Source organism: Gouania willdenowi, chromosome 3, assembly GCF_900634775.1.
Source record: "Gouania willdenowi chromosome 3, fGouWil2.1, whole genome shotgun sequence".
Classification (NCBI taxonomy): Eukaryota; Metazoa; Chordata; class Actinopteri; order Blenniiformes; family Gobiesocidae; genus Gouania; species Gouania willdenowi.
Genome location: NC_041046.1, coordinates 27,595,176 through 27,883,533, shown reverse-complemented (window position 1 = coordinate 27,883,533; position 288,358 = coordinate 27,595,176). Strand labels below are relative to the sequence as shown.

The window sequence follows — 288,358 nt, the reverse complement described above, 5'->3', positions numbered from 1 at the left end:
TAAACTGGGCTAAGAAAGCAGTAAGGCACAAAAAATGACAAAATACAAAAATCACCCAAAATCAAAAGTAAGGCTATAGCAAGGCATTTTTTTTTCAAAAATTTTGGAAAAAAAAATTGAGTTAGGACCATCATTAGACCCTAAAAACCACTGCAAACATAATGCACATACTTAAACTGGGCTAAGAAAGCAGTAAGGCACAAAAAATGACAAAAAACAAAAATCACCCAAAATCAAAAGTAAGGCTATAGCAAGGCATTTTTTTTCAAAAATTTTGAAAAAAAAAAAATTGAGTTAGGACCATCATTAGACCCTAAAAACCACTGCAAACATAATGCACATACTTAAACTGGGCTAAGAAAGCAGTAAGGCACAAAAAATGACAAAATACAAAAATCACCCAAAATCAAAAGTAAGGCTATAGCAAGGCATTTTTTTTTCAAAGATTTTGAAAAAAAAAAATTGAGTTAGGACCATCATTAGACCCTAAAAACCACTGCAAACATAATGCACATACTTAAACTGGGCTAAGAAAGCAGTAAGGCACAAAAAATGACAAAATACAAAAATCACCCAAAATCAAAAGTAAGGCTATAGCAAGGCATTTTTTTTTCAAAAATTTTGAAAAAAAAAAATTGAGTTAGGACCATCATTAGACCCTAAAAACCACTGCAAACATAATGCACATACTTAAACTGGGCTAAGAAAGCAGTAAGGCACAAAAAATGACAAAAAAACAAAAATCACCCAAAATCAAAAGTAAGGCTATAGCAAGGCATTTTTTTTCAAAAATTTAGAAAAAAAAAATTGAGTTAGGACCATCATTAGACCCTAAAAAACCACTGCAAACATAATGCACATACTTAAACTGGGCTAAGAAAGCAGTAAGGCACAAAAAATGACAAAATACAAAAATCACCCAAAATCAAAAGTAAGGCTATAGCAAGGCATTTTTTTTCAAAAATTTCAAAAAAAAAAAAATTGAGTTAGGACCATCATTAGACCCTAAAAACCACTGCAAACATAATGCACATACTTAAACTGGGCTAAGAAAGCAGTAAGGCACAAAAAATGACAAAATACAAAAATCACCCAAAATCAAAAGTAAGGCTATAGCAAGGCATTTTTTTTTCAAAAATTTTGAAAAAAAAAAATTGAGTTAGGACCATCATTAGACCCTAAAAACCACTGCAAACATAATGCACATACTTAAACTGGGCTAAGAAAGCAGTAAGGCACAAAAAATGACAAAATACAAAAATCACCCAAAATCAAAAGTAAGGCTATAGCAAGGCATTTTTTTTTCAAAAATTTCGAAAAAAAAAAATTGAGTTAGGACCATCATTAGACCCTAAAAACCACTGCAAACATAATGCACATACTTAAACTGGGCTAAGAAAGCAGTAAGGCACAAAAAATGACAAAAAACAAAAATCACCCAAAATCAAAAGTAAGGCTATAGCAAGGCATTTTTTTTCAAAAATTTAGAAAAAAAAAAAATTGAGTTAGGACCATCATTAGACCCTAAAAACCACTGCAAACATAATGCACATACTTAAACTGGGCTAAGAAAGCAGTAAGGCACAAAAAATGACAAAAAACAAAAATCACCCAAAATCAAAAGTAAGGCTATAGCAAGGCATTTTTTTTCAAAAATTTGAAAAAAAAAAATTGAGTTAGGACCATCATTAGACCCTAAAAACTACTGCAAACATAATGCACATACTTAAACTGGGCTAAGAAAGCAGTAAGGCACAAAAAATGACAAAAAACAAAAATCACCCAAAATCAAAAGTAAGGATAAAACAAGGCATTTTTTTTCAAAAATTTTGAAAAAAAAAAAATTGAGTTAGGACCATCATTAGACCCTAAAAACCACTGCAAATATAATGCACATACTTAAACTGGGCTAAGACAGTAGTAAGGCACAAAAAATGATCCAAAATCAAAAGTAAGGCTATAGCAAGGCATTTTTTTTCAAAAATTTCGAAAAAAAAAAAATTGAGTTAGGACCATCATTAGACCCTAAAAACTACTGCAAACATAATGCACATACTTAAACTGGGCTAAGAAAGCAGTAAGGCACAAAAAATGACAAAAAGAAAAAAAACACCCAAAATCAAAAGTAAGGCTATAGCAAGGCATTTTTTTTCAAAAATTTTGGAAAAATAAATTGAGTTAGGACCATCATTAGACCCTAAAAACTACTGCAAACATAATGCACATACTTAAACTGGGCTAAGAAAGCAGTAAGGCACAAAAAATGACAAAATACAAAAATCACCCAAAATCAAAAGTAAGGCTATAGCAAGGCATTTTTTTTTCAAAAATTAAAAAAAAAAAAAAATTGAGTTAGGACCATCATTAGACCCTAAAAACTACTGCAAACATAATGCACATACTTAAACTGGGCTAAGAAAGCAGTAAGGCACAAAAAATGACAAAAAACAAAAATCACCCAAAATCAAAAGTAAGGCTATAGCAAGGCATTTTTTTTCAAAAATTTCAAAAAAAAAAAATTGAGTTAGGACCATCATTAGACCCTAAAAACTACTGCAAACATAATGCACATACTTAAACTGGGCTAAGAAAGCAGTAAGGCACAAAAAATGACAACGAAAAAAAAAAATCACCCAAAATTAAAAGTAAGGCTATAGCAAGGCATTTTTTTTCAAAAATTTCAAAAAAAAAAAAATTGAGTTAGGACCATCATTAAAGCCTAAAAACTACTGCAAACATAATGCACATACTTAAACTGGGCTAAGAAAGCAGTAAGGCACAAAAAATGACAAAAAACAAAAATCACCCAAAATTAAAAGTAAGGCTATAGCAAGGCATTTTTTTTCAAAAATTTCAAAAAAAAAAAATTGAGTTAGGACCATCATTAGACCCTAAAAACTACTGCAAACATAATGCACATACTTAAACTGGGCTAAGAAAGCAGTAAGGCACAAAAAATGACAAAATACAAAAATCACCCAAAATCAAAAGTAAGGCTATATCAAGGCATTTTTTTTTCAAAAATTTCAAAAAAAAAAAATTGAGTTAGGACCATCATTAGACCCTAAAAACCACTGCAAACATAATGCACATACTTAAACTGGGCTAAGAAAGCAGTAAGGCACAAAAAATGACAAAATACAAAAATCACCCAAAATCAAAAGTAAGGCTATAGCAAGGCATTTTTTTTTCAAAAATGTTGAAAAAAAAAAAATTGAGTTAGGACCATCATTAGACCCTAAAAACCACTGCAAACATAATGCACATACTTAAACTGGGCTAAGAAAGCAGTAGGGCACAAAAAATGACAAAATACAAAAATCACCCAAAATCAAAAGTAAGGCTATAGCAAGGCATTTTTTTTTCAAAAATTTTGGAAAAAAAAATTGAGTTAGGACCATCATTAGACCCTAAAAACCACTGCAAACATAATGCACATACTTAAACTGGGCTAAGAAAGCAGTAAGGCACAAAAAATGACAAAAAAAAAAAATCACCCAAAATCAAAAGTAAGGCTTTTTTTTTTTCAAAAATTTTGAAAAAAAAAATTGAGTTAGGACCATCATTAGACCCTAAAAATTACTGCAAATATAATGCACATACTTTAAAAGGGCTAAAAAGAAGTATGGCACAAAAAATGACAAAAAACAAAAATCACCCAAAATCAAAAGTAAGGTTATAGCAAGGCATATTATTTCAAAAAAAACCCAAAAAAAACATTGAGTTAGGACCATCATTAGACCCTAAAAAATACTGCAAATATAATGCACATACCTAATCGGGGCTATGAAAGCAGTAAGGCACAAAAAATGACAACAAACAAAAATCACCCAAAATCAAAAGTAAAGCAATAGCAAGGCATATTTTTTCAACTTTTCAAAAAAAGAAATTGAGTTAGGACCATCATTAGACCCTAAAAACTACTGCAAATATAATGCACATACTTAAACAGGGCTTAGAAAGCAGTAAGGCACAAAAAATGACAAAAAACAAAAATCACCCAAAAATTAAAAGGCATATTTTTTCAAAAAAAAAAAAAAATTGAGTTTGGACCATATTTAGACCCTAAAAACGACTGCAAATATAATGCACATACCTAATTGGGGCTATGAAAGGCACAAAAAATGACAAAAAACAAAAATCACGAAAAATCAAAAGTAAGGCTTTAGCAAGACATATTTTTTCAAAAATTAAAAAAAAAATAAAAAATTTGAATTAGGACCATCATTAGACTTTAAAAATTACTGCAAATATAATGCACATACTTACACAGGGCTAAGAAAGCAGCAAGGCACAAAAAATGACAAAAAACAAAAATCACCCAAAATCAAAAGTAAGGGCATGAACATGGAAAAAAAAAAAGATAAACACCCTAATTCAGAGATAAGGCTATAGTAAGGCATAAAAATATTTTGTATTTTGTTTTGTGGGATTACCCGTTACTTAGAGTACATCCAGCTGTTACGGGGCAGGTAAAAGCTCAGGTGCAGATGACAAACACACGGAGACCGGACTGAGTTTAACTGTTTTATTTTAGTAATTGGAGGAATCTAGGGAGAGAGGGATTAACTGAAGGGGTTTAACAAATATAAATTGGTAGTGAGGGATTAAGAAAGAACAGAAACAAACCTGGGGTCCGCTAGAAAGAGCGAGGCTTAACTATGAGCCTAGGGAGGCAGGTCCGAGGATGGTAGGCAATGGAGCGGAAGCAGAGTCTGAAGCTGACAGGAACCGGAGGGTTGGGGATTCCGGGAAGGCAAATGATTCAGGCAGGTAACAGGGTGGAGTTTCCATGACCCAAGCAGGCAGACAGACGAGCAGACAGACGCAAGGTGGAAAAAAGCAGGATCAGGAGCCAGAGCACTCTGCCGCACGCGGAAGGTCGGATGGATTCGCATTGAGGCTGGGAGCTTCAGCCGAACTGTGCTGGTTGATGACCTTGTTCACTGGAAAAGGCTCAGTGAAATGTGGGGCCAGCTTCTTGCCTCTCCATCCTTGCCAACGACCGAAGAAGGGCAGAACGAGCCTGCTTCCAGATTCTTTCTACCCTCTGGATGAACCCTTGGATAGAGGGCACCGCCAAGTCACGCTCCTGGGACGGGAATAAGGGTGGCTAGGGAGCATTGAAAGGGGGGACATCCCAGAAGAAGAATTGGTGAGGGTGTTGTGGGCATACTCCACCCAAGGCAGGAAGGTGCTCCAGGCCGCAGGGTTGTTCCCAGTGATGAATTTCAGGAGGGACTTCATTTTTTGATTGATGCGCTCTTTTGTTCATTGGACTGGAGGTGGAACCCTAAAGTCAGGCTAACCCTTGCCCCAAGCGCCGCACAAAAAGCCCTCCAGACCTTGGAGGTGAACTGGGAACCACAATCATACACAATGTCGGAAGGTATGCCCTGATGTCGAAAAACTTCTGTCGCCAGGATATCTGCAGTCTCTCGAGATGTGGGAAGTTTAGGGAGAGCAACAAAATGGGCAGCCTTGGAGAATCGGTCAACCACAGTCAGGATGGCAGTTTTTCCGTTCGAGGGGGGCAGACCAGTGATGAAATCCACAGCAATGTGGGACCATGGACAACTTGGAAAAGGCAGGGGCTGCATGAGACCTGAACTGGGCTGAGAAGAGGCCTGTAACGACGAGGTGACGTTACACTTGTGAACTGTCGTAATTTAAAAAAAGTAAATTGTAATACTGTGACAAACTTCAGTGCTTAATGAAATTAAGAAAAACACATTTTGTTGTATTGGTTTAATTAATTTATTGGTCAAATGGTGAAGCACATGGTTCAGGCCACAGGATTCATCTAGTGATGAACACAGAAAATACATTTCAGTTTAATTGATAAATAACTTAGCAGTGACATGAAAGATAAAACAATTAAATATGTTCTGGTTGAAATGTGATCAACAAAGCTTACCTGTGTATGTTCTCTTCCTCTTTCCTGAGGTGTTCGGGTAAAAGAATTCCCCGTGGCTTTGGACACCTTTTTATAGTTCCAGGTGGGAGAGACCAAGCAGAGACTAGGAACAGGGGAGCTTGATGTGTGTAGCTCAATGTAAATATGTAGTTTAATAATTTAGGGGATGTAAATAAGATTAATGATATTAATACAGGGTTAGTGTTTGTGATAATGTCTGTTCGGAATTGTTGGTGTAAATATTTATGTTGTACTTTTAATATGCAAATTAAATGTCACCCCATGCTTGGTACAGGCTAATTAGTGGTGCACCTGTATATAAGGACATTCATTCTGTTCAGTAGAGAGTTGAGATTGAAGTACACTGTGCTTGTGGTGCAAATTAAAAAATAAACAGATAAAACTGATGCATCAAAACCTGGAGCCTGGTTTCCTTATTGACTGCCTCCACTGCTACGGTTGCTCGTTGACATGGGCACAGACGGAACATGCAGCAACAAACTCACGGGTATCATGGTCCATGGTAGGCCACCAAAATGTCTGACGGAGGACGCGGGCAGTTCCAGGATGACAGGTAATACGTTAGGAGTGAGCCCACTGGAGAACCTGAGAGCGCATAGAATCAGGGACAAAAAAGGTTTTGGGAGGTCCATTACCTGGGTCGGCTTGCTGACTCTGGGCTTGACAAACTTGGGCCTCTATTTCTCAGGTGAGGGAGGCCAGGAGACAGGACTTAGGGAGGATGTTCTCAGGCTCTGGAGGTTGCCCTTCTGTGGAAAACTGACGGGAGAGAGCGTCAGGCTTAATGTTACGAGTCCCAGGATGATAAGGGTGAAGCGGAATCTTCCGAAAAAGAAAGTCCAATGAGCTTGACGGGAATTTAATCTCTTTGCTGATCTGATGTACTCCAGGTTCTTGTGGTCTGTCCAAACAATGAAAGGGTGTTCTGTACCCTCTAGCCCGTGCCTCCACTCCTCCAGAGCCAGCTTCACCGCTAGCAATTCCCAATGTCATAGTTCTGCACAGCTGGGGAGAGGAGTCTGGAGAAGAAGGCACAACGGTGCAACTTGTTATCACTGGGGAACCGCTGGGAGAGAACAGCCCCGACCCCAACATCTGAGGCATCAACTTCCACCACAAACTGAAGACTGGGATCTGGTTGGTCCGGGGCAGAAGTGAACCTGTGCTTGAGTTCACTGAAGGCCTGAGTAGCCTCTGGGGTCCAGGTAACTGGCCGAGAGGTGGAGGTGAGTGCTGTGAGAGGAATGGCTATCCTACTGTAGTTCCTGATTAATCTCCGATAGAAATTAGCACAACCAAGGAACCGTTGATCTGCTTGCGGTCCTTGGGAACTGGACTGCGGAGACCTTTACCGGATCCATGTTTAGCCCTCCTTGCGAGATTATGTAGCCCAGGAAGGTAACAGAGGGAGATTGGAACTCACCTTTTTCAGCCTTAACAAAAAGCCGGTTTCTGTAAAGCCTCTCAAGGACCAGACGCACGTGCTTCACATGCTTCTCCAGAAAACGGGAAAAGATGAGGATGTCATCAATATAAACAAAAATGAACCGGATGATCATGTCACGTAGGATGTCATCCATGAAGTGTTGGAAAACAGCGGGGGCATTGGTAAGTCCGAAGAGGTACTCGAAGTGTCCTAAGGGTGTATTGAAAGCCGTCTTCCACTCGTCTCCCTCGCGGATGCGAACGAGGTGACAGGCGTTTGAGGTCTAACTTAGTGAAGATTGTGACACCATGAAGTGGGGTGAATGTGGAGCTGATAAGGGGTAATGGGTACTTGTTCTTAACTGTGATGTCGTTCAGTCCTTGGTAGTCTATGCAGGGCCTCACAGAACCATCTTTCTTGTCAACAAAGAACCCAGCACCCACCGGGGACGAATAATGCTGGTTATGCGATCTTAACCAGGGAAAACCAAGGACTAAGGGCGGATTTGAGTGGCTATTGAGGTGGAATCTGAGGGACACTTGGTGATTGCCAGCGAGGGTCAGGGAAACAGGAGTTGTCTTGTGACTAACCTGGGCCAAACGTAGCCCATTGAGGTCTCGGGCTTCCAGAGGGGATGACAGATGGACTGTAGGAATCCCAAGTTGTTTGACGAGGTTGCTGTCAATAAAGTTCTCCTCCACTCCGGAGTCCACTAAAGCGGAGATGGACAGCATCTGAGTGCCCAGACTGATGGATGCAGGTAGCTGGAGGCGGTGAGCCTGGTCTTTTCCCGGTCGAGTTGGACAGGTGGCGACATAGTGGCCCGTTGTCCCACAGTAGAGGCAGGCATTGGCAGCTCGGCGTCTGTCCCTCTCCTGGGACGAGAGTTGGGCCTGCCTCAATCTGCATGGGCTCGGGAACGGAAGAAGGTGGTTGAAGGTCCATCTGTACTGACTGGCGGCCGGAGATGGGAGACGAGCTCCTGGCTGAACGCTCTGTGTCTCTCCCTGAGCAGGTTGTCTAGGCGGAAGGCCAGGGAGATGAGCTGATCCAGGCTGCGAGTCACCTCCCGAGTGGCCAGTTCATCCCTGAGGGAGTCATGAAGAGCTCGGTAGAAGGCATCTTGAAGGGCATCATCATTCCACACTGTGAGGCACCTGCCGGATACCCCCCAGCCGGCGTCCTGTGTCTCTGCCCTTGACGGGGGGGGGGGTCAAAGACTTTCCTCATCTCCTGGAGAAAGGAGGCATACAAGTTAGTGACAGGACTTTGACTCTTCCACACAGCTGCCCCCCACTCTCTAGCAGACCCAGTAAGAAGACTAAGGAGCAAGGCGGACAGGTACCGAAGTTTCCTGCGTACTTTTCTGAGACTGGAACCCTAGGCTCATAAGCTGAAGTGACACAGGGAGGATTAATGGGAGCAGATGGAGGAAAAGAAGCGGTTTCAGGCGGGACCTGGCTCTCTGACAATAGACTAGCAACCTGGTTTGTTAACTGGGAGACAACGCCTGGTTACTCTAAGAGATTCTAGAGAAGTGTTTCATGCTGCCCTAACAATACTCCCTGACTGGCTAAAGCGTGCTGAATATGAATTACCGGAGGAGCCGAACTCGCTCTGGGTTTGTCATCCGCTGAGCTCATGTTATGGCCAGATCGTACTGTTACGGGGCAGGTAAAAGCTCAGATGCAGATGACAAACACACGGAGACAGGACTGAGTTTAACTGTTTTATTTTAGTAATTGGAGGAAGCTGGCGAGACCTGGGAAGAGAGGAGAGAGGGATTAACTGAAGGGGTTCAACAAATATAAATTAATAGTGAGGGATTAAGCAAGAACAAAAAAAACTAGAAAGAGCGAGGCTTAACTGTGAGTCCAGGGAGGCGGGGCCGAGGATGGCAGGCAACAGCGCGGAGGCAGAGTCTGAAGCTGACGGGGACCAGAGGGCTGGGGATTCCGGGAAGGCAAATGATCCAGGCAGGTAACGGGGGGAGTCTCCACGACCCAAGCAGGCTGAGGCAGGCAGACAGATGAGCAGGAGCAGGCAGAGGCAAAGCGGAACAAAGCAGGAACAGGAGCCAAACGAATGCGAAATCTCTCTTGTGTAGAGCTCTGAGTAGATCAACAATCTGGCAAAACTGAAGACCAAGGGTGCTGCCTTTATGGGCTGCTGATTGCCTCCTCCAGGTGGAACTCATCAGCAATCAGCAGCCACTCACAGCACCACTAAACAGAAAAAAAAAGAAAAGCAGGGAAAACAGCGCCCCTATGTGGCGCTGGAGGTAAAGGGCGTGACACCACCTAAACACATCCATATTAAATAGGCAAACAAAACACCAGAAAAAGAAAACAAGTACAGTATACACAAATATAAAAAAAAAAAAAACCTCAAAACCGATTTGTGTTGATCATTGTGATCATAGTACCAACTTTCTAAACCTCAAGCATCAGAAGTATTATACAGGCATTGAGATATTATCCACATTTTAAAGATACTTTTATATATTACCAATTTATATTACCCCTGTTATATACTCTATTTCTTTGCAGATGTATTTTTGCAGAGGCTTTGCATTTCATTGTTTTTTCAGTTCTTTCATCCTGTGTGAAGTCTTTGATCCATGCAATCCTTTGATTACATCTATTCATGATGCCGTGCAGCAAATGTTAAAGCCTAAGTTAAATATAGTTTTTGGTGACAGGTCAGCACTAACTGCCAACTCCTTACTTCTTTTGTTATCTGCAGCTGTTCAGATATGAGGTACGAACAACACATTTCATTAGAGAGTCCAGTAGAATAAGAATCTAATAAATGGGAAAATGTCAGAATGGTGTCGAAACATGATGTTGGTTTTCTCTGCCTCCTACACATTATTAGTTGACAGTGTGTATTCAAAAAAAGAACCAGAATAAGTATACAGTGAATTGTTTGCTTCGCACTTCTTTCTCACAGCAAGAAGGCCTCAGTTTGTGCAGGAATCATTTCTGAATAGATATGAATAATAATTGGTGTTTTCCTCTAAATGTTGGCCCTGTTACAGACTGATGTCCAGGTCCAGTCCTACCCTGATACTGTGACTCTGTGCAAGAATAAGTGGTTATAGCAGATTAACAAACAGATAACAATTAAAGAAAACAGCTTTATTGTTGTCCCCTACACCAGAGTTTCTCAAATGGGGGTATGTACCCCAAGGGGTACGCGATGGCACAACAGGGAGTATTTGAGAGAGAGAGAGAGAGAGAGAGAGAGAGAGAGAGAGAGAGAGAGAGAGAGAGAGAGAGAGAGAGAGAGAGAGAGTGGAAAATTAACAAATGAAAGCATTAAAAATCTAGGGTTTTCTAATGTTTCTTTTAATTAAAAATGATGGTAACACTTCACTTGAACTTTTATACATTAAGCTGTCATTAAGTGTTGTTCGCTAAATTATGACACCTTTGGAGCTATGTTGGAATTTTTTGGGTTAGGTGGAAGAATCTAGTGGGGTTAGGGTTAAGATTAGGGTTAGAGGTTAGTGTAACAAATGACACTTAATGACAACCTTCATGACACCTTAATTGACTGATGTCATGTCATAATAATGACAGCTTAATGTCAACCTCTGATTTTAAGTGTTTGTCACTTTTTCCCCCCACATTTTTCACTTTATTTCTTCATTTTTCATGCCAGTTTAACCATGCTCATCATATTTACACTAGTTTTCAGGGTCTCGGGCCAGCCTAATCTCAGGATAAAAAACTCCAAAGTTTTAAAATTTGTATGCCTTACTACAGCCTTCATAACACCTCATGTCATAATAATCACAGCGTAATGTCAGCCTTTATGTTAAAACTTCATGTGTTACCAAAATAATAATCATAATAATAATAGAAATTATCTTGATTAGAACATGAACTGAAAATACAAGGGGTGTGGCGGGAGATGACAGGAAATGGTAAAAACTATCAAAATAAATCTGTTCAGGATACGCTATATACTGTTTCATTCTACTCATTGACAAAATTAGTTACTTTAAAATGTGTGTTAATTCATTCCATTATTATGCTCTACAGTTGTTTTTTTAATAGTATTTTGAGCAAAATATTGTAGTCAGACAAAGGGGATACTTGGATTCATAAATAAGAGAAAAGGTGTACTTGAGCCAAAAAAGTGTGAGAACCACTGTCCAACACTGATGCCTTCCATCATTGTTGTCCATAGATAGGAGGCAGTTAAACCCTTGTCAAGCAGCCATGGATTTATTAAGTGCTCCTCAGCAAGGCACGGTTGGTGCCATCTTACCTCCATCACATGCTAGTGACACACGTTTGATGATGTTTTAGATCTGGCCTCTCACACATCTCAGAATTTTTCTCCTCGGAATCACAAGAATCTCTCCTCCATCAGGATGTGCGGTCTCTCTCAACGCAGAGCATTCAGCATTAAAAAAATGCAGCCTAAAACAGGCTGTGGGCTGGTGACATAACTCCAAAAACAACTGAACAGTGCAGGCACATCATAAGAACCTCCAACACACATTCTTGGGTTAACTGTAGTAATGAATTAAAATGATATTAAAGAAAATGTGGTAAAAAGCACTTCATGAAGAAAAATCAAGATTGAGCTAATGGAAAAAATAAAATAAAAAATGGTTGACCCCCATCAGTCGTATTGCAAGAACAAAAATTGTTCCAAAAAACACCTCAAAAGTGTTTCTTTTTTCAAATCAATGTGCACTTTTGTTTATTTGAAATATATGAAACACCATTGTTGTTGTAAACATCATTTGTACGCAACACTTTTTCTTTTTATTTCCACCACAAACGATATTCACAATGTTACGCTCCAAGTGTTCAAAAGACACCTGGATAGCAACAAATGAAGCCAAGAAGACAAGTCAGTTCAGTTTTAAATGATTTATTCATCATACAACAAAGACAAACACTTCCCGAGTGGGGAAGGTGAGGGCTGGGAAGTTGTGCCAAATAAATCAAACAATCAAAACAAACCAGGCCCTATCAAACTCTACCCCTAAGCCCATATGAAAAAGAACAAACAAAAGTCCTGACTGACTAACTAAAATAGAGGCCAAAACTAATATGGGGTGGCACCAACCACTAACCTATTGTTTTTAGACATTCAGCTTACTAGGTGTGCAAAAGGTAGGAGGGACCTGGTCTTACCTGGCCCTACATCTTACCATTAAAATAAATGTGTTTCCACTCTCACAAACAAAGGTCACCAAGTTGTTGTTGTTGCAGCAGCACATGATGAACAGCTCCCTCCAAACTTTTCCTCAACACTTCTCATCAAGTGTGCTGATCACGCCCTTTTATACTGCAGGCCACCTAACGCAGCCAGGTGGGAGCTGCAGTTGATTAGGCTGCAAGGAACAAATAAGGAGGGTCATCAACTGTCACAATAGTGCAATGTTTACATGCACGTAACAACAATAATAGTCCCTCCGAAATATAGAAAATGATGGATATCGTTACATTGAAGTGATTCTGTCCATACTGCCCTTCTTTGTTTTGTTGTTTTAAAGATATTGATAACAATGAGAAACAGAACATAACTGGGGAGCACACCCACTCATACCAACAAATTCTCGCACACAAAAACAGGGACGGCTTCATACGGTACACTTTAAATTAAATCTTTGCTATGTTCTGATCTTTGCTTGCTCTCTTGTATTTTTTTGTAAGTTATTTTGAAAAACTTAGAAAGTAATGTCAGATGAGGCAACTGTGGATGCACTCTGTTTGATCTTAGCTCTGCTGTGTCAGAGTGGGAGCAGCAGATGTGTCCTGGAGCAGCTTCAGAACTGGGCAGATGGGTTTGTGGTTGTGTGCAGCATCAGTGACCAACCGTCCTTTCCAACACGCCCAAGTGTCCTATGTCAGATCAAAGAGGCTCGAGGGGAAAGATGTAAAGGGTGAGTGATCAGAGCCAGGCGGTAATGAGGTTGAGCAAAGGAATTTCCTTTTATCAACTAATGAACGTCATTCCTCTCATGAAGGCCTATCAGGTAGAGATCAATGTGATACGCTGTACAAGGTATGAACCACATTCCAATATGCTGTATGGGAGAATCCTGCTGAAAAACAGTTACTATAGAGTGAATTAAACAATGAATCAACTGAAATGAACAGAGAAGAGGATTTGAACAATATAATTCATTGATTGTTTAAGTTTCTGGTTTTCTTGAAGTAATACTGGATGCATTCTGTGGAAAATATTAATAAAAATGTAATTAAACAAACCAAGACAATCAATCTAATGATCAATGATAAAAAAAAAAAGCCAAGATTACTGCACTAAAGAGATATTTCAGCAACTTCCAGCTTTGGCAGCCTGGAAAGCTATATTTTCTATGACATAAGGTCTATCTTTGGTAATTTTTTGTCAAAACTAGTTTATACACTTGATGCAATCATGCTAAAAGACAAATAAATAAACAAACAAACAAAATAAACACTGGTGAAAATATTACTGTCTTGGCACAGGTAATCATTCTAAAAACACACAAAAAGAGAACAAAAACACACGTAATAGCAACAAAACCACAAAATATGATTCCAAAAACACATGAAACAACAAAAATACACAAATCAACAAAAATGTACTAAACTGATGGGAAAATATAAATATCCACAACAAAACTATTGTTCTTTCCCGTATTATTGCTCAAATTGGTCATTATTCTAAATACTGACATGGCTTCTAGAAATGTTCTCGGATTAAATAATTTGTGGGCCCTACCATGAGTAAAACAAAGTTGCCAATCCCTGTTTTAGAACAACAATAATTTATTTGTATTTCATTTATCTAAGTTTTTAGCATAGTAGAAATCTTAGAGACTGAAGGCCAGTCCATCACAATAAATGAATGAATAAATATATAAATGGTATGAGTTTTGCAACAAAACATCATCAGTTTGGTAAACTAATCTCTTATCATGACGGTGTGAACCTAGCTCATGTTCCCATGTTCCGTGTGTGTGATGATCAACGTGGGTAGGGAAAACAAAGCAGGGGTTTAAAACACAATTTCCATTCATCCATTTTCAGACCTGCCTGTTCCTGTTTTCAGGGTCACGGTGTAAAACACAATTTCCTGAGCCAAAATTGAATTTGATCAGAACGTTTTATATAATCCATAGTCACAGCAATTTTAGTTTGTATATGTATATATTATGTTTATATTTTCTGTGTATATGTCCTGTTTTTTTATTGTCCTTTTTTTGCACCACCGGCTTCCCTCTTTCTCTCTTTACTGTGTATAGGCCCATGTGTGGATATATATATTTAATTATTGGGACTTATAAATGCTATCTTATCTAAAAAAAAAAAAAAAAAAAAATATATATATATATATATAAACCTGTATCTGGTAGGACTATATTAGAGTCAGACCAGTTAAAAAAACAAAGCCATATTTAGTTTTCCGTTGATTTATTTAGCTTTTACTATTGGGTGTTTCAATACTACTACTGGGTTTTAAAGGAATGAACGAGGCCTTCCACGAGAGGGAGACGTAGCACCGTGAAAGCCTGTATCCTTGTGTACTGGTGTCTGTGTGCTGGTCCCCATTGAAGAAGACAAACAGTTCTAGTTTAGGACTGGGAGTCGTTCAACGTCCTGCTGAAAATCCATTTTATTTGAAGTAGTGCAGAGAGAACAGGTGGGTACAGCTGTTAGTCACTAACCACGTTCACAGAAAGATTGTCCTTCGTTGCTTTCCATAGCGACTCTACGCGGATGGTGATTGGTGAGAAGTAAAGTCGTTGAATGAAGATGATTCACTGTGAGAGGTGAGAAACCTTTTAGTGCTTCTTCATCTCAGCATCTGACAAAGTGCTTTCACACGGAGTGGTTTTGTCTGTTTGTTGCTGTTTTTCCTCTAAAGGAGACACGTTTTTTTCCTTCTTTTTTTGGCTTATGTTTGGTTGCCATGGCAACGCGTGTCAAGGCTATGTCTAAACCAAAAACTACACTTCACACTTTGTATTATTTGGTGTCAACTTCCAGAGAGATCTAATTCATCTGTTGCTGAGACACTTTCCAACACCAAACAGGATTTATGAATGGTGCAGTTCCACCTTTAACACTTACAACCGGTAACTTTCTCTCTTGGTATTGGATTTAGTTAAATATTGCTGTTTATTTAAAGTAATGGTGGAATTTTTACTTTTTTTTTTTTTTTTTTTTTTTTTTTTTTAACATAAAATGATTTATTATTTACCATCCTGTGCCTAAAAATCTAGTTCAAATCTGTATATATATATATATATATATATATATATATATATATATATATATATATATATATATATATATTAGCACTCACAACAGAAAACTCATTTAGTTCATAGTCTACATACGTTTCCGTATCAATAGACACTTTGATTTAAAAAAGTCTACGTGTTAAATGATTGCAACCCAAAGTAAACATGCCACATGTAATATTTTGCGGTGTCCCAATACAACTTTTTCTACTATGATGCTAGACCAAAAATTGCAGCCTTGCGTATTGGACGATATCGGTATCGTTCTGATGCAACATCCGCACCAATCATATAGAGCTGGGCGATATGGACCAAAACTCTTATCTCAATGTTTTTTTCTCAAAACTGCGATGTACGATATAAATCTTGATTATTTTAATTCAAGTAGAAGTCTTACCAGAAAGACAATTCAGGGTTGGCCGATATGTGCCACTTTTGGCTTTTTCTCCTCTAAGGGACAGCACGTGAGAGTTAGGAGACACTTAGAAATCTATCTAAATGTGATTTTCATGCTGTTTTGAGAAGTAGTAAAGATAGTAACTCCTAAAATGAGCATTTCGATACAAAACAAGCTATATATGTATCTTGAATCTCAATCACCCAGCCCTACAATCATACATAATTTAGGGCTATACTGTATAAGGCTACATCAAGTGATATTATTCAAACAGAGAACAATAGTCAGCAACAATAGATACAAGAAAAACTGACATGTATTATTAACCAATGGGTTATATACATTTTATATTGAGTCTTTAATGTAACATGGTGCTTGGTGTAACGTAAAGTATTGTGACGGAAGTTGTGTCTGTACCCTATTGTTAAATATTGGACAAAGAGTGGTTCTCTGGACCGTCTGGAGTCCAGAATGACCACACTTGCTTTGGTCAAATTTAAATTTGTTATTATTTAGAAAAGAATGTGCATTTCCTGCATTATTTATGGTAGTGAGTTGAGCCTGACCCATATTTTGGGATTTTAAGAAGCCGATATCTGATGTATCTGCAGATAACCGATATATTGGTCGAAATATCGTCCGATATATTAAAAAGGAACATTCATATACACAATTTACAGTATATACGGTACATAAATACAAATACTTATAATACTCAAAATGTGACTCAAGACAAAGAAGCAAAGCTAATTAATTAAAATAAGGAACTTCAAATAGTAATATTGTCAACATAAGGATGCAAAACCACTGATTAATAGGAAAAGGCAAACTTGAATACAAATTTTATAAAATAAAGTTGCTCAAATCGCAAACAGTCAACATGGATAAATCAAAAAAGGCCAATTATAACTAAACTAATGCGTTTCTCCCAGTGTTGTACTAGTGATCGATACTGCTGATTTAAAAATGGCAGCTAATAATGGAGAAAGCACACAGCCACAGAATGCACACACAGCAAAAAAAAAAAAAAAAGTAACACACCAGCTACATATTAGAGCCAGACCGATTAATTGGCCGGGCTATTGATCGATGTTGATTAATCGTTGATAGCTATAATCGGCCTGATTAGTCGGTCAGGCTCTTGTATGGAGTCTCATGCTGAACAAGGCTGAACTAAGAGGCCTTTTTTTAATCCTTCCTCAGTAGTTCGTATAATTAAGAAAAATATTATTAATTTTCAATGTTTTAAAAGTAATACTAAGGGCATTTCATACATAGAGTATGTATCTATAGTACATGCACTGTGTCTCTCTGAGTTGCCAATGGAATAAATGTGAGTTGTTCTTGTCTCTGCAGTGGCTTTACACTTTTGCTAGATTTCTGCCATCGTCGCTTCCCAGGGCTGAGCCCGGCAAGGGCAGAGATTAGCCTTAACCAGGATTAAACCAATAAGAAAATTTGAATTTGTTGGCCCTTATCTCTCAGCAACATGTGGAGTGCCCTTAGCAAATGGCAGAATTTGATCTTTTTGCTTGCTTTCGGAAAAGCATGTTTTCTTTCCAGTAGACACTTATCAAACATGAGCATTAAAGACAGCAGGACTTCTGGGAGGGAATTGTAAATGAATTGTTTATATGTAAACTACATGCATTGGTTTGTTTTGTAACATAGAAATTGCATTTTAAACTTTCCCCAGCATTTTGTTAGTCCTGCAGTCAATGTGCTGCAAGGTGCTATGTGTTTACAACCCTTTAGTTATATGCTATACGCCTTAATGGATTCACGTTAATGGTTTCCTGGAATATTACATTTTGACCAAAAGCTTTGATAATCTCTCTGCATAATATTATGACTCACTCCAAAGCCCAGTGAAGTAGACAGGATATTTGCAGTCTAAACATGTAATTTCTTGCCTCATCAGGTAATGTAATTCCACACTTCATTAGGACTTTGAAGTTTATCATTTGTCATCAAAGCCAAGTTGTCAATAAATGATTAAGTTTCTCATGGGTAAAATGTAATATTGGGCTCAAGCAAAACAGATAGGAATGTCCTTTTAGATTAGTTTGTGAGATGTTCTTTGTTTTAAGTTTCAGGCATTATACAAGCAACTGTTGGCTGTTGCTAGAAGTAGTGTTACAAAGCATCTATTAAGACAGTTATGTTGTTAAGGGCCTGAGAAATACAAATAAAATGTCTTGTATATATGGTATAAGATTGAGAAGGACTACAGGGAGCTTGTTTCTCCTTTAAATGTATCAGTATTATGTATAATATATTTACCTTCTTTGTCAGTATGGTGTAGGGTCCCTATTCTAGGGTTAGGAATGATTTACTCATTATTAAAGTTAATGAGAGACATGCTGGTTAAAGGATAGGAATGTGACAAAGTGTTATTGTTGTCCCTTGTGTGTTCTCAGTCTGCGGCTTCCAAACGGCCATTAGCTAATGTGTGTATTTACTCTGTGGTGTAAACAAGCAGAAATTGGCATCTGGCAGAACGATGTTGAGGTGAGGCAAGTCTGGACTTGACCTGTTATGAACTGGCAGCTCTGATTACTTCCTCCTGAAACCAGAGATGAGTCCAACTCAATGTATAAGGAAGGCCATAGCAATGGTCGCCAAGATGCATGTTGATATTTGGTTATTTTTCATTGTATAATCTAAAGATCTGGGTTTTGATCATGTATATTTGCAGTTCTGTCCAATTTATTATCCCCTTGTTTGTCTGATTTTATGCTTATTTATTAACTCCTCAGGTTGGTCCTTAATGTCTATTCTGGTCAAAACGACTGCAGTCTTAATGGAATTTACTGTTGTTGGTAGTGATACACAATTAGAATTAGGGATGAGCATTGATAAGGATGTTGCAATACCATACGTATCAGGATACTTGGGTCACAATAAGATATTATCACAATTTCACGATATATTGTGATGTTCTACCAAGTTAATATCAAAATTAAACAGAGGACAAATTGAGTCAAAACTATTTGCTTCAAAACATCCTATTTATTATTATTATTATTATTATTATTATTATTATTATTATTATTATTATTATTATTATTATTATTATTATATCTACGGCACCATCTATTGGAGTGGAGGTGCGGAAGTGGCACAATTTTCAAGGTTTTTATGTAGAAACAGGAGCTGGTCAACATGCCCAGTAGTTAGGCTGCTCTGCTGAGAAGTGACAATGTCTCCAGCTATCAATAATAATAATAATAATAATAAAAAAATCAGTTTGAAATCGGCACCCAAAAATCGCGTTATATCGTGAAATCGATCATCGATCATACAAATGTGATAAATTCCTACTTCGCATTATTATTCATGCAATAAACATAAGAATGAAGCTATATAAAGCACAAAAACCTTTTAAAATGATCAGGTTTGTCACAAACATCATTATGTATCAGTGAGAAATGATAAAATACAAGAAATGTATTCAACCAGTGTTTGGTCCACTTTGATTAAATTAGTTTATGAATGTTTTAATGGAAATAATCATTTCACAAAACCTGCTTAACTCAAGCCACAGTTGAAGGATTTTCACCTAAAATTCACTCAAGATAATTCTTAGTTTGGTAAATGGCTCAAAACCCTCAAATGTGGGAAACAAAATAGTTTGTCTTTGAGGTTTTACTTAAATTCCTGTGAGAAAAGAGAAGAGAGCAAATTAGTTACAGCTAGTTACAATCCAATGAAATGACCATGGATAGAATGTCTCCTCTAGACCAGTGTTTCTCAAATGGGGGTATGTGTACCCCTAGGGGTAGGCGATGCCACTATAGGGGGTACTTGTGAGAGAGAAAGTGGAAAACTAACAAATGAAAGCAAATGATCTTGATTAGAACATGAACTGAAAATGCAAGGGTCGGTCTTGGTCCCACACCAGGCTTGATGGTCGGAAGTGATAAAAAAGTGTAGAAATAAATCCATTCAGGTGGCACTAAATAGTGTTTTATTCCACTTGTTTACAAAGGCATTCTTTAAAATGTTGTAGTTGGACAAAGGGGGTACTTGTATTCAGAAATAAGAGAAAGGGGGTTCGAGAACCACTGGATTAGAACATGAACTGAAAACTACAAATAAATCTATTCAGGAGTTTCATTCCATTTATTTACAATGTGAGATTCTTTAAAATGTTTGTTATCACTCATGCATTCCATCAATATGCTCTATAGTTGGTTTTAAATAGTATTCTGGGACAAGAGTGGGTACTTGGATTCCGAAATAAGAGGAAGGGGGAAATTAAGCCAGAACATTTTTAGAATCATTGCTCTAGAATAGACCCTTTGGATGTTACAGATATTTTAACAAAATTTGTCAATTGAGTGTGTCAATAGATAAACAGCTTGTGTAGAGTATATAACACACATTCTGTGTCAAACTGACCATTAAACACAGACACACAAATCTAGCCTTTGTGGCCTTTTAATGTTGTGCATATATCAAACAAATCATTAGAGAATAAATATTAGATTTAAAAATGGGAAAATATGTATTTATGTGGCTGTCTGTTGTAGGACTGGGCGATTTTGCCTAAAAAAAAAAATCTCCAATTTTTTCAAGAAAAATTCGAATTTCGATTCGATTTTTGATTTTTTTTTTAATGCACTTAAAAATGACTGCAGACTTCAGATATATTGTCTAAAGCGCAACTTTATTGCTGTGATATAACAATCCCAAAATAAAAAGTAAATGAGGCTGTCATTCAACAATTTCAAGCTTCAACCAAGGTTTAAGCAAAAGTGCAACGGCAGCTTCACAGTAGCTTCAATTTTCTGATTAAGAAATCAGAAACATATTTTATAACATATAACATTACAATTAAAAAAATAATAAACTCTTCCTTAGCATCTCAGCATAGTGTGAATAAAAAATTAAACATGCCTGTGTCACACATATAGCCTACGCAAAGGGAAAACACATGTAAACAAAGAGTCCGAAAAAACTGTGGTGGAAAAATAAATAAAAATTAACTCAAATTTGCAAAATAAAAATTGTTTTTATCTACAAATTCAATTAATCGATTAAATCTATTTTTTGCCTTGCCCTACTCTGTTGTATTTTGTTTTGTTGCTAAACAAAGGGTCTCTGAGGTTGCAGGTAATGACTTGGGACTGACAGCAGCTCACACCCTGTGTCTGTAAGTGATCCGGGTTAGTGTCTGACGTCTGACCCTTTGTTCATCCTAATATTCCATTTCCATTGTATTAGAGATCAAGTGCCAAGGAAAAGACACCTTTGTCTGGTCGACACCCGTGGTGCACGAGCCCTCTCCCATCCGCCCCGAGCCTCCAGTGATACACTCGTCACATGCTGCTGTCTTTCACAATTGAGCTGTGATTGAAGTGATTGGAATTTCCACTGGCTGTCACAATCGTTTTGATTGTAGAATAGAGAGGAGATAATGCGAGAGACAGGCCTGTTATGGGATCCCTGTCAGCGCTAAAATAATGCATCAGAGTGAAGAGGTTAAAGACACCGCTTCCTTATTAATAATTAATTGCTGTGCGTGTGGTGGATCCACTTCATTGCACCCAGCCATCACTTGATAATTGCTTTACATTTAATTTGGCTTTAGTGACTGTTTTTCAAGCTGGGTAAATTGTGCTTGAAGTTAATATGGGCTTAGATACAGCAAGCCGTTTTTTTTTTTTTTTTCTTTAAAGACACCAGCAGTTAAAAAAGTGACACGTTGGTCAAGGAAACATTAAGTTTCAGTGCATCTTCAGATGACTTAATAATAGACATCCTGAATGAACGTTGCACGGAAACCTAATTTACGACTAACAGAACATATCGCCATAAAAAAAAAACAAGTCATTGATGTAATAATTTGTTTTAATTAATAAATGTGTCCTTTTATGCAACAACTGATGAAGGATAAAGAAAACATACATAAAAGAATGCGTTGGCATTAATTAATGATTTTGTGTATTTGTATTGTCTCTGAAGAAATAAACTTCCAAGTGTAAAAAAATACCTTTATGTTATCATGTTCTGAAAAAAGCAGTTCATGAAGTTACATTTATTTGACATTCATTTAATTTGATTTATTTGTATATCCCTTTGCTTTACGGAAGTTTACCTTCTCCCCTAACAACACAACACACACGCACACCCCCCATAGTATAACACATATACAACAATCTTCATATCACACTAGTGCAACATAATCATTCAAAACCTCTGATTAATTATTAATCCTAAATCATCATTGTGTCGTAAAAGTGTCTGATATTATGTCTGTCCTCTCTTTCTGCAGATGACACATGTAGGTGTTAGTCAAGCTAACATGAACCCAGTGTCTGCTAGGAGCAGTAAGGACGCTGTGGAGATTGACGTTCCGGTAATTCGCCTAAAGAGTGATGCAGAGCTCAAGGTAGGAGCAGCTTACATACATATTTCTCTCGTGCATTCTTCGGCTAATAGAAAAAATATTTGTTTGTCCAGGGACAAGGAGGACAAATGAATACTTAAAATATTAACTTAACATTGAATTTTTTTTCTTCCTTTATTTTTGATTGTAGTTACAAGACAATAATTAAAGTAATATCATTTTCTACACATTTGCTCACAAGAAATCTAAGTCCTATTGAAGCCCATAGTTTCTAAGCTTTTCTTGGCTATGGATAATATATTTAACACAATTCTGAACAAAACTAACTCATCGCAAAAAAAGCACCAAGTCCATTAGAATTGTTATTAATCCTGCAAAAATGAATAACGAAACACAAGCCTCACATTTTTCAAACATTCAGCAATGCTTTAATTATTTAAAGTATTTTAGTGAATATCAATAGTTAATGTAACAATAGCGTTTGTGTAAAAAATTTCAAAGAGCACTTGCAAATTAATGTTATTAAATGTATTAATAATCTACACCAATTAGCAAATATATATCAGTTTATTGACGTCTATATTTATATTAAACAAGCCCCCCCACCACCACACTGCTGCTGCTGCATGCTTTATGCTCTGCTTTATTGGGGAATTTACTTCTCCCGATGCCAAATCTCAAGCAGCCAGTGTTCAGTCTTGCATGCACTCAGATAATAATCAAGTTAATTAGACCTGAGATTGAACGAACTGCAGCAGCAACTTAATCATTTGTAACTTGATTAAAAATACTGTATTTTGCAGCTCTAGAGACCCCGGACTAGTTTAGGTTTTTTTTCTCTGGAAACTTGAAATTAAAATGTACCTCAGAAATTAGGTCTTGAGACAAGAAACAGTAAAAATATGTTTTAATGCTAGTCAAGAAAAATGCTCGGTTTTACAAAATGTATATTTCTATTTTCTCTTAGGAAATTTATGAATTTGGAAAAGAATTGGGTCGAGGCAGTTTTGGAGTTGTTTATGAAGCGACAAACATAGAGACACAGACCACGTGGGCCATTAAAGAGGTTTGCAGACCAAAGGTGAGTGCATTGAGCATCCCTCATGCATTTTTAGGCAACTGTAGGTAAACACCCCCCATTAAGTTTATTTTCACTCCATTATGACAGATTGGAAGTTCGAAAGCTGAGATGCTTTGGCAAGAAATACATATTCTCAAACAATTAAATCATCCGCACGTAATTCATCTTCAAGGAGTCTATTGTACCAGCGCGGTAAGCAGATTCCTCTTTAAAACTACTCCCTTAAATAAACGCGTACTTGAGCAAGAATAATCGGGTTTGATTTTTTCAACATCTGTATAAAGACAAGTCAAGGCTAGAGAAATGTATTTGTGTAACGCATTTCATACATAAGGCAACTCAATGTGCTTTACATGATCAAAAAGTGCAACAGACAACATTCAACAGCTTAAAATCAATAAGAACATTTAAAATCATTAGTAAAATTATTTAAAATCACCAAAAAAAAAAACATTACATCAACAACATCATGACCAAAAATCTCCCTCTCAATCATACACAATAGATAAAAAGAGTGTCTTTAACTTTGATTTAAAAATGTTCACATTGGAAGCTGACTTCAGCTCTGCTGCAGTTTGAACGCAGCATCACCATGTTTGCTGTGAGCTCTGTGCTCCACTATCTGACCTGTGTCCATAGATCTGAGAGACCTGCTAGGTTTATACCTGACTAACATCTCACTGATGTATTGTGGACCAAACACCTTTACAGATTTATACACCAGCAGCAGAAACAATAAACAGTAATGAGCACATAGATATACTGAACAGAGTAAGATTGATTCATCTTGTTGTTTTCAGAATATCTATTTGGTGACTGAGTTGTGCAAAGGAGGCGATTTAAAGCAATTGTTAAAACAAAGGCAATTCTTGACAGAGGATGAGACGAGGAATGTTATCAGCAGTTTGTCGGATGCGGTCGTGTATCTCCACAGAAAAGGTAAGGCAATTGGACAGAAACTGATCCGACTTTACTTTGAAATATTGCTGTATTTTCTTCCATGTTTCTGATATACATTGATGAATACATTTCAGTTATTGAATGATACTAAACACTAATTACATTAAAGGTTTTCTGCTGTTCATTTTGAGGTCGTGTCCTTGTGCTTCTCACACTACCAACCTTCTTACTGTATTTCTGCACTGATTGTTTTTAAAGAAGTGGTGTGCTGTGTCCACTGGCCAGAAGTTGAAATGAAATAAAATAAATCTACACAAAACCATAAACCGTCCTAACTTGCATGTCCAACAACATCAACACACTTTCTTTCATTGTATAACTGGTTGCATCAAACAGTGTAGTGGCAAAAATTAGCCCTGGGCCATTTGTGTTTTTCCTCCTGCCTTTCTTCACTCCACCAAGTTTGGTTAACGATGTCGTTCAGTTTGGTCTGCTGAGGATAAACACATTGTTATGTGCAGAACATAGTTTATCCGGGTGACGTACTGTGGCAAATCATGTTTACTTTGATCAAAGACTTCTTTTCTCAGCAGATTGACTGCTTTTCTTGTTTAATAATTCAAAACAAGTAACCCAGACACACAAAAAACCCAACAAAAAGTTTGTTAAAGAACAAAGGATGTGATGCTTTTCAGAGATATGTGGTGATATTTGACAAAACAATTTCTACTTTCTGATAACTAAGTGAAATAATTCCATCTCGAACACCTAATCATGTAAATGTTCAACTTGTATTTAAAACAATGTTGCACAATCAAAAAATACACACATCCCTTTGAAAGCAGTTTGGTGGATCAAAAAAGCCAAAGATGCAATGGAAAAAAAGTCAGCACAACTGCGTAGTTAGCTCCCAATTTTAATTTAACTTACGAAACGTCACGTTTTTTGGTGTAAGTTATGTTATGTGTTTTGTTCCCTCTCTGAACTACAGGCATCGTCCACAGGGACCTGAAACTTGAGAACATTCTTGTGAAAAAAGGGGTGGATCAGGACGATTGCCAGATAAATATCAAGGTGAAATGTTATATGCCATTAATGGTGTTTGCCTTTAATCTCATCCATTCTTTTTTAGACTGACAAGCCTCCTATTTAGTTACAAGTTCTTTAAATACTTCATTATGGCGGACTCGCTTTAGTCTACAGCATACCACTACAAAGAGTGACTAAACTGTGTCTTTTATCTGTCTGTGTCAAATTACCAGCTAAGCGCTGCTTGTTAGATACAGTGAGGATGAGGCAGCCAAAGCTCATACCTGTTGTGTAGTTAGTTATTGCTTCCTTTTTTGTCCAAATGAATGCATAGAATCATACCAATTTATTATATTATTTCCACACTATTGAGATGCAAAGTCTAGCTATAGCTAAGTTATTCAAGCAAATTGTCAGCTGTGCTTGTTTTGGTTCCAGGCTTGTCCTGACTCAGATACATAAACAGGGAAGAGAAACACTCACAGTGCCCGTTCACCCTACTAGCTTAGCTTAGCATGTGGTTTGTTTGTCTCCAACAAGTTCTGATGAACTACGGCCGGGCCCGGGGAAAGTCTCTACGCCAAATAGCACGTACCAAGTTCCCGAGAATTCAGTGAAATGACTCGGTTCCACCGAGTAAAAAAAATGAAATTGTGGGACATAAAATCGTATTCTACGTTGAATTACCTTTGAAACAATATATCACACGACTATGTTCCGATAAATTTAGAAATTACTGTATCGTCACCTGTGGTAACAGATTTTTTTTGGTATAGATACAGAATCAACTGCGCTTTCTAAAAAAGACAAAGAAACAAAACAATATAATATGTTGCCATTGTTATTTTGATTATTTTGATTTTAAAACCAATCAGAAATACACCTTTTTTTTTGTATTTGTTTTTTTTACGTTTTCCTGTTTCTGGTTTTAAATTAATAAAACAAACAAACAAAAAACATCCATTTTTTTTCTATTTTTTTTATTTGGTTTTGAAACTTAATAACCAAAGAACGAAGGGTACACGGATTGCTCACTCCCCCTTAAAACAAAGGTTCTGTCTGCACAATCTAGATATGGTTAATTTTTACCACATGCATTGCTCTCTACCCAGGTGACAGACTTTGGACTGTCAGCACAGACAACTGGTCTAGGCATTGACAACAGATTGATGGACGCCTGTGGGACTCTGCTCTATATGGGTATGATGCAGTATAAAATATTAAAATTATCATTAAATTACATCAAATGGGATTGAGTGTTGGAGAAACTGGTGATCATTGATGAATGAGTTGATGTTTGTACTCAACTGATTGATTTTGAGACAATAGTCTCTAGTGTCACATTACATTGTTTTCTTTTCATATTTACATTTTACTTTGACACTTTGTCACGCCATTTTGCTTTCATCAGTCAAAACAAATAGAAAATGAGCAGTGTTATCTCTTGTGCCCTGATTGCAAAAGAAATATGACAAAGAAAAAGCAATAATTGTTCATTCTTTCTTCTTATCATTTTTAGCACCTGAAGTGATGAACGGGCATTGTTACAGTCAGTTATGTGACATGTGGAGCATAGGAGTAGTTATGTATACATTGTAAGTAGAAACACAGATGCATTGTATACATGCAAACACACTGTGTAAACCTGCCTAAGCTGTGTTTCTTTTCAGGCTGTGTGGAGAACCTCCATTTGTTTCCAAATCAAAGTCTCGCCTATATGAGATAATTATGAGGAAAGAAATCCTATTTGCTCCACCCATCTGGACCACAGTCAGTGATGCAGGTACCACCTGAGCTTTCTTTGCATACTTGGGGTAGATGTTGCACTGGGAATGCTGCATCCAATCATTTTCACTGGATATGATGTTTGTAACTAACACTGTTTAAATTTTTCTTTACAGCAAAAAATGTTCTGACTTGCCTTTTGAAAGTGGACCCAGCCTACCGCATGTCTGCAACACAGCTTCTCGAAAACCCCTGGATTACTGTTAGCATTGGTTTAGCTGCTTACGTGAACGTTTCCCATTGAGTCACATCAGAAACTCTAATGAAGTCTTTGTCCAGCAGGGCGACACTGACGTGTACGTTGTACCACCCAATGTGATGGAGATGATGCGTCAACAGCTGGAACAGGAAAAGGGTAGAGATACAAAAAATTGTTTTGAAAAATTTAGTTTACAATGTTACACAGGTAATAAAATTCATCAATTTGTTCTGTTATGTAAAAAACTAAAGAATAAAAGCAGAAAAGAAGCACCCACGTATTTTTATAATGATTAAATCTGACTACAATACAGCCATCTATGCATTACGTGACTAAATAATGTCAATTGTCTTCATTTGTTTATTAAAGGAACAAAGAGTCTTGAAGTGTCTCTTGACTCCGAGGAGGACATCATGCATCCATCGTCAGGTCCCCAAGAAGTTTTAACCAAAAGAACTTCAAACTGTAGCATCCCCCCAGAGAGAGACCGCAGCTCTCAAACTCCCCACCAAAGTATCACGACCAGCCGCACGTCACAGGCCACAGACTCCAGCGCACTCAGTACACAAAGGGACACGCCCACAAAACGTCCACACCAACACACACACCAGAGTCGGTGCACACTGTCACATACACACAAGCCTGCACAACCCCAAACTCATTAACTACACACACACACACACACACACACACACACACACACACACACACACACACACACACACACACACACACACACACACACACACACACACACACGCACACACACACACACATCTCTATGGAAAGCTGTGACTATTTATTCTGTATCCTTGATATCACATGTAAAAAGCACACACTAGTTCAGTAGTGAGCTGCAAAAACTCATGTTTACTATCATGAATCATGAATTAAGGTCTCAAGTGAGCTCGTGCCTACAATTGTATGTTGGTAGTTCACTAGTGAAGGCCAACTACATGCTCACTAGTTAATTAATTCAAAGCCATTTCTACTAAACTAGACAGACCCTACATGCTTACGAGTGCACTAGTAAAAGTAAGATATCTACTAGTTGACTAGTTGACTCCACTTGCAGCAGCACTACTGAACTAGTGGGACTAAATGTGTGGTTAACTAGTTACAGAAACAAACTAAGAGTAGTTCGCTTTTAAAGACAATGTGGTATGGCCATAAATTGTGAAAAAGTGACAATTTGGTCTGCTAAATTCAAAATTGCACACTTCCTGTTGGATTTATGTTATAGGTCCAATGTATATACAGTATGTACCCAATGCCATCAAGCTAGTTCAAACCAGAGCCGTTTAGAGAGAGAGTTGGGACATCTCCCTTCACGCCAATGGGACCGTTTTTTTACAGTAATGGGGGTTCATGGAGCCTCACAATAGTTCCCGGAAGTGAGCTAGAGTGGAGTAGACAGTTTGTGATGCACTTTTGAATGATTAGACATTTAAATAATCATATTGGATATTATCATTATTATCATCAGCATATCTAAACCCATGAACGTGTGCATTAAAAAGCATTAGTGGATTAGTTAGTGGATTATTATTATGATTAACATATGCAGTATTGTATATACACATACATATGACGTGTACTGTATAAATATTGTAAATCAATGCAGTTATTGCTGACAAATTACCGAAAATCCCAGTTATGTCTCAGACTCAATGGATTTGAATTGCCCGTCGATAACTTCCGGGAACTATTTGAGTCTACATGAACCACGTGACGACCAAGCATTTTGAACTTCCGTTGTCGCAGCTCTCCCTCTAAACGGCTCTGGTTCAAACCAGTGAAAAAACACTAGGTGGCACTAACAAGTCCTGAAATTGCATCAAAAAAACAACACGTTGATTGTTTTAAACCAAACTATACCGTCCTGCCTAATTTCAGGAAATTGCTCCCCTGGGAAGGGCCTTAAGGATCCAAGTAAAGTGTCAGAAAAACAATAATAATAGGAAGTAAAATCCTTACAGGAACAATAGGGTCTTCACATCACTTCTGGTGCTTGAGCCCTAAAAAAATGATTTGGTGGCAGGAGCATACACCGAGGCTTCTTATTGGCTCCCCAGTCTAAAATGATTTACGACAACCAATTAATACGCAGGATTTTTTTGTTTTTATTGTGTATTTTTTACACGAGACATCAAGGATACATGATAAGTACTCAATTGGCTTTCTATACATCTCAAAGAGTTATCCTTGAAAGAAAAACAAACAGACTAGAGCTAGAAGAATGAGACTAGAACAAGGACTGACTGGGGGTAATGGACAAGAACTGGAAAAGCCCCCCCCCGGCTGCTGGGGAACAGGCACAAACTTAAGCTCTGGGACTACCGAAGCTGGATCTGGCACCTCCTACTGCTGGGACACTGCTTCGGGTGTTGGTGTGGCATCGGGGACAGACGGCCACTGGCATCAACCGACATGGACAGTGTAAGTATATGAACACACAAGGTCACAACCCAACCCACTGATTCTTAACGGCGTCAGTCACAGACTCCTATTAACAACTGATAACAAATGACGCTCAAAATCACACCGCTCAGTCCAACGTCAAGGACCACAAACTCAAGTACACTTCGCACACAAAGGGACACACCCACACATGTCGATGCACACTGTCACATTCTGTACGCTCAAGCCTGCACAATCCCAAACTCAATAACTACAAACACCACAAGTGAGCACACAAACACACACACCCTTAACCGATCACAATCCTCCACACACACACACACACAACTGTGATCACACATCCACTTCCATTCTCCTCCACCGTAAATAATGTCACTAACACCCACAACCGATCACTCAATCAATCAGAGAGAGAGAGATGGTGAGAGAGAGCAGGTCCTGGCACTGTGACACAAAAATCTGTTTATTATTTTCCCTCAGTATGTCTGATTGTAACCTTTGTAAGATTTGTATCGAGTTAAGTTGCTCTTAAGGCATTTTCTAACCGATTGAACCACTGCAGTGAAATAATGGAAGCACTGCAGTGTTATCTCATCTCTCTCTTGCTTTCTTTCTTTTTTAAAAACATCACCTTTGTTTTGCTTGTCTTTCGAGACCAACTTTACAAGTTAGAATCATGTTACTGTTCTGTACTGTTTTGTATTCCTTTGAATATGAAGAACAAATTTCTCTTTTAGCTCATCCGCATACATACAATTCAGTTCTTATCTGTTGTATGTGATCATGGAGCACAAATACAAATCTCTCATGTGTCTTTGTTTTACTTTAGAACAAAAAAAATCAACTGTGGCCTGAAGCAGAACAAACACACCAACAGCACTGAAAGCCTGGAACTCCCACTCACCACACAGGCAATATGAACTTGACTCAGCTCTGCTTTTTCAACTTTTTGCCCAAAATTATATTTAATAGATGATTTATAAGAATAACCATGCATTTGTGCCACTATAATTCAAATATGGATGTTCTCTTTAGTATAGCCTCTATATATCCAGTTACCACTAGATGGTGCCAGATTTACCTCTTATAAAAGAAGGATAATAAAGGTGTTTACATGTGGCTGTTTTTTACATAAATTCCATATTTTATTTTATTATATATAACAATAATAGTATGTAATGTGTAAAGCTGTGCAGGCCTAAGGACAGGAAAGACCAGAACAAAGGACAGAGATGGCCCCGACCCGAACAAAGAAGACGATCCAAGACTTTCAACCTTTCAAACCAAAACGTGCCACAAAAACTAATCAAATTTATGAGATAAAAGGAAGAAATCTGACGTTTCACCAACTAAAGCTGAACGTATGGCAAACTACACTATTTTTCAAAAACATTTTTTGCTTGTTTTAAATGTTTGTGGTATTATTATTATTTTTAAATGTAATGTCAATGTGACTACTATAACAGGTGCAATCCTCTTGGTGATAGCCAGAGACAAGGAGGCGATAGCGATGTCAAAGTTTTATGTAAATGTGAAAATATGTGCAACTCTACTGCTGCTGTAGGTTAGGCCTTAGCAATGCTTGATGCCAAATGTGAAGGCCTCAGCCGGAGGTGTCGAATTAAAGCTGCTCAGCAAATATTTAGCAACACAGAGCCAACTTCTAGAGAGCAGTTTATCAATATATTATAGAATCAAAATGTACACATTAATGTTTTTTTTAAATGACACTCACGGTTTTTTGACGGTGACGTACTGAACCAATCTTAGCTAATTGCTTAGTGAAATATATTGAGCAAAGCATTCGATGATCTTTTTTATTCTATGTATCTATTTATTAAATGTGGGCTTTACATATTTTAGATATAATTTAAGGTTTTTAACCACTATGTATGCTTATATTATAAACTGTTTTGCCAAAAAGAAAGAAAAAAAAATTAAACCATTATGATTTATTGAGTTAAGGTGTTGTTTCTGTGTTTTTTGTTTTTATCTAAATATTTTCACAGTTTAACATCACAGGGAATTTTGCTGAATGCTGAAACTAAAGTGTGCAATAGATTTTTTTTTTTCCCTTTCTCTGACCTCTCAATTCCAAAATGTCCTATACGCAGGCAGTGCACCCACACTGTGTCAAAACAGAAAAACTGTCACACATGCTTGTTACGCTCCATTCAAATGCAGGGGATTGGGGCTGAGGGCAGCCACGGGTCTAATCTCGTTTGGAGGCCATTGAAAGCAGTGGAAGCTACTTTGAGGGCACTGCCATTCAAGCACAGGTTTTTTCCGCTGTAGAGAGAATAATCCCTGGCATAGATACAACATTAAAGTATCCAAGCATAACACACGACGGGTGAATTTCAAATCCTACCATTTGCATCTCAAAGTCAATGAGTGCCAACAATTCAAGCCCTGCATTCATGCCCCAGCTTTGTGTCTCAGAATGTTGGTGTAGATGTGCTTTGTTCTTCACTGGAACGGGGAACAGATGTAAAACAGTGTATGTGGAAGGAATTCTATCTTAGTTATAGGATATGCTGTATACTTTTTTATTTATCACCAACTCGCAGGTTGGTAGAGGAGTTATTAAATGACATGTAAGATAGCTTCAAATAAAAGTTCTTGCGAAGAAAACTGGAGCGTTATTGTCGATCTGTTTTATGACCATGTTTGCACACAGGATCCTGTAAACAGCAGATGGAGCTGTAGGAAAATGCTAAATCTATTTTGGATCTTAAGCTTACCATACACTTCTCATCCATCCATTTTCTCACCTGCTTGCTCCTTTTTCAGAGTTGCGGGAGTTAAGTGGGGGTACACCCTGGACAGGGCGCCAGTCTATAAACTTTTATCTAACTATTAAATATATGTAGATTTTGTAGAAACAATGTATTAATACTGTATTAAAACAGTGATGCTAATCTCAATATTATATTATTATAGCCTGCACTCATAGGAACTTTTAACTACTGGGATGTTGTTAGGAGATAATTATAGTACAAATCCCAAGCAACATTGTGTCCAATATTTGTCATTTGTTATCATGAACATAATTATTCTTATTTCTCATTTTTAACCTAATTTTACAATGAGATACCAAACGGATAAAATGACTGACAGCAGCCCTTTGAGTGCTTGTGCATAGCTCCTTCAAAAAGCCTAAACACACAGAAAAAGTTAAGTTCATCCCATAGAGAATTTCATGCTTGCTGACTGTAGTTCCAAATGTTGTTTGAGGTTTGTCAACTCATTTCAATACGAGCAAACAAAAGCCTCTACTTTTACTTTCCCTCCATTTACCAAAACAACAGTGCATCAAAGAAGATGAGAGGGTGAGTGGGGGGCCAAATGGGAGTCTGTGTGGTGGATATAGGTTAGGGGCGTGAATTTGGGACAAAGCATGAAGGAAAAGGAAATTAGAAAATTCAACGAGATGGAACGAGGGATGCGCCCCCTGTTTCAGCCCACCAACAAACCCTCCCTGTGTTTCCCTCCAGCATGCAGGGCTCCTGACAGATGGAGGTGAGGGTGGGTGGGATGATGGGCTGGAGGGATTAAAATTCTGCAGCCCCATTTCAGAGCCTGAAGTGAGTGTCACTTCTGCAAAGGTGGGGTGCAGAGAGGCACTTGTGGTGAGAGTCGCGGGGCATGTAAAGTGGGTGAACACTGGCTAATGTCAAAAGATGCAAGGAGGCCTTCCCATCCCTCGGCCCCCCTCTGCTATGCCCACCTTGATCCTCTGAGCAATGTGGAGGGAGGTGCTTGGAATGAGTGAGAGAGAGGCGGGGGTGCATCTCAATAACCTTAATAGAGCTCCTTTTAATTAATCAGCTCATCTGCAGAGGCCTGATACCTGCAGCTGACCCCCCACCCCCACCCCACCCCACCCCCCACTCCGTCCTCTTCCCGCTTCGCCACAACATCCTTTCACTGCTGCTCTGACATTGTGGTAATGAGGTAACACAGCTACAATGTCATGGAAATGTTGCAGAGATGTTATCTGTGGGAGCTCATCACACATGCTGATGTTCCTGATCCCCTTCAGTGTTTGGGTTGTGTGCAAAGATGCATGTATGTTGCACCTCGGTCTGACACTTGGGTCCAAATGTTTGGAGGAAACCATGATGCTGCTATTGCCTTAGAATAGGAGGGAGAAGGAGGGCCAACATCAGCTACAACACTTCAAACAGATGGCAATTTCAAAGCAAACCTCATCCATCTTTGTTGACATTTCTCCCTTTTGAAAACCACTCTTATTTGGGATGTTTGCAGTTTTAATGCGTTCTGTGAGCTCATTTGAATATCAAATTAATTACTGAACATGGAGTAAATACTTATTTTATAAGTCCTTGTTAAAAGTGTGAAGTTCTCCACTACGGTTGGGTGGTGTGTTAATTTACAGTGATATCTAATCCCAAGTTACTTCACATAAAAAGCATTACTATACATATTTTAATGGGGAGGTGGTTGTTTTCCAAGCAATTTTCTGCAAGAGTACATTTTTAATTTATTCATGTTTAATTTATTGGTCCCTGCATACCCGCTCAGTAAAACTAATCAACAGCATGTATGGCCCTCTTAAAGCCACATCTCTCTCTGGCAGGCCGACAGGCAGCGTCTGCAGTAGGATAAGCTCGACTCTCTTGTGCACAGAGCTGTGTGCAATGCTGTGCATTCAGTGAAGCACGAGGAGGATGCCACCTCCAAAGGAGAGTCCTCAGTTCTTGCAAACAACATTTTAATCAGTGTGGGTCGGGGTGGGTAGAGGAGGAAATGAAAAATGGTCAGCCTTGAATGATCCAAAACACCAGACTTTGTGTGGACACTGGTTGACACTGCTGTCAGAACACAGTTAGCTGTTCCCCAGCTCTTCCATTTACTCATTGCCCTCAAAACTCATCTGTCCTTGAACTGGTTTTATGAAGCTCTGGAAATCATTTAAGCACAGAATGGCTTCAGTTCTTATCACAACACAGACCAAATGTCTATCGACCCATTGACACACCTTAAGGAGGGATCTACACAACCTTACACATGGAAATGATTTCAATTAATTACTATTCCCTTCTACAAGAAAGAGAGGAGGGGGGAACAAAGGAGTCCAGAGACACAGTTGCATCTCTGGTGTAATGTGCACCATGTGTAATGAGCACAGAAAGGTCATTTGACACATTTCTGCAAGAATTAATTCATTTATTTTAAGCTCTTAATATTGTGGAGCTCCTCATTGGTGCACGGCTGGGTTGGAGGGTGTGCTATGCTACTACAAGTAGAGGCTGAGCTCCATCCAACAGCTTGTGGTGACCATGTGGGAAGAGAGACAGTGTGGGAGATCCAATCACGTCCCTTATCATAGGAAAATCGCCTCCATCACCTTCAGTGTAATTGGAACATTCATTATAGTTCAGTAAAAATGCAAGTTTCTATTAGACGGACAATTTAAAAGTAGGCTTCTGGAGAATGAGGTGGGGGGGGGGGGGGGGGGGGGTCATGTTACAGGGTCACAGTCAAGTAAATAATAGGAATTGGTCCCACGAGAGTAGGAAAACCACAAAGCTTATAGTCATGCACCAAAATACAAGTCAGGAAAGGAGGCAGGAATTCAATCAGCAGACAGAAAACAAGAGGCTCCCGGTGCATCACAATAATTACAATTAGGAGAGCAAATGACTTTAGGACCTCAGAAACCAAAGGGAATGTCATGAAGGCGCTATTTTGTCATCACATTAAAATATGTAAAGCGAAAGCAGTGGTTTTGAGACTGAGGGGCAGTCGGAGGCGCAACCTCTATAAATAAGAGCACTCAGAGTGCGTAAACCTCTGCCAAACACCAAATACCTTAGTCAGATAATGACAGTGATCCTGATCATGGTATTATGATCATTCACACTTTAAAGGCTTGGAATAATTGTCAATCCCCATTAATGATGATACAGTAGGTCCAAATGTATGTGCACACCCATTTAAACAAAGAAACAAAAGAAAAGTGCACAATTCAGATCTGATCCAGATGAAATAACCTGAATTAACAGTAGAATTTCCTAAAGATTGGTAATTATGAACCAAAATATGAATTTGTGCAAATGATAAGAGCATGGGATTTTTAAATTTTTTAAAATGATCTAGAACTGAATCAGTAAAGTGATCTAGTTCCTCTCCAAATTCCAATGTAATTTTTTTTTAATACCTAATATCTATCTTAGATTAAATCTTTTTAAAAATCCAATTAGTAGTTTTGGCGTAATCCTGCTAACAGACAAACAAATAAGTAAACACCGGTGAAAATACTACATCCTCTGCGGAGGTAAATAAATTAGCTACTCCACTGATCCAATAATGAATTCCTTTGCACCAGGTTGGAAGTGATCATTCTGGTGGCAGACATACACTAATTGTATTTCAAATAGGAAACACAGCATTATGAAGAGAGTGAGGAGGTTTCAAAGTCTTTCAGAAGTTGATAGTATTTAAAAAAATTAAAAATGAGAAGAAAAGGTCATGAAAAAAACACAGATTGGGCGAACAAGTCTGGCATCATAGTTTAGGAACCACTGAGATGGTTAGTTTCATTGTACACTGAAAAAGCATTGCGTTTGTGCACAATATGTTCATACTTTTAGTTTTACAACATGTCAGAGGATCAACAAGTATATACAGGCTCTCTCAACCAACATCTAATATATATGTCACATTTAAGTTTTGGATAACTTTATCAAAGTGGGACGTGGCTCACAGCTGCAGCAACAGGCTGTATTTTGACTGTAAGTTGTACTACTGTGTACATGCATTGTTTTGCTCTCGCTTTTGTTTTGAAATGTTTTTCCTGTTTGTCTACAGGGAAACATTTTACTGTAAGCAAAAAACAGAAATGTTTGGAAGATCAAGGGAAGCATATTTAATATGTTTAGTCTTAAAAACGGACTCGATAATTTCGTTCTGACGGGTTATTTTTTTAAAACTTTGTTCTAAACAAAGAAACCGTAACAAAAGCTTGTTGTGTTTTGTTCAGGGATGCTCCACTGACTGCCCGAAGTCAGAACTGATAACAACACGCTTTTAGATTCTCTTTGAGAATTGTACATCCTCACAACAAATCTGGGTATTTATTTCTTTGTGAAGCTCCCACTAATGACCATGTTAATGCTGGAGAAAGTGCCTCTGCATTAAAAATGAATAAACACATCATGATGAAACAATTAAGCAACGGTCCTCTGTGTAGCCGGCTTAAGTATCTGCATGTTTAAAAAAATAGTTGGAACAAAAACAAAACTGAAGAGGTTATTCACCAATTAGCATCACTTCTCTGTAGAAAACGAAGTCATTAGTGACTTCTCTATTGAGAAAACACACAGAGGAGCGTCTTTCAGGTCAAACCTGAACTTTTGTGATTGGTGAAATAAGACAATAGTCAGGTGTGTGATGGCTTGTTGAAAGGGCTGATAAATGTACCTGATAGAGCCTGGGAGTCAGGAGCCCTTACACAGCGTTTGGGCTGTGCTTTCCTCTCTGTCCTTTAACCACTCAGGAGGCAGATTGGACTTTTCACTCTCAGCTACTCCGCATTATTGTCCATTATCACACCGTGCTCTGCGTGTGAGGTGACAATGGTGCTCTGCTGGAGCACCTGGACCGCAATAACATATTATTAGCTTTTTTCACAGCTCCACTGCGCTGGATTTACACTGGATATCCACAGACGTCAGAGGGCAGCCTGCTGTCACAGCAGTGTCCACCAGCCCAGCAGTTGCCAAAGGTCCACAGGTGTGTGTGCACTGAGTACCCACAGGCCCACACACAGTCTGTAGTCAGTAGTAGGCTCTTCACAATTGGCCTCCACGTGCTTTTGCTATTATGTATTACTGCATGACGTGCAACACGTGTACATCCACAGCATGTGCCCATCTCTGTGATTACAAATAGATTGTACAATATTCTGCATTAAAACTTCTAGTAAAATGTGATATTTATTCACGTTCAGCTATTGTACACATACAGTGTTGGCTTAACAGGAGCGTTCAGGGTAACAGGACATGTTACAGATGCAATAGTTGGTGCCAGGGTATTTTTGGCAAAATCAATTCATTCTTAGCAACAAGCAAGATGAAAAAAGGGGCATTTTAATGTGAATCAGCCAAGGCTTGAACTCACAATTACTGGAAAGTCGACAAATTATTAAACCACACACAAAAATAAATCCACAACTACCATATTTAATGTCATGGAGCTGATTAGCACATGGAAACGTCACCTGCAGCTTCACTTATTGACTGAGCCAGTCACTTGTGTGCAAGACAGCAGCTGTTAGCGTTTAAAGGCAGATTTCAAATGGCTGTCAAAAAATTCAGTTATTGAGACAAAAAAAAATACACGTATTTTGACAGTATGGAGATGTTTTTTTTGTTATTGTTATTTATTGGCTCCGTCATAAATACAACTAAACAAAAAAGCAGATTAAACAAAAATTCAGTTTTTGAGATACAATTTTGATATTTTCCCAAAAGCATCAACATTGATGCCAAAATGTAGTCAATAAAAAAATAACAATACAAATGTGTTTAGCAATAATTTGCAAGCATATATCTAGAATACGGTTTACAGTCAAATATTTTAATGCACTGTCGGCAAAATTTTTGATGAATGGAATATCTGTGTGGATCGTTTGTGTAGCACAGTCTGAAGATGTGCCGTAGCAAGTTTGTTGCCAATTATCCAAAAGTTGTTGGATAAGATATAGGTTTAATAAATCTTACAGTTTCTGAATAAAGTTTATTCAGTATTGGTCCTACATTTTGATGAAAGTTGCAAATCAGTAGCACATATTGTTGATTTATTGAGAATTTTTAAAATTCTGAAATATAGAGGCTTCCTGTAGTGCCACCTTTAGGACGATTGGCCTGTTATTGCACTTAAGTTAGTCTGTTGATGGACTGGGTCTTTGTGCAAAATGTAATGATTGTTTTTGCACAGGAAGTATGATTTCCTCGAAAGAAAGAAGAAAAATAAAGAAATAACATGCAGGGTGCAATGATATTTCTTGGTTTTGCTGCCTGGCCCCTAATAAGAGGAGATCAGCTCTAAAAATGAGTGCTTGGACCCCTCTAACTGCCAGAAAGGTGATGTCTGTTACAACTTGTGACAAACGTGACAATTTCTGGTGCTGCTGTCTTTCAGTTTCCCATGGTGCACCATGACAGTCAAGTTGCAACGAGTCAAAATTTGAGGTGCAACTGTCAACGTTCAGTGTAAAAATGAAAGTTTTCCCATGAGAGATGAGCCTGATTTCAACTGACAGCAACGACAGAAGCTTGATCCTCTCTATTGACTCTCATTACCGCTACAATATGCACAACTATGACATTAATATTGACAATGTTCAGACAAATACTATTGTAAAAGTAAAGTTTAACACATGTGGACCGCCTACATTGTCTTTGTTGCCTGAGCCCCACCTACTCTAAGGTAATCACAGACAGAAAGCCACGTCAGATTGAGTGCTGCTGCTGGTGTTTAATGCAAGGCGCTCGTGTCCTTGGTAATGTTAACAGTCTCCCTTGTGACTGATGCCTCTTGTCCTAGGCCTGTTTATAAAACAGTCAGAACTTCGTTAAGGGACAATAACATCAGCCAGGCTCAATTATGGTGACATTTTGCTGACATGCAGATTGCCTCCCTTCAATCTTTTTTATGTAAAATACTAGTGTGCCAGTCACATATGGATGGATGAACTTTTGGAGAATCAATGGTATTGATGAATCATAGATCATACAAGACAACAAGACTGACACGAGGAGAATGAATTCATTGGCCACGGTAAGTCAATAATAAATTGAAATAATAATAGGACAAAGTGAGTTATGTGTAATCAATAGCACAATTATGATAGTCCATATGACTTGTATTTCTAAAACGGACAATAAGGGAATTCATACAGTGTGTGTTGTGTCCAACAAGCTTGTGATGATGATATTGCAACAACTCATGAGGTAATAACTTTATCTCAGGCAGCTTATATCATTATCATTATTATCTGACAATAAACCTGAAAATATGATCACATCAATCCTGTTAGATACACCAAGGGCCTTGATTTGTGTTTATACCACGTACATAAATTAATACAGGGTTTTTAAACCCTGGGGCCATGGCCCCATGTGGGGACACCTGCAGTTAAAATGGGGTCGCCTGAAATGTATAGTAGTTAATACAAAATGTACTGATGAAAAACATGTTTAATGTTTTTTTTAAATTATGATTATTATTATTAAAACACCACACAATCTAAATCAACTGTATTCTATACTTTATCTTTCTCAAATATAAATTTAGTTCAACATTAATGCAGTATAAAAATATCTGTGCTGGTGCATCTAGCCACTTTGTGCATTATTAATGGATCCTCTGTCATTGTAACATAGTATAACAAACATGATCAAAAACTAGAGAAAAAATGTCTTTGGGGTTGCCAGATATTTGTGATATCAAAATGGGTTCACAACCCGAAAAAGGTTTGGAAACCACTGAATTGATAAATTCTGGTGGTTATAGAAGTGAAATGTTTTCTTTGCGGCCCCTACAAGATACACTTGTTTAAAAAAACAAATGTACATTATGATAGATATGATTGCTGTAGATCCTTCAGTGTGTCCACAAAGCCATAGAACAACAATAAAGCTGTTCACAGCAGCAACATCACAGACAATGTGACATTCTCTGAGGTGTAAAAAAAAAATCTATCTGTACCATGTTTGCTGCTCTAACTATAATCATTTATTCCAGTCATTTCACTTCTTAGGCCACATACAACCTAGTTCTGGACTAACCAAATACAGGTTGTAAGGGGTAAAATAGCAATTCCACAGTTTTGTACTGAATTTTGGATTTTTGTGTGTACGGAAATGTCTATAATTCATTCAAGTAACAGATATTAGTAACACCAGAATCTCATACTTCTGAAGTGTTAGAATTTATGGATTTTTTAAAATTTATTTATTTATTTTGAAAGTATTTTAGTTTGAGGAAAAATAAAGTTCTGGCAAAGAAATTGCAATTAAAAATGAACAGCAAATGTGTAACTATGAGCAGAGTAAACTAAGTCTCTTTATATATTATTAAATCTGTTAATTTGAATTTATCATCTTCCCTAATTCACCAGTGATATGCTGGGATCATTTTTCTATTATTTTTGCCCACCATTGAATGTCTCAAACAGTGTTTTACCGTTTCCACTCCTTACTTCAATATATTGATTCTAGAATTTAATCCCAGAAATTCCAACAAGACATAAGATTTGGTGTTTGTATCATAATTTATGGATATTTCTTCTTTTTCTAGCCTCAATCTGTAGTACATGAAGGAAGAAAAAAAGACAAAATGGATTAAACGCTAAAAATGGCATTATTGTACTTGTAAAGCCTTGTTTCATGGATTAAAATGTAACCAGTTAAATAACTGTTTTTACATAAATATAATAAAGGAGAAAAAACACACACACACATGAGCACACGCACAGGCACGTTTTCATATCAATTAAAAGATGCATCTAATCTCCACCTAAAGCTCATTCTAAGGATGTGTTTGAAAGATGCTGTAATTGCTGACCAATGAAAACACTCCATGCTGTGAACAGACGGTCCTCTTAGGCCTCATTTCCCACCGTATTGACTGGATTTGCCTGTAAAGACCAATAATTCCAGAAACCTGACAGGTGCATACCATGAAATTCATCATTGATTCATGCATCAACCTTTCTCCTCATTATTTCCATTCAACTATACTGATAGAGGCCACACCATTCTTGTGCTTTTTTTCTTGACCGTGTGGCGTGCAACAGCGATTAGAGGGACACCACATACAATGATTACAGCATCTACTAGACAAAAGCGATGTGAGGTCAGGGATCTGAACCTTTACCACTTTCCATTAGGTATCCCTTTGCCCTTCAGTCTGTTGTCTTTCATTCAGAGCATTTTGTTGATTAACCATATTAGGGTGACTCACTATAGTACCTCGGTTTATCCTCTTCACTGCACCCCCTCCCTAACCCCCATCCACGTCTTGAGTGAGGTGGTACGGATAAAAAAAAAAAAAGGAAGCAACCAGGCAGCCGTCATAGTGGGTCAGCACAAATCAGATGGAAGGACCTTCCTGTGCCTGCAAGCCGACACTTTCAAATGTTAATGGATGGGGGCGAACAAAGTTGAAGTGGGTTTGAAAATGCTAATTGTCCCTAATTCATGTAAATAGGCTTCTTAATGGAAGAATTAAGCATTTTAAATATGCAATTGGAGGCAATCAGTCCTTTCATTTGGTGGGGTGGCACAGGTGTAGTGGATTGAAATTCATCTTTCACACAGGGAGGCTCATTTTTCATTTGGCTGTGTTCAGGCATGGATGACGGGGACTGGCAGAGAGGTCCTTGTCCTCTGTTATGTACAGATATTGGTGAGTTAAACATGCGGCAATTCCTATAATTGCTTTCTTGTTGTTGACCGTATCAAGATTGAGGGAAAAGCAATTAAAGCAGACTTCGATCAATACTAGTAAATACAGTCAGGGTAAAAGTACAGTTTATTTCAGCTACAACAATGCATTAGTAAAATGCATTTTTTATTACATTCATAATACTATTTATTTGTCTTTATCTGCACCTTATTTACAAATGTCCTGTTCTGTAAGGCTATCACACAAACTGCATTGTACATCGTGTCATGATTGGATACAAAAATGTGTAGCACACAACAAAGGAAGGAAGCTTGCCTACATATCAAAGACAGAGGAACAGCAAAAGGACAGCCATGACTTATTATTCTGATCATCTCAAACAAGGAGGTCATGCCGCAGCTTCTAATGACACGGTGTAGCAGCAGGACCAGGGACACGGAGACAGTCTCACACAACACGTATGGGCTATGAATCAAATAAGCAATGCATTGTCTGAGAAAATGACATATTAGTCAATATAAAAGGGGGATACTGTGTCTTTGAGGTGCAAATAGCCGTGACTCTGCAGAGAAGTGGAGGCAGCCCTGGTTAATGAACGAGACAAGAAAAACCTTGTTTAAAAGGACAAATCAGATCACAAGATTTCAAACCCATTAGCTGCTACTCTCACTGAATGATAATAATGATAAAGGATGGTTGGGCCTTTTGATTCCAGAGTAGCAAACGGTGTTGTCTTGGGAAAAAATCTTTTCCTGGAGGAGAATCAAAGAACAGTTCATTTTCACTCTGACCTTCAGGGCTCAAGGCGGCCAGACAAGGGCACAAACAGATTGAGAATTAATTGGTGCAATTAACATTTTGTGATTATAAGGACTTCAGATCAATACACTATGCAAATAGCAGTATTGATGTGCAGCAGAAACCTTGTTAATTGTGTTTGGTGAACAAACAGGCTCCTGTGCTACTATTCCATAATGGAACAGGAGGCACGGACAGGTTCAAACTGCTGACCACTTTAGATGCACGAGGACATCCTGAGCCTTTCTTTCTTGTCTGTGTCCTCCCCAGTCCCCCCCTTACACAAAACTCTTGGGTAAAAAGTTGTGTAGTTTGATGCAGGGCTGGGGTCAATTAAATGTTTCTGTTACAATTACTTCTTCAATTATCCATGTTTAATAACAACTCAATTATGATTACGGTGACTGGCATATTTCCACCATTCTAATTAAAATTGCAATAATTTCCCCCTAAAAGTCAATTGCAGTTACATTCCCAATTATTAAAGTTTAATTACAATGAATTACAATTATGGAGCCCTACATTTGTGTTAGCTTTCCGTTAGCATCTCTTATGACAACAGGTCAGTTTTGATGCATGTCTTAAATCAGCTGTAAAATACAATAAAAACAATGATCTATCATCCAATTTGTTTCTCATATCTTGCTTGGTGCTGATTGGTTTCCTAATCAATAAAAATATTGGTATTAATATTTTTGGTGTGGGCGTCTGAGTCTTTCTTGTGTCAGTAAATACCCCCCAATTTCAGTTTCTCTTAAAATGGTAAAATTACCCTCAAGATTCAATAACAGGTAAATTTCTTATGATTGTTAAGTATGTACAGTTAAAAAAAAAATCTAATAATGCATCAATGTTATATAGCGCTTTATCATAGACACTCAAAGTCACTTTACAGAATTAAGGCATTATTCTTTCACTCCACACTTAGTGGTGGTAAGCTACTGTTATAGCCACAGCTGCCCTGGGGCAGACTGACGGAGGCGAGGCTGCCATAGTGACTGTCACCCCACTGAGGCAGTGGGATTCTCAGTGGTCTCCCATCCACCTACTAACCAGGCCCAGACCTGCTTAGTTTCAGAGATCTAATGGGATCGGGCAATGACAGGCTGGTATCTAAGAAACTCTCTCTGTCTTTATTGGCATTTAGCAAAATAAAATAATTTTGGTAATCGTAACTGACCTGAAACAGGAGCAGTTTAGTCTGATTTAACTTCAGACAGTGAGAAGGAAAGTGTTATGTGTCTTTTTGCACAGTGTAAATGTCTGGTTTCAACTGTATGTCTAAGCCATAGAACTCTAACATAGTGGTTTGCAATTGATTCAATTATAATTGACATTTAATTTTTTTTCTTGGACCAGAGACAATGGCTCGGCAATCACTGAACTTTTTCTTATGTATTTAGTGGTCTGCTATATGTTTTGTGTCAATAAAAGTTTTGATCACTACATTTTTTTTTTAATTATACAGTTACAAAGTCAATTATCTGAACTGAATTACAATTCAATTACAATTACAACAGCAACATATTTTTTTCCAATTCCAATTATAATGAAATCATAATTGTAATTGGAATAGAAGCGAATAGAATGAAATGCCTTTATTGTCACTGTACACATGTACGATGAGATTAAAAAAGCCAGCTCCAGTAACAGTGCAATAAATAAAGAAATAAACAATATATACAACATAAATAGTACAGGAATGGAGGTAAAGTGAACAGTCATGGGAAGTATGTACATTTTGCATACAAAATAAATAACTACATTGCTATATACAGTGTCTAGTGTATAGCACATTGTATATATACAGTTCAATGGTGTTACACAACAGTGTTTAAAAAATAAAGAAATAAATAATGGCAAAAGAAAAAAAATAGAATTAAATATATAGACCGTCTCCAGATTTGCGCCAACCACAATGTGTGTAACGTATACAATAATGCAAAGATGACTGGTAAGATAATTGATGATGTTGACCACAAAAATGTGCATTGACGCCTCATTTAATGTTGTAAATTCATAATAAAATCAGGCCGGAGGCTGCTTCCTAATTCATTTTTCCTGCAGTAACATACATGAACTGCTGAGCGCAGTGTCGCTTCAACATTTACATTGTGAAGAAGAATTGCGCAAGAGAACAAGACGATGGTGACATGACTCGAGCGCCTAAAAGAACAACACATTCTGTACAAGTACTCTTTCATGGCACTTGAAATATGTGTATATTATGTACAATATATTAAGAATTGTATCTCATCTAATGACTTTGAGAAAACTGTAATGAAAACTGTTGACCATGATGGGGGGGGGGGGGGGGGGGGGCAATACTCCCCCTGCCCCGCAAACTCCGCCTATGATTAGCGCTGCTGATGGCTTTGCTTAAGAATTGTCCTGAAGAGGATTTTTCTTCTTTAAATCTTCTCCCGGACTCGTCCCCCCCCCCCCCCCCCCGTCCCCCCCCTCCTCCTAATGACTCGTGTCACGCAGAGCGATCTCGTGGGTAAACAGTGTAGCTGACTGACGGCTGTGGCTGCTCTGATGCACAACAAGAGCTCACAAAAACAACTCCAAAAGAAGTACTAATTAAAAAGATAATTAAAAAGGAGAGGAGAAAAATACTACAAAAATGTAAACAAAAAAAAGCAAAGTGAAGAAATCTGCTGGCAGCAGATGTAAACACTGTACCTAAATTAACAAATTGATGTCACATCCGGCCAAACATATCTGCTTCCCATGGATTGTATTTAAGGTACAAAATCATGGGGAAAAGAGTACTTCAAATGTGTTTTTTAAATAAATGTGCACATATTTGGTTAATTGGTAATACATTAAAGACGTAGTACAGGCACCCTTTAAGTTAGCGTCTTAATAATTAAAAAAAAAAAAACATGGGCGGCAATCCCAGTGTTTCTGTGATCACTATGCTTATGGCAGGTGGTCACAGATTACACAAATGGTTTTCTGCCTCCTTTCTTCTACACTTTTCAACAGCAGAAATGAGCAAAGTAGGAAGAATTTAAACACTCCGTGCCGACAGCCATCAAAATGAATTAGTTTCAGCTTTATTGCTTTGGACTGGATTTTCCACTCTCGTTATTAAACTGTGTTAAAAATGCACTTTCATTTCAGATAAGTACCAGTAATCCTGTTTGCAGACCACAGCAGATGAAGTTAAATGTAATTTAGGCAGAGGCGGAAATGGGCGGAACAATGTAATCACTGAAAGTGAGATTGAAGTGATGCTATACTTATCATTATTATTATTTTCATTACTGTCTGCGTGGAAAGACACTAGTAAAGGATGGCAACAACAGTAAGCAGAAGGTGACAAAAGGCAGGAAAAAAACCTCAACCACATCCAATAACTATCAACCACCCATCTCATTGTTTCCATCCCTGACAATTGGCTTGCAGATTGTTGCTCAGCTTACATCGTTTGGCCCTAAAAAAAAAAACACAGAGTTGGCGAGCAACAAAAAGCACAGAGCTACTGTTAATTAGCTGAGTTTACAGGCTAGGGGAACAGTTAGTGGGGTCTTTTATGTGCTGCGCAACCCGCTGAGGCTGGGGTGTTGGTGAAAGGAAGATTGGCCTACCTAGTGTTTGGTTTTGTGTCACATCTGTAACATAAAAGCTAAAAACACGAAGCAAAGCTATTCAAAAAGAATGCAGTTCTTAACCTTGAATTTATTTCATGTAAGGATTTTTTTTTTTACCAAAATGTAATCATTCATGTGAAATCAACTCTTCACTCGTCATTATGATTTCATCACCATTTCAATTTGGCTTCTCAAGAGAACAATTACAGCACATAATAAAAAAAAATATTACAATAGTCATCACATTAGCCATTTCTTGTTGTGCTAATTACAGTTAATTCTTTTCAATTTTGGGCTGTGCTCCTTTAGGCATTAGCTTTAATCTTCCTGGTGATGAAGTTGGTCTAAATTAAATAGAAAGCACTGGAGGGAGGGGACAGTGGACACGGAATTACGTATCCGTCACACACGCGCGCACACACACATCTAGTTATAGTGCTGTTCATCTTTTTCTAGCATGTAGCATTTTTAGCAAGACGAACAGCACAAAGTTGTATGAAAACCACCTTCTGCGTCACATCTGCTCCAAATATTTTGTATCCTCTGGAAGTACGTTAAAAAACAACAACAACAACAAAAAAACATCAATGTAGTCAACTCTGAGAAGTGTTTGTGAAAAACTCTTTATTGGAATAAGGAAACAACTTCCTTACCTGAGAATGCATTCTGCTAATAAAGCGGTCATTAAAGAGTAACTAAACCCTGAGGTCTTGGCTGGGGTGCATCTGGGCTGGAAATAATAAAAAAAAAGTCTTAATTATGGGCGTGGCTCCAGGAGCAGTTAAGACACGCCCAGTCTGTACTATAAAATCTCAAAAGAACAATCTATGCAAACTAACTAATGTTAACTAGACACTCAATTCTCACTATACCGCTCTATTCACAATTCTCTCAATCCAACCTACTCACCACAGATTACAGAGTCTATAAATGCTAGTTTTTAGAAAAAGGGGTGGGGCCAACTGTGTTGTTTGAGAATTTAAATTGTAATAGCCCAGTTTTAACCCATAGAGGGCAGTCACTGTTATATTTTTTTTACAACAAAATACATCAAATTGAAATACTTTGACCAAAACGTCAGACTTTGGTAAATCAGCAACAATATTTCATACCCAAATACATTTGTTTACAACAGGAAAGAAAAGTGGTTTTGGGACTTAGTTACTCTTTAATATTTAGATGTACATATAACAGATTTATAATTGATGTTATTGATATTTGTACAATTGTATATGATTATTATCTATCTTATTTCTTTTTTCTACTGTACGGTGTGCACTTTTTAATTTTAATTTTAATTTTTAATTCTTATCTAATTGACAGTCTTTTACTTAATTATCTACTTTTTTCTCTCTTTCTTTCTTTCTTTCTTTCTTTCTTTCTTTCTTTCTTTCTTTCTTTCTTTCTTTCTGTCGTGTTTATTCTTTTTCGTTGTAATATTTCTTGAGCCTCTGTAACACAAGTAAGTTCCCCCTGGAATAAATAAAGTATTTCTGATTCTGATATAACTAAAAAAAAAAAAAAATCAAAATATTTAAAAGATATGCATATATGTGACTGTTTGTTATGGGTCAGTGCTCAGATTAAGCATTAAAGATATGAGCTGCTGTTGTAAATGGACATAGACATGTCAAAACTTTTTTTTTTCTTTTCTGGTGACGCAATGTGATATAAGATAATACATTGCTAGTGTATTTTCTGCTGGGTACACTGTAGTCTAAAAAAATTCAAATAATGTCTTAATATTATTATAATAAATGTATTTAATTAATATGGATGTGTGTGTACTACGGGTCCACTCTTTGACCTTGTGGCAATGTGGTTTTATGAAATTCCATTATTTGCTGGATGCAGTTGATCCTGATGAACTTCAGTCGATCGATTAACGCTGACAGCTAAGAATGTAAAAAAAATAAAAAATAAAAATTCAATAGAACCGCAAACACATAAAGAGGAAGATCAATCCACAGGTAAACATCAATGAAAGAGGGCTGAGAGGCTGAAAGTGGAAGCCGACACCCACAGTAAGGTAAACATAGCTGGAGTGATGAAGATGATTGTGGTGATGATGGGACTGATTCTATCTACAATTCCACCCTGTTATAAAATTAATTGGCTTTCAGCTGCAAAGAAGAAGAGAGGAGTTATTCTGCCCGAGATATAAACCTATAAAAGATACATAATGATGACGTGTCAACTATTTCTCAGTGTTATGGAGATAAAAAAAAAAACAAAAATAATGCAGATCTTTAATCATAAAGCCAGCTGACTAAAAGCCCATACACGGTCAGACTGTAAGGAACAGGTGAAAAATATACCTGTTGCTATTTTAGACTTGACTCAAAAAGACCTTGTCAAGATTGATGCAACTCTTGTAGCTGTATCTAATAGTAAGTGAACCTCCCTGAAATGAGACTCCACTTCCTTCCAAATGTACCACCCGTGTATGGAGGACATCTGAGGGGTCCCTGTCGTTTCAATATAGGACTCATAGACACAGGCAGGAGAGAACAGCCAATCTGTGGCGTGTAATGGATATGTCAAGAATTGCTAAATCATAGATGTCCAAGACCGTAGAAAAAACAAGGCAAAAAAAAAAAATGATATATTTGGGGTAGATGAGAAGGAGCAAAGAGGAAAGAAGAAGGAACAGCATGGGTGGTTAAAGGATTGCATTTGAATTCGAGGAATTTGAAAATGAGAAATATTATTAACACCTTATTTTCCTCTGCACTGTCCTTTATTCTTACTTATTTGGCATCGCTGTCTGAGTGAATTATGGAAATGAAGTAATGCTACTTTGCTTAACAATAACACACTGACTTTGAATCCTCTTACTTACGGTTTGATTGCTTCTTGACGGTGGTTTTAAAAGAATTGTGCTGAGGAGTGATAAAGAGCTTATTGCCAGGAATAAAAGCCCAGAGCAGTGAAGAAAAGCTACACATGGAGTGGCTAGGCGATACAGGCTATTACGGTGAGGGAATGGTGTCCTTGACTGCCAGGACGGCTTAGAATTTTATTTCATCTTGTTTTGCTGGCTGCTGACAATGATGCGTGACTCTGCAACCGGAGGAAGAGGGCAAGCATGAGAGCCATTTCAGATTTCATTTACATATAGTGTGTCTAACAGTATGAGAAGAGCCCTGATGCTTTGTGGTTACTTGTGCACATGAACATACAGTGTGCATGTTGGGCTTTTCTACATACCTGCATGAAGAACAGCGTCTGTCTATCATGCGTTTAAAAAGTTTGCAAGTGAAAATACCAAAAAGTTGTCACTCACCTTGTGTTTCTCCTTAGAATGTCACCGCTTTAACTTCAAATCTCTCAGATGTGCAACAAGCTCCCAAACCTCATGTAAATTTGGACAGTGGAGAACTAGGGGACTCTGGGATTTGTTGTTTATCAGCATAGAGAGAAGAACGGTTGGACTGTAATGGCTCTCCTGTGGCTTTCACATCACTTGGTTGGATTCCTGATCTGACCATTTGTTTTGGAGGTTACACCAAACGTAATGGTCTTACATAGCTTCTTTTAAAGGTGATTAAAGGTAAACACATTTTCTTGAAAACTTTATTTAAAAAATAGTCATTATCTGTCATTAGCATGAATAAGGTGTCATGAAGGCTGTCATTAAGCTGTCATTAAGTGTTGTAAATAATGACACCTTTCGCTAAATTATGACACCTTTGGAGCTATGCTAGAATTTTTTTTGGGTTAGGTGTAGGAATGTAGTTGGGTTAGCTAGGGTTAGGGTTTGGGGTTACGGTAACGAACAATGACAGCCTTCATGACACCTTATTCATGCTAATGACAGGTGTCATGTCACAATAATGACAGCGTAATGTTAGCGTTTATGTATGAAACTTCAAATAAAGTGTTACCAAAATTCTTTCTTAACAAATATAGTTTTACAACAAATTTATAGTAATTTCAAAAATATACAAGGCAAAACTTTTATTGAGTCATAATTAGTTGTTTTTTCCAAGTCAAATGGTGCAGCAGAGGATAGCTATGCAGTCTCATTGGGATTTATGCCAAGTGGGGTTTTCCATACTTATGTGTGTATATTTTACCTTTAGGCAATCCAGCTTCCTTGCACTGGCCAAGATCATGCATGTTATCCTAATTGGAGACACTTAATCGGGAGTGAATGTGTGTGTGCAGGCAGAAAAAAACGTTAATTTGGCTTCCCGTTGTTAAACCTGGAAAGAAGTAGACCCATACTGTGGTTGACAGCACCTCTAGAAATAAAAAAAGTTATATTTTACCCCATTGTCGTAATAATTAGGCTGTTAGCAGAACAACGGGCTAACAGCTAGAAATGTTGCTACATAATTAGCTGAAATTTAGATAGCTAGATCAGAACAATAAGCTTAGACAGACTTAATTTGTTATTTACATTTATGAGAATAATGTTTTTTTTATTTTTCTGTTAAGAAAACTAATGTAGCAGCCAGCTGTATTAGATTCTCCAAGGATGTTACTTTTTCCACCGGCATATGTTTATTTGTTTGTTCCTTTTTCTGCTAGTGGGATTATGTCAAAAGTACTAATTTTGACAAAATGTTAACCATAGAAAGGCCTTACATCTCTCTCACCATTGACAAAAAATTATTAATTACTGACCTTTTTTTAGCCAGATTAAAGGTGGAGAAATACGACACCAACCTTCTGGCTATGTGGGTTACAACTGAAACTACTGAAGACCATCATAGATAAGCACATGATGAGCTTCATATTAGAGATGCTGAGCAACCGCAGCTTCTGGCTACTAACCAGCAACGGCCAAAGCAGCAAGGTAAGAAAGCTCAAGAACGGCGTCCCACAGGGCTAGGTACTGGCACCAATGATGTTTGAGGGTTGCCACTCAGAGGACATGAACATCCTGTCTTGGTACTTGAAGAGCTGGCACCTCAAGCTCAGCGTTGACAAGACTGTGTCGACAATGTTCCAGCTCAACAGCAGGGAAGCATCACGCCAGAATAACACCATGGTTGACAGCATCCGGCTACGGTCTCAAGCATTCCCTATGTACCTCGGCATAAAGCTTGACCAAACACTGTCATTCAAACAACACCTGGACAATGCCAAGGCAAAGACCACCGCCTGTACCGCACTTATACGCCGGCTAGGGGAGCCACAATGAAGACACTGCGCATTTCCACTGAGGCCGTGGTCTTTACTGCTGCTGAGTACTGTGCCCCAGTCTGGTGCCACAGCCCCCTTGTAAAAAACTTGACACTGCCCTCAACAATGCCCTTTGCATGGTCTCTGGATACGTATGAGCCACCCCAACCCACCAACTACCAGTACTAGGTGGAATCACCCCAACCAAGATCAGACGAGAATCCCACCTCCTCCACAAGACCATCACAGAAAGACAACACAAGCGCCTCAAATCCCAGCGACCATTTACCATACATGCCCTGGAATTACACAGAACTACACCAGCTGACACCAGCACAGCTTCCAGGGTCAAGGCAAGATGGAGGGAACAGTGGAGAGCAATAGAACCATCCAGGCTCCACCGCTACATTGAGGACCCCACAGATGTCCCTGGCGAGCACCGTCCCCGAAAGCAGTGGACAACCCTCAACCGCCTGAGGACAGGTGTGGGAAGTTTCAGAGAATCAATGCAGCAATGGGGTCTCGTGGACAGTGCCCACTGTGAATGTGGAGACCCCCTAAGACTGTTGACCACGTCTTGACCAGGTGCTCCAAACACCGGCCACCAAATGGTGACCTAGGATTAATGAACCTGGACAACGAGACCCTGAAATGGCTTGCTGCAATAGAGCTGAGGATCTTAAGACATACTCAAAAAAAGAAGCAGGATTAATGCTGAAATCCGGAGTTTCTGAGAAATCTGTGTTTATGTATCATTCTTTTGAAATGCAACTAGTCTTTTACTATAGTATTCTGCCGGTGGTCATTTATATACATTAATGTATATAAGTCCCGCATTTGTCCATAGACCCCTATACAAATGCAAGAAAGTGCAGACTTCACCCAGCCAATAGACTAAGGACTTCCTGGAGCCGGCCACTGTCAATCAAAGTGAATGTGCACGCACCGTCACAACAGTAACCAGGTATCACTAAGCAGCATAGCGTCATGGATGAGGACTCCGAAACTCCAGTTACGCATTCCACGATTGCCAACGTATAAAGCTTTTACTGAAAAAGAATATAAAGGTCTGGGTACAAAGTTGTGGATAGTCGTCTCTGTGACTGCAACAGAATGTATCTCAGTGCTGCTTTTCAAAGGGGGAGGGACTTGCTGCTATTAAAAGGATTCTGAATGGACTAAGATTTGGCGACATTTCTCATGGACAGGTAATAAACATGTTTTAATCAAAAGTTATGGCACTTACACAAACAATAAATGTGTAAATTTTGTAGTGTTATGTTTCGCAATGCGCATGCACATAGAGGCGTAGCTTCTAATAGATTGGCAGAGGCAGGGGAGGAAGTAGAGCTGTTGAGGGTGGGACATTGAGATGTTCTCTCAGAAACTCCGGATAGCAGCTTTAAATGCGCATTGCGCATTTCATTGCGATGATGCCTAAAAATAGGGGTGCCCATACATTTTGACCGACTGCATCTTCATTAATGGGGATATACATTTCTCACAAATGTGAATGATCGCGGTACAATGACCAAATCACTGATCCAGATAACTGCCAATCTCTGACAAAGAGGAGATTTGCGGAGTGCTTTTGTTTTAGAAGTCCATTAAGAATACTACAGTCAGTGGCGGTTTTTGATATGGGCAACATGGGCAGTCGCCCAGGGCAACCTCTAGGGGGCGGCACAAGAAAAAAAAATCCTTACTTTTATATAGCAATGCTCGGCTGAGGCTGGGTTGACTGAGCAAAATTCCTCGTAAATTATGAGGATGTCGAGGTATGTTTATGTGTTTGAAACACACAAATACAACTCAACATTCACTGCCACATCACCCAAAGGTGTCCAAACACCCGGAGAAGTCTTGTACAGTATAATTAACACCTGTGTTAATCCTTCCTGATTAATCATGGAGGAATTTGTTTCTCCACACCTGTGAAAGTGTGATGTGATATCTGCTGCAGATATTTACTTAAAATCTGCTTTAAACATTGCTTTAGCAAACAACAGCGAGTGAAATGTTGACAGAAAACAGTTAAACAGAGTCAATAACAATGGGAAGTGGAATGAGGGACATTCCTGGAACTAGAAAACGTTTCCTTATCTTTTAAGGCTTTTGTTTCTCAGTCTGTGCAGCGTCTGTTTCATATTTCTCCTGAACGCAGTTGTTTCTATGGCCTTTCTGGTGACAGATAGGGTTACGTGAATCTCCTTTCGACAAGCTTTGTTTACTTTGATAATATATTTGACTGTCTGCGGTTGCAGGACCCGTGTTATGTTGTGGGTGGGGACCACTTTAACTAATGACCAATGAGTCCCACATGGGGTTAATCAAATTGTCTATTCAAGCCCACAAATAAATACATACTTTTGTCATTTTCTCCTTTACAGCTTTTCAATAAATGTAATTCCTGGAATTCTTAAGCTGATGAACAAAAATTTATTTGTCAAAGGGTAAGGTACAACTACAAAAAACCTTGTAGTTTTGTGACTTTATCTTAAAATCATGAAGAAAAAAAATCTTGACACAAGTACAGCTAAAAAAAAAAAAATACAAAAAAAGTGTTAAACATACACAAACAGTCATACACACAGTGATGAAGAGCAAACAGCTCTTTCCGCCTTAGTGAGTCAGCCATGCCAAAAGCTGTTACTCCTTAAGTAAAGTATATATCCACTAATTATCTCACATGAGGCTGTGTGTTTTCAGGCATACCAAAAATAACGATTGCTGCCACAAAGTTCTTGAAAATTTTCAGGGATAAGACGTCTCCCTCTGATAGGTTTAGGCATTTCAAATGTCCTTTTCCAAAGAGATTTGGTCAGAGCTTTTCCTCCACTTAAACAGAAACACTGTGGATCAATTTGTGGGATTAGTGGACACTGCTGAGATAAAGTTGGTGCTGAAGGGGCCCACATGACTGCTGTCCCCTCAGTGTCCTGATAAAGTCCTCTTAGCTCCATTTCTGGCAACAAACTAAGCCTGTTCAAACCCCCAATGCGGTCACAGAGCCGGCTCAGCCCTGCACATCAGGACGCTCATCTCCTAATGCACAAGCCCAAACTGCAGCTCTGTCCTCCCCACCTCGTCACCTACCACATAATATGTTTTTATTGAGTGGAGTTTGTGGTGGGTTTTTTGGGGGTCTCACACCAGGCCGGCAACAACAGAGGAGGCGCCCTCATAAACCATAGGCGAACAAATGGGATTTAACCCACGAGAGGCTCTGATGGCCTATTAATTCGGCTTTGGCTTGTGTCCAGAATGAGCCCAGCCTCTCTCCTAATTCATGGCTAATTTCTATCAAAGGTATCAGGAGGCTTTCCTTTCCCCTTCAAGCAGGAAGCATCCACATAACTTTAATGGATTCATTCAAGGGCTACAGCACGCAGACATTGATTAGATTGCCTCTGAGGCCTGCTGCTGGTTACTTGACATAGGCAGCAAATGAAATGTGACCTCTGGTAAAAGGCCTGAACCAGTCAGCCCCAGTATAATCCATTAGTCCAAACCTTTCCCAATCAGGTTTAATTATTGTAGTGATTTGTGACCATACACCCAACACTGGAATTGGAAAATAGTGGACATGCAAATAAGCAACAGGAAAAAAAAAGAAAAAAGACAGTAATAGTTTGAGCATCAGTAGCTGGGTTTCCATTACAGATTTTTGCAAAATAAAAGCAATATTTCTAAATGTCTACAAAGTAAAATTACACTTTGAATGTGTTTCTATTGAAGGTTGTTTTGGGCAGAAGCCTCGTAACTCCTGTTACGCTGCAGGAAGACAAACACTCAAACATTCCTTTTAACACTCTGTATTCCTGTGTTGTCTCACGTCTAATGTGGTAATAATAATATCGCGGTATATTGCTAAGAAATGTCTCGGTTGCCTCTTCTGTTTACACGTTCCACGCCATGTTTTCTCGGAGAGAAGTGGTCATGTGACCGGTTACATCACGTGTATTAGCGGAAAAAGTGTTTCCATAGCGCTTTTGCGTCACGTTTCAATATCGCAACGTCCGAAATACCTCCTCATGAAAGCATAAAAAACTTTTAGAGATATTTGAGTGTTTTTTCGAAATTCAGGTGTTTCCATTACCAATTTAAATTTTGCGCAGTGTCTGTAAGGAGTCAAAATATTCAAGACAAGATGATTCCACCACAAATCACTTACAGATGTGAAGTAATGAGCTGGGTTCTTTGGCTGGTTCTCTTAAATATTTGTCAGCAAGAGAAAAAGTAAATTTATTGAAATTCATCAAAGCCAATGAGTGACAGCAGGGGAGGTGGGTGGCGCGAGGCTGAGGGGAGTTAATCAGTGAAATGTAAAGCTGAAAAGCTGTAAATATTTTCCTCTTTTGCAGCAGAAAGAATTTAGCAGCGTGTTAAGCCGTGATCCGCACTCGTCGGCGCCACCTCAAACGTGCTATCAGGATTTCACATGTTGTGTTTGTCACTCGTGTTTAACAAGGATCCCTTTCTCTGTGTATCTCCGTGTGTGTGTCGGTGTGTGTGTGTGTGTTCTTGATTAAAACAGTCTGAAAATGAGCCTTGTCACCATGTTTACTCAAAGCAAACTTCAATGTCAAAAGAAAGACAAAACAGGCGATCTTTCTGGCACATATGTTGCATTACTTATTTTTCTAATTGAATTCTTTTATTTATCTTCCATTAATATTTTACTATGCAGCACATTGTGGTATGCAAATGAACAGTTTAAATTTAATGAGTTTTTAATGACCAAACAAATAATTAGTAGAGCCTGGTGTGGTGTGCATGTAATTTAGGAAGGAATGATTTGGAGAGCTTTGTTCAATGTTCAAGAACAGAAAGGCTAATTTACTTATTAAGAAGCATTTACAGCAAATGAACTGGCTACTTAAAGCTGCTGTGGCAACTGCAAGTCATCACCTAAAGGTCTTTAGAAAGTCTGCAAAAAAAGCCAGTAGTGGACATGACATGTTCAAGAAATAATGTAAACCATTATTCTCCACATAATACGAGTAAAAAGCAAAACAGAGGCGCAAGCTTGGAGTGTAACTCATACTGACAAGGGAAATAAAATCCACGATGGTTATCCTAAATATTCCAACTATTCCCGGTGTTGTGGGAGGAAAAGTCAGAGAGCTACATGCCATGGGAGCCAAATGGCATTTGATAATGGTGTTTTTTTCAGCAAACCCAAAAGACCTTGTTAAAATTTACATTTTCAACTATATGCTGACCTTTTTTCCCTTCCCTTCTCTGTTCGCCTGCCATCAAATGTGTAATTGAATCAATATATTTCCTGATCAGCACAGAGATTGAATAAGGTCACGGGAAGCCATGTGTGGACATTAAAAATCATTATTCTACTCAAATTGAGCAGAGATGGCGTCGACCATTTGGGGTTCAAAATGAAATTATATTAGAGTCTATTACACTTTTTACAATTACAGAGACGTTCCAATATTACACCAGGAAATGAAACCATAATAAAAAGCCCTGGGGTGTATTACAAAGAAATGGCCCAACTCATTTGTTTCACTTTCTCTGTGTTAGTGACTTGATGAAGATAACGTTTCTGACATTACATTCACTGATAAGTGACCTTATTCGTAAAACACAGAGGAACCTGTTTGAGTTTTTCCATTTTCCCACTTGAGGCTGGTTTGCCTTCAAATGACCATAAGTCAGCACCTGGGTGTGCACATGCTCTCCAAACAGATCCTCTCATGCACAAGTGCTGCTGAAGTGCTTACTGCTTTAACTTCCTCCAAGCATGCATTTATTTTAATTATTCATTTATTTTCTGGGATACTGGATTTTGTTTAATGCAAATGTCTAAGCGGCACAAATGGCTCATTAAATAGCCCAATAGAGTTGTGCAATTTAAAGTTTTAATCCTTTTAATCCAATACTCTTGAAAAAAAAAAAAACTGTAAAATTAAATTAAAGCACATTGTTAAAGGAATTTTCAGTCTAAACTCTGGCAAATTACGTCTAACTATCAAATTAGATAAAACTCCATTTTAATTGGCTTACTCATTGTAATGAATAACACTTATCAGCCATCAACTTATCAGTGCGGCTGAAAAAAAAATAATAAAAAATGAGCAGGACCATAAAATGATTTCCACTGTTTCCCTCTGGCTTTGCAGTCTTTCATACTTTCAAAAGGTTTTCACATTTCAAGATCAGATTCACTGTGTCTCAAATTAGACAATTATACGACTTCACACATATAAAGTGGTGACCTGTGATTTGCCTGTGCTGTCACGTCCATCTGCGGTGGAAGGGATTCATTTCCTCAGTTGTTAAACCTCTGTTTCGCTTACAGCTCAGCCCCACTGGTCAATTAGGCGTGATGGCCACAATGTCTGCAGAAATCCAACAGCACGCTTCTTAAAGCCTGTCAAATGAGGGTGAGCCGGAAAACCTGATCACCTGGAAACGATGCCAGCTCCCACAGCCATGATCATCATCATCATCATCATCATCATCATCATCATCGCTGGGTGTAAATAGCTTTTCATCTCAGGTGGAACAGAGCCATTGAGCGATCACATGGATGTTGCTCTGGTAAAACTCTGCATACAGAGGGATGAATGGTAATGAAAGGCCCCATTTAGACCATCTATTCCACCTCCACCTCTCCAGATTGTTTGAATGTAAAACCCCTGAGTGGAACGTTTATGAAACACATAATGACAAACTAAATCAGTGGGCAGCTTCCCTCTACAAGGATTAGCAAGCTTGATGTAGTTCAAAATGTGAAGGCATACTTGTCGTCTTATTACTATAAGAGCTGCCGAAGTCCTCCCTGTAGAAGTGCGTGAATCAGAGAAGGGGGCACTCGAGTATGCTACAGATCTCTAGCAGCAAATGAGGGGCACTGTGATCCGTTCACTATAAAAAGAAGGGTCGAGAAGATACTTGGCCTTTCCAAACTTTCAGGAGTCTCAGCAGTGTGGAGGACATTGAAAGTGAAGAAACGTTCCAGTCATTCCTGAATAAAAATCTAACAAGCATATTTATAAAGAAGGTTTGAAAAAAAAAAACCTTACATCTTTCTAGTGGAGAAAAAAATACATGCATACAGAAAGAAAGGATGAAATTGTTGCTGAATTCACTGAAGTTTATTCATTCTTTATTCATGGTCAACAGCTTAAAGGGGTGGTATTATGAAAAAACCCTTTCTAATGGTGATATACATCATTTTAGCCTCATTCAGAGGACCAAAGTTGAAAAAGTTATGTTTCCTCTTTCCCTTGTTATTCCACATTTTGTAAAACAAAAATCAGCTCCAAACAGCCGTGTACCCGCTGGCGACGTCACCTAGCGGAAACTCTTCCTCTTGACAATCTTGGCTCCTCCTACCCTATACAAGCATGTGGGCTCCTCCCTCTCAAACTACTTCACAGGTAAAACAAACACTGCGGTTTAATATAGAATTTACATGATACATTGTCATATACTGTATGTAAAGCTACATACACAAAATGTGGTCTCTGCATTTAACTCTCTGAGGAGCAGGGATTGGGGTTCTTAGAACAAATGGAGATGGGTGATAAAATAGCATAATAGCGCACTTTTAAAGTGACAATGGGTGCGTTTACATGAGAGCTTTATCTCCCCTTTAATTCAGAATAAAAAAAATACTTTTTAAAAAAAAATGTAAAAAAAAAAAAGTCCTTGCAAACACTTATTTCTAGGGATGTAACGATTCACTCAACTCCCGATACAATTCGATTCATGATACTGGGTTCACGATACGATTCTCTCACGATTTATTTTACAAAATGGGACTGTAGACAAATGTTTTTTTGGGAAAAAAACTAGAAAATACTGTACTATTTTCCTTTTATTTTTCATTGTCAAAAGAATTCCTTGATAAACAATTCAAAACAATGCAATTTAACTAAAAATAAATCTTGAATGAAATAAATAAAGGAATAATACAAATGAAAATGAAGCCTATTAATTTAAATTCTGGTTCTATAATAAACAATGCAAAACTGCATAATAGTTCTTTTTTTTAAAAAAAAGTGCAACTGAAAATGTATTTTGTGCCTTAACAATTAGACTTTAAAAAAAAAAAACGTGATTACACTGATTTACGTCATATTTGTTTGGACCAGCAGAGGGCGCTGGTAACACAGTGGTCGGTTGGCATGCAGATATCTTGCAGTGAAGAAGAGAAGCTATGCTAGCAGACAGAGCTAATAGAAAATCGTGACTTTTACCGATATTCATGTAATATTACAGATATTCTTTCGGTGCTAAAGGGGTAATGAATCATTTATTAACATATTTAAGAGTAGAAGGCGGCCAGAAAGAAAGTATTAGCAGACTCCGCCCGCCGCCTACACTTGTAGATAGCTCCCTCTGCTGGTTAAAAAAAGTACTGCGATTCAATTTTCAGAAAATCGATATCAACCGTGATACCTATGAATCGATTTTTAACTGCCTTACGATTAATCGTTACATCCCTACTTATTTCCGAATAAAAATGAGCATTCCGAATTAAAATTGAATACGCAGTAAGTGGTTGGTTTATACTGATTTGTAATCCGAATTGAATCATTCCTCTATCATGTACAGTATATGTTAATTGCACTGTAATTAAATTGTAATTTCGGTCATTCTGCGCACTTATGTTCCCTTGTACTGTTACAATGACGCACATTTTCCGCACAGTGGAGAGCACATAATTCAGGATACATATATTGCATATATTATTATCCAGTGAAAGCAATCTATACCTGCTTTACCTGGTGGATTAAAAGAGAGCTGATATCCCTGCAGGAAATTAAAGAGACAAAGATAAGGTAATAAAAATTTAAGCAAACAAATCCATTGGTAAAATTTAATTCCCCCACCTGATGAGAATCGATAGGAGAATTGGTAAGGAATCGAAATGATAAGCAGTATCGATAATGAAATCGGAATCACTCAATTCTTATCAATCTCTCTTGTTATGTGGTATTCCAATATTCCATTATTATAGCCGAAAAGAAAAGAAGCGGGACCTGTGTTTTTTTTCTTCTTATGGTAATACATTACTCTGTCCAATCAAAACACTTCCCAGCACCCAGACCTATAGCAGAGTTGAATTAAGGTGATTAAAAATATTTTCAATGTAAATCTTAATTCAGAACTACTATTTCTGAATTAAAAAAATCTTGTAACTGTGGCCAGTTTTACTTGGGTCCTTTTTGTGTGGAGTTTACATGTTCTCTCTGTGATTGTGTGGGTTTACTCCGGATGCTCCTAAAACTTGACTGTTAGGTCCAATGGAGTCTCTAAACTACCGATAGGAGTAAATGGGAGAGTGAGTGATTTTTGGTTTGAATGAATGTTGCCCTGAGATGGACTGGCACCCTGTCCAGGGTGTACCCTCACCTAGTGTGAGCCAGAGATAGGCATGGGCAGACCCCTGCGACCCTGAAATAGGACAAAGCGGGTCTGATGTGGATGGATGGTAAAATGATAATTGTAAGTGACACTTTTGTACAAAAAATGGTTTGTTATTCTTATTGTGTCCTGTGAGCTTTCGACCATACATTAAGCCAGGTGTGACACACAGGTGTGGCTGATAGTCGAAGGCAGTTTTAGAGCACGTCGGCCTTTTGAGTCGTGGCAAAAGGGGTCACTACAACCATGTGATGAATGAAAGCTTCTATGTACTGTGTGTATAGAGGTGCACTTCCAAGGGTTTTGAATGACAGCTTAGATGTACTTTCTGTACTTGAAAGGAAAACACGAGACACAAGCATAATGAATGAAACATGACATGGAAGGCTCAGGCATGATGGAGTCTCAACACGGGAACAATTGATTGCACTCGGAGGAGTGAATGTACAGAGCAGCAGATGGCACATGAACACACATGCAGACCCCAGTTCACATGAGGTGCTGTGGGTTTCGTGCTCTGCAGTCTGATCATCTCCTTTTTCAGCCAAACTGGCTCGCTCCGTCACCCTGGTTTGTTGGAGGCCCGATGGTGATGAATGTCTTTTCCTTTTTGTGAAGTCCCCTTTACGGCTACAGCATGCCAGGCAGAATGAGAGAGAGAGAAAAAAAAAAAACAGATTAAAGAGGCAGAAAACTGACACAGAGAGGATGTTTGGCTGTTGGCTATTGAGTTATCAGCCCTTTTCACACCTAATGAAACAACTTTCAGCACTGCAGATTATTAAATATCCCCCAGTCACTGGGCAGAGCTGCAGAGTTGCCAGGCCTTGAGGAAGCGACATTAGATTTTAATTAAAAACAAACAAATTACCCAGAGCTCAATGAATCCAGGAAATTTAACTCCATCCAAACAAGACCAAACTTTTAATCGTGGAATGGCTCCCCTGAAAGGTCTACAGGTACAGGGAAAGTAATATTGATACTGAGAGGGGAGTTTGGACATCAAAGGGCTTTGATGGATCAAAAAAACATGCAAATTGGGATATGATAAGATGGCATGAGACCTGGTAGAAACATCAACAAATGTGTCCTATGAGCCCAGCAAAGAACAAACAGTCAGATCTCTTTCTTTCATAATCAATCTAATCTCTCTGACCTTCAGTGTGGATTCTCAGTGCCTCCACGAGTCTGGGACTTCAGACAAAAATAGGTTTATAATGCCTTTCTTTAGAAATTAAAAGCCTTTTTTTCTCTCGAGGTCTTTACGACAGAATAATAATAATCACCTTCCCTTAAAAAAGTCACTCAGTCACTTAGTTCAGCACTTTCCTGTATAAGTAAAACCATTTCATGGCTTTGATTTTTCAGTCTGCCTCAGGCCTCCAACAGCAGGCGTTAACAGTGTCATCTCTCCACACACCACAGTGTTTATTTTAGCCATAGATAAACGCTCATCCTCCACGAAACAGACTCAGCCTATTACTGTGATACACACCCAGGCCTTGTCTGAACAGTGGCATTAATTTCTTTCTTTGTTGCTGCTTTGTAACATGAGACAAATGAGGCTGAAGTGCGTCTGTCCCATGCAGCTAACTCTGGAACATTCCCTCATCTCAGAGCCTTTTTTCTCTCAGCGTCGCTCCTTCTCTCTCCTTTTTTCCCACCGGATTTCTGCTGTCCTCCAAATGCACACATAGCCCGCTTGTTCGTTTCATTTGGGTGTGACCCCTGCTTACCTTACTTCCGAGTGGGCTTCATTAAATGCCTTACTGGCTCTTTCAGACCTCCCCCCTCTCTCTGAGACACTCACTAAGTGGAAGAATTGTAACAAAAGGAAAGCCTCCAATGTGTAATTCTCAGTGGAGAGGGTGACCCCAACTTTAGGGAGAAAAAAGAACCTGAGGATAATAAGAAATGAAGCCAAGGGCTGCATTAATGGGCAGACACAGCACACTTAGTTCCTGCTGCTGCTTTAACTGACAGACATGTATATTAATACTCAGCACTTTTTCCTTTTTTTTTTTTTTTACTGAACTGAAGGAAATATGAATATTCATCCTCATTTATATTTCAAGGCATTTCCACTCCTGCTGGGGCTTTGGTAGCTTTTGACCAATTCCCGTCCCCATTATGAAAATGACAGCTCTCACTCCTGGGCCCTGACAGAGGTCTGCCCGATGCACAGGAGGTCCTACGAGGAGGGAGCCTGCGTCCATTCCCAGCTGTCCACAAACACTCATTAACAGAGGAAAATATCCAACGGAATCTCTGTGAGAATTTTTAATCACACAAAGGCCCTGCTAATTAGGCAGCTGATGGGGCATGGAGAGCACAAGGACGAATTCTTTAAACAAAGGACTGGAAACTTTAGGAGCCTTAATTACTCGGGCAGAGAGTTCATTCCAGAATGGCACAGCACATCATTCTGCTAATGAGACCAAGTGGCAGCACATATTAGTGAGAAATAATGTGGAAAGTTCAATTATATTGTGCTTTTGGAGCCTTTTCCCTCTTTCTCTCCCTGCTTCTTCTGCACACATATGAGAAGAAGCCTGGGCCGATGCAGGAAAAAAGCTTGGATGGAAGGCACATATTCATTGGCACCAGCACTGCACTGCTCACGTGTATCTTGGCAGGCTTGATCATCTTAATTGCCCATTAGGATGTTCTCCTGTTTGAAAATGAATATCATTATGGCACCCAGCTCTAGCCTCTGCAGGAGAAAAGACTAGCTGCTGTTTCACCACTCAGTAAATGCATGCGTCTTGAATTCCAAACAGACAGTTGACTTCCAGCTATAGTGGAAACCAAATGCTTTGAAACAGTGTGGATGTAAAATTAGATCTTTTTTTTTCTTATCCAAATGGACGAACAAGCTTGAAAACATGCAACGTGTGTGACCACGACATAAACCACATGGTGCAAACATATTCAACAACAAACAGTATCAGATAAAGAGGGTAGGGATACAAAGTATGACTATATTCTTTGTCCTTTCATATTCACTTTTTCAGGGAAAAGTCGGGTCTATAAAGGTACACAGGGATAGCTCAATTATAACTTCTGCCACTTGGGTGGGTCCGATGTTGGAGTCAGGATTCAGGACCAAGCCTAGCCCGACTAGGTGTAGTGTCTTTGTTTGGGGAGTGGGGACTCATAGTGAGGTGTAACTTTGGGCTTAAACGGACCCTCCAACAATTAAATGCAAACTTGTAGAACCATTTTTCAGTTAAAATATCTTAAAATATGTTTCATAACAAGTTTTCCCACCTCCTACCTGTCAGTTCTCTTGAGGATCATTTTACCATTTAAAAAATCAATTTAAATCTAGGAGAATGCTGACAGAAAAAAGGCTCAGACGCTCTCACCAAAAATATTAATATCAATATTTTCATAGAAAAGGAAGCCTAACAAGGTAACCAGGAGATGAAAAACAAATTAGATGATAGATCATATTGTTTTTGTTTTTACAGCTGATTTAAGGCATGGGTCAAAACTTTAGGTTACTGTCATAACCCCGGTTCTATGAGTAATATGAGTGAGATGTCTCACTATGGGATGTGACCGCTGTCTACATTCCTCAGAAACAATCAATTTCACTATGCCAATCCTGATTGGCCGGTGAAGCGCTACAGTCCGCTGGGAGACCCTCCCACCTCCTACAAAAGTAGGAGACGGACAGGTGCGCACCATTCAAAATTAGCAAACCTCTTCTACTCCTTCAAGTAAGAAGGGCAGTCTGGTGGGACATTTCACTCATATTACTCATGGAACCGGGATTACGACAGTAACCTAAAGTTCTATTTCATAATTTTTTGTGAGATGTCTCACCATGGGATATGGAAACTCCCGTAGTGTAGACATGCTTATCGAGCTGCACCAGCCTTCAGGGCAGAAGTCTGATTACATCAGGACAGTAAAACCGCCTGTGCCACGCACGAGGCGGATACGTCCAGCATGTTAAAACAGACAAACTTGAGGGGCAAGGACCAGCTTGCGGCCGCACAGATGTCCTGAACAAACACTCCCCTGAACAAAGCCCAGGATGTGGTAAGACCCCGAGTCGAGTGTGCACGTAGACCCGTAGGCGGCTGCAGACCCTTGAGTAAGCCACAGCAATAGACTCCACCACCCAGTGTGACAGGTGGGGATTGGCCCAGGAGACGAACAGCTGATTGCTCCTCCTGAGGCACATTGTCCTGCCCATATAAGTGCGGATTGTACGAGCAGGGCACAACAAATGAGGCCGCTGCTCACCCTGTGAGGCAAAAAAGGCCAGCAGGTCGATGGGAGAACATAGTTAGTTAGTTAGTTAATTCATTTATTGTCCACAGTGTGGAGATTTATCTTTGGTCTCATATAAAAACAACAAGCAGAACAGCATAACAACAACAACAACAACAACAACAACAACAACAACAACAGCAACAACAACAACACTTACACACAGACATCTTCAGGGCAAGAAGCAGGACAGCAGTGGCAGTATACAACACATCAACGGGACATGGTGTTCAGTACCCCAATTGCTTTAGGGATAAAGGAATTTTTAAAAATATTATGATTTGCCCTTGGCACTTTGTAACGTCTACCCGAGGGGAGAAGTTCAAACTCCGTATTGAGTGGATGGGACGGGTCGTTTGCTATTTTGACAGCTTTTTTCCTCAGCACTTCCTCGTACATACAACTTACTTGTTTCTGCTTTGTCCCTATGATTTTTGAGGCAAGGTTTACTATTCTCTGCAGCTTGCTTCTTCCTTTTATGTTTAGGTTTCCATACCACATTGCCATATTAAAAGTGAAAATTGCCTCTATCAGGTTCTTATAAACTGTTTCCATAATGTGCTTGCTCACTCTAAAGGAGTTGAGCTTGCGCAGTAGATGGAGACGTTGTTTACAAGTTTTAAAAGTATAGTCTGTGTTTTCACTGAAATTTAGATTACAATCAATATATGTACCTAAATATTTGAACTTGTCTACTACCTCTACAATTTGTCCCCTAATTATAAGGGGCTGCACAGGGTCCTTTTCATGAAAAACAAGTTCCTGTGTTTTTGTCACATTGATCTCTAAGGAACTTTCATCGCACCACTTCTGGAGAGATGACACATATTCTCTATAAGCTCCCTCTCCGACTATGTCCCCCTTCTTTCATAAGGCAACCAGGGCCATATCATCTGCATACTTAAACAAACGAAACTTTCCCAGATCTAATTGGAATTCGTTTGTATATATGGAAAAAAGTAATGGGGATAAAATAGTCCCTTGCGGGGTGCCAGTATTAAGTACAATGATGTCGGACCGAGTATTATTAACCAGAACCTGTTGAGGACGGTCAGAGAGGAAGTCCCTAACAAGGTGGATAATACCACTGTTTACTCCTATATCGATAAGCAGGATGTGAATCTGCATGCTGTTAAAGGCAGAAGTAAAATCGATAAACAAGGCCCTAGCAAAGTGGGAGGGGGCTTGAAGGTGCTTTGACAGAGTGTGGAACATACTGACAGTTGCGTCATCGGTTCCCCTCTGACTTTTGGAAGCAAACTGGAGATGATCTAAGCTGTATGAAACCGATGCTGTGATTTGTCTGCTTATAACTCTCCCAAAACATTTTCCTAAGATTGAAGTAAGTGCAATGGGCCTGTAATCTTTTAATTCAGTAGCTCCAGGTTTTTTAAGGATGGGCACAATATAAGACATTTTCCATAATTTGGGCATTGTTAAAGAATTAAGCAAGCACTGGAATAACGCCAATAATAAGCCCACCACCTGCAGCACAAAAGTCGGGTTGGGCCTGAGAATGATTCTCTCATCACCTGGGAAAAGCTGAGTGCATGACGGGTAAACCGAGAGCGCATGAATGTCACTGACCCTCTTGGCCAAAGCCAGAGCCAGCAATAAGGCAGCCTTAAAAGAGGTGAACTTCAGGTCCATCTCCTCCATTATCGCTGGGTCCTGGGACAGAGCGAAATCCTCACAGAGTTCTGCCTGGTAGGCGGTGAGGAGGGAGAGGACATTCATGGCCCTTAATGAGAGGGCAGTGGCCGCGTAGGTCCTACAGGACAGGTCCAACTGGAGCTAGTCCGATTTCAACAAAAGCATGGGTCTCCGTGGGGACACAGCAGGCTGATGCAGAAGCAGGTGCGCTGCTAAGAGCAGCTACACCGGTGGCATCCTGAGCAGACGGCTCTCCATGGCCTTGCAGTTGAGGATGGAGGCACCTGCCACTGGGGTCCTCCCGGAGAAAGGGCAGCTACCCCAGGGCTGTGCTACTTCCATGAGAAGCTTGGGGAAGACGGGGAGGATTTGCCGTGGAGCGCCCCTCGAAACGGGAAGCTTTTCCCCCTCATAGCGGGACTTGGTGAAGTCCTCCTCAAATTATTATGAGGACATCCTCAGCAAGTAGAGAGATGTCTGCCAGGTTCAGCTGGGAGCCCCAGCTGTAACCCTGAGCAGCAGCAGCGTCAAGAGGTGCGACCCTCTTCCGGTCCACCGCGGCAGGAGCGCCGTGTATGGAGGGAAAGGGGGCTGTTTTGGGCCTAGCCAAAAGACGCACCAGTCTCCTGTGGAGGCACCGGGTGTCGAACGCCGCACAGTGCCGACAAGAGCCGGGAGACTCAACCGCCATTCAAGCATGTTTGACGCCCAGGCAGCTCGAGCAGGCTTCGTGCCCGTCCTTCTTGGAGATTGTCCCACCACATGAACAAAGGCGAGCCACAGAGCATCCCGTCCCCTCGGTGAGAGGTGAGCCATGTGAGCCAGAATGTCGGAGACGTCGGGAACAGCGTTGGATTCCTAAACAGCAGCTGGGTCGCTGGAGTTCGGAGGCTCGAGTACCGTGGTACAGAACTGGGCCGGGCCGTTCACCATAGTGAGGGGCCAGGAGAGAGACAGACGTGTGCAGGAGCCCGGAGGCATCGAGAGCAGTGGTCTAGGACTGCAGCTAGGTGTGCTGAGGTCACTCCGGGGCTGTCATTGGAGTTAGAGGCCGCTGGGACCAACGCTTGCGCCGCAGCAGCAGCAGCGTCGAAGCTGAGGCTCGGAGGTTGTGCCTTGCAGCAGTAAAGAGAGCACTCACCGAGCAAAACAAGGTAAGAGCTGTTGGTCTTGAGGAGGCGATAGTCCTGTCAATGTCCGTCGACTGGAAAAGTAGAAAATCCTGTCTCTGGACAGTTAAACTGGACAGAACTAAACACGTGAGATAACTGAGAGGAGAATACGTTTTTGAATGGTGCGCACCTGTCTGTGTCCTCCTTTTATAGGAGGTGGGAGGGTCTACTAGCGAACTATCATGCTTCACCAGCCAATCATGATTGGCATAGTGAAATAGAGTGCTTCTGAAGAATGTAGACAGAGGTCACATCCCACAGTGAGACATATTATGAAATAGAACTGACCCATGCAAACAGAAAGCTAACACAAGAGGACGGTTAAGTTTTATAAGGGTTATTTATTTCATGCTCAGTAATTGTGATTAATGGAATTTTAGCTTTGAAAACTTAATTGTAATTTAATTTCGGGGGAAAAAATTATTGTAATTTCAATTGTAATTGGAAAAAAATGCATGTAAACATAATTGAGTTGTAATCAAACATTGATAATTGAAGAAGTAATGGTAATTGAAAAACGTAATTTACCCCAACCCTGCAATCAACTTTATTATGCATAAAATTATTTTTCCTTGAGAAGTCTCAAAGATACATTCACACATACCGGTACATTAATGCACATAAAGTACACCAGCTACAGAAAAAGAAGAACTTACCTTACCATAACTTCCTATAGGCTAAGATTCTTCTTCCCTTCCTCTTCAGATCCCTCTCATCAACCAGGAGGGTCTTCCTTCTGACATTTAAAAAATAAAAAATAATCCACCATTATTTTTTTCTTAGACTTTAGTGCTTCTCTTCTCGCTACTCTGCGTCTAATGTTTTTGTCAAAACAAAGCGCCTGTGAGTAAAATTACCGTAATGGCATATTGTCTGTGAATAGCTACTCCTTAGCTTTCAGAAAGAGCAAATATTAGTGGTTATGGTTTTTTAAAGTAACATGTTCTCAGGGTCCCTAAGAAATCAGCTAATTTCCATGAATTTGTCAAATCCATCCGGACACCACAGACAAGACATAAAAAGTGGACATGTCAGGGTAAAACTGAACGTATGGTCACCCTAATGTAAACAAAGTGAATTGACGTACTGAAACTCCACATTTGACCAGAAAGGTTTGAAGCTCCATCTTCATACTGAGAGACAGAGATGCTATGCTAACATGTGTTACTAGAAAGGCAACACCAGTATGCAGTAATGTAGAGAAAACATAATTGTGCTTCCTTGTCTTTAGCTAATAACATTTGCTGCAATCTTCAACTTGGTTTCACACTGAGCTAACATAGATAATTGTAAATGACAATCAAATGATGAGCTTGTGAATGAGTAATTGAAGTAGATTCTCACCTGTGTAAAATATTATATTAAAATCCTAATGCCCACATCAGGAGGCACATACATACCAATTACAGCAAGCAGGAAGCAAATTCCCCGTGAAATAAAACAGCTAATGGGAAAGGGAGGGCGACAGGCAGAACCCTCATTGCCCACAAAGCTGGAAGAGAAGAAGTGGCAGGGAGAGCAAAATGTTCACAAGTGGCCTGGTTTTAACCACAATAGAGGTAAATACATTATGGGGAATATCAGCAGTGACGTAGGTAGGCAGTGGCTACCCAAGGCTGAATTGATATTTTTATTATTTGTTTTAATTATGATATAATTATAAATGATTTATTTTTTAACTTCCGATAGCCTACAGTACCTTTAAGTTTGAAAGTGTCAGCATTTTGTGCGTTTCATAAACCAAATGACTAAACATTGCTATTTCCTGGTAGGGCAGAGACGCTGCACAGTCTCACTCCGCTATAAGGTAGGAGGAGGCCACACCCTCTTCCAAAAGCACATTTCTGCTCTGCCTCTGTTTCCATAGCGTGTTTTTATGTGTTTGCGCATGTGCAGTCAGTTCCCCAAGAAAAAAGTCATTTACGTAAAAAGGCAGCTCTCTAGGCTGCTTTTGGACGTAACCGTGCTATGTTAAATGCTATACGTACCTTCACAGTGCATTAGTGAATTGATCCAGCGTGGCTGCTACAGCTGCTACGTCCTCTAGCTAGTGAGTGGGATAACACTACAGACAGTACAATAAAGACAATGAAGAAACTTTCTTTTGATGAATAACAACAGCTTTTAAAAGATGGGAGACCAACACCTGAGTTACCAGACCTTCAGCAAAGGTAAGGTCAGAACATTGTTGGTATTTTCCACAGCGATTGGTACAAAAGGAAGGATTGGCTTTGTGGATGCGTCTCACTGAGGCTGTTCTGAGTTGTTGTTGTCATTTTCTCTGTGTTTCTGTGTTTCCAACACAAACAACGGATGCACTGCCGTGTCATGAGATGTATCTTGTTGGGAAAGATCAACAAAGAATGAAGCACAATTGCTCATCGCGCCACGATTTGCGTAGCGTCTGTGCTGCTGTTTTAGTGTCGTAACCTCAGAAGAATTTGCTCTAATCATTTACCGGCGCTAACGCACCCACAAAGTATACTCACTGTCACTGTATACTGTATATAGATACAGTATATGCTCTGTTACTGGACCATCTGAGTGATCTTTGCCATTCTTTTACGCAGTGCTTATAGTGTCCCTAAAAATCAGGTGTGGTGTAGACTTTGCAGCGCAGTCCAGTTGGAGAACAGCACGTGGCAACAATGAGCTGTTTGCATTTGTCGTTTTTTCTGTGGATCACACAATGTTGTTTTCTCTCTCCAGTTTAGTGGTACAAACTTGGCGCAATCCTTTTGAGGATCTGGCCCAATGTGCATTAGCAACAAAAAGCAGGTTTGAGTTGATTTTACATATTGCACAAACCAAGGCCATTGTTTGTCTCTCTGGTACAGAGCCATAGAAGATATCTATTTTTTACATATGCTCTTTTGTTTGAAAGACTGTTTAAAATATTGTAATTTGCTCCTGTATTAATTCATGCACACCTACAAACAAGTGCTAACGAAGCAAAGCAAAGATGACTGAACTAATAAATGTGGCCACAGAGCTTTCTTCTGCAGAGGTTGAGACTTCAAATCTTCAATCAAAGAAAGAGAAGCATTTACAAGAGAGCAACAAACAATCTACTGCCACTCAGTCGAGATCAAAATTCTAAAAACAAGTTACATTACAAATCAAGAAATTGTTCAAAGCAGCTTCACTCAGTCATCACATTAGAAGTGCCTTTAAAAAACAAAGGACCCAGTCATTCTAATGATATAACCTGAAATGGGCAATCTGTTTGGTAGTCCCTAAATATTGCCTGAATGAGCCACTTGAATAAATAACACAGTGTACCTACTGTTCAATAATAAATGTGGTTTTACAGGCTAATTTTGTTATTAATTGGCTAACATTCATTTGTCGAGCGTGTTTCCTTAAAACATGAACCATGGATCACACCTGCACGTAAGAACAACTTGCAGGTTTTAGCATTTGTGAGATAAAGGCAAGCCAAACAACTTTTTCACTGAATTCACATGTACTACATTCACAGACGTCCCATTATAAAAGAGATGAAAAAATCAAGATGATGTTGAGTGCGTGCTTGCCTCCTGTGTACAGAAGGCAAACCCAGAGAGAATTCTCTGACCAGGAAAGACCCACCAGTAAGGGGAATCTATTGATTCCCCTCCCTCCATATTTGCTCTGCAAGAGTTGTTTGTTTCTCTCTGGCTGATGCCCCTGTTTAATTCACAAGCAGTGAGATCAATAGAGACACTTCCTCGCTCGCCTGTTTTCAGTTTTTATAAAATCTTTCCATCCCCTAAGCGCACTGGTACACTACATCACTTCTTCAGTGGTTCAAATAATTTGACTCCAAATGACTGACAAGTGTAATTGTGCAAAAACGAGATGAAATGAAGCATCATCGAAGTGAACCATGTGTGTCTGCTGAGTTTTTCGCGGAACTAGTTTGAACTCCGAAAACAAGCTCTGACCTTTGCAGCCAATTACATTTTATATTGAAGAAAACTTTTTTTGTAACAAGTCTCCTGGCTGCAGGAGGTATTAATGCAGCAATACTATTGTTAATGTAATTGGTGTACACCATGGAATTCTTAATTCTCTTCTGAAGTCACATTAAGGATTTCTTTACCCAAAACATTGCATTCACGATGTTTAAATGTACCAGATTTAATGGGTTTTAATAATCCATCTTTGGAAAGACAATCCTGACTTAGTATAGAGACATTAGAGGAGGGAGGTTTACTTGAGAACATTAAATAATACAAACCAAGTAAATAGAATTTTGGGCAAATTTTAGGCTTACATCAGTGGTCATTTTCTTGACGAAAAATGTAGTCGACAAAAATATTTTTAAAGTGGCAATAACTGGACTATGACTAATTAAAACAATACATGTGAACAAAAACTATAATAAAATATATTGACATTTTCATCAACTAATAAAAACTAAGCTATAAAGTCCTCACATGGGGCAAAATCCAATCAGGACTCATGTAATCATGTTCTCTAATGCATTGATCACATCAAATCAAATGTGTATATACAAACATTAACGCTATCCCGGATCAGATTTTTAAGAACTATCATGAGAACCAAGAAACATATGACAAGTTTTGGACTAATTCTAAATTCCAACATTGTAAATGCAACACTTGTAACGTATGTGTCTTGGAAAATGTCTGGCACAGCTGCTGATAAAATGTTGATTGAAAGTACATGTATGCACTTAAAATAATTAGTCTAAAGATGAATAATAGATTAGTAGTAATTTATATCAACTTCTAGCCTCCAAAAACATGCAATATCCATTTATATGTGGGCATCGCCGTTTTGGAGATTTCAGCCAATCAGGCTTGGCATATCATGTTCTCGTCCGACCATAATTTCTCCTATGTATTTTCTGTCCAACATATGTCTTTGGTGAAAGCATTTCAATCAGAATGTTTAATGCTTAGTTATCTGTCATACAGTTCTTTGTCATGTCTAATAAGACCAGGAACATATTTTTACCTTGCACTTAGCAGGAAATCAAATAAATCTCCTGCATGCTTTTCTACTAAATAAGGAAGACACCTTAAAACAGGCAAGTCTAGAGTTATGTGAATGGTGCTATTCGCTGTGACGACTATATCTCAGTTTGTCAAACATGTCGACCTCCACAAGTGTGCGTTTGAAGTGCTTTTTATTGCACATACAACTTCTAAATCTCCGCTCATAACTATTAGTAATGTTTGCATATAATAGTCTTTTGTTTGAGCTATTTTTGTAATTTGGGTGGAGTATTCCTTTAAATTTATGAGCTAAAACTATATGTGTACACAGATTCTTGCAGAAGCGAAATGACGTATGATGCAACACAATAATGCAAAGGTATTAGTGCAGAGATTCTTAAACCATTTAATCAAAGCAGTTCCAAGTTGAAGAAGTATCACTAAATCCTCAAGTCTCTCAAGTCCTTGGAGCGTTGCATGGACTGACTCTACCCTCCCGCCTCCTTGACTGGCAGGCTGTTAGTGCCCTGATGCACAATGCTTACACACTCATTTTGGTGCAATGGGTGCTACACATTGAATTAAAGGAGTTCTGATTGATAAGGTAGTTGAAGGCAAATCTGCTCCAACTAATTGTCTTTCAAATGCCCTCATTAATCAAAGTGTAGCCGGCCCTGTGGCGGGCGGCCCTGTCAGCCGCTCTGCTGCAGGCTCTCCTCCGGCCGCTCACCTCCCAGCGTGACGCCTGCTTCCCCTCTGTCAGCCACTACTGTCCGAGGACTGTGGGAGCACAGGCCATCCGTCTGTCCGCTGCACACCTGCCTTCTGCCAGACAGGATATGACCGCCCCCTGCCACTGGGAGAGCCCCAGAGACCAATTTAGCAGCCACTTAATGATTCATGACTTCAAGTGGGGGAAATGAGGGCAGCACATGATAACAGGAATAAACATATTTAATTAGCTCCTGTTAGAGTTTTGAGATACTCTCGTATTCAGTACCTGAGATTGCATACAGCGAGACATAGTCAGAGGTTTTGCTTTGCCGAATCAATCAACCAATCAGTTAAAGCTGATATCTGGAATTTCTGAGAAATCTGTTTATGTATGATTCAAAAAAATACCTAACTAGTCTTTTACTATGGTCTACTGCCAGTGGTCATTTATATACATTCATGTATATAAGTCCCTCTTTCATCCTATAGACCCCTATACAAATGGAAATGATCGCCGAGTGCACCCAGCCAATAGGCTTCGACTTCCTGTTTTTGAGACTGTCAATCAAAGTGAATGCGGAACTGTGCACGGAAGCAAGGCCGCGCGTCACAACAGCAAACATGTAAATATGATTTTGGCTCTTACCTGACACATACACCTAGATCAATGTGACCTGATGTGACCTTGTTATGTTCTGTGATGCGCATGCAAAAAAGTAGAGGCGTGGCTTCTGGTAGATTGCAGAGGCAGTGGGAGGAAGTGGAGCTGTTCAGGGCGGGACATCGAGACGTCCTCTCAGAAACTCCAGATATCAGCTTTAAGATTCCTGCTGTGGAGTTTTCACATTCACACTGAAAAATAACTGATATCTGGTTATAATAAAATACACAAACTACATAACTATCATTGACTCACCACACTATATGTGTTTGTATGTGAATAAAGAAATTGTAGAATCTGTAAAGAATAATTCTTACAACACCTTTTGTAATCATGTGATGTTTTCCATGTAACCTTTATTCTGATGAGCAGGTATTCCAGTTATTGTTTGTATGGATTAATATAAGTGGCTAACTTCAAGTTTTCTATATACTGTATATTCAATTTAAACACAAATCATGTTTGTATTCGGTTCTGTTTCATTCATAACTTTTCATTATAAACATTTTATTAAAAAACGTAGTCTAACAGTAAATCCAAATAAATGTAATAAAGTTAAATAAAAGCGTTTGGCCCACTAACAATCGTAAACAAAATAGGAATATAACTTGAAATAAAATAAAAATAAAGTGAAAATAAATTAACAACTTTACTTTATGTAACCTGATATTATAATGTCCAAACAACATTAATATAACATATTGAAACATAGTCTGAAGTAAATATTTTGTCTTATTCATAATTTTTATAGTTTAGTCACACTGTTAAACAGTGTGGAGAAAGGGAATGTTGAACTGGATTATTATTCATGCTTTCTTTTTAACATGCTATAATTAAATGTCCAATGGCTCATATTTACTCATAATAAAATATATTCATGTCAACTTTCTCTCAAAGCCCATTTTTGGAACTATTTTTTTAAATTTCAAATTCATCTAAATCTAACAACAACAACACAGGCATGTACAAAATGCACGAAATCTAAATAATTAACAAATAGGAATAATTCTATTTTAAATATTAAACTTATATTTAATGTGTATGTGTTTAATACACATTAAACAACTCATATACATATACCTAATAAATCAAAAAAACAGACACAATAGACCCCTAAATGATAAATAATAATGACTCAATCAATAATCTGGAACATAACTTGTATTGCTTTATACTGTATCAGCAGTAAATGTCATCTTTAACTGCATACAATAACTGATCGTTTGATTTCTAAATGTAAAAGGTCTTCTAATTAAAACAATACTGTTAGATATAAGCTTGTGATGTTTGACCCTGGCAATCACAAATGTCTTACATATCATAACAAAAGAAGACACAGGTGTAGCCATGTGCCTGCCAGGGGAGGAGAAACACTAGATCACAAAATAGAATAAAAACTACGTTCGAGGCCCAGGAGTGAGCCGACCCTGACGCCCACAGCTGTGTATTAGATGAGTGCCTGTTATTTTCTATTGACTTGATATTGTTGTTGATTCATTTTCTGTTCATCTGTAATAAACTGATTGATTCAGCAAAGCAAAACCTCTGACCATGTCTCTCTGTATGCGATCACAGGTACTGAATACGAGAGTATCTCAAAACTCTAACACTCCACATATACATTATTTATTTATTTATTTACCTGCAAGCTGATTAATTTATATATTTTGTGCTGCAGAGAAAGTTTTAGTATTCACAGCATCTGGCAGACAGCCTTTGTTGTCGACTCACGTGCATGTTTTTGTGTCTCTGTTTTGGTGCGGGGGTGTGAGGTTAACAGTGCACCTCCTCTTTATCAGGGAGACCTTTTTTTTTTTACACACGCGCACACACACACACACACACACACACACACACACACACACACACACAGAAAAAAAAAAGATGGCGGTGAAATTAAACTTTAAAATAATACAGTTCCCCATGCTCTCTGTGGCCTTGTTTGTGAATTTCCTGACAGGTAGTTACTCCCCCAGTTTTCTTTGAGCATAGGGCATACATTTTCATGCCTGCACTAATCAAAGCTGTACAGCACAGCCACACTAGACCCAATCAAAGCCATGTACCTGGCACTCTTCCATAAGGCTCTGGGAACACTGATGACAACTCTTACCCTAGCATCTGCCATCGCATCCGTCACAGGTTGACTTCCTTCACTCTCACTCTCCCTTGTAGACACATGATTGCAGAGTCCTCTCTGAGCTCTCATTCAACAGCTTGAACTTGCTTGTGAACATGACATTTATTCTGGTCTGGAGCAATAAATGTGGCTGGCAATGAATATTTAAAATAAAATAATAATAAAAATTAGGCAGTGGCTATTTGTAGTTCATACGGTTGCCTTATTACTAAAACGACATTTTATCCGTACGCAGCGCCCCTATTTGGTCAGTTTAGGTCACGTGATAGCTCAGTCATTGGTCAGTTTAGGTCACGTGACTGACACTAAACCTTACCTGATCCTAACTCTAAAATTTCAAAATTGTTGCAATATTGGGTTTTAACCTAACCCTACCCCTACACCTAAATCTAACCCTAAGACGCTACGTACGCGCACTTTGGTAACCGTACACTAGCACCGGGGATTGTCCGTACGGCAAGCGTACAAATAGACACTTTCTAAAAATGATTTTATATGTACAATTCTTATCTATATACAAAATGACAACAAAAACACAAAACAACTAAAACACACAAAGTTATCAAAAAACACAAAATGACTAAAATACTAGAAAAAGAAGAAGAAAACTAAAACCATAGTTTTTTCTTGAATGAATATTCAAATCGGTCGTTATTCTAAATGCTCATATAATATGATCTTCGGAGCAGAAAATGATATTTTTGTGGCCCCTGCTGTGATCATAGTTGCCCATGTCTGCATTAGGCTATTAAGTGTGCCATGTACAGAAGCATAACAAAATGTCTGCAAATATAGTAACACAAAGACCTCCTGCATTACCTTCTCAAAATTAGCATTTTTTGAAACATTTTTGACAAGTATATAGCAAAAAGTTACGAAGCGGAGCAAGAACTACATCCAGAGTTGCTGTCATTGGCATTGACACCATCTGCTCTACTCTTCCTCTCTTTTCCATTTCTGTAAACCTGAAGACCTCCAGACGCCCTCCTCTCATAATAACACGCCTATCAAACCCCATTGTAGAGGCTCAGACCAAAGGCAGTGCATTAAACCCCTCAGAGTCTGATTGCTTCTCCTAAGTCAAGTGGTTGCGTCCTCCCTGTCATTTCCCTGACCACTGCTATCGCTGCTCCGTCTGCAGTGAACAGCTGAGATGAGGGCCCTCACACAGGCCAGGCAGAGCCACTCACACATTCACACTGATCTCATACATGCAATGAGACACACTAAACTAAAAGATACATGAGTCCTGGCTGCATGGAAAAAGCAGCCTGGATTGTTTTTTTTATATAGTTTTTTTAAGTCAACGTAAGCTGTGCATACCCATGCCTGCAAAGATTAACTATATTTGCAAGATTTACGGAGGCCGTTCATGCAGCAATCAATTAAATGTTACAAATGATCAATCATTTTGATAAGAACACATTACAGTGTCCCATTTCATCTCACAAACTACGAGATAGTAAGTTAGCTTAGTGCATTAACAGCATGTAAGCATGTTTTTTTCTGTTTGCACAAATACAAAACTATAAAAGTACTTGTACTGTACAAAGACTTGAATACTTTCTTGAGCTGGTTGTTGTGGACCCCAACTTGTCTGTCAGTACGTTAGCCTTGGGATAGACTAGTGTCCTGTGCAGGGTGTTTACTGCTTTTTGCCCAATGCCATCTGGGCTACATGACATTTGGTATCACTGGACCAAATCTCTCCCCCTGATCATCAGTGCGTTTCCAGGTGGAGCCTTGATGGGGAAGCCTTTGTTTGGTCCAAACAATTCCACGGGTACTTGACTGAGATTTGGGGAACTTGGAGATGTAAACATCTTGTTCCTCTGGCTGCCATCAGTAGCTTTGAGATTTGATCGCATATGCTTGGACAAAAGCTGGGAGCAGGAGAAAAAAGAGAAAAACAACACTCTTTGATGGTGTTTTAACAGGAGAACACAGCAGACCTTCATTACACTGCATATTAAAGGATAATGTAGTTGCGATTGACCTGCAGCTATGCATTCCCCAATATGGACTACACAGTGATGCACTGTGTGGTCTGACAGTTGATTACCACAATTAACATGAACCCCTTCATGATTTTGAGCTACATTAGCTTAGCTATTTGAATATAACACATGGGCAACATGCTACTAAAATCCTTCATCTGCCCCATTGTCCCTGCTTTAAACTCACTAACTTTTAAACCAAAATATTTACTAGTTTGATGCAGATCGCAGCTCCAAGTTTATTCAAATTCCATGTCAGAGGCTGTTCACTGATTACCACACAACAGCAATGACTAACTTATCAAAAAAAAAGTATAAAGTAGGTACTTGAAAATAACTAAATAGAAGTACCAGAACTGAAAATGACTGGTGAAAGGTAAATTCAGCCACTGGGAAATTATTTTAGTAGAAGTCTTAAAGTAGCTCAAGTCAAATGTACATTAGTATCAAAAGTACAAGTAAAAATTAAAATAATATAAATTAAAAAATAAATCAATAAAAAAATCAAACAACCATAAATGGCTTTTCTTTTGCCCTTTTTCTTTTGTCCTTCAGGTAAAATAACAAAAAGCAAAAACACAAAACAAAAACCAAACAAACACCAGGGTAAACAAGTAGAATATGTGAATTAAGAGCTTCTAATCTGCTGTGACATAACTTAATAAAATGCCTTGCATCTAGTTAAAAACAAAACTTACATTCCAAGATCACAGATAAAGTTTCTGCTTCTGGTTCAAGTGGTGATAGAAAAGTTTAATTAGCATTTCATCCACGTCAGAAGTTGATTTTCAAGTGTTTTGCAGCCTGACAAAGAGACGTGCTATTCTGGACAGTGTTTCACAGGCTGCACAAGCAGGCGGAGGTGTGTTGGGTTTGACAGACAGCTTTGGAACCACAGCAAATGTCTTTTGTGTTTTTGATGCTATCTGTTGAGTAGTGAGGGATGAGTCAACCACAACCTTAGAGTTTATTACATTGAACCCAAAAACAATAGAGGAAACTGCTCAGCAGCTGAATCCATCAATGTGTTGCCTTGACACAATACCCTCTAACTTCTTTAAAACTGTTGTAAAGTCAATTGTCACTGATTTATGTCAGATAATTAACTGCTCATTCCAGTCGGGCACTGTACCAAAATCCCTGAAAGTAGCTGCTGTAAAACCTCTGTTCAATAAGAAAACACTGGATGCCTCTATAGTGGCTAAATATAGACCAATCAGCAACCTTCCATTCATGGCCAAGATCATTGAGAAGGTGGTCTTCAACCAACTGAGTCAATTCTTAACCTTCAACAAAATATTTGATACATTTCAGGCAGGCTTTTGTTCTCATCACAGGACAGAAACTGCTCTTATCAAAGTGATCAATGACACAAGGTTAAACACTGATCAGGGCTCTACACAAACTTTTCCAGTGATGGCATTGGTGCGACTAACTTTCTCAGTTGGTCGCACCAGCACAGAATTTGGGCGCACTCTTTTTTTTTTCAGCGGGGGGTACAGCATAGCCATGGATGGTGATAAATAGTTGACTAACTGGCGTACCGTAGTTTTGTATGAAGTACAGATTGACAATCATCGATATATGATGTTTGCAAAATGTTTTAATGTTTTAGTGTCAATATTAAGTTTTTCGGCAACAAGCAGTGGCTTAAATAACAGGTAATTTCTTTTATATAATTTTAAAAGAAGATGTAACAAAACTGTTTTAAATAACAGAAAAGCATAACAACAGGCTACATGTATTCTGTTTTTTTTTTTATTTTGCAGAAATGCTGTACTTGAATTAACTTAGCAGTAGCATAACCAACATAGCATCTGCATTGCTTCAGCTCATGGAATTCAATTCAGAGGGTCCAGTATAGTGGGGCTTTTTAATGCTCATTTGTAACAACAACACACAGCCACAACCCCCTAGCTGCAGGGCGGCCAATCGCATAGTGAGGCGTTCCCTCCACGCAGAAGTAAAAGGGCCACGACATGCCCCCGGCATAGGTCCTAGCGCTGAACCTTAAACCAGGTTTCACTCCGCTTGGCGCCCCACATGCGCTCTGTCACTATGCTCGGTGATTTAAGCGCGCACCACCCAGCCCCATTCGCTCTGTTGCTCCGCGTGCCCGGATGCCTGTTCCCAGTGTTGGTGACACAGCATTTGCGTGTGTTTGTCCCAGTGTCCATGAACACATCACACACCGCGTTTGTCCCTAGTGTTGGTGACGCAGCAGCTGTGTATTTGGGGACATAGCGGATCTTGTAGTGTCCATGTCGGACCCTGATTCACAGTAGGAAGACTCAGAGGATGAGGAAGTTCTCTCCTTTTGGATTTTCAAAATAAGGTCACCCTGCGCACTCGCACAGATACGACCAGATGAAATTTTCACTCACACACACTGAAAAAATAGTCGTTTCGAGTCCTGCTGATTCAGGAAAAGTATCTGTTCTCATTCTTTTGGATCTAAGTGCTGCATTTGACACTGTGAACCATAGAACATTATTGCACAGATTGCAAACGTTGGTTGGACTAAATGGAAAATGCCAAAATGCAATGGTTTAAGTCCTTCTTGGAGGAGCAAAGTTATTTTGTAAGCATTGGAATCTTTGAATCTGACAGATTACCAATGTCCTGTGGGGTTCCTCAGGGATCAGTTCTTGGACCCCTTCTGTTTAGCCTTTATATGCTTCCTTTAGGACAAATTTTACAGAATTGTAAGGTTGATTATCAGAGCTATGCAGATGACACACAACTATATCTATCACTGAACCCAGATGACTATGGTCCCATTGAGGTGTTGTGTGACTGCTTAGAAAAAGTAAACTGCTGGATGAGTGAAAACTTCCTTCAACTAAATCATGACAAGATGGAGGTGATTGTCTTTGGTAACAAGAAAAAATGACTGCTGCCAGTGAGTACCTTGACTCCCAATCTTTAAAAGCTAAAGACCAAGTCAAAAACCTTGGTGTTCTGACTGAATCAGATCTGACATTCAGCAGTCAGATCAAATCTATCACAAAAACAGCCTTCTACCACCTAAAGAACATCTCCAGAGTGAAAGGTTTAATGACTCAGAAAGATCAGGAGAAACTGGTCCATGCTTTTATCTCCAGCAGACTGGACTATTGTAATGGTCTTCTGACAGGAATCCCCCAAAAGAGCATCAAACAGCTACAGTTGGTTCAGAACGCTGCAGCTTGAGTCTTAACCAGAACAGAGGTCAGAGCACATTACTCCAGTTTTAAAGTCTTTACACTGGCTCCCAGTCAGCCTCAGAATAGACTTTAAAGTTCTGCTGCTGGTGTATAAATCTGTGAATGGGTTTGGTCCAGAATACATCAGTGACATGTTAGTCAGGTATGAACCCAGCAGGTCTCTCAGATCTATGGACACAGGGCAGATAGTGGAGCCCAGAGCTCACAGTAAACATGGTGATGCTGAGTTTAGTTGTTATGCTGCAAATAAGTAGAACAAACTGCCAGCAGAGCTGAAGTCAGCGTTTAATGTGAACATTTTTAAATTAAAGTTAAAGGCACTCTTTTTCTCTACTGTGTATGATTGAGAGGGACATTTTTGGTCATGTTGTTGATGTCATGTGTTTGTTGATTTTAAATGTTTTTGCTGCTAATTTTAATGTTCTTTTTTTTTCTGTTGCAATTTTTGATTATGTAAAGCACATTGAGTTGCCTTATGTATAAAATGCACTATACAAATACATTAGCCTTGCCTAGCAATAGGTAATAGGTACAAATCAAGCTGCTTAGTGGTACTTGGTGTTTTGTGGGTCAAAATCAAGTAAAATATATATTTTTTTATATAATTTAATTGTGGCAGAGTAAAAGGGAAAGATGATGAACAAGAACATAAATTTGTCAAAAAACTAATTAAAGGTGCAGTCCACAATGTTGGAAAGCTAGCATGAATTGAGCCGCAGAGACCTAAGCTCCACCCCCTGCTGCCCCTCCCATCAGTGATCCATCCAAAGCCATGCCCCCACAACATTGAATGCACATCCATCCATCTCTTTTCTGACCTTCTTTGTTCTTTTTTCAGGGCCGCGCTGTTCCTGGTGCCTATCTCCAGCTTTCATTGAGCGTTAGGTGGGGGATAAACCCTGGACAGGGTGCCAGTCCATCACAGGGAAACACAGACAACCACTTACATGGACTCCTATGGGCAATTTAGAGACTCCAATCAACCTAACCGTCATGTTTTTGGATTGTGGGAGGAAGCTGGAGTACCTGGTGAAAACCAACACAAACACAGGAAGAACTTGCAAACTACACAGGAAGGATGCCACTGTCCGTCCCAGGGCTTGAACCCAGGACCTTCTTGATGTGAAGCAAGTGTGCTAACCACTACGCCTTGAATGCACATCTGTTATAAAATTAACCAATCCCCTCAAAGCAAAACAAATGTTGACCTTTCCAACAGAAAGACAGCAACCTCTGCATCATTTTCTGACCCTTCGGATCTTTATTGGTCTCCACTGTTCAAAAGTCTGTGGAGAAGCATACTTGGTATCGCTGGTAATGGTGTCACATGATGAGTGTGCAGGCAGAAGAAGGGAGAGACAGAGGGGGCATGGGTAGGACAAGACATGAAGGCATCAGATTGGTTCTTTCTATTCAGCATGGAAGGCAGGGATTGGTCAGATCAGATCGTTATTAGAATTTTTTTTTCTAATTACATGATGTATTGACTACTCTCATGATGTATTGACTACTCTAAAAAAAAAAGTGTTTCTGAACAGGATTGCAGACCCTACCTTTGAGAATTTTAACACAGTACATTGACTTTGCTACTATACACCTTTGTATGACACACCTTGTGCTATCTTCTGTATCTGCTTGTCCTGTAAAGGGTTGCAGGGGTTGCTGCCGGCGACAATCCGAGTTTACTTATAGCATAGTAATATGCTATTTTTCACCCATCTCCAATTGTTCTAAGAACCCCAACAACATAATATTTGAGATTCATTTTCCCAAACTCTTAAAAGTCACTTTCATGACAGGCTGTTTTGAGACCTTCATGCATATGCATGAGTGGGCATGTCTGTAGATGCAGACTTCATGCCTTGCTCTTCAGAATTAGAATCAGAATTCCTTTATTAATCCCCGGGGGAAATTGCTTTTGTTACAGCCACTTTATGAAATATTTTTAGGAGGCTATTGTGATTGCGAGTCTGACAAATGCTACTCCACGGTGTTTTTATTATTTCTTGTCATCCTCGCCTATTCGGACCACGGGAATAGTCCATTTAAGACGATCGTCCACTGTTTTGTCCAACCACTGCATCACATTGGGTCACAAACACGTTAGATCATGTCAAAAGCGATACGAGGCGATATAGCGGCTACTAAAAGTGGAACTGATTGTGAGCAATCACACTGTCCTTCGAATTATCTACTGGATTATCTATATACTCAACGTAAATATGTTATCTGTGGATAAAGAGACTAGTGCTTCAGGCAGCAGCTTGTAATCGTAGGCTCACTGGTTCTAATCTCTCCTGGTCCATCACTGTGGGCTGTTGATCAGTCCCTTATATTAACCCTAACTGCTTCCTGGGCGCTGCTCCGTTGCTGCACACTGCACCTCGGAGGGGGGGGGGAGTTAAATGCAGAGAACAAATTTGGTGTATGTAGCTTTACATATGTGACAAAGTATAATGTATATTATATATTAAACCACAGTGTTGGTTTTACCTGTGAGGTAGTTTGAGAGGGAGGAGCTCACATTCGTATAGGGTAGGAGGAGCCAGGATTGTCAGGAGGAGGAGTTTCGTTATGACATAACGTGAGAAAAATCCAACTTGACCGTTTGGAGCTGACTTTTTACAAAATGTAGAATTGCAAAGGAGGGAGGAAACAGAACATAATCAGATCATAATACCGCCCCTTTAAAGAAGCAAGGCAGAGAAACACTCACTTGGTCAATCACAGCACTAAGAGACAGACAAGCATTAGCAGAACTTAAAATGATACCAAATTGTTCTATAACATGTTTGGAAATCATTTAAGATGTCTAAAAACATTTATTGAGATTTTTTTCCCCTGAAATATAAAGCAAATATACCAAAAAGCAAGAACTGGTTACATATTTTAAGTCTTGAGAGTACTTTGGGCTGTATTCCAAAACACATTTTAATGTTATGCATAATTTATTGCTCAGTGTTGTACACCTACAACTTGGTAATGAGATTGTGGAGCCTCGGTTACCAAACATTGCTGTAGGGATGTTCTCAGTGCAAATGGCAACATGTCGTCCATGTTGGCTGCACACCAAGCTTGCACTGAAGGGAAAAAATAATGGGTATGAAAGAACAAATATCTGTAAGTATTTTTTTGTCAGTATGTGTTTGTTTCTGTTAGGTTGTGTGTACATGTGCATGAGCACAGTGTGTGTGTTGGTGCGTAAGATGGAGTGCGGTGTCTGAGTTTGGGCAGAAGGTGAATAACTACAGTGCTTACAGTGTAATCATGGTTCCTGTCAGCCCTGCTGCAGGAGAGGAGGGGGCGACCAGCAGACTGAGCTCCTCGGTGATAAAGTACAGGCACTGAGAAACGCTCCACACCTGGATATTTATTAACACAGGCCTGACAGTAATGAGGGCTGAACAGGTGGGCTGGGACACACATATCAGAGTGAGGAGCATCCGCCAGGAGGCAGTGGGGGAGAAGGCGAAGACGAGTGGGAGAAGTTTATCCTGCAGAAACACTACACTGTAGAGAGCTGGGGATGCACACCCACTCAGATCAACATGCATAATGGACTAAAAACAACACCAAGAAGCAATCGCTGGAAGTTTAAGATAGAGATGCTTTAACTTCAGCTTGTCCACCTTGTGAAACGCTGAGCATTTTGTTTAAATTTAGTCAGCAGATCTATGGATTTGGGATTGATGGGTGATGCTAATCTCATGAAACAAAGAAACACTTAGAGTGAGACTTCAGTTCTAATCTCTTTGTGAGTCTCTGGGCCAGTCCAACAATAGGCATAGCTTTGTTTAGTTAGTGTACTTTCACATGTTTTAATAAAAACACAACTTTGTTACTTTAAGTCATCGCAAGGCCCTTAGATGTGCTCTGTACTTAACTAGAAGATCTTATTTAAGCAAATAGGTGCAAAGAAAAGAATGAAGACGCATGAAAGCAAAGCAATGCAAAGGTCTGAATTAATCCTGGAGTACACTTGGTAAATGGACTTGATTTATATAGCGCTTTATACAGAAGCAGTCTCAAAGCGCTTTACAATATCAGCTCATTCACCCATTCAAGCTCACATTCACACACCAGTGGGACAAAGCTGCCGTGCAAGGCACTAGTCGACCACTGGGAGAAACTTCGGGTTCAGTGTCTTGCCCAAGAACACTTTGACATGCATAGACTGGGATCGAACCTCCAACCACCTGAGCCACGGTCACCCCACTTGAACAGTTTTCTGTGAAAGAGAAAACATTTCTACTGCAGTGATCCTAATAGTGTGAAAATGGTTGGATGGCCAATGCAGAAAGACATTTTGGAGACCTCATTAGGGTTAAAGACGGACTCACTGCTGGGCTAAGGGTAAGGGAGTAAGGTAAGCACAAGAAGAGCTTGTAGTGATTAAATCTAGATGTTGTGGTGTTGTTTGTGTGTCAGTGTTCACCTTGTGCCGCCTCTCAGTACCGCAGTTGTCCCATTAAGACCTTGAGTGAGGCTAATCAATGCTGTCACCTGATGCTGAACAGATGCCCAGAACAAAGAAGAGGAGGAGCCCAGTGTAGGCCCAAGGTGGAAGGAGAGAGATCTGCTGCCTGAGCTGATGCTGCCTGATGGCGCTTCCTTGTCAACTGTGCCTCACAGAGACTAATGGGTGGAGAAAAGGTAGAGTATGACTACGTCCAACATATCATGTCAAATCCACCTTAATAATTTGTCAGTGCCAGCTGTGACTGACACAAAGTGTTGGTAAGGCGGGTTCTCTTAGCGCATCTGAAATGGCACATGCTGAAATTCACTTAACTAAGCCCAGTCAACTCTGAGCCCAGTCTGCAGCACTGTGGCCAATGTGAATTTTTGGTGTGTGAATAAAGAGTGAAAGTTGTGCCTTACAGAGAGGACATTTGAAAATGATTAGGGGAGAAGAGACACATGAACACTTCCTTATTCTCTGTGGTTATCTCTCACTTTCACTGTCAGCCACCTACCTTCTGTCTTCTCCCATCGCTCTCACTCCAACACTCTCCACTTTCTATGTCAGCCATGGACAGAAAATGAGGAACTCAACCAGGACTGCAGTCAGACTTTCAAACCAGAGCAGTGACTATCAACTCGTCTCCACAACCTTCCTGTTGAGTCTGCAGGGAGTTTTACACTCATATCCTATGCACTCCTTACACTTCGAACAGATGACCTTGATCTTATCAGGACAGGGTAAGATCTGACCAAAATTGATCTGAAACAGCAAAAGTTTGAAAATAGATCAAATAAAAAGTGAAGTCTCCTCTCTCTGATCTCTCTTTAGCTAATATTTTCAGATTAATTTTCTTGTTATTTTGATAGCAGGGGATGTTCTGGAGATCCTATAATCTTAAAGACATGCTTTCTACACAGATTTGCATGAATTCACATGTTCGGCTTTAGACATCAGGAACGTAAAGTTTCTCATTTGTGCACCGGGTTTATTCATAGTCCCCTAGTCAAACCAGTCAAATCAGCATACAATAGGTTTTTATTAGCCTATCCCCCATACGGCTGTGCAAGGAAGACAGATCTCTGATCTGAGCAGAACAAGCAGTTTCTTTTAAAGATCCTTTGTTTAGGGCTAATCTTGTAAATGCCCATAAATGCTTCTGGACACCCCAGATGGAAGGAATTAGTAGTAGTAGACACTACAGCGAGGCCTTAAGCCAGTGATATACCTCTGAGATTAATTAGTTTCCAACTTTAGATATTATTATTCATTCTAAGCTTGCTAGAGAAACAGGGGTGTCTTCAACTCTGTTAGACAGTTTTGTGGCGTATACAAGGCAGGGAGCTGAGGTGCTTAAACCAGGCACTGTCCTCCATAATGCATGTTGGCCTTATTCATAAACTAGCAGCACTTTGAAAATCTACAGCCATGAATGACACAGACCTAATCTTTATTTCAGATTTGACTGTAACTGTACAGAGGGAGGTCCTATTTGTGCTATGATGTGGATGTGGGTAAATGTTTGTTTTTAGAAATAAGTTGTCAACAACAGCCTTGGATTTACCCAGAAATTAACTGTAGCTATTAGGAGCCAGCTGGTCTGCCTGGGTGGCTCACACTTTTAATGATTTTATTCCATGCAGTCTTCCTTAGCTTTATCGGTTAGCACTGGCTAGTGGTTTACAAGCCTGTGTGCAACAATCTTTTTGTTTGGTTATGGTCAACTTCTAAATTAGCATGTGTTTGGAGAAAAAAAGCCAAACATTTAGAGGACTGACATGGAAAACTACCAGAAACAAGATGTAGAAAATCCAGTCGGGAGTATTGTTTATTAGTAAAATATTTATTTTAAATATAGTGGTAATCATATTTCTTTAATTATGGAAACATCAGGTAATAGAAACTGGAGAGGAGATAAATTTAACTTTTAGTCATCAAAGATAATAGCCTTTTTATAAACATCAATTGTAAGCAGATATGCATTCAGTGGAAATTGGAACATTGACTTTAATGGAAACCTCAGCAAAAATGGAGCAGTTACGAATCCGGTGGAAATTGGGGGTCCGCTTGTTCCATCAAGATAAATCAAAAATGGTACCAAAGTGAACTGATGTCGAAAGAAGAGAACCGAGCAGATGAAGAGATACACTGACAAGTGTGGTTGGTGATTGGTTGCTTGCATTGCTACACTCTACTCTTTTGGATTAAAAATATAGTGAAAAAATTTAATTTGTCATTACATAAAGGATTTTTATCAAACTGTGATGTTCAAGTGGGAAATATTTCCTCTTCATACTTTGATTATGGGCGACCGTGGCTCAGGTGGTAGTGGGTCGTCTTCTGATCGAGAGGTTGGGGGTTCGATCCCAGTACCTGACTATGTGTCGAAGTGTCCTTGGGCAAGACACTGAACCCTAAGTTGCTCCCAGTGGTCGACTAGCGCCTTGCATGGCAGTCCTGTCCCACTGGTGTGTGAATGTGAGAGTGATTGGGTGAATGAGCTGATATGTAAAGCGCTTTGAGACTGCTTCAGTGTGGTGATAAAGCGCTATATAAATCAAGTCCATTTACCATACTTAAAAGTTCAACTATTATGAAATTATTACATTATTGCCTCTTATCAATAAAGCTCTATGCAGCAAGAATACATGTATCTTAAAAGAACAAAAGCCTTTCATGGCTTCACTTCATTATCAATAGTCAGTGCAGGAGAATCCCTAATTTAGACGATCTTATTAGAAAAAGTGTGTTTGATGTTTGTCAAAGTGGTGTCTTTCTATGTTAATAATGAAAACGCTGTGTCAAATGACAGCTTACATTAGGCACTTTAGATGCTTCTTCACACTCCTAAATAGAAGCAGAGTCATATGATCCATTAGTGCAGCATCAGATCAAACTTTAAAACCTTCTTGGACAAGTCATCTCCTGTTAGGCAACATCTGAGGTGGGCAGGTGGTTATTGCACATTAAGTGCTTTTAGACATAAGAGCCTCGTATGTGGTGAGAGACGCATTAGGAGACTGTCTGTAGAAGACACACGCTTTCTTTCATGAATGCCTCTTGTATTGATTTCTATTGGCTTTTCATTTAAGGCACTTTGACTTGAGGCTGAAATGAAAGTGGGATAAAGGCTGACTGCATATTCCGCTGTTAATGCTACACTCGTGTTTAATTAAAAATTCATGAGTTCACAGCTGTAGATAGGCCATTTGGTTTAACTTTTGATTGTTGTTAAATAGTGGTGTCAGTAAAAAAATAAATGAAAAAATAAAAATCATTACACAAGGTGCGGTTGTTTGTATCGATCAGCAAGCAACCTCATGTATCGGTTGGCCATGGAGCGTGGACAGGACAGAGTGGGGACAATTAATCCCTGGAAGGCTCTGACTGACGAACCAAGTAGAAACAGCTGGTTGCTGAATGCATGACCTTGCTGAGCAGCCTTGAAAAGCCCAGGTGAACACTCTGCTGCTTGGTAACTTTCCCCTGATTGTGTGTGCTAAGTGAAATTGCTGGTTTGGGCAGTGGAGATGTTAGGCTGCAGGTTGATGGCATGCGGAGGGAGAAAGAGTCTGTGGAGCAGGATGATCTCACCTGGTGTCAAGCTCATTAACCTCAGCAAAAGAGATGTTGGAATGAAACACAAGATATGCACAGCACTGGGTCACATCCTGAAGTGCTGCTGCTTGTAAAACCTGAACCCTCACCAACTGACACAGCAGCATCCGTATTTCATATATTAAAGGTCTTTCTCTCTGAAGTGGTGGGATAGTGTCTGTGAGGAGAATGGGGAATTGTGTGTGATACTCTAAGTAGATTTAAATATGCAGATGCAGAGGTGGCTCAAGCAGGGCTGATGTGAAGGATGAGCTCGCTGCATGTCTTATGATGGCAGTGAATGAATGTCATCAGACTGGAACTATATACCACGTTGCCACACACCTTCATCTATAATACTTCTTATGCAGTCTCTCCCCAACCTGACCTGTTCAAATAAAGCTTTTGTCCCAAGAAGACACAATCAGAATGATGAGTAAACACATACACTGTCTATCTTACTTATTAATCTGAGCACCCAGCTGTGAGGAGGGCTTTGCGAGCATATCAGCTCGGGTCCATACAGTATACCTCCGCTGTTGCGGCTCATGTTTAGATTTCATTGACTTCTCGGGATTGTTTCAAAGCAATGCAAATTAGAGCTCACTGGTGAATGGATTGTGTGAATAACTGACAGAATATTTGTGGAATGAAAGAAAGGTTTATCTGAAAAGCTAAGAAGTCAAATTCTCGGGGAAAATCAGGACAACACTTTCCAAGCAGAACATAGCACGGCCTAAAAAGAATAACTGAGCTCGGGAAGATTCAGAGAGTTGTGTTTAAATTATATTTGAAGTTTGTAATTTACTTTGCATAACTCTATGATGGACTGACACCCTGTCCAGGGCAGGGTTGGGATCAATTATTTTTTTCAATTACCTATCTTCAATTACAATTTGATTACATTGACAATCATTTTTTTCCAATTACAACTAAATTAAAATTATGTTTTCATCCTCAGAAAGTCCATTACAATTACAGTACATTCTCAATTACTATAGTTCAGTTACAATAATCACATTTAATAAATAACGTAATAAAATGAACCTTCCACTTGCGTTAGCTTTCTGTTAGCATCTCTTGTGATAACAGGTCCTAAATGAGCTGTAATATACACTAAAAACAAATATCTATCATCTAAATTCTTTCCTATCTATTGGTTACCTTGTTTGGTTTCCTAATCAATGAAAAAATATAGGTTTTAATATTTTGAGCCTTTTTTGTGTCCGTATACCACTTGTTTTAATTTTTTTAAATGGTAAAATGTGGGAAAGCTTGAAATGAAACTTATTTCAATAATTGTTAACTACTTATGTGTAGAACTGTAGACTTAACATGGTTCCCCAGTTTTGTGTTATAATTGACAATTTTTAAAGCATTTTCATGCCAATCACAATTAAAAATTAAATTATCTAAACTCAATTACAATTCAATTGCAATTATGACAGCAACAGATTGTTTGAAATTACAAATATAATTATGCCATAATTGTAATTAATTATAATTTACACATTTAATTCAATCCAATTCAACTTTATTCATATAGCGCAAATTACAACAAAGTTATCTCAAAGCGCTTAACAAAATATAGTGTCCATAGCAATTATAATTGTCCCCCAACCGTGTACAGGCACCAGCAGACCCCCACCACCCTGAAAAGGAGCAAGCTGGTCAGAAGACGAGTAGTTTGAATAGTTTTAATCAGATGATTTAGGGAAAAGTTACAAATGAGAGAGATAATGTGAATTACTGACATTTTCAAGACATTGAACCCAACACTCCCTGTAGTCGCTCTGTGCACTCATAATGCCACATATTGTAAAAGGGAAAACCTTTCTTGATCTGAATTACCCCTATCTGAATATTTGATGATTTGAACAGTTTAACCAGCTTTCGTTTTAACGAATAATTCTGACGTTATATTTCGTATTTTATTTTGAAAATTGCCCTGGTCAGATGAAGTGTGTATCACCACAGGTGCTTTTTTTTTTTTTTTTTTTTTTTACCTATCGTTAATATCGAAATGAAAATGCACGAAATCTTTCCAAGGTTATCACACAAGCAAGTGTGAAACAGGAAAGGTCTGCAGCTCTGCAGGTGAATATTCTTGACATTTCACTGGGGGTTGTATTACGGTGCAGGGTGACACTGGCCATGGAAATAGAAGTTGGTTGAAGCATGAAATTCATTGTCAAAGCGTTTTCTTCTCTGAAAATGGAAAAATACAAGAAGAAAATACTTCTTACTAGAATTAATCTTGTAAATTTAATAGCATATTTGATAAAGTTCACATTAAATGCTGTAGATCTGTATTTTTTATTTATTACAACTACCGTACTTTGTCATATTACAATCCATCATCTCATTTTAGATGTTTCAATTCACTGGGAATTTCAATGTATTAATAGAAAATATCAGAAATCCTATTACTCTTTTGAATACCAGGGTGAAATACATAAATTGCACAGATGTAGTGGAAAGTGAGGGACGATGAGAAAGCTTTTAATGAAGGACTCTGATTAGCATTTGTTAAAACTCAGTGAAGTTCTTACATGCTAAAGGTCAGGCTGCTGTTCTGACATGGGGAGATGAAAACATTCCACTTGTTGGGGGGAATGTCATGATTTGAATTAAGATTGTCAGATTGGATGTAAGCTCGTATCACAGTGCAGGCGTCATGTATGACCTTTTCAAGAAATTGTCATTTTCCGCCCCTGTGATGCCACCATGGCTCAGTGGGGGAGAGGCCCTTCTTCTCTCGCCATGTAATTTGTCCTGGGTGTTACCATTCACACTGCAATACTCCCAGCCACTCACCCAAATGCCTATGTATCTACAGACCAGCAGGCTGCGACTACAGAATAACAAGAATGCAGCCACGCGGGTTCTACTCACGCTCTGTGTAAAGCTGGAAAGGCCTCCGCTGTTTGCTGCTTTCGGCCCAAGCAACAAACACTTACACTCCTCCTTCTCTGGCACAACCACTGATCTAAAGCAAATATGATCGCAGCTAACGATATTAAATACACTCTCAAAAACAGTTTTACAAGTGAGCAGCCATGCATTGAGTCAGACTGCTCAAAGTTGTACTTTTTTTTTTTCCCCCCTCAAACAATGCTTTAGTGCTGTTGGCAAAGAACACTTTCTTCACTTTTTCTTCTTTTTGATTTCCCCTCCACATTTCTAGTAATAGATGTGTTTAATAGGTGGCGATAATTACTATTCAATATCCAACACTTTAGCAAACACATCAAGAACAAGTGACATCAACGCACGCAGTAATAAATCGGATACATTACTTCTTTCATACAAATGACCGGATTAGTTTTTGTAGACAAATGTAAATAGATGTAATTAGTGTTTTGCAAATGGAAGTGTACATACAAACAAATTTCATTTCATAAAGCCTTTCAATTTCCTCTTTTGCTTGAGCATATGGACATAGCTGCTATTCTATACATAACATGCTTCATAATCACTGTCGTTATATTAATTATTTAATAAAATATTATTTTAGGATTACCACAATTAGAGTTATTTGTCTCCTGAACACATCCCAAATATTTGACTCTCGCCGGCTTCCTATCCACTTTTTTTCCCAGTCTCGCTGATGAAAAGTCTTTGTTCATTTTGCACAATAACCTAATCAAGAAATAAGTCATGGATAAGGAAACTTGAAGATTAGTTGATATGAGTAAGGTGCTGTGTTCTTCAAAGACCGCAAAGAAATATTTCTGACATTTTGTAAACTTAATGGTTCAAATAGTAATTGGGCAAATTAAAAAAAAAAATGACATGACATTCTTAGCAGATGAGTAATACACAATTATTGTGCATCTCTGAGAGTCTTAGTATTTGCTTGACACTCAGATTATTACATGTGTGTGTATGTGCACAGTGTAAATTCTGTCAGGTTTGAGTCTAAAGACAACTTTTGACATAGATATATATATACTTATCCTAAAACAAGCTCTGTGACCCAACACACTTTTCCTACCACAATTTGGGAGATGGCACATGTAACCAATGGTATCTGACTTTGTTTTGCACCTTCAAAGACAGTCATGCAGCTAGCTATAGCACTATAGTTTATTCCAGAGGTTTTCAAACTCTTCAGTCCGCAACCCACAAAATAAAGGGGCCAGAGACCGGGGACCCCCACTGTACCTGAAGGTAGTTGAACGCTGACATGAACATTGAATAACAGTCATGTGGAGACAGGGCGATCTATAAGGGGGAATAAAGGAGCCCATCTCCCAGCCAATAGCCAAAAATGGGCTCAAACTGTTCAAAAAATATACTTAGCTCCTTGAAGGCATCTGGAAACCCCTCCCAGTGTCTTGCGACCCTAAATGGGGTCCTGACCCCAAGGTTGAGCACCCTGGTTTCTGCAGCAGCACTGCCATTTCTCTGCTAATTGTTTGCTCTATGCTCATCATCTGTTTATGAGCAGTGATTGGTAAGCAGCGACTGGTCATTCCAGTGTCACTCGCCTGTGTTCCTGTAATTAAAAGCTGTCAACCAGAACCCCATCCCTCGCTGCCACTTAAACCTTTCATCAGATGGCAAGGCTGAGATAAAGTGTTTTGTAGCATGAAGGAGTCGCACATGATGTGTTTTGGAAGTTTTGGTAAAACTTCAAATTATCATGTGAAAGATTTTCTTGAACAAACAATTGAACAACATTTTTAGATCAACTAAATCATTGCAGTTTTTGTCCTTACCTGTTATTGCTAATTAAAATATGCAATGCATTTGTTATGTTTTCATACCAACACTATAACACTATAGCTTTATGGTAGGGTACCGTTTTTCCATAAATGCAGAGCTACTTTGTGGTGTGTGTGTGTGTGGGAGTCGAGAAAGCGATTCATAGTGGTACTTGATATTTTTAATGATGTTGAACATTTGTTGGAGGCTGTAAGTACCGGAGGGTCCTCCACTGTTGAGCTTCGACCAGGCTGGCCTTCAGAAACGTGGTCTACAGAAGTCTTTGGAAATTAATTACAGACAAATCCTTTCTCGCTGCTGAAGTGTGGCATTTAAGGCGTCGTCCTTGATGCTCATATAACTCCACCTTTCAGAGTCAACCCCTCTGCTTCTACCGGCTGGATAATACAGCCTAATCCACATTAGCAATCACTCCAGTCCCTGTTGTGTAGTGACAGTCCTTCCTAATTGCCAGGCATTATTAGGTACTTTACTTGTAAATTTGAAGAGGAGGAACATCATTCTGCTGCATCCAAGCAGCAAATGATCCAATTTGCTTAATTTCCAACAAATAGTTGGAAGTATCACATTATTCTTCACACTGCTTCTCCTATTGTTTGCAGTGGAAAAGGGGTAGCACACATTCAGCGATTGATCATTCACATTTCAAAAGTGTTAAGATTAAAAGTTGTGCTTATTTGAGAGGAATCAGAGCTGAAACAGTCAAAGAGAAGAGATATAGTAACGAGAACAAAGCCGCAGTTTTACTAGATTTTTCGGGCCTATTTCAAAAGCTTCAGTTTCAACAAAATCAGCTCGTAATCTAATGGTCCTTTGCTATTGTTTCACATTTGACTTTCCAAAGAAGCAGCAGATGAGTACCTTTGATCGAATACAAAGCCATTTTCAGAATCTGCTGAATTCGATTGAGTGCATATGATAGTTAGTGCATGTTCATCATTCCACAAATTGGATAAAGTCAATTTACATGCTACAGATTTATAACAGTTATTCCAATTTACAAATTAAATTTACTTTCTATACATTAGTTATCCTGTGCATTATTGGTACCTAACCCAACTCACGCTGGGTCAAAGGTGATGTACACCCTGGTTAAGATCCCAGTCTGTTTTAGAGCATCACGTTCACACACCTGTTTAATAAACTAATATACACATTTTCTCTGTTGGTGATCTCAGCATCCAGAAAACAAGCCAAAGAGGAGAACATGCAGACTCTACACATAAAGGACAAAATAATCTATTCTCCCCCACCCTTTCTATTTCCTACCTTCAGTGTCTCCTCCCTGCTCCCTTTCCCCCCCTCCCCCTCCACCTAGGTGTAACACTGCTCTCCCTTTTTATATATATATAAAAAAGAAAAGGACATGAGTCTTCAACCCAGTGCCTTCTTGCTGTGAGGCTAAAGTTCTAACCATTATACTTCCATAGACATCTAAATATTTAATTTCCATAATCTAAAAACTCAATGTGGACCTGAGGGAAAGAGGCAGGAAAAACAGCCACTTCATCTGTAATCCAATCATTTTTGGTGTCATTAATTTCAGCATCTCTGTCACACTTCATGGCTTCCTCTTTCAGATTTAATAAAGCTTTTTTTTTTCTCCTAAAGTTAGCTCTCTGTTGTCTCACTTTAACTTTTAAAGAGATTTACATATGAGTCGTTGACTACTGATCTTTTTTTCCCAATTTGTATTAAAGGACACATATGCACGCCAATCTGACTCATCTCCCTGTCTGCCTGTCAGTCAGCCAGACCGCTGTCCCTGGACTTCATATGGAGAAAGATGAAGAAGAGTTGATGTGGCCCAAGGCGTGCCACTACACACCATCAGGGAACAAGGCAGCCATGACAGCCTGATGACACTTGCTTTTGTGTACCATATCATTTTACCAATCATCTGCATTTCATTTATGTGAGACTAGGCACTCCAATGCAAAGTGTCAGGCCTGTTGGCCTAGTTAGGTTTAGAGTGAAGTTGGCTGACTACAAAGTGAGGTGATGAAACCCTCCTGTCCATGGCCTGCTGACAAGCCTGCCACTCTAAATGAAAGTGGAAAGGCAGCCTTATTACAGTACATTTCACACACCAAATGGAGAAACAAATGTGACTTGATATCCCAGGATGCCCTTTGTTGTTGTTATTACTGCTCTTGCTATTGTCAATAATGGTGATGGTAATGCCGGGTGTTTTGTTGCAGTGCTCTCTTTTGTTGTGTTTTGTGTGGTTCTGCCCTAACAGGGTTTGTTGGGAGTTAAAGCTGCTGCAGCAGGGAAGAGACAATTCTTCACTATGAGGGCTGCGCTTTGTTATTGTGATTCTCTCCTTTGAATTTAAAACCTAACATGAAAACACAGGATCTTGGGCACATCTGTCTTCAACAGAGTGGTAAACAAGAAAAGCTGTGAACTGAGTGTGAATCCTGGGCTTGAACACAGTTTTTGTTCCGTCTGAATTTTACACAAGCTGCCATGACTACCAAATTCGGTGTGCCCTCCAAATGTGTTGGTCTACAGCCAGCCCCAATGGATGCTTTGACTTGTATAATTCATAAATCAATGACTGCACCTGGCTTTTTTAATTTTTTTTAATATAAATATCGATAAATAAAATGGCACAGTGTCACGTACAAACTCATTGGCCTAAAATATGGTGCTCATCTACTTCCTTAGCAACACAAAAACGCTATAATTACTGAACTTGAAATACAACCAATGTGTATGGTGAGGGAATATTTTAACCAATACAAATGAACTGTACACAGTTGTGCCAAAGCACAGATTAGCAATTAGGCTCATTTCCACTTTTTTGTTGGCATTACTGTCACTTTTCCACAGAGACAAGAACACTGCAAGACAAACATTTAAAAGCTCCACATTAGAAACAACAACAACAATAGTCAGGAAGCTCCGTTTGAAGCAAGTCTAAACACTGAAATGAATAAACAAATACAATAAAATGTGCTCTTATTTTGCTACGTGGATGGAGTTAAGTTGTTGTCAAATGGTATTTAAAAGCAGCAGAGCAGGTCTTGCGGGAGGTTGAAATGTTGATTCTAATGAATGCCATAATGAATGCTTAGACCTTGGCTTGGATAGGGGGCTCTGTGCCAGCATGGTTTTAAAGGAGAGCAGTCACTGCTGCAGCCCTGGGCGCTTGGCACGCTGAGTTCTCTACAATCTCCCAGCACACACAGAAATGGCAGCAAGGACCTAGAGATAACCACCCGTGAAATCTCTCATCACATGTCTTTGATTACTTGTCCACTATTTCCAGTTTTTAAACCTTGAACTTCAAACAGACAAACAATTCTCACAAGGCTACGTTTTATGGAAGATGGCCGACTACTAATTGTTCTGTTGTTGACTTGTTCCGTGACTCAACGCACTTTAGCTTTCCTTCCGACAATTTTCAAATCCGTTTCGCAATTTTTCTCAAACTTGGTTAATCAATGTTAATTTTCTAAATGTGTATTATTTCTCAAAAATTAAAACACAACAGGATGTGTATAGTGTCTGTGTGTCTGCTGGGGGTGAAGACTGAAGCACTTTATTAAAATGATGAGAGCAAGTTCATTTTGAATCATGCAGTGCCTGTCATTGGCTTCTCGAATTGCAGGGCTGATGAAATTGCTCTTGCGGTTATTTAAAAGCAGTTGTAATCCATCTGAAAATGCTGTGATATAATCCATTTAATTTCTTATTCCTTGCAGCAATAACATTGAGTAACAAAAATCTATCAAAGCAATGTAGCCTGGTGATTTAGTAATTATCTTTATTTTACATTACCGCAATTCAGCCTGGATTAATTGGAGTCTTATCTGTAGGGAGCGGCAGGTCACTTACCTCAATACGCCACAATGTGTTTTCAATCTTAATCATCAACCTCCACCAACTCAATTGTGACCCACTGTGCCAGGAAATGATTTGTTTTGTGGTGCATAAAATAGCTGCGTATGAGCAAAGTACACAGAAACCAAAGTCAATACAGAGGTTTTTTTTCCCTCCTTTTTATCCAAAATAAAACACAGACGTGCACACTTCACTGCAGATACTGCAATGACCTCATTAAGGTGAGGTTAGTGTTGAAAAAGCTGTGTCTATGGGAGGTACAGCATGGTGTCATGTCGTGATTCCTACTTGCGAGAGCTCACAAAATATCCAGTATTGATCAGCTGTTTAAGTTGAGTTAATGTATGAGCGATGCTCGATGTATTCCCTAATGGTTAAGCTGCCTGTAGGCAGTGCACCGGTAATAAGGCCTCGGACAGCCACATAACTCAGCCTGTCTCCAAGACCACTCTCTTTTTCCTCTACCTGGACTATCTGACATCTGATATTAGTGAAATCCCCGGCTCTCAGGAAAGAGTACGAAGAGAAATGAGGAAGAGGAGAAGAATCCTTGCACGGCCCATAAAAAAAAAATGGCGACGGAGGAAGACGTAATTAGAGTTTTATTCACCATGAAGGCACCAAAGTGGTTTTATTCATTACTTTTGATTATTGCCGTCGTGTCGAGAGTACAAATTAACTCAGCAAAATGGTGCTTAACATTTTTCTAGCATCACTTTTTTCTTTGCTTCTTATACCCAATATAGTATGATTATCTTTACTTGGTTATCCTGGTGTTTAGGTCGGCAAGGGGAATTAGTTGGAGATACTTAGAAGGTCCTGAAATAAACCCAGAGTCTAAAATGACCACGAATCTTATTGTTTAGTGGCACCAATGTTAATCTACCTTCATAGAGACTTGCTAGTGGATGAATGCATTTCAAAATGTGTTTTTGCCTCATTGATTAATGAATTTGACATCATTTACTCTAAAAAGAAAGGAAAAAGGTTGAAATTACTGCTTGAAAATGTGTTTTCATCTTGTTGACATTTACGCGTATTGCATTGTGGGATGTGGAGTCCTTTAAACTGATGCATAGAAGTGTTGAAGTCTTTTGACTTTATTCTATATTATCGTGATTTCTTGTGTTTTTCGCCAGACAAGGAGGATAGTGACAACATTTGTTTTATATGATATTAGATTGAAGTAAAAACACTAGCACCCGTCTCCTCTACTCCAAATCCCACAATATAATGTGCAAAAACATCAACAAAGGCAGTGTTTACGATGGAGATGAAAAAAAACTTTATAGAGGCAATGAAAGAGGAATTATCATAGGTATCATAGCTTTAAACCATCTGTAGCGCCCTCTAGCCTTACCAACCCGATAAGAACTATGATCAAGAACACTACGTTTGGGAATGGATACCTTTAATCTTCTGATGGACTCACAAAGACAGAGTAGACGTGAAGTTGAACAGTCACAACTTTCATTGCCCCAGCACAAACTGTGTGGCAACGCATATGGATGTAACAAAAATTACCAAAACTCTGAAATAAAATAAAGTTCAAATAAAAGTGTCCTTCGTGAAACCCTCCTTAAAAAGGAGGTGCAAGTTGGTTTCCCTTACAGTAGGTTCACTTCTCCTTTAAAGCTGATATCGGGAGTTTCTAAGAAATGTCTCGATGTCCCGCCTGAAACAGCCTTACTCCCTCCTTACTGCCTCTGCCAATCTACCAGAAGCCACACCTTTACTTTTCTGCATGTGCATCGGGTCGCATTGATATAGGTCTATGGGTCAGGTAAGAGCCAAAGTCATATTTACCCATTTACTGTTGTGAAGCACGGCCTTGTTTCCGTGCACAGTTCCGCATTCACTTTGATTGAGAGTATCCGCTACAGCAAGTCGAAGCCTATTGGCTGGGAGATTATGGCACTTGTTTCCATTTGTATAGGGGTCTATAGGACGAAGGCGTGACTTACATACATACAGTACATGTATATGAATCACCACCGGCAGTAGACCATAATAAAAGACTTGTTAGGTATTTTTTCACATTTCAAAAGAATGATACATAAACATAGATTTCTCAGAAACTCTGGATATCAGCTTTAAGGGAAAAGAGATGATGTTGTTCTTTGTCTTGTTGGGTGCACCCTGTTTCTAACACTACCCGTACCCTCAAACATTTTCCTGGTTATACTGTATATTTGTCAGGGTCTGTGAGGTAAAACTCAATCAGACTCTGAAGGTGGACATGGGATTTTTCCTGAGAAGGATTTGAATCTGGTTTTGCGATGATAGTGAGAAGGCCGGTTACTATTCTTAATTACATGCCCCACCATTACTTTCTGAAACTCTGGAGTGGTGAGGTGTTCAGAAGGTAAGAACAGGGTTCAGATTCAGATTGAGAAAACTTTATTTGTCCCAGAGGGGCAATTCAGTTTCAGTTACATCCCGACCAAAAAACATGAAAGACAATAACATATCACATCGGGGACAAGTAAGGGAGTATTGGGGAGCAGCCACAAGAGCAGCGCTCTGTTTTATAGATGAGAGATATGAAACAATGGGTAAGAAGAAGAGGTAAAAAAGGCAAAAAACCAAACTGGGCCCTTGTAGAAAGAGGCGGAGTTTAGGATCATGAAAAAACTTTTCAGCAAACATTGCGACAAAAACCAACAAACAACATTCAAACAAATATCTGATGTAAATACAGTAAAATGACTGTTTTTTTTTTTTAAGTTCAATTATTAAGGCAAAAAATACATTTTCAGTTGCACTTTTAAAAAGCAAAAGAACTATTATGCAGTTTTGAATTGTTTACCATAGAACCAGAATTTAAATTAATAGGTTTCTTTTTCATTTGTATTATTCCTTTATTTATTTCATTCAAGATTTATTTTCAGTTAAATTGCATCATTTTGAATAGTTTATCAAGGGATTCTTTTGACAATGAAAAATAAAAGGAAAATAGTATAGTATTTTCCCCAAAAAAATAAAGGAATATTTTTCAGTCATTTGTCAACATTCCCATTTTGTAAAATAAATCATGAGAAAATCGTATCGTGAACCCAGTATCGTGAATCGAATCGTATCGGGAGTTGAGTGAATCGTTACATCCCTAGCTGTTACCATAGAGGCTAACTCTAATAGCAATCTTTTTTAGGACATTTTACCCAAAATGCAGCGATACAATCCGTGCCACAGTAGTGGTAATCATCAGGCAACAGTGCCATAACTCCGATTGGTTTTAAGGAAAGTATCTAAACAAGATATTGTGTGGTCAACTAACTTCAACAAGCTACTGTAACATGGATTATTAGCCTATTAGCAATATAGGCTAGGCCTTGCTTACCGGAGTTCACAACGAGAGGACCAACAAGACACACGCAGAGCTTCGCGTTCACTTTCACAACAAGAATCAGTTCCTGATAAACAAACAACTGTAGCGCGGTGCTCCTGGTAACAGTGACATATTCTTACCAGTGGAAATGATTTTGACAATATATTGCCCGCTAATAAAGTCTGCAATGTGTATACAGCTCTGAGCAAAGATATATAGAAGGTGAGATGTGCCGCTCCGTCCACAGCTTGAAAAAGACGATGACGTAACCGACAATTGTCGACAAAAACATTTGTCGGTGACTAATTCTGTTATCGATTTTTGTCGACAGTGTCGACTAAACGTTGCACCCTTACTACGGTGTAGGGATCCACGCCGACACAGAGGGTTACTACATGTATCTATGGTGTCAACGTGGTTCAGAAACAAAAATGGCCTTTAAGAGGGAACTTTTCATTGTATTCACTTTGTGGTTCGTCTCAACCTCTGCTTAGTGCTTAAATATGTTGAAATGCTGTACTTCCACAGAGCAGACACATTGGCCCGTATCAAGACAATCGCACACTGTCATCACAACATTGTTTCAACCAACAATTTTCAGTGCATCTCTAGTAAATTCTTCTTCTCAATGAGCCAACATCAAAGGGTCAAACAGAAGGCTTGGCCGCCACTAGTCCCAATACGGTAACTGATGTTTACTGTAATTGTAAGAAAACATGTTCAATATATACAAACATGTTCAATATATACAAATACACTCGATATAAAAATATAAAAAATATTTTTGTTTGCCTTATTTGCACAAACATTTTGTTCAATACAACAAATGTTTTTACTAATTAGTCTAGGTCAATCAACTAAAATTCATGTGATGTTTCCTCAAAACAACAGTAGAAACACTTTTTATTCCCTATAAGTGACTTATACCACACATTTGGAAGCACTCTCTTCTGATAAAACACTATGCTAGAGAAATAAATACATCACAGTCTGCACATAGGAAAATCTTTATTCTTTGATTTGAATTTACCTTGCCTTTAGGTATGAGTGCATTGATGTAATTGCAAAACATGCACAGCAGGCTGAAACAGAAACATGTAAACCCGTGGCTGTGGTGGGACTTCATGATGGCAGTTTCATGTATTTTGATCATACCCTCCGAACTCCCAGGAAGGCCCTCACATGTTCTGCAGCATAAGTGCTTCGTCTGATACCCTCAGAGGACATTTTGGTCTGCCTCTATGAGTCTAATTTTCAGATATCTGCATGAATTGGGAGGGCCTGGGGCCAACCATCTCATGTCTTTTTAAGGGAGGGGGTGGGTTGTTGCGTTAGTAGGCCCTTTCGGGACAGAAGCAGCATTTCAGATAAGATCGGCAGCGGGAAGTGGTGAGCAGGGCCGTTTGTTCTCGTTGGCCATCTCTCATGTTGCACCACTGATTGGGAGGAAAGCTAAAATTGCTTTCACCGGGGCTCACTCCAGCAGTAGGCAATGATAACTAACAATGCCCCCGGGACCTAGTTAAAGCTGCATCACACGCGCTGGAAAACCACTTTAATGTGGCAGCATTAGGAAGCTGTCAGTTGGCTTGGTGAGGAAAACAGATTCCTATTCATCGTGGGTTTTGAAAACATTTGTTATCCTCACTTCAGAAATGCATATAATCAAGAAGACATTTATAATTTCATTTCTTGCAGCTTGTTATGAATTTAAAAATGGTCCAAAGATCATAAAAGTGAAGAGAATCCTTTTTCCCTTTTCTCTGCCTCCCTCACCCTGTCGTGGGGATTGTTAACTTCTTGTCATTAGTCGGAAATGCAGCAGGTTGAGAGTCTCTCTTGTTTTACAAGGAATATCATTTAGGTACTGCTCAGTGCATAGATTTAGCTGTCTCTTAAATATAGAACTGGATGCACAATTATTCCAATACCAAATAACTATTTATTATATTGGTTAATATTAGCATTTTTAAATGAACTTTCACTGTGCTGTAATTTATGTTAAGATAAAAACACGGTTTGCTGATTATCAAATATTTAAAAATATTGCTTTGCATAACATTGCTGGATAATAGCTGCTTTGTTTTGCATAGAGGTGTAAAGAAGTTCAAAAATCTGCCAAAGCTACAAACTCATTCCCTTAATTTGCAATGCAGGCAATGTTTCATCGTCCTAGATAGAAATGCACAATAGCAGCAATTAACTTGTTTGTTTACTGTTGTTTTTTGGCCCTTACTATACAGAATTATGTTTATACAAATCTACCAAGCACAGTATTGTTGGCATATATATATTTTTTATTTTCTATTATTAATTGCAGACACCATGCTTATTTAACATATGGTCAACTGTATCAGAGTAAAGGGAATTTTTCTGTGTATTTAATATCATTTGATCTTTCTCTTCGTGTTTTAGATTCAAGGAATTTTGAGAGTACGCATGATGCTTTTGATTCTATTTACTGGTCTGATCAAAGTAAAGGAAACCCAAACTTTTTAATTCATTTTGGATTTAAGATTAATGTTGGCATTTTACTATTTTACTAGAACAAAAAAATGTTTTAACAAGAGCTTTTAGAGAGCACAAGCCTCTGCAAAGTAAAAAATGTAAAATATCGGCAGTTATCTAGAACAGTGTTTTTGATCATTCCCACTTTAAAGGCTTAGAAGAAATTTTTTTATCCATTTTAATAATAATACAATAGGTCCTATTTTTCCCCTGTAAAATCATGAAGAAATTAACTATCCTGATCAAACTTGGTTGGGTATTTTAGGAGCCAACCTGACATATGTGAGTAAAATTTCACAAAGATTGGTCAATTACAAACCACGATTTGTAATTGAAATTTCACCACCATTTTTCAGATTTTTTAAACTGATCCAAAATCAGTAAATTCATTAAATTCTCCTCTAAAATTTAACAGAATCTCGCAAGGCGTACGATCTATCTTTGGTTAAAAGGTTGTCAAAATCAATGAAGTACTTTTGATGTAATCCTGCTAACAGACACATGAACACAAAATGCCAGTGAAAATACTACTTTTTCGGTGCAGGTAAAAAAGATACAAAAAGTATTTTTTTCCAATATACATTTAGGCAGTATCCTCAAATGTATGTATTTATTTATTTTGTTTTTGTGATTGGTAGAAAATCATTCAGAGGACCATGTATGAAATGACAATGGCTTTTAACAACTTTATAAACAGATAGTTAGTTCAAAACTGCACATAGATTACCAACAGGTTGACAGTCGTTTGTAATAAAATTAAGATTATATGAAAAATGTTGCAGACATTGAGTGAAAGCAAAGAAAAAGATATGCAGACCTGCTGAGAGCACATTAGATAAGAACTCGGAGTTGCTCGTTAAACTTAAATCAGCTGGAAGTGGAGCATGCCTGCCTCACAGCTGCTGTCATTAACCACTGCCTTACAGATTATTGGAGAAACGTCCTTGTGTGAGGAGATTCACCGGTTTACCTGAGGACTACTGGCTGCAACTCCAGCCTATGGTGAGCTCCTATTACATTTCTTCTGGTAGAAAAGGGAAATAGACAATCGATGTATGGGTTTAGAGTTTAACATGTAACCCCTTGCATCCAAAGGAGTTGTAATGTATATTAGGCTTTTGTATTCATGTGTTTGAACTTATTTTTATCTTCACATATTAATCTTATATTGCTCCCTCTGCAGACTGTGCTTTAATTATCTATTGGTGTTTTTAAGAATTACATTTTTTTTTAGCACAAGTTAGTGGTCATTTCTTTCTTTTTCTTTTAGAAGTTTCACAATTACAACTCATTCTATGAAGTTATCAAAACACCACATATGTGCCTGTTTGAACCAAAAGTCAGTCAGAAGTTACTTACAACAGTTTTAAAATGTGTAAATAAAGAATCTGAGATTTGTTGAAGAATGTTTTCTGTTGATACCTCTATATGACCTTAGTTTTGACTTTGTTTAATCTGTCTTGGTTAGTTGACTTTTGACAGTCAGTTATTTGGACAGTTTAATTTCTGAGTGCTAGACTGCCTCCTTAGTTTGAATCCAGCATTTTTGTTCCCATTGACAGTGATCTGTTTTGCTTTAGTGCTTTGTAAGTTACTTGTAAAAATCATAAATTGGGAATAGCCCATACCCTTGTTCTTTTTTTATCATTTATTTGGAGATTGGGGTAAACACTATTTTTCCTTAAATACTGTTATGTTACCTACCTTCTAGATGGGTGAATAACAATGGTTAAAATAACATTGGAGTTATTCCTAAGTAGTAAGCACAAGGGGTTGAACGACTTCATAATGTTAAAAGTCAACTTTATGTGCATTCTAGTTGAGTCGACGTAGACAGCCAAAGCTGATGCTCACAGGGTGGCGGCCGAGTGTGGAAGCCGAGTGCCGGCCAAGTGGCAGACGAGTGCCGGCTTCGGTGAAGGAAGCCCAAACAAAGTCCAAACGCCCGGCTCTGAGGAAGCCTCGGGGCTTAACAGTTATTGTAGACCCGGGGCTGGAGGTCTTCCGTCTTTCTCTGCTAACGGAGCCTCCGTCCTACGCTGCTGATGTTTTTCAGTTCAGAGAATCAACGGAAAAATCAGCGGGAGTGCGCAGGCCCGGTAGAGGGCAACAGGAGTGCACAAGCCAGTGGGAGGAGCCCAAACCAGGAACAAGCAGGAAACATTTGATGTTGTGCTGTCTTGCCGTGCAGGGGTACTAGGACCCTTGTTTGCCATGTTGCTGTGTTTCGCCGCCATCTTGGGCAAAAGTCAGGTTCTGCGACTAGTCGACGTCACGTGGACAAAGTCACGAGACAACACTAAAGTCGACGAGCCTACTAGTTTATTCAACCCCGAGTAAGCACCACTGAAAAGATTGTAGGAAGGTGACGCTACTCTCAGCTCGGGAACGCACATCGAGTTTTGATGAGCAGCTCGAGCAGCCAACATCCATCCATCTTCATACCCGCTTATTCCCGTTTATCAGGGTCGCAGGGGTCTGCCGGTGCCAATCTCCGGCTCTCATAGGGCGCTGGGCGGGGGTACACCCTGGACAGGGCGGAGCAGCCAACAGTAATGTTTAAAATAGCTCATGGGATCACCGTGTTGGTAGAAAGATCTCTGATTGGCTGAAGTCCAGCATCACGCTCCTGTATTTCTAAAGCTCATTTACAGGGCCAGGAGAAGGAGCACAGGGTCACTGTCCACTCAGAACACTTTGAATTACAATATACAATACAATACAATGAGATGATTATAGATTTTTGACCAAAAAAAAAAAAAAAAAAAAAAACCCTTCACTGCAGCTTTAAGTGTACATGTGATAAAAACATTAAAAATACAGCAACAACTTTTGGTTTTAACACTTTCTCTGCAACAATGTCTGTTTGATTATATCTGGATAGAAGCCACCCTGGTATTTCTCCTATTATTTGTTATGATCATACACATAATTAAATATACACTGGGCAGGACTGTATGACGCATAGATGAAGGAAGAGATTTCTGGAGGGACTGGTGCTTAAAACCAAAAAAGGCCAAATATAACTGTGGTATAGTTACGTTTATTTAGTTTTCTGGTTATTGCTGAAAATAGTTAATAGTATTGTTGCTACGATGGAAACAACAGTTTATATACCATAAATTGACCATGTAAAAGTGATGAATTGTGCTTAACAAAGGTTTTTATGCTATAGATTCCATTATTTATTAAAGAGAACTGTGCAACTAAAATCCCGGTTAGCATATATGATGTGGACAATCACGGACACTTCCTCTGAGGCAGGATCATTCAATCAATATGAACTACTTTAAGAATTAAAAAATGATTGAAAATATTTAGATTTTTTACCAAAAGAACAAAGGTTTAATCAAATTATGGTCTATACATGTTAAAGCAGAAAGCGTTATTTGGCATTATATCATCTGATTGCTCTAACCATCGTCTGCTTTAGCAACTTCTAGAGCCTAAGTTCCCAAAGTGGCGTACGGTACCCCCAGGGGTACACATTGTCATAGGGGTACATTAATAAAAATAAATAAATACATTGGAAACTAGAATATAAATCGCCCAGCAGTCAGGATCTGCCACAAATGACAGATTAGCCAATATAAGACTAGCCATGGTTACAGATTATTGCATTTATTATTATGATATTGTTCCTACAGGATAGGTAACCATCTGAGACAAATTTCATTGTAGGCCTACATTGTATATGACATTACTTCAGTGGTTTTATTTGAACTACGTTTATATAAGAGAAAGTGAAAGTATAAAATACAGTTGTTTAAGCTTGTTTTGTGTGTGGTGTTTGTTTTGAATTTGAAAAAGAATAATAATTAAAACAAGATATTATAAATTAGACATTTCAGGACCCCATTTTAATTCCAGGCGATCTAACATGGGGTCATGTCCCCAAGGTTGAAAAACACTGCATTAAATTATTAATTTGTTTTAAGTGTGCAGTGGTAGGGGGTACATGGCTTCAGGTTAAATGTCTGAAGGAGTACAGGAGTGTGTAAAGTTTGGGAACCATTGTTCTAGAGTTTTTTTTATTTTTTTTTTCAATGTATCCCCTTTAATAATAAATACTATGAAATACATATTTCAACCAATAAAATTTTTTTTCTGAGTCTATCTTTATGTCCTTTTAGCTGTATGAATATAAAAGTAAGTGATTTATTCCTTTTCCCATGAATTGTAGGCCACTCCACAGCGTGCATTGAAGGATAGGGTTAACTGCAGCAGCAACAATAATGTGAGCGCACTGAGACGTGTGAAGTAATTAGTCAGTCTGCTCTCCAATATTTACCCAGTTAATTATTTGTGAGTATTACTCTTGTCTTCCCTTCACGTGGCTGCTTGTGTTGTTTTTTTACACACCATTTGTCACTGTCCACCTCTTGTGGATTCTCATTCTTGCTTCCCGTCTAACGCTAGAGACACATGTGATGTGAAAATGGTAACTTTTCAGTGAAGCAAAAACCCTAAAAAGGCCCGAAAAATTAAAGGCTCTATCATCTGAAAATGAGTCCTCTTAAAAACACAAAAAACAAACAAACCAGGCCAGTCGGGTTTTCTTTCCTGAGGAGGAGGATTAATCCTAATATTGTAAAATGTATGATAGATATGCTGCTGTTATAAGACATACTGTATATTTTCCCTGCTATAATGCGCAAATTAAATCTCGAGCGGATCAGGCAAGCAAATTCAATAGGTTAGCCTTCTAGGGGGCGGGGCCTTGTGTCCGTCGGGTGCTGAACGCATCCCCTCAGCCTGTTTGGATGCCAGCTTAGCTAGTAAATATATAGTTGAATTTTTCTTTTCTGCTAATTTATTTCTTACTATTTTCTATTTTTTCATTTATTTTATTGTTATTTGTATTTGTATATACTTGTTTTTGTCCTTCCTTCCTACCATGCGTGCAGGCACGCACACTGATTTTCAAAGCAAACACAGAAACTCCAAAGAACAAACTGGGGGAAAGGCAATGAATTTACTATATATTTCACTGTGTAAAATTGTAGATATTAACTTGATTAATTGATCGTACTGTGTTGTTTTGTCTTTCTATCAAATTCACACTTCTGACAGAGAGCTGACTCACAGCTGTAGCAGTGCAAGTCAAGTAAAACAACAAAAAAAAAACACTAAAAACATTAAAAAAAAAAATAAAATAAAATAAAACAGTCAGAAAGCAGTGAATAGAGGCAAGTCTGTGTGGATGTTTGAGGAATCACAGGAATGCAAGTTTTAACACGTTTAGGGCAAATGTTGTAGCAAGTTTTCCCTGAGCAGTGCCTGCAGGGAAAACATGCTGTATTGAGCCGAGGAGAAGCAAGTGAGTCACTCACCTGCTTTACCTTTACCCTGTTCTTTCTGCTTTTTACTAATAAGATCGGAGTTACAGTGCAGTGTTTATCAAATGGGGGTATGTGTACCCCTCGGGGTATGCAATGGCACTACTGGGGGGACTTTGAGAGGGAGAGAGAGGAAAATTAACACATGAAAGCATTGGGGTTTTATGTTTATTTTTAGTTAAAAATGATAATCATGCTGAAAATTACCAACAACAAAAGCACACAAAGTAATAAAGAAATATACTGAATAATAAAAAGAACAAACAGCAAAATATACAAAATGACACTGAAAACTGAAAAAACACTGAAAAAATAAACAGAATAATATGTGTAATTACCAGCTACACACGAAACGATAAAGACACACTGGGTGTACTCACACTGGCCACGGTTACATGATGTTTTTAAATTCGGAATCAGTTATTCTTTATTAAATCATTCTGAATTAAAGTGTTCTGCTTTGTGTTTACATGGAAACAGATATTCGCAAATTGAGGTTTACATGGAAAACCGGTTTATTTGGCTTTAGTTAATTTCGCTTTAGGTCTGGGAGTTGTGAAGGCTCTGATTGGACAGGGGGCAAATGTAACGTATTACGTCTATCAGGAGAAACACACAACAAACCTTTTATTGTTGGCTGTAACACAAAAGACCACACATGAGAACTATTTTCACCTTTATTTTGGTTGTAGTTTTGAAGCAGGAATTAATCATTGATAAATAAAGCCCAGTAAAACTCCAGAAAACAATAACCAGGAATAAATATTTGCTCCCTGGTAAAGATGGTAGCTCTAACAACAGGTACAATGATAAACTTGGTGATATTACAGCCTGTGTGTGCAGTACTGGGAGGCATTTACTCCGTCTCCAGTTCTTAGTATTACCCGTCCAATGAAGCCGTTCTATTTGCTGATCTCCGTGTGTGTGACAAATCCATGTGTCTGTGTTAATGTCTGCATGTTTATGCTTTCGTCCATCCACTTTTTTCATTATATCCATGTCTTTTAAGGGGCGTATTAAATATTAAATAGTGTCAGCGCTATTCCGGGCCGCCGCCATCTTGGATTATGTCATCACCAGCGTGTCATCGCCGCAAGTCGCGCAAGCGCGGAACGACCAGAAGGAACTTAAAGCAGAAATAAGCAAGTTAAGTGTTTAAGTGATTTCATCAAAACAAAGCGGCATCTTTAATGTTCCCGTCACGTGTGAGTAAAATTACAGCAATTTACCGACACTGGCTGTGAAGAGCAATTTCTTAGCTTTCAAAAACTGGTGGAATTTCTCGGATAGAGTTACGGTCATTTAAATTAACGTGTGGCTTTCAGGGGCCCTGAGAAACCCAGTCCGTTCGTATAATTCAGTCGTGCAAAAAAGGACGGGTCCGGATAAATCGTGATGTATAGCTACCCTACGCAACAGAATATATGAAATTAACAGCATGTACTGTCAAAAACCTACCCAGAGTCTCTTGATGGTGACGTAATGCCATACGTATGTTGTTAATGAACGTGATGACGTGTTTGTCTGTGGGAACCAAGTTGAGCTGGTGATTGTGTCCGCTTAAACGTGCCAGGGGTGGGACGGGGAGGGGGAGATTCCTGCTGTGAGTTTGGAATGGCCCGAGCTGGCAGTTTGAGTACACAAAATCACTACAAAATACACAAAAATAACAGGGAAACACACAAAACAACATAAGAAACAACCAAATGACACCAAAAACACACACTGAGATAGAATATTTTAAATAACACTAACAACACACAAAATAAGAGAAAAATCAACTGAATAATACAAAGAACAGACAAACTACAAAATACACAAAATGACAATAAAAACACACAAAATGATCTTGATTTGAAAATGAACTGATAGGAGTCAGTCTTGGTCCCACATCAGGAGGGAGATGACTGTAAATGATAAAAGCTAAAGAAGTAAATCTATTCAGGAAACACTAAATACTGTTTCATTCACTTATTTACAAAATGACATTCTTTAAAATGTGTGTTATCACTCATTCACTCCATCATTATGCTCTATAGTTGTTTTTTCATAGTATTCTGAGCAAAATGTGGTAGTCGGACATAAGGGAGTGGATTCAGAAATAAGAGAAAGGGGGAACGTTTGAGAACCACTGTTATATTGCATAACAAACCAGCAGCTCCATTTCATCTTGTAGTGATCAAAAAGTGTGCTGTGAACACAAACCGATCGAGGTAAACAAATTTATGATCAAAAGTAATGAATGTTGTATGGTAAATATTGAATGTGATTGTGCTGCTTTGAAGCTGTTGTGTAAGTAGGAAAAGTTTTCGGCCCTAGAGCCACATTTGGTTTGCCTTTTTGAGTTTACTTACACATAAAACATCAGCTAATGCTGCTTGTTGCTTCCCTGTTGCAACAATAGGTGGGTACAAAGGATGACTACATGGATGGACATTAGGGTAAAATATGTGTTTAATTAGAATGGGTGGGCTCAGGATCAAAGAGGATGAACCTGGGTGGGCTTGCTTGGGTGAATGAAATACATAACAGTAATTATTTCACTTTTGCGCTACATGACAGAAATTATTTTACAGTAGTGTAGTGTGCAGTGCACTCATCTGTGGAACAAATGAGCTCCCCCCCAGGAGAGAAGGCTGCAACACTAAGCCTAAGGTATGGTTGAATTCATGCTTTTTTTCCTCTCCCTCTCACTCCTTTTCTTTTCTGTTTCTCAACCACCTTTTTTAATATTCTCACTCATAGCACATGCAATTATTTTAGAAATAAATTTAGCTCAGATAAAGAAAAAATTGGGCCTCTTGGGTGACGCAAATGACTTCCTTGTTTTTATTAGAAGACAAGGTGTTTATTAGGAGCCTTGTTGGCTTATTGCTGGAGGTTTCTGAGTTTGAGTAATTGTCCAATTAGGTGTAATTTCAGTATTGGTGCTAACCTTGGCGATTGTGCTGTAAGAGGAAGACTACCACCGGGACACACATTAATGAATCCCACTGAGACCTGTCTACCTTTAAGAAAGAGAGACTGTGTCTGCTTCTGTTTCGCCTTTCCAAATCTTTTTAACGAGGCATTATAACTGGGATTTACAATTGAGACATGGCGCTGCTTCACCCTCCTCCACTTCATTGTTCGTTATTCTTCATCATCTGTGCACTGGGTTACAAAAATAATTTATCATTCATGTTATTTCAGTTCTCTGAGCAATTGCCTTTTATTCAAACAGAAAGGTTACCTTAATTGTTATGTAGCTCAGCTATTTATGCTGTGGCATATAAATGCATGTTTGCTGCTTCATAGAAAGGTCACTTATTACAGCCCAAATAAGTTTTTCTCTGTCGGTGTTTGCAGAGTACTTTGCCTGAAGGGAAACAGTGAAGCCTCCAGAAGAACCTACATATCTGTACACAAGGGCAATAATCCAGCATATCCGGTGCTCTTGGCTTAATTTTTTTTGTAGCAATGCACTCTTCTTTACGTTATATAATAACAAATCAACATGTAGAAAAACCTTCACTCGCAAGTCAGTTTGTGTAGGCCAGCGGTTGCTTGGCACACCTAAGCTATTTTCGCCATGATTATGGGCGTGGCTTCTGGAGCAGTTAAGACACGCCCTGTCTATGCTATAAAAACTCCAAAGAACAATCTATGCCATGCTAACTACCTACTCAATATGCACTATGCCTTTTCACTCAGAATTCTCTCAATCCAATCTACTCGCGACAAAATACAGAGTCCACAGGTGCTAGTTTTTATTGGAGGGGCGGGGCCAACAGTGGTGGTTCATGACATTAGAAGCTACCAAAACGCCACAAACCATTAGCAATATTCAGCGTAATAGCTGGGTTTCAACCCATAGAGGGCAGTCACTCTTACCGTTTTACAACAGATCGTGCCAATGTACAGGCTGCAAGCTAGTTAGCTAACTGCAGTTATTAGCAGACTTCACAAAAGTACTAAAACACAAAATTAGATCACAAATGATCATGAAAACAGGTTGATAACATTACAACACATGCTCATAGCAACATATGAGGTATACACTGTCGGCAAAAATAATAAAATAAATTCCTTTTCATGGAGGCACAACTTACCCTCATCAGTACATCACCGCACTCTGAGGGAGGAAGTGAAGCTGCTGCTTTTTCAAAATAAAATAAACAGTACAATTTACATAAATGTCTTAACTTGGAAAACTAGTGCATTGTTTTATCTTGTTACACCAAATTAAAATACTTGGACTAAACAACACTACTTCATGAAATACATTTGTTTTCAGCAAAAAAAGGCTTATATATTTGTTCCATCCCCATTAATAACCATACAGTAGGTCCAAATGAGCACTCCCATTTATTTTATTTATTTATTTATTTATTTTTTTTAGAAAAATTGCAATGAAATGCGCAATCCGGATCCAAATGAACCTTGGTGGTATACTTGAGAAATCCACTCAACATAACTGAGTCAAGTTTAGTCAATTATGTAACCTGGCTGGAGCCAGATTGATGTGTAGCCCTCCCTCTAACTCGAGTTCTCCACATTGATCTGGGTCTGTGTCTGGCGAATCCTTTCGGAACCAGGGAGGGACATGAACAGAATGCTTGAAACTAATTGGGCGAAGCGCCTGTCCACCATGATTTGTTTTAGCCAATCACATGGTAACAAATGATGTCATCAGCATGCGCCGCAGAGACTCTGCTGGTGAAAACTTTCTTTTGGGAAAGTAATGCTGCGGTCATTATGTCATTGAGTGAAATTTGCCATTTTTGCAATACGAGTATGTGAGTTAAGGGCACGTTAACTATCCTCCTGCATCGACATCTTTCTGTTTTGATTCAGAACTATGTTAACAGCGGTAGACCAGCTAGTTCCTCTCCCTGCAACTGCGCATGCACCAGTTTTGCTTCGACGCTTCTCCCTTTGTCACACCCGGATATCCCGCCCTAAACCACAACTCTGCCTCATGATTGGTTCTAATCAGTTCGGTTTTGAAAGGCAAAGGCAGGAACAGCACAAGATGGATTCTGGTGTTTGTGAACACCAGGAGAATACATCTTGCAGGCAAGGTTATCAAAAATGAACCAAGATATGAATTTAAAAATGTTTTGCCAATAATGAGAGAATGGGACATAAGCAGTTTATTAATCGGGATCCCCTACAAAATCAAATGGACTCTTCCATCATAAAAAGTCTATCTTTAGTTAAAATTTTGTCAAAATCTGTTAACTTTTAAATACTTTTGGCATAATCTTGCTCACAGACAAACAAACAAACAAATAAATACATTCTGGTGGAAATTGTACCTCCTTGGCTGAGGTAATAAATATAAAACCATGGGAAAGGAAGGTTGTGAGGCGGAGGACTGGAAACACAGATAATGGACCCAGAGAGCCTGAAATATTAAAAGGGGTGATTACAGTGATGTTCAAAGTTTTGGACAACATCCTCCAGAATGTGTTTACAGGCCAACACTATGTGGACAAATAATAGGTGTTGGTGGTGTAAAAAATTTAACACTCTGCATAATACATAAAGGCAAAGGAAATAGGACAGTGGCTAAGGCATCAAAGAATGTCATCTCATGTTCACGTCTCCATCACTCTGCTGTTGCATATGTGTGTACCTAATATTTAGCAGGCTGGAGATGAACCTGACCACCTGCACAATGGGCAACATACAGGCCCAGATGTTTGCACCCAGTGTGACGATAAACCATCAAACTGCACGTGTATGGTGTACATTTTAGGACATCCTCTGGTCTCAGAGTGAGGTATCAGGTATCAGGAAAACCTCTGTCATTTACTTTTAATTTGAAGCCTGAGGCCGTGCCATTTGACGATGCTTGTTTTGAAAAGTGATGCCGTGTAATTTGACGGAGGTTTTAATGGGACATGAGTCAGTTTGGTCTGACCAAGAAGGTTTTCCTGATACCTCACTCTGAAAATGTCGTAAAATGTACACCTTACATGTTGATGCCAACCATGTGTGTCTGAAGTTCACATCTAGCTAGGGTTTATGTCACGGTTCTCTTACATCAACCTGCCCACCATCAACACCACCTGCCGCTTCTGCCTGTCTTAGCTCCATCTTTTCTCACATTAGAGACTCTCACAGTTTTACCGCAACCACTGACACCTACAGTAGCACATCACATCCTCGCAGCAGCTACCCAACGCTCATCTTCACACTAAACCATGTCCTCCTTTCAGGCTTATGTCTCAACACTCCCTCTGAAATAAACCATTTCAAAAAGATTCATGAACAGCTGGCACCACCATGCTGTATGACTGTAGCCATCACAGGCTTCTTTACTGATACAGCCTGACATCTCAAAAGGCTTTGGGACTCAAAACAAAATCAGGTTTTCTGATCCAGCAACAAACTGAGCTATTGGGAAGGAGCTTTCGCTAAGACTCTTTGTGACATGATGATTGGAAGACAGAATAAAATTCCCATGAATATGGATGCAACTGTTTATGCCTCAAGGAGAAAAATCAAGCATTTACTTGAGTGGTAAATATTTGTTTTTGTTTATTAAGAAAAAAAAAGAAGAAAAAAAAACCTTAAGATGGTTTTGGCAAAGTAGGATATACATCATTTTTGTTATGGTGAGATTATTTTTTCCAGTGTGTGGGCCTGGACTGTCAGTTTATACAATCTTAAAAAGGATTATCTGATGCACCTAGGTCTGATTTCAATTTGAATAGGTGTGAATTTATTTTTGCGGTGCTCAATATCACATACAAATAAGTCCTCCATAATCCAATTCCACCCCCACCCTGAAAAAAGGATGAAATAAGAATCTCATTATACTGTCCTGCTTTATGTTGGTTTGTTCAATCTTCTGAATTCAATATAAACATGTTTACTTGCAGCTCATTCGATTGAGAGAAATGTAAGCTAACGTCGGGATGCACTTTTTTAATTTCATATATTCAGGTGTAGAGATTCATCTTGGAGCGTTAATTCATTCTGAAATACCTGTAGCCCCTGCCTTATTTACTCCCCCTGTGAAACTGAACTCACAGTGATTGAATGTGTTTGTATGAAATTAGATTGCATTGTGTGTCTCTGGCTAATAATTCCAGATGGAATAGCTCTTCACTCTGCTTGACACCATGCACCCGGAGAGAAATATGGAAGCAGAGAGAGAAAGTTAAGGTTGCTTAGGTTCATTCGAAGGCCTTACAAGCACAATGAATCAAGCTTTACTAAACCTTGGGAGAGGTGAGGACCTGTGTAATTTGCTCTGAGATGTGTCCTCTGAGGAGGTGTGTGGTGCTTCTGGCACCAGCAAGAATCCTGCCCTCTTCTGCGAGCGCCGTGTGATGTGATGATAAGATGAGGTGTCCTGTTTAAGAGCTTGATTAATGGTGGAGGATGAGATGGCCTCTAAGCACAGATACGCTTTGCCTTCACTGAAGCACTCTTGTGTGAAGACGGTAAGAGCTCCTGCGGTGCTCCACTTCAGCTCTGCCCAGACCTCAAATTACCAACACTGCTGTCAACATGTCTCATCTTTACTTATGGCAGAAATTGCAATCAATTTTCACAAGTCCATTTGAGCCGACTCCTTCATTACGCTTAAAAACCATTCACACTGATTGATCCACGATGAGTGCATAGTATTGATAAATAATTAAAAAGCTCTCAGTTTAATTTGGGGGTTGAGTAAAGGATGAAGAGTGCTGGGTGGGGGTTAGGAGCCAGGGTTGCGTTAGGCTAGTGGGCTTTTAGTCTGTGTAATGAAGCCTGGACCCCTGTTGTGGCACGCCCAGCCAAAGCTCCCCGTCTGAATCCCTATTTCGTCCCTTCTGGAAGCACAACCAGATGGATTTGTCTGCCATATTCACAGCAATCAATGCATTCTTGCTTGAAAGAAAATCAATAGGATGTGTCCACTTATGCTGCAGAGTGTGGGAGAAGATCCTTTAGTGGGGACAAGAACTGAGATTTTATACATTCTCTTGTGTGGTGTCCTTGTAGTAGTGGATTGCTGCCCGTTGTGAAATTATTGAAACGTAATAATTCCCCTATGTACTCTGCTGAAAAATACAAACCGATGATCTAACCACAGTCTTTGAAGGACAATACTACAATCAAAGGTGTTGTTCAAAGAAGAGCTGCTGGAAGAAACTGTTCCCTTAAAGAGTTGATTGTTGATGGGCTAGAAGAGATAGCTCACCAACAATGGACACCACAGGAAAAGAAGGCCGCTTAATAACAATATTTGACCTTCATTTTGTGTTTGATTCAAAACAAGACCTTGAAAATAAATAGAAGTTAAAAAAGGAAAGAGAGGGAAGGAGTTCCTTTTTTTTCTGCACAGAAAAAATATTGTGATTGCAATATGCTTTTGGTATTTTTCTAGTTATTCTGAAATATAACCATATTAGGTCATTTTTCTTTCAATCATTGCATTAAGGAGTGATTCTGTGACATTTAATAATATCTATCCATCCATCCATTTTCAGACCCGCTTGTTACTGTTTTCCAGGTTGCGGGGGTCTGCCGGTGCCCATCTCCGTCTCACACTGGCCGCAAGGCAGGGGTACAACCTGGACAGGGCGTCCATCTCTGGGCAACACAGACACAGACAACCACTCACACTCACATTCACTCCTACGGGCAAATTAGAGACTCCAATCAACCTAACAGTCATGTTTTTTGACTGTGGGAAGAAGTACCCGGAGGAAACCCACGCAGCAACATGTAAACTCTGCACAGAAGGGACCAAAGTGTCCACCCCAGGACTTGATCCCAGGACCTTCTTGCTGTGAGATGGACGTGCTAACCACTAAACCACTGTGCACCCCTATATTGATAATATGACAGACTTAAAGCATTGCAGTAAATGAAAGACAAATGCCTACTGGTTTTATTTACATTATTATTGTGCAACATTAATTTAATATTGACTGTATAAGTAAAAATAAAAACTTGCTACTTTAGGACAAACCATGTAATCCAATATGTACAGTATATGTGCTATATAAGGCTGTTTTCACAGTCCTGTACTCAAGAGGAATGGGCCGAGAACAGCTGATAATTTTCATTTGGCTCGGTTTGTGTTCACAGCACAGTTTGTAGATCGGCACCAAAGTGACAGGGAAAAGCACGTCAGTCACAGCTTCTTGTTTGTGATGCACTATAACTCAGATAGTACAGTGTGGATAAAAAACAAGAAGTTGAAGGTCAGTGATTGCCACAGCTGTCCTGCAGGCAGTGCTCAGGGAAAACTTATCTTCATTGTCTTCCCTAAACATGCTGAAACCTGGGTATTTACACATGTCTGCCGCATTCACTGTTTTTCATCTGTGTTTTAGTTATACAGTCTTTTAAACTTTACTTGCACACCAGTATTGCAGTTGACAGTCAGCTCTCTGCCGTATGTTTAAATTCGATTGGAAACAATTCAAGACTGGCCAAAACAATGGCTCTAGAATTTACTCTGGACTTTGTTTACCTGTTCACCAGCCCCAAACGAGCCGGACTTTACGGACAAACAAATGGCAGAGTCTTAAAATACTCTGGGATTCGCAGGAGTGTACGCTTCCTGATAGATATTATCATGTCATATATTATTGTATAACTCATAGTATATATACACTAAAATATGACACAATATAAATACATATTATTATTATTATTATTAGATATAATATTTGATTTATAATATAAAATAAATAAAAATATGAAATGGCGGCTGAGGTGTAGCCCTTCTCGTGGGTCTCTTCTCCCTTCTCCCATTTATTTCTACAGTCAAGATGATCAAAAAGTGTAAAAATACTGACCAAAGAGACAACACGCCTTTCCTGAATGTGTGTGATTACAAAAGTGCAAAAATGACTCTACGCTTCGGCAGCTTCTCATATTTCTACCACTTTGAGAATTTAGCATCGTTGACAAATCACTTAAACTTAAAAGTCAATATCCCAGACAACAAAAAGAAAAAAAAGTATAATTAATGAAATTGTCAAAGCAAACATTTATGCTCATTCACAGTATATTACAAAACATTGGCATACATCATTCAAAATATATAGATACAAAATAAAATAAAAAAAACAAACACAAATATATATATATATATATATATATATATATATACCCCCAAAATAAAATACTTGGACTAAGTCACACTACTTCACCACATACATTTGTTTTCAGCAAAAAAAAAAAAAAAAAAAAAAAAAAAGGCTTTTATGTTTGTTCCATCCCCATTAATGACCATACAGTAGGTCCAAATGGGCACTGCCACTTATTTTATCTTTTTTATCGGCCAAACAAGGTCTGCGTCAGGTGCTGGGGAACCAGAGCACCTCGATGTAAAATGGGCTACTGGAACAAGGAGGAAATGGGCGAGATGCGAGAACAGGGCTCTGATGGAATGCTACTACTCCAGTAACCCTAGTCAGAGGGGCTACATGCAGAGGATGTGGGAGAAATGGTTACTTCGAAACCCACAGTCCAAACTCACGGCGAAACAACTAGTAGCTCAGTGTTCCAACATCCACAAATGGCAACTGCTATCACAACTTGAGATTGACGAGGTACAACACCAATGCTCCGGCAACGGGGAGCCAGGACACCAGGTCAGAGGGGAGTTAACACCAGCCCCCCCAATGGAGATTGGATACGAAGCCCCAATAAGTGCAATCACGCTGAACAAGGCAGCGACTGACCTGAAAAATAAGATTGTGTCAAAAATGTCCAGCAGGCAACCCCGAAGCCAATTACAGAGGCTAAGAGAAGTACCATCAGAAAGTCTCCTCGAAGATGTGAATGCAGCTCTGAGAGCAATTCCTACATCAACCATCACTGAAACCAATGAGCTGATATACTCCACAGCAGCAGTGATCCTAGAGACGCTTGGCTATCTTAAGAGCAACCATGAGATGAAATACCCACCATGGAAAAGAAGGCTGGAGGCCTTGAAAGGTGCAATGAAAAACAAGTACCCAAAAGGTACAGCCAGATGCCCATACCTGAAGGAAAGGCATATGGGAGAAGGAGGCAGCACACAACAGTGATGCACAATGGCTGGTGGCTCTGAGAGAGGACCACAGCAACCTCCCTGAACAGAATCCAGTTAACATCACAGTGGCAGACGTCCAAGAAAGAGCCTCAGGAATGAAAAACTGGACAGCACCAGGCCCCGACATGATACACGCCTACTGGCTTAAGAAACTCACAGCACTCCATGAGCGCTTGGCAGCACAAATGAACCAGCTGCTGAGAGATGGGAACCACCCTGAATGGTTAACCGAAGGGCGCACAATCCTGATCCTGAAGGATCCCTCAAAGGGTACAGTCCCATCCAACTATCGCCCAATAACCTGCCTCTCCACAACGTGGAAGCTCATGTCCGGCACCATAGTGGCTAAGACAAGCGGGCACATGGATCAATACATGAGCACAGCTCAGAAGGGAATCGGTAAAGATACCAGAGGTGCCAAACACCAGCTCCCGGTAGACAGAACAGTCGCTCGAGACTGCAGAACCCGACATACTAACCTGAGCACTGCCTGGATTGATTACAAGAAGGCCTACGGCTCAATGCCACATACTTGGATCATTGAATGCCTGAAGCTATACAACATCAACAGGACTCTAAGAGCCTTCACTGCAAACTCGATGAGGCTGTGGAAAACCACCCTTGAAGCCAATGGCAAGCCACTTGCACAAGTCTCCATCAAATGTGGCATATTCCAAGGAGACGCCCTGTCTCCACTGCTGTTCTGCATAGGTCTGAATCCCCTCAGCCAAATAATCAACAAGACTGGCTATGGATACCGACTCAGGAACGGGGCCACCATCAGTCACCTCCTCAACATGGATGACATCAAGCTGTACGCTAAGAATGAGCGAGACATCGACTCACTGATCCATACCACCCGGATATACAGTGCAGACATTGGGATGTCATTCGGACTAGAGAAATGTGGTCGGATGGTGACTAAGAGAGGGAAGGTAGGCCACACAGAAGGGGTCTCACTCCCAGAAGGAACAATAGCAGACATTGAGGACAGTTACAAGTACCTCGGAATCCCACAAGCAAATGGCAACCTCGAAGAGGTGACAAGGAAAGCGGCTACGGCCAAATACCTCCAATGAGTACGGCAGGTCCTAAGAAGCCAGCTCAATGGCAAGAACAAGTCCTGGGCAATAAACAGCTACGCCCTGCCAGGAATCAGATACCCTGCAGGAATAATAAGCTGGCCAAAGGATGAGATACAGACCACAGATGTTAAGACGCGAAAGCTCCTAACCATGCACGGAGGACCCCACATCCAGACTGTACGCTAGCCGGAAGGAAGGGGGCTGAGGACTAGTGAGTGTGAGAGCCACTATCCAGGATGAAACATCCAAGGCTCCAACAGATGACGGGCTCAGTGAATGTCTCAGACAATGGGGAACAGAAGATGAGGTGCTGGAGGTTCCGTCATGGGAGGACAAGCCCCTACACGGGATGTACCACCGAAACATAACTGAAGTGGCGGATATCAAGAAATCCTACCAATGGATAGACAGAGCCGGACTAAAGGACAGCACAGAGGCACTCATCATGGCTGCACAGGAGCAGGCCTTGAGCACCAGAGCAATAGAGGCCCAGATCTATCACACCAGACAAGACCCCAGGTGTAGACTGTGCAAAGAGGCCAATGAGACAATCCAGCACATAACTGCAGGGTGTAAGATGCTGGCAGGGAAAGCTTACATGGAGCGCTATAACCTAGTGACTGGTATAGTGTACAGGAACATCTGTGCAGAGTATGGGCTGGAAACCCCAAGGTCAAAGTGGGAAACACCTCCAAAGGTGGTAGAGAATGACCGAGCCAAGATTCTGTGGGACTTCCAGATACAGATGGACAGAATGGTAGTGGCGAACCAACCAGACATTGTGGTGGTGGACAAAGAGCAGAGGAAAGCCGTTGTGGTCGACATAGCAATACCAAGCGACTTCAACATCAGGAAAAAGGAACACGAGAAACTAGAGAAATACCAGGGGCTCAGAGAAGAGTTGGAGAAAACCTGGAGGGTGAAGGCATCAGTGGTGCCCGTGGTCATTGGGGCACTCGGGGCAGTGACCCCCAAACTGGAGGAGTGGCTCCAGCAGATCCCAGGAAATACATTAGACATCTTGATCCAGAAAAGTGCAGTTCTAGGAACAACAAAGATACTGCGCAGAACCCTCAAGCTCCCAGGCCTCTGGTAGAGGACCCGAGCTTGGAGGAAAAAAGAGACCGCCCGCGGAGGGTGAGGAAGAGTTTTTTTTTTTTTTATATGCAATCACAGGGAGAACTTGCAAACTCCACACAGTGAGATGTCAGGACCTAGGGCTACTTTTGTAGTAAGGCACAACTTGTAACCACTGCATTACTGCACCACATCTAAAACGACTAACAAAAACAAATGTAGTGGTAAACAAAATTTTAGTTTTTTTCTTTTAAATGGAGAAAGGTACTATTGTAGAGATTGGAGCACTTAAGTAATAAAAAAAAATACATCCAAATGAATGAGAACTTTGCTTATAATAAAATAAAGTAAGGTTAGAGAAAAAGAAAAAGTCATCGATGTTTGAATTTTACAATGTTTAATCATCTGTGTCTGCCTGCAAGCCCTCTCACAATTTTGTCTGGATTTAGAAAGGTGGGGACGGATAACTGTTCTTTAGCTTTCTTTGTTGAAATTGAAATTATAATGTTTCCTGGACATAACGAGTTTAACATGCCTACGTATATATATGTTTTATAATAAAGTGTAGCGTATTCTCCTCTTGCTTCAGGCCTTTACTACATTGTAAGCTCACAACTCTGGTGTGTCAGAAAAGGCTTTACTGCATTTTGTGCACACACAAGAACAAAAACGCTCGACTTAACACTGACAATTTAGTGTGATGTTAGAAAATGCCTGATTGAAAAGTTGTGTTTGGAAACGAGGCCATGCAGGCCTGAAAGAGACAATTTTAAAAACCAAGGTTCCCCAACTCATCTTTATTTTTTTCCCTGAATGTTCAACCCTCTAAATCCTCTACCCTACACAACTGCCACCTGGCTAAAGCAGTCAACACTCTATGCTGGAGGTCGTGGCTCAGTGACCCTGATGCAGACATCCTCTAAAGGTGTGATATGAAGCCTCTGGTTGTTTTTGCTTCACTGCCTGAATATCACTTTAAAAACAGTCATAGACTTACACCTCAAATGATCATGATGACTGTAAATCAGTTAAAAATCAAGGTCAACTCTGCCATACACAGGTGGACACACACATGCCCAATAAGTGTGAGTGAGTATGTGTGTGCGCTGTCCTTGAGTTGTCATTTATTGCCTGTCTAAAAACCAAAAAACAGGAAAGGAGAACATTATGCTGTGTCACACTTTTTAGTGCTGATAACTGTCTAATTGATGACTTTGTGCCACATCAATCCATTATGCATAATTTAACATGGATCAAGTCTCACATTAACATAATCACCTATTGGATATTCTGCATAGAGTGACACGCAGTAGTGAGGAGCCGAACCCCAGCCTGAGAAGGAGTGACAGGGGAGATGCACCCCGCATGAGCTGGCAAAACATCCACTTTCCTACACACACACAGGCAGCAACACAGTAAGAGTGAGGGGTAGAGCCGCCTGCTTAGACGTTGCCATTTGCAATCACTAAGCAGCTTTAGTGTCTCCTACCACAGTCCTGATTTAAAATTCATAAATGCTAATCCTTCATAATTTACAGTTTAAAAAGCAGCCCTGCTCACAGGCCCTGTGGCCACAGCTCTGTCAGAGTAATTATACCAAGGAGCTGGGAATGGACTACTAGCAGAGACTTTTAACAGTCAAGGAAATCCCCTTCACTGGCACCAGACCCAATTACTTCAAATACCTAAACAGATTAGCAAGTCATTTTCCAGTTCAATCTGGACATAGGTGCCAAATCGGTGTTATACTAGAGTCAGGTGGGTAAATAGCATTAACGTTGGGACATGCCTCTTCCTTATTGCCGGTACCGTATGCCTAGTAATTTTATTAGCCATTTCATTACATTTAGCCATAGTGATTGTCTTTTACAAGGTTACTAGGCTCTCTATCTCTTCTGTGTGTCACAGGGGGATTTGCTGCCCCCTTCCTGCTCACTGACAATGCAGTGTGTGTGTGCGGAAAGCCCAATATGTATTTGTGCTTCTTTAAATAGATGCCTTTATTTGGGGAGGTGCCAGGTTCAAACCAAATTCTTTGTCCTTGGAAGGACGAGATGCATTAGTTTAGATGTAGATTATCTGCAATTTTTTTTTATCCAAGGTCACTAAAAGAAAGCCATTATCAAATTGGTTGGATTTCAGTGTAATGGTCCACAACAATGACACCACAAAACCATTAAAGGTCTAGAGAAAGAGTCCTGTTTTAGATGTACAAGCTCTCAGTGCAAAATGGCTCAGCAGACATTTAAATGCATAATTTAATGGTAATCTCAAATATTGATTTACCTCTTTATGTGTATGATGGTAAAAGGAGACAGTTGTTTCACAAGGCTTAAAACATATAGATGTTGAATTTTAATACAAAAACACGAATAGATGATTATTTCACATCATTGAATTCTTAAACACTCAAAGTGTAATTATTATTCCTAAACATTTAAATAGGACTACAATGAATGTTTTTTTTTTTTTATGTATTGGTTATATATGCAAATATTTTTCAGGCGAGTTTTTTTTATGTACTGTATATATAAAAAATCCTCTGACTAAACTAAACTCAATCTTAATTAAAGTCACTTATGAAGTAAAGAAGACAAAATAGGTTTAGTTAACAAACAAACGTTTCAATGTGAGCACTATTGAAATTTCCATTTTTTACAACAAGCTTTATCAATAAAATTTCCTGATTTAAAACCTATAATCACAGAAACCAAAATTTTAAACAATTAATTTGAAATTCAAAGTTACTTTATGTTATAAGTTACTTTTTGTTATACCTGTGTAGGGTAAATATTGTATTCAGCCAGAATCTGATCTTTCTGAGCATTCAGACTGTGTTCCATGACTGAGGCCTGTTTTATGCCCCACTTAAGGATTTATAGAAGCTACATCAATGGATACATGGATTGAGATTCCAAATCTGTTCATGTATCCATCACAAAGTTTCAAAGTACCAGGGATGCACATGGACTTACATTTGTGTTTGAGCGTAATCAGAATTCTATTAGATCAGATTAGGATAATAAGACTCAAAATCGTGTAAAAAATCCTAAGGTTAAACTTTTCTAATGTTTTTCTCTACCTCGCATCCACAATGTCTTAGACGTTTTTCCAGAGTTTTTCTTCTTTGTCCAGTGTCATTCTCAGAATGAAAGCTTTTAAAACATAACCAGGTTGTCGCCCAAGTAAAGTATAATGACTGTCTAAAATGTTTATTGATGTGGTCTTTAACTATTTGAACTATATTTCTCTCATTCAGGTTATTGTCACGTCAATGACGTGGTCATGTCTCATCTTAGAAAGGTGACTTTTTTCTTCTGATGTTGCACGTTATTAAAACAATATCTGTAAAAATCTACTGACTCATTAGCAGAATATCACCCAAGACTTGTGGTATAGATATGATGATTGTAATGATGATCATGATGATGATGTCTGTTATCAGTGCTTGAAACACTAGTCACCTAATGACAACACACATGCTACACACAGTCTTCTTCAAAACACACAATTGCTTCTAATCATGTGTCGGGCTTACTTACTGGAGTGATAAGAGTGTCATTACAGTTTAAACAAATCAAAGGCAAAAACAGCATTATTCTGAAATATATATATATATATATATATATATATTTTTTTTTTTTTTTTTTTGAAGTGTTAAACAAAAATAATGAATATGAAGAAAGCAGCACTCTAAATTGTTTGCATGCACTTATTTATTTTTCATTTATTTGTACATTTTAAAAAAGTGAAATTGAATTATGATAAATATAAAGTAGGAGGTGGGGTTTAATAACCAAGCACAACTACAATGGCCTAAGCAAGCCAAACAAGTGCTAACTCCTTGAAATAAATTGATTAACAAGAGCACTCAGAGAGCTCAAACCTCCGCCAATCACCAAATGTCCTTTTGACCAGATTTTACCCGTAATGTGGATCATTGATCATGATCATGGTACCATGATCATTCATATTTTAAAGGCTTGGAAGAAACTCACATTCCCATAAATAACGATAATAAAAAAATAGCAATGAAATGAGCAATCCAGATCCAATCTGGTTAAAACTCCAACATAACTGAGAAATGTTATAATTTAAATCTATTTTTCAAATTTTGCCAATAACGAGAGATAGGGATTTTTTTTTTTTTTTAATTTTTAAACTGATTCAGAATCAGTATATTAATGCTGATACCTTCCAAAATTGAATGGAATCTTCCATGGCATAAGGTAAATGTTTGGTTAAAGTTTTGTACTTTTGACATAATCCTGTGAACAGATAAATAAATTATAATAATAAAAAAATAAAAGCCAGTAGAAATATTACCTAATTTGCAAAGGTAATAAATATTGCCTCAAGTTACGGTGGATACAACAATAATTTGAAAATATTTTGGAAATAATACAAAAACTCCAGAAAACTTCATCAAAATTTATCAAAAATGAAAACAAAAAGTAGCCAACAACAGGTAGCCACACAAAATGTTACATCAGGTGCAAAATTAGTTTGAACTAGCTCTAATAACTGGCCAATCGTTTCAGTATTAAGTGCTATCTCATATAACAAGCTGAAAAAAAAAAAAACAACAATTACAACAAACACTTCCATAGATATGCCCTTTACTCAAAGCACAGAGCACATATAGCCCATAAACACTGTGCTAAGCAGTACAGAACAACATGCAATATAAACTAAAGCCCACAATAGAGGAGTTAACCAAAAAAAAATCTCATTAAAATTAAAACTACAAACAGAACACAAAACAATGAAAAAACTATTAAATGTGGACTACTGAATATCAGATCTCTTTTGTCTAAATCTCTTTTAATGAGTGATCTTATAACAGACCATCAACTAGGTTTATTATGCCTCACTGAGACTTGGCTGAAAAATTACGATTTTGTTGCTCTTAATGAAGCCAGCCCTCCCAATTATGGTAATCACCGTGAGAGTGGTTGGGGAGGAGGAGTGGCAGCAGGTTTTCATTCAAGCTTATCAGTTACCAAAAACCAAACTTAACCAAAATTAATTCTAAAGCCTCTCCCTTGAAATTTGTAATCCCAAAAACCAGATAGAAAAACCCACTTTATTGGTTATAGTTTACCGTCCTCCTGGTCCACATTCAGAGTTTCTCTCTGAATTCTCTGACTTTCTCACTGATCTGGTACATACCTGTCAAGTATCCCGTTTTGGCCGGGAAACTCATATTTTACCCCTCTTTCCCGCCATCTTCCCGTATTAGTATTTTCCTGTAAATATCCCGTATTTTAATGGAATAATAATTAAAAGATGCCTTACTAAAATGAACGCCATCACTAGCCTCGCGAGAACTGTCACCTGAAATGGCCTGGCTTTGTGGCAGTTCTCGCGAGATTAGTGCTGACAGCGGCAACAAACCCGGAAACAACTCAGAAAAGAGATGATGAATGAAGACGTTCCTGCGAAAAAAAACAAAGAACTGGTGTAAATACGTTGTGAAATGTGACAGAGAGTTTACCTTCCTAAAGAGCAGCAGGATGGGACACAGTTACACGTTCTGTAAGATTAGTAACTGAGATTTTAACATCTACCACAGCGGAAGGAACCACGTAAGTCACCATGAAATATCAGCCAATCACAAGCGTCACAAATATAAACTCCTTTCAAAAAGTGTTAAAGAATGTAAAGTCTGCAACAAATGTGTCTAATAAGTCATTAGTGAATACCAGAAAACCACATGAGTGAGCATGATAAATTAAAAGAAAACATGTAATGAAAATAAAATCCATCCATCCATCCATCTTCTTCCGCTTTATCCGGGGCCTGGTCGCGGAGGCAGCAGTCTCAGCAGAGATGCCCAGACCTCCCGATCCACGCACACCTCCTCCAGCCGCTCTGGGGGGACCCCGAGGCGACACCAGGCCAGCTCAGAGACATAGTCCCGCCAACGTGTCCTGGGCCTTCCACGAGGCCTCTTCCCAATAGGACATGCCTGAAACACCTCCCAAGGGGAGTTCTCCGGTGGAGAACCATGGCCTCAGGAGGTGCTGATCCTCATCCCGGCCGCTTCACACTCGGCTGCAAACCGCCCCAGTGCACGCTGAAGGTCCTGATTTGAGGAGGCCAACAGAACAACATCATCTGCAAACAGCAGAGATGAAATCCTGAGGTTCCCAAATCGGACCCCCTCCGGTCCCTGGCTGCACCAAGAAAATCTGTCCATAAAAGTAATGAACAGAACCGGTGACAAAGGGCAGCCCTGGTGGAGACCAACATGCACTGGGAACAGGTCTGACTTACTGCCGGCAATGCGAACCAGGCTCCTGCTGCGGTCATACAGGGAACGGATAGCCCTTAGCAAAGGGCCCCGGACCCCATACTCCCGCAGCACACCCCACAGGGCACCACGAGGGACACGGTCAAACGCCTTCTCCAGATCCACAAAGCACATGTGGACTGGTTGGGCGAACTCCCACAAACCTTCGAGCACCCGATGAAGGGTATAGAGCTGGTCCAGTGTGCCACGACCGGGACGAAAACCACATTGTTTCTTCTGAATCCGAGGTTCGACTATCGGCCGGATCCTCCTCTCCAGCACCCTGGAGTAGACCTTGCCGGGGAGGCTGAGGAGTGTGATCCCTCTGTAGTTGGAGCACACCCTCCGATCCCCCTTCTTAAATAGAGGGACCACCACCCCGGTCTGCCAATCCAGAGGCACTGTCCCCAACTGCCATGCGATGTTCCAGAGACGTGTCAACCAAGACAGTCCTACAACATCCAGAGACTTAAGGTACTCAGGACGAATCTCATCCACCCCCGGAGCCCTGCCCCCGAGGAGCTTTTCAACCACCTCGGTGACTTCAGCCCAGGTGATGGGCGAGTCCGCCTCTGAGTCCCCAGCCTCAGCTTCCTCATCGGAAAATGTGGCAGTGGGATTGAGGAGACCCTCGAAGTACTCCTTCCACCGTCCGACAACATCCCCAGTTGAGGTCAGCAGCTCCCCCCCTGCACTATAAACAGTGTTGGTGAAGCACTGCTTCCCCCTCCTGAGGCGCCGAACGGTTTGCCAGAATCTCTTCGAGGCCGACCGATAGTCCTCCTCCATGGCTTCTCCGAACTCTTCCCAGACCCAAGTTTTTGCCTCTGCAAAAGCGGGGGCTGCAGCACGCTTGGCCTGCCGGTACCTTTTGGCTGCCTCCGGAGTCCTACCCGCCAAAAAGGCCAGGTAGGTCTCCTTCTTCAGCTTGACGGCATCCCTTACTTCCGGGCGCCACCACCGGGTTCGGGGATTGCCGCCGTGACAGGCACCAGAGACTTTACGGCCACAGCTGCGAACGGCCGCATCGACAATGGAGGAGGAGAACATCGTCCACTCGGACTCCATGTCTCCCACCTCCCTCTGTCAGTGGGGTCTTCAACTCCCACCTCCGGATGAAAATAAAATGTTAATGTCTAACTTAAAGACAAGTAATGTGAAATTAACAGTAAATAAGCAATGTGTTGACTTGGTTATGAACTGCAAGTATATTAAATAAACACATATGCTTCATATACACTTATGTTTTAATTTAGGCTGTTTTATAATTTAGGAATTAGGGCTGGGCGATATATCGAGATTCAAGATCTATCGAGTTTTCTATTTTGGCGATATAGAAAACTAATATTTCATATATATATATATATATATATAATAGCTTATTATGTATCAAAATACTAGTTTTAGGAGTCGCTGCTTTTACTTCTCAGAACAGCATGTAAAGCATTTCTGAGTGCACATATTGTGCAGCTGTTTGTTAATAAAGGTCGACCTACCAGATTCTAATGACATATTGTAATTGTATTTAGTAAGTGGTTGACAAGTGGGTATTTTAGATTTCTTATACACCTAATTTAAAATATAAAGGATACTGGAGCTTGGTTGGGTGGGTGAGACGGCTCGTAGTGGGCGCCAGGAAATTTCCCTTATTTTCAAATCCAAAACTTGACAGGTATGATCTGGTACTGAGCACTGATAAAGCTATCACAGTAGGTGACTAACATTCATGTTGATGATGAAAACAACAGCTTAAATAAATTGTTCACCTGACTATATCCTCAAAATCCTATTCTTTCAGATCACTTTCTGTTATCCTTAGAGTTTAAGCAGGCTGATATTGTAAATTCAGAGAGAAGAGTACACCACAGTAGATCACTGTCTGAGAAAGCTGTAGCTAGATTTAAAGATTTAGCTCCATCATTGCTTACCTCTGATCCAAATTATATCTCAACAGAGAGTAGCTATCAATGTCCTAAGACAGATAAATTAGATGATCTTTTCAACAGTGCAATGCTGTCACTGCACACAGCTCTGGATGCTATTGCCCTGCTTAAAAAGAAGATGATATTTCATAAAAAGGTCTCCCCCTGGTATGAATCTGAATTGCTTCTGAAACGGGCATCGCAAAAATTAGAAAGGAAGTGGCTCTCCTCAAACATGGGAGAAGTTCATAATGCTTGGAGAGAAAGTTTGTTAGCTCATATAAAAAGCTCTCCGCAAAGCTAGAACCCCTTATTATTCAACTTTAATAGAGGAAAACAAGAACAATCCTCGGTTTCTATTCAACACTGTAGCCAGGCTCACCAAAAGCCACAGCTCTGTCGAACCCTATATTCCTGTCAACCTGAGCAGCAATCTCCCTTTTGTTTCCAAAATTCTTGAAAAAGTCATTGTAGGTCCAATATGTGATCACCTACATAGGAATAATTTATACGAGAGCTTTCAGTCTGCCTTCAGAGCCCATCACAACACTGAGACTGCCTTAGTAAAAGTAACCAACAATCTCCTCTTAGCCTCAGACAGGGGTTGGTCTCACTTCTGGTGCTCACAGTGGATCATTATCATTATATATGCTTGAACTCGGTAACATTATCAGAGAACATATAATAAATTTGTATTGCTATGCGGATGATACACAGCTTTATCTCTCAATGAAATCTGGTAAAACTTATCAGTTACTAAAACTCTAGGCTTGTCTTAAAAATATCACATCCTGGATGAGTCGTAACTTTCTCCTTCTTAATCAGGATAAAACCGAAGTGATTTTATTTGATCCAAAACACTTTAGAGAGAAATTATCGGAGCAAATACTGTCTCTGGATGGCATTACTCTGTCACCCAGCACAACAGTAAAAACTTAGGCATTATTTTTAATACTGACTTATCTTTTAACTCTCATATTAAACAAATCACAAGGACAGCCTTCTTCCACCTCCGTAATATCTCAAAAATCAGAAAGATCTTGGCCCAGAGTGATGCTGAAAACCTAATCCATGCATTTGTTACATCTAGATTAGATTACTGTAACTCCCTACTGTCAGGATGTCCAAGTAACTCACTAAAAAGTCTCCTGTTAATTCAGAATGCTGCAGCTAGAATACTAACAGGTACTAACAGGAGAGAGTATATTTCTCCAGTATTGGCTTTACTTCATTTGGCTTTCTGTAAAATCTAGAATAAAGTCTAAAATCCTTCTGTTAGCCTACAAAGCTCTTCAAGATCAAGCTCATGTGTATCTTAGAGACCTGTTAGTGTCCTCTCGTCCAGGCAGAACACTCCGCTCTCATTCTGCTGGTCTTCTTGAATTCCTAAAGTGTCCAGAAGTAGAACAGGAGGCAAAGCTTTCAGCTACAGAACCAGGCTTCTCACCTTTGGAACCAGCTCCCAGTCTTAGTATGGGATGCTGCTACTCTCTCCACCTTTAAAAGTAAACTCAAAACCTACTTATTTGCTATAGCGTATAATAGCAATAAACTAAAACGGACATGGTCTTGTTGTTTTGGTCACAATCACAGACCATTACTCGCAATGGTCAGCACCTCAGACCACTGCAAGAGATGATTACATTCAAAACCTACTTATTTATTAAAGCGTACACCGTGTAATTGCGATAATTTAAAGCGGACAAAGTCCCCTCTGTAGTGATCGCTGAGATCACTACGTGCGCCCAGTACAAGACAAAACCTCGTCTGTAGTGGTTGCATTTCAGAGCATGGTGAAGGCTGCAAGACGTTTAATATTAATATTAACCAAACCACTAGAAACAAGTGCATCGTAGTGTATCATGTTTTTTCTGCTGTCTGTGCCTTCTCCTCATCCTCCGAGGGTTCTCTTTTCTGTTTCAGGTGTCTTGATGTTGGAACTGGCGGTTCCTGATCAATGGTTCGCAGCTCAACTAGTTTGGGACACTCGGATGGTCTATCTTTCCATCCTATCCTGTTTGCCTTTCTGTCCACTAACCCCAACCAGTCGAAGCGGATGGCTGCCACCTCTGAACCTGGTTCCACTGGAGATTCCTTCCTATAAAATAGAGGGAGTTTTTTCTTCCCACTGTCGCTAAATGCTTGGGCATATGGATCTTGTTGGGTTCTTTTTCTTACTATAGACTTTATATTTTGTTAAGCGCCCTGAGATGACTTTGTTGTAATTTGCGCTATATAAATAAAGTTGAGGTGAGTTAAAATTCAACAAATCCCTTAGGATGTCATTGCTGTACTGTGTGATATTTCTCAGAATGCAAAATTGACAGATTAAACTTTGTTATATGGTATGCCATTTATAGGTACTGGAGTCTAGTTATCCTTCATGAAATAGGTTTTCATTAAAAACTCTTAAAGGAACATTTTAATACTGACGCCACAGAACAATACACGTTTTCTATACAACATTAACAGTGCAGATGGATCCGGGCAGAGTATGGTACTTTCCTTTGATCAAGTTAGTCACTTAGACATTGGTAATAGACCCATCACCACTGGAAAAAATGGAAATTGTTCCATATTTCAATAAAAGTAATTGCTTCTCCTGCAAACCTACCCAGCCAAGCTTTTGCTGTCACTATGTATACCAATGTGAATGTAATTACTGGTCTCGTGGATCCTCTCTCCCCCTCTCATTCCCGCACTCTGCAATGATTACATTTCTCTGTTTGTGTTATCTGTAAGAAAAGAGTGCTGATTAATAAATAGCTCTGTGATGAAACTCACAATGTCCAATTGAGCCCATTTGCATATGCTGCATTTGATAACAAAACTTTAATCAAGGCATATGAATTTAGAGTCTTTTGCCAGTTCATTAAAAAATTCATTCATTTTCACTTTGCAAAAAAATTTATCTAAACAGTGAATACTGTCGCATTGGAATCAGTCATAACAACTGGTATATGTGTGATAGGCCGTCTGCAGCTCAGTAGGGCCCTCATAACATAATTAGTTCATCACTCTGGGAGGGTTTTGCCAGCTTTACCTATATGCCAAAGTAAAGTGCAGACACTTTGATGATAAAAGGGATAAAAGGCAGTGATAAGGGTGAATGTTGAGCAGAGTGAGGCTAGTGCGAGCCAGCCAGCAGAGGTCTAATTGAATGAAGGAACCCTGTTTGCATGAGTCGTTCTTCTCTGGGAGTGCAAAGACATTATGAAAACCTCCCACGCTGCTTTCAGTTGATTCACTTAATTTATTTTTCGGTTAAACTGATGGAAATATTGCCTCTTTACCAATAAAAGCCTGACAGCTTTAGCGCTGTGACACGGCTTCAGTCCTCGGCTCGAGGAAATTAATTGGGAATGCATTTTGCCCTCCCGTCAACAGCGCTGCCCTCAACCTGATCCCTAAAGGATGAAGAAATCAACCTGTGTCCGTGGCAGCCCAGTCTGACCTCACCCTGGGGCCGAGCCCGAGTGATCTCATTGAGCTTTATAATTTCCTTCTTCTATGTTTGGTGTTGCAGCCATTATTTTTGACCGAGCTGACGGGAGTCTCACATGATGGCCATGCTGCAACACAGTAGAGGAAAAAACACTGGTTCAAACAATAGGCAGAGGATCAGAGAGGGTGAGAGTGAATAATGTGTCAGGTGCTCAGAATGAATTAAAGAGCAGAGCAGGGCTGTGGAAATACCTCTGTGTGAGGCCCTAATCAGTTGCAAACATGGGAGGGAGAGAAGGGGAAAAAAGGTTTTCATTCCTGTAACTAATCATTTGCGGTTTCCCAATGCAGTCAGCCAACGCCAAAGGCAGAGACTAATAAACTGGGAGGCTGTGTAGATTTATAAATGATTAATTAAGGGGGTTCTCATGGGAGCTGCAGCAGCTATAAGCAAAAATATTAATTAGTTCAGATGAGACTTAAACTAACAGGAAAGCATTCCAGCCATGTTGGAAAGCAGAGGGCGGGGGCAGCTTGTTTGACTCTGGGCCTGACAAAGAGGGCCCTCAGTGCTGCAGCACAGAAAGGTGAGGGAGGGGGCTGTTTTGAATTTGGCTGGAGGATAATGAAGAGTTACTTAGAGTGTCAGACAGAGAGACACACACAGGTCCTCAGTATTAAGTTGTAAGAGGAGACTACTGAGAGGGTTAGGATTGGGTCTGAAATGAGTTTTCAACTACCACAAGTGTCCCCACTATTACACACACGCATGCACACATGCAAATACACACACCTGGTAGCCTTTCTTCAGGTCTGCCCTTCAGGGAGGTCTCTAAACCCATCTACTCAGCTTCTTTTCATGAATGTCAAGATCCTGAGTTTAAAGTCTGGTAGATTAAATGAAAAGTGTTAAGTTTATTCTGCTTCTAATGAAAGAACTAGGTAATTTCATGCAGAACATTTCAGTGATACGATACCTACAAAATTGCAACAGGAGAGTCCTCATATTTCCTCTTGTTCAGTTAGAATGTGGCAAAATGATTTCACCAATGTTCTTTCAAAATTTAAGCCATTTATCTCACAGCTCCCACCTTTTAGGATATACAAAATATGAAGGATATATGAATAGGAGTTTATATCCATTTTTCAATGGTACAGTATAGGTATATTAGTTTTAACAAAAGCACTCAGAGAGCGCAAACCTCCGCCAAGCGCCAAATATCTTCTTTGCCAGATACTGGTAGTTATCTGAATCAGTGATCCTGATCCTGGTACCATTATGACTAGCTGGGGTTTCCATTACATATTTTCTCAAAATAAAAGTAATGTTTCTAAATGACGACAAAGTATAATTGCTATTTGAACTTGTTTCCATTGAAGGTTGTTTTTGGCAGGAGCCTCGTAACTCCCGTGAAATCTCATTCTGCGAGACTTTGCTGCAGGAAGATGGACGCTCAGAACCTCCATATAACACTCCATATTCCTTTGTTGTTTTCTGTCTAATGTGGCATTATGTATAATGCTAAGAAATGTCCCGGTCTCCTCTTCTGTTGACACGTACAGCACCATGTTTTCTCGTAAAGAAGTGGTCATGTGACCAGGTACGTCACGTTCTGTGTTGTGTATTTGTGAAAAAAGTGTTTCCATAGCGCTTTTGCGACATATTTCAATATCCAATGGTCTGAAATTCAAAAAACATTTTAGGAATTTTTGAATGTTTTTTTTTTTTTTTTTAGAAATTCAGGTGTTTCCATTACCAGTTTTTATTGCGCTATTTAGATTTTGCCCATTTCCAATAGTAATGGAAAGGCAGCATCTGACACTTTAAAGGCTTGGAAGAAATTTCTATCACTATTAATAATGATACAGTAGGTCCAAATGTATAGGAAATGTATGTATTTATTTATTAGGGATGATGCAATCAACATAGTTACAATTAAGGTTTGTAGCTGATGCTTCGAGCTAGTGCTAATTTACAGCTCATGTCCCTGGTTGGGCCTTTCTACACAATATATAATAATAAAATAAATCACTCAATCACACACATACATGAAGTATACATTACGTATATATGCATATGTGTGTATCCATAAAATGAAGAGTCCGTCCTTAAGACTGCTCTACTGTAAAGTGCCTTGAGATACCATTGGTTATGATTTGGCGCTATACAAATAAAGATTGATTGATTGATTGATTCACACAGACTCAGTGCTATTTACAAATGGGTACAGCATTGGTTTGTTTTTAGCCAAGACTTAACCCTAGAAGTGAATATTTTAAACTCAGATATGGTTTTAAGTTCTGTGGGTAATGAGTTCCACACCTTCGGACCTGAGTACAAAATGGCAGACTGACCAAATGAAGTCGTGCAGAGTGGAATGGTACAGTTGTGAATGATAGAGCCTCTGGTGACTCTGTTATTGTTTTGTCTCTGTATAAATGAACTGAGTGGCTCAGGTGCCAGATTATTGACACATTTGAAAGTTAGTTTGAGAAGACAAAACTTGCCAAAGTTTTCAATGTTTAGCAGTTTATGCTTCTCAAGAATATTGCCGTGATGGTCGCAGATTGGCTTTTTGTCCATAATTTCAACTGATTGCAATGAAATGTACAATCATAATCTGATCTGGACAAAACTTTGTGGGATAATTGAGTAACCAACCCGACATAACTGAGTTCAATTTAATAAAGCTCTGGCATTTACAAACTGAGATGTAATTTTTGTTATATTTCACCAATGATGAGACATAGGGATTATTTGATTTTTGAAACCGATCCAGAATCAGTATATTGATCTGGATCCACTCCAAAAGGTAATGGAATCTTCCATGGTGTAAGATCTATTCTATCTTTGGTTAAAATGTTGTCACAATCTGTTAAGTGCTTTTGATGTAATCATGCTAACAGTCAAACAAATAAATGAACGCTGGTGAAAATATTACCTCTTTGGAGGAGGTAATAAATAATACAAGCCTATAGAAATCCTGTCAAGACTGATATTTCTAAACAACACCAAAAACAAAAAACAGAGAAGTAGCAAATTTCTAGTTTGCTACTAGAAATCCACAAGGTCAACAAAAGTTTCCATCAAAACAAAAATACATCTAATTCTCCCACATTAAAAATCACACATCACATCTTTGACATGTGCCTGCCTCAAGTCTGCACTCTGAAAATAATGTGGTTTGTTTTTGCATATTAACACATACTGCACACCACAAGGCAAAGCATTGAAAAATAGCTTTGGATGGTCATCAAGCTTCCACGAGTGTCACATATTTTTTCCTGCAGAAAAATATAAAATACAAAAAAAAAAACTATGAAAACCAGCATGGCACTGAGCGGCCAGCATGAAATACAATTACAGAAGTAGGAATTCATTTGTAAAGGTCATGTGTTCCTTATGAAGGTCTTCGTAATGAGAGCAAAACAACAGGAGGAAGCTCAAACTGCCTGTGTCGACTCAAAAACTGTCATCGTTAATAAAAAATTGGATCTGACCAGATAATTAAAACAATGGTTTATGAGTTTTGAAATAAACAGACCTAAACAGAAGTATTATTTTTGCATCAGAATGAGATTAACCCTCACCTGATTACAGTATGAATGAATCCATCCTTTAAGGAGCTGAAGCCTTAAAGTAGTCAATCTTGACTTCAGTTCATGTCAAGGTTTAAAAGAACCGGCCTTGCCTGTTGTCATGTTTCCAGCAAAGATTGTGATGAAAAGAATCTGAGATGAAAAATTAGAGCCAAGTAGACACATGAAAAGAGAGTCAGACATTTGTTTAAGCCTTCATAATTGACTCACTGGAGGGCCCAGCGCTGGTAGCAGTGAGGTACTTTAGAAGTAATCACTCCCAGAATCTAAAGTCAAGGGTGAATACATGTTTTTAGATTTCATAAATAAATATTTCATTTTTCTGTCAAAGGGATGCATGTAGTGGAAGCAAAACCCTTTCATGTCACCCGGGTTGTTGAAAAGGATTTGAGATGTGTGTGCAGGCTACTATCTTCACCTTTGCTGAAACTCAAGAACATGACCACGAGTGATGTTTGACAACAATTAGCAGCGTCACTTTGAGCTGTGAGAGAAAAAGTGACGAAAATACAACTAAAAGAAGACTATGACCTCTCCATTTGCACATATAAACCGTATCACAGTTCCTCAGAGCTAAGACTGATGGACAACAATTAGTTGTTGGTGTTGGGAGCGCTATTTTTCTTTCCAAACTCCATTTAGTTTACTGGACAAAAACAGCTACATTTGATATCATTCCATTACAAATTGACAAAAACCAAATGACGCTATCTGGTCATTGTCCAATCATGATGAGATAAAACTCAAATTTTACAGATGTTCAATGCAACCAGGAAGTCTTGAATATTGAACCACATAACCTAGAATCTATTTCATCCTATATTAAGGTGTGTTGTCATTTACAGATAAAAACAAAAAAATGACCGAGTGTATTTGTATTTGTTAGTGCTTTAGTTTCACTACACACTCCAAAAATCCACTACTTACCATATGTTAGATTCAATGAGATCGACTCACAAATCCCATCACCCTAGATTTGTTTGTTGACCCAATGGTGATGGATTGACTGATGGATGAACAGATGGATGGACAATCAATCACTTAATCAAGTAATAATCATATTTAGTAATTTCACTGTTTTCGCAATCAAGCCGGACATTTGATCTAATGGGCAGAAAGGTGGTGGGCAAAGCCATATTTCCTGGGTGTTGTGAAAAAACTTGATCAAAAACAGGTTTTTAGGGAGAAGGAGAACGCTGTCTAAAGCTGATTGTTTGTTGGCAGTGTGATTAACATGCAAAAAAAAAATTTAAAACTGTTGTGGTTTAACTGGTAATGCAATCACCCTAAGGGTTCATCCAGACAGTACAGGGTTTTTGACCCAAACTCAATAAATTTGCATCACCACATAGAGGTATGTCTATCTTTTGTTTATAATGTCTTTCAGTACAACCACAGACATAGTTTAACACCAGATAATGGGATCCCCATCATTCATTGCAGTAGTGCAGGGTCAGACAAATCATATGTGTATTATTAACTATAGTATAGTGTGTTCTTGTTGTGCTTACTACTTCAGTTAAGGCTGTAATCAAATACATATTCTTTCTCTGGATTGAATAAATGTCAAGTACATGCTGACGAAGGTTTTCAGTGAGAAGTTCCTAAATACCAATCCGTATTATTAAATGTAGACAGATGAAAATTAATTTCAGTATTATGACCAATAAGGCTGAGAAAGTTCAAGATATGTATTTGTGTATCCTGTAGATTAGACATTTATAGCAGACTGGTTTTTAATAAACCTGGGGCGACATGATTATGGACCTATAACAGGTTCCATGAAACAGTAACAATTGGAGCTGATTTCTAGATATTCATTTAGAGCTATATTGTGTGTAAATCAAAAAAGCCACGCAGCTACACAGATTGTGGCAACACGCTATTCTTCCCCTCCACTTAAAGAGAAACAACTGCTTAAAACAAATGTATTTGGGTCCAGTTCACCTTCCTTGGGCGTGTCAGGAGTCTGAATGGGAGAATGTGCGTAAGAGATACGCACGTAACTGCTAAAGCACGAATGGAGTAATAGGGCCCTTAGTGCACAAATATGCATACGCATTTGGTTTTTAATCAAACCAGATTCACAACATTAAAACAGATTACATCTATCTGTTGATTAGAAGGTGAATTCCTATTTGCCGAGCTGTAAAAGTGCAGAAGCTGAACTTGGGGTTCTGTGTGTAGAGCAAATTAAAGAAGTTTTGCTTTTTTAGGTGTTTTCTTTTTGAATTTTCTCATTCATGACAGAAGAGGTTGCACTTAAGTAATTTCCCCCCTGGGATCAATAAAGTACTTCAGTTACTGATTCTGACTTCCAATTAGGAAGTAGCAGCTTCAAGAGCAAGCTAAATATTAAATCTAACTAGATTTATAATCTAAGGGGTCCATGTAATTCTGGCCTCATTTTATTTATTATAACACAAACATTAGGTGTCTAATATTGTACATTGACTCAATCAAAACAATGAGCAACACACACACCAAGATGGTTTGTTTATTATTATTTGGTAGTTCAGAGGCTTGAGAAGAATAAGACAGCAACACACGCTGCTGGTGTGTTTGTGCTGTAAATACATGTGTCCTGAATAAATTGCAGGTAGAAGAAATGACTTTGGAGGCTAAAAACAAATTTAGGCAATAATTGAAATGTAGCATAAAATTGCTCCTGCAAATAACCGTGAGCCATTACTGAACACATTCAGTAGGAAACTGAAAAAGATACACATGCATCTATAACACACAAACACATGCAGACACACACAGAGGATAATAGACGTTCATACAAAGGGTGGGAAAGATCTCCGTGGGGTTTCACAACAACACATTTATCCACAAAATTAAAAATGGTGATTGATCCGTGGAATATTAACGGTCAACAGTGTTTTTCCATTAAGATTTGAAAGGGAGTGAAGGGGAGGCATTCTGCTCGAAGGAAGGAAGCAGAAAGGAATAAGAGTAAAGGGTTTATTTAATGCTGATCCTGTACTGCAAAAAGGCCAGAGGAGAAATGTAAATACCAGACTCCAATAACAGGACAGCACACTAATCATATTTACAAACTATATTAAACCTGCCCATTGTGTTTGCTTTGCTGAGGATTGGCCACCATGTAATTGTCATTGTAAGCAGCGTTTGCTTATGGGAAAATTTAACTGAAGTGATATAAGGAGACTGGTAGGATTATTATTACTTTATTATGACCCAGTATATGTTTATTAAAACAATTTGTCATGCAGAACAGGAGTGGAGAATGGAAACATTAAATCTTGCTCCACTCTGGTTGCAGAAATGAGTTACAATGAAATTAATGGCAAGGAGGCCTGGGCTGACACCGGAGTGGTTCGTAATAACCTGCTGCTTCATTTCATTTGCCGATCATTTCCTGTTGGGCCCTCACCATTAAACATACATGCTGGGGATTATTGAAATAGCCCTGTGACAGCCATGGTATTGTTTGTGTGGGCGTGTGTTTATCTATACTGTGAGTCGCTGTGTGTTTTGGCTAGAAATGCAGCTTCTATGCTGCTTTCCGTTTGATTCTAAAAACACTGAGCATCATGGCATTATGCCACAGTGTTTTATTTGCAGTTGTGCCGGGAGATATTAGGACAAAGATGAAGACGGACCCAGATCTGAAGTCTTGGAGGCACCATTTCATTGAATCCTGGGAGGAGCAAGATTACTCCTGGTCTGGCCAAGAACTTAAGCACATTTATGCTTAGCGCTGATCTTTATTCTCTTCCTGGTTTGATTTTCTGAGGATGCCCCACATAAAAAGGAAGTAGTAACCAGCACACCAAAAGTCCCAACAAAACAATAGGATTTACATTTGTAACATTTACACAATCAGGTCTAAACTCACAGGAGGTGAACCCTTCGTATGAAGATGATTAGAGATAATACATTGAGCTGACAGAAATGTGCTGTCAAATGATTAAAATATTTTAATCCGATCAATCGCATGATTTTTCTAAGTTAATCACAATTAAATAAAAGTTTGCTAAAACTCTGTGTATTGTATCGTGGCAATATTACACTTGATTACAAATTACAATTTCATTTAGCAGATGTTTTATCAGAAGCGAAACACAACAGTTAGGGTTAAGGGACTTGCTCAACATCCCACAGTGATGGCCCAGGTGGGAATCGAACCGGTGACCCTCCATATAACGTATAAGGTAATCTGTTCCACCATATGTATTGTGCAAAACAACAAAGTGTCAGTATTTGTTCAAAGCGCTTCTTTTACATAAATATTTCAAGGAAGCAGATAAATATTATTTTTTCACCTTGGAAATCTGAACCTGATACAAACCAAGTCATTTGTAGCCACTGCTTGGTCTGTGCTAAACTAAATATCCACTAACGGTGAGTTGAACTACAAAATAAGAACATGATAAAGCTGGCAGCAGAGCAAGGCATTGTCAAACATGCTGTTGTTTAGGAACTCGGGAACATGTTCAAAAGTAGAAATCTCTGTGCTGCATCATATTTCTTGTATTATCAAGTGTGAGTACTATATTTTAAGTATTATTCAGCAGTAAAAAGCTCACCTCCAACCATGGTAATGACTGAGACAATAGTTGAGACTTGCGTGAATACAATCCCAAAACTAGTCGCCGTAAATATCTATCATACCGTCCATTTGTATCCCTCCAGACTACTGTTGGCTCTCAAAGATTCTCCTGAGTAGGACGATGGGAAGTCATTGAAGTAAATGTGTATCTCTGGTTACTGCTGATCTGGAAATTTGTCCTTCCTTCTGGCTAACACAATCGACGTAAAAAAATACACGGGTGCATTATACGGGTGGGCTTCTCACGCCAACACGGTGGTGTGAACAAAACTAGTCACGTAACGTCCAGAGCTCTTTTCCTCTTCTGACGCACACAGGGCGCAATTCACCATCGTTCATAGCGCGCACAGAGAGCGGGGAACTACCAACAACCCCTTCCACACATGTTAGGCCTCAACTTCCCATAATGCATCAACATTTAAATGGCACCGAGCCAGCAGCAGTAAGAACTAACGTCGAGATGAAACACGGATGCCTTTAAAACAATAACGTGTTAACTTTGACACCTATAAGATAAATATAAATTCACCACTTTGCTAAAGTGATAAAACAAACCCCCTGAAAGTCTGCATAGAGTAAGTATGTGACTGAGACAATAAGGATAAGGATGAGGTCATACATCACACAATATGCTCTTCTGGGTGTGTTGTCCATCCAAGTTTAGGCTAAAATTCTAACCCATTTCCAGAGGATCTGTTAAAGAAAATGCAGATTAATGTGCTTCCACCCACCATTGTTATGCAAATGTTGGGAGTTGAGTACCTAGAGATAAACAGCTGGTGGCACTAATTCTCTGTTGAGGTGCCATAAACAAGAGCAGAGGAAGACAGTGCAATTAAATTATGCAATTAAGAGAACTCCCATCAAATCTCGGAAGAAAAACTAAATGCTGCAGAGAAAGGCCTCTATGTGTGTTTTCTACTTGAGAAGTATTCCAGTGAAAAAAAGTAAGAAAGTGATGCCTTGTGGCGCTCACGCTATAAAGTCTAAAATTAATTCATTTATTGATTCATTCATGCACTAATTGATTGAATACGTAGAGACAATCAGTTACAATAACACACTCGTTCACCTGCAGTATACTATTTAATACTTTATATTTAATCAAACAAACCAAACGTTATTAATAGACTGCTTTTAGTAAAGCAGAAACATAACTATCAACACAATCTCACGAGGAAATGTGACCCTGTCACGATTGGAAGTAAATTTTTTTGTGATTTCATCTTATTAAAACACTTCATTCAGTGTTTGGTGTATGTTATGTTTAGGTTACTATTTACTTTCAAGATAGCTGGAGCACTGGCCTTTCATGCACATATGTATTCATACTTACCACTATGGTTTGATATGTAGGAGAGGAGTGGTGGACCGAGATTGTATGGAACATGTTTCTTGACTGTGAGTGAGAACTGGAGTAAAGAAAAAGCTTAAGCAAGCATAGAGAGAACAAACGACATACAAGAAGGTTCAAGGTCTCGACCATTAAAAATGAAAGTGCTAACCACTACATCCCAGTGCTGCCATGGATCCTCTTTAGAAATGAAAACATCTAAAAAAAAAAAGAAAATAAATGAAAACATCTGTCCATTAGTGTACTGTTATTTGTCATTTTTCCAAGTGAAAAGACAAAACACTGAATGAGGGTTAGAAGCAAGACTTTTATGAGCTTCCTCTAGTTTCTAAAACTCCATGTACTGCGATTGCTTGACAAAAAATGAGAGAAGAAACATCTTTAGGCCCTGCTGTAGTGTAGTTTTCTACCTCACAGCAATAATGTGCTAGGTTCTGAGTTTTTTTCTTCTTGTACCCGTTTCCTCGGGGTACTCTGGTTTCTTCCTACTCTCCAAAGGCATGCACTTCAGGTTCAATTTTTATATTCTCTAATTTGCTCAAAGTAGTGAAGTGGTGTGATCTCATTAGCCTTGTGATGAAATAGTTAGATCTGAGCTAACATGAGCTAGTATAGGCAACAGCTGAAACCCTTAAAAAAATAAGTGTTACAGAAGGTCAATGAAACTAATAATGTGTTTTAGGCCTGTTTCCATGAAAATTGGTTTTACTTTGGTTTATTTAAACATACTAAGGAATATGTGCTTTCTGCAGAGTAAAACAGAATATCATTTTAATCTTGGTTACATTGATTTGACAGTTTATTATCGGAGAACTTTCTCTACCATCTGTCGGGAATTTGTCATGCGAATAAGACACTGGAATTGGTCAGAGTAATGAGAAAGTATCCATCCAACATGGCTGAAAAAAAGCTTGGCTTATACTCCGCTCCAAGAATCTCAGTATTATGTTGTGTTTTCAAATTTACTGAACAGCCATAATGCTAACAAAGCTTCATTTCTACGAAATGATTTCCTGATGACCAAGAATATACAAATAAACTAGCGCTAGCCTCTAATTCCTTGATAATTAAAAAATAAGCCTGCTCACCATTTGATGACATTGTGTTCATCATTTGGAAGCAGGACCTCAAACATGTCACACGAGAAGGAAAATGAAACCATAGACCCCAAGGTATCTTTTGTTCTAAATACCACTTATTTTGTTTAATATAAATAATTTACTGACAAGAAAATGGGTAAATATTAACATGCATTATCATTTGTGCTGATGAGTTGTCAGGGTTGCATTGGGAGATTTTTTTTAACATAGAACTCAAGGGTTTTTTAGGTAAAACTTGTATGTGGTAGCGACACACTAGTTTACTGAAGCCAGTGTGGATACAACGATCTCTGACTCCTCCAAATTGAACATAAAAATAAATAATTTCCTTTGTTGATCAAATAGTTAGGGGTCAAACCTACAAAACAACTACAATCTGTCGATAGCTTTAAGATCTTTACAGACCGTATTTATGTAAATTGCTAAGATTACGGAGACTGCAGATTTGAAAACAGTTTTTTTACCATCATTGGCATATGACTCAAAATACCTCAACCTATAATTCATACCTTGTCACTTTACAGATGTAATTTTCTGTCTAAAATTGATGATAATCTAGTAGAAAATGCCTTTTTAGAGGTTATTCAGTGTATTCCCTAGTCTCTAATATCAGCCAAATGCACCAACCAATTGCCTCCACCCTCTCTGCTTCCAGACCCCCTCTCGCCACTGTACAAAGCCTCTTATGACCACATTAATGCAACTAATTACCATGTCAATCACAAGTAATGCTTATTAATTGCCCCTCAGAATGGAGCTATTTCAAACAGTGAGAAGTGCTTTTAAAAGCCCACTGAAAGACAGACTGTGGAGTAGGTTATATGAGAGAGAGGGAGCCATGTTTCAGCCCTACTGCTGGCATTAGTCAATCTGCTGTCCAGATGTCTTCCACAGGTGACAGCTGCAATAGCCTAACAAGCAAATTAATCACGGAGCTTTTGTGGTGCTTCATTCTAGAGAAACTCATTTCGTTTCATAAAAGGCTTCATCTCGTGTGAAAAATGACAAATTGCAGCCATGGAGTGATGTGGAGGACCAAACAGCCGGCTCTCATTTCTTTACCATGCCTGCAAGGTGCTGAAGAAAAGAAAGGCAGAGAGATAGAGGAAGTGGAGAACTGGGCCAGAACCAGTGACAGTGTAATGAAGGCCAGCTCTGCCCTGTGGGCTTGAGTTCTGTCGCGCCTCACAGGTGGCTCAGTCAGATTAAAACCCGTCTGTTATAAGGACTCGGCTATGAATGAGGGGAATCACTCTGTGGTTTGTCACTCGTCACAAAACTGCAACATGGATGGTAGAAGCCAAATATGGAGGTCATGCAGGTCTGCTGTCACATGTGATGGTTGTTCTTGATGACTATCACACAACTTCATTCATTTATTCATTCTTCCATTCATGTAATCAATCCCTTGTCCCCCCCCCCAATTTGTAGCAATGTCCAGCAATGTCTGGTAAAGCCTATCCTATTATCACGCAATATGCAATATGGGGTACATCCTCAGCTAGAATACAGGCTATCACAGAGCTAACATGTATAGACAATTTAATACATATTTAAGTTTACTGTCAGTTTAGAGCAATGGGGGTACGCAATGGCACTACGGGGGTACTTGTGAGGGATAGTGGCAAATTGACAAATAAGGTGTCTAAATATAAAAACTATAGAAACCTATTCAAGAGCCACTAAATCAGTGTTTTTCAACCTTTACACCAGGACCCCATGTGGGGTTGCCTGGAGTTTAAATGAGGTTGCCTGAATTTAAAAAAATTTTTTTTGAAAACAACACACAATCTCAAGCAACTGTTTCTCTATACTTTCACTTTGTGATATATAAATCTACTTTAACTAAAATGCAGTTAAAAAAAATATCTGAACTGAAACATAATCAAAAACTAATTCTAGAAAAAAATGTCTTCGTGGTCACCAGAAATTCTTCATATCAAAATGGGGTCACGGTCCAAAAAAGGTTGGGGACCACTGCACTAAATACTGTTTCTTTCCACTTATTTACAAAATGAGATTCTTTCAAATGTGTATTATCACTCGTTCATTCCATCATTATGCTCTATAGTTGTTTTTACATAGTTTTCTAGAAGCAAAATGTTGTAGTCTGGCAATGGGGGTACTTGTATTCAGAAGTAGGAAAAAGGGGGTACTTGAGCCAAAAAAAAGTTTGAGTTCCACTGGTTTAGAGAATCTGCTTGACCAAAGGTACATGTTTTTGGACTGTGGGTAGCAATGGCAGTACCAGGAGAAAACACAGGGATAACATCTAGAAATCACTGCCATGTAGTGCTGTCCGTCGGTATAAGTCATGAAAATGCTCATCAAGGTATAGGTCTACTTAGCACCACATATTGCCTATTAAGATAAGAGAGACTTATTCATCCCACAGTGGGTAAATGTGGTTTGTTACTGCACAAAAAAAGAGTACATGAAACAAGCATATGTGTCTAACAAGGGTAGAATATAAATAAGATAATACTGTAATAACACACGCACGCATGCACAAATATAATTCAATAATATTAAAGCTACTACCCACAATACATTTGTATTATATCATTATTAATTAAATTGATTAATTTATAAATTATATATCAGTTATTCAAACATTGTTTGCCCCAGGAAGAAAGGAAAAAGGTCAAAATTGTCACTCAAAAGTTTGTTTTGGTCTCAACTGTAAACACTCTCCTATTGCATTGCATTGTGGGATGTGGAGTCCCGTAAATGAATGCATATAATTGTTTTACTTTATTCTTATCACAAATCTTTGTGTTTTTCACCAGAGAAGGACAGTGATTCCCTTGACATTTGTCAGTGATATCAGAATGAAGTAAAAACACCTCTATGCATCCATCTCGGCAAATCCACATCCCACAATGCAATGCACGAAAATGTAAACAAATGAAGTGTTTACAATGGAGATGAAAACAAGCTTTGAACTGGCAATTTCAACCTTTTACATCTTAATATCCCAGCAAATGATCTTTGATTTATTAATCAATGAGGCATACTCTATGATTTCATCCGATAAAATTGTGTCCAGCAGCTTTAAGTGTAATATAAATATTATATTAACATTATAATTAAGCCGTATCCAGAATATTTCCATGAAAAAGGGTTTTCTTTTTTAAAAAGTGTATTGTTCAAGTTCTAACTGAAACTTTTACAATATAATGCTGAACTTATGTTATTATGCATTAAACGACAATTCCTATTTGGGGCACAATCCCCGTGCAGTACCTCAGTGAATTCATGTTTAATACCACAGCTTTAATAAGTGTGTAACTATGTATTTTGGAAACCATTTACCAGCAGAAGGACCATTGACTAACTGAAATCGTCCTCAACATTTTTAATGGAATATTGAACATTGTGACTTTGACATTGTACATGTGTATTAAACAGAAAAACAGTGGAAATACTTTATTTTATGCCAGGGAATTAGGAGGAATTCCGAATCACAACTTAATGGTGTTTCAAACAAAAGTATAGGAAATTGAAAACGTACAATAGCCACACTGAACCAACAAATTAAACTTTTTGGATTTAAAAAGCTTCAAAAAGCCATTAATACAAAAAGGAGATAAACCCTTGAAAGCCGTCCAACAATAACTGTAATTATCATTGTCAGTAGAAAAGAAAGGAGCACGGGGAAGCAAGAGGATTACATTCCTTCAGAACAGAGGAATGTTCTGTGTTTATTTCTTTTCAATTGTTGAAAGAAATTCTAAGGTGACAGATGTCAGCAACACTTTATAATTTAGCACAATTATCATGTTCATTCTATTCTCCTCCTATTATTTAAACTCTCGCTTCAACTCGCTAAAATTCCAAGCATCATCCCTTGCTTGTTTGACCACCATCACCCAAAGAATGACTCTTTTGCTCAATGGAAACCAGTTAATTGTCATTACAAAGAGTGTGTTGTAGTAAAAAGTTTTAATGGGCCCGAGATTTTAATAACCCTTCTCTGTTAGTTTATACCTGTCTGTAGAGACATGTTTAACACAGACATTATCTTTTTATTTGCTTTCTTCAATGGCAGTTAATCGGCTGTTTATACCAACAAGCGAAAATCTTCGAATAAAAGGTGAACTATTTTGGATCTTCAGTTGGAACTTTTGACTGGAAGCTTAAACTCATTCAGTGCCATTGACGTAATATTATGCCAAATAGGTTTTTCTATGCAGATTACTAAAAGACACCCTGGCGGAGGTCCCTCATCAATATCTAAGCTGTAGTGTGATGTAGTGACCAACTGGTGCCCTGAAGGTGGCAGAAGCGCACTTTTGGATGATTAGCCACTGATGCTCCCATTAGCTAAGGAGTTAGAAGCAGGACAAGGGCGATTACGGAATGATATTATGAAGTATCCAGCAGCTCACAGCACCACATACTAACACAGAACATGTGTGGACCTGAGTGGATTATCAATAATGTTGCGATCGTGAGATAAAACCATCAACTAACCAGGCCAAACGGGTCATCTCTGCGTGTTGAGAGGAAGAGGAAGCTACGTCTGTGTGATTGACGGTGGGAGCAGATACAAAATACAGTAAGCAAAACATTCAAATGTGAGCCAGATAGCAAAAAATAGGTGACATGTAGGTGGCAGCAGCGCACCTTTGGATAAGATCATTCTGTGATAAGCAGAGCTCAGAGGGAGTGGAAAGGAGTTTAGGAAAAAGAAAATGGCGCTACGAGAGTTATTGCTGAAGTTCCCAGCAGCTCACACTCGACCAGAGCATGTGTGGAACTAACTGGACTACTGAGAGTGTGGCGATGGTGAGAGAAAACAATCAAAAAACGGGGCAAGCGGTGAGACTGGGCATGTCCGGGGGGAGGAGGAAGTTGCGTGTCGGCAAACTGACGGGGGAGAGACTTGAAGGACGGCCAAAGTACAGTAAGAAATCCATTCAACTCTGACCTAGATAACAAAATAATAATAATTTTGCCATCAAAAGCCTGGTCTCAGCGTTATTTCTGTTGTTTTATAAAAGGAAACTAAAGTTGAGGTGTCACTAATGCAAAAAAAAAAAAAAATAGCTTCAAAGTCATTAATACTGTAGATTTTTTCAGAAAAAGCAGTTTTTCTCAAGTTTTTGTTACAAACTGGCGATTTGTGTGAAACTTTCCTCTATTCAACTGCGGATTAAAGAAGAACAAAACAAACTAGAAACAAAATTATTTTCTTTCAGATTGTCATAGTACAAAATATTCTGTGGGCCTTTAAAACTCAGTCAAAATGCTCAAAAACGGCTGGCACTTAATGAGTTAACTTCATTCGTTCGGGTTGTTTTAAGGTTGAACAAACAGTAGCTCGCAATGGACTGGCACCCTGTTCAGAGTGTACCCCTAATAAGCACCTCACCCAGCACCAGCAAACCCCTGCAACCCTGAAAAAAGAACCAAGTGGGTTCGAATATGGATGGAAGGACAATCAGGAGGCAGTGAGATGGATTTACTAAACATGTCTGAAAGTAATCCAACATAATTTTCAATAATTCCTAGTGATTATCAATATATATCAAAACTATGAGGAAAATATTTTGTACATTTTATGCAAAATAATTTAAAAAAGTACAAAATGGCACCAATTTTCTACTAAATGATGTCCAGATCTTGCTTCAAAGGATGTGAATGTTATGGGACGCACAGATGCAATCCCTGCCCAAAGACTGAGATAGGGCCAACCTCTTTGACTCCAAACGTGGTCCCACTGGCAGATATGCTCTTATCAGGACAGGCTGTGGCATACATCTTCTAACACCAAAGCACATATACAGACAAGGAGCTCTGTACAGTGTGATAGGTGAAATCATCAGCATTTCTCTGCTGGATCGAGCATTTTCCTGCCCTTTGGCCTGCTCAAAACTTTATTCGGTTGTCAAAAATGCAACTGAAGTGGGTAAACAGGTGTTATGTTTATTACCCTAAACGGACAGAATTTTAAAAACTTTTCAGCGGGCGATCTTGAGCTCAATCTGGAAACACTGCAAAGACTAATCCACTGCACGGACTGCTGAGGACAACGAGCTGAGAGTTTATATTTGCTGGGTTTATCACACTGAAATAGCTGAATTAAGCTTGCTATTTAAAAGATTATTTCTATGTCATGTACTTTGCTAGTAGGAGAGGGATTTTAGATTACTTACTAATTTCATAGCCACAGATTGCAGAAATTTTGATGTACAGTTTTATGTAGTACTAAATCAGCAATGTTGCCCGACAAATTTAGATCTTCAACTTGAAGCCTTAAACTTTCCATAAAGTCTTTTCATGCATTATGGGAGGTTTTCTTTTTACTCCTACAATGTGTGATAATTGACTATGGTTAACTCTATGTTGGACTGGTAACATGTCCAGGATCTGTCATGCCTTGCAGGACAGATCCTTTAATAAAATTGGATAGGCTTCACCTCTGACCCTAAACATGTGGTTTTGAATGTTCTGCCTCAACAACTTTTAACCCCAATTTCCACTGGATGCGGCTCCGCTGCGTTACGTCACCGCCGCGTCACCGGAGCTGATAGGTTTCCACTTTAGTCTATGTGTTAATTTCCACCGGGTCCGCTGCGGTGCGTGTCTGCTCCTTCCCAGATGCGGTAGTCCGGTGCCCTCCGCCAGATATACGCAGGGCTTCTATTTCTGGCAGACACCGGAGTACGACGCATCAATCAGCACAGAGCAAATGAAGCTAAACAGGAAATTAAGCACGTACTCCGCAATAAAATATCGGGTTACTTTTCAAAATAAAACACTTCAGATTATATTTCAAGTAAATACATCACCAAAACGTCATAATGTGTAAAAACAAATTCACATCCACTATATTGATTCCTCTCATACTGTAACTGCACTATAAACTGCAGCAACTTAGATTTAGTTCATGTTTTACTGGTGCAGTTTTATCTCTTCTCTGTTGTCTGTTGCCAAAAAAATGTGGCTATTACAAAACCAGAGAGTACAACCTTCTTGTTCTCCTTCGTTAGGAATACTGACCTGTTTATCTGTTTATTGTTGCGTTTATAACACATACATTTAACTGCGTTCTCGCGCGATTATATAAATATTGTGAGACGTCACAGTCGTTCATCCTCAAAACGCAACCGGTGTGGATTACCGGACGGCGGACAGCGGTGAAAAACCGGATTGGTGCCATGACGAGCGGGGACGTATCCAGTGGAAACCCCGGGTTAGTAGTACTAGTAGCAGTAGTAAAATTATTTAACGTGTCAAGTCACCAGCAGGAGGTGCTGTAGAGCCAAATCAAAGAGCTAAACATAGGGATTTTTTACCTTTAAAACTGATCCAGATATTGATACACGGATCATCCCCAAAATGGAATCACTTTTTATTTATCCCATTTTGTATATTTCCCAAAAATTTTATCAAAAACTGTCCATTATAGATTTCGAGTTAGATTATTCACAGACAAATAAATAAAGTAACGCCGGCAAAAATAACGTCCTTGGCAGAGGTAATAAAGAATGAGTGATGTTAAAATGCCTTTTTTTAACCCCAGCACGCACACACGCACACAAAATCTTTTGATCACTTATCGTAAATTGGGGTTCATTTGTAATATAACTTCTTTAATTGGTTTAATTGTAGCATTTTAATTTATTAGTGTTATCTTAATCATGACAACGGTCGTGTGTGTGTGTGTGTGTGTGTGTGTGTGTGTGTGTGTGTGTGTGTGTGTGTGTGTGTGCGTGTGTGTGTGTAATAGAGTAAGTTTTAAGATATGCCAATATAAAAAAAACACAGTTGGACACTCAACACCCCCCCACTCTCCCGAGCGCCTCTAAGCTAATTAGCTCCTAAAGAATTTATTTATCACTGATAAACTGTCAAAAAAATCTCACCGGCACATTCCCAAAGGAAATAAGAACTGCTCATTAGTTTGTTAAATTAAGCTTTCTTTTCCCACTTCAGCGTGGCCTCCCCAAAGCACCACAGCAATGAAAATACTCGTTTGGTTTGCACAACTTCTTATGTGGACACAAAGTAAAGGTGGCAAAGTCTATCAAAGTCTATCGAGATTTATGTGACCAAAATCACAATTAGAGGCTTGAAATGGGGTTTGGATGGGTATGTCTTGTAATTTTTTGCCACTTACATTTTTACTTGTTCCTGACTTTTGAAAAATCAACAATGTGCCGCTTCTGTTCAATAAACTGTTCCACCTCAAGGCTTATTTAGGATTATTTTAAGCTGAATGAACTGAATTCATATTGTTGGTTTGGCTGTGTTTTATTTATACAAGAATAACAACAAGCTGAGGCTCAGTGAATCCAACGTGGTATTGTGACAAGTTGGTGTCAGTCGCCAATTATAAGGGTGCTGAAATAGTACTTTTGAGCTTGTGTCTGTTCGACATTTTCTAAAAGTTCTCCTTATTTCAGGTTGTTGATCATGAGGCTGAGGGGCACGTTTCATACTTGTGTTGAGTTTTGTTTGTCTCATTTGCCCAATTTTCTTTTTATCTTGTTTTATTTTCCCTGTAAAAAAAAAAAAAACGCTGATATTTTAGATTATATAATAATGCGGCATCATTATTATTTATAAGGGTAAAATATTTGTGTCAATCCTACTGTGCATTGTACTGATATTCAATGATTCACATTTGTGTAAAAAGAAACTACAGAGGATTTTTCTTCTTTCAATAAATTATTGATGGCAAAGTGTATTTTGAGCATCTGTTCAAGACAAAAGATTTGTGGAAGTGATAATCAGTTATTCTTTTTTTATTTTTTGTTCACCCACATTTTTATCCCAGGCAAAGGCTTCAATCATTACCAAAGATTCAGGTCAACCCTTAGATTTAAAAAACACTCTGTAGTACAAAAACATTCAACATTACATGCGAGCAAAATTCTAGGCCTGCTGATGAATGCACTGAGCTGAGGGAGGTGTTTTACTTTCCTCAGGCCTGAGAATCCATCCCCTCTAGACAGAACTGCACAGACACCACCAAGGCAATGTTTGGCCCATTCCATCACTCTAATTCACTCCCTGCACATCCATATTTCATTCAGCCTCGGCTTTAATGAAAGTCATGGCAACTTCAGCACCAGAGGAGTCTCTAAGCGCACAAACTGAACAGAAAAAAACATCAATAAGGACATTGGCCTTCATACAAAACAATATGAAAGACAGCGGGGCCTTAAAGTTGTGCAGGGTGTGTGGGAGGATACAGCTGGAGCTGGGGAGGCCATCTGCCTGCAAGTGTTTGGCTTTCTCCCCCTCTCCCCCACCCAGTGCCCTGTTCCCCGTTCCCTTTAATACACAGACAAGTGGCTGTTTATTCCAGTGCCCTTCAGAAGATATTAGCACTGGTCTCATGTGAAGTCCTCCTATCTTCCTCTGGCCTAAATATGCTCAGATTTTAAGTAGGCTTTGCTGTGCAGACTTGGGCGTCCATATCCCCAGGAAGAAAACATGACATCCCCACTAAAAGGCTGCTGGGACTCTGGGCTGGGATTTGGGGCCGTTACCTGCATATGTATGACATTTATGTTGCCCCCCCCAGCTTGGAAAAAAAATGCATTAGCTTAAGTAGGACAGTTCTTTTTGGGTACATTACTTATGTATTAGAGACAAGGACAGTGATCAACATATTAAATGTCAAGGAAAGATCATCCCACACCCTTGTCACATTTTGCATTTGAGCTAAAGCTTTTGGCCTTTAGTTTTCATCAACTGCACTTTCTAACAGGATAAAATCGAGAAAATGAACAGCAAAAAAATGCACAAGAACAAAAACAACAAAGAAACACTCGATCCTAACACATTCTAAAATGATTTCCTGCATTTTAAGCCCTTCCCTCATGATTAGCAGGCACAAATGGGGTTTAGGGACCTAGCTGAAGGGCATAAAGGGATCGTTATCAAGCTGAGAGCTGGATGTGTTTCTTCATTACCAGTGCAATGTGGAATCACCAGTTATTTGGCTGTATTTAAGACAGAGATATAAAACTGCAACTTATATCTATGTATGTACTGTATGCTAGGTTGGAGTCTCTAAACTGCCCTTTTCTCTTTGTAGCCGCACTTTGACAGACTGTTGTTCTATCCGGGGTGTATCTGGCCTTGTGCCCAATATATAGGATAAAGAGTGTAGAGAAGATTAAATATCTCTGTATCTGTAAAAGCACGAGTATTGGCTAGTGAGTGCAGCACATTGACAAAGATTTGTGAGACAGTTCATTAATGAAACCAACATCTTAGTCGGCAAAATGTCTGCAGCTCCTGACTGAAGTTATTACAGCTCCAAAGATAGTTTGGCCGCTTTATTAAAATGCGCTTTTATCGACCCTGCATGAATTGCTTAAGGATCCACTCCTGCATAGTACAATAGGTGCTAGAATTCGCTCATTGCATCTTTTTCATCTCATCCTTGCAAAACAGACCAGATTATTGAAAACTGTAAATTCTACCACAATTTTGCTATTCAGAACAATTGTCATTGATAGATTTAATGCAGAAGCTTGAATGACTTGGATATTTGCTGTGTACATTTCTGGAAAAACTTCCATAAACACATTTTTTTTTCATTTGCCATTATTTATTACAATATTCATACTGTTGATGTTTCAAGCCAATGGTATGAACCTATTATGGATGTATATTGTTTTTTAACCACTTAGTGAAGTATATACAGGGGGTTAGAGGAGGCCAGTGTTGGGGTCAATTAATTGTAATTATGTAATTGATAATCGTATCTATAAATACAAGAAAGGTCTGTGTGTGTGGAGCGCATATCTCCCTGACGCAGTGTCTGATCGACCTGAAAGTTATTTAACAGCCCGAGGGTGTGCATCCATTATTTTTGACTTTTTTGGTGATTATGTTTCAAAACGTTTATTTTTATTTTATTTTGAAATCAATCAGAGACCGGACGAACATGAGAGGGGGGAGGGGCGTCTGAGCCGCACGCACACACTACCAAAGCTCTCAATCTCACGCATTGGGCATGAGGACACACAACATTTCAACCTGTTTGCACGCTCACACGCCACACCATGTACATGGCTGGTGCGTGTGGCTGACGCGCGTGTGTGTATGTGTGTGAGAGTGAGCCCACTGAGGAGAGATGCGTGTGCGTCTTATGCAGTGTTGTGCTAGTTACTGAAAAATAGTAACTAGTTACCATTACTAGTTACTTCATTCACAATGTAACTCAGTTACTATTTTGATTACTTACACCAAAAAGTAATGCGTTACTGGAAAAAGTAACTTTTGAGTTACTTAGAATTAAAGAATGTATTATTTATTTTGGGTCATTTGTGTCCATACAGCTTCATATCAGTGCTATAATAACATAATAATCCACTGTTGATCAACTGCTATAAAACAACCATAAATGATGTGCATATAAAGCACAAAACAGCTGCTCCAAAATCAAAACTGTAATTTTTCAGCCTTAGCACAGTAATGTAAAGTAAGCTGTGCATATTCCAGGTGCACATTCTGCTGTTGAAAATGCTGATAAAAATAAATGCGGAAAAACTAATTCACAGCATTTTTCTCAGCTACACAATGCTAAACATATCAGGCTAACGAGCTGCTGTTAGCGGTGACTCAGCAGTAGCGACAGGCTGCATATTTACAACAACAAACCATGCAATAGTTTGGCTGAACTGTCCCTGGATAACAGTCACAGTCCGTTAAAATCCAGCCACAGCGTTAGCTTAGCTTCACTGATGCATCTTTTGGAGACAAAAATAATGTGCGTATTTCCACTCTGAGAAGCTCGTCCTGTTCTCGCATTGACTCGCCATGATTGGTGCACGTGATGTAAACAGAAACACGCTGACAATGCTTCTTCTTCTACTGTTTTACTGTGTTTGGCACGGCACCCCGCAAAAATATGTAGCACCACTGTAAACGGGAAGTACACTGCTGCTAGCAAAGTAACGGACAAACGCACCATATTGTAACGATAACGGCGTTATGTCTTTAGAAATATATTGCGTTACAGTACTAGTTACTGTAAAAAGTGATGTTGGGGCGGTAACGCGTTACAAGTAATGCGTTACCGCCCAACACTGGTCTTATGTTATATAACGTTGTTTCTGATTGACGGTGTATTTACAGTAAAAATGTCCTCAATCATTTAGTTTGGAGTCAACTTTATTTCAAACAGTCACAAGAGCCCTAATTAAACGCTATAGTAAAAACACAATTTAGTTTTGGTTGTTCAAATCTGACAACATCCATGAACAAACTGCATGCTCAGTTGAAGACAAAGCCTATTAATGTGAACCATAATTGTAAGAAGAATTGTTTCAAATGAGTTGAGGATGAGGAAAATAGGCACACAGGGAAAATCCCCCGAAGCAGCGTCTTTAAAGAAGCAGGCTCAGCATAAGGTATTCACTTTGCAGATAAAGGCGTCTTTCAACCCATAATCCAAATATACAATAATGCATCATTTTCTACCAGATAGCGTGAGAAGAATCAGCTCCAATTATTTTAAGTTTTTCATAATTACTTTTGGAGCCCGAAGCAGCTCGCACCACTGAAAGTTTAGAATTGCTTGGTCAAATTAGCAGACTTATAATTCAAGCACTTATCACACAACTCTAAAGCATTGCTTTATGAAGCATCCCACACTTTATCTGCATGTACACCTCCAATGAGATCACATAGCTAAATGATATTTCTGCTAACACTCATCCCTTAAATTAAAAAAAGCAGTGGGCGTGCATTTCTGTGGGCATAATCTAATACTCCTGATCTCAATGGGGCATTTATGAAGGGTTTTATAACTCTAATTATCTTAGCCCTTTACAGTATATCAACTTTTAGTGCTACATTGCATTTTCTCTATGCATCAACCAGGCAGCTGCCTCTGTGGCACACAATATTCATCTCAACTTAGGAGGCGTAGACACCAAAAATTTAACAGACTGTAGCTCTTCTGAGACACAAAAATGAACTCTCATTTTTTAAGACCATGAGCTAAAGTACTGATTCCCAGACAGTGGTCGTGACCCACAGGTGCATCGCACAAGATTTTATTGGGTCGCCAAATAAATTTGCAATATTAGGGTATCTCACTCACTCCACCCAGGTCCCACAGAAGACGTCATCACGTTAATTTACACATACGCATTGCATTACGTCTTCATTAAGCAACTTGTTGTTGACAGTACATGCTGTTAATTTCATATATCTGTTGCGTAGGGTAACTATACTATACATCCAGATTTACCCAGACATGTCCTCTTTTCACGGCTGGATTATACGAATGGACTGGGTTTCTCAGGGCCCCTGAACGCAACACGGATATTCAAATGACTGTAACTCTGCTCATTTTTGCTCTATCAGAGCAATTCCACCACTTTATGAAAGCTAAGAAGTTGCTCTTTACAGCCAGTGTGGTAACTTGTGGGACTTTTACTCCCACGTGACGAAAAACATTAAAAATGCCGCTTTGTTTTGACGAAATCAACACGAGTTAAGAGGAGAGAGAGAGCGATTAAAATAGCACTGGATTTAATTAAAAAATGAAGACTCTTGGATGATAAAACCATCATGGATGGATGTAACCCTGTCACTCTGCTGCTCCCCCTCCCACTCTGCCATTCAAAATGTCACGAGACTTCGTCTCAGTACCGTGAGATTTGGTGCGCGTTAACGTCATAGTATGACGTTACCCTTTAAACATGGCCGCACTGTATACGAGCGTGTGTGTGGGAGCCGGTCAACTATACTGCTACAGGTAACTAATTGGCTTTTAACTCTTATGCCTTCCAACCTTCTCTAGTTGCCTCTACGTCTGTGGACATAGATCACTGTCTTAGAGGGACTAGATCACAAGTGAACTGGTGAGTGTTTGCTACAGTGCTAAATGTTAGCATCTAATTAAAGTAAAACCGTGAACATTTAGTATTTAAGAAGGGATTTTCTAATTTGTAGCCCTTTGGACTATTCAGTAGCTCACAGTTTCAGAAAAGTTGGTGACCCCTGCGTTAGGGTAACAGCAGCCATCAGCCAAGCGTGGCAGCGTTAAAACAAGTCCATGCACACTTGTTGCGACTGTTGTTTTTTCGAAATGCAAATCTTTGCACAGTATCTGGAAATTTTTGAAAATCTGTCCTTTTATCTTTATCCTTTATTATTTTGTATATATTTTAAAATCTTTCTACACCGAGGCTCAGAGAGAAACTTTTTTTTTTCTTTCGATTTTTCTGTATGTCCAGCACGTGTTGAAAAATTGACAATAAAAATGACTTTTGAAGCATCAAATGACGTCAAATGACGCATTTGTACATTATGCAGCACACAACCTGTTCAAGGCAATGGGGAGATACGAGTGTGGGCTCATTCTTTTTGGTTTTGAACTCTTCATCTCCCATTAGTAATAATTAACTTAAAATAATAATAATAATAATAATAATAATAATAATAATAATAATAATAATAATGTTTATTTTCTCACAAAGCCTGCCCTAAGTTCATTTAACAACAACTTTACATGATTATTTCACAAGCCAAATACTGTTTTACATTTAAAATAAAGTTTTTAACAATGAATGGTTAAGATATAATTGTTTATTGAGCATTATTTACCCAGGTTATTCTTAAACTTCAGCTCTCACACCACAGCAGCCAGTTTCTAAGCCTCTAACAAAGCTGTTAATGTTCTGCAAAGAACGTGCAAATTGCAAAAATGAGTCCAAGTGTGGGCAGAAAACACTTCTGGTACTTAGAACCAGTGATGGAACAAATTTGGTCAAATTGGTAAAGTGCCCAAAGGGAGGTGGGAGATGTTCCACGGAAAACCAATTCCAAGCTTGGGTGAGCTCAGGATTGTTTGGAAACTCTCCAATCTGGGAGCCTGCATTGAATTGCACGTCAGGCAAAGACTGTTAAATAAGATTAGAATAAGACCAAGAGAGCAGCAAAGGTACCACACATCAGGATGTCTGTGTAATGTTGAATAACAGATATACATCAGCTCAAGCATGGCTGCAAAAACGTGACAAGGGGTGATACGTAAATTCACTGGACGGCAGCAAAATATATAAGAGGATTCTCTCTTTTTTGTGCATTATGAGCTCGGTTTGGAACAAGTCCCGTCTCCTGCTTTGATTTATTCCTCTTTGCAGCAATTAGGCTAGACCCAATCCTTGAGGAGTTGAAAAGCTGACGATGGAAATGTCATATGATCGTGTGATCAAAGAAGACAGAAGAACAGAGAGAAATCTCAATTTGTTTCATATTTATTAGGCCTTTACGAGATTGTATAACAGCTTGTTAGAGAACAGCTAGTATTTTAGAAATGTGGCTTAAATTATATATGTATAAAAGCTTAAGAGCGACCTAAGAATGAAAGAATAGACACATTAACAGCTTTGGACGTTCAGTCCACGGATGACAGAGAGATTTTTGAAGCCCCTGAAACACCAAGTGATTCTTCTTCCCTTTCCGTCTGTAAAGTTTAAAAGGGGTGACACAGTGATATCTGATATTTCATACTGAATTAAACACGATAATATCTTGAATGGCAGAATGGGATGAATATTTATTCTATTTATAGGTCATAGTTTTAAGACGATATACAGTTTGATACTTTAGGATTGACTCACACATGCTCATTTACCAAAGAAGTGGATTTTGGTCCACTTCCATTTTATTGGCAGGTGATCTTCAGTGTTCATTTTGTTGAATAAAAGTTTTTGTCATAGTTTTGGTCAACTACATTTTTTCAAGTGACAATGAATAGACTATGACTCATTGAAATAAAATACACGTGAACAAAAACTATATCTACAGTATATATTGTTATTTTCATTAATAAACACAAACTAAACTATAATTCCATCACATGGGACAAAAATCGAATCAGAACTCATGTGATCTTACATATTATACACATCAAATCTGTATTTACAAACATTAATACCATCCCATATCAGATTGATAAATGGTAAATTAATATTTTAAAAATGCATAAACTCTTTTGCCTTATATTTTATTCGCTTATATCTATAACAGATTTAGTCGACTAGAAGTAGTCTTTTAGCTGACTATAAGTAGACTATAACTGAAATAGTCGTGATTATGCTTTTTTATTTATACTAAAACTAGATTCCATTTTAGTCAAGTCTATGACTAAAACTATATCAAAATTTGTTTTAAAATTACCACTGCTTCAAAACTAATTTCATCTTAATGTTATAATCAAACAAACAATTTTTAGTTGCTAGTGTAATACTTGTAAGATATTTCCTAAAAAGCTTTTTCTTAATGTCACTTCCACTTCAAATTTTTGAATTTTTACCTGTATGGCTGTCAGTGAATTTATTAAATTGCTATCAAAGATTTTCATAACACATTTAAGATATCCGCTTTGTTTAAAGACAGCATAACTAACATTTTATCTGATATGTACATTGACTGGACGTATTGATAGTTAGTAGTTAACTTTGGCTACTTTGAGTAAGGCTAATTTAATTATGTCTAAAGTTTGGTCCAAGGTGCATAACATAGACTGGCCGTGGGCGGGCACTGATTTAATCAGCAAATGGGAACACAACAGGAAATGAGGTGATCTTAAAGCTTATCCAAAACAACTAAAGATGTCACTACACTTCACTTCATTTCGATAAAGTTAAAAAAAAAAGTGCCAGCAAATTCAATTTTTCTAGTTCAATACAAGAGATGAAATAAACAAATTATATCTGGCAGGAGATAAAATTGACTTTTACTTTTATCACTTGTTTAGAATTTTGCATATATTTTGTATTCGTTGATCTAAAATTCACTGTTAGCTGTTTATAGCCTATACCAGTGGGCTCATGTCCCCCCCCCTCTTATTTCTGATTCCAAGTACCCCTTTTGTGTTCAACTACATTTTGCTCAAAATACTTTGAAAAAACAACTGTAGAGCATAATGATGGAATTAATGATTGATAATACACATTTTGAAAAACATTATTTTGTAAATAAGTGGAATGAAACAATATTTGGTGCTTGAATAGTTTTATTTAATAGTTTTTTTTTTTTATCATCTCCAGTCATTTTCCACCTGGTGTGGGACCATGAATGCTTATATTTTCAGTTTGTGTTCTATTCAAGATCATTTCCATCATCATCATTATTATGATTATCCTTTTTACTAAAAATACACATTTTAAAACCCCATATTTTTATGTTTTTGTTTTGGTTTTCCAATCTCTCTCAAGTTACCAACCCCTGTAGTGCCATCGCATACCCCAAAGAGGTACACGTACCCCCATTGAGAAACGCCAGCCTATACCATTAAAAACAACAGTGAGTACAAGCCCATATCCAATTCAACTTTATTTACAGTATACAGTGCAATTCCAACAATATTCATCTCAAAGCGCTATCAAAATATGAAATTCTTCAGAAAAAAGAAAAACCCCTACAAATCCATATGGGTTCGCTTTCTCCTACACCTTCAAACTGACAGCCTACTGCAAAAAGTGAGTCAATAGATTTCAAACGAATTTAACTGGAAGAGTGTAAGTATTCTGAGCAGAAATACGGATTTGGTTCATGTGAGGTAAGTTTTTTGAGGAATCCAAGGATGTGGAATTAACTGGCCACCATTCTTCCAATCATTCTCAACTTAGTGCTGTTTGACGGAGACAGATGGGGAAGGTAAATCAGAGCAGCTGAGTGGAGAGTGCTGCTGACAGCACATAAAAGCCTCTCTCAATGAACTGTCACAAGAGCACAGTGAAAGTAAAGTTTGATCATACGTGGCTTCTGTCCTGTCAGACGTTCTTAGAAGCAAATGGGCCTAAGTGCTGCGATGCTCTGAATGAGGCTGAGATGACAGTTGTTGCCGCTGCAAAAAAAGAGAGGCACTCTATCCTTCACCCTACAAAGAGTACAATGAGGTGAGAAAGACTCTGGATGGAATCATGTTCCACACCCTCAGCCTTGCATTAAAAAACATCTGACAATGTGTCACTCTTCCACATCATCATTTATGCGATCAAAGAGTGGAAAGAAACTTTCATGCTGCTTTGGCAAAAAGGTCAGCAGGCTATGCCAAACCTTCCCTATGTTCATCGAGTTCATTTGAACTCGATGAACAATCAACTTTTCTGTGCTTTAAACATGATAAAAGTGCTATTAGGGCTTCTTACACATGCCCAAAGTGTGTTTATCATTGATTCCCTCAATCGTCAGTTAGAGGGTGATTGCTCCTTTCTTACTGCAGGGTGAGGCCAAACACCTCGCTCCAATTTGATGACTCGTTCTCACTTTGATGACGCGGCACTGAGCTGGAGAAGTCGCGCCTCCAGGAAGCTCTCTGCCGTGATTGACATGTAAACAGACACGCCCACGAAGGTGAGCATTTCCTTCACACAGTGCAATGTATTTACTTTCTACAGTCTATGTATGTAGCGGCGAACACCTCGCCTCCACGCTCTGTCTCGTGTTTAGAAAGCTGCACAAGCTCGGCTACGGAGTGGGTGAGAAGAGGGTGGGCCACAATGAGAAAGAAGGGCCACCCATGGCTATCAGTAATGGGCCAGTTCTGTGCAGTTTCATTTCTAACCCATTGGTCAGGTATTTTAATGTACAATCTGACATTTAGCTAATTTCAAGTAATGTATAAACATGATGCATTAGTTCCTTAACCTGATTCATAATAATGAGAGAACTAGTCTGTTGTCCCATCAAGATGCCTGTTTTAGATTTAAAGAACATTTTTTTTTCCATTGCAAAGCTGAAGCGTGGTCTTACTTAACAGAAAAAATGCTGTTCTACTTTAATTGGTGTGAAGGAGAGACCTTTAAAACCAAATGTCTACCTTGGCTAGTTAATGTTTCTTCTATTTGTCAGCTCCATTAAAAAGACCTACTAACAGAATAACATGGCCTAATTAGGATTTTTCCATCCACGAAACATTCAGCTGAAACCATAAAATTAGCAGACAGGATTAAACAAACCAAACCAGTGTCTTTAGTAAAAGCGAAATAGAAATAATAATAGAATGGGTATTGGAAAAGGCAATAAGCTATAATAAGACATTAGGAGGGATTTTTAGGGTTGTGCCTTTATGAGAGGCAAATAACATACAAATGTAAAACATAGTAACACACCTAAAATGTTAAGTAAAATACTTTTAAAGAACATTCATAAAGATTTATTTAACAAGTTGCAAGATATGATTTATCAAAATGAAAAGCACAATCAGGTTGCACTTAGCATTGTTTAGATGTGGCAGCATTGTGGATATAGCGTTTTAGCTCGGAGACAGCTCTGCGCTTTGAAACAACAACAAAAAACAAAAAAAACAATTGACCATTACTGTGGTAATAGAAGCGAGAGAGCTAACATATCTTAAATAACTTAAAGGCCCCTTGACTTGCAGTGGGTTGGAGCCTTGTTTACTTGTGCCCAAAATTGGCGCTCCCACACCATACGATACTTCACTCTTCCATTAGTGTGTGTTTTAAGGCCTTAATCCACTGTTTAGCCTGACACAGAGGTGCTTCCAGCTGTAGGAATATGGTCTTCGACATATTTTAAAACCCACTTTTACTTGCTTCCCAGTGGGCCATCATACCTTATCTGTGATGCAAAAGAGCACTCTCATAAGTGCCCTGCTGAAAAGGGAAAACACACAAACAAAGAAATATTCTGTCACAGATTGAACTTCGTTGTTCTCAGCTAATTTGTTTGGTAGGTAGTCGCTGGCAGATGCACTGTTTTTCCAAATGGAACGTTTTACAAGCTTAAAAAATTTAAAAGGTTTGTGCGTAAAGCGTGTACATTGAAAGCAGTATCATCATTACGCCATTAAAAATGTAAACATTTTCAAAGGCCTTTTAGGGTCCCAGTGTGAGAGCATTTCTTCAACCCCAGTGAATTCTATGTTGACCATTTAACACTGAAGTCATAGTTGTCCACATGGGGCTTTTTGCACAAAGTGGATGAGCTAGCTAGCTAGCTCTGGAGTGTTGCACAAAAGACAACAACAGGACAAAAAAAAAGTCAGTAACATGGTCCATCTTTGTGTGTTTTATGTCAATTTAACAGCATAAAATCTGATTGACAATTGTCATTAGAACCTGCAAAACCAATTCTGGTACTTATTATTTTACTACTCAACCCATCTGCTCCAAAATGAGCGCATGATGCTTTATTTTTAGTCAAACAATGCAATCAACAGTATTTTTTTTTCCTGCATGTATTATGCTAACATTGAAATCATTTTAAGTTAAATATAAAGTCCTACACAAAGCTGTAACTGCAGGAAATGGATTTTCCCCAGAGTATAATATTGTTACTTATACAGTGAAGTGGTATTATCTTCTCACAGTAAAATCAAATCCATGTGTGGCTGATTCTGAGAGTTGTGTGGTTTCCAAAGCTTTAAATCAACACTCAGTTTATTCAGTTCGAGCTCCTCCAAACAACAAGTCTTGGAAAAAAAAGAACATGCTCAAATTCTCACCATCACAACAGTTCAGATGACAATTATGACAGCCCAGGTTTAATCATAGAATCGGGTAGTTCATTTTCTCAATGTCAACATGAAACCTTGTCAAAAAATGAATTCTTTCTTCCTCTCGGGAGATAAGCAGGCTCCAGTGCACCAGGCTCATTCAGAGGAATAGAACTTGCAGGTCACAAGGCAGCAACTTGCATGTTTTCTTATTTTTCTCACCCACTCCCTCTATCCTCCCCCTCTTCTTTTTTTCCTGAAAACCACCCAAGAAGAGATTAATCATGAAGGGAAAACTCAACTTCACCCTCTAGCTGCAGGTCACAGTTCTTATTTCATGTGGAATTGGCTTTCGGAAAGCAGAAGGCCTGCCCGGGGGGCAGGGACCTGATATGAGAGGAATTTGAGAATGAAGCAGAGGGGATTGATTAGCCCACTTCATATCCCACACTCCGTAAGCACAGTCCAGCTGCAATCTAACACACCGCTGAGCTGAATAGACAAGAGAAATTGGATTCCTTCCTAATATTTAACCTTCAAGTCAGCTCTAACAGCTGTTGATGGGTTGCTCTCCCAGGTAGTTACAAGAGGACTTTTTACATGTTACACAGAGAGGGAATAGCAGAGTGGGAATGTGATGACTTTTCTGTAGGTTATTCAATTACAATGGTGCAAAGAGCAGCTCGGCCATTCAAGCACATCATCTGCATGCCACTGCACTAGGGGATTTAATTTTACACCTCTTCTTGTCTGAACAGGCTGTATAAGTGCATGTGGGAACACAAATGCACACACACAAACACACAAGTGTATGAGTGGTCACACATGAAAAGCAATTATTGGTACAAAAGTTGAGTGTGCAGCTAATGGATGGATCATATAGAGCTATAATGACTTACTTTGATCTTGCCTGTCTAAATAGGCCCATTATTTGACTATATGCAAAAGGCACTTAGAAAATATCCTGTAATGCCTTTCATTCTTTTCATCTATTTTCACTCGCAGATGTTAGGACAAAGAGTGATGGCATCACTTCCTTTCACTTAGATCTAAAGTGTGAGCACCATCTCGATTTTGGGTTTTCTTTGGCCTGTACTTGAATTGAGACCAATGAGTGAATGCGACCATGTGAAATGAAGTGGTTTCATTTAAAGGCCAGCGTGATCACATCCACCCACCATCTCTAGTGCCAATCTGAAGGGGGTGTTGATAGGAGAGCAGGATGTCATCAGGCTCTTTTTCTCAAGTCATTAAGCCTTACAGTTTATTCCATGCAAAGTGTTGCCCATTTGAATGAGCACATTAGCGAATGTCTTATGATAATTAAGAAGCTTGAATTGCAGAATTGCAGAAAGGATTCATTAGTGGAGTCACACGTTTTTATATTAGCACCTCACCATTCTTTCCTAGGGCGGATGCAAAGCCTGACAGCAACCAACATTTCCGTTTTCCAAAAAAAAACAAAGAAATTGTGAAACTTCACGACGTTAGACTTCAAGGTACATTTTGCAAATCTTTATGTTGCACTCAGGAATTTAGGGCAATTTGTTAAAACAAACTCCAAGCATGGAAAAGCAATCCATTAAAGTAGTCTGGTACAAATCTATAGATAAATGATGCTTCACATTCAATTACAGTGAGGATTTTATCTGTACTTTTCAATGATTTTGTCAACACACCCATTCCTTATTCAAGGACTCTATTTGGTATTACAGAGGAGGCATTTATGAGATTAGCATGGGTAGGGGGAAAGATGGGAAACACATTAAATGAGTGGATGTTTCTTGTTAAAAACAAATCCAAGAGCAAATAAGGAATCCATATCAACTAAAGCTGTTTGTCTGCTGTTCGAGAACAACCACTGTTTCTTAAACTGCGTTCAATGCGGCAAACATAAAAAGAGGGTAAACAATCCTTTGTTTCCTTATATTTTGACATATTCAAGATTGTGCAAAAAACAACACACAAACCCAATCCACTTGGGAGGCCATGGAGGGACCGTGAAACTGTACTCAAAACACAAAATAATTGGGAGAAAAATAACTAATTCTGACATTCCCTGAAGAGATTCTTTCATCTTATAAATACTGGCTGCAAACTCCAGTTAAGTAACACAACACTGCAGATGATAGGATTCGTCTGGCTTGGCCCTGAAGGCTCGACGTGACAAAGAACACTTGTTTAGCAAGTGCATAACCAGGTCCCAACATGGGCCTGCGACATTGCCCAAACTCACCTAGAAACCTGCTCCATTTGCATTCCCTTTCTCCAGACAACAGGCACAATCCAAAGGGAATTACTATCCCACAGAAGCCATTGAAAATTCACACAAATTATTGTTATTCCCATTTTTCTCCTTCCTCTATTTTTCAACTGCTGCTTCCGTCTTTCTGTTATTTGTTTCTTGGCTTTGTTCGCAGTTCATGCAAAGGAGAAAGTGATATCCAACTTTAAAGTTTTCTCTTAATTATAGTGTCTATTCCTATTCCTCGGGCTGCTGCGTGACCCAGCTCAGTAGCTTCTAGTCTTGTTACCTGTTTATTTCATTTTCATTGAACGGGTCTTTGATTACTAAAGCAACAGTGTACATGAGTTTTGTTTTATTTTGGCATAACCCAGGGCTGTTCAACTACATTTTCAATTGGGCCACATTTTAAAACAAAGAACTTGTGCCAGGCCATTGAACCAACTTTTAAAACCATGTAAATGTAAATAATTCAATAAATAGGAATTATCATTGACATATAAACAAACAAATAAAAACATGAATTTGAAGATCGTTTCAGTATTCAGAGAAAATGTTTTTCTTCCTTCAGCTTTTTTGATAGACTACAAGCTGGACCCCCCCTTGAGTTAAGGTTTAGCTGCATGTTGCATACAGGCCACAAGTTGAATAACCCTGGTCTGAACTTTAAGTTTTACTGCTCTGGCAGGGGAGGGTGGTTCAGGGAATGATTCTGCCAGCGGTAATTGGTTGCAGGTAACTAATTGCCCTTCTGCTTTATATTCGAGCAAGTGACTGAAGCCAGTGCTGGTTTTTAAGATGAGCTGGAAGAAAGCGGAATTGTTAGCTCTCAAGAAGGGGTGTAACAATTCATTTTAACAATGATTCTATTGGAATCACAATTTTTTGTCGCCGATTCGATTCATGGATCATTTAAGAATGATTTGCACTAAAATGATTCATTGACTTGAAATTAATTCAGTGACTTTTTCGCTAAAATGCAAATTAAACTGGTGTGACTGTGAAATAAATACCTGTATACTGGACAGTGCAGGTGAAGTTTCCTAGATTCCCATTTCTTGTAGGGTCATTGTCTATAATGTTACCATGAACATAAACAAACAAGTAAACAACATTTAATGGCAAATGTATTCACATTTTATTTGAATAAAGTCCAACCAACACTTCAGTTTAAATTAACAGGATGTTAACTTTTCTGCTCTCATTTTCAATACTCAATATATTTTCAATAAAAATACATTTTAGGTTTATCTCTCTTCTGCTTGTTTTTTTTACAACATAAAAATACAATATTAATATAAAAAATGAAGTTCAACCAAGATCTGTTCAGGTTAAAGCTGCAGTATGTAAGTTTGAACCTGGTTCCGCTGGAGATTTCTTCCTATGAAAAAGAGGGAGTTTTTTCTTCCCACTGTTGCTAAATGCTTGTTCATGTGGATCTTGTTGGGTTCTTTCTTCCTTTTTACTATGGACTTTATATTTTGTTCAGCGCTTTGAGATGACTTTGTTGTATTTTGCGCTATATAATTAAAGTTGAATTGAATAAAGTTGAATTTGGTCAAAAATCCATAATCCCCGTTGAGCATTTTGTAATTCAAAGTGTTCTGAGTGGACAGAGTAATTTGGCCGCTTCTCTTGGTCCTGTATAAGACCTTTAGAAATCCAGGAGTGTGACGCGACCTTTCAGCCAATCAGATATCTTTTCAGAAATAGACTCCGTGAGCCGTTTTGGTGTGTTACTATTGGCTGCTCGACTAAAGTTGATGCATGTTCACATCCTCTGAAGTAAAGTACAATGGTGGACATTCCAGCAGGGGAAGTCCACATCGCAACGTGGAGAAGCATCAGTCTAAAGGCCCAAACATACTCCGACACTAAGGTCACTCCGAAGCAAATTTTCGTGACTGCGCGCAGTCTGCCCCACAAACTTGTGTCAGAGGGAGAGTGATAAAAGACGGGATACATTGTGTGTAAACCTAAGAGAAGCATATCCAAGGTGGAGCAAACAGACGCAATTCATTTGCAGTCTGGATTGGGAGTGGAGCAGGTCTAACGGGCAGCTGGGATCACTGAAGCTTCCTGTGTGAGCTGTGTGACAGGGGAGGAGTGATACTTGCCTTCATGTCAGAGTCTCTAAAACACCAGAAAACTCTCAAATAACACAAGATAAAGTATCTACATTAGGTACATTTGTCACTAGTCTCTATTGTGGAAAAAAGTCACTAAAAGCTCCACAGTTGTGCGCATTCACGAGGATACTGGTAAGAGATGATAGGTTTCGAAACAGGGAGGGGAGGGGGAGTGTGGTTGTTTCTATACAAGTCTCACAATTCAACATATTGCAGCTTTAAATGAGCAGTGGTTGAACCTGCTACTTTTTGTTTTAACATGATGGCTGAGATTTTAGTCAGGTATAAACCCGGCAGGTCTCTCAGATCTATGGACAAAGGTTAGATCGTGGAGAACATTTTTGAATCCAAGTTAAAGACACTCTTTTTCTCTACTGAGTACGACAGAGGAATATTTTCAATCATATTTTTGTAGATTTTTTTTTTCAAACCGTTAAATGTTTTTTGTTGCACTTTTTAAATTACTAGTACAGTGCACGTCGGAAGTATGTATTCAAATAGTGGGAGCTTAAGTATAGTTGTCAATTATGGCCAAATGAGTATGTGTTTGAAGGTTGAATGTACAAAGATGTGTACATACTCTGTACTCTGTAGTTGTTATAAAGGGGTATATTTGCAGGGGCAAAGTAAAATAGCATGTGATAAATGTGTTTGTTGTTTTTTTTTTTTTTTTTTTATCATTTTTATAATTTTTTGTTTGGTACATTTTTCTGTAATGTATGTTTTTGGAGTCATTATGTGTATTTTTGAATCTTACTGTTGTCTTTTTGTGTATTTTTTGTATAATTATTGTTTTTGTTGCCATTGTAGTGTGATTCTGGAGTCATTTTGTGTATTATTGTATCTTTTTTGGTGTAATTTTGTGCATTTCTGTTATTGTTTTGTGTATTTTTGTATAATTATTTAGTTTTGTGTATATTAACTCATTTTCATATTTTTGTTGTTGTTTGGTGTACATTTCTGTAATGTATGTTTTTTGGAGTCATTTTGTGAGTTTATGGAGCCTTTTTGTATATTTTTGTGTATTTCTGTTGTCATTTTGTGTACTTTTAGTATAAATATTGATTAGTGTTTTGTTTTATTTTACTAATTTAGTATATTTTTATTATAAATACCTTGTGTGGTGTGGGCGTGTTTTGAGATGTGTGTGTGTGTGTGTTGCTATCTGACCTCCTGGTTGCCATGTGGGACTCTCTCCATCTCCTCCGTGGGTTCTCTCTCACACACACGCACACGCATCTGCGCATGCACATACTCCGTCACAGGTTGTTGAAATGCATGTGTCTCATGCCAAATGCGTGAGACTTGAGAGAGAAAAAAACTCGTACTAGGAAGTACCACGACGCGATCGAAATTGGGAGCCGTAATCTCAAAACAAAATGAAAATAAACGTTTTGCAACACGCTTAAATAACTTTTAGCAGTACACAAACATTTTTAATATTGACCTTCTTTAGTGGACTGGAGGATGGTCTTCTTCTACTGATTATTAGAGGTTGTAAAAGAACAGATTGGTGTGCTAGCGCCCCCTCACACTGAGGTCAAAAGCTGAATAGGTTTAATTTCTGGGTAAACATGAATGTGCTGTCCGGGCTAAATAAAATTAAAATAAATGTTTTGCAGCACCAAATAAGTCCAAAATAATGCATGCACACACTCAACCTATGTGCAAGCAGTCAAAAAGGTTTCAGGTCGAATAGAAAGAGAAATTCGCTCCACAAAACACACACGCACTCACTCACACACACACGCAGAACTTCCTTGATTTAATAAAGAGATGTAAAGCACATTGAATTGCCTAGTGTATAAAATGCCTTGCCATGCGTTCTGCAGAGCCAACAGTACCATGCGCTGCTCCTGCAGCAGGAACTCTCTCAGTAGGTCAAAACGGTCGATGGTGGACATAGCGAGTCACTCCTTTAGAACATCTCCATCTGAGCAAAAGCCAATGTCTTCCACACACTGGACGCCACAGCTGCCTTTGTGTTTGTGTCACATAAACCCTGAACTAAACAACAGTTTTGCTACGATGTCCACATGAATACGCAAAAATTATGCGAGAAAATTCACATTTCGTGTGTTACTTCTTGAAATTCGTACATATCCAGCCGCCTTATAGCTTCACTCTGTTTTTTAAGCTATTGTTCCTAACACACAATTACTAGTGATGCACAGAATTATGACCAGCGAAAATGACCCAAAAGTACATTTTAGGTTTTTGGCTGAAACACTTTTCTCATTGAAAACACGAGCAAACACCGCGGTCAGCACACATGCTTTTCTGGAAACGGGTCAATCTTTCTACGGACTTACGAAGCGGTTGTATTTCCATACATCCGAGTACTAAAGCATTTTCTTAGCAGTATTTGAGACAGGGGAGGTAAATGTGTTTTATGTTTCTGTGTCACGTTGATGCTATAGTTACATGTAGTCCTCTGTCCACACGGACCCCTACACAACACCCTGACACGTGGTTCATCAGCAACATGCATCTGGTTTCAGTCTGTCAGCGCCCATTTCACAGAGATCCTCTGATCATCATCAGATATAAATGAATTTAAAGATGAAATCAAAGCAACAAATTACAGTTTGGACAGAAGAGCAATTATGAATTGATGATTATCAGTAGATATTCCACTGACGAAACAAAGGTCAAAACGTTTTTTTTTTAGATCTCACACCCAATCTTTGACTTCCCAAGCAGACATTCTCATTGTTTACATATATTTTCCCAGCAAAAGTCCTTGTAAGAGTCATTCACTTTCTCTTTGTCTAATTAAATACAATTTTGAAATTCTTTGAATCCAATATCATCCAGTGCATGATCTAGTTTTTCATTATTTTTGTACTTGATATAAGACATCAAGTCAATAATTTATTAAATTACGTTTTCCCATTCATTTTCCTTTATCTATAATTGATCTCTCCAGTTGAAATTCTGTTGTTCCTCTTACTCAGCCAGTCTGTGGAGAGCCTGCGTGACATTACTGTGAACAGGGCTTTTACTGCTACTCAGTGAACACACATACACACAAATGCACACAAAATTGTGAAATTATCATTATTATTGTATTTCAATGACTTATTATTATTATTATGGGCAGCCCAAACCAAACCAGACTTTAACACTGATTGTTATTACCACACATTACCCCAGAGCTTAATCAGGACCCAAGAAAAAGACTATTTACTGAAGGTGTTTGGTTCTACGGAGAACAACTAATCTTAAAACTAGTTGTTTGTGCAGTAAACGGTCCCAAAGAGACATCCAAATAACTGCAAACACAGAAACATAGAGAAAGTTTTACAAACATGTGTACATTATGGACCAAATAAAGCTAGCAGACTGTAACTCATTGCTTTCTTACTTAATTTTCACCAAACGCAAACTGAGTATTTGTGAAGAAACACTTTTTTTTTTGGTTAAAACTGTTAAATTGCATGCAAATAAGTAAACTAAAGGACAGCAATAATTGAGGTGCTACATGTTAATGCTTTAACCATGCAGCTATAACAGAAGATCAGTGAATGAATAAAGGCTGTTTCAGTTTTTCTCTGTAGGCCTTTCTGCTTTAGAGATTACTAGAGACTGAAGGGACATCAAACTGTCTTGGCTTTGTTGCTCTCACGGGGAAAACAGACAAAATGATTTGATGCCACATGAGAATCACCAGTGTTGTGGATCAAAATATAACTAACTGACACGTCTGTAATTATTCGTGGTGCTCAAATATATTACAGCAATGTAACTGAGGAACGTTTTCTGTTGTAAAAAGTGAACAGTTACAAATTCAAACCACTGCCTACTGATTCCAGTAAGAGCTGTCTCTCTTAGGTTGAATCTGACTTATATTCATATGTGTCAGAAAATCACACACAATCATTTTGATGTTTTTGTGAAGCCGGTTGTGATCATCTTTAAGCCAAATGACTGGATTTTGTCGGCAGTTTAAAGATAAATTAAATGTATTACAAATTTAACTGCTACCAACCCAACATATGAAGAAATCTAAGTTATTAATCTTTGCTTAAAATAGTAATTTAAATCATTGTAAAGATGAATATTTTACTTGGTTTACATGAGCTTGTCCCTTCTTTTCAAAAAAAAAAAAAAAAAAAACTGAGGACAATGACACGAATGATATTGCTTTGTCTGAAAGAAAAACTGGAAAAGCTTTTCTCTAAATTTCTGATAGCTTGCCCGTGTAGTTAATGTTTTACCATAACTCACATCAATCACTAAGTCAAAAATCATATCAATACTTGCCCATTTCCCCATTTGGGGTGAGCCGAGTAGATCAATTCATTTAAAAGGAACCACAGCCAGACATCCGTTCTAGAGATTAGTGCATATATTGGCTAGTCAACTGATGGAGGGCTGAAGGTTCATTAAGTCAATGGAATCCCTAATCAATAGGCAAACTTTAAGTCCAGGCTTTAATGGCAGAATCACCTCCGCACTGTTGAGGCAGAGAGCAGGAAGGTTCTTTGGTCTCGAACCACCGGGATCCATGAAATGGATAACTGGGCAATTTTTTGGGATGAGGTTTTGGAGAAAACATAGGGAGTAAATTATTTACACACGTTTTCTTGTTCCACTCTACCAGATGATATTGGATTGTTAAATACACTTAGTAGGCGTTTCTGTAGCCTATTCTCATTTAGAGTCAATGGACAAAAAGCACCCACAACTCTCCACTCATGACTTTATGGTAATTTGAAAGATCAGATTTCATTCTTCAGTTCCTTGTATCCCTCTTCAGGTAAATCGTTGGGCGCAGTCTGCTGTGATTCTCAAGTGTCACTTGTGTCTACCTGAATTATTGTTTGTGTGTAATGCAGGGGAAGAACTGGGATGCAATGAGAAGTGGTTGTGCCCTCTGATTGATTGTTAAGTGTTGTCCAAAAGCCCATTGCCAGACTCCACTTAACGGCCTCCACAGCAGAAAGCAATCAGTGGCTGTTACTAAGGGTCTCGTGGGGACGGGCCCGGTCATGATTGATCTTCAGTGGATCTTTGAAGATGTCTGAGAGAACTGGGTTTCACCAAAGTAGTTCTCAGGTCAAAACGACTGTCCTCCAACTTGAGTGCGAGACAACACATCTCCAGAAATAGGAAAAGACTTTGGATTGCAAAAGACAAACAATGAAAAAAAAAAACAAAAGTTTTTTTTAAAAACTAATTTAATTTTCACTGTCTGGAGAGAAGAAAAAAAAATCATCTGAATGGCTTTTCACTACTGCTTTTGCCACATGAGACTTTTTAATAGGCATGCCAAATCGTAGGCATTTGCATACATTAGTTATATGGTATGTTAACGGCACTTTACTGCATAAAGCAGTGTATAATAGCCAAATAGTAAATCCCAGCGGATATATTGTATGACTCCATGCACTGTTGTACCTGTGAACTAACACACACACACATGCATACACACGCACACACGCTTTCACAAACCAGGCCGCAGAGCTGCTGGCTTTCTCTTGTGGTGTGTCAGTGTGTTCAGTGACCACAACGCCTGGTGTTAGTCTCATTACAGAGGGATCAAAGAGACATGAGCTTCATAGCAGCGGGGATTCTCTTCAACCCCCCGAGAAGCGACTCCTCCTCTAATCTCAAAGGTCACGTTTAGTCATTCAAATATAAAACAGCATCACATCACTCAAACCAATGCGGCCCACTTGAATCGTCTCAATTTATGAAGTTTGGAAGGAGGAGAGGAAAACAAAATAGCTCCAAAGGTGGTGCGAAGCAGCTTGAAGTGCATGGTGAATGTCCTCTGAGAAAAAAAACATCTCCTCTGCTTCCAGGAAATAAAGAGAATAAATAAACACATGAACATCAATTTCCGTAACTCTCACATATGGGATGTAGGTTTTGTGTATAGTGTTATACAGTAATAAAGTTGCTGACGTATGCAAATAATTTAGTTATATAACACTACAGAATGTCAGGGGTTACATGGGGTGAACAAACCAAAGATCATAGAAAATCTTGCAAATACTGTACATATCAAAAGACAAAAAGCCTAATTAAAAGACTATTAAATGTAAACATTAAAAGTTGTAATAAGAGGTGATTTAGAAGCTGCATCAACACTAAAAAGCACTTTAAACACATGCTATTGGAGGTCAAAAAGTCTGACAAATTATGTTGTAGTGATTACTCAAAGAAATGCATCATTCATGTCATTCTGAACTAGTTTTATAAGGTAAACGGCGTCCAATAGTAGGGCAGACTGACTTGTTTAGAGGTGTCTTCCTTTTTCAGCTGGAAGCCATGATTGAGTCTGTCTTTAATAAGATGGCTGATAGCAGCATCCACCGCCATTTTCAAGTCAGATTTCTCATTTCCTGGTAAGTACAATGTCAAAATTGTCATCTGTAATGTTCGTGTTCTTCTTAGTAATAACGTCATCACGTCCAAGGAACTGGATTACAGCTAACTAAACGCTATGTTGGATTGAAAACATTTTCTATGGGAACTGTAATGTTAAAAATTGGCCTGACAAAAACACAATATGCAAACCTTGAAATAACATAAAGGCAATGCCCACATACTGTAAAGGGATGCTGGGTATGTTTTAAAGCTAAATGTCGATATAAATGACCCCAAAGACATTTCTTACACGGATTAGTAACAAAGCTTTATTATTCAGCTTTAGACTTATCATCTTAAGTGCATTCATGTGATTGGTTGCATATCGCTTTAATGTACTATGTCCATCCTTTTAAAAATAACTGCTTCATTCTTTCCAAATAGTCTCTTACCTACTCTATTGTTTCACGGTCCACATACCAGGATGGATTTCTGCACATATATGAAGATTAATATACGAGCTGCTCAAATACTTCTATAGATACACACTTCAGTACACAACCCAATTCTCACACTTCACATCTTGTCAATGATTTTTGTCATGGAACTTTGTTTTCATTCTGTAAATGACACAGTGAGTGGACAATGATGGTGGCAGCTAATAACATTGCAGTGCCAAGAGCAGTTCCTCGGGATCTGAGCAGCTGTTCTGCGGTCTATATTGGCCTGTTCTTCAAGTGGAGAAAAAAAGAGCAACCTAGATGAGAATTTTGTGCTTCAGTTGCTATTGAAAGATGAGGCAATAAACTGCTAAACTTGAGTAATCACATACTCTGAGGAATTTCTGAAATAGGGATGGTCAAAAATCTTGAAATTTCAGTCCCTTACACACAAGCTAAGCCTCTAAATTATTGTTGATGGCTGAATACAATTGACATCTGATTACCAGGGCCCACTATTAAAACTTTTAGCCAGTGTACATTTCCATGGTGAGACGTCAATGGGATAAAAATCTCAATTCATTCCAGTCAATTCCCCAGTAACAAGATTTCATTAAAAGCGGGCAGGGAGGAAAATGGACTCGAAAGCACTGAAACAGCTGGACTATAAATTATAAAGATGTGCTCTCTGCTAACTGAACACACCTTCAGCTTGCAAATGCATTAACATTTAATGTTCAGAGGAGCTGGTTTTATGTAAATTGGAGTCTTCTATTCTCTCCAGCCCCCTTCTCAATGCCAGGTACCTCCAAACCAAGCAAAGGGAGAGATTATGCAAACCAATTAACATATGAAAATAACGTATTAATATACTGTCTCTGAACTGTATCCAATCAGTTCCTTTTCACTGGCGTGTGTACAAAACAATTAAAATTAAATTTATACTGCTCTTCCCCAACATATTCTGCAGAAAATGAAATCAGCGAGCAAATGCTGACAAAAGTTTTACAGGCCTGCGCTCTTCCTTAAAGGCACACTGACTTTAAGAATATTTATAAGAAGCCATGCTAATAAATCCCAGCCTTTGTTTCTCCCTAATGATGTGTGCATCTGAGACAAAGCAGGGAAATCTATAGCAGTAGCCAGGTGCTAATGAATGGCTTACATTATGCTGTCCACTAATTACTACTGCACCATAAATAAAACACAAGACAATCAATTAGTGGTAGACATGCATTTGTTAGTCATGGGGAGCAAGTACCTTCAGGCCAAGGCTTTGCAACCAACCTGTCTCTTCAGGGTGTCATTTTGAAACTGAGAATATCATGGATAAATTACCCTGTGAATGCTAGCGAATGCACTTCAGGCAACCTGCACAAACTGAGTACATCCATATCAATAGTTTCAACCAAGAGATGAGTAAAACATGAGAAACCCCATGGAGAAGGAAGTCCTATCCATTGAATTAGACAAAAGAAATCTGAAGGGCAGCTGTCAACTCACTATTATTTCATGGAGTTTTGTAGAAAATCTTTCCCCTCCACTTCAAACAAAGCTCCTTCGGTTTTCCAGACACCAACTGGCTGACGTAGCACACTTGATTTGAACCAGAGCATGGGAAATCAGACTGCATTAACACTGCATGCAGAAGGCACTAACCGAATGATCTTTGCATTATGAGCCCTCTGGTCGTATGATGCATCAGGTGACCATTAATGTAATTTACATTATAACACAGTCCCAAAAGTAAACTCATTAGTTGATTCTTATCTACTAATTTGCCTTCAGAGCCCACATGTCACTTGCATACAGTACAAAGGATGTGATTAGGCAACCATAGGTTGGTCTTGCAAACACATAGAAAAAAATTAAAAGCCTCTCAGATGACAGGAAAGTGTACAACGAAGTGCACATTTTAGGAAGGGGTATTGTTTGTTAATACAATATATTTATTTTTTTTCAAGTTCTGTTGTTTTTGTTCTTTACTGATTACTATTTAGTATAGGCTTCAAATAAGTTATTTGATCTTTCTTCCTTTTCCGGCACTGTTTATCCATCTTTCATGTCATAATGTGTTTTATTCTGTAACTGTTAAATAAATAAATAAATAAAAACAGAGGTTCAGGTTTTCCAGGGTGGTTATTCTATGAACAACGATTGAAATCTGAGTGATAGTTTTTTGTTTTTGTTTTCAGTTCATCATTCAGACCAGATGGTAACATTAAAATACAGTATAGCCTTTTCAATGGACGATGGCTGTGGACAAATCAATCTAAAATGCAAAACAAAGCTACGTTTGAAGTGTTTCAGGTGTTTTTGGATCCATCAAATGCCTATTATTTGTGTCCCTAAAGAGTTTCCCATTTTATAGGACAAATTATTGTCCCCTGAGATGACAAGAGCACTTTAAAAAAGTGAAACGGAACTGCAGTCCCATAATGCAACGCTCCTAGTGGTTACATCTGCTCCACTCTTTCATCTTTCTCTATTGTTAGGTGGGAGCTGTCACATTAGGATGAGAATCGCGGTTTTCCCCCGCCCCCAAGTACCCCCGTTTTCCCATTCCAGCAGTTGGCAGGGTGGCAGGGCCATACAAAGGAGCATGCACCAGGAGCGCAGAGGGGAGCACCGTTAGAGGAAAAACAGTTTGAGAATTAAGGTCATTAATTTTCCACTTTCAAGGGCTGCCTCACAGACGGAGATAAAGTCAGCATAAATATTCTGCCGAAGTTTCTCCTGTTTTTCTCCTCTCCCTATTTTCATCGGCAGCCCATTTATCTCCATGCTGTCAATTAGAGGCTAAAGCAAAGAACTAATTAGGAACTGTGCAATTTTAATTAGCTGTTTTGATAATTAAACTAATTGGTTCCCTTGTGTTTCCGCAATGTGTGCTGAGAACTTTTTTGATATTCGGGCAGCAGATTTCCTATCCGTTGGTTAATTAGTGCCTTTTGCATTAAAAAGGAGCCTTCCTTAATAGCCTTAATTTGCAGTTGAAAAGAGAATCTACCATCAATAATTTGTGTAATTGGTAACCGTTTGATTGTAATTTAGAGGCACGGCCGGACAGCTCTGCATGTCTAATTCCTAATGACTAGGATTAAAGTTGGATTAACTGTTTGGGAAAGGGATTCACTCTCCCCTCTTCCCTACCCACCAAATGACACCTTGTCTACATTTGATTGGTCATGAAACTCAAATTGACTAGGCGAACAGCAGGGCTTATATCCTTTCTGTTACTGCGTACATGGTGAGCCTGTCATCTTACATCAAACAGATTAATACATTCCCATATTCCACCCACAGTTTAAAAAGCATGGCAAAAACGAGAGTTCAAAGTGCATACACTTTATCATAGGATATATTTAACGTCTCCTATCACAGCCATTTGTGTACAACCCTGAGAGGAAAAAATTGCCAGAATTAGCCACTAGGAGGAGCAGAGCCTGAAGTGTCAAAGAATGAAAGTAAAGTATGTCTCTCAATATTAAATACAACTTAATGCAGCAGCCAGTGATTTTCTCACTTTAAGACGTGCATACTTTTAAAAAGAGAACACAAGTGCCTGCGTCAAAGGCTCAGGCCTAACAAATCCAAAGCAGGGAGCAGATAGTGTCAGTTGCTTTCAAACACTCTAACCCATGAAATCCTGCAGTACTTAGCGCAAACACAAACAGAAATCACTCTGATATTTACAAGAGCCAGAAAGACGTTAGAGCACATTTAAATATTAGAGGATGGTGGTGAAGCCTGAACTAAAAGCATATCATTCAGCATCTTAACTATCAGGCACCATCTCTGTACTTTTACAACACAGAGCTCAGTCAGTAGTCTGATTAAAAAGCACCATTCATCCTACTTAGCCAGAATACAATCAAGGGACATGGCTTTAAAAGCCCGGCCCTGAAGCTGCTCCCCATCCCACATAAAAGGAGCACTCTCCTCTGAGCCTTGCCTGTAAATATCATGTTTGATATGAGGTTTTAATCTGCTTAGCCATTCTGAACTATAGAATGGGCTCATCCTCTCTCTGAAACCTCTGTCCAATGGCTGTGTGCCTGAGGACGAATAGGAACACAACACTAGTGTGCTATCTGATTAGGTGAGGTTAATTACAGAGCACTGTTTTGTAGTGGCTGCATTTGAGAGTGGCCCATAAATAGATGGGCATGGCTAATGCGTGCTCAGAAACAAATTTTAATTAAAAGTGTATCAGAGAAGATCCACTCAGGAGCTTGTTTCAAGTAGCCACCGACCCAACAGTTGGGCAAGTTTGAAAGAGGGTTTGTAGCTTAGACTTTATAAATGTCTGAGGAGAACATGCACACCTACACCAGCTAGAATCATAACTACATTTACTGGAAACACAAGGTCATATTTGAGCTATCAGTGGTCCTTCACAGCTCTGAGGGTCAAATGTTGACACTTCAATGTACATGAAATATGTTTTTTTTTTGTTTTGTTTTTACACACCACAGAAAGTCCAAAACCAGTGAAGTGATTGGGGATGAAGTTACTACTCCATTTATTATTCCCCACCCATGACACACCATTCCCTTAGTGTATGGGCTTCACAGTCAAATGTCAAATGGCTATTTGAAGTCAGGCCCTTATGATCCTGAACCATTCTTCTAGTTTCCATTCCAGTTCTCTGTGATTGGATTAATTATGTGTCACTCACTTTGCTAGAGGTCAGAAAACATACATCTTTTTGGTCATAAGTCATCAATCTGTGTGACCGTGGAGTAGAAAAGTCAAGCATGTCAGCCAGAAAGCTGCGCAGAGAGGAATCAACCCATTGATTTCAGGGCCAACCCAATCTCTATACAGCCTGCTTCCCATGAGAAATGAAATTATGCCTATGGGCTATGTACAGTGAGCTTTAAAGCATGAATTTGTAGTGCACTGTTGCATGAAAAGGGCCTTGAACATGTTTGTTTCAGATGCAGATGAAGAGAATAAGAAAATAATAGATACATATGAGCCATGTGCAGCAGCCGTTGAACCTGATGCTAAAGTATGTACAGTGTAGCTACAAACAGAAGATATCACTTTTTCGTAATTAGAGTTGTTGTTCTGAAATGTGATTACATATTAGAGGAAGTTAGCCTGTATTATGTTTTCTATCCATACTGATGAAAATACAGACTTTGGTAACTGTGAAGACATTTCAAGGATTCAAAAGGAGGTAAAATAATGCTCTCCACTTAATTTCCACCCTCCTTGATCCCTTGAACGACATGTGGGGGCAAATCTCACCTTAGCACGTAACGGACATGTTAACATTTGAAAAAATGTTGCCCGAGAATCATGTAAACATGTCTATGTACCCACTGCATTCACTTTTTCTAGTTGCAGGCTTTGAACAATGTAAAAGCAGTCTTACGGATCATTTAATGAGATAACGGTAACCCTGGCTGTATATAACAAAACTTCTCTCCTCCTACACCTAGAATCATGCCTGTCGTATTTCTGGCACTGTTGTCAATCCCTCAAAAGAAACAGTTTATTTTTTTTCCGTTGGCCTGTGGTCCTATGATAGACTGGCACCCTGTCCAGGGTGCACCCCCGCCTAGCACCCAGTGTGAGCCAGAGATAGGCACCGGCAGACCCCATGGATGGATGGCCTGTGATCCACAAAATGAAGTACACACAAGCCAACGTTGTTTTGTCAAGTTCAAGTTCTTTAGCAACACAAATAAAATTATTGAGGACAGATATACCAAGTGTATGGATTATAAACATATACTGGACACTAGCTGTGCTTGAAATTGCATATTAAAGCACTGCACACTCAATTAGTATATACTGTCTACTATATACTTTTAGTATGGTTAGGATGTTTAAGATGATGAGCATTCCCACTGAAGTATACTTCAAAGTTTACCAATGAAGGATATTATTTGCGCACTCACAAACACTAAATAGTACACTTAGCATCGCATATGGGTCTGAAACACCACAACTCTCACACACCGTTGCACATCACATTGGCCACTGACACAGGTGAAGTCAGGGGGCGGGGGGCCCAGCGAACAAGGAGGGGCGAAGAAGACAAAGCTGAGGGGAAGCCAGGAACTTGCTCTATTTCTGCTTCTGGAACACTTGTGTGAAGGAACTCTTACTCACTTGTAAAACGTGTTTGTAATAAATAGTGTCAACTCTATCCTTTGATTTCAGCTTTATTATAAGTGTAAGATTATAAGTGTAAGACCTCCTCTACCATTAAAGAACCAGGCGGGTTTTCAGCTCCGGTCAGCAGTGTAGACCCTTCGGAACAGGACCGGAGCCACATCCAACACCAAGATGCATTTTGAACCAACAATGACAAAAACCTGAACCACACTGAGGCTAAATATCTCCATTAATTCACTATCTTTGAAAAATCTGAAAGCATTTTAAGCAAGAAAGTGACCAAGTAGAATATCAACATGTGGTCATTGGTTCCATAAAACTCGCAGAAAACACATTTTATGCCGACATTTCGGAGATTTTTGGAGACCCGCCATTGAACTAGTGACAAAACTTCTGGTTAACTTCAAAACAAGAGCCATGTTTACAAAAGGTTTAAAATCTAATGGAAGACAAGACAAAAGGAGGTGCTTTTATTTTGAAAAGGGAGTGTTTGACTTTTCCGTTGTTCCGCTCACAAAGCATCATGGGGCGGTTGAGTATGACTAGTGTGCCCATAAGGGTTTGCGATCTCACAATATTAGATGATCTTCCAAATCACAGAGATCGTAGAACCGTCTGTAGTGCACATTTTAACCCTCGCAGTGCTGTGTCTGCGTCATCTGTCTGTGGTCCATACACAGCACAGTCAAAGGTATTTTTCTCTGGCAAATCACACCATTTGCTAGTCAGGATGTCAGCATTACAGACACCAAAGAATGACAGTATTAAGCGCTTAAACAGCGCAGAAGTACGCTCCCCTTCCCTCGGACACAAAGAGTTAGCTGTGCTCAGAGCCGTATAGAGAGAGAGTTGTGACAACTCTGTTAACTCCAATGGTTCGTTTTTTTTTTTTTAACAGCAATGGCGGCTCATCGAGCCTCAATTATTCCCCAGAAGTGAGCAGTTTACTATTGCAGCCATTGAAGCTAGAGCGAAGTAGACAGTTTGTGATGCACTTTTGAACGGTAAGACATTTAAATAATCATATTGGATATTATTATTATTATTATTATTATTATTATTATTATTATTATTATTATCAGCGTATCTAAACCCATCAATATGTGCATTAAAACATGTTAGTGGATTTTCCTCCACTAAACTAGTAGATTAAGGGGTCATTTGCAGTTAATGGATATGTTAACATTACTGGATAAAGTTAGCAACACACAGCCTTAACCACAAGGTTCAATTTTATTAATGCTATTTCATCCAACGATGTAGAATTAGAGAAAATAGTTTTAAATGTGATTTATTTTTCTGTAGTAAATGTAATTTATCTATTGTTATTATTATTATTGTTATTATTATTATTATTATTAATAATAACACACACACACACACCTTCTTCGTCTTTTAAATCAAACAGTAAAAGTGCAAATTAAGTGTTTGAATATGATTACCTCACAGATTTTTTTTTTATAGTTATAATCCTGATTTATTTTGAGATCGCTCCTGCTGACTTTGGCTAACCATTTCTTAGTCCTCTCTGTTTCGGTTGGGAAACCATACATTTTCACTCCTTCTTGGAGCAATTGGAGCATCCCCATGCAGCACAGCAAACCATTATGGCGACTACATGCAAGGAAACCATGTATGAAAGGCACAGAAAAACTGAATCACAAGTTATTAATGTTTCTGACTTTATTAGACTTTTATTTAATTATTTCATCTTGGTGCATAAGTGCATAGTAAAAATCTAATTTCTATTTTTATTTATGTATAAACACAATAAATATGTTTTCAATGCGTCTTGTCTGGATGTGGTTTGATTTTAGTGACCCTTTTTCCAGATTTCTGCACATGCAAGTTAAAGGTATATTTCTGCCTTTTGCAAAACAAAAAGTAGACAGTGAAGTTATTCTGAATGTGTAAATGTTATGTATTCATGTATATAAAGTGATATATATATATATATACGGGTATCTGAAGTATATATTTTGAAAGTCAAAGATTACATTAAATCATTAAGATGATATAGGACCTTAATTACCATGGGAATACTGCAATGAAAGAAAATAAACTACTTTGAATTTTAACCCCCCCCTCAAATATAGGTTGTTGTATGCATAAAAGTTGTATGGCTATTAGTATGTCAATAACCATCGAGATGTGATTGCTCTTAATAACATACAAGTTTAAGAACATTAAAGAAAATTCAAAGCAACACATCCTGTATACAATAAGTATCAACACAGTTTTTAACCAAATTAATGTTGACCTTAACTACTTCAAAAAAGCAGGTACGGTAGCTGTTTACACTAATCTTTAAAACAAATTTACGTTAGGAAAAAAAAAAAGATTTATGGAACCACATAAACATATATTGTATATATACATACATATGACATGTACTGTATAAATATTGTAAATCAATGCAGTTATTAATGGCAAATTACCGAAAATCTCAGTTATGTCACTCGGAATCAGTGGATTTGAATTGCACGCCAATAACTTTCGTGGAACGAATTTGTCTACATGAATCACATGACGGTCATGCATTTTGGACTTCCGTTGTCGCAACTCTCTCTCTCTACGGCTCTGGCTGTGCTACTTCCTGTGTGTTAGCGACTGTCTGTCCGAGGCTCAGTGCAGATGTCTGTCTGTCCTGTAAAACTATCAGTTCTGAGTGTTGAAGCACTGAGAAATGTTTGAGGAAACAGTGAAACACTGCATGTGTTTCTCTTCTGTAACTAACTGTTGCTCTGCAGTAGTACAGTGATAAGGCTCTGCTGCTGCGGCTCACGGGGCTGTTTACACTTTCTTAAAGGGACAGTGTCCTGAATGTGATTTATTTAAAAAAAAAAAAAAAAAAAAAAAACTTCTTTCAGCAATTCAGAGCTGCCCTGAAAAAAGCAACACTACAGAATTTAATCACACATTTCAGCCTTAATGAACGAAATAGTCAAAAGTGACACAAAATGTTGATACTGTGCTTCTCGTGATTAATAAAAGTCTCTTTGTGACATTTTTGTCCACTGACTTTGACCCATTATTGTTTTTCATGTAAAAATATTTAAATATATATATTGGTCCATATCACCCAGGCCTACTGTAACCAAAGCATTAACGTTTTATCTTGTAAAGAAAATGATTTTCCAAACTGTGTGAAATGAGGTGTTCAAACACTGCTTAAAATAGGATTTTCTTTTTAAAGCAATTTCCCCCTTAGATTAATAAAGGAATTCTAATTCTGTTTCTGATTACCATGAGTGTGTTACCTCAAAAACAAATGGAAATCACTAGACTGATCTACTGCCTTGTTATGGAGCAAGTGTTGCTAATGCTAATGCTACACCACTTTAGTTAAACAAAGTAAAAAGACTGTGTAACTAAAATAACTTGTCAGCCTTTTTGTTTGATGTTAATTGTTCTTGGAACCAGTTTGATGAATTGCTTACATACATTTTTTTTAATTATTGGAAAATGAACTTGTCTTAAAGGTAGGGTAGGCGATTTTCAAAAGCTAGCATGATTTTGAATGTAGCTCTGCCTTTACCCCCCTCGCCCCTCCCCTCTGAGCTCCGTCGCACTCACATGCATTTGCACAGCTGCTGCTGAAGAGGACCTCAGCTCATCGTTTGTATTCTGTAGAAACTACGTTGTCTCGTGTCTCATTCAGCAGTAAGTAAACAATAAAGTTTACCATCATATATGTTAAAAAACGTGACTAAAAACTCTGTTTTCACTCTGTTAGCGGTGACGCGCTTTCAGTGTGAGCTCGTGCATGTGAGGGATCGAGAACAAGCAGGGAGACGTGATTGGTTAAAAAAAAAAAAACGTTTAATTTTTTTCCATTGGTCAAAGTTATTATAGGTTTACAGCTGCTACAGATGATGGATTTTCTTCGTTCCTTTTTCAGAGCGCATAAGATCTTAATTTCTGTCAGGACATAAAGACAATTTCAACCAAAAATTTTAAAAGTGTATCTGGAGAAAATCGCCTACCCAAGCTTTAAATTATCTTTTATTCCTTTTTTCCATTTCGGGCCATGATTTTAAGTCGGTGAATTGTTTGTTTTATTAGTAAATAACTTTAAAATAGTCTAAATGATTTGAATGAAAAAAAAAAAAAAATCATGATAAAATCGTGATCGTGATTTTACAAAGAAAAAATTGTGATATGATTTTTTTTCCCATATCGCCCACCCCTACGTGCCCACCATGCATACTTAAAAGATGACTCGATATAGTAAACATCAAGGTACCTCTTGCGTCGTAAATCTTTTCATACTATCTAATTGGAACGCACCACATACTAATTTTGATGTCAGGCTTAGTATGAGTATTACGTTAGTATGCGATTTCGAACACAGCCCATAACATTCACAGCAGCACCTCCAGGAAGACTAATCTATGCATCAGTCTGGGAGACATAGTGATGAAGCTCTATGACAGAGACTTTTAGCAAAGTGTATCAGAAGTTGATTCATGATTGTCATATTATAAGAAGTCAGTGCTTTGAATAAGGGTAACAACATGTAACAGAAGGCAGGGACAGATTGAGCAAACTCACACCACAGACAGCTTGCTGGCTGCTGACGAACCAGCATCATTATAGCTATACTCCACTCCACGCTCCTAAATGGCTAATCTTTGTTGGATCTCACCCTTAATTGGTTAACAGCCTCCTCAGGGCAAGTGAAAGTGGTCCTATTTAAGGCTCCACCATGAAACAGCAACACTTTCATCTTGGCAATAACAGGCAACAATTATATTACCAGATTTGAAAGTGAACCTTCTATCTACCCACTAATCAAAAACGCAGCCCATCTGTTGTGCCGTCTCTTTTGAAGCGACTGTTTATCTGCAGCCTGTGCAATGACTGTGTCTGGACACTAATTACCTGCTAAATAGGCCACAATTATATCTTATTTTCTTTTAAATCTCGTAGAAATGGGCGAACAAAGAAATGGAGAAAACAACAAAAACCGTGAGATTATTTCATGTTTACCCAAACTAACAGGCACCACTATTTCACAATGTTACTCTACCACTTTCTCTCTCTCTCTCTCTCTCTCCCTGTCACGCGCACCCGCGTGCACGTGCATCAATACAATCCGACGTGCACGCGCACGCACGCCTTTCCTTAGCTGTGCTTTTGTGTTTTGTCAGAATTAATGAGAAAAGTTCCCTTGCCCTAGGGGTAATTAGTGTCCTTGGAGTTAAATAAGCTAATACTTAGACACCTCTGGCACAAGCAATTATGTTTGTGTATTGAATAATTGATTCAAAGAGGGGGGAAGGGCTGCTAATCAGATCTGAGCATAATGAATTGATTTAATTAACAGGGGAATCCGTGGCTCTCTGGAAACTGCGCGCATTTATTCGGAGGCAGAGGCAGAGCACACCACACTCACAGGAGGAGAAGAGAAGGCGGTGCGAGTTTGCTTTTAGCAGTTGTCAGATTTGCAATTGGATTTGTTTGAATATAGTTGCCGTTTGGAGGACGGAAGCATATTAAAGAGCGAGGAGGCTCCATCCGTTCAGTGTGAGCGTCTGACACCGCCGTGCGCGCACAGCGTCGGGCTCTAGCTTTTATTACACCGCTTTTCATTGTTTTCTCCTCTTCTTCTCCTTTTCATTTTTTTTATTTTTGATTTTTTGATTCGCATCGCATGGAATTTATCAAGAGCGAGCGACGCGGTTTGATCGCTGTTTGTTTGCGTTGCAGCTCAGCGCTGGTAGGGGGGTCTCTCCGTGTTTACCGCCGTATTCCGTCTACGTGTTTATATCATCATTGATAGGAGGAGGAAACGTGCAGACAGACGCTCATCTTTCTAGGGGTTTTTTTTTTCCTTCTCTTCCTGCTTTTTTTGGGGGTCGGAGGCGTCGTCGTCTAGTCAGCGGCGCGTTTAAAAAAAAAAAAAAAAAAAAAAAAGCCATTTTTCCAGGAGAAGCTCCGAGCAGACGGAGCGCTGCAGCCTGCTGCTGGAGCCGAGGACGGACCGCCCGGGGAAGGACTCCTCGTTCCTCAGGACGATGGTACTGGACAAGGAAGAGGGTGAGTGACAACACGGGGGGGATGCTCTGTCTATCTATGGGGACATTTTCACACCGTGCGTAACCGCAGCCTCCTGCTCCACGTCACCACACAGTCCGTGTTTTTAGCACCGAGGAGCGGGAACGGTGCGTCTGCCCCTTCCTCTTCCTCCTGTGCTCCGGGAAGTTGTTTTTCCCATTAAAACCACGGCTGTGTGGGTTAGTTTGGCTGTTTACTGGGATCAGTGTGTTTTTTGGAGGAGTTGGAGCTGTGTGCAGTGCATGCGCCCCCTCGTTCCTTTCCTCTCCCCCCCCTCCTCCACACCCCCCCTCCTCTAAGTGCTTTTCGCTCTCTGTGAAGTTGGCGGAGCCTTTGACATCAGCCCGGGATGGAGATGACAGCAGAGTGCTTTTAACTTGATCGCAAATTATGGATAGCGCCGGGCAACGCTCACTCACTTTCCATCCAAATAGGCCCTTCTTGCATTACTTATCTATTTCAATGTATTTAGGTTAATGGGTGAGGCAATCTAATTAATTTTAATTTCAATCAAACTAGCCTCAATGACGCCCCCCACCCCCTCCTCCCACTCCCCTTCCTTTCCCTTCCCTTTTTGAATTAAACTGAGATGTGCAGTGCATCCATCACATTCAGCTCTAAATGGATCTGTAGGTACACTAAATGCATTTAGAAAACACAACAGTTCAGAGGGTTTTTAAAAGGGAAGGCAATTTATCCTCCAGCTGCAGGTTGTGAGAGTGGCTTTGTTAACAGCGTGGAACACATGCTGGGCTTTGCTTTCACAACCTCCACCAAACACATCCTGTTTCCACTTCTAATGCTTTTCCTCGAAAAACCTTTACGAACCATTACATATATTTAAAAACTGTTATTCCAGTCATCTTAAGCAGGACATCCCTTTGCTTGTACGTGAAAAAAAAAAACCCATAAAAGGAGTGAAGAAGAGACATAAATTGGTCTGTCTGACTGAATCCATGTTACGCTGCTAATGTACTCAAATTAACTCAACTGTAAATTGTCTCCTTCAGATGTCTGTCTAGCTAAAAGTTCCCTGTATGATTCATGATTCAGATAGCTTTTAACAGTTATTGGCTAAGCAATATGGTAAATGTACAAGGTGATGCAAATGGCATTAGTGGGAAAGGATGCACAGGAGCATGTAATGCAGTCAATACTACATTAACTACTGATGCCCAATTACAGAACCAGGGAGAGAGGCTTTTAGGAGCATTAGGACTTGCAGAAAGCCTGAGATCACCTGCTGCTCATTGCCTAAAAGCTTCACCCTTTATTTGCTGGGCCCAGCAAGCGTTTTAGGCAGGTTGTCAACAGAGCAGCACAGAGAGGGTCCTCTTTGACTGCTGCTTCTTAGCATGTATTGGCTCTAAAGTTATATGCTTGTCAATTCTGCCTTTTTGTCTAATGTACTCACTGAGTGCCTGTGCACAATAATGTGTTCCATTGTGATGAAGCAGGTGTGGGTTAGTGTTCTGGGGTGGTCTCGTGTGTGTGTGGAGGATTACTCGTTTCTCCTGATTGATTTATTTAGCCAGTGTGTGTTTATGCAAGTAGCTTAGGTATTCATACTTTAGTTCTTCCATGTCCAATCATCATTGTGTCTGTTCAAATGTTCTCTGCCAGCGATCACTTCTCTACAAAGCAATGGTGCTTTTTATTTGGCAGACTTATCTTGAACTCTGACCTGACATCTATTGAGAATGTCTGCAGCAATTTGCACTGCTGTAACAATGTCCAAAAACTAATCATCCATTGCTCCCCATGTATGGCTTCATTGAGGAATTCGGTACGAGTAATTTCACCTTGTATGGCCTCGTAAACAAATGATATTTTCCACCCAAAAACACCAGTTATTCAATCCAATGTGCTTTCGATTACCAAGTGTCAGAATCAAACAAATTATTTTCTCTATGTAGGCGACGCCTTGTGTGATCCGTTTCGCCCACAGGAAGTTGTCAACACGGTGAAAATTAATCATAATTTCCTCAGACGATTTGGTAAAAGAAAAAAAAAAAAAAGTGTAATCTTTGGTGAAGCTCAACATCCAGGTTCACAGAGCGAGACTGTAAAAGAAACAGGCACTGCTCTGTGAAATGACCTAATATGCAGTTATAGTTAGCAATGAATAGCAACACATGTACCGAAATACCCTGTGTCAACATTTTGCTTCAAGCCGCGATATAAGGTTTCCAATTTGTGTCTAATTTGAGAGGAAAGAGCAACTCAGCCTTTTTCTCTTTTTTTTTCTTCATACCAACTGCAGGAGAAGGGAGTGGGTTCACGCTGAAGGCATATTTTCTGCTTAACATTACCATAACTTCTCTGTACTCTTTACAGACCCGGGCTGAAGACGAGTCCTCTGTCCCCTGATAAAATTCTGGTTACCTGTGCTGGTTAATTTAGGACACTGTTATCACCCTGTCCAGTCCAATTTGAGCATTCATAAAGAATAAGCTTTCAAAGCAATGCTATAGATGAATACAGACTGGCGATCTGTCGGCTGCTGTAATAAAACTTGGGCTTCAGGCGCCGATTTTTATTTTGAAATAATAAGAATTGCTTCATTCTTTACTAGGGTTACCATGGTAATGTCGTCTTGTAGCGATGTTATATTGATTTAGAAAGTGGACAGTAATATTTCTTTTCTGTTATTTGGTTTTGAGGGTAGATTTCTAATTTCCAGCTGGAGATTACTTTTATATGTTCCTAAAGTCTTTTCACTTCTACAAAGGAATGCAATTTGCTCGCTCGTATTTGCTATTTTCTCAGCTTATTGGTTTGCTCTTACTTCAAAATTAAACTCGCACATTTCAAATATTGAAATTACATTTGCTTTTTGTGCTCTAGGCCTTGAGGAATATTACAAACACATTGCTTGCACTGATATTTAAGTCCCTACAGTTTTTTTTTTCCATTATTATTATTTGACTTTTTTATAGGCACCTGCATCTCTCTTCTGCACTCTTCCAATTTTTATTCTTCGACAGTGCTTATCAAAATAAAGCCCTGTCTTTTAACCTTGTTGTTTATGGCACATTAGCATATATATATATATATATATATATATATATATATATATATATATATATATATATATATATATATATATATATATATAGATTCAATGACATGATTCTAATTTTTTTGTTAAAAAACATGATTATCTATTGCAGCAAAATTACAAACTATCATTTATCCACGTTAATATTTTTCTAGATGTAAGTGTTTAATTCCACCTCATCTTGACACTTATCTTACAATCACAGAATTCTCACACAGAACAGTCCCCCCCCCCCCCCCCCCCCCGTCACCACTAAACCTTAAGAACCCTATCAGCCCCAATCGCTTCACGTTTATTAGTGTCACAGATTTGTATCATTTTTCACAATCTAAATGAAACTCAAAGAAGCTGAATTGTGACCTAAAGAGATTGCTGTTAGCGAGCGTGCCCACCTGACTTAGATGTAAATGGCTGCACTCATCAGTGTGGCCCACAAACTCAATTACGCCCTATTGAGCTGTGAGAGCATCCCTTTTATTATTATCACAGGCCACATGTTAGCCATGTTATCTCACAGACTCTCACAAGATCTGTGGTTTTATCCCATGCATCACAGACAGGAGGCGTTTACAATTGTTTTTTTTTCTTGTGTCGTCCCGTCTGTGACCTGCTATTTTTCTTCTTTCTAAATCCCATCTTAAACATCAACACATATTTCTATTATGAGGTTAAACTGACCACCAGAACAAAAACAGTTGAATATTGCAATATATTTGAAGAACAAACATATTGGAAAATTTCATTAAATCCCCAAACTTTCTGGCAGGTTTTGCCACAGTTTTTAAATAACTTGTTTCACCACAAAGACGTTCTTTGTCAATGCGCTAAACTGTTCACATCTGTAAAAACTAAGCCCTAAAGCCACATTAATGCTGGAATCCATGTGCTTCCTGACTTCTAATGAGCCCATGATATAGCTCTTATTGTTGCTTTTGTCATGTACAGTGTGTGATGATTGTTCCAAGCTCATCAAAGAGAACTGCTGGTGACAAAACACACTCAACCCCTCCCACCAGGATGACCACCAGTGTCCCAAACATACAAGCATTTACTGTAAAGTCACAAAACACTTGTTGGAGCCAGTATTGGTTTTGACCTCATACTTTGATTTAGCGTTAGTTACAGTCTTTTGACTAAAATGCAACTTAGTTTTAGTTGTATTTATCAGGATTATTTCAGTTATAGTTTAGTTTTAGTCAACTAAATGACATTAAGATTTTAGTCAACTAAATCTGTTACAGATATCGTCAACTAAAATATACAGCATACGTGTTTTATGACATTTTTAAAATTGAATTGACCATTAATCAACCTGATATGGGATGGTATTAATGTTTATAAATACATACAGACAGAGGTTGATGTGATCAATGCGTAAGATCACATAAAATAACATGAGTTCTGATTGAATCTCGTGATGGAATTTATAGTTTTGCTTTGTTAGTTTACAAAAATATCAATATATTGTGATGTAATTTTTGTTCAAATGTATTTTAACTTCGTCACAGTCCAGTTATTGTCATTTAAAAAAAAATGTTGTCACTGTTTGGAGCAGAAAAAATAGTCCATCTTGTGTGTCTGGACTAGATTTTGCCTTTATGTGTTGGTACAAGTTAACCTTTATTAGTGTTAGTAATGTTGGAGATGTGTATGTCATTAATGGGGGGAAAAATAAAATCACATTTCTCTGCAAATGTCACATTTCTTCACTCAGTTTTGCAGTGACCCGTTTATTGCAAGTTGTCTGTTCGGCATTCTAAATGCACTGTAAAAATCCTATTCCCAATTCATTTGTCTTTAATCTTTCATCACAGGCTTAGAGAATGAACGCAGGAGACCTGAGAATGAGGAATGACATGCCGCGGAGGATGAGGAGATGTCAAAACAACGCTGTTACCAGCCGTTTTGTCAGCAACTCAGTGCCAAATTGTTTAAGTGATGAATGACAACTGAAATAACTTTGACAAAAAAAAGGAAATTTAAAAAAAAAAAAAAAAAAAAAGAAATCATCATGTAAATCTATGCAATATTCATAAACATGTCATGTTGAATGCCCCCTTAATGTTTTAATGCATCCCCGTGTCATTAGGTGACCTTTGTTCTTTCAGCACCAAGCAGGCCTTGTTTGACCCCACCTCATCTCTTTCAAAGCAGATTATCAAGGTCATTGTTATTTAGGGAGTTTAAAAAGTTTTTTGTATATATTTACATACGGCAGTAGTAGAGAAAAGCTGATCTTATATAGAATAGAATGCTTTTATTGTCTTTATACACAACGTACGAAAAAATTAAAAGACAACTCTTATGGTGTAAGATAAAGATAAAAGAAAAAGAAAGATATATAAGTGTATTTACAAGGGGAGCCACTAAGACAATAAATACACAGTGAGAACAATGAGGACAAACATATTGCACTGTGTTAAATTGTCTGAATTGGCCGAAACACATTCATGTTCACTGTGACTTCGTGACTGAGTTGCCAGTATTTTACACTCTCGCTGCTTTTGCTATTAACCAGATCTCTGACTGATAGCGACTGTTCAACTATGTGTGGTTTTACACATTAATCACAAGATGTCGGTTTGGACCCAACTTTGACATGCAAGATTATAGTAAGAAGTCTGCAAAGGTGTTCTCCATCAGATATATTTTCTATTTTTGTATTTAGCATTTTGTTGAAGAAGGCAGTTTCTTATTCTATTCCACCGAGGTCCCTAACTTCATACTTCAGGAACATTTCTAGGGCAAGGAAACAATGATAACTGCACTGTGGCACTAATTCACATAAAGGAGTCTGCATTTTTAGCATTTTTTTTTTTTTTTTACAGTGTCATTAGAGGCTTATGCTTCCTTTTTTTTGCTTTTCTGTTTTTCTCAAAGACCCTGATGATGATTGTTGCCTTGTTTTCACACTTCTACAGCGAGGGGCTCTGAGGGTGGCGGTGCTGTTTATCTAAAATAAGACACTTTGCTTCTGTAGGTGTGAAGAGCAACACAACCTCTAGGGGCTGCTAGTGTAGCCCAACTCCAAAATACTTTATTGAATTTACATCACTTGTTTCCTTTGCTAGGTTGAGTGTCCAGATGCAACTGTTGCTTTTTGATACAGAATCCAACATGTTAATAGTGACTGTCATGTGTAGTAGCTGCCCACTAAAATAACAGACATAAATCACTTTAATTTAACGATAGAACTCATTGTTACCATCTAATGGTAAAGCTCTGATTTTATCCAATTTCAGACAAAAGTGTAAATGTTTATATTCATTTTTTGGTACAGTCAATTGAAAATAGCAATGTAAAACTTTATAAAATACATTTACCATTACAATTTCAAAAAAGTAAATAGAAAGTGTAGGTTTGATTCGTTGACTTCTAGGGATAGAAATGTATTGCTAGTCCCAAAAAGGTGACAGTATTGGTTATATCTGCGGTGATACCCGAGTGATGAGCATCAAAGCCCCAATAAAACGGATACAAACTTAGACCTTTCTCTGCGACCTCTTGCAAGTATTCAACATCACTTTTCATTTTCTTTCATTTCATTATAATTGACCAGTTGAGCTAAATTGCCTTTTGATGTTATCCAGTAACATGAATTACCCCTTGGGAAAATAGGGTCAGTTTTTATATTACAAGGTAATAAAAAGTGTTTTATTAAAGCCGTTTTTATAATGAAACATTTAATATCATCTATAGTATTTCTCTCTTGAGAGATTTGATGACATGAGGCGGCTTTGTTCACTATTCCACATGACATCACACAAAGTCTTTATGAAGACCTCGTCTCAAATTGCACACCCACCCAGCCTCTCTCATTATTTACCCCCATCAGGTGTTGGAGTGGGTGCATGAATGACATTAGACGCTCATGCTGCCAAATAACTGCCCCCAGTAAGGAATTTGCATTATTCAATATTAAAAAACCTCACACAGGGCACAGTTCCTTCTTTCTCTCTATTTTCTTCACACTGAAAAGCTTGAGCGGCGCACCTGTCTCCTGGCATATCTTTTGAAAAAATAAGTGTGTAGTAATTGCTGGGAAGTGGGAAGGATTTTCTACATCACTTCCTGACCTCATGAGTGACACAAATTTTAGAGGGCTGCATTTATTCCTCTGCAAATGCATTTTTAATGTGGACTAAAAAGTATTTGTGCATTCTTTTCCTGGATGGCGGGAAGTAGGTGGGACAGGTTCTTTTTTTTATGACAGGAATCATAAAAGTGTCAGATAAGCTTTCCTCACCAACGAAAGTTTCAAAGCAGATAGTTTGAGTACAGATGGATTTTTATTTATTTTTTTTTTACTTTATTCAATCCCAAACGTAGATGGCAGTTAGCTGTCGTACAAGGACTGAAGATGAAGATGCTTTCACCTTTTTGGGTTATTTACGGCACACCGCTCGATGAAAAATAGTCAATTGGCAGGTTTCAAGAATTGAAAACCCCATTCAAAAATATGCCATAACTCTCTGATGCATTCATATTTGATTGGTAACAAGCAAATGTAAAATCTCTGACTCCCTCCTTCAATATTGAGTGTCTATATTTCTTCCTGAAAAGCTCTCGTGGGTTTATTTGAGCTGCACATGCATAATGAAACCGTAAACATTCTTAAAGTATTTTCCTCCTCGCTCATCTTTTCCCCTCTCTACCCTTCCTCACTCTGTTACTGCTGTCGACAGTTTACCTTGCAGAGCTCTAATCTCAACCTACTACTGAGTAACCAAGTGTTGGAACAAGTTGCCTTCTGTAGTAATTTGGAAACTCTGCCAGTTTTATGTCTTTCAAAAAAAAGCTGCAATGAATTTAATTAGAAAGCTGTTGCATATCTCTGTGATACATTTCTTTTAATTAACCCCATGTGAATAAATTAAAAATAATGGGGGGCTGAAAAGTGTGGAATTTCCTTTAATTGGGAAGGAGTGTGCAGCCAAACCACAGTGAGCAGCGTGCACCAGGAGCTAACAATGCTTTCTGCAAGCTTCAGAAAAGGGCCCAGAGCCTTAGTGCTGACTTCAAGTGTAAGAAATGCACCTCTGACGTGATGGAAATGACCGTAGGCAGGGAGAAAAGGTAGTCCTGTTCCAGGCTGCTCTGCTGAGACTACCCATGCCGCGCTTGAAGCTGGGCCAGTGTTATTGCAGCCCTAATGCGGCTGACTCATTTGGAGCGGATCAGGAGTAATTATGGTAGGGAAAGTGGCTGCCGACCGTGGGGGTCAGGACACTTGTAACATGTGAAAAGAGCAATTATTCCTGGAGACAAAACCCTCCCTTATCCTGGGCAGTGCCAGGGTCAATGTAAGGGACGGCTGGGCTCCGTTTCAGCGGGGCTTATTAGCTACAGCAAGCTGCAAAGTTTGAGAGAGTGCATCTTGTTAATGAACAGTCCCCTCCTCATCTGCACCAGCCCTGCCTGCTCCCTCTCCCACTCACTGTGGGTGTTAATTATGTCATAATCATAGCAAGCATACAGTCCCAGAAATCGCCTCACAGACCCCAGCATTCATACGCAACCTTCTGGAAAACTAGCACGCCATACTGTAATATAAATAAGCTCTTAGAACAGATCATAAGAAGAAAAAAACAGCCAGAATGAAATGCAATATTGACTTGAGTCTTGTAGGAAACTACATAATTTGATGTAGCACTAAAGTTGCACTATATTATATTTGTGTGTGCGGCATATTTGTGTTCATGTCTGGCTTGATTCCTCACATATGCTCAGTTAATGACTTAAATATAAATCACTGATCTTGTATTTGTTTATCGCTCCATACAAGCTCGTCGGTCGGCTCTAAACTGGCTAGTCATACTATTGCTGATATTACCACCAGATGTCTTGTATTTTTTTTTTGTTGCCCAAAGAAAACAGGCCTATGGGCTCAATTACAGTCTTACTGATGCACACAATGGCAAGACATCTGCATGGGATCCCATAATTTGAGGGCGAATTTACCGAAAGACATTTTGATAACAATTAATAATGGTTGTGACAGAGACACAGTTGTATAACATGGGCATTAAAGCAGCAATAGATCTGTAAATATTATCCAAGTAGCAAACAAGGAATGATCGCATTCCTTGATTTATACTCGTCTCTTCACGATATGATCGACATACACTGCACTGCATGTAGGCTGTATTTCATGCATCCGCATGCGTTGTTTGAAACAAAGAAGCAAACACTGGAGTGATATTGACAGGATTGAGGAGTTTAAGGCGAGTCATATGACGGATGATTGCATTTTTTTCTTCTTCAAACATTGGGCATTGCTGGTGTTTTCTTAAGTATATCACAAACCTTAGTGGACTGATGTGATTATTGATAGTGGTAAGGATGGGAGTGTAAATAGGGTAAAGAAATTGGATACTATCTATAATGGAAAATACATGCTCTGACTGACTGCTCAGGCTGAGGAAAACCAACGGTACCTATTCTTGAAAGATATGATCTTGAAGTGACAGGCCTCTAGACACAGTGCTAATGGTAAATTAAGGCAAGGCAAGGCAGGGCAAATTTATTTGTATAGCGCATTTCATACTCAAGGCAACTCAATGTGCTTTACATGATAAAACATTCAATTGTTTAAAATCAATAAGAACATTTAAAATCATCAGTAAAATCAATTAAAATCAATTAAAATCATCAGTAAAAATCAATTAAAATCATCAGTAAAATCAATTAAAATCATCATGACATCAACAACATGACTAAAAATCTCTCTCTCAATCATATGCAGTAGAGAAAAAAAGTGCCTTTAACTTTAATTTAAAAATGTTCACATTGGATGCTGACTTCAGCTCTGCTGGTAGTTTGTTCCACTTCTTTGCAGCATAACAACTAAAAGCAGCATCACCATGTTTACTGTGAGCTCTGGGCTCCACTATCTGACCTGTGTCTATAAATCTGAGAGACCTGCTGGGTTCATACCTGACTAACATGTCACTGATGTATTCTGGACCAAACCCATTCACAGATTTATACACCAGCAGCAGAACTTTAAAGTCTATTCTGAGGCTGACTGGGAGCCAGTGTAAAGACTTTAAAACTGGAGTAATGTGTTCTGATCTCTTTGTTCTGGTTAAGACCCGAGCTACAGCGTTCTGAACCAGCTGTAGCTGTTTGATGCTCTTTTGGGGGATTCCTGTCAGAAGACCATTACAATAGTCCAGTCTGCTGGAGATAAAAGCATGGACCAGTTTCTCCTGATCTTTCTGAGCCATTAAACCTTTCACTCTGGAGATGTTCTTTAGGTGGTTGAAGGCTGTTTTTGTGATAGATTTGATCTGACTGCTGAATGGAAGATCTGAGTCAATCAGAACACCAAGGTTTTTGACTTGGTCTTTTGCTTTTAAAGATCGAGACTCAAGATAATTGCTGACAGCTGTCCTCTTTTCCTTGTTATCAAAGACAATCACCTCCATCTTGTCATGGTTTAGTTGAAGGAAGTTTTCACTCATCCAGCAGTTTACTTTTTCTAAACAGTCACACAACACCTCAATGGGACCATAGTCATCTGGGTTCAGTGATAGATATAGTTGTGTGTCATCTGCGTAGCTCTGATAATCAACCTTACAGTTCTGTAAAATTTGTCCTAAAGGAAGCATATAAAGGCTAAACAGAAGGGGTCCAAGAACAGATCCCTGAGGAACCCCACAGGACATTGGTAATCTGTCAGATTCAAAGTTTCCAATGCTTATAAAATAGCTTCGCTCCTCCAAGTATGACTTAAACCATTGCATTACTTTTCCATTTAGTCCAACCCATGTTTGCAATCTGTGCAACAAAATTGTATGATCTACAGTGTCAAATGCAGCACTTAGATCCAACAGAATGAGAACAGATACTTTTCCTGAATCAGTGTTCAACCTTATGTCATTGATCACTTTGATAAGAGCAGTTTCAGTGCTGTGATGAAAATGAAAACCTGACTGAAATTTATCAAATATTTTGTTGAAGGTTAAGAATTGACTCAGTTGGTTGAAAACCACCTTCTCAATGATCTTGGCCATGAATGGAAGGTTGCTGATTGGTCTATAGTTAGCCAGTACAGAGGCATCCAGTGTTCTCTTTTTTAACAGAGGTTTCACAGCAGCTACTTTCAGGGATTTTGGTACGGTGCCTGATTGGAATGAGCAGTTAATTATCTGACACAAATCAGTGACAATTGACTTTACAACAGTTTTAAAGAAGTTTGAGGGTATTGTGTCAAGGCAACACGTTGATGGATTCAGCTGCTGAACAGTCTCCTCTATTGTTTTTGGGTTCACTGTAATAAACTTTAACATTGTAGTTGACTCATCCCTCAGTGGTTGAAGCTGTTGATTTTGTGATTTTGCTGGTTTGTTCTGATGTTTGACCTTATTGATTGTATTTTTTCATTGAAATATACAGCAAATTCATTGCATTTTCCAGCTGACAGTAATTCAGGGGCTATCTGATCTGGGGGGGTTGTGAGCTTTTCAATAACAGAAAACAACGTGCGAGAGTTGTTGACATTTTTGGCAATAATTTCAGAAAAGTATTGCTGCCTTGCTTTGAACAAGCCATCATTGAATTTTCGCAGACTTATTTTGTACAATTCTAGATGAATTTGGAGTTTTGTTGATCTCCATTTACGCTCAGCTCTTCTACAGTCAGATTTCAAATTCTGCATTATCTCAGTCCTCCTCCAAGGTGTTTTCTGTGTGTTTGGTTTTCTCTTAGTTTTGATTGGAGCCACCACATCTATGACATTACAGACTTTTCTATTATACTCATCCAGAAGATCATCAACCGTCTCAGCACTCAATGTTGGTGTCATTGCTATGGCTTCCATAAACTGTGCACTTGTGTTCTCATTTATGTACCTTTTCTTTAAACACACATAACTAGGGGGAACAGATGTTACAGTCTCTAGGTCAAAAAAGACACAGAAATGATCAGATAGAGCTAAGTCTCTTACATCAACAGCAGAGATCTCAACACCTTTACAGATAACCAGATCCAAAGTGTGACCTTGAGTGTGTGTAAGACCAAAAGTATCCATTAAAGCATACAGTTCTTTGGCAGTATTGTCCATGTTATTGTCTACATGAATATTTAAGTCACCTGTTATTATTAAAAAGTTGTATTCAGTGCATACAGCTGACAGCAGTTCAGCAAACTCATCCAAGAATTCTCCAGAATATTTTGGGGGTCTATAAACGACTAAAAACAGAACTCTTGAATCACCCTTCAGTAAGAATGACATATATTCAAAGGAGATAAAATCCCCAAATATTATTTCTTTGCACTGAAATATTGATTTAAAAATGGCAGCAACTCCACCACCTTTCCTGCAAGTATGACACTTATTTAAATAAATAAAGTCTTGTGGTGCACTTTCATTGAGAACAGTATTACTGATACCATCATTCAACCACGTTTCAATAAGAAATAAAAAGTCCAAGTGATGTGTCAAAATAATATCATTAATTAGTAGTGACTTGTTAACAAGAGATCTAACATTAAGAAGAGCTAATTTTAAAGACTTTACTGGAGACACTGGTGGACTTTTTGGATGACATGTTATAGGAGTCAAATTTTTATCTCTATAAAGCTTTTTGCTTTTCTTTAATTTCACAATTTTACCTGTGTTACCTGTCACCACAGGAATTAAAGAAGCTGCATTAACTCCTTCTCTGAAAGAATATTTGGCAGGGCAAGTGTTGTCTCCACTCTGAGAGGTAAAAAGCATCCCTTGTTGGAGAAGGAATCGTGATGTGGAGAGGCATGCTTTTGGTGACATCAAATGACACAGGAAGGTCAGCCGCACTTGTATCTGTTAAATGGATTGGATTAAGTGGAGGCTGCCTCATAGTCGGCTGGTTCCTTTCATAATGCAGCTTTTCTTTCTCGGAGGTGGTAAGAATCGGAGGCTCTGTTCGGCACTGCTGTTCGACTGAGCGCTGGGAGTGGTGACAGGTGCAAGAAAATGTCTTGTGGCAATAGGGGAATTGAAAAGGACATTAATGTGACTCAATCTTTTTTTCCGCCCGCTGCTCTTTGTTTAGGAGGTTTTCGTTATACCACGCCGTTAATAAAGTGTTTTATTCAGGAGCAGCTTTGGTACAAGACATCAAACTCATATTTGCTTCTTACAGAGGCTTCAACAAAAATGAGTGGGTGCGCTTATTTCCTTGCAGACATAAGTTATTCCTCTATGGAGATTTTCTCCTCTAGCCAAGTGTGAAGAGACAGGATATATACATGGATGTCCGACTTAGTACAAACGTAGAACCCAGGTTGCACAAAGACAGCCCGAGTCGTCGTGAGCGAGGTTTTAAAATGTGCAACCTCTAGCAAGGGTGAGCTGCATCCAGCGGCTCTGGAATAGGTTAAGCTTTGGCCTTTTCAGATGTGATGTAAAACACAAGCGACATGTTGAAGAAATGTGTGGCATGCGGTGTTCTTAACCATTTAGGAGTAGTTCTCTGGAGGTGGAGGAATGACCTTTTTGTATAATTAGTTTTCTCATTTAAAGCAAAGATTTTTGAACAGAATAACTAATTAGGTGTCATAAAAGGGAAATTAAAGATTTTTGTGATCCACGTGGGAAATTCAGCAACTTCTTTCTTTTTCTTTGAAGCACACGCGTATAACTTGCACGTGTACACACACAAACCCACATACAGACAAGCTTTTTTTTTTAGCCATCCTCATTAAGCTGGTTTTAGTTCTGTGGAAGCCTGTCAGGTGAGCATGGTTGGCATACCTGCAGAGAGTTCCCCTAACAAGCCATGAAATACAGGTGGAGTCCGCCCTTATCCTGTGTGGCTGGAATTTGAAGCTTTTTACCTTCGTTTACACCATTGATATTTATAGAAGGGTTTGTGATCCTAATGCGCCAGCTTCAAGAGGTCCTTTTGGGAAAGGAGCGAGGTGAAGGAGCTGAAAGGCAGGCTGAACACTAATTAATGGCTCCTATCACAAGCACTGCACCAATTAGCCTCCCCTTTGCACTTTTGATAAAGAAATAAGACGGCATATACTGGAACACTCGCTGACATATAAACCTAAACCATAAAGTTAACTAACAAGCTTTCTCATTTCTTTCACCTCTTTTAAAGGTGAGGAATGCCGTTTTCTTTTCGAATATTCAAAGCATTATAAATTTGAAGAAGCTAAAAGTTACAATTCAAATCTGGATTCAATAAGGTTCTTTCTTTGAGGGTCCACATAGGTGTGTGCGTGCGTGCGTGTGAAAGCTATAGAAAGGGAGAGAATTTCATGATGATTTGCTATTTCAGAAGTCTTTTGAAAAGTGGCATTTCATTTCTGTAAAGGATGGCCCAGTCGTCAAAGTTAGTGGAAAATACTGCACAGAGTGAAGCAGTTCTGTCTTTCGGCAAAGGTTGAATTTATCACACGTCAAACCACAGACATAGTCAGTGTAAATACCAATTGACCATATTCACATTTCTCATTAAATGGAAGAATGAAGTTGTTGAGTTTCTGTGGACTTCACTGGAATAGAAATGTAAATGTAAAAACTGCATCTAGTTTGGACAAAATGCGCCTGTCCTTTAAAGCACAGCAGTAATATGGTGACATTTCACATAAACTTCAGTATAAATGTCTGTAAAATTGGCCTTTATGGAAACCCACACTTTTAAATTGTTGGGCTAACCCCCTGTGATGCAGTGTCCAGTCTTTTTTTTTCTTTTTCAGAAAGAGAGAGAGAGAGAAATGTGTTTGGAAAGTAGAGTGGCAAGTGGCGTCCACTGTGTGTTCTTTTAGAAGGATCAATAGCTCAGTGTGTGAGAGAGTGTCTTAAGAGCTGTTGTCTTGTGCTTTCAGCTGTGGCAGACCTGTTAGTGCTACAGAGGAGAGCTGCGCGCCCCTGCCTCTGTACCAGCAGTGGCCTGAGGGGGGCTTTTAGTCCAAACACAAATGTCAACCACACGTAGACTATTCGTGTTTAGTGCAGTTATTAAATGGACTTTATTTGTCCTTTAGGAGGCTAAAAGGCACACTTAAAGGGGAACTGCATGACAGCAGGGCAATTTGCGAGTTTGGTAACTTATGCTTGCTCATTGCAGACACATGAGCACAGATAAGTGTAAAAGGAGGAAAAGCTGTAATGCTCTGCGTGGGGAGTGCTATTTGTGTGTGTGTGTTTGTGGTTTGTGCACAAAGTGTGTCAGTGTCTGTCTGTGTGTGTACCCACCAAGCACAAAGTGAGTGTATGCTAAAAAGCACTTAGGCCATAACATATCTCACTAGGGTCTGGCCGCGGCGTTTTTGTGGTCAGAGGCTTTTTAAAAGGTTAATGTTAATCTATACCAAACAAAGCCCATGAGGAGCTTTTACAGCTGTGGACAGCTGAGTGAAATGAAATGGTAGGTAACTAACTCACTGTTGGTTGTAAATACCACAGTAAGCAAAAATAAACATGGAGTGTTATTCAAAGCTGTTCCCCATGGTGATTTTTATACGATAAAATCATAGATCAATGAATTGAACATCAATTACTCAAAAAAGAAAAAAAAAGGTCAAAATTGGCACTTGAAAGTTTGATTTTATCTCTTCTGTAAACACTCTTTTTGTTTACATTTTCATGCATTGCATTGTTGGATGGGGAGTCCCATAAACTGATGCATAGAAATGAATTCTTGTGTTTCAGACTAAATGGACAGTGATTCGCTTAAAGCTATTTTTGTTCCCGGTATTCTTGTGATAGAGTGAAGTGAAAACACTTCCCACAATGGAATGTGTTAAAATGTCAACAAATGGAGAGTTTACGATAGAGATTAAAACTAAAATGTATCTTTTTCAAGGAAATATCTTTGATTTATTCATCGATGAGACATACTTTATTATTTTATCAAATGTAACAATTATTGGAGGGTAACAGATTTAGTAAGTCTTCCAACACATAAGCATTAAACTTCCATTGAAGCCTGCCACAAGTGATCATGTATCTATGTACTACAGCATGTTGACATTGGAACAAATAAGTCAAGCTTTAGTCCAGTATGACCTGTGCTCGTATCTACACGGAAGTCTGTTGTATTTTTTTTAATGCATATGAAACACTTTACCCGTGTTCTGTGGCGGTGATCTGTGGCCAAGTGCGAGGCCAGGCGCACATACCTCCATAAGCGTTTCACCTTATCGAAAAAGAACACGAAAAGTCACTCGTGTTCCCGGGCCGTAAATCACGCATGGTTATTTGTCTCCTTATCACTACAGGTGTGCCAATGCTCTCTGTCCAGCCGAAAGGGAAACAGAAGGGGTGTGCTGGCTGCAATCGCAAGATTAAAGACCGCTACCTGCTCAAGGCCCTGGACAAATACTGGCATGAGGACTGTCTGAAATGTGCCTGCTGTGACTGCCGCCTGGGGGAGGTGGGCTCCACCCTCTACACGAAAGCCAACCTCATCCTCTGTCGCAGGGACTACCTGAGGCAAGAAAGACACACAATCACATTTCTCTACACTTAACAAACACAAAAGCCATGTGATTCCCAGAGCTTTGCCGCAAGAAAAAAAAAAAAAACTCTTTCTTTGTTCAGTTTTTTTTCTAACATGATTTTCTGGTAAATGTTCCCTGTGGTTCTCGGACACTGGCTAATGTGCAAAGACTTTTTAGATGTGAAACTATAGCAGTACATAACTCATAATTATATTTTCCCATGCACATTGGAGAAAGTAATGTTGGAGTGTTTCAGAAAGCTGATTGGAAAAGACTTTGATAATTAGTTTCACAAATTCATAAATTGTTGTAAGTCCTTCAACCTTCAAAACAAAATGTTTCATCCTGACATATCACTGTGTTCATAAATACGCAATGACTTCACAGGCCCCACCCAAAAAAAATTGTTATGCATAACTAGTATCACAGATGTCCATTTTATGAATTATATTATTTTTTTTCCAATTGATGATGTATCATAAGGCAGCTGCAAACACCACTAACATGAGTAAAACACTTGGCCTAGAGATTGTGGTTTGTAAAAAATAAATGTAAAAAGTTAAAAATTAAAAATTAAATGTGTATTGATGAAATAATGTTTCTCAATAATACATTAGGTAATTCCTCATGTGTTTGATTAAATCATTGATCAACAATTAGGAACATTTTCAGAATAGTTAATTCCCTAATGTCCACCATTACGGCTCAAAAGGTTCTTTAAAGGTTACTATGAACTGATTTTCATGAACAAATTGAGCCTCATCTACTATCCTGACATTAAAATAGTTTACCCTGAAGGATTGTACTGTTGATGGTTTCCTTTCATCACCTCTGAGTTTACATGAACACACAGGACTTGTGTCACCAAACGGACATGGTTTCAGTCATAATTGAGTTGTAAGCTTTAAGAAACCTTCAGGCAGTCTTGTTTCTTCCAAAGTCCCCCCGCCAATTCAGATGCCCCTACCATCTGCTTGTTTAATTAAACATGACCATTTCCTAGGCGTTAGGTCACATTCCCTTTCTGAGAGAGAGTCCCCAAGGGGCCAACTTAGGGATGTGGTACCAGAGCACCCCCATCCTGAAATTCTATATCCAGAAGTGTCCTCGCTCTTATTCCTTTTCCTTTAAATTAACTGAGAGACATTTTCTTTCTTGGCTCTCAGTTCATACATGTTTAAATGAAGTTTGGGTTTAGAGTTTATTATAAATTTAAAGTCTTGTGCTAAAATCAAGTGCAAGCAAATCTAAATTAACATAACATTTCGCTTTATCTCAGTCTTGCCTTCAAGTGACATTTCACTTTCATCTCAGCTTTTGCTCTGACCTGGAAGAAGCTCACAGCCCACTTGAGAGGCGCTTAGGGACGTTGCTTTGAGATAGGCCATTACCATCCATCAGCCCCCCACCTACCATTAATGCTTTTAAGATGCAGTGAGGGGTCAGGAAAGACCCGATGTTGCCCCCAGAAGGGGCAAATGGTGCAGATGAGGTAGTAATAAATGGGCAAATGACCAAGAGAAGGCAAAAAATGATGAAGCCCGGAGTTTTACTTTATAAAATACATCAGCTTAAAGGACAGCAACCCCAACCCTGAAGCTAAAAGTGCCAAACTTGCAGAGGAAAGGTAGATGGAAAAGCTTTCTCTCACATTAGACCAGTAAGATAAAGAGGTCAGAGAGGTGCTGAGAAAGGGAGAATGACATAAGAAATCAAGACAGTAATACTAAAATAAAAATGAAAAGGGAAAAAACTCGATGGCTCCTTTCACCCCTTTGCTGCCCCAGATAGTCTAATGAAATCCATCCCACTTGCCTGCTCTTCAGCCTGCGACAAATGCAGAACACTTAATGGATGAGATGCTTGAGATGAATTCTATTATGGAACAAATTAAAATCCTTGCCTTGCGTTTTGAGATGAGGCAGTTTTAGAGAACAGAGTATTCAAAAGTAGGTGATGTAGTTTTCATCCTGCACCAGTTTCCTTCCTTCATTTCCTCTTCTCTGAACAATGAGACGAATGCTCCGCTCACCTGCAGTAATGAAGTTAAATCTGTTCACTGAATTAGCTTCCTGCACTTCATTAAAGACAAGCAGTGGATCAAACACACTTTGGTTATTTCCCAGGCTTTGGAGCCTAGCCATCCTCACATTAATAATTATAGGAGCTCCATCTGTGGATTGTCCTTCAGTGGCATTAGCAACTTTGTGAATGCGCCCACACTACCCTGCATCTTACACTTGAACGCATACACTAAGTAGGCTCGCACAGCTCCTTCAGTGTCCTATCGCAGCCTTTTAAAAGCCTAATCTACCTGATGTTCACATCCTGCTATCAAGAGTGTGATTTCAGCCATTTGGATCCGTTCTTTCATCAACAACAAGAATAGCAGATTAATTAGACACTTCCTCTATGAATAGGACCAAAGGTTGGATGACTTTACCAGAGGGTTGGCAATAATAGACGTAGTTTGATCATTATTACTTCGAGCTAGAAATCATTTAATCTTTCATTTCATATATCAGAGAGGATATAATAGTCACTCACTTATCAAGATGGAGAATAATTAACTATAAAGAGAACATTCTCAAGGTAATGAACAATGTAAGTTATCCACAAAAGGGGGGAAATAGCTGTGCTAAGATGATAGCTCCATCTGGATGTGACTGTTTTTTAAATCCATCCCCTCTTTGCTCTTTTAGGATTTAAAACAGTTGCTCTATTCTTTTTCTCTCCAACAGTTGCTTCTTTTTTAGAGGGCGAGATAGATCTAAATAGAAAGGTTTTACACTTTCAAAAAGACACAACTGTTTGGGAAGGTCAGAACATGCGATGCATGCATTAACAGCTTTCCCTTTTATGAAATCTGACAAACCCTGTGCAGGCAGGGGTGTCTCAAAGAGCTTAGAGAACAGGTAAAAAAAAAAAAACTTCAAGAGCTGCAGCCCAATCTGAGGGAGGAAACACAGAGAGGGAGATGATGCTCTGTCGGAGCTTTAAGGGTTTGAAGTTGGCAAAGCATTAAGTTGAAAGAGCTAAAGAAACCCATCTATACTCTAAAGACAAAATGTGATAACTCAATAACAATGGAATGAGGACTTTTTGTCGTCCGACTCAACTTCCACTGGGTTTCATTTTTAGATAGATAGATAGATAGATAAAGACGCTGCAGGGTCTGGTTATTAGCAGGAATTAGGACAGAGAATATTTGGGTTGTTTTTTTTTTTTTTTTAATAAAGAGTCGCACTTCGTCCACCTTTAAAAGCAAGCCACGACCAAAAACTTGGGAAAATGTTTATATTGTAATTATAGATAAAGACAACTTGTTGGAGTTTGATCTTAATTAAAATACGTTTATACATAGTTTATATATATTTTTTTATATTTTTCAGAATTGATATTCTGAACAATATAACCTTTAACACTTAGGAGCCTTTAGTTAAAAAAAAGAAAAGAAAAGCACAGCATGCAAACCAACAATGAAAAGAAAACGATGAAACCAAAGTGTTGATTTAAAAATGTCTCTGATTGTTGCCACTGAGGTAATCAGATGCCACAGCTTGAAACATGTAAAAATCCAAACTAAACTTTCTCCAATGGAAAAAACTCCACAAACACATTGATGATGATTGACCAGTTGCACCTCAAGTGGCTGAGTTTATAAAAAGTATTTGAACAATTTAATCCAAATGACCAGTGAAATTGAAGTGCATGAACCACTGCACTCCTACAATACAGGACAAGTCAGAACAATGCATGGAATTTTTCAGAAATTAGTCCATTCAAACTAGTTAAAAGTAATTTTAATGGAATGATTTCATGTTTTTTTAAGCAAGGGTTTTTTTTTTAAGAAGCTGTTTCACTGTTGTTGGAGCATGACAAAGTTTAAAATTGACTAAAGAAATAGTGTTTTCAATATTTAGCAGCCTTTATGTAGTTTTAGAAAATGTATTTTAATTATTTTATTACCTCCGCCAAGGAGGCTATATTTTCACAGTTTGTTTGTCTGTTTGCAGGAGTACGTGAAGAGTACGAATTGCATTTTGACAAAAATAATAACCAAAGACAGACCTCATATAATGGACGATTCCATTAAATCTTAGAGGGGATTGGATCAAAATACCAATTCTGAGTTTCAAAAATACAAATAAATATAAATCTCAGTTCGTAATTGACTGATCTTTATGAAATCTGAATCCGTTGTGTTAGCTTGGTTCCTCAATTACCTCACCAATTTTCATCTGGTGATGCCCATACATTTGGACCTACTGTATCATTTATTAATGGAGATAGAAATATCTTATTTGAAAGATCGTGGTACCATGACCAGGATCACTAATCCAGATAAATGACAATATCTGGCAAAGAGGATGATTGGAGGTTTTCTCTCTAAAAGTTATTGTTATTTGCTGCGTATGTTTTTTACCTAAATAAAGGACTGTAGTGTATTGGTTTCATTATGTATTGTAGAAATTTATTAATTACCTCCCACTCTGTTAAAGGCTTTCATTCACAAAAAGAAGCCTAATCAGGTTCACCTAATGTTTCTTACTTCTTTATCTTTGTGGTAATTTGTCAAAGTTTTACTATTTTGCTGTGAAAATGTACTTACTAATCAACCCAATGCCACCTCCCATGTTAGTCATCATTCTATTGCTGTCGCGGCACTCTATTTCTCTCTCTCTCTGGTTGCTTTTAGCATAGCAGAAGCAGGAAGAGTGCGGTCTAATGTGTTTGAACAGTAATGTCAGGCTGTAATCTCGTTTTAACACAAGTAGCTCAATTAAAGCATACGTTGATGCCACATTATAACCCTGACACATCCACTGTTGGCCATAGAATAGTGTGAAAGAGATGTAGCTCTACCACCAGGGCTCTCTCACACTCCTGCTCTTTTGTGGCAAATTTATGCCTGTGATTGTAAATCACAAAGCAGATAAGGAAATCAGGTTAGCATAAAAGAAGGGGATTGATGTAGGACTTAAAGACAATTAAGGTGATTAGAAAAGGGTCATTGTTAGTGAAGGGAACATAACACAATGGTGTGACTACTTTCAAAACCCAAGATCTGTATCTGTTTTGTTCACTATTTTCCCCTTACTGTTATCAGGCAACACTTTATGTGTTTGAAAGATGTGGGCTACAGCAGACATGGAGGTTATAAATCCATGAATAGCACACTGACAAATTCCTCATAATAAAGCAGAACCAAGATTGTACCCACAGTATACGAATTATTGGTTTGCAGAGAATCTAGATGGAGGTGCAAGGTAAAAAGCTGCCACAGATGTGACCCACAGCTTTCACCAAAGGTAAAGCTTAGAGTCAGCAGCAAGCTGGGCTTCCCCACCAGGCGCTTTCACAACCTGTATGTATCAGCTGAACGCCGTGTCTGCAACCCAGCGGGTTATAATGGAGATGGGTTAGAATAATCCTCCATGCTGGTAAAGGTGTGCGCATGTCGGTCTCAGTGAGTGACCAAGGCTCTCTATGCTCTTTTATAACTCGGATTCCCTGAGGAAGAGAAAAGGTCATCACTGTATGTGGCCTAGGAGCCCAGCTTGGTGAGAAACAGCGAAGTCTCTAACTATCAGGATGACACCGAGAGCTTTTTGGGTTTTTATCAAAAAGGCAGAATGTTTTAGTGACTCGCAAACAAACTTCTTTTGTGCCAAACAAAAAAAATATGTGAAAAACATTACGCTTTTTATACATAACGCTGACATTACTATGACATGACACCTGTCATTTTCCTGAAAAATGTGTCATGAAGGCTGTCTTAAAGAATAATTAAACCCCTGCTTTCTCCTGACTTGTCACTCGGAGGGATATTCAAAATATACCTTGATTATGGGTGGGGCTCCTGGAGAAGTTAAGACATGCCCAGTCTATACTATAAAATTTTCAATAAACAATCTAAGCTATGTTACCTAGCTACTCATTACTCAATACACCTCTCTATTCACTCTTCTCTCAGGAGTTAGTTTTTATAAAAGGGGCGGGACTAACAGTGCTTGTTTGTGACGTAAGTTGGTCCCAAAACATCACATGATCTTGTTCTCAGCCAATAGCAAAAATCAATTGTAATATCCAGGTTTCAACCCATAGAGGGCAGTCACTGACATTTTACAACAAAATATGCCAAATTGAAACACTTTGACGAAAATGTTGAGAGTTGGACCAGGATCAATCAACAGCACTACTTCATACCCAAATACATTTGTTTTCAGAAGAAAAAAGTGGTTTTGAGGTTTAGTTACTATTTAAGTGTTGCTAGTAACCCAAATCTAATCCTTTGTTACCGTAACCCCACTAGATCCCTCCACCTAACCCAAAAAATACATACCAACTTCCATAGGTGTCATAACTTAATGAAAGGTGTCATAATTTAGCGAACAACACTTAATGACAGCCTTCATGACACCTTATTCATGCTAATGACAGATAATGACAGCGTAATGTCAGCCTTATGGAAAAACTTTAAATAAAGCGTTATCATACAAACTCACCTTTTATATATAAAAATTAAACAAACAAACTTATAAACTGTACTTTTGAGGCTACCCTAATTTAGCATTACATGAACTGTAGCAAGAAATGCCCTGCAAAAGTTAAAAGCCCTTCTGAGGAACAAAGTGATAGTTTGATAACAATATGTATTGCAAATATAGAATAAAAATTGTACTTCAGCCTTGAAAACAAGTTGATGAACTACCGCCACGCCCGTGGAACGTCTCTGTGCCGAATAGCACGTACCATGTTCCCGAGAATTCAGTCATATGACTCGGTTCCACCGAGTAAAAAAGGGTCTCCAAAAGGCTCTTGACATATGCTCATAGAACATCCATGTCAAATAACAGCCCAATTCAACGAGCATTAACGGAGGAGTAGTAATTTGAAAAATTGGGCCCCCGTAGCACATACGGAGTAATGGGCCCCATTCATATATTGGTGTGTCAATGATTTGCTACCACCAACTGTCGCAATATTTGACTCACAAATAAATGTGAAAACTACTTTAATGGAAATTGCCGAAAAAAGGGCAGTGGGAGGCATAATCGTAATCTACGTTGAATTACCTTTGAAACGATATATCACACGACTATGTTCCCATAAATTTGGAAATTACTGGAAATGGGGGGGTCCCCATTTTTTTTTAAAAAAAGGGCTGAGAGGATCTCATCATATTCATTCATAGAGTATTCATACCAAACTGCATTCCGATCTAATGAGAACTAACGGAGAAGTAGTCATTTGAAAAATGGGACCCCCTGGTTCCCCCTGTGACAGGCACGGGGTTATGGGCCAACCTTTCAATTTTTCAGGCCCAAATAAAAAAATTTGGCTCCGAGCGTCGATGCGTACACATCCATAGATTATATCTACGAAATTTCAGCCCGATCCGTTTACGAATAACAGAGGAGTAGCAATTTTAACGAGTGTATACAACAACAACAAGAACAACAACAAATAAAAAGGAGAAAAAGAACAAAGTGAGTGGGGTTTTGAGTGCGGTAGCCCCGCCTAAAAATATGCTTAGAAAAGAACAGCAAACATGATGAATGGCTAGCTTATACATTGGTAAGCAAACAAAACATGGGCGTTAATGCGCTTTCCTGATATAATTTTTAATATTTGCAGTATTGGTGAATTATATGTTGAGAACCAGAGAACCTCTCTCTGCTGCCACCATTGCCTACTTCACCTTTGCTGTATTTGTTGCCATTTTTTACCCAATATTTTAGGTAACTCATCTTTACATGTCTAAAGGACCAGTACTGGTAAGTGCTGTGTTTTGCACCAACAGGGTAAACAAATCTATGAATTAATAAGGGGATTTGACAAAGCCCTGTAATGGGGAGAATGCCACTGGTGGCCTGCTGTGGTCCCAGCTTTTCCACACCTTAGATAGCAGATATTTAGTGGATGCCATATGCTTTGACTTTTGTGCAAAATTGGGTCCTGTGTGTGTGTTTGTTTTTGGATCAATACTGAATGTGTGGATGTTTGGAACAACCTCAATGACCAACAGTTGTCATGACTTTCTCCTATTAAAAAAAAAAAAAAAGAAGCCCTTTTAGGGCACATTCACACTGTTGTAGACTGGAACAGTAACCAGTTACTGTAACAATGTCTCAGTTTAACACCCTGCGAATCCTTCTCATGGAACATAACAACCTCTCTCCCTCTGTTTCTGTCTCTTCGGCTCCTCTGGGGCAGCGGCCCCCTAATTAGAAGCAGAACCGCTGGGTAGATGTTTTCTTTAACAAGGTGAAAGCAACTGAATGGGACAAGCAATACAAGGCAGAATATCAACAGTGCAACGCCTCTGTCTGAACTCAACAAGTTTGTGGAAAAGTGTTTTACATAGGGTAGGGATGACAAGCTGCAGTTGACTTATCCCCTTTTTGCAAATCTGTGAAGCTGTCTGCCCATTTCCTGCTGCAGAATACATGAATCTATCTGCAGCTTTGGATCTTCAAATTAAGGGCTGGTTCTTGCAGAGCGAAAATGTTAATCTGACTGTGAATGCACTTTACTTGGAGGATGAAAGATCTACACCATTGCTTGTGTTTGTGCTGTGATTGTGACCACTATGACTCAAATCCTACCTAATCAGCCCAAACAAGTCGCAGTCAGGGGACCCTGTTCACAGGGAAACATTTAGCTGAAGGTTACATCCACTGTCTCGGCCTCTGCTCTGAATGAACCTGAAAAAAAACTGAGCAAAGACTGAGAAGGAATTGAATGTAAATCCTTGTAACAGAAATCTGTTTTACCTTACGACTACATTATAGAACGTTGCTTTCTTTTTAAAAGCCCAGCAGGCTTTTAGTTTGAGACAGACTCATTAGGAATTCTAGTTTTCAAGGGGGAAAACTTTTCACAGTTCAAATGGTTTTTGCCTCAGACCTGTTTTCATTGCTTTGCAAGTGGGAAATTCTTTGAAGAAGGAGATTAAAACCATGTGATCATTTTAATTAGATCATTAGCCAGGAATTAAGATCTATGTTTGTACCTTGCGTTCACTAAAATACCAACTGGATGCCAAGACAGATTTACAATCTGCATATTTCAATTTTGTCCTATTTCTCCGTCAACTGCGGCATTTCTTTGTAGTCATTTTGTTGTATGTTTATTTGCTCTTTCATTGCATCAAGGCAAAAAAAAAAGGAAGGTGGCTTAAACTCTCTGTTGCTTTCTGTCTTTCAGGCTCTTTGGTACAACGGGGAACTGTGCAGCCTGCAGTAAACTAATCCCAGCCTTTGAAATGGTGATGAGAGCAAGAGATAATGTTTACCATTTGGACTGTTTTGCCTGTCAGCTTTGTAACCAGAGGTAAGGATGGAGATCACAACTGCAAAATGGCATTTTATTTATTTATTTATCTACATTGACAAAAAACACTATGCATCTAGTTTTAAAAGGGCAGGGTGGCTACATAGTTTTAAATCTATAAAGCTCTCAGAAAAGCTTTCTGTGGCTGGAAATATTTTTGTTTTATTACATCATTCCAGACTTCAGTTTTTCAGTTAAAATGTGTTTTTCTTTTTCTGCTGATAGAAAAAGGGCTGCCGTGCTGCATTTGTAATGCCCTGCTAATTATTTTCTATTATGACACGCTGCCAACAGTTCCCCCCTGTTAGTGGCTGGATCTGTAAATCTTTTAAGCCAGCTGGATGTAAAATTAGCTCTTGTTCTTATGTGTTGGAGGACATAAAGGCACCACAAAAAAGCCCTCTAGAGATATGCTGCGACATCAGTGAGAATACAGCAGCACAGGTGTGAAATGGTGTTTCATGGTGAATGGCGAAATGGACCTATTATAAAATTGGAGTGAGCACAAAGCCTATGGCATGATGTACATAGAATATGACATACCCAAATATTGCTTTTTCCCATTAATATACAGTCAGTAATGGAGCCTCTCTGAGTGCAGAGTGTCCTTTGCATGCTTGTCAGGGGTGCTCTGACCCTGTTCCCCCACACAGCACAAGCCCATTAACCTTCTGCAGGCCAGATTCAGTTACCATAGTGAACACCTGCTGTAAGGGAATTATGACTGCCGTCTCTCCCTCAGCTGGCAGACGTAAAGCCAGGTCTCATCTGGCACAGAATTGCCACGGCTGTGGCTGTTACCAGCTTTATTTACTGTGTTACCACCCTGGCACATTACTAAAGCCAACCCATTTTAGCTATAGCTTCTTATCTTTACACCCATTCACTCACAATGTGGAGCTGTGTCCACTGTGTCACACAAACAAACACAATCATAGAGAACAACATCAGCAGGCCGGCTCTTCTGTGCTATTTTTCTCCTTTTAATGTTTGATGTGAAAGCTTTTCGTGCACTGGAACCTGACTGGTTTTGAAAAGCACATCCTGTGGCAGTTTACTGGGGAACTCTTGCAATGCTAACAACATTTCCCACCATAAACAGCCACTTTGGCTTTCAACTGGTGCTAACACTTGTACGTTTGTTTTCAAATAGAACAGCAGGGTTCCCGCAGATCCTTAAAAAGTCTTAAAAGGCATTTAATTCATGAAAAAATATGGCCTTACAGGGCTCTACACAAACTTTGCTAGTGGTTGCAGTGGTGCGACCAACTTTCTCAGTTGCACATAAACTGGTCGCACCATTTTTTTTGCGTGTACAGCATAGCCATGCATGCTGATGAATAGTTGACTAAATTGGCGTACCGCGTACTCAGGGCGCTCTATTACGCCCACCCCCCGTCCACTCGGTGCGCCCCCAGGCGCTCTGTTGCTACGCGTGCACGGACGCCTCAGAGCACAACTCCACGTTTCCTCCATTTCGATTTTCAAAAATAAGGTCACTCTACGCACTTGCACAGATGCGACTAGAAGAAATATGGTTTTTATTTTTTGTATTTTTGTTGTTTTATAGATTTCTGCCTATTTTTGTAGTCATCTTGTGTTTTTGGAGTGATTTTGATTATTTTAGTCTGTTTTTTTGTGTAATTTTGTGTTTACTTTGGGGGCCGCCAGTTGCACATGTGCACTAAACACTAGAAAAAAATTACCCTAACACTGTTGTGGCATCCCCCCCCCCACACACACACACACCCCCCACTGTGAAGTTAGTCTTAAATTTTCTTTCAGATGGCATTAAAAAGTCTTGAATTTAATTTGACTAAAGCTGTAGGAACCCTGAACAGGGTCCTATCTGAAGTCACACATCCGAGAATGATCACAGAGAGAAGCCTGGAATGTGATGATTAAACTCATAATTCCACCCAAACGTGTAGATTCAAACCACCTAAACTTGATTATTACCACCCATCATCTACACACCCTTTATTTATTTTAAGAGTGGGGGAACACAGGTTTGGCATGATCCACGCAGAGTGTATGAGAGCATTTATTCTGGGCAGGTGAACACAATGCACTGGCCTAAAACAGCAAGACAAGAAATTCACACTCACTTAAACCTGCATAAACATTAAAGCCCCCAATTAACCATTAATGGATGATCACGCCCCATTTTCTTACTGTAAGATAAGTATAACGTTGCTACATCTATTAGAAAAGGAGTTTTACTTGCTACCCATTTGGTTGACGACATGAACCCCGGTAATCAACATAATTAGTTTACATAAGCTATCCACAGAGGTGTAGAGAGTACTGATACAGTATATCATACTCAAGTAGAAGTACTGTTACGTGAATGAAATTGTACTCAAGTACAAGTACGTCATACATAAATTACTCAAGTACAAGTAAAAAGTAGTTCAATTTAATAGTACTAAAAGTTACTAGTTACTTTTACCCCCCACTTTTATTTTTGGAAATACATTTTGCCACAGTGCCCTTGCATACAGTAAATCTCATGAATAAACTTAAAATGGAAGAGACCAGATCTGTCACAGTTTGAACTTCTTTTATTTCATACAGATGCCTTTGTGGAAAATAAATTGTTTGTTAAAAAAAAACTCTGAACTGAGTGGCGCCGTGCATTACATTTAATCTGGTTGGTCGAGCTATGATGTGATGGATTTGATTGTTATCTGGTCATTTGTTTTTTTGTAGCTTCACAATGTCCTTTGATCATTTTAAAACAAAAATGATTTACTCAGTAACGGTTGGGTGCAGAAATGTAATGAATTACTTTACTTCTGTTGAAAAATACTAAAAGTAAAGTAAAATTACTGATTTTGAAAGATACTCAAAAAAGACAATCGAGAGAGTGGAAAGGACATCAGCCCACTACTAGACTAATTGTCTTTATTAAAGCAAACACTAAGTAAATATGTTGAAACTTCAACTTACACCAGTTGATTAAAATATTGTACATTCAATTGAGAAGCAAAACAAACCTAGTTCTTGATGTGGTTGTTAGGACGTAACCTTTTTTAAAAAAAAAGAAAATAAATGCTTTCAAATTGAATTTTTCAAGAGCAATTGGATTTTTTTATATTGTTAAAATGATTTGAGACGTTATGTATCAACTATGACACACACGGTTACATTTTGATCGTCATTGCTAGGAAGTCAAGGGTTATTATTTTGGAAACACAGATTTTTCTTTAATTCATGACGTCTTCATTTGTTTTATTCACAGGTTCTGCGTGGGCGACAAGTTTTTCCTAAAAAACAACATGATTTTGTGTCAAATGGACTATGAGGAGGGTCAGCTGAATGGGAGCTTTGAGACGCAGGTTCAATAGTCGGACCCTCATGGCAGCAACAATCAGCTCCACACTTCAAACACAAGATGGATGTTCTGCTGCACTTGGAAAAAGACAAGCGTCTGTATGCTTGCCTGCAATACTTTTTAAGACCCCTTTATCAGTCCCTAAAGGACGCTATTGTAAATGTTTAAACTTCTAGGCCCTCCCACACCCCAACACTAAGCAGTTACAAATCTTCATGTACAGTTGTGCCTGCTTAGCTGAGCACTGTATTGCTTGTATGTTTTGTGAAAATTGTTTGTTTTCTTTTAGAAAAGGTTCACTGGAGGGTATGTACAGTCTGTTTTCTCTGTATATATAAACTGGAACATTTATTTTATGAAATGTAATGCAATTTTATTACTAGTGTGAATTAAAGATTCTTAAATGTTCAAAGTGAGTTTTTCTTTTTCCCTCTCACCAAGACCAAAGTTGTTGGAAGACGTGAGCCTATGTTGATCTGTAATCATGCACTGAAGAAGAAGCTCTGCAAGAGAAAAATATATTTGAAAGGTGATGCAACAAATCAAGTTTTGTTACATTTTTGTTTTTTGCAGAGTTCTGATGGAATTAGAAATGCTGTTTAAAAATGAACTAATTAAGATTTTATTTGGAATAAAAGAATGTTTCTCTAAACCGTGTTGTCGTGGACGTGCAAGTGTCATGAAAGGGAGTGAGATGCGCCGAGCTGCTCTCTGTGATTCATGCTTCACTAATTGCCGTCTGATTATCAGGGTGAATTGGCCTGGAAAACAAATGCAACATCAAATAAATTACAGAAACTAAATGCTTATCAAGTTGGAGCTCATCAGCCTCTGTCTTTGCATAGCTGCACAGAAACCTTTTCTTCTTTTTGCAGAAGAGTGTGACAACGTCATTAAATAAGATGAAGGCACACCTGAAATGTGTGGAACAAATGCTTTTTTCTTTTTTTTTTTTTTTTAAAGAAAGCCGAGTTCCAGTCATTCTACTCAGACCAAAGGAAAACCGAATATAATTCAGTATGTATAAATAAACATTCTGGTATAATATTATAAAAACTAAATATGATAAGTAACAAGATGGTGCTCTGTAGAGTATCAATACAAGATGGTGATGCTAATTAGGTTACAGCTCTTTTAGTACTAATAATAGTACTGTGCCCAACCATTTGATAAACTGCCTGTGTATCCTGCATTAAATCACTATAACCAAGATCAGGCTAAGATACTTATTCATTTTAATATTTGAGTGTAACGCAGATTCTCAAAGTTAAAGTAGATACTGTATGTAAGGAGTAATGAATTGTATCTCAAATAATAAAATATGGATGACAAGTAGTATTTATGGTAGATGCTTTTAGTATGAAATTAGTTTAAAAAAAATACATGTATATATAGGTTTTTTTTCTAGGAATTTCTCCTTACTTTGTCTAGGTTTGTTTGTGGTGTACTAATTTATTTCCTGCTTAAAAAAAAGATACATGATTTGAAATTTCAGACTGCAATTTTGTTTTTTGTTGTTTTTTTTTAAAGGAAAAAAAACATAACATTTTAAATTTGTTGCACCTATGGTATTAGCTTTGTTCCCTGCCCCCTAACCTAAATGAGACAGTCTGTGCTTCCTGATACAATTTTATTTTATTTTTTAAATGGATGGATGGATTTTTGAGAAACATCGTTTAAATTGCAAAGTTGCCAGATAGAGATAGCACAGCCTAAATTTGATATATTCTGTGAAGTAATATTCTGCACGATTCGTGACACCCTCACATAACCCACCACAACCATGAAATATCAAAGGCTTTCCTGGGATTTATTCAGACTATCTCTTACTGTAAATGCTCACAGTATGTGTCATGTAGACCTCGAAGATTAAATCACGGTAACATCCAACTTGCTCTCTGTTAATGTATGCCCACCATATGAGTCCCAAATATAGCCGATCATGAAGAGGAAAGGAATGAGTCTGTCACAGAGGGTTCTAAATGTGGCTCATCTGATGTATGATGAGCTGGGACACAGAAAAAGAAAAGTCATTAACAGTAGTCAGCAAATCTCCCTAAACATACCCCATCTATATGTCCACTCCTTACAAGCTTCATTATCTCTTATTCACGGTCTTTCTTGCTTTTGGACAAAATAAGGCTAGGTCTAAATTTCAATAAGTGTGACATTATGTGGGCAGAATACAAGCAGCAGGACACAGCACTGCAATGTAATTTGTGAAGACATAAATCAAGTGTGCAAAAAGCATTAATTAGGAATTCATTAAAAATTCAGACTCGCTGGCAGGTGTGCAAATAAAGGATTAGGTAGACATCAATTATACCACATAAGAGAACATTTTAATTGCAATTCCTGGATTGATTTACTGAGCAAAACAATCAGGGGCCCCCCTTGCAATATGGTGCAAAGATAATTTTCCTGAAAAATAATGAGGGAGAAACCTCAAGCAGGTACAGACTGGCCTCAGCTGTAAGTTCAGATTTAAAGCTGTTCATGTTGTCATGCATTAGTCACAATACACGCAGGGCAGGCCTCTATCTTCATTATTTATCTGTGAACATAACTTTACACACACACATAACAAGTGTACAAGCTTTCTGCTCATAATTCAAAAAGCCAAATATGAAATACATGCAACAAAGAGTTATGAAGGTTGACACACACATATATGCATACTCGCAACATAAATACTCACACATATTAAAACGCATGGACTGCAGCTTCCCATCTGCTTGTGTTGGAGGAGAAGTTCTTAAGCACCAAATGTTGTGCTGTTATGACTCAAGTTTGTGAATTCTCTAACCTCCTCTGTGTTCCTGATTACTGCATTATGGCATCTGCCTAATTAGCTTGGCTGGTGTCATATGTTGCACACGAGGGGGTGTTAAAACGTGCCCTTCCCTCTTGCTCATTATCTGCCTCGATTCAAGTGATGTATAATCTCTCTTGACAGGCATTCATATTGACATAGGGACAGCTGTCACCAGAGCATGGTCATAAAAGGTGCAGGTAGAAGCAAAACCACAAGGAGAGCCGATAAACGCAAAACCTGCCAAAAGAATTCCAGTGAAACTAGCGTCTCTGTGTTTCATTCTGGGCCCATAAGCACTGTAACAGCTCTAATTACACTGGATTTCATTTAATGGTTGAGAGTTTTTTGGGAGAAGGAACTGATAGTAAGTTATGCATTTTGATTACAGCAGGTAATGTTCAAGGTAGCCTTCTGCCAGTGTGTTTTCTAATCTGGAGTGGTGTCCAACTCTTGGAGAGGAATCAACCTCATTATTGCCATATGGGAAATTACAGTCATTATCTCTGAAACACTTCTGGACAATCAGTGCAATCTAACATTGCAACTCTTTTATTTTGATGAGACAGAGGTTTTGTAAATTGTAAAGTTTCTTCTACGAGTTTATTTTATATCAACTCGTAAAGGATCTCATTGGCAGTTGTTGGGGCTACAATAAGGCAGATGTCTGTAGAAGCATATGAGACTGCACTCAGGAGTCACCAAAAAGGACAAATAAAAGCTTCACTATATGGCAACTATAATATTTTTCATATTATAATGTGAGAAAAAAAAGCAGCATTCAAGGTTATAAACACTGGTTTAAACCAAATTTTGTTGGATAGTTTAACCTAATGCTACTGCTCGCAGCTACAAAATGCTTCATTGACAATATTTTGCACAGGTAAAGCTGTTTCCCTTTCATCGTGTTATGGTCTGTTCACTTGTCAAGAGAGCATTCTGTTGCATAAGGCAAACACAAGGGCCTCCAATGTGAACACGGAAAACAGACAGAAAAAAACAGAATTCAAGTTCCGAAACAAAAAAGCAATCTGACCTTTTTTTTGCTCTTTATTTAAAACGAGGCCCTAACATGACAGAATTATTAAACTTTTGCATACTCTTTTCCGCCAGAAAAAGAGTGATTGAATGTCTAGAAAATGTGAAAAAAGAACAAATACATCCAGTTTTGCTCACAATACCCTTCAAGTTCTCATAGTACGTGTTGTGTTTTGAGTAGTAACCATGTTATCCTGCGATTGAAAATGCATGCAGAGCTTCATCTGAACTGTGTTTTTAATATGTTGTGATGAACAGGTGGTTCAGATTATTACAACTGCTTTGAAATCTGAAATGGCACGGTTACAAAAACAGATTCAGCTGTAAAAAAATTGGTAAAAAAAAATAAACGTGATAAGTTTACCTAGTGAAACGTCCCTACAAAAGTTTTGCCCCTCCAAGCGCCATGGTTGCACGAAATCCCGCACAACCATGGTATGATTTCGGGAACTTTAATAACCAGTTAAAGTTGCAGTCTGCAACTTTTATAAAAGTGTCATATTTGCTAATGCTGTCACTATGCAAAAACAGCTTTACATAAAACTACTAGATTTTGTGAAAAAAACAGGCTTGAGCCCCCCCTGCTGCTCCTGCAGCCTTTGGCAGATTGCCAGAATGCACCGTGACTGAGCAAAAAGAACAAATCAAAGCCAGGATTGTGTTTGATGGACTGTCTGACAGCTGTTGCTCACAGGCCCCGCCCCTTTCCCGGGGCTGTTGCGCCGTCTTTTTTACAGTGTATGGTCTAGAGGAATAGAACATGGAATTAGCGACTTTTCTGCTTGAAAGGTAATTACTGCTGCTTGATTTACATTATGTTGGATTTGTAATTGTTACACTAGCACTCTGTGGTGCATGTGTTGTTCATGTGCACGCAGCAGCCTCCATGTGGCTGCTGTAAGTGACACTGTGTTGTTGCTGCTGCTGTTGCTGAGGTGTGTGCACATAGAGAGAGAGAAGCGCTGCAGTAAAATGCTTTTAACAGAGCATGTTAAATTACTGTGATGTTGCTGTCTGGCGAACGTTAGCTTGTTAGCTCCTCTGAGGGAGGGACTTGGAAAGTTTGGAGGCAGGGCAAGAGAGCAGCGGGGAGGGAGGGGGAGAGAGGGATCTCAGAGTTGCGGACTGCATCTTTAAGTCATCTAAACAGAGAGAGTTGATGAAATGGCAAACAACACAAAACACTTTAAAAGTGATGCGGACGTGAAGTGGAAATGGGTAAATCCTGAATGAGTTTTTGGGAAATTTTGAAACGGAAAATCCGAGGCCATAAAACGCATTGGTAGTAAAACAGCAAACTCGCATTAGTCCAACAGAAGCACTACAACTACGAGTGAACCTGTTTTTATTTCATTCATCTTGTATACAGTCTTATTTTGGGCTCTTTGGTGTTGTTTTTCAGGCTTCACATGTAATCAAAATGATCATCACAGTGAATGAACAATGGTCAGCTCTTTACCTGTCATGAAACACATTCTCTTTTACACACTCTGGTCTCGTTATGCTGTTTATCAAGTGCTGATGAAAAAATGGTAGTGCAATGGTCTGATTTTTTTTTCATGGCTCGTCATTGTATTGTACATATCTTAAATTAGCTATACCTTTGGGTAGTGCTGGTTGGGGAATAAGCAAAAAGTTTAAAAAGTCTGCATAATATTTTTAAATATAAATTGAAGCTGTGATGGCACAGGGGACATGCCATGTGGGGATTATTCACAGTTATATAATGATAGGAAGAAAACCTGGCGCTTCTCATTTTGGTCACTTATCCCTCATTGTAAAGGTCTGTATATTTCATTGCTGGTGCAGCAGCTTAGGGGATACATTTCAAAGCAGCAAATAAAAATTGGCTAAACTTACAAAATTAGCACTTCAAAGTCAAAAATGATTTGCAGCGAGGGTTGGGGTGGAAGCAGTGTGACTGTGAAAGTGTGTTGTGTGAAAAGCTGTGTGTCTGTGTGTGGATGTGAGAGAGAGAGTGGTGGAGCTTCTGTGCAGAGTTCAACATTAGGCCTTAGAACCAATTTCTAGGCAAATTGGTTTCATTTAAGAATGAGATCACAGAGTAAGCAAACCTCTTTCAGGGTAATCTCATGCATCTGTAGCCGTTTATTTCAGTTTTATATGCATTGCTGGGCACAGGATGTTTGTAGGTAGAATATGCATAATCTTAGCCACAGGCAACACATAGTTAACATGTTCACACTTATCTGTTATTACCCTGAATTTAAATAATGTGTGCCATATTATTGGGTACAGACACAAAGAGCACTAATAGCACTTTAGCATTTTGGTTTCTTAACTCAATTCAGCTCGGTTTTGGAATAATTGCTTAAGAAAAGCACAAGCTGGTCTATTAGTCATAGAGCATGCATTGGTCTTTTTCAAAGTTCATTTCATCATTATTACTAATGCATTATTATTTTGTACAGAATAACTGTAACTTAGCTTTAAATTTCAGATCATTTTTGAATTGTGAAACTGTTGACTGGTTGAGCATTATAAAGCCTAGGGATGGGCGATATTGACAAAAAAAAAATGTAGTTAAAAAAATATTGCGTTTCACAAATTGGGACGGATTAATAGTGACATTATTATTGATTTTCACACAACGTGTGACATGTTTAGCTTTTATCCTTCCATAGTAAAGTGTTAAATCTGACCATAAACAAATCAATGGCTCTCTGTGTTTTTATGACAGTAAGACGTGTTCTTTTTATTTGGCCTATTCCTTATATGGAGTGGTTAGCGTTAGCTCTTAGCCCAGTCTGTGTGTCGGTGTGTTAGCTTAGCATAGTTAGCTTTTGGGTGGATCTGACGGAGGAACTTGAATCGGTTCCCTTTGTTGGATGGTTGTCTGGTTTTAACCAAGTAGCTGTCCATGTTGTATCGCAGCATAGTAGCTTCAGGTAGCTGAGACGGGCACCTGACACACAGACGGATGGCGGTGTGTGCGGGGGGGCGGTGGCGGTGCACGTCAGAGCTTCCGTAAACAACGTTCCACTCCAGGGAATAAAAGTTGACAACAAATAGGGGCAGTTTTGGCCCGTGGAACACATTTTTTTGGGGGGCTTTCTTAGCTATATTGAGGGACAAATGGCCCGTGGTCCTCGCTAATTTCCGACATGGGAATTCATCGTGTATACCGTGGGATGACAAATTAGTACCGGTGAGAATGTTTTTGACGATAAAATATCGCACATTCCTAATAAAGCCATTTTGTTTTTACAAGCAAATTATATAACTGTAGAGAAGTGCTGTTCATTAAGCAGTTTACAGTCTGAAAAGCTCCCCACTTTTTCTAATAATGGGCTTTTTTATTAAACTTTTTAGGCTGCTTTCACACGATACTGGTATCGGTATCGGCACATTTTCCGTTACAAAACAAGAGCATCTTTTCTTGTCTTCCATTACTTTATTAACGTTTTTATAAATAGGACTCTTGTTATGAAGTGAACCGGAAGTTTGGCGAGTAGCACAATAGTTGGTCTTTGAAAATCTTCGAACTGTCGGCAAAAAAATGTGTTTCCGCGAGATTTATTTATCAATTGACCTGATAATATTCTACTCGGTCACTTTCTTGCTTAGAATACTTACAGAACATTCAAAGGTGGTGAATCAAGTGAGGTATTTAGATTCTGTGTGCTTACAGTTTTTCTCCTTGTAGGTACGAAACGCATCCTGGGAAACTTCAAAGTATACCTCAGTGGGAACAGTCATCATCTTAATCATCATATAGAATACAGTAGACAGTACATACTCATTGAGTTCGTAGTGCACAGTACAGAGTACGCCATTTCAAGCACAGCCTCAGTGTCCACCCTGACGTAAATTCTTATGCACAGAATACAGCTTTTGACATCACACACAAAATCACAGGTCGTAGGCTCAGCAATTGTGACTTTCAAAAAGCTTGCGTTGTTCTCAATAACAAAAACCTAAAAACAAAACATTTATGTTTTTTACAAATTAACCAAAAAATTAAAAAATCTTTCAAAATGTTTCACTTTCAACACTTCAACACCAGACCTGAAACCTGTGCTGAACAATTGCAGACAACAAACTTTTCAGGTCCATGTACGTGTTCTGTATGAACAAAATCACTGTATTGATCATAAAACAACTCAGGATTGTCCATTGACATTTAATTCACCACTTTCTCGATTGCTTTAATATAACTTAATTGATATTTACCTCAATAAAAAAAGTAACATTTGTCACTGTACAACATTTCCTACAGCTTAGCTATAGCATTGCTAATGCTAAAGCCAGCACACTGTTCGCGTAGACATAGGACATTGTAGCGTACATGTCCAATTCTAAGTCTGTTCATGAGAGATACACATAGCTTAGCATTTGTGCTTAAATTGACCTGACAACCATAATCAAGATGTATCAGCTCTGTGTAAACATTCATATGCCTCACGTTCACGCCTCAGTTAGAACTATTTCAGTACAAGGTGTAGAAGTGTTCACCACTCTCATGAATGAAGTGATGACCTCAATCGCTAGCTCTCTCTCTCTCTCTTTTTTTAATTGCATGCAGAAGGAGCACTGTATGGTGAAATAAGTTGATCAGATTGGTTTCCCACCTAGCAGCCCAGCTAATAACATGACAAGCAAAGAGCTCGAGGGAGAGAAGATTTGGAATATGGGCTTTGCCACTCTGCAGCGCTGCTCTGCTTAACACAGTGCTGGACTTGGCAATAAATTGCTTTGGTAATCAGCTTTTTTGAAAAGCTTATTTACTGCTTGTTTTGTGTTTATTGTAGCTCTCAGAATAAAATATGAAATTGGATTTTATTAGATGTGCAATTTTCTTCTCTCATAAAGAATGGTGAGAGTGTGTATATCACCTCGTTGAGTATGGATGATCTAGAGGAGGCGAATAAGAGTATTATATTTATTATCTCTGTTTTGATGCAGTCTCCTTAGGATCAGGAGGAAACATTTCATGAATAAATTGTACAAAAAAAGAGGAGCCATCAAAAAATAACATTGGTGTATCAAAATGTATAATCATATAAAGGTGAGAATAAATCCAATGGGTTGATGTATTAGTGGAGGAGGGTTCCCTTATATCTGGGGTTTTCAACTCATGGGTCAGGACCCAAAAGAGTCTCGCAGACCTATTTTTCTGTGCAGTTTATGCTCCAGATTTTCATTTAAAATATGTAAAACATTTGCTATTTGTGTTGTCATTTTAAGGGGTTAGAGGGGAACCACAGCCTTATACTGGCATTCATTTAACATCTGAGAGGTAATAAATGCTTGTTTTATAATAGAAGTAATGTTTCATTAAAAATACACAAACCACACTCTCACTAGTCATCATCCATTAACAGATTATTGGAAACCTGGCAGATCTCTGTGTAAAACCGTGTTATAAGATATAATGTGGAGGGAACACATCTATTTCCCGCAAGTTTCATTTTGTGAAAAACTTGATTGTTTTTTTTTTAAAGTCTAAAACACTTAACTAAGATCCTATCTTTAGCTATTGAGAATATGACTATGAGAGGAGTGAGGTCAGATATCGCCAGATTGTTGGTTGTTATTTTCAATTCTTAAATAATAGTAATAATAAATTATAATAATTTGTTTGTTTATAAAAATAATAATCTGTTGATTTAAGTTCAATGGACAAATCCTATTGTTCAATGTCAATCGTCACTAAAAAGATCCTTGTGATTCAAAAAAATGAATTCACAGCATCTTTCAGGTTCATTAAAGCTGCAGTTTGTAGAATCTGTGAGACTGGAATGGAAACCACTATGCTCAAATTAAGTAGGCACTCAGAAGGCAAGTAATAAATGCACAGTTAGTCTTTACATATGTGTCTGTATTAATATGTTTCAAATGTAACTTAACTCCCAGATTGTTGCTGACCTGCCACTAGGGGGAAATTTAATAAAAGCCTTGTCTATGGGTGTTGCTCCAGGAGCAGTTAAGACACGCCCAGTCACAGCAGCCCACAGCGGTGCGCTACGAACACACGCATGCACAATCCCGATGTGATGCTCACACAACTCTACAGACACTAAAGCATGCATGGGCAAACAGCCCGTGCTCTCCAGCCATGAGCTGCGGAAAACCAACTCACAGACACACATACCAGGCAGACGAACACAAAGCGACAAGAAGTACAAATTACAGACACGCAGAGACCGACGGATATACACTCACAATGTGGCTGTACATAGTAAGTAATTTTTATTTATAAAGCGCTTTTCTCAGATAAAAAAAGTGCTGTACAGAACAGAGGAAAAATTAAAACAACAGGAGCAACATCATAAAAGGATAGTAAAACAGGCGAATTTGCAACAACAGGAGCAGCATCATAAAAGGATAAAAAGGAAAATAAAGTTAAAAATCCATTTAAAAATCAATTTAACCAAAGGCTTTTCTGAAGAGCGCAGTCTTTAAATGATTCTTAGGAGTCTACAAAGTCAAGCTCTCGGGGGGACTGGTGCAGGTCATTCTAAAGTCTATGGGCCACAGCCTGGAACGCCAGGTCTCCCTGGGTTTGAAATGAGTTTTTGGGATCTTTAGGACACCCTGGCCAGAAGAAGGGTGCGCCCTGAAGTGTAGGGGCACAAGTCAGCGATATACTGAGGAGCCTGACCATGCAACGCAAGGAAGATCAGAACAACAATTTTAAACTCAATATAAAATTTGACCAGAAGCCAATGAAGATTAAATAAAATGGGGGTAAAGTGGGCTGTTCTGGGTGCACCAGTTAAAAGTCTGGCAGCAGCATTTTGTACGATTTGAAGTCTGTTCAGAGTCGACTTGTTGAAACAGGTGAAAACAGAGTTACAATAATCAAAACGAGACAATATAAACGAGTGAATCATTTCAAGATCCGATTTTGCAACAGATTCCTCACTTTAGAGATATTTCTCAGGTGATAAAAAGTGACCCTCCAAAAACATTGACTGATCAAACACAACCCAAGGTTTCTGAGGTCAGTTTTTAACCAATGACCTCAGAGCAAAGGGAGTTCTTAATGAGCGGAATCTTGTTATCGGGAGCGAAATCAGAGTTTTCGTTTTGTTCGAATTTATCTGAAGGTTGTTCGATGACAACCAGTCTGATACAGGATACACAATCCAAGAATTCAGATAAAAGGTGAAACTGAGTCTTTGAAGAAGTAATAGAACTGAATGTCATCTGCATAGAAATGATAAAAGACATTTTAAAAACCACGAATCAACCGACCAAGAGGTAACAGGTACAATGAAAACAAAACAGGCCCTAGAACAGAGCCTTGGGCCACTTCAATTGATAAGTTGGACACATTTGACATTACATTGTTAAAAGCAACGTTAAAAGTTCTTCCATTTATATATGAAGTAAACCACTGGAGAACAGCCCCAGAAAACCCCATCTCATATTTGAGTTGATCAATCAGAATACCATGATCTACAGTGTCAAAGACCAATGTCAAATCAAATAAAACCAAAATTGTGTAGCGACCAGAGCCAGCGGCCATCATTATTTCACTGGAAACCTTCACAAGAACAGTTTCAGTGGAGTGGATTGACCATAAGCCAGATTGATAATTATCATAAAAATCATGCTGTTCCAGGAATGAGGTTAGCTGCTTTGCCACCACTTTTTCCATGATTTTTGACATGAAGAGAAGGTTAGTTTTACCCTACTGATGATGTGTTGTTGCAATAGTACTTCTGGGCCGGTAATTTATAGGCTCCCTGGGATCAAGAATAGGCTTTTTAAGAATGGGATTCACCACAGCATGTTTAAAGAAGCTGGGGACAGAGCCAGATTGAAGTAAAAGGTTTATCAATTTTACCACCCAAGGACCAACAACAACAAAAACAGGGAAGTAGTTACAATGTCAACAGGGCTCAATGAGGGTTTCATCTTGCTCACTAAAACCTGTACATTCTGTAGGCTGACAGGAGAGAAGGAGGACCATGAACACACAGGGGCTGAGGCAGTGCACAAGCTAACCAAGGGAGGAGTGATACTGGCCCTAATGTCTTGCACTTTCTTCACAAAGAAGTTGAGGGAATTGTTACAGTCATCCTGTGTGTGCACATAGGGAGATGAGGGTGCAACAAGATTTTCAATAGTGTCAAACAAGACTTTGGGGTTTCTATTATTTCGTAAAGCAAGATTTGAGAAATAACCTGAGCGAGCGCGTTTTATTATTTCATTTAGCTCCATTATCATTTATTTAAGATGGAGTCTATGCACCTCTAATTTTGTGGCTTTCCACAAACGTTCCACTTTCCAGCAGCTTCTCCTAAAGCTAAAAATGGCTTAAATCAACCATGGACAAGGTTTTTTATGAGAGCCTAAAGTATTTTTAGCTGGTGCTACTGTGTCCAAAACAGTCAGACAATGGCTATGACATACACACATAGCTTGATGAACCCTCTGATTAGACCAGAATCTGCTCCTTATAGAAGGACAGAGTCACAAACATCACCGCTGCTGAACACAGTCCACATGGAGCTGTCAATCAATGCTCATGGACGACTGTGAGAGGAGGAAACAAGTCCTTCCTACCATGTTTTATAGGAGTAGTGGTGCCAACAGTGCTTGCTCGTGACGCATGATTGTCCTATGATATCTCCGCATCTCGTTCTCAGCCAAAAGCATAATTAAATTGTAATAGACGGGAAACAGCCCACAGAGGGCATTCAGTCTTACATTTTACAATTAAAAACAGCATATTGAAATACTTTGAATAAATGTCAGGCATTAGACTAGGATCAATTAACAGCACTACTTAATACCCAAATACATGTTTATTAAGCAGACAAAAGTGAGTATGCAGTTTAGTTACTTATTAAATGGTTGGCTCACTAATATTATTCTACAACCTTGTTGACCATGTCTGCATTTGTTGTTTTGGGTTGAAACTATTTGTGGTGCAATCTTTTTGCATGCATTTTCTTGCAATATTTTTTTCTTTTATTCATTTATCATATTGCATAATTGTGACAGTTGCCAGCCTTCCTTAAGGAAGAGTAAATAAGACTTAACTAGGGGGAAGATATAAAGAGATAGTGCTGTATTACACTTGAGTAACGGATGAAACATACTCAAGCGTACATCCACAAAGCCAATTAACTGCAAAGCTGAGATTTTACTACCTCACGGATATTGTCCGCGTACTTGGTGTCACACAAAACACTGCTCGGCATTGTATTGACCCGCATTAAATGTAACACTGACCTGCATTTCACCTTCCTGGTAAAACAAAGCAGGAGAGATGGAGACAGGTTTAGAGGAGGGACTGGCAGACCAGCTACGAAAGTACCGGCACCTTTAAAACATGTCCCAGGAGTACAAGGACTACAGAGAAGTGCTAGGAATTTTGGGAAATGTAGGATTTTAATGGAAACGACTATGTATATATACTCGTCAACGTGGTGTCCATTGTGCGCGGAGTCCGCCCAAGTATGTTTGAGCCTTAAGGCAGATATAAAAATGGTAAAAATATTAAGGTGGGCAGGACAAAAGGCCTTATGGATGAGCCGTTTGTGTAATGTGCTAATTCTGTGGAGTGGAATGAAATTTGCTGTGCCAATGTAGTGAAATATGTAGAGAATATTTACTGAAAACATCCCAATGCTCAGATACCATAAACTTGAGCCTAGGTTCCCAAAGTGGGGTATGACGAGAGCCACATTGGTTTATGCTAGCCAAACGTGCAGTAAAAACGTTGATGTCCTCTTCTCCCATTTAGTTGAGTGAAAGTGGATTTTCAGCTTTGACAAACATGACAAAAAAGTAGAGAGAACAATTACATTCTCAAATTCAGACAATCATTGCTGAGTTATGTGCATCTTCTCAACCTCACCCTTCTCATTAATGTTGTAGTGAGTTGTATTTTACAGTTTCAGGGTGATGAACAACAAATGTTTGGTAGATGTGTTTTACCCCAAAAAAGAGATTGTTTCTCACTAAAAACATAATTAGAGCTATCCCAAAGCCCCAAACATGCCTGTGCGACCCCACCAGATATAAGTGTATGAGCAGCTGGTGGAGGCCAGCGCATCTCGCAGGCCCACGAGAGGACTGGCACATGCTCCAAGAAAGCTGGAACAACCGCCCGAAGACGCCCACAAACATTCTTCCACAAACTCAATATACTTTGCCACAATTTACCACATCTAAGGTAAGCCTTTACATTAAACAGAACAAAAATAGTGTTTCAGTGTTAAACTCAGCTGATATGAAGTGTGTGGTGCAAGCATGAGCATTCTTGATACTTTTAATCCAAGTTATTTTTAAGTCTGTAATAGAAGAAGGTTTGCACTCAAACTGGTTTTGACGGTCCCTTTTGTGATTTGAGCACACTTACATTACACGAGGATATCTGGTTGAGTTTTTACCCAAAACATTATAAATTAATATGTATGAGTAATAAGTACTCATTGTAAATACATTGTAATCGTAGGAGTTATTTTTCTTCTGTAACTCCTTTGTCCTAGAACTCCTCCTAGGCTATTAATGCAGCACACATGTCATCTCATAGGGGCAATGACAAGGATGATTTGTCAACCTTTTTTGGAGCCAAAATGTCAAGGTCCCATCATGTGTCAAATCTAAAATTTCCATCTCTCTATGAATATTTATCATACAGGTTTGATGCTTATATTTATGAAAAGCTCATCTCAAATAGAGTATTATATTTAATTAGACCGAAGCTGTACGACCTACCAGTAAAAAGATTGGTAGGGGTCAAAGTTCATGACGTCACAAAAAAATTGAGATACAGTGCTCAGACTCAACATTTCCTTTCAATGTGAGACCTTGACCTTTGCTCAAGGTCAAAAAACAAAAACAATACTTTTCCCCTCTAACTTGGCCAGAAATTGCGATACAGTTCTCAGACTGGTACCATTGAACAAAATTTCCTTTCAATGTGGGACCTACTAGTTAAAAGATTGGTACGGGTCAAAATTCATATCGTCAAAAAAAAACAAAAAAAATATTTTTTTTTCCCTATAACTTAGCGACAAATTGAGAGACAGTGCTCAGACTGGTACCATTGAACAACATTTACTTTCAATGTGTGACCTTGACCTTTGCTCAAGGTCATATTTAATGTCAAGGTCAGTCTTCTGTTTTTCCTGCATTATATAACTTGTCGACAAATTCAGATACAGGTTGTCATTTTTGCCAATTTTAAATTTCCAAATACGTATTCACCTTGCGAATACAGGTCTTGCCTTGTTCATATTCAAATCCATTGCCACGAGTCAAAAATATATTATTGGAGTTTTTAGAAGTTATATAAGGAACGTAACAGATTAAAGATGCATGTGAACACACCTTTAAGTTTTTTTTTTTTTTTTCATATAATGGGTGCATACACATAACCCAAGTGTCCTGTTTTATGTTTTCCCCCCAAGTCATACCCACAGTGTCTGTGAATTGTACTCTGAGCATTGCTAAATTGCAGGTGACCAAACACTGATAGTAAATGAAGACTCACTGAAGGCACAGATGCAAGGATGAAACTGAAAGAGCGCTCTGCTAACAAGAGGCATTTGCTACACCTGCTGGTGGTGTCACAGCCACTAAGGTGTCATGTCATGGCATGTATACAAATGATTGATTAAATACTCAAAAGACACTTACTTCAACATAAACACCAACAGACTCGTTGCCTTTGAAACTTACACATGTCAGGGTTAAGGAAAGAGAGAGGTGTGTGTGTGAAAAACACACGTACTAAATCTCCAAAGTACAAATCAAAGCTGACAAGACTAGAAAGAAAAACCAACCAAAGTCAATAGAAAACCGAAAAAAGACTCACCGGGGGGAGCGGCATCAAGCAGAAGACATGAAGACAATGCAGCAGCCCTCACTCTGTGTTCAGCTATTCCTGTAGTAGTCGGGGAAAGATAATTAGTTGATGAGAAACACCTGAGTGGAAACATCAGACAAATCAACAACTAGAAAAGAGCACAACATATTGACAAACTAAAGGTCTAACAAAAACCAAAAGAAAAACCAAAGCAGAGCCTCAAAAGGCCCGAACAAAACATGAAAATAGTTTTTTTTTTTCATGTCTGCATATGTCGATGTAGTTTAATAATATTACATGTAGTGCAATCTTTTCCTGACAATAGGCATGTTTTATTCTTGCAAGAAAAATCATTAGATTGCATAACTTTGACTTTGAGAGGAAGGAAATACAAGGGTAAAGGGGTGAGGGAGGACAATGACATGCTGTTGGTATAACCTGATGCTACTATTGTTTAGAGCAGTGTTTCCCAAATGAGGGGAACGCCATGGACATACAGGGGGTACTTGAGAGAGAGAAAGAGGGGTTTTATAATGTTTATATGTTTTAGTTAAAATTGATAATTATACGAAATATTACCAGCAACTCACAAGTGGACAACAAAAACACACTGTAAGAGAAAAAATATGCTGAATTAAAAAAAGAACAGAAAAACAACAAAGTACACAAAATGACACCAAAAACACACACACTAAGAGATAAATATACTTACTATTACCAGCAACACACAAAACAAGAAAAATATCATCATTAAGATCACTACAAAATACACAATAACGGCTTTGGGATGGCAGAGGGTCCTCTATTTATTATTAGAGGGTGTATAATCAACAGATTAATGAGCTAGCGCCCCCTCTAATTGAGGTCAGAAGCTGAATTGTTGTCCGTTGATGTAGTTAGCATGTAACAAGGTTAAGCCTACAAAGGAAAGTTTAAAATTGGTCTCGAAGCATACTAGTCTTTTATCCCAAACTGGCTGTTTGCAAGACTTCTTGAAATACCTTGTTTTTATAAATTCTTGTTTGACTTTCAGGTGATTACTGCCACTATGTGGCATTTTATAATTTTGAAGACTCTTAAATATTATTGAGGACCCATCCATTATACCATGTGAAGGCAGCATCTCAAACACCAAACATTCAACTTTGTTTTTAAATGTAATTATTTATTACAGCCTTGAAATAGCAGCACACCTTATTATGAAAGGAAAACAGTAAGTCAAACCATGCAAACATTGTATTCTCAGACTAGTCCAACTCATATTCTGCCATTTTTCTGGTAGCACATAGTCACAATGCAACTCAAATCAGATCTCTGTAGCTCTGACATACTTTCTGCTCGAAGGTACAGGATGCCTCATATATCATTAATTAATTGCGGCAGCCCGCCACCTGTGTTTTAACTGAATAAATAGCCCACAAAGTGAGATGCGCCTTTTGATGTGAACCTTTGGGGAACAGGCACCATCTTTGTATTTCTACTTTGATTAAGCACAATGCTAAAGCATTTCTACTACTTCACATTTCAAAGTCCTTTTAATTTGGGAGAAAGTGGCATGAAAGCTGTTTTTGGGAGCTTTAAACACTCTTCATTTCCTGTAGTTACAGGCCTTTCTCACTGTTTTGCCCTCTTTATGTTTTTGTATAGTGAACATTTCATACAGAGCTGGACTAGTGAGCAAGTGTTGAGCTTTCAGATAAAAATTGATTCCAGTAAATTCTCACCTGAGATCCATCACGGTGAAAGGCTTTAAAAGGTCACACATGTAATAAGTTCCTATGGTCGCAGTCTCTCCAATAATAGGCCTTTAGTCTGCCATGGAAGACTGGTATATAGAAATAATTGAGTAATCTGTGGAGCATTCAATTCAATCGTCTGACTCAGTGACAGTGCAAGGCCTGCTGGGCTGTGAAGAGGTTTTACTGGCGAGTCTTTTCAGCTGGCAGGGAAATGGTTTGTCTCCTGAAGCCATGCAACTGCATTTTGTGCAGACGTACAATGGATCACTAGCATGATAGAGCCTATTCCAGGTCTCAATATGTCAGCATTTCAGCAAAAAAAAAGAAGCTGCAACATGACAGAAAGTGCCTGGAAGCATAATTAAATTGGAAGCTATTAAAGTGTTAAACTAAATGAACACATATTTCCACTGTATCTCGTGAATTATATGATGTCAAGAACATAATTAATTTTTTGAACATATTAAAACTTTTCAGGAGTAAAAGTTAAAAAATATATTACAATGTATATGAAATTTTTCATTAATCATATCTCCAATAATTCTCTTAAGGTACGTCTGATTGTCCTGATTTCTATTTCTATGATGAACTAGAAATCCATCCAGAGGGTGCACAAAATTCAGCTGAGTTAGTTGAAGTGTGTCTCACTGTCACTGTTCGAAAATCATAGGTTATTGTAAACAATTGAAGGTCTAAAAACACAACAAAGCAAGATTAAACTAGAGGTCGGTTACCAAATGATAGCTGTGCAACTATTGTAAATGTTGGAAAGTTTGAGGATGGCGATCGACAGGATTCTGTTTTGTAATGAGAGTAGTTTTGTTTCAGTTCTGTTCCTGTTTTTCCTGTACACAGGTTGATAAGGCCGATCCCAGCTGACATTGGGAACAAGACACAAACTCTCTTAGAAAGGACTCTAGTCTATGCAGGGCTAAATGATGTGGATGGGCTTCCAGTGAAAAATTGAAACCCACAATTAACAAATTAAGCCTAAAGAAACCCAAACAAGCCTTCGCCTTGTTTTTGTCTTGTGAAGATTTTAATACAATGTGCTGTTTCCCCACATAATTTAAATAATGTGTATACATCCATGGTTTTCTATTACCTCCACAGTACAAAAGATATTTTGTCCACATGTTCACCAAAGATAGACTTTGTACCATGGAAAATTGGTTGATCAGGTGATCTGGATCAACAGTGATTCTGGATCAGATTCAAAAGTCGAAAAATTACAAACTCATTACTGATGAAATTTTATAAATTCATTCCATGGCAGTTTTTCAAAAAAATGTAGGTGCCCATGCTGTATTGTTAATAATGTAGCAATACATTTCTTACAAGTGTGAATAATCATGGTACCATGTGATCCAGATAACTGCCAAAGAGGATATAGAAGATATTTGGCACTTAAGAGTTTTGCTCTCCGACTGCTCTTGTTTGAAGTATTTTGTTTTGCTTTTGTCTTTATTTCTATTGACATCCACTGTTGCATTTGGTTTTGCATCTTTTGCATCCACCTAGGAGCAGTTTTCACAAGGAGTATCAAGGTTACGGTCAGTTGAAATAATGCTTGTTCTGCTAAACTCTTTAACCAAAGGATAGAGGCTTTAGTGTAGTATCAAGAACCACTGCTGATAAAACATCTGCTGAAAGCTCACCATGGGAGTTCTTCAAAGTTCTGTCCCAAAGGTGTAAAGGAGATCTGTCTTTTAAAAATGTGTTTTATTTATATTCAGTTAATTTGATGGTTGTGACACAATCTATTCTTTTCTGAGGATTTGCTGTTATTAGATGCATGTATGCATGTATGTAGATTTCCCATTGTAGTGTAGCTAATGTATAATAATTGAGTACAAAATAAGTTTTTTGGGGGGAGAATACTGGAATCTTACATCATCATTTCACAATGCTATTTAATATATCACTTAATAACTGTGCCCTTGTAATAATGTACATCTATTCATCTTTTGTGTCTCTTAGTACTCTGAGAACAAAGAGTGTCTGGAAGTGTCTGTTGGCAATATTTTCAGTATAAGTAGGAAAATCAATGCTATGTATAACGATTTTCCTTGTAATTATATACCAGTAACAATCTTTTTTTTTTTTTTAAACCATCATTTGTTGACTGCATAGCTGCCAATACAGCCACATACAACACTTCTATAGTTGAATAAATGCACTCAAGATGAACATTTCTTCATAAGTACACTAGCTGCAAATGCATATGTAATGCAAGTCACAGATATCAGATAAGTCTGTAAGTGTCATTTTATTTTGTGAGGGGGAGCAAAACTGCCACAAAACATCAAAGAAACATTCGTTGTGTCCATGAACACATACACACATGCATGCACACGGCACATGACAGATTTAGAAATATGAATTAAACCAGAACAGATGGCCCTTTAAAGTAAAACACAGTAATCCAATCTGGCTAATGGGAGGAAAGCCACAAATGGCTCCATTCTCATTTCACTGACTGAGAAATTCGAGTGAATTGCTTCTCCGGCTTTAATGCTCAATCTCTCCGTCATAGTGTGTTTCTGTGTTCCCCATGCATATTATAAGACATTTAAAAGGAAAACAGTGTATATTTACTTGACGTGCCACACCGTGTGCGCAGACAGGAGCTATTAGCGCTGAGACAAAAAGAGAAATGTATCATAATTGATTGTTACAAAAGGTTGCCCTCTTCAAGAAAAAAAAAAAAAAAAAAAAAAACATTGCGCTTTTTCAGAGCTGCATTTGATGCCCTAAAGTGCTGTGCAAAGAAAGCTCTTTCAGCTGCACACATTCACGCTGACATGCAGTTTGCAAAACAATTACCCAGCTCTGTTGTTTGATCTTTGTCCCTAGTTTAGTTCTTTGTAAGTGTAAGCACAACTCACTTGCAGGCTATGTGGGCAATCATGGCTTCTATCAAGGGATATCAGTTATCAACAAATGGGATTCATATTTCCCAAATATTTCTTTCGTTAGTTAAATCAGTTCTCGTTGGAAAGTTGTGGTTGTAAAGCAGCTGAATGTCCATCCAAATTGTAATATAAAGCCTCCTACAAGGGTCTAGAAAATACATTAGATTTGATGTGGAAAAAGACTTATAAAGGGCCCTTTAGTTGTCAATGCAGCATCCAGCTAAGGGAAAGAAAAGCTTTTTTGGAAAGCCCGTACAGCTAAATGAACCATAGCGTTTGTTTTCTAAAGATAATTTATTGTGCAAAGTGCAACCTTGATTCTAGTTTTACTCACTTGAGAGAAGATCCTTAGAAAAATGTTTACAACAGACTCAAGTAAGAGAGGGCTAATGTTGCTCAAGGTTGCCACCACGTCTCACAAATCTCACATACAGTAATAATACATTAAAAAGGGGGGAAAATTGAACTAATGACAGTGTAAATGAATAATAATAATACCAAAAAAATAATAATAATCCTGTCAGCCATAAATGTTGAACTCCCATAAAGAAATACACTGAAAAAATAAAAGGTTGGACTCAGGTCATCCATCTTTGTAGAATATATATGAACCTGCTGGGCTGCATGCGAACTTTCCAACCTTCTTGTTGACAGCTTTTATGAGGCTAATTCACTTCATGATGTATTGCATAATAACCCAGTGTATGACTGTAGGGCCAAGCTTATAATATCAACCTAAAGATGGATCAGGCAAAGTTATTGTAATGTGAAGAAATGTTCATACAACAGCAAAATGAGTTCATTACTCTGCAATATATTAGTGAAGGAACCCAAAGAAATTGATGGTTTTATTAAGATAGAAGTGAATTTTGGTCATATATAGAATTAGGGGAGACACACCGACCACTAAATATGTTATTGATTACAATAAAGATATCATTTTCACAACTACGCCTACTGTTTTTTTTTTTTTTTTCTTTTTTCATCTCCAATTTTTTCTGTATTATTTTATCTCTTTGTTTTTGTCTGTGATCATAATCGCTACCTCCACACACCCATGCTTCTACATTGAATTCAGTTGGAAAACAAAGACAATCCTGAGTGATTCACATCTCACCAGATGTTCTCACAGCTTACAATTTCCTCACACACTTCCAGCTGCGTAACAGGGTAATGTGGTCCTCATAGCATGTCTGTTTAAAGGTACTCACTGTTTTTTTGAAGATCAAAGCTTTGTAGGGGATTGTGAATTGAAAACTGTATTATTCTGAGAAGAAAACTGACCTCAGATCAAATAGGCGTGGACAATACCACAAATATTTAGGTTTGGTTAATTTTGAGGACATAAGCAAGGGAAGCCTTTGAGAAGCCTTGTTTTCTACCAAGGTTACTAGAGCTCTCAGTAGCTGGCTGTGCTGGCCAGCTGTCCATAGAGAGCTGCTTCACTGCCTTTTCTTCATCAGCTGATTATGCTATCTATCAAGCCCAGCTGTCATTGCCTATTTAAACCTTTGTCATGTCCTCCATGCTGGGCAGCCTGCAGTAAACTAAATAATTACAGGTTTGTAATCCTACACCTGAACATCACTGACCCTGTGCGTGCGTGTGTGTATATATATATATATATATATCATGGTGGTGTGTTTAAAAAAATAATTTGTACGTTGTTTTGGATTAATAGTGGCACAGAGAGTGGTCACATAGACATCAAAAAAGAACATTGTTTGGTTTCTCTGTTGTAGTTACAGCAAGCTAATAGAAGAAAAAACAGATGCCAACTGCTTTTTTTTTTTTTGTCTTGTTGCCAAAAAAACAAATAGGATTCTGGCAGCTACAAAGATTCAATTATAAACGTACAGAAAATAATTAGAAAAAAATAATAGCACTTGAAAAAAAGAGAAAAAAAACTGCCCCTCTAGAAATTGCGCATAACAATAAATCTGTTAATTAGCTCATTAATATTCAATTGGGGTCAGTGGACTTAATGGAACCTTTTTCATGGGCCAAGGAAATGTTTAACACTCAGTTTTTCCTCTGCCTGTTCTCATTATCTGCTATGCACAGGCAGGCCTTATCAGCCCTCCAGATGGTGAGGAACAATGCAGCACCATTATCGTCTTACAGCAGCGTGTGTGCCTTGTAACCGGTGTGTGCCTGGGACAGTGAAGTATAGATACTGAGGCATTTAGTGTAATTGATATGTGGTATATATCGTATTGTTTAGGCCTGTTTGTTTGCTCTGCTGGTATTCAAGGCGAGAGGAGAGGCAAAGATTGATTTTCACCACAGCCACTCCCGCTCTCACCACAGGTCACAGATAACTTGTCAACGCCGGTTTTGAGGCTGGTGTAAAATGCATCAAGGCTAAAGTCTCTCAGGCATAGTGGAGGATAGGGAGTTTCATCTCTGCAAACACCAGTCTTCTCGTCGTCGTTACCTTGTGCATGACACAGATGTTTTATTCAACAAGTACACAGAGCGGAGTTGTCCGAGCAAACATTTTTTGCATATCTACTTTCATTTTAAACTTTTGAAAAAAAATATTTATCAAATTTAAATCAATCCAAGTGTAATTCACTGTATTGGTATGTAATATTAGACAAAGGCTATTTTTATTCACACTGTGAATGAAATCAGTCAATCAATGATAATTATCACAAAAAAGATCAAATATTTGTTGGTCTAACCATAGCTAGAACCCCAGGTATTTATTTCACCAATTTATTTTAATGAGATAAATAAATGTCACTTTAAAAAAATAATAATAACAATACTATTTAAGACCAATAGGAAACAGAGATCTCCAACCGTTCAACTAAGTGTTGTGGATAAAATTTAAAAAAAAAAAAAACAGGATTTAAGTCAGCCGGCATACAATCGCTGCATAAGTTGAAAATTCTAGAAATGTAGCGTTATACTAATATTTTAAAGAAAACTAAAATAATATGATCAGTAAATTCATGATTTGAAAATGTATTTAAACACTCCTCAAAACCCACCTGTTCAAACCTTAACCTTTCTTTTACTTCTATTGTTATTTCTTTATTTTTCTGTATTCTGTAAAGCGACTTTGAGTCCCAAAAAAGCGGTATATAAAATTGATGCATCATTATTATTATTATTATTTGGGTCCGAAGGCCAGAAGGACCCTATTGTAATTGCTCTCATTAGGGTCCGAAGTCCCAGAATGGGACGTGGGAACCTATTGTAATTGCTGTTATTATTACTAGTACAGTGTCCGTTGGAGGAGCTTAAGTAGAGTTGTCAATTATGGCCAAATGAGTATGTGTTTGAAGGTTGGATGTACAAAGAGGTGTACATACTCTGTAGTGTTATCAAGGGGATTAATTGCGGGTGCAAAGCAAAATGGCATGTGCTATTTCACTGGTTTAAGTCTATGGGACATGCGCATGATAAATTGATAAAGTTTGCACCAATTCTGTGGTTTAGGTAGAACCTGATAAACGACACATACATTTTGTAGTACAAATAAAACTATTTATTTAGCATTTAACATTTCTTAGTGAAGGGATGCTTATCATCCAAGGTTAGTAATTAAAATGCAAACAGATCTAACATTAGCGAGCAGACTGAGAATAAGTTCATCTATAAATGATGTGTGTGGCTCACACTTCCAGAGGAAACATGGCATGTGTGTGTGTGTGTGTGTGTGTGTGTGTGTGTGTGTGTGTGTGTGTGTGTGTGTGTGTGTGTGTGTGACTCGCTACATTGCTCGTATAATCAGTGCGAGCGCGGCTGCTCAGACGACCCTCTCCAGTCTAATCCTCTGTCCGGTGTAACCCACCTTGATTTCAAAATAAAATGAAAATAAACGTTTAGAAATTTAGCCACCATATAAGGAACAGTCAAAAAGTACGTTTCCTCAAAAGAGAAATCCACAGGAGCTCAAAACTTGTGAAAAAGCCTGAAACTATTTTCCTCTCTCTCACTCGTGTGTCTATGTGTGCGTGCATGTCTGGTGCGTGCTCATGTAGCTATTCAAGCGATTGGCTCTGGCCGCACACGTGACTCTAGCTTGCCACTGTGATTGGCTCTGGCACGCACCGGAGCTGTGCAGTTATTGGCTCTGGGTGCACAAGTGACTCTCGTCAAAAATCTAGACAATTTTATGAAATTATTAATTAACTGTAGCATTGCAGTTCAAACTAATGCGACATTGCGCAGCTTTGAACCAAGCTTCAGCTACGTAGAAAGTATGAGCTCTGTCTGTCCCTGAACACCAGAGACATTTGAGGCACAGACAGACACAGACATACTGACAGACAGACAGACAGACAGACAGAGATTCCTTGCTTTTATAGATAGATTCTGAGTTTTCCTTTGATTGCTAATTTGAGCCCCTGAGAATGCCCAAAGTCTCACCAAAATTTTCACGCACCTCAGGCCTTCTGAAAAATGTAATAATATGGTGCAATGAAAAATATCGGTAAAAAAATATGCGCACAGCGTGCCTTATAGACGCTAAAAATGCGATGGAACCACACGACCGGCAAGTTTGACCGATACTAGAGGTCGACCAATATGGGATTTTCAAAGGCCGATGTCGATACCGATTTTTTTTAAAAAAAATTCAGCCAATGGCCAATACCGAAAGCCAATTTTTTTTTAAAGCACATTGATTATAAATGACAATTGAAACACTCATATGATATAAATGTTTATATTAGAAATTAAATTAAATACACCAATAGAACTCTTAACATTTATTGAACTTTAAATATACCCGTACACAACCAAGTACAACAAAAAGTACAGGACGGGTAAGTAGCAGTAAAGCACGACAACAATACACAATGTGCAAGTAGTCAGTTTAAACTAAATACCTTTTTTAGGTATTACCACTCACTCATTCCCTCTGTTCACAGCCACTACATTATACCTAAGCTTCACACTTGTCACCATATGCACAACTACAACATCACATCTCACTCTCCGATCTTGAAAAAAGTCCACATATCGGCCGGCCGATATATCGGTCGACCTCTAAACGATACTTGTGAAATTTGCCACATATATTATTGACCTCAGGATGAGCAAAAAGTTACATAATGACCCTGCCCAAAATCAAACAGGAAGTCAGCCATCTTGGGTCTATGATCAAAAATAGCATTTTGCCCTGGAAACACATATGCGCAAACTAGTCTGAGAGGCTTCTCCCGATTCACTTCAAACTCGGCCAGAACACTTAGGACCCACTGGAGATTAAAATTCTTCACATGCATTTGCGTATCTCTAAAGGTTTAGTCGTGGCTCCGCCGCAAAGTTGCAATGCTAATTTTCGTAAACACACCACAATTTAAAAATCCCCATAACTCTGACACACAAAGTTCAATCAGCCTCAAATTTCACACAAATGACATTTGTCCAAGCCTATTTATTACTGCATTGAAACGTTTCGCACCATGCCTTGCGTTTTCAACTGGCACCATTTATGGTCATGTTCACTGTTAGCAACTATAGGCAAGGCAAGGCAAGGCAAATTTATTTGTATAGCGCATTTCATACACAAGGCAACTCAATGTGATTTACATGATAAAACATTCAATTGTTTAAAATCAATAAGAACATTTAAAATCATCAGTAAAATCAATTAAAATCATCAGTAAAATCAATTAAAATCATCAACAAACACATTACATCAACAACATGACCAAAAATCTCCCTCTCAATCATACACAGTAAAGAAAAAAAGTGCCTTTAACTTTGATTTAAAAATGTTCACATGTGATGCTGACTTCAGCTCTGCTGGCAGTTTGTCTATAGATCTGAGAGACCTGCTGGGTTCATACCTGACTAACATGTCACTGATGTATTCTGGACCAAACCCATTCACAGATTTATACACCAGCAGCAGAACTTTAAAGTCTATTCTGAGGCTGACTGGGAGCCAGTGTAAAGACTTTAAAACTGGACTAATGTGCTCTATAGTACGCCATAATAGGAAAATGCATAAAATTCAAACTTCAAACTGCTTCATATTTGATACACATGTTTACTGTCCTTCCCTAAACAAGACTCAATATCTTGCATTCTCAGAGGGCACCACTTTTAGTAGCGTCCGACACTAACAGCTCTAGCGGAAAGACGATATGTCCTGTTGACTTCTAAAGAGTGTTAATTAATCTTATAAAATGGGAGCAGGTTGCTGATGAATAAAAAACAGGCTGTGATCAGTGGGAGGGGCCTATAATATCACCATCACATTCTAAATGCTGTATCTTGGCTATTTTTCAATGGATTTGCATCAAATTCACAGAGTGATTTTTAACTGGTTTTTCCTTTATACAGGGTTTTTAACTAATACTACTGTGTAAACAGGCCTTCTAATTGTCTTTACTAGTTATAATGGATTTTCCTGTTCTACTGCAATGTCATTGCTATTGCTAGGCTAATGTTAATGCAAGGTTATTGCTAATGATAGATGTTAGTCGAATGTTAATGCTAGATTAATACTAATGCTATTGCTAGGTTAATGCTATTTCTAGGCTAATAGTAACGCCTGGTTATTGATAATGCTAGGCTAATACTAATGCTAGGTTAATGTTACTGCTAGGTTAATTCTAATGCTAGGCTAAAGTTGATCCTAAAGCATTTGAAATGCAATATCTCAGCTATTTTTCCACCTATTTGCACTGGTTTTTGCTCAGGCCAAACCCAAATCCCCAACATTGGGATACGCGACCTTGGGTGACTGACCGCGGCTACTTCTTCGGACCCTACGATGCCGCCTGCGGCTTTAATTATTACTATTATTATTATTAGTAGTAGTATTTTACATAGTTGATCAAGAATCTCTAAAGAAAATAAATATTTAGTAGGCTACTATGGTTTTGGATAATTAGCACTAAATTGGACGACAAACTGATTTTTTTTAGTAGTAATTAAAAATGTATAATATGCAAGTTATGCATCTGGTGAATCCATTTTTAAGTAGTATGAATATGAATCTCAACCTGTTATTTTTTATTTACGCTACCGGTCAAAAGGTTTAGAACACCACACTTTTTCCAGGTTTGTTTTGTCTCCTTGCTAACAGCAGAGTAATTTGATCTTTGTCATTGCACTCTGAAATTAAAGCATAGAACAAATAAATTTGAGTTAAAAAAAAAAAGAAATGATGGAATCCGTGAACAATACTGTTCACCTGATGCTCATGAGGGTCTGGTACCACAGTGCTTTTATGCAGACGGGGATGGAAGTAACCAAGAAAAGTTGGAACACCTGTAGGAATTAGTAGCACCAGCTTTCAAGGTTGAGTCAACCTTCATTGTTGCAGAACAGCTTTAAATTGTTAAAGCTTTGTGTTCCCTGAAAAATTATTTGTATAAGTTTGAAATGTGCATTATTTTTCAGTTTTGGGTAACCAAACCTTTTTTTAACCTGTGGCTGTTCAATACTTACCTTTGTACCATTTCAAGCTATTCATTGGACTTGCACGACTTTAATTAAAATACATAATACTGTGTATAAAACTGCACATCTTGGACACTTTTTGTTTTAGGGAGGCTGGAAACTGTCATCTTGGCCTTTGTCACTAAGATTATCACTGCATCAGCCTATCTAAAAGCAGACTAAGACAGGACCACTCATCCGTACACAAATAAATGTATCAAACTATTTGATAAAGCCAAGTATAATTAATCTAGGTGTGATGAAGGCTTAGTTGTCACGAGAGGACATTTCAAATCTCTGACATGTACGCTGACTTCGTTTGGGATCTCTCCTATAATTTGAAAACACTAAGAAATGGGCTAGCATGGATTTTACAGCTCTGTGATTTTGTGAGAAAAGTAAATAACACAATCTACAGAGAAATCCTCATTCACTGACAGTCAAAGATAAATGGATGTGACTGGTAACAAATATTCAGTGTGTTTGTGTTTTTTATCAGTATTTTCCACAACACTGCTGGATTAATGTGCCTGAATGTGGAGGGATGAGCCGTGACACCGTCATCTTCCATTAACGTGCTTCATCTGTTGTAACCATCATCAAATCTAAAATAAAATGTACAATAGTTGAATGTTAGCTTGTGTTTTTAGCCTTCGTCAGGTTATTTTCATATAGAAAGCCTATAATATGAAACCGGAGGTTTTTTGACAGTGCAATTCACTTGATAAAAAAGATTGCATTTGTTCTTCACGTGTAAATCTGTGTACGCAATTTCTACTGACAACAAAGATTTTTACTGAGTTCAAGAATAAAAATTATTATATAATTAAATTACATATTGTGTTCTAAATTTTGACATGTAATGTATGGCATATTTTTACCTGAATATTTTGCATACAGTTAGAGCTCTATTTCTATCAATTATTAGTTTACTTTAATTTTTGTATTTCAGTGTTGTATTTCGATTAATATTATGTATTGTGTAAGCTTTGGTTATTGTGTTTTATTTTGGTTATATTTTCTTTTCTGTGGGAATGTTATTTATACATCTTATCGAATCTGTTTTTTGTACTTTGCAACTGTCATGCATCTATAGTCTGTGACTTGGACCCAGGAAGAATAGCTACTGCTTTTGCAGTAAAGCTAATTAGGAATCTAAATAAAACAAACAAACTTAAAAAAAACACTATTTTCTTTAAGTTATGGGTTGTTTTTTGGTTGTTTTTTTTTTCATTTTAAAAGGCATTTCTTCTTTTGGAAACCAAGGGAAAGTGGGATAGTAGGAGGTGAGAATATAGAGGTTTAACAATGATATATCTGTAGTGAAAGCTTTGGGCTGTGCCAGTGACCAGACCATCGTGTCTTAAATAGAATGTGCTGAATGTGCCCACACAGGTGATCCTTAATCATGTGCTTAGAGGTTGCAACTCCAAAGTCCAGGTGCGATGGATAATTCCCCCTCGGATCACTACAGCCTTCCCTATCAAACCCCAATTCTTCCCTGCTAGCTTTGCTTCACCTCTGTTAAACACACAAGCAGCCGTAATATTGATCTTCCTCAGCTTTTTGAGTGGCCACCCCTTCCTCAGGCTCGAGGACACTCTGTAAACCTCTGAGTGAAGGGGAAGAGGACACTCCCCACTGAGTGCAATTGGGATTTGAGAAAGTTAAACACTTCTCAAGCACAAAATTCCAGCCTGGGCAGCAGAAGGAAGATTCGGTCCTTAGGCCTCCTTACACTCACCTGATCAGAAGGTCAGCTTCATCATCATCATCACACTTCTTGCCCATCTTGCACTCTCGCTCCCTCTCGATAACTCTTGAGAAGCTCAGCTTTCTCATTTATTTCAAACACTGCTGTCAACAGTTTTTGCTGCTGTCCTTGGCATTAAAAGTCACAGTTCATGTTTGGAGACTGACACACAGCTGGGGGGTGAAGGGCACGAGAGCAACAGAGATGAAGAGGAGCAGCAGACATTAAATAAAATATAGTGGAGAATACCAAACCAAAGTAAGCTAATACAAAATATTTAACTTCTCTCATTGATCTTACAATGGCCACGTTTACAGAGTAGTTTTAATTCAGAATAAAAGTTAATTCCTCTTTAAACTGACCTTGTAAACACTTAATTCCAAATGCAAATGCAATTCTGAATTAAACTTAAATCCGAATAAGGTGACTGGTTTATTCCAATTTTAATTCCGAATTAAATAATAATCGATCTTGTAAACACGTAATTCCGCTTTAAGTTAATTCCGGTTGTTCTGTGCATGCTTGACTTCTCGCAATGACGCGCTGGTGACAACTATTTATTTAATAAGAGCCTTACAAGACATTGTTATAATGAAAAAAGTGGATAGACGGAAGCAATAAACATACGGACATTCACAAGGACTTATTACACACACACGGACATCGGCAAAAGATACAGGCTTCATCAGAGCATGAAGCACCAGACCCACAGAGCTTCACTAATAACGCACAAATCATGATAAAGTTAATGTTTCACTCAACGTTCTGTATATTGGAGGTAGAGCAGCTGTTGCACTAACTGCTGGCTTTGACTGATTAAAGTACGGTCTTCTTTCTCCCTTCTCCTGCTCCGTGGACAAAAGCAAAACCGTATGTTCTCTTTCATGACATACGTTTCAATATCTCACTATGGGATATACATCTCTGCGTTATATCTCAGAAGCCCTATCTCATTACGCCAATCCTGATTAGCTGGTGAAATGTATTCATCCGCCGCAGGTAGTCCTGCCTACTATAAGTAGAGTAAGCGGGGAATACAGCGCCATTCAAAAACCTCTTCTCACTCAGAGCTGTCTCGCGTTGCAGCAGCTTAACTGTCCACAGGTGGACTCTCTTTTGGATTCCATTGCCAGACGCTGCTGTTGATATCCTTTTCTGTTTTCTTCGACCAGGTTGACCAGTGTTTTTCCTGCGTCCAAGCTCGGGATTACATTGCTTCACTCGACGCCACACCACGGCTGTCAAGCACCGGACCCAACACACCAGTTGGCGGCTAGGTGACGACACTAGCACAAAGGAGAAGATAGAGGGAAAGGCCACACACACCAGGGGGTCTGGAGGCTTGGAGGCTCGCCTCTGCAGATGGATATATCTGTAGATGCACTGCTGTCCGTCTGTCCATCCCGTGGCCTGCCGTCCTGACCGAGACGACCAGGTCTCATTTATTTAGTGATTACTATCATATTTAATTAATTAATATGCTTTTACGTTTCAACTGACAATAAAATATAACAATAAATAAGACTTTTCTATTTTAAAGTGCAAACCCTGCCACTGCCAGTGTCAATTCATGCTAGTCTGAAACTAGAATCACAGCAAATTGTAGTCATCATCATAGCATCCTTTAAAAAATAAATAAATTTAAAAAAAAAAAATCACCCAACCAACTCAACCTAAGGTTCCTGAGCCATAGGTTGCCGACACGTGGTGTAGTTACTAATTAACATAAATGATGCACATGTACTGCAGATAGCGATTTATTTTTAATTTAAATTCAGCCGATGGCCAATATCTAAAGCCGATTTTGGAAGCCGATATACTTTTTTTTTTCAAGCACATTGATTATGAAAGACAATTGAAACACATGACATAAATGTATATATTTGAAATTTAATTAAATACACCAATAGAACTTTAAATATACCTGTACACAACCAAGTAAAACAAAAATCCTTATCCTATTAAGGATATAATAGGATGAGGATATTTGATCAGGCACTATTATATTATATCCTTATCCTATTATATTAGCTTTTTATTTGTAAGCCTATTGGCTTCTACCTCTCCTGTGCACATGCTATTAGTATTATTACTTTTTTTGTTGTTGATTATTCATGCATATTCAAAATCAGCCGATGGCCAATATTGTAAGAAGTCCATATATCGGCCCAATATATCGGCTGGCCGTTATATCGGTCGACCTCAAGCAAAATCACACACACACACGCATATTTATCATGTGCATGTCCCATAGAATTAAACCAGGGAAATCGCACACGCTAATTTACTTTGCACCCACAAATATACCCCTTTATAACACTACAGAGTACGTACACCTCTTTGTACATCCAACCTTCAAACACATACTCATTTGGCCATAATTGACAACTTTACTAAAGCTCCCACTATATGAATACATACTTCTGACGGGTACTGTACTAGCTCTTTAAATGCTAAATGGAATAGATTCAAGAAGCACTTTTTAACCACTGAAGTAGTTCGAAAGCCCTTTACAATATCAGCTCATTCACCCATTTACATTCAGATTAACACATCAATGAAACAGAGCTGCCATGCGAGGCACTAGTTGACCATGGGGAGCAACTTAGCATTCAGTGTCTTGTCCAAGGACACTTCGACACAGATATGGGATCGAACTACCAACCTCTCAATCTGAAGATGGCCTCTTTACCACCTCAGCCACAATTGCCTGAGACTAGGCTTTACACGATCTGGATTTTTTGGCCAATCACAGATCAGTGAGTTTTAAAAAAAAAACAAATCACCAATCCAATCATATGAGGAGGGATGGGTATCCAATTTGGTACTTTTTTTCACTGCCTGGTACCGATTTACGTAAAATCAAGCGTTACCACGTTTTGGTACCTATAGACGCATCCTTGTGACAGTGAGGGAGTAGAAGAGTAGGCGATTTTCCTTTTCACAGGTGCATAGCAGAGGTGGGGTGAAAGCACGCACACGCACGCACACTAACAAGCACGCACACACCGGTGTCTACTAACCTGCTGAAATGGACAGAATATCCGGTATTAAAGAGAAAACATAAGGTACTGCCTCGCTCCGCTGTCCGCTATTTCATCAGACTCTCCCTTCACCCCGCGGGTGCACTGGCTGCATCTGCGCACGCGCACACAGAGACGCTTACAGCAGATGCCAACTACGCTTTCATAGCCAGTGGATCCAGGAAATAAACCCAGGCCCAGCACTCCGTTCCGATAGACAGATGCGAGTGAAATACTGTGGAGCCGTGTCATGTAGAACAAACATGTCTGTGGTGTGGAACGTCTTTGGTGGAAATGAGACAGATAAAACAATGCAATGGGAGCATCTACAGAACATTTCATCACGACAATGACATAAGTGATCAGATCAGCAAATTAAAACATCACAGCTGATCACAATATTTGCATGAAATGCGAACTACCAGTTGATCCAATATAGCCGATCAGAATGGTGTAAAGCCAACCTGAGACACACTGTTTTATATTTGATATTACGGCAAAACACAAGTAAAGCTTGCAATCCGTCCTCTGTTCGGTGTTAAAATAAATTCAACAGTTGTTTTATTTTATGCCTTAGTGGTGGACATGAGAGGAGATACTGAGGTGGCCATCTTCCTGACCCTGCCAGCATGTCTATACCTATAATGGTAAACTTTCGGGTGGTGCGGTCCTGACCCTTTTCAGGCAGGATGGCTGACCTCCAAATCCATTGAGCAGCACGATCCGTTTACGAGACAGACTATAAGTAAGAGATTGCGTAGAGGACGCCTTAGTGCCAGGGCGTCCTGCCTCTATCGCTAGCTGTCGTTTGTAAACTCATCATCAATGCTGAGGCGCACACCAGGTAGCCAGCGGGCCCCCACCCTCATCTCACCCTTAGGGGGTTCTGTGTCATGCAAGCAGTCGAATACCTTCAGATGTGTCCAAGTTAAAGCACCAGCATTCAGACACTTCTCAATAACACTGGATCCAAAATAATTGGTTAGAAAGGGGTCCAGTTTCATCAACACACCAGTGAACCTACTTATGATCTTTTGCAGCAAAAATTGCCCACAGTGCCAAGTGGTTCCAATCATTAAGTTTACACACAAGCATTTGCTGTGACATACAAACACTCATACATTGAAGGAGAGTACATTTATACATATAATTTGTGTGTATGTTATCTGTGTTTTATTATTCATTTACTAATAGTAATAGATCAGTGGCTCTCAGCCTCCTGTTTGTTTGGTGGGCGGGGCTAATGTGGCTCTAGTCTAAACGCTAAAGGCCGACCCCTGTTCTAGACTGTTCATGGTGAATTCATACGTACTTCCTTTGCTGACCTATGGCGGCCCTCTCCTCAAGACATCTTGCATTGTTTCAATATCGTGAGATCTTGTCACTAATAATAAATGACTTAGACCTCAATGAAGGGCCGTCAAAATAAGTACAGTTACAATGACTTTTATTTGACCTCACACAGTTTACTCGAGGATGGCTACATGATGTACGGTATAAATCGCTAGATAAGTGAAGTTACCATGTTGCTTGCAGGCCGTAAAACTCTGAGATCTGTGATTGGATGATAGGGGCAGGAAATTAGTGTTTCCACACCTTATAAGAGCCTCAGTAATTAAAATTATTGAGCAGTTGTTTGTACCAATCTAGGTTTTAAATATTTTAGGTTAAATGCTAGTAATTGAGTGATGAGATAAAAGCTGAATGACTACCAGATATCAACTGTTGTTGACAGTTACTAATAAATTGCTTTTAGAACAAAACTCAGGAAATGGCCATTCAAGCCTGTTTTGTCTCTGATAAAGTGATTTGAAATAAAATACTAAACAAGACAAATCAAAGTATCTAAACTTTTGACATGTTTAATTTTTTCTGCTACAAAATGTTTTATTATTTCTTGTGTTAACTGATGACCAGTTTAGTCAGGTTAATGGTGCATCAAAATATGCCTGAACTAGCCCAATTTTAAGCTTTCTCAATCTTTGCTCCGAGCCAACGTTCCCTATTGCCCTCTATCTATTCAGACCTGTAGGTTTCCTGTAACACAACCTGCAAGATTGAAGGAGGGGTATTAAAGGCCATATCAGCGCTACAAAAAACCACATGTTTACATGAGCAAGACAAGTACATTACATTCAAACAATGCTGCACTGCCTTCAATCCGGCACTCTCTTTCACTCACAACATTTCACCCCCTGGGTGTTAGCAGACCTTTCTTCATGTTCAAAGATTATCTGTTAATCCAAAATGTGCAGGCGCACGAGACGACAGGAAAAGGACCAACACATAGGGGGAGGGGGACACGCGGCTTTATTTGTTCGTTAGCTTTCATATTAATCTATTGGAACAGAGTGCATTTAGCCTTCTTTTCTGGGCATGTATAAATGTTTTAGAGCCATTAAATGGAAGATGAAATTTTCAATGGATAGCATGTAAAAGTATTAATTGTAAAGACTATTATTTGGTGTCCATGAGGCTGAATCAGCTTAGCCACTCTATTCCCCCATTTGCATACAAAATGCTTTATTTTGGCAATCAATGAAAGTGCTCCACTGTATGTGTGGCTTATCACATGCTTGCAGGAAATGGATTCCTTAGCCATCTCGTTAAATTCTGTTGATGCAGAACAATTTGAAACATGGCGCGGGCAGCAATGACATTTAAAGATGCCTCGGCTTAATTATATTTTGCAAACATTTGGGCTGTTTGTCCTCAGGGTATAAAGCGCCTCAACTACAAAGTTAACTTGTTAATAATTTAAGATGAGCCTTTCTTTTTGTTGAGCGCCAATCATTATCTCCTATTAGTGCTGGTTTTGGGCATTCAAGGTGCCTCAAATACAGTGGAGAGACGCAGTGAATTTAATACATGGAGCACAGATGCATAAAACACTCATGTCCAGGCAAAATTTCTCATCCTTGAGTTTTGAAACCTGAAAGAAAGATACCATAATGTTACTTATCGGCTTTTCACCTGTTTCTTGTTTGTGTGGTACACTCAAAAGATGTAACCACATTTGATATTATTTTATAATTATTGTTTTGATGCCACTTAATATGAATGAATAATAATATGAATGCTGTATTGGTTCAGGATGTTTAGATTGTTAAGTTAGAACCAGACTGTCAATGTTATTTGTTGTACTTGGAAAGTATGATGATGCCATAAAAGTTCATAGCAATTAAATAATATTTGTAAGTGCTAAACTCAATTCTAAATAAACTAAATTTACGCTGCTAAAGGCACAGAAGAGTAACTGAGTTTTGCACTATTTACATAGGAACCTATAGCACATTAAAGCTGCAGTATGTGTCAATTTCTGGTATTACAATGAGTCATCTGGAAGTGTAATAATCAGTAATTACATATGGTTTTGTTAACATGGTCACTATGCCAGCCGGGGCCCGTAACAAACTGTAGGGGCTCGTCCGGGATCTCTCTTCTTCAGTCTTTGAGGGGCAGATCCAGTGATGTTTGAACCATAAGGCAGTCGTGACCAAGCCATCCAGCCAGCCACAGAGAGAGATCAAGGTGAAAAGGATCTTCACCTCATCAGAGTGCTGCACTGCTGTAACGGTAAGACAACGCACGCTAGTCACCGCAGAGCTACATCGCCAGAGAATACAGAATGGTCAACTGCGCGGAAGGAATTTGCATGGAGCATCAGGGACTGCCAACACCAGAGACACAGCACAGTTCAATCAAAAGAGAGCTGCATGAACTATGTCACCTCCTACATCCAGTCAGAGACTCTCCTAGAACTCGAGGATGAAGGCATGAGTCAACTACTGGCACTGGATGACTAAATCAGCCAAGCCATTCAAATCTGTACAGTTGACACCCCCTCGGGAGCTCCAATGCCAAATGTGCCCAGTCCTCATCCATCAATTATGCCATTAGAACCACCACCCCCTCCTGAAAACCAAATGGATGTCAGTGCAAATGTGAGCACGAAGACACAGTCAATACAGGAGTTGAGGAAAGTGTATGAGGAACTAGGCAAGAGACTGAAACAGTGTGAAGCAACAGTTTCCCAACCAGCAGTAGCACCAAGTCATCAAAGGCACCCACACTTCCTCACCCGCACACAACTCAACCCAGAGAGACCAGTCACTGTAAGAGACCTTTCCTATCTCCCACGCAGGGAATTCAAAGTGTTTGGAGGACAAATAGGAGACAGTATTTCTAAAATCAGCGATAACAGCCTCACAAAGCAGATCAATGAAGGGATAAAGGAAGGTATTAGTGAAGAAGAAATTGTTAGAGGTGCACAACAAATTGTCAAACCTGGCACTTTCAGAGACATGCTCATGCTCAAAGATGAACTGTCCCCCCCCGAACTTCAGGGCTTCCTCCGATCTCACCTTGGTGAGAAACAAACAACCGAGAAGTTCCAGGATTTAATGTGTGCTAGACAAACAGAGCAAGAGTCACCGCAACAGTTTTTATATTGCATGATTGGACTCAAACAGAATAACTTCCAGTCAAAACAGGCCAACACAGACATTTTCCATGACCCAACGACCACACAGGAAGTGTTCCTACACACAATCTACCAAGGCCTAGGAGTTAAGTATGCTGATATGAGGCAGAGACTAAGACCCCTAACTTTGAACAAAGATGTCACAGACGAAGATATTCTTAGGGAAGTCACCAAAATAATCAGTGAGGAGAATAAGCACCAACGGAGATTGAGTCAAACACATCGGCAAAAGACAGTACAAGCTCAAAGTGCTGTAGTCAAAACTGATGAAAAGAAAGCTAAAGAACACCAAACCTCTCAAACAATCAAACAACTCACTGCCCAATTAGAGACTTTGACAAATATGATGGCCAGTTTAATGGAACTCAAAGCTACAAATCCCTACCACTTCTCCCCAACCCTAGCAGTCCAAGTTCCTTCTCATACCCGTCCACGTCCTCCTCCTCCACTGCCGTCTTCCAGTCATGTCCCCCAGCTTTCAGCCAACCGACCTACAACCCCTTTTAAGAGAACAGTCCTTTGCCCGAAGTGCACTGAACAGAATGCACAGGACTGTAGTCATTGCTTTGTGTGTGGTGAGGTAGGACACAGAGCAGTTAGATGCTTAAAGCGGACCAAGTTTCAGGGAAATTGGGATCGACCTCTGTCGAGGGACAGCCAGAGACCGGGACAGAGCCCCAGTCCCAGCCAGTAAAACCCACCTCTGCCAACCCTGTCATACAGCGCAGTAAACAGACTAGGAAGCAAGCCAAACGCAACAGGAATAAATCATATGCATCCTCTTGTCAAAGCACTGCAAGCTGCAAAGCTCCCCTAATTTGTAAGAAAAGTCTTCAGAATTGTTTGATTAATGGTTATCCCGTGACAGTATTATTTCACTCGGGTTCACAAGTGAGCATAGTAGACAGACGGTGGGCCAAGACACATTCCCAGCTACCCAGTGAGACCGCTGCAGGAGCTTTTGACTGATGTACTAGAAATTTATGCAGTCAATTTCCAGGCCGTTCCCTATGACGGGTGGGTTGAACTCAGTCACTTTCACCGATCATGACGACCCAAATCTTACTGGACAGATGCCCTTCCCTGTAAGTAAAATGTCACTTCTCCAGGCACAAGTTGGAGCTAATGTGTTGGGAGCAATTATTCAAAACCAAGAATCAGATGAAGCTGCTAATGCCACATTGCTTAGTATTCTACGCAGAGCTTTTGGTATGGATGAGCAGCAAGTCATAGCCATGGTTAACTTTCTCCACAGAGCTATGACTGTGACCCAGCCACAGTAAGAGTTGGCAAGGACAATGTAAATATTCCAGCCAGGAAAAGCAAGTGTACAAAGCATTTGTAACAATGTGCGGTTCAGTCTTTCAGCGGGGTTGTCTTGGTGGTGATCGGGAAATGTTCTAGTGACCCACACCTGCAAGCTGCCCGAGAGATTTAAAAAGTTAATTCTCAAATTCCTGGCCTTGATCGTGGTGGAGTTTGGTGGGGTATCCAAACTCGGGAATAAAGTCATTGAAAAGCCGGTCTGCAGCAGAAGACAATGTTGCTTTAAGACACCTTAGTGTTGGAGAAGAACTCTTAGATCAATAATACATGTTACTAAAATGATAAAGCCAGACATGACAGAGCTGCCCAAAACTCAAACCATGCCAGTCACGGTAACAGCCATGGAGGTGAACCAAGTCACCTCTCCTAACGTCCCCTCTACTCAGCATTGGTTACCACCAGTCGATCTTAGTCACCCGAGTCCAGACCAGCAACAGATAGTAGAAAAAGTACTGAAGGAAGAGTGTGAGGCATTCGCCTGTCACAGTAGTGACATATGCTTCCAATTGCTACAGATAGAAATCAGACTCAAAGATGACACACCAGTCCAAAGGGCCTATGCCTCCATCCCAAAGCTTCTTTACCGGGAAGTGAAAGAGTATACACAAGAACTATTAGTCAAAGTATGGATCATAAAATCACAGTCGCACCATGCAGCCCCTGTCATCTGTGTGAGAAAAAAAGATGGAAACCAACGTTTTGTGTCCAAGGCGTCACAGTCTCGCTTGGAGGCTACAGTTGGTTTTTGATCCTGGATCAGGGAAAGGCATACCACCAGGGGTTCATCGCAAAAGAATCAAGGTACCTGACCAGATTCACCACGCCATGGGGTTTCTACGAGTCGGTAAGAATACCCTTCGGGCTGTCAGATGGTGTAAAAGACATTGAGGGAGTACAAGCGCTAAAACACAAAAGACCACAAACAGATGGAGAGGTCTGACAGCTGCTGGGATTCCTGAGCTACTACCAGACCTATGTGCAGGACTTCTCAAGTACTGCCAAACCCCTGTACGATCTACTGCAAGTCAGATCTGAATTACCGCAATCTAAACCAACCAGAGGCAGAGCCAAGTACCCTAACAATCATCTCGAGCTCCAGTGTAATGGAACGAGGAACACCAAAAGACACTTGAACAGTTGACTGACATGTTGACCCAACCACCAGTGTTAGCGTACCCAGACTTCACCCGCCCATTCATACTCCACACAGACGCATCCCAGAAGGGCCTCGTAGCAGGCCTTTATCAAAAGCAGGATGACAAAATCCAAGTTATCGGGTATGGGTGTGGCACGCTAGCCCCAGCCGAACAGGATTACCTCTTCTACGCCCCACATTTCACAATTTTTACAGACAATAACCCCTTAACGTATGTCCTAAGCACAGCAAAACTAAACGCAGTCGGACATCGTTGGGTGGGGCACCAAGCAGATTTCCACTTTGACATAAAGTACTGTCCAGTAAAAGTCAACGTTGATGTGAATGTACTGTCTTGTTGTCCCCTTGACATCAATGCCTTCATAGAGTGCTCTGAGGAACTCTCAGGAGAGGCAGTTGGTGCAGTCTGGGAAGGGAGCAGGAGAGCCAAGCAGGGAGATGATCACCTCATCAGCCTCTCAAAGAACCCCGCCATGCGATCAGCCAGGACGAACTAATTTGAGAAGGGTGAACTTATCCTGCCATCGGAAAGTCTTGGAGATTAAAGAGAATCACATTACGCCAAATGAAGACAATAGAGGTAAACTTGACACAAACACAAAAAGTCTTAAGATAGTGGAGTAGATTGCACATAGACAATGATCTTCTGTACAGAAAGACTACAAAACGCAAACAACTTGTCCTACCAGCTTCCGACCGGCAGGCAGCGCTGACACATCTACAAAACAACATGGGCCATGTTGGAGTGGAGAAAGCCCTAAGTTTAGCCCGAGAGCGGTTCTATTGGCCTTTCATGAAAAGAGAGATAGAAGAGTATGTCACCAGAAAGTGCCCATGCACTAAACAGAAAAAGCCAGCAACACACGAGAGAGCACCAATGGGCAGTATAACATCCAGTTCACCCCTTGAGCTCGTGTGCGTAGACTCTTTGCATTTAGAGACATCCAAAGGTGTCGTACATTTTAGTTGTGGTGGACCACTTCACAAGGTTTGCGCAAGCCTACCCCACCAGGAACAAAGCCAAAACAGCAGCAGACCAGCTTTTCAATGACTTTATTCCCAAGTTTGGATACCCCAACAAACTCCACCACAATCAAGGCCGGGAATTTGAGAATTAAGTTTTTAAATCTCTCAGGCAACTTGCAGGTGTGGGTCACTCTAGAACATCTCCCTACCACCCCCAAGAAAATCCAGCTGAAAGACTGAACTGCACATTGTTACAAATGCTTTGTACACTTGAAGAGAAAGAAAAGCAAAACTGGAAAGACCATTTGCCCCAAGTCATCAATGCTTACAATGTTACAAAGCATGAGGCCACAGGCTTTTCCCTATATTATCTGTTCCCTTGTCTCCCAGTAGATCTTCTCTTTGGCCTTATGAAAGAAAATGGAGCTGAAACGCCACAAGGATATGCCAAAAAGTGGGCAGGAAAAACGACAGAGGCCTACAAGATAGCAAACGCAAACAGCCAATATCCAAGTTCCAAAGGCAAAACAAACTATGACAAGAAATGCAAAGGAGTAACCCTACAGCTTGGACACAGGGTACATTTAAGTTATCTCAGCAAAAGCGGTGGATCTGGCAAATTGAAATCCCACTGGGAACTGACAGTCTACATATGAGAGAGCAAGTTGGAGACAATAAATTCAGAGACTGGAGGTCATCCCGTCCGCACTCTGCACAGAAACCTGCTATTACAAATGAATGACCTACCAATAAAAATAATCCAAAATCCTGCCACAAAGACACAAAAGAGAAACAATAAGTCCACGGAAAGACCAAAGACTCCTGAACAGACACTAAGCCCTGAGACAAGTGACTCGGAAGATGATGTGCCTCTCTACTGGTTTTGTGTGTCCAGACAATCAGGGGGGTATTACATTCACCCTGAACAAGGAAGAGACACTGTTATTGAAGGAGAACATGTATACCCAGACAGAGAACCAGATCTAGACCAACCTGAACCTGAATTTTTAAAGACTTACAGAATATTTTGTACTCTGACAATCTGAAATCTGAAACCAGATTCTGAAAGATTAGTCTCTACTTTCATCAGAATTTTTTTTTTTTTTTTTAGAGTGTTTTGTTCTTCCTTAATCAGCTTTGGAATAGAGGCAAGTTTCACACAAATCGCCAGTTTCTGATAGAAATTTTATAAAACAGCGTTTTTCTGAAAAATCCTATCAGTGACTTTGAAGCTATTTTCAAATAGCAACATTGTTTTCCTTCTATAAAACAACACTGAGACCGGGCTTTTGATGGAAAAATTATTATTATTTTGCTATCTGCGTCGGAACTGAATGGATTTCTTACCATTCCCACATTCCCAATGGATTTCTTACCATTTCCACATACACCACTTCCTCCACCGCCCGGACATGCACAGTCGACCCGCTTGCCCTGGTTTGTTGATCGTTTTATCTCACAATCACAACACTCTCAATAGTCCAGTTAGTTCCACATATGCTCTGGTCGAGTGTGCGCTGCTGTGAGATTCACCGTCTCTTGTCCCTCCTCCTTCCCCATTGATGGTGTTGATCATGGCTGATCTCTCATCTAAAGGTGCGCTACTGCCTACATGCCTCCAGTTGGTCACTACACCATAGTACAAGCCTGATATTCACAGGAGAACTCCGTCACACTGTCTCCTATCAACCTCAGTCGAAAAACACAATTGACGTCAAAAGACGTCATTGGCAGTCAACGTGACTAAACCAAATGACGTCTATAGACGTCAATGGCAGTCAATGAGTTAAAGACGTTCCAGAGATACCCTTTTGATAAGAGACTTTAAGAGGTTATAAGAGTTTTTGAGTTATTTAAGTCAAGTGTCAGGAGCCACTTTTGTGTTGGGGAGTGTGTGGTGCACTCAAAAGATGTAACCACATTTTATTTTTTTTATAGGTAATTGTTTTGACGCCACTTAATATTATAATAATAATTATTGTGTACTTAGCAAAAGTAGTCCTGTGGAAATATTGTTGGGGGCGGAATTTTCGGCGCTCCGTGATTGCAGCTCCCCGGTTGCATAGTACGGACCCACTTCCTGTTTCCGCTCATACGTACATATCATATCTGGAGAAAGACGAGAGTGCTGTGTTGTTCCTACTCTTACACTCTACATGTATTTTACAGGTTAGTGCTTGATTTAAAACAACTGCGAATGAAAGCTTCAATCTTCGTATTACTTCTAAGTTACTCAGTCACTCTGTTTTAATGAGTTGTGTAACTTGTGATGTCAGTTTTGTTGGAGATCGACAGCGGTAAGGCCGAGCCACCTCGCCATGGTAGTCTCGCAATATTTAATGCAACTCTTGCAATAGTGAAGCCGCACCTGAAAAGTGTGTTTGAGCAGAGATTAATGCATTAGACAGGTGTTTCATATGTAAATGCCCTCCTATTGATTTTGTATGACTCCTGATGTGACTTGTTGAATGCTTTTATAATCACTGAATGATGTATTGGCTCAGGACATTGAAAGCATTGAAATATATTTTAAATGAGAGAATTAATGTATATTCTCTTAAAGAAGGGGGATCGGAGGGTGTACACCAACTACAGAGGGATCACAATCCTCAGCCTCCCCGGCAAGGTATATTCCAGGGTGCTGGAGAGCAGGATCCGGCCGATAGTCAAACCTCGGATTCAGGAGGAATAATGCGGTTTTCGTCCCGGTCGCGGCACAGTGGACCAGCTCTATACCCTTCATCGGGTGCTTGAGGGTTCGTGGGAGTTCGCCCAACCAGTCCACATGTGCTTTGCGGATCTGGAGAAGGCATTCGACCGTGTCCCTCGTGGTGCTCTCTGGGGGGGTGCTCTGGGAGTATGGGGTCCGGGGCCCTTTGCTAAGGGCTGTCCGTTCCCTGTATGACCGCAGCAGTAGCCTGGTTCGCATTGCCGGCAGTAAGTCAGACCTGTTCCCAGTGCATGTTGGTCTCCGCCAGGGCTGCCCTTTGTCACCGGTTCTGTTCATTACTTTTATGGACAGAATTTCTAGGTGCAGCCAGAGACCGGAGGGAGTCCGATTCGGGAACCTCAGGATTTCATCTCTGCTGTTTGATGTTGTTCTGTTGGCTTCTTCAAATCAGGACCTTCAGCGTGCACTGGGGCAGTTTGCAGCCGAGTGTGAAGTAGCCGGGATGAGGATCAGCACCTCCAAATCTGAGGCCATGGTTCTCCACCGGAGAAAGGTGGCTTCCCCTCTCTGGGTCGGTGGAGAGTCCTTGCCTCAAGTGGAGGAGTTCAAGTATCTCGGGGTCTTGTTCACGAGTGAGGGTCGGATGGAGCGTGAGATCAATAGACGGATCGGTGCGGCATCAGCAGTGATGCAGTCGCTGTATCGGACTGTTGTGGTGAAGAGGGAGCTGAGTCGGGGGGCAAAGCTATCGATTTACCGATCGATCTACGTTCCTACCCTCACCTATGGTCATGAGATTTGGGTAATGACCGAAAGGACAAGATCGCGGATACAGGCGGCCGAAATGAGTTTCCTTCGCAGGGTGGCTGGGTGCACCCTTCGAGATAGGGTGAGAAGCTCAGTCACTCGGGAGGAGCTCGGACTAGAGTTGCTGCTCCTTCACGTCGAAAGGAGCCAGGTGAGGTGGCTCGGGCATTTGTTTTGGATGCCTCCTCGTCGCCTCCCTCGGGAGGTGTTTCAAGCATGTCCTATTGGGAAGAGGCCTCGTGGAAGGCCCAGGACACGCTGGAGGGACTATGTCTCTGAGCTGGCCTGGTGTCGCCTCGGGGTCCCCCAAGAACAGCTGGAGGAGGTGTGCATGGATCGGGAGGTCTGGGCATCTCTGCTGAGACTGCTGCCTCTGCGAGCCAGCCCCAGATAAAAGCGGAAGAAAATGGATGGATGGATGGAGAATTAATATACGCAATGTGGAGAAAGACTAGAGTGCTGTGTTGTTCCTACTCTTACACTCCACATGTATTTTACAATGTTTTGCAGACATTCTTTCTGTTAACGTGGTCATCGTGCCAGCCGGGGCCCGTAACATTTGCGTTCACACGTTCTAAGAAAAGTCAAAAAGAGGTCATGGACACAGACAGGTAATTAGGTCATTAATTTGGTGATAGCAGGGATTCTATCACACATCATCTAACCACATGAGAATATAATTCCACCAAATGAAAATCAAGGCACAATAAAAGCTTTTTGTTTCTGGTAACTGCATGTGTGCTTTATCTACATAAACAAGCCACTGATAAACTATTGTCACTTGAGAAGAACCAACATTTGATTTTGACATGTTGCAATAAGACCGTCAAAACCAAAGCAACACGTTTTAATGCAGAATTTTAACATTGGGTTTTCACAGTGTACCTAAGCTACTTAATTTTCACTAGCCACAAATATTCAAGGCATAAGGACATGACCCCTATGCCACGGAGGCATCTTTAAGCTTAAAAGAAGCCTTTGCTTTCCACTGTCAACATTGCACGTTGATGGGTAATTTTGAGTCAAGTTGTGGTAATTTAACTTTTTTGTTTTCCAAACTTTGCATAAACAGGACAATTTGCAAAAAAAACACAACAAAAAACCTAACTTTGGATTTTTTCCATAACATTACAGAAAGCAGCAAGAAAACAATTTCACAAAACATGGATGATTTACATCACATTTAACATGTTTTCTGTGCTGAAAATATTAAACATAGAATAAGTGGCTGTTTAAAATGTATTAATAAATAAGTAATAGTACTTTTCCTGTAAAAATCTCCTCAGTGCAGAATTTCCAATCTTTGAAAGGGGAATGTTTACTGCAGTGCAGGTAAAAACCCATTCCTCCCACATGTATAAAAAACCCAACAGTATGTTTTATAAATAACCTACTGTATGGAAGACAATAAAAACTGATTACTAGCTGCCAAAAACAAATTAGTTTCCTCCTTTATGATTATCAGGTTTTTCTCTGTATCCATCAGTGACACGAGCACGCGCACATAAACACATACTCACACAAAGCAGGATTCACTCATAATTACTGTACCTACATCTACACGAATGCAGATATCCCATTGTAGCTATAACAATACCATAAATAATGCAATTAGAAAATCAATTTTTAAATAAATGCTTTTTAACAAGATTAAAAAAAAATATTTTGAAATTAAAACATTCAGTACTATGGACTATAATGAATGTGACATTCTCACGGCCTTTACATTTTTAAAAACAAATTAGATAGTCAAAGTATTTTGTGAGTTATCATAAAAGCCATTCTTGTGCATGTACAGGAAAGCATCTGCATGCCGTATACGAGCTTTGGTCGAGATGAGCTCCAAATCACATTCAACGCACAAAAAGTGCGTATTTTGTTCATGACAACCTATGAAGGTAACACAAATTTAAATTGCATCCCTTAGTGATAGTGTCTGCCCTTCACATACTAATAAATTTAAGTCTGAAAACTGACATCCATGCAACTAAAAGACAGTCAAGGTCTGGCACCTATTGTGAGGCATCTTTCGACTCCATTAATCCACGTCATTCACTTTTCACTATAATCTTTCTTTAAGGTATCTACACCATTCAAATTTGTGACACTGTGTCCTTCGTGACACTCAGATCCAGGTGCATCCCCATCAATATCACCAATACAAGGGGGAAAAAAGTAACATTCTCAAAATATACACTGGAGGAGTGATTTAATATAGTGCAATAAGCCTTTGCTCCAACACTCGATGTGCAATTTGGAAATAAATTGGCTGATTTAGGTGGAGACACAGGGAGCAACGCAGAAAGAAAAAAGCTTGATGTAAACCTGGTTTGCTACTATTGTGTAAGGTGACATTGCACAACAAATCACTCACATGAATAGAGAAAAGAAAATGACTTCTGTTTCTAAAAAGTAATTTTATTTGGGGAAAGCGTGTTGATTGCCATGTATGAGAATCTATTCCTCACTTGGCTAGGGGAGCCAGGACATTTTTTAAAAGCCAATGCTATATTTTGCTGCTAGCATAATAATCAGAAAGGCCAGACTTCCATCTAAAGAATAACAGAATCTAATTTATTCCAAGTAAATAATAGACCAGCAGCAGCAAATCTGCCCCTATATTTCAGTATGTATAAAGCTGTTGACTTTTAGAACGAAAAAAGCTCATCAGAGAGAATGAAGAATAATCAAGCAGTTAAAAGCAAACAGATAAAGGACATGTTCTAGTATTAACAGTGCATTGGGAACTGGTCATACTTCCAGTATGGCATCCACAAAGGACCCTACATGGCCAACAGTCTGTATGCTATTTCTTTAAAGAGCCTGTGCACGTCTAATATGCACGTAGTCTGATTCAAAATGCAATACTTCCCAGCTGGATTTGGAAAATGGGAGTGCACTCTGATATTTTCACCACTCTGACATTAGTCGGTTTTATTTTTTGAGTAATTGCACAGCTTGATGTGTACTCAGGGGTTTCCATGAGAACGATGAAAGTCTTATTTCAACAATGGTGCAATTATTGGAAAATATGGAAATACATTTTGAGCCAGTTCACAGTTGACTTGACTGGAATAATAGGAATAGAAAACAGGATCCTTGAGCATGGGTGAAAATGGCGATTCTTAGAATAACATCCTATTGCATACATATTTTTAGAGAAAGCCATCGTCTAAAATGCAAAACTTCTTTATGTGTCAAATAATTCCCAGTGATCATATTACCTTAAAGTAGTTCACGCTACCACAAATTCTCAAACAGCCATATCTGTTCTGTTCAACATAGAGCAGCTATAATCTCTACTGGCATCATATGCTGGTTGGCAGTGATAATCTATAATCCATTCATCCAAAGAAGGTACACAAATGCATATTTGTTTTCTAGGATGAAAAGCTTATTGGTTGGGTATGGCATGGCCAATAACATTTATCCATGCCAAATGACAGCATTTTCAGCACTATTTTGGATACACTGAGTATTCAACTTAAGATGCATTGGTCCACGTATAAAAACACAGGGTAAATGCTTTCCTTTTGTTTGGATAAAACATAAAATGTAAACATTCTGTCTCAAAAATATTTCTCTGGAAGGTAATTCAACTCGAAAACAACGGAGTAGCTATACAAAAGAAAAGTTACTGCAAAACCCCTGTTAGACAGCAATGTCTTGTTGTCCACAAATGAAGCTGTCATATAAAGGCCAAAGGTTAGAGTACAAGACTGTAAAAAAACAACAACACTAATTGTTTGACTGAAATGAAAACCAATGTTGCTGCAAAAGCTCAATGTGCAGCTTTTAGTGACCTAAATGGTGGGATTGAAACAAAAGAATTCTCCGCTTGTGACTGTTACTTTTGGTTAAGCCAGTGGGTATTATCGCTATAACTTTTTGAGTAAATTTTCCTGTGTGAATTTGCGTTAATTGACTGCATTAAAATGTATCATTTTTAGCTTCTTTATTAATAAAAATATCCAAAAATATACAATACAAGTCAGGGAAACTTCAGCAAACCAGTAACAACTTGCATTTTCAAGAGTAAAAAAATTACTTTATGTCAAAGATTGTCTTCTCACGTGTTCAAAAACACTACACGATGAACCACTGGCCCTGGTGTTGGATGAAATACTAGAGGGCTCAAGCAGAGGACTCTACTACTGTTAACGCATGGGAGACCAATGTTTGGACAAACACACAACAAAGTTACAGTTTAGGAAACATTATTTACACATGAGGAGAACAAAAGGGCTCAGGATGTGGAGTTAATGTGACCACTGCACCTCTGTTAATTGTCAGTTTTCTGTGTGTAAACCACGGCAGTTTGCTTCAACTGTTAGTGAATCTAGAGAACGTCATTGAAAGGCCTGTGTGCAATAGAGCAGGGGTTACTGAACTTTTCAGCCCGTGACCCCCAAAATAACAGTGACAGAGACTGCCGACCCCCACTATCCAAGGTGGTGATTGAAAACATAAGAAAACGTGCATTTATTACCTCAAACAAACACAGGCTTAAGCAGCACAAAAGGAAGAACAGCATGACATCAATGAAATTATTTACATGTTATCAGAACAATTACGGTAAGTTTAATAGCCACAGACAGTTGCAGAGCGTCAATGTGTGAACACTATTGCACTGCAAAATTATATTATGATAATCACACCGAATGAGAAAACAATATCAATGGGGCACAGCAGGACAATTCTGGGTTTAATTTTAGAGACAGCCACTCTGAGATCATCCGCCACATTAAGACGTGATCTGTTTTTATTTTTAATATATGTCAGTGCTGAGAAAGATGGACGGGGCGACGACCAAGGCGAAACCGCCACGCCCACCGACTACGAAGCTGACTAACGTATTACGGGGCTAAATCACCATGGTAACTTAGGCTGAACACCTGACCTGGTCGGGAGCAAGTTTTGTTCTGGCTAGGATCTGAGCGAGTACTAAAGTCTATGTGTGGATCTGATGCTGACAAGAGAGAGAGAATATTTAGACATCGATGCAATCCTTTTATTAACCAATGACATCCTATAGGAAATATAGAGATATTTATCCGATGGACTGATAAAGTAAAATAAATTGTGAATTCTCTGTTTATAATCTCAATAATTACAAGCTACTTTTACTGCAGCAACAGTGTTGTTTTTGGTCTGAATTATGGATTTTAATTCTTCATATTTTTAAAGAATTATTCCTCAAATGTGATGTAAACTGCTCTCCAGTTTTTCTGTGATTGTAATTGGTCTGACGCTGTAATCTCCACATAGCCAGGATGAAATTGTGAAGTTGTAATTTTACTTTGCGGGCACCGTCTATCTGACGGTGAATATTTGGTTAGGTAAAGCCCGCTAACAGAGATAAATCCAGGATATAATTATCTAGCTTCGTAGTACAGGCCCTTGAAGTCTACACAGTTCCAACTACATTTTTTTTAGTGAAAACAAAATCAACAAGAGCACTCAGAGAGCGCAAACCTTCACCAATTTTGGATCAGATCAGCAAATTTCATTTAAATCTGTCCACAACTTTTTGAAATATCAACAACACCACAATTTTCCAACAGTATTACCAAAATGGCTTCACTTTAGCTTTTCTTTTTAGTATCCACCCTAACTCATTCTCCCTTGTATCCCTCCTCACTGAGGTATAACACTGTCATTTGTTTCTATTTATCGCCCCCTAATAAATGAAAAGAATGCACTATATGTAGTATTAATAGTGAAATGATACTCGCAGAGAACTGTATATGCATAGTAATGTCAACATGTTTATGAAACATTTTCTCAGTCCTTCAGGTCATGGTTCATCTGGCAAAAATGTTCTAGATTGAAAACATTTTCCCTCTCATTTAAGAAGCTACTTAATTTAAAGAGTAATTATGCCAAGAATACAAAAGTGTTTCAGGATAGAATTACATCTAAACAACATTTGATTCCATGTATGTGTAGCATCAATTATTAATTTCACCCACACAGGGTTAAACACATTGATCACTGTTTCAGAGACCCTATAGACTCTTTATTAAGCACTCTGTGAAAGATACATGTGGGATGGTATCTGCCATGGTCTTTGCTAATAAGTCCCTCTGGTCCCTCCTGCAGTATCTGACCTTTGTGCACATCCATTCAGTATTTATTCCAACAGTTGTTACACTCGGCACCCCTGTGCTCTTGTGAGCAATTTACACAAACACTTTGACTTATATATGAGTGTGAGTTGATTAGTGTTGCTCATCTGTTCTTCCTTCATTTGACCAGGATAAAGGTCTCTTTGACAAGCAGCACTTCTACTCCTACCATCTTGTGTTATTCACAGAATTGTTTCTCACTGTGTGCAAATCATTTTCTTCGTGAAATCTATTAACTCATAACTATGTTGTTCTTGGAAGAACTTGTAGCTTTTTGTCCAAGTTTTTATTGTCAATCCCTTTATCAAGTTGTACAAAAAATCTGTGTGTGCAATAGGGCTGCACGATTCTGGATGATTTTTTTATTTAGAAATAAAATCATGATTCTCTCAAGATTTTTCCCCTATAAGGAGGTCCCGCGTGACGTCACTCCATGCTAAACTGCCTGTGATACTACAGCTCGTCGCAAAATTCTCCTATCAAGCTGGTCCTCCAGGAACGGGCGCGGTGGCTCGACCTCGCTAATCTTTCCGACGGGGAAAGAAGCGACATTCTGAACATGCCCATAGTCCCGGAGGGGATCTTTGGCTCCAAGCTGGCGTCCATGCAGCAACGATGCTACGACGGAGCCCTCCGCCTCTGTCTTCCTTGGGAATCTCCGGCCTCATCTCCACCCATACGATGGATGGCATTCCCACAAACTGCTCCTCAGGGACCGCAGATCAGAACGCCGAGACCGTCCGCTCCTCGGCCCTCCCCAAGCCTCAACACGGTTTGTCCAGCTGGTCCGGAAAGCCTTCGGCTTCAGCTGCGCCGGGCCGGTGTAGTGTAGAATAAACCTACCGTGAAAGTTTCCTACGATAGACAATGGGCATGCGCACCTGGCAAACTGCGCATGCACATCTGTCAAGTTGAAAAAAGGTAAGAATCTTATCTTTAACTTTTAGGGTTAGGGTTCTGGTTAGAATTAGGGTGTATCATAGTAGGAAAATTTTTGGTAGCAAAATATTGTAAGTAACCGTGTTAATATTTACTACGCAATTAGTGTGCATGCACCTGTAGGAGGCTTTCACTCGTAGGATTATTTTTCACTACACCGATCAGCGCACCCAGGCTGAAAGAAGAGGAGGACGGCCTGATCGCTGTCCTTTCCTCTGATAAAGCAGCTGGATGTTCCCTTCCCTCAGCTACACCTGTTCCGCTTTCATACGTGCACTCGGGAGTCCTCCATGCCCCAGTCTCCCCGCTACAACGGCACGGTCCGTTGATGGCTGGGAGAGAAGGACATGTTCTACGGGAAGATCGGCTGTTGCTCCCCCTCTTTCATGTGTGCGTCCACAAGCACGCACACAAGCACACACACGTTCCGATAAAAGTGATATGTGCCCCACTGACACATCCTGGCCCAGGGCGCAACAAATGAAAGCAAAATCTACCACAATAAGCAGCGTGGTGACGGCACCTGACTGTCACTGACCATCAAAATGGCTGACACCCGGCTAGGGGTCACGTGACTGGGAGATCCCTATAGGTATTCATTGCACTGACACAAAATGTAGCATGAAGAATATGACAGTGCTTACTGTATACAAGACTGGCACATCAGCGAAGAAGTAACACCCTTCTTTTTAGCTGAATTGCACCTGAGCAGGTAAAGCAACAGTTGAAAAATAGTTACAGGAAGGCATAGGACTTGTCTGGGGTCTTATTCGTTTTTCTAAATCCCTCATTTTGCACAGTGAACTAGTTGGTGTGCAATTGCATCTGATTTCTTGGTACCTGGTGGAGCTTGACGGGTATAGAGATGTACAGGGTTTACGATATTGACATCTAGGAGGGATTTTCTTCTGTCGCTTTTTCTGCATTTATAGCTTCGTCGTATTACACTTTATGGTGACGTTTAATGTGGTTAAACAAATTGGTGGTGTTAACATTCGGGGCTGCTACTATGGCTAAAAACTGCTTGCAAGTTACGTGTTTTTGGTTTTTGTCTCCTTCTTTGAAGCCAATAATAAACATCCACACAGTGGAATAAGAACCCCTTTTGTGGTATGAGCACATTGGAGTTTTTATTATCACCTCCCTCTGCTGTGTTCTCCTCTGCATCAATGTTTTTCGTTTGTCGCCTTGTTTCTCTCACGTATTCTTGTTGTTTTTGCGACCTGCCAGCTTCTGCTGACGGTACTTTGTCACGTAGTGATTCGTTGAGGGAGACAGTGGGGACGCTTGTTTTTGTGCAGTTATTTAACGGATCAAAATGGAGCAGAATAATCTTTTTGTGTGTGTGAATTGCAGTCATTTAGAATTGAGATTGCATGAGTGTGAATCGAGATCACGATTTTATTGCGATTAATCCTGCAGCCATACTTGGCATATTATAATTAAGTATTGATGAACAGTGTTTTTCATAATTTTAGGGCTCCTATTAGTCTGGTAGACCATGGGAGCTTAGTGTTGACAGTGAGCTTAGACTGAACAGCATTTTCTACTGATGCACAAAATAATGCATTGGAAGCCCAGCCTGTCTCATAGTGTATGGGAACATCCATAGATTGCAGGCGTGGAGCACCCTTTCTTCTATGACCAGCAGCATCCCTGGATCTTTTGGGATCCACCATCATCTAGCCAGCGATGTCACTGCTCAATCTAAGGCCATATCAGCCTGTCATTGCCCGATCTCATTAGATCTCTGAAGCTAAGCAGGTCTGGGCCTGGTTAGCAGGTGGATGGGAGACCACTGAGACAGTCGCTCCAGTGGAATCTGTCATTGTGTCCTTGGGCAAGATGCTAAGTTCACCCACATTGCCTAGTATGTATGTAGTGAGTGAGTGTTGGTGGTGATCAGCTACAATAGTAGTTTACCACCACTAAGTGTGGAGTGAAAGACTAATGCCTTAATTGTTATTATTAAGGCTGTGCTTTATAAGGAGGCCCTACGCCATCTTTTACCGCTAGCTTTGTCAACGTGAAACTTGGTAGAACATATTGAGACTTTTATCCTGACAAGTGGATATGATCCATTTGTTACTGCCTTATTATGATAAGGATTCCAGTATTGTTGACTGCTATTTTCTTCTTCATCCTCTGCTTGAAGTTGGTTTACAATTGGGGATTGAATCAAGCTTGTGCCAAAACTTTCATCACACGTTTTTGTCAATCTGAGCAATTAGGGAGATGTTTTCCAAGATTGAAAACCCAAAGTATACTAAATGGAACCCATAGTCATCTGAGTTGAGAAAGGTTGATGGCTTCCTGACAACCAGGTTTTTCACCACCTGGCTGGACTTTTGAAGAAAATAACCAGACTAAACCTCTAGTATGTAAAATTTTCTGATGGAGGTTGTATTTAAAATTCACAATAAATAACCTTTAAGTACAAAAGTAAAAATGCACAAAATATAATTTTAACTTTAACAACACACATTGTTAGCTCAGCTACAATATTTTCAAGTGACATAGAATTGGGCGATATGGACAAAAGTGAGTATCATATTTAAATGGTTATAACTCAAAGTGGGAAAGATGATTGTGAGTTAAAATGACTGGTGTAAAATGCCATACAGGCACTTTTATTAACAGCCAACTGAACAATATCAAGTGACAGTATGTGTCAGTAAATTCTGTAGTGTGGCTTCTTTCAGGGCGTCTAGGTTGCATTCAGCCATTAATCTCCAAAAAACAGCCTTTTGTGCTTTTCAGTGCATGGCCCTTTAAGAGTGGAGGAGCCTCGTCACCATGTGTGGTATACAATGTTCACATGTAGCAGAGTATCTCACAAAACAAAGGTATATTTCTATGATTTGACCCATCATCCACACAATAAAGCAGAGTAACGTTCTTAAAAACAATCATTTTAAAAACCTACAACCAAAGTGAAGATTTGGGAAAACGTAATTGACACGTCTGTATGTGGCTAGAAATATCTGGGGTTTTAGGTTCTGAAACGTCACTGCCTGCGACAAAAACGATTCACACTAGGAATGTGTGATATTTTATCGTTTATGATTCATCGTCAAAAATATTCTCACCAGTAAGAATTTGTCATCCCACGATATAAACGATAAATTCCCATGTTAATGAAATTAACCTTGTCCCTCAATTTTGCCACGAATGCCCATAAAATCCTTGTTCCACAGGCCAAAACTGCCCCTGTATGTTGTCAACTTATTATTCTCTGGAGCGGAACGCTGTTTACAGGAGCTCCGCAGCGAAGTCTCCGCCTCCCGCCTCCAGCTCTCACAGCCACAGACGACGGTGCTCGTCACGGCTACCTGAAGCTGCCGAGCTGCGATACGACACGGACCACTACTTGGCTAAAACCAGATAACCATCCAACAAAGTGAACCAATCCAAGTTCCTCCGTCAGATCCACCCAAAGTTCCACAAACACGGGGACAGAGATGAACCTGTAGCAACGATTATGAACTGGAAACTCATCTAAAGCTCACTATGCTAAGCTAACACACAGACACACAGACTGGGCTAAGAGCTAACGCTAACACTCCATATAAGGAATAGGCCAAATAAAAAGAACACGTCTTACTGTCATAGAACCACAGAGAGCCATTGATTTGTTTATGGTCAGATTTAACACTTCACTATGGAAGGATAAAAGCTAAAAATGTCACACTTTGTGTGAAATAAATGTTAGCATAATATTAATGTCACTATTCATCCGTCCAAACTTATGAAACGCAATATTTTTTAATTATATTTCACGTGTTCACAGACAAAACTGGTCCCATTAGACTAATGTAGCTATTGAGATTATTACACCTAAATATACTGAGTGATTAAATCATCAGCTTGATCTGGTTTAATTATAGGAAATCAGAGTTATTTATTAATCATAACTTTATGTAACTCATAAGATAAATGAAACAAGATTCAGCAACAGTAAAAACACTGATGGAGTTATTTGTGTTTTTTTTTTGTTTTTTAGAAAATCATTTCTTTTTAAGTGAGGAAATAAATTAATTTCGTACAATAACACTAATAGAGTGACCCGCATGCACTGATTTTTAATGTGTTGATGTATTCAAATGTATTTGTGTTTGTAAGGAACCTGTTTACACTTTAAGTTGGGAATTTTTTTTTTTATTATTTATAGTTTTTTATTTATCGTGACGTTTATCGTTATCGTGATAAATACCAGAAATTATCGGGATAATTTTTTTAGTCCATATCTCCCATCCTTAGTTCACACCCGTGTTTACGTTCAGAAACCCAATTACTTATTTAAGTCAAAGAGCACAGACAAAGAAGCACTCTAGGGTCGGCTATTTCACACCAGATAACTATTCCACGTCCAAGGCATGTCCATAAGACGCTAGTTTTGGATCCAACCTGTACCCACTGCCAGCTGGTGGGAGATCTTGGGGATGGGAGAAGTGACGACGGAGATGGAAAGTTAAAAGTTTGTGTGGAAAGGTAGTTTGATTGGACAGGATTTGGGGACCTACTGCCACCTAAAGGTTTGGCATGCTTATGTATGTATGTATTTAACAATGCATTTATGCGGTTAAATGTGTTTTTTATTGTTGTTTTTTAACCAGATCGAGGTGGAATCAAGTTTTTTTCTAAACTGAGGAGGGGGTTTGAGATATGGACCAAATCTAATGTCTCAATATTTTTCTCTCTAAATGTCTATATACGATATAAATCTCAATAATTTTAATTCAAATGAAGTCTGACCAGAATGACAGCTCGGGATTAAATTTGCTGATGCAAAATGCAACACAGGCACATTTATTAACAAACAGCTGCACAAAATGTGCCACTTATAGCTTTTTGGCTTCTTCAACTACAAGAGCCATTATGTGTGAGTGAGTTCTTTAGTGTGGATGTTTAGGGGGAAGGTCTGTGTTGGGATGCACTCAGAAATCCACTTAATGTGCTTTTAATGCTGTTCTGAAAAGTAGTGAAAGCAGCAACTCATAAAACAAGTATTTTAATACAAAATAAGCTGTAAATATATATATATTGATATAGGCCATATTATAGCTTTTTTTATATATCGCCAAACTCGATATATCTTGAATCTTGATATATCGCCCAGCCCTAGTGTGTACATGGCCTAAAACAGAGATGTGTGTGTGTGTGTGTGACAGAGAAACAGACAAACAGAAGAAAGTAGGAAAAGCACTGACAGCGACTCATAAATAATATATTATATTATTTTAACGCAAAATAAGCTTTTTCTATGGATCCTATAATAGAGACCTTGATATATCACAAAACAATACTGCCAAGTAAAAGACAATATAAATTGTTACTCACTGAAAATACTAAAATAAATGATACCCAAAATTAGAGTATAATCTATATGTTTTAGTATTTAATACTTTTGACTAAAACAAACATTGTGTTTTCAGGCAGAAAACATTTCATTATTTTTTTTTTAAGTGGTCACTCATTAGCTGATGTTTGTCACCTGTGCTAACAAAGCTATCAAAACAAGTCTTTCATGTATCATTTCAAACACTTTAAACTCAGTAAAAGATCAGTAAACTACCTCTTTAAATAGTCCACAGGAGTGATGAGTTGTTACGTTCTGTCTTCTTTTGTTTCTTCCTGGTTTACATGGAGTCGGTGTTTAACGTCTGTCACTACCGACACGTTAACTGACTGCTGGGTTGCCAGATACAGGTAGTAATTACCATCCAAAGGGTTAAAAAACGACGCCTAAATCACCAGCTTCGGACTCGAAAAAGCCAACCTGGCAACGCAGCGTTTTACACAGTGAACTTTCACTTTTCTCTACGTGATTTTTTTTTTTCCTTTCTTCTTCATTTCTCTTTTAAATTCTTGTCTTTTTTTTTACTCCGTCAAGTTGAAGAATGTTACGAAGTTTTCTCCTGTTGACCTTAAATAATTGACAGAAAATAAAGCAAAAAAAAAAAATTAAAAATTAAATTAAAAATTAAAAATGCTTGTACGATTTTTGTTGGCGTACATTTCAAAGGTCCTCCAACTTATGCACTATAGCAAACACTCTGTTTTAAGATTTATCTACTTTTCTTTTTGTATAATTTTTAAATCAATTAATTTATAATTAAATCCATCGCAAGGAAAATCTTTTGTATATCAGTATGTGGAATAAGATTGTGCCAATGGCAATTAAAGAACAAATATCAAGAAAATACAAAGAAAATGTCTTTATGTTGTATGACCATTTTTGAAAGTGTGTAATTTGTTGTTTTTTTTTTTTTTTTTTTTGTGTGTGTCAAAATCATATTAACATATGACAAAATAAATGTATTAACAGCAGCATTGGGTGGTAAACAGGATGTTGAAAATTGTTTGTAACTGTAATGTAGGAAAAGGGGCGGGACTAATACGTTTATACTTCCGCCCACTTTCGAACACAAAATATGTGTATGCAGTAATATGTTTTTTTTGTTTGTTTTTTTTCTGGAGGGAAGCCATCTTCATCAAATCTTTTGTTTAATGTAATATTTTTTTTTTTTTTTGCATTGCTATATTTGTTAAAAAAAAAAAGAAAAAAAGAAAACGGTATATCAATATCAGTAATTACATTTTGAATTGTGTTATCCTCGTCGTCTTACCCACCCCCAGGAAAACTGAAGATGTAAACTTTCTTGGAACATAGTGAAAAAAATAGAAATAGTCACACACAAGCCAAGAAAATAACATACAAATATGAACTATAAATCAGTATTACAAATGAAGATAGAATTAAACAAATTATGATCTACTGTAAATAAAATACACACACACACAAGGTGTATTTAGGCCCTGGAAGGACTCTTTATTTAACGTCTTGTCATCATCAGCTCGAATAATAGAAGTTGACACATAGCTAAAAACACAACAAGCTTTTCAGAATATAGGCAAGGCATTTATTTGTAAAGCTCATTACTGTAATCAACAATAAATTAAATAAATCCATAATAGAATGATTTAAAAAAATATTCCTCTCAATGATAATTAAAAATATTATGGCTATAAGGTGTGTAAGAGCTGAATGTGGCAGCAGTGAGAGGGTGATCGAGCAGAGGGTGAATTCAATGATCTTGCTTGGTCACTGAGGCCTTCATCTCACTTTATCTTCTGTACCCACTTATCCTTTAGTTAAGAGCTGCAGCAGGAGTTGAAAGCGTAACCTTTGCACCGTGTGTCACTAACACGGCTGCTTCAGTGAGTTCTTCCATTGACTCCAGTGTTTAGGTCCACAGAGGCCTGCCAGTGATGATGGTGAGGGGGTGATCTGCATAGTGTGTAGTGCTACAGGAAGTCTCCATTTAAATATAGATGTATCAAATATGCATAAAAACAAAAGTGTTCACTTATATCACATGGTATTGTAAGGTAAGTCTAATAAGTGGTTGACATTCTAGACAGTATCTGTTCCTATGATGTGAATTGTGCCCAAGCCTGCACTGCCATCTGCTGCACTTTGCACCATAATGCAGATCACAGGCTTCCCTTAGGGTCGGCTGGTGCGTTCAAATGCCTGTTGTAAATGTAGTATTTTAAATGGCAATTTTAAAAAATGTATTTTCTTTTATATATATATAATTTATTTGAGGCACATAAAATAATGAATGCTTGTGGACTTTGTCAAAGATAAAATAAAAATAAAACCCTAAGTAATAAATCAACATATTACAGCAAATGAAAAAACTTAAATTTGAATTAAAAATAAAAAAGGTTTGTGCAAAAGATGAGATAGCAAGGAAATATTTTAAAACTTCAAACAAAATGAGAATTGTTTGAATAACGGTGGTAAATAAAACACCCAATCCTGGATGTACTAAAAATATAATTATCTATTTTTCACATATTTAAATTTAAATATTTCAATATGCTGGACAGACATGAAAATTCATGATCATTTGCTGGAGCTTTTTCAGTACAATGAATATGGATGATGGGTGAACCAATATCAAACAAAAGAGAAGATGACAGGTTTATTTTTTAAATCATCATACAACATTATTTAACAACATCAGATTCAGACCCTTTTTTTCAGGTAAAAATATATTTAGAATTAACAAAATATGATTTTTTTTTTTTATTAACTAAATTAGATGAGCATCAGTGACGTAGAATCAGCAATGCAATAATAATGTATGAATGTATGAATTTTAGTCTGGATTACTAGTAAATGTGCCAAACAGCACTTGAATGCCTCTGATTTAATCTCCTCTAATCTGGGCTGGAACGTCACCAGATGAGCAATGACATCTGTGGGCATTTGCTCAAATGTTCAAGTGAAAAAAAACACATCAGTGTCATTTCCTAAGACAAGATGTCCATAACGACGTGCCAGAAGGTTACTCTTATATCATGCTCCGTTCTCTGTTTTTCTCTCTTCCTGCCCAGAATGCTTTTACCCAGAGGCAACAGGGAGGTGGGGCCGCCCGAGGGTAAGGCAGCTTATCAGATCATCATTCATCCATCTATCTCCATCCTGCTCAATCTGCACCGTGTTTTTGTGCTGTCGTCGTTGTTTTTGCCAGCTGTTACACTTCACAACCTGATGTAGGCCTCTGCTCCACACTTGCTGAGTATAAGATACAAATTAAGTCAAAAACATACATTTTCCCATATTTTGTTTCACACGTCAATGTCTATACGTTGTTAGAGAATACATTTGCACCATGATTATTGAGGTTTCTCGATAGATCATTACACTCACGGTTCAGAAATTGAGAGTAAGTGTCATTCCAGTTGAAATTGTTTTGTGTGACAATCAAATGAAATAGTATACGTTTATGTACATGAACATTCACAGTGACAGTTTGTTGAACAATATGAATGCGAAACATTCAAGGTGATTCTGTAGATCGGGGGTGTTGAACTCATCTTAGTTCAAGGGCCACATATGACCCAGTTTGATCTTAAATTGGCCAGACCAGAAACATCTATGTTTATGAAGGGGAAAAAAAGCACAAATTTAAAAATGTGGTTCCTCAGTTTACACTTTGAAATGTAAGAAATATTATGGGTCACTTAAAATATCCTGAATGTTAAGCAAATGATCAAAATTCCGATTGGGATTCAGTGTAATCGCAAATAATGTAATAGCTACCGCAAGACCCGTCATATTCTGGTGGCGTTTTATTGAATTTGGAGGGAGTAACTTATATGATTTACAAATAGTCAAGTTTTTGTTGCCATTTTCACTTTAAACCAAATCTTTCTGTGGGATGGACTGGAGACTCTGGAGAGCCTTAAGTTTGACACTTGCTGTCGAGCTTTAAAACCTGATGCTTTGATTCAATCTATAACTCATGTCATATTTTTACAAGCACAAAGTTTCACACTTTTCCAACATGCCACTGGCTTTCAGGTTCATTTAATGACAGTAATATGTTTTCTGAATGGATCATCAACAGGCTGTTAAAACTAAACTTACACTTTTACGTTAATCCTAGGGATGTAACGATTCACTCAACTCCCGATACGATTCGATTCACGATACTGGGTTCACGATACGATTCTCTCACGATTTTTTTCATTTACAAAATGGGACTGTAGACAAATTTTTTTTTTGGGAAAAAAACTAGAAAATACTGTATTATTTTCCTTTTATTTTTCTTGTCAAAATAATTCCTTGATAAACTATTCAAAACAATGCAATTTAACTAAAAATAAATCTTGAATTAAATAAATAAAGGAATAATACAAATCAAAATGAAGCCTATTAATTTAAATTCTGATTCTATAATAAACAATGCAAAACTGCATAATAGTTCTTTTTCTTTTAAAAGTGTGACTGAAAATGTATTTTGTGCCTTAACAATTGGACTTAAAAAAAAAAAAAAAAAACCGTCATTGCACTGATTTACGTCATATTTGTTTGGACCAGCAGAGGGCGCTGGTAACACAGTGGTCGGTTGGCATGCAGATATCTTGCAGTGAAGAAGAGATGCTATGCTAGCAGACAGAGCTAATAGAAAAAAGAGTAGAAGGCAGCCAGAAAGAAAGTATTAGCAGACTCCGCCCGCCGCCAACACTTCCAGATAGCGCCCTCTGCTGGTTAAAAAAAGTACTGCGAGTCAATTGTCAGAAAATTGATATCAACCGTGATACCTATGAATCGATTTTTAACTGCCTTACGATTAATCGTTACATCCCTAGTTAATCCCATCCAGAAAATGTGTGTTTCAACTATTCAACACAATGAATTACATTTACATCCTTATTAGCCACCGTTAAATACTGAGAAAGGATTTTCATACCAAGGTACTCTGGATTCTTCCCACAATCCAAAAACAAGACTAGGCTGCGTCCGAATGGTCCCTCCTATCTCCTTTCCTATGCACTTTTCCTTAACCCCGTGGATGATGTCAAGGGGTTAAGGAAAGGTGTTAGGAGACTTCCTAAGGGAGTTAGGGAAAGGTCATCACATTGTTTTGACAATCAGACACACTTCCACTAGGTGACGTAAGTGGTGAAAAATCTACAAATTTCCAAAAATTGACCACTAAAAGCACATTTATAACATTTTCCCTGTGCCTCTAACTGCTGATATAATCTCAAATATTACAAGGTTTGAATGTAATTAATCAAAGGAAAAGACGAACAAAAGTTAAAGTAAAAGAACGTCACATTGAGAATGGTTGCCTACACTCAGAAATCAACATTAATCCAAAATAAGTATGATTTTATTAAATTGGTACATTTATGTTAGGCCGACATAGCGTTGTAAGCATACAAATGTACAACCACACAAAGCATTCCCAGGTGAATGAAACATGTTAAAACATAATGTGGTTAAAAATGACTCTAAAAAGTGCTGTTTTATGTTAGTTATAATTTGATAATATAGCTTGCATCTCACAAGATATGGGTTTTAGATTATTTAAAGTTATTTAAGGCATATTATTGCATTTGTAACTTAAATAAGTCTGTGAGTTTCCGTCAGCACACAGATGAGCGTGTCCCTTGTCGCCGCAAGGAATTGTGCGGCAGCATTATCCGATCTCCTTTGGTAAAGGATCAGTGGCTGCGTCCGAATAGTCCCTCCTATCTCCTTTCCTATCCACTGTTCCTTAACCCCCAGAAGTGGTGGCCATGATGAAGAGCGTTCAAGTTCTCTTTAGGCTCAGGAAAAGAGGCTCAATGCTTCCTTTTTTTACCTCCTTTAGCTTAGGAAACACTGATGCATCCTTTACCAAAGGAGACGACATCATTCTGACCCACAATTCCTTGCAGCGACAACATTTAAAGGGACACGCACACCCGAGCGATGATGACAAGTTACGGAAATAAATCACCAATGCAATAATATGCCTTGAACAACTTTAAATAGATCATCTAAAACCCAAATATTATTATATGTAAGACATATTATCAGATTATAACTGACATAAAACAGACACGCTGTGGTTCTAGAAAAAGAAATCAGAGACATTTTTATCCACATTATGTTTTATTCAACATATTTCTGAGTGGAAGGTGAGTGTGAGCAATTATTCTCAATGTGACGTTCTTTAGTTTCACTTTTGTTCCTCGTAGCCTGGGAGACTCTTTTCCTTTGATTTACATTCAAACCATGTGATTTTTGAGATTATGTCAGTGGAAAATGTTATAAATGTGCTTTTAGTCCATTTTCAGAAATGTGTAGTTTTTTCACCACGGGAGACGTCATTAACCTTCCGATTATTACGTCACCTAGCTTCCTAACTCCTCCCCTAACACCTTTCCTTAACCCTGTGACGTCATCCACAGGTTATGGAAAAGTGGATAGGAAAGGAGATAGGAGCGACTATTCGGACGCAGCTTGTGTTTTCTAGGCTAAAGAAGGTCATAAAGGAAGCTTTGAGCCTCCTTTCCTTAGCTTTTAGAGAATCTGAACGCTTCTTATCATGGCTGACACTGAAACACTTCCGGGGGTTGAGGAAAAGTAGATAGGAAACCAGTTAGGAGGGACTATTCGGACACAGCCCATGTTAGGTTGATGGGAGTTAGTCCAGTATATGCTGCCTGGCCCCTCATAAGGTTGTGTTTATTGTAGCTGTAATAATTGATCGTGAAGTGAGTTAATGTGAAGACATTTTCCAGCTTCTTCACATTAACTGAAACTTTTATTTGTGTAGTTTATTATTTTGGAGGGACTATCTGACATTAAGGCATGGCTCCAGGTGTATTCACAGAATTACATAGCTCATATTTTTACCTCAGCACTGACTCAACTTGCCGATGTCGATGTCATGACGGGTGAGAAGGGTTCTGATTCTATCTGAGGATCAGTATTTGGATTCTCAATCTGCTCTATTCTATGTTTTTTTTTTTTTAAACAGTCATCTGACGCTGCCAGACTTAGAACTTCAGGCGTGTTTACACATCGACAGAGCAAACAGCACAGAGAGTCAGCGTGGCAGAAGGTCATTTAAACCTTGAAGCGATGTGCTGATGAAAATGTAGGTTTGTTCACGTTCATGCGATCAACTCCTAAAATAGCCGACGTAATGGTAAGAAAGGAAGGTGGTTTCATTGTTTGTACAGGAGAATGTAGGCACGGCCCGGAGCATAGAAGTGGGTTTTAAATGTTCCAACGTCATGTTGTTAAAAGGAGGAACATGGAATGGAGCTTATCTGAAGGAACAGCGTGTGAACTGTGTTCTGGAGGTGAAATCGATGCTGGCATTTGGAGATGTTGATGATGAATGTAGTTAGAACAATCGTTGGCATAAGGTTTGGGTGAAGGGATTGAAAGTGTCCCTTGAGGTGAGAGAAAGATTAAAAGGGAAGAAAATCATGGAAATATCTATTTCAAGACAAGAGACAAACAACTAAATGACAATGAAAATAAGTTGAAGTACAATAGTTTTAATGATTTATTGATTGAGGGTATTTTTGCCTTCTGCAGTTGGACCAGGGTTTTACCCTCCTGTGACACATCAGCTACAATTTCCGAAAGATGACCCAGACCAGTGGGGTGTGGAGCCTTCATATTCCACCATACAAAGTGTCGAGGCAATGGCAAAGGTCAAAGGTGTCGTACGGGGGAAGAAGTACAACCTGATGGCTCAAGTCATACCCATTTATGGCTTTGGGATCCTTCTATACATCATTTATATTATGTATAAGGTAATACTGCTTTGGTACTGCCAATAAAATACCTTCAGATACATTTAGTAGAAGAGTCAATCACTGATTGTTTTTAATAATTCTATGTTTATGTTTACAGCTGACATGTAAGGGGAAAACGAATCAATCTGGTCACTGTGCTGCGGTGAACAAGGCAAACAAGGAGAACACAACTTGTAAGTTTCTTCACCAAGTTTTAAGGTTTTATGGTAGTTTTAAAAACACGCTACAGTGTAGTTTTTAAAAAATGTATCGAAAGACAACATACAACAGATGTGGCAAAAGGACTAGTCTTCAGTACTCAAGTAAAAGTACAGGTACTTGAATAAAAACTGACTCTGGTAAAAGTATTGAAGTTGCTCCCATATTTGAGTAAAAATTAAAAAAAAAAATGTACATACTACTAAATGTACTTAAGTAAAAAAAGGAAAAAAGTTAAACTAATGTCCCTTCATTAATAAGACAGGGGTTTTAAACCAGCAAATTCCACACCTTTTATTTTTTAGGAACTTGTAGAAAACTGGAAACAAGGGAAATCTGTTACCTTTGAACACCTAGAGAATTTATCACCCATAATAAATAAAATGTATAGATAAAATGCATCAAGAAAAAAAAAAGTGCAAATGCTCAAGAAAACCCAGAGCAGCTTTAAGTTTATCATTTTTAAGAAGTGGTAGAAAACTGCTCCATGGAAACAAGTGAAATGTGTTACCTGTGTAAACCTGGAGAATTTAACACTTATTATTATAGATACAATTTGTAAATAAAATGTTTCAAAATCATTAAACTAAGGGACCTGCTGAACAGAAAAAAAAAAGCTCAAACTCCCAACATTTTTTTTAGCCTCAAGAGAATCATGTTCACCAGGTTTCTGGAATGGAGGCGTGGCCTTTGTGATCTGAAAATGAGTCCTGCTGTGTTTAAAAGCCTTTCACAAGCAACAGACGCGGGTCGTGTTGTGTTTAGTTTGAGTGACAATCAAGGTCTTAAAAGTAATGAGCTCATTTTTGAAATGTAAGGAGTAAAAAAATACAGATATTTGTTAAAAAGAAAAGTAAGGAGTAAAAGTAAAGAGTCGTCGAAAAAAAAAGGAATACTCAAGTAAAGTACAGATACCGGAATAAAAACTACTTAAGTACAGTAACCAAGTATTTGCTCTGCGTCACCAAAAGACAAACATGTTATTACAGACGAGGTTTTCTTGTTGTAGTAAATGATCACGAGCTTGTCAGACTCCAGCAAAGATTGTTGCAAACAGAGAAGATGATGGAGAAGATCGCCTCGAGGAAAGGACAAAGCTCTGGGAAGTAAGCTGCGTTTATTCCTAACATTCAAATTCCACATTCATTTTTTTTTTGTTGCAGACTTCACTTATACATGAAGAAGATATTCCATTAAATTCATCTGGAAGACATCTGACGAATACATACGGAATCATAGAAATGAAAGGATCACTGTTTTTTTTTTTTTTTTTTTTTGATACGATCGTTCTTTTGAGTGTAATACGGACACAGAAAATTGCAATTTATTTTTGGCGTGTTCATTATAAATGCCCTAATCGCTGACTCTAAGAGATGCAATATTTGTGCTGCTCTGTTGGGACAGAAGGCGGAAGAGTAAAAATACTCCAACGAAGAAAGAGGAGAAACTACTCAAGCAACTCAGAGAGATCACACAGCTGATGCAAGAAAGTCGTTTGGAAGGAGCCTCCCCAGAGATGGAGGCCGAAGAGGTTCCTTATTATGCAGACTGGGAAGGTAAACACCGTCATATAATATCTTGTCAAACTCAAGGCCCGGGGGGGCAGGGGTTCTGTACCCTGTGACCCACAATTTGCCACGGTTAATAAATCGTGACCCACTTTTTTAGAATTCAACCGACCAAATTTAGTTTTTCAAAAACAACACTTATGTAATCTTTTAAAAAAACATAAATCTGTGTATTTTCCCCTGCTACATGCATCACACAGCATACCTGTCAAAAAAAAAAAAGTTTCTTTCAAAATAAAAGACAAGTCCAACATGAGAGACATTAAGTATTTATTTAATTTTGAAGAGCTGTCCGCCACCCACCCAGCACAGGTCCGCTACCCACTTTTGGGTCCCGACCCACCAGTTGAGAATCACTGCTTTAAAGCATTCTATTTGGCCTGTAAATATGGCATAGAGAACAATAATCATTGTGATAATGATTACATTTGTTGTAGATATCTCAGTCCCTCTAAAATCACAAACCAACACATTTGTTCTCGTATCACATGTTTGTGGTCATTTTGAATCACAAACTGTCAAAAAAAAAAAAAAAAAGACTAAAAAGAGAGAATTTCTCACTAACAATTCTACAAAATTTTTATAGATTACACAAAAATTGGTCTCGAAATGAATGAATTTTGAAGTGAACGTCCTACAATCACTGATATTATTGGATATTGTTAGTGTCTTACATACTGTATATCAGGGGTGACCAACACAATGCCTGTGGGCCCCAGGTGGCCCTCATGGACCAATGAGCCACTTCTAAAATCTGATTCACTTTCCAGGACTTAAACTCACAAAGATAAATACAGATGGCATGTGTAGTTAGTAAAGTTGAATGCTGCTAAAATATAATAAAATAATTAAGTTTTAGTGGTAAATTATCCATCTTTAAATGTTTATTTTAACTGAAACAATGTTATTAAGTGCTGCAGATTTGGTGTGGTATGTTATATATATATAATATGCTATATAAAAGATATGCTGTTAAAAACACAAGGTGGATTTTCGTAAAATATGACATATTTGTTACATTTTACAAATGACACGTTTGATACGTTTGATTAAAAGTTGTTGGTCGTTATAGTAAATTTTCTATGAAATGTAATGAAAATGAAACAATTGCATAAATTAGGATTTGCTACCTTTTTAAGGTACTGCTAGCCTTCCTTATTATCTAAGCCTCTAATTAAAGTGAAACCGTGAAAATGTGGTATTTAAGACATGTTTTTCTAACTGGTGGCACTTCGGACTAGAACTGGACAAAAAAATGGATTTACCAAATTTGTAGATAAAAACGATTTTTATTTTGCAAGTTTGAGTTTAAAAAAAACAAAAAAAAACTTCTAATATTTTATTTTATTTTTTTCAGCACCAAAGTTTTTTCTGACTTTTTCGCTTTCCGTCTCTGTGTGTTACTGTAGCGCGATGTGAGCCCGCCCACTCTTTGTTTACATGTGTTTACCCTTTGAGTAGCTACTGTATATGTGTGCTACAGGCATGTTTAATGTTTTATTCACACAATGCTGAGATGCTAAGGGAAGAGTTTTTTTTTTTTTTAATTGTAATGTTATATGTTATAGAATATGTACTTATCTGATTTCTTAATCAGAAATTTTAAGCTACTGTGAAGTTACTGTTACTTTTGCTTAAGCCTGGGTGGAATTGTTGAATAGGATTGTTCTATGCATTTTAACGCTCGAGGACAATCACAGCAATAAAGTTGCACTTTTGACAATATATCTGACGTCTGGGGTCATTTTTAAGTGCACTGAAACAAAAATATCGAAAATCAAATCGAAACTCAAATTTTTGGTGCCCTACTTCAGACTATACAGCACCTATGAAGTAGCTCACAGTTTGAGAAAGGTTGGTGACCCCTGCTGTATATCATTTATACGTGGAAGTGCAAACTTTTCCCATCCAAAATTTGTATTTGGACCCTGAAAAAAAAATGACTTGAACACCTCTGTCTTAAAGCAAGTTTTCAAATGAATGCAACATTTGTCCAATGACCCTTAAAGTATACAAACTAAAAAAAAAACACCTTTGTTTCTGTAAATTAAGGCTACCCTGAAGAGACTTACCCACAGTATGATGAGGTGTGTGACAGACATCGGTATGAGCCAATCATGTTGGAGGTACCAGTTGGTCAGCCCACTGCTGAGGCCCTCGCAGAGAGAATGGTGCAGGAGGAAGAGGAAGTAATGGCCAGGAGACTCTCAATAGTGCAGGAGGAAGAGGAAGAGGAAGAGGAAGAAAAAACAGGAGCAGTCAAAGAAGAGAAGCTGGAGGAAGAGGACGAAACAGAGAAGGAAGAAGAAGAAGAAGAAGAAGAAGAAGAAGAAGAAGAAGAAGAAGAAGAAGTGGATGAAGAAATAGAGGAAGTTCTAGAATTAGAGGAGGAATATGAGGAAGAAGTGGCTGAGACAAGGAAGTTGCTGAGTTTTTCTTCATCCCAGTTTGTGGCTTTAGGAAAGCAGGAGTGGCTCGGTTTGGAGGTGAGCAAAGAGTTACAGCGTCACAGTGGAGCTAGGAAGCAAATAACCTTCAGTGAACACAAAGACGTTTTCCACTATCCAAAAGAGGGAACTTATGAGGAAGAGGAGGAGGAGGAGGAGGAGGAGGAGGAGGAGGAGGAGGAGGAGCAGTCTGTGCTGGAAACAACAACAGAGGAGGAGGAAGGTGATGAAGAAGATCCAGTGATGGAGGCAGAGAGTCTCCAGTTCATCTGTGAGACTGGTCCAAACCCGGAGGCAGACGCAGAGGAAGGTGAAGAAGACTATTTGCTAATGTTAGCGTCTGTGGAGGAAGATACTTGTGTTCAAGCAGATCTGCCAAAAGAAGTTGGTGTGAGTGGGCTGCGGATGCGAAACAGACGAGAAACATGAGAAAAAAGGAAGAGTTCCAGTGTGTAGCTGAACATTTCAACATATTTACTCAATTATACTAGAAGTCTTTCATACTACTGTACTTTGTTCACTTCCTCACAAAGTTTGTAAAATGTTAGCATTGCTATTGTTTATCACATCTTTTACCCACTTTTCTTTATCACTTGTAGTTTCCAGCAGAGGTGTAAATAGTACTGATACTGTATCTCCTTCTCAAGTACAAGTACAAGTAAGTCAAACATAAAATACTCAAGTACAAGAAAAAAAGTAGCTCAATTAAAATAGTACTCAAATTAAAATGTACTACTTCCTTTCACCCACCATGTTTATTGTTGCTAATAAACCTTGCCACGGTTCCCTTGCATACAGTAAACATCTCATGTATAAACTTAAAAAGGAAGAGATTAAATCTTGCACAATTGGAATTTTGTGTATTTTCCACAAAATAAAAGGTTTGTCAAAAATGTACAATTATTCCAAAATAACGCCAATGAATCCAATTTTAAAAATTGTCAGGCTCTAAGTACAGCTATATTTATGAATTCTAAAATGCTGTTTTGGCACGGTGCATTACGTTTAATCTGGTTGGTCGGCTATGATATGATGAATTTATTTGTTGTCTGGTCATTTCATTTTTTGTAGTTTCAAATATCCGTTGATCATTTTGAAACTAAAATAATGATTTACTCTGTAACAGTTGGGTGTAGAAATGTAACTAATTACTTTACTTCTTTTAAAACGTACAAGTAAAATTACTCATTTGGAATTATACTCAAAAAAAGTACAAGTACCCATAAAAGCAACATAATGACAGTAATGTGAATACTTGTAATCCATTACTTTCCAGTTATTGGCAGGGCCAGCAGACAGTATCCGCCTTAAGGCCTGTAGAATCAGCAGTGAAGGTCCTCTGTACATCTCAATAATATGCAAAGAAATATGTTTACAGAAAGTGATTATAATAATAGATATTGAGCTGTACATGTTTCCCCACTCTGTACAAACACCAGCCTGTTGATAGATTTCATGTTGCAGTTGCAGATAAAAAATGCAGTGACCTAAGTGAGCGATACATTGATGGTGAAAATGACCTGCTTTTTCAAACTGCAATGGCTGAAAAATGATGGAATGTTTTAGTATTAGATAAATAAAGACCAATAGGTCCAGAGACCCATAGGATAGCATGTCCAGTTGATTTATTAAATTATTTTCTCATAACTATACTAGCCATTCAGTAAGTAGAATGCATTTTATTTAGATTTTCCCATTGCATTTTCTTTGGTTATTAAAATGCAGTCATTGTGTTTAATGTTAGTCAACTCAAATGTTATTTGTATCCATTGAATGAGCTATTTTTGTAATGGCATTAAGTCTGACTAATTGAGTTACAACATTTAAACATTAAGGTGAAGTTTTCTATT

The 288,358-nt window shown here is 38.8% G+C and overlaps 3 protein-coding genes and 1 long non-coding RNA gene across 8 annotated transcripts; 3 read left to right on the top strand and 1 right to left on the bottom strand.

Moving 5' to 3' along the window:
• The first annotated feature begins 14,847 nt into the window (after positions 1-14,847).
• stk33 (serine/threonine kinase 33) lies at positions 14,848-31,723 on the top strand. 5 transcript variants are annotated; one of them, XM_028438695.1, is made up of 14 exons: positions 14,848-15,023; positions 15,088-15,153; positions 22,305-22,421; positions 23,347-23,460; positions 23,548-23,652; positions 24,261-24,399; positions 25,352-25,434; positions 26,502-26,589; positions 26,909-26,984; positions 27,060-27,172; positions 27,291-27,376; positions 27,454-27,529; positions 27,743-29,812; positions 30,624-31,723. In XM_028438695.1, exons 3-13 carry the CDS (start codon positions 22,305-22,307, stop codon positions 28,036-28,038), a joined length of 1,293 nt encoding a protein of 430 aa, XP_028294496.1. In that variant the 5' UTR covers positions 14,848-15,023; positions 15,088-15,153; the 3' UTR covers positions 28,039-29,812; positions 30,624-31,723. The 5 variants fall into 5 exon arrangements, with proteins under 5 accessions (XP_028294496.1, XP_028294511.1, XP_028294490.1 ...); XM_028438710.1 differs by having other exon boundaries at positions 14,848-15,153; positions 27,457-27,529; XM_028438689.1 differs by having other exon boundaries at positions 14,848-15,153.
• Positions 31,724-78,496: 46,773 nt separating this feature from the next.
• On the bottom strand, positions 78,497-274,861 carry LOC114458685 (uncharacterized). Its single transcript, XR_003673106.1, has 3 exons — positions 274,743-274,861; positions 233,858-233,926; positions 78,497-78,614 (listed from the first exon to the last, which is right to left on the bottom strand). It is a non-coding gene; the product is annotated as an uncharacterized LOC114458685 (long non-coding RNA).
• lmo1 (LIM domain only 1) lies at positions 188,106-218,612 on the top strand. Its single transcript, XM_028441090.1, has 4 exons — positions 188,106-189,006; positions 205,307-205,520; positions 214,742-214,867; positions 218,112-218,612. The coding sequence occupies exons 1-4, from the start codon at positions 188,985-188,987 to the stop codon at positions 218,215-218,217; spliced, it is 468 nt and encodes a 155-aa protein (XP_028296891.1). The 5' UTR covers positions 188,106-188,984; the 3' UTR covers positions 218,218-218,612.
• Positions 274,862-277,495: 2,634 nt separating the features above from the next.
• ric3a (RIC3 acetylcholine receptor chaperone a) lies at positions 277,496-286,937 on the top strand. The gene is made up of 6 exons (XM_028473911.1): positions 277,496-277,620; positions 282,072-282,292; positions 282,393-282,468; positions 283,503-283,599; positions 283,898-284,049; positions 286,114-286,937. Exons 1-6 carry the CDS (start codon positions 277,503-277,505, stop codon positions 286,935-286,937), a joined length of 1,488 nt encoding a protein of 495 aa, XP_028329712.1. The 5' UTR covers positions 277,496-277,502.
• Positions 286,938-288,358: the final 1,421 nt, after the last annotated feature.

Coding starts and splice junctions, on each gene's coding strand:
- stk33 (XM_028438695.1), top strand. CDS start 22,305: ATGACACATGTAGGTGTTAGTCAAGCTAACATGAACCCAGTGTCTGCT. Junction 27,173..27,290: donor GACCACAGTCAGTGATGCAG/GTACCACCTGAG, acceptor TTTTCTTTACAG/CAAAAAATGTTCTGACTTGC. Junction 27,377..27,453: donor TCGAAAACCCCTGGATTACT/GTTAGCATTGGT, acceptor GTCTTTGTCCAG/CAGGGCGACACTGACGTGTA.
- lmo1 (XM_028441090.1), top strand. CDS start 188,985: ATGGTACTGGACAAGGAAGAGG. Junction 189,007..205,306: donor GGTACTGGACAAGGAAGAGG/GTGAGTGACAAC, acceptor TTATCACTACAG/GTGTGCCAATGCTCTCTGTC. Junction 214,868..218,111: donor TGTCAGCTTTGTAACCAGAG/GTAAGGATGGAG, acceptor TTTTATTCACAG/GTTCTGCGTGGGCGACAAGT.
- ric3a (XM_028473911.1), top strand. CDS start 277,503: ATGTCCATAACGACGTGCCAGAAGGTTACTCTTATATCATGCTCCGTT. Junction 277,621..282,071: donor GGAGGTGGGGCCGCCCGAGG/GTAAGGCAGCTT, acceptor TGCCTTCTGCAG/TTGGACCAGGGTTTTACCCT. Junction 282,293..282,392: donor TCATTTATATTATGTATAAG/GTAATACTGCTT, acceptor TTATGTTTACAG/CTGACATGTAAGGGGAAAAC.